At 43.2% G+C, this 231,585-nt stretch overlaps 9 protein-coding genes and 2 pseudogenes across 11 annotated transcripts; 2 read left to right on the forward strand and 9 right to left on the reverse strand.

Annotated features, from left to right (window-relative positions):
- Positions 1-42,902: 42,902 nt before the first annotated feature.
- On the reverse strand, positions 42,903-58,882 carry LOC106555912 (uncharacterized; annotated as a pseudogene). The gene is made up of 6 exons (XR_015695840.1): positions 57,883-58,882; positions 56,531-56,663; positions 56,326-56,402; positions 54,691-54,817; positions 43,673-45,241; positions 42,903-43,596 (listed from the first exon to the last, which is right to left on the reverse strand). The product of XR_015695840.1 is annotated as an uncharacterized LOC106555912 (transcript).
- A 2,578-nt stretch (positions 58,883-61,460) lies between these two features.
- Positions 61,461-87,738, reverse strand: LOC106555913 (uncharacterized). The gene is made up of 14 exons (XM_014074848.2): positions 87,010-87,738; positions 85,999-86,388; positions 84,478-84,598; positions 84,278-84,351; positions 81,558-81,684; positions 77,849-78,525; positions 75,684-77,624; positions 72,072-72,255; positions 68,220-69,499; positions 67,897-68,032; positions 67,701-67,777; positions 65,217-65,343; positions 62,830-64,503; positions 61,461-62,219 (listed from the first exon to the last, which is right to left on the reverse strand). The coding sequence occupies exons 1-14, from the start codon at positions 87,718-87,720 to the stop codon at positions 62,107-62,109; spliced, it is 7,632 nt and encodes a 2,543-aa protein (XP_013930323.2). The 5' UTR covers positions 87,721-87,738; the 3' UTR covers positions 61,461-62,106.
- Positions 87,739-91,974: 4,236 nt separating this feature from the next.
- On the reverse strand, positions 91,975-126,910 carry LOC106540230 (uncharacterized). Its single transcript, XM_087708339.1, is given in 9 exon segments — positions 91,975-93,117; positions 111,638-112,055; positions 112,058-112,285; positions 112,288-112,439; positions 121,268-122,542; positions 124,066-124,192; positions 124,861-124,940; positions 125,360-125,471; positions 126,405-126,910. Coding segments are annotated over 9 exon segments (3,267 nt in total). The 5' UTR covers positions 126,813-126,910; the 3' UTR covers positions 91,975-92,650.
- Positions 93,421-107,191, reverse strand: LOC148047108 (uncharacterized). The gene is made up of 5 exons (XM_087708319.1): positions 105,300-107,191; positions 101,856-101,973; positions 101,643-101,713; positions 95,795-95,997; positions 93,421-93,540 (listed from the first exon to the last, which is right to left on the reverse strand). The coding sequence occupies exons 1-4, from the start codon at positions 107,148-107,150 to the stop codon at positions 95,845-95,847; spliced, it is 2,193 nt and encodes a 730-aa protein (XP_087564445.1). The 5' UTR covers positions 107,151-107,191; the 3' UTR covers positions 93,421-93,540; positions 95,795-95,844.
- On the reverse strand, positions 115,583-120,825 carry LOC148047109 (zinc finger protein 202-like; annotated as a pseudogene).
- A 6,996-nt stretch (positions 126,911-133,906) lies between the features above and the next one.
- Positions 133,907-148,062, reverse strand: LOC148047110 (zinc finger protein with KRAB and SCAN domains 7-like). The gene is made up of 6 exons (XM_087708334.1): positions 147,457-148,062; positions 141,907-142,473; positions 140,197-140,305; positions 139,914-139,996; positions 138,323-138,434; positions 133,907-137,038 (listed from the first exon to the last, which is right to left on the reverse strand). The coding sequence occupies exons 2-6, from the start codon at positions 142,414-142,416 to the stop codon at positions 136,407-136,409; spliced, it is 1,446 nt and encodes a 481-aa protein (XP_087564460.1). The 5' UTR covers positions 142,417-142,473; positions 147,457-148,062; the 3' UTR covers positions 133,907-136,406.
- A 1,405-nt stretch (positions 148,063-149,467) lies between these two features.
- On the reverse strand, positions 149,468-154,958 carry LOC106545746 (uncharacterized). 2 transcript variants are annotated; one of them, XM_014062396.2, is made up of 3 exons: positions 154,806-154,958; positions 153,259-153,385; positions 149,468-151,445 (listed from the first exon to the last, which is right to left on the reverse strand). In XM_014062396.2, exons 1-3 carry the CDS (start codon positions 154,857-154,859, stop codon positions 150,214-150,216), a joined length of 1,413 nt encoding a protein of 470 aa, XP_013917871.2. In that variant the 5' UTR covers positions 154,860-154,958; the 3' UTR covers positions 149,468-150,213. The 2 variants fall into 2 exon arrangements, with proteins under 2 accessions (XP_013917871.2, XP_087564461.1); XM_087708335.1 differs by lacking the exon at positions 153,259-153,385 and having other exon boundaries at positions 154,806-154,903.
- Positions 154,959-160,685: 5,727 nt separating this feature from the next.
- LOC106545737 (vomeronasal type-2 receptor 26-like) lies at positions 160,686-172,497 on the forward strand. The gene is made up of 5 exons (XM_087708320.1): positions 160,686-160,847; positions 163,059-163,874; positions 164,941-165,165; positions 170,857-170,983; positions 171,572-172,497. Exons 1-5 carry the CDS (start codon positions 160,686-160,688, stop codon positions 172,495-172,497), a joined length of 2,256 nt encoding a protein of 751 aa, XP_087564446.1.
- Positions 172,498-181,915: 9,418 nt separating this feature from the next.
- On the reverse strand, positions 181,916-191,256 carry LOC148047111 (vomeronasal type-2 receptor 26-like). Its single transcript, XM_087708318.1, has 5 exons — positions 191,089-191,256; positions 189,599-190,408; positions 189,193-189,423; positions 183,427-183,553; positions 181,916-182,841 (listed from the first exon to the last, which is right to left on the reverse strand). Exons 1-5 carry the CDS (start codon positions 191,248-191,250, stop codon positions 181,916-181,918), a joined length of 2,256 nt encoding a protein of 751 aa, XP_087564444.1. The 5' UTR covers positions 191,251-191,256.
- Positions 191,257-195,826: 4,570 nt separating this feature from the next.
- Positions 195,827-205,663, reverse strand: LOC148047112 (vomeronasal type-2 receptor 26-like). Its single transcript, XM_087707946.1, has 6 exons — positions 205,551-205,663; positions 204,379-204,670; positions 202,901-203,707; positions 201,759-201,989; positions 200,165-200,291; positions 195,827-196,728 (listed from the first exon to the last, which is right to left on the reverse strand). Exons 1-6 carry the CDS (start codon positions 205,661-205,663, stop codon positions 195,827-195,829), a joined length of 2,472 nt encoding a protein of 823 aa, XP_087564072.1.
- A 10,394-nt stretch (positions 205,664-216,057) lies between these two features.
- On the forward strand, positions 216,058-228,509 carry LOC148047113 (vomeronasal type-2 receptor 26-like). The gene is made up of 5 exons (XM_087708329.1): positions 216,058-216,315; positions 217,003-217,809; positions 222,388-222,618; positions 223,841-223,967; positions 227,387-228,509. The coding sequence occupies exons 1-5, from the start codon at positions 216,154-216,156 to the stop codon at positions 228,310-228,312; spliced, it is 2,253 nt and encodes a 750-aa protein (XP_087564455.1). The 5' UTR covers positions 216,058-216,153; the 3' UTR covers positions 228,313-228,509.
- The last annotated feature ends 3,076 nt before the right edge of the window (positions 228,510-231,585 follow it).

Raw genomic sequence — 231,585 nt, forward strand, 5'->3', positions numbered from 1 at the left:
CTGTAGTCAATTAGATATAAGAACAGCATACAAATCCAGTAATAAACACAATACATAATTAAATATCATGCCTGTGAGAAAACAAAATTGTAGTCACTTTTCTATTTTACTTTTACAGTTAGATGTTCCTTTGTATTTAGATTTGGCCTCAGAATAATAATGTAGCACTTGGGGAGGAAGATGCAGCCCAGCAAACCAGCACTGGAGGCTAAAATGGCAAAAATTTGCACAGCCACCATATATTTCCCCTTGGTGCTCAAGTATGTGGGGACAAAAGACACCCAAACACTACAGAAGATTAGCATGCTGAAGGTAATCAGCTTAGCTTCATTGAAGGCCCCAGGTAGATTCCTGGCAAAGAAAGCCACCATGAAGCAGATGGCAGCCAAGAAGCCCATGTAGCCAAGGGCACAGTAAAACATGGTGATGGACCCTTGGTTGCATTGTAAGAGGATCTGTCCATACTGAGAATATGGGTCAGAATCTGGAAACGGGGCAGAAACTGCCAGCCACATTGCACAAATAACAATTTGGACCAAACAACAAATAAGAATAATGGAGTTGGTCAAACTCTTCCCCAACCAACTCCTTACCCTGTTTCCTGGCTTCGTGGCCAGGAAGGCCAGCACCACCGTAATCGTTTTAGCCAAAACGGAAGATATGGCAAGCGAGAAGATTATGCTGAACACTGTTTGTCGAAGAAGACACGTGGCTTTTGTTGGTTGGCCAATGAACAAGAAGGAGGACAAGAAGCAAAGCAGGAGGGAGATCAGGAGGATGAAGGAGAGGTCCCGATTGTTGGCTTTGACAATGGGAGTTTCTAGGTATTTAATGAATATGATTAAAATGAAGCTTGTGATTAAAGACAAAAGTAGTCCAATCGAGACCAGGACGATGCCCAGATGTTCGTCATAGGACAGGAAAGTTATGATTTTGGGAATACATTGGATTCGGTCCTTATTTGGATATTGATCATCAGTACACTTGGTACATTTTTCAGCATCTAAGAAAAGCAAGAGAGCAATTTTAAAAAATTATTCTTCTACAGTTCAAGAAATACCTTCTTTGTAGGAGGAGGAGCCAACATCGCTACAAGACGGACATGCAATCTCAATGCTCTGAGATCGCTGCCGAAACTTTTATCGCTGGATGGTCCAATCAGACCTAAACCGTCCTGCAGAGACGGCAAACGGGAAGAATACGTTCTGCTGATCTCAGGGACACTGCAAAGTCCCTGATCGACCCAGGAGAAGTTCTTCTAGCTGGCAATAAAAACACAGCCCCTAGGCTGATGAAGTTGGGATGGCTCCAAACAGAAGGAAACGGAAAGAGAAAGTGTTTAAAGCTGGTGAGGAATTTTTACCGTTTTAAAAGAGACTGCCTACAAAAAACTTAAAATTAATTTAAATCTGAGAACAGAAGAAATAAGCGGCAGAATTAAGCTTTGAATGGTTTTGCTCAGTGTGTTATCTTGCTCTTAAATGCTATTTTTAGGGATGGAATTTATGCAAGCCTTTTAAAACGAATGGATTAAGTTTTCTTCTTCTATCTTTTTTATTATTATTTTTGCAACCTATGGACTAAAATTATCCTTCCTCATTACTATGTGTGTTTTCCGCTTTTTCTCCTCTATTTTACTCAATAATTGGATTTTCATTTTTTTAACTTGGAATATAAAAAAAAAGAAAAGAAGGAAACAAAGAGAATTCTAACAACAGAGGGAAAGTTAGTGTTGCTGCTCGGAGGCTGGAGGCTTGTGTATTGGGAACAAAGCACTTTCACTTTCCTCACTGAACAGTCTGGCTTGGCAATTCAAAGTCTCACTGTTTGTTTATAGAGAGTGATAAGAACCAAAAGACGAATTGTTTACACAGGTATCCTTTTGAACTATATCTCTAACCTGAGAAAGTGCAAAGAAGATTTTACTGTGAATTTATGTTTAACCTTGTAAAAATCCTTCAAGCCAGAGCAACAGTATTTGTCAGCTGGAAATTATGGCACAACTTCAACAGCAGAAAGAAGTTTTAAGTGTGCAAAAGATAATGTTTGAAATTGTAAACAGTGATTTGGAAAGGAGGATTATAAATTTTTGTTACTAAATAATATTGATGGTTAGTCAGAATAGGCCATAAGGATATAGTGTTATTGGAGAATATTAGAAATAACAAATGAAATGCCAATATGTGGTCAGGTTTTAAATCTTGGTACATTTTATGATGAAAGATGTTTAAACAATTGCAGTCAAATGAAAATGGAGGTATGATGATGGTAATATGTATAAAAATATTTGATTTAAAATACTTGAGTCAATACGAATTTTGTGACGACAGTGGAAGAGACGCACGAAAGCTTTTTGTAACCAACTGATACACTTTCTACAGTATGTAAAGAAGGAGGATTCTTTGTGTTGTGTTTGTTTTGAAAATTTAAAATAAAAAAACTTTTAATAAAAAAGAAAGAAAGACCTTCTTTGAATGACAGTGGACACCAAGAGACATGAAACCCATAATAAGGTCTAGATGGTTTGTTATAGAGGTTGAAATGTACAGAATAAATGGGAAATGAAAATATTTTTAAATATGAGCAAGTTTTTATTTCAGAATGTCAGTTGAACTATTTAATATCTCCACAAAAAGAAGTAAGAGTACCAGAAGAGAGAATTAGAAAGTTATTGCCTCCCCAGTTTAAATAACAAAAACAATTTTATTTTTTATCTTGATTTCAGGTTAATTCTGATCAGTGTGTGTGTGTGTGTGTTTGTGTGAGTATGTGTGTGTGTGTCTGTCTGTGTGTTTATGTGTGGGAGGATGTTTAAATAAATAAATTGGAAGCATTTATAATTGAGCAGAAAATTTTTAAGATGGGGAAATATTGAACTAGAAGAGATTTCTCAAGAAGGTTATAAAAATTGGTAGAACTGCTGATGTGGGAAATATTTCAAGATATATAATTGGGAGAGCTTTTGACCTGAAGGATTTCCAGTAAAATTATATAGAATATTTATGGATGTGTTGGCACTACGATGTCTATATTATTGGAGGTCAATCTTTCTATATTGCCTCCAACATTTTTTACCATTTATTATTTACCTATCCCAATCTGCGTTAAATTAAAAAAATAAGCACAAGGCTCCCCCTTTATTTTCTGTCATTTACCTTCCTGAGTGGAGATAGTCCCCTTCGGACAAGGAAAACAGTCATAGCAGCAAACTGGTTCTTCTTCCCGAGCCCGCTTGACAAATCCAGGATGACATTTTTCCACACATCTGGACTGGGGCAGAGACTAAACAGAAAACAAGGAATGCCAAAGAAAATTTGTCAGATTTAACCATCTACGAACAATGGACATAGAGATAAGAGTTATCCAAGAACAATATGAAATTTCTAACCAATTCCAAATGTTTGTAAGTGATACAACCACTTGCAGATACTGCATTCAGTCCAATCGTTTTCTATCTGATATCTCACATTGCAATCAAGTACTTCTACTTAGAGAAAGTCTTATAGCATAAAATGGAGAAAATATTTAAGTACAGTGACAATCTTTGGACTTCTTTTCATAGCTGTGTTGTGATGAAAGCCTATTGCACTACTCAAGCTGGGGTGAAATGGATAGTTCTGGTTAGCTCTGGACTGCTTAGAAACATCACAGACCATGTACCTGCTCTTTCAGGAAACAGTTTCCCCAACCAGGACAAGCGAAATCCTAATTCCACAGCTTGATTTCCCATTAGGACCAATAATACTTCCATCATGTCTAGATACAATTTCATTTGATTTGGCCAATAGTGAACCTGGGCACCAGTCAATGGAATTATCTCCTCCGCTGGTATTTGAGGGCAAGGAATGAAAGAATGTGATGCTGTCAGCACCATACAGCTAGATGGATTAAAATTGTTTAAAAGAAATAGGCCTAATAAAGAAGGAGGTGGAGGTGCACTATATATATATTTTAAAAAATCACTACAGAAAAAAAGCTAAAGAATGCTGAAAACTGTATTGAATAAATTTGGGTCAATACAAAAGGAAAAAAGAATGGCATTGCCATAGATGTATACTACAGGCCACCCAACCAAACAGAGGAAATTGACTTTTTGCTAGTCAGATTACTAAAGTATCTAGGAAGCATACCATAATATTAATGAGGCACTTTAACTACACCAACATTAACTGGGAGACAAACTCTGCACCTTGTGGAAGATCTTGACAAATCAAGCAGACAACTTTGTCTCCCCAAAAGTAGAGGAGGGAACTAGAGGGTTAGCTATACTGGACTTCATTCTCAGTATTTGAGATGAAACCATAGAAGATGTTGAATGGGCAGGGAGGAGTGAATAATGGAATTCAACATTATGCAAGCACAAGCAAAAGAACGAAGTCAAACTAAAGTCTCAGAATTTAAGATAGCTGATTTCAATAAATTTAGAGCTTGGTAAGGATTCCATGGATGCGAATCCTCAAGGGGAAAACAACTTGAGATGCTTGGAAAACTTTGAAAAGTGGGATTATAAAAGCCCAGTCTAGTACAATTGCAATGAAGAGGAAAAATAAGAGATCTCAAAAGAAACCGTCATGGCTGCACAAAGAACTCTGATAAACTGAAAGACGAAAAGAATAAGCATAAAAAGTGGAAGGAAGGGCACATAAAGAAGGCAGAAAATCAGCAAATATCATGAACCTGCAAAGATGAAGTCAGGAAAGCTAAGGCTCAAAATGAACTAAGGCTTGAGACAAAAGTCAAAACCAACCCCCCCCCCCGAAAAAAGCTGCTTTCAACATGTAAAAAACTGAGAAAAATAGGGAAACAATTGGTCTATCAATGGGAGAAAATAGTAAGAAGATGATGAGCAGCAGGGAGAAAGTAGAACTGCTTATCTCAAAATTCATTTTTGCTGTCTGCCTTTATGCAAAAGGAAAAAACATCCCAACCTATCAAAAAATACTGTAAAATAAAGATTAGGAATACAACTCAATGTAAAGCAATGCTCCAATTATTGCACCTGCCAATCAATTCAGAAAAACAGTTTGATTGATAGTACGGAAAATTTCCTGTCTATGTACTAGCTATGAAAACTAGTAAGTCTCTACTTCCCATATTCAGTTCACACTATAGGTCATCTACCACGATGATCAAACCTAGTCCCCTCAAAATGGGTCCTATTTTAGGGCTTGGCACAGCACAAATAACAAAACACTATTTCACCCACCTTATTGAGCAACTTCAGCTGTGACAGAGCATCTTGGCTGATTGTAAGTCTCTGTCTTTCAATAATCCCCAGTTCCTTTCTGATGAGTTTCTTCTTGGGGAGAACTACCCAGCTTGTGATGTTCAGAACTGCTGCTACATTTCCCTTTTCATCCAAGTACAATTTCTCCTTGGAAAGATTGTAAAACTCATTCTTTGCTAGAAAGGGATGAAGCTAGAGTAGAAACATCCAGTAATTCAAAACAAGGAAACTTTGTGTCTCATCACACATGATATTATCCCATTTGAATCATCTACCAGTATCAGCAACAAGCCACTGAACCTGAAAAGTTCAGACTCCCCTTCACTATGGGTCTTAATCAGGGGTGGGTTCTGGCAGTCACTACTGCTGGGTGGGGGTTCATGTGCATTGCGTGTACATGCACAGTGCAAAAAATTGTTCTGCACATGCGCAGAAGCAAAAAACATGGTGCTGCCTATGGCACCACCTGGAGAACCGTTTTGGGGGTGAGGCAGGCCTGGGTCGCTGCTCGTTCCAGCGATCCAGACCACCAAACCACAAATCGGTTCAGCCAAACTGGTCCAAACCAGTAGGAACCCACCACTAGTCTTAATGCAAAGAGCTGGTAGCCATCAGCCATGATAGATTTAAGCTGGTTTCCAGCACGGGGGGGTGGGGGGGGGGGTTGGACTAGAGGGCCTCTGGTGTTGTTTCAACTTTATGAATGCAAAATGACTTTAAACATTTAGTATGCCAATCACATACATCCATAGTATGTAGGAAATAGGTTTTTTTTTTAAAAAATGCATATACTGTATCTTTTTTTTTAATTCACAGTATTAAGGATCATGATATATGCCTACCAGACACAAACAAGCAAAGCTACCTGCAGTTGCTGAAAACAGTGGCCCAACAGTAGAAGCTAAAAAGATTTTCAGTGCTCTGAAAATCCTCTCACTCCTAGAAGTCCCCCGTCTCAGAAAACAACCTTTCAGCAGAAAGATTTGGGCAAGACAGCAGGAGGTCAAAGGGGGAGAAGCAGTGGAAAACCACAAAGAGGTTGAGAAGGTTTCCCTCTTTTCCTTTGGATTCTTGCTCAAATGGATCTACACTTGATAGAATCTCATACCTGCCATGGCTGCAGCTTTGGAGCCATCAATTTCTGTTTGCCCTCCTTCCTTTTCCTGGATGTGGAGGAATAGGCAGCATTCAAGGCAATGGTGAGAGTCTTAATGACACTGGAAAGAGGGTGATAGTGACCAATGAAAAACAGAGTCCCCTCACTTTTTTCTATGGTCTCCAGTTGCTCTTTCTCAATGCATCTTCTCCGGCCTTTGACAGATAAGATGTGTTTTGAAAAGGAACAACTAAAAGCCTTTCTGAAGTCTCTCTTAATATAGTAAGCCTGTTTATGGTGTTCTTGTGCTTCTTTTTGCTGCATAACAAAGAACCAAATGCTATGGAAATATAATAAAATATTCTTATTATATATTGTATTCCAATCCCACAAGGCTGTGGTGAGCCAGACTTTCCCTTCGATCGGTTTTTGTAACTTTTCAAGGGCCAGATGTACAGTGACCATTCCTTGTATGAGGGTAGTCATTTCTATAAAATAAACAAAGACATTGACTTGTCTCCACTTAAATAAGTCATTGTTGATGTTAGACATGAACTGTCCAGCTGTAGAGAACCTATATGATATAACAACACAAATTCCATTCCTGACAAGTAGAGGAGTTAACATCTTGATGAAATTCTCTCCATTCTCTGTCTCTGAAGCAACCAGACCGATCAAGGTCCATCTGAAATGGAGGAGCAGCTTGACAATTCCTAGATACTGGATTCCTGCTTTAGGGGCCCAACGGTAAAAAAAGGGAAATTGAGTTTTATCATCAAGCACATGTGAAACAACTTCATAAGTGACCTGAAAAAGAAAAGAAGAATGTTGCATTTCATTTGGAGTCAGATCAAGGAAAAAATATTGGCTCTCTTCTTTGCTATACATTCTCTTTGTACAGAAGATCCATACAAAAGACACTTTCTTCTCATTTTCACCTTTTGAATCCCAAATGTACTTGGAAGTTATTTTAGGATATGATTGCTTTTGCTCCTTACCTTTCCCACTGTGGATCCAAATCCATAGCCATAACCATCTATAAGGGGAAAGGCAGCTTTGGAATTTCATGGAAAAGATAGACAGGAACTATCACTCACCTTACCAGATGTACAAATACGCACACACAAACCTGTGGAATTTTGTAGATGTTCACCATAGTGGATAGCTGTATGGAGATGTCATCTTCAGTTTTATCAATAAAAACCAACAGCTTGTCCTTCCTTCCACAGCTGTAGTTGGGAACATTGGCTTCTCCAGTAGAGAGCATATCCAGCAAGATATCTGAAGTGATAATTATGTTCATATGGTTGTCACGGATGTTGTAGCCAAGAGTGAGGTTGTGCAATAGCTGGGAGTTCTTATTGACCCCATGAATTGCCAAAATGAAAGGTGTGAATCTCCGATAGTTAGTAGATGTTCCACTGCAAACAAATGTGCATCACATTATCAGCAACAATTAAAAAATTATATATTCAATTTATTCTTTCACAAAAAGTCAATAGTAATCCAAACAAAGGCTAACGGTAATCACCGATCAGCATTTAATTTTATAAGTACTGAGAAAATGGGATGGAGATGCCCTTTCAAAGTGGTTTACAGGGTCAACATATTGCCCCGCAACAATCTGAGTCCTCATTTTATCAACCTTGGAAGGTGGAATGGTGAGTCAACCTCATCATGCCTTTCCCATTGGTCCACTTGAGGGCGAACATCATGGCTGGCTTTTCAGATAAATTAACAAAATTTTGAGTGATTAAAAAGATATAAGATAAAGAAGCCCACTATCTCCACTCTTGTTCGCTTTAGTTCTTGAGATGTTGAATAGAGATATAACCCAAGATAAGAGAATTATGGGAGTAACATCTTTAAAAGATACTTATAAGTTAAGGTCATATGCTTGTGATCTGTTGGTTCAATAAAAGGGAGTAGAAACATTAATGGGAAAATTGAAGGACTTTGGTATGCTTGCAGATTTTTAATTAATCTGAAGACCAATATCTTAGCACAACTATGAAAATGGAAGATCAAATAGGATAATTATTCAGTAGAATGGCTTGCCTTCAGAAGTTGTGGGCGCTCCATCACTGGTGGTTTTCAAGAAGAGATTGGACAACCATTTGTCAGAAATTGTATAGGATATCTTGCTTCAGCAGAGGGCTAGCCTAGAAGATCTCCCTTCCAACCCTATTATTCTATTCTCTTGCATTTTTACAATATATATATTTTCTTTGAATTTATTTCTTATTGTACATATAATTTTTTTTAAATAAAAACTATTTTTTTAAAAGAAGTTAATATGATCCAAGAAATGGACAGGTTCTGTGAGTTAGGAAGAAGTGGAATAAAAAGAAAGGAATAAGATCTTCAGAACTGGAAATGGAGGGAATGCATTTCTATCACACACTGAATTACTTACATTTTAGACTCAATAAAGGGTCTGTTATTGAAACAGAATGGGAAAAAGTGATCGTGTGTTGCAGTTAGGACCACGTTCATGACATGGTCTCCTGGTCTGTAATGGTTCCACGATCTTATTCCTTTCTGCTGCTCCAAATTCAGCGGGCATTTGGGTCTGAGCTTCCCATAATTTGTCTGTGGCAAAAGCATCAGCATTATCAAAAGCAAAAGCAGGAAGACCATTCCACAACACATAACCTTTTTAAATCAACAACTATCGGAAGAATCCCAAGTACTCTCACAACATGGAAATTGTCCCTTGCTATCCTGATTGAGAGTCCAGACAAGCATCACCTGTAAAGGGGAGAAAAGAACATTCAACAGCACAGCCCCTGCCTATCTTATGTCAAATGTTGAGCATGACCAGAGGCATTTATCTTTTGCTGATGCAACATCCCATGCCTCTTGCTCCAATCTAATGTTTAGATGAAAGGCAGTTGCAGAAGAAGTAGCAGAGTAGTGATAATTACAGTGGGAAGCAACATGTCCTTTGAGAAATCCTCAACCTGGTCTATGGCTCCATATACAGAAGTGCAATTGGAGAAAAAACTTGTTTGCGAAAATAGCTCTAGGGGCAGAGTTCTGCAAAAATTGTGGCTTTCCTATTGGGATTTGTCCAGAAAGTGATGATGGTGCTAGATGGTGTTTGTCCAACTCAGACAATTCACTGATGGTGTTATTTTTAACATATTGAGAGACTGCTAAGGGAGTTTGGTACATCTGTACTCTAAGGAGACCCAGTTCTACTGCTCCCTCCCTTCAAAGAAGCAATACCTTTGAATAGTGCTCAATGCTAAGACGGAGATCTGTTTTTTATTTTCTGTTCTACTAGATATGCATATATTAATTTTAAGATTTTAGAAGTACTTGTTGGAGAACAACAGAATAATAGAGTAGTAAGGGACCTTGGAGGTCCTCTAGTCCAACCCCCTGCTCAGTCAGGACAACTCATTAAGGCATTTGATAAAGTAGACCATAACCTACTACGTGATAAAATAGAAAAATGTGGGTTAGACTGCATCACCACCAGATAGATACGTAACTGGCTGACTAAAGGCACTCAATGTGTAGTCCTCAATGGAACTGCATCTACATCAGATCAGACTGATTTAAAATTACTTTCTGGAGAACAACAGAATAACAGAGTTGTAAGAGAAATTGGAGGTCCTCTAGTCCAACCCCCTGCTCTGTCAGAAAATGCTACATCATTTAAAACAAATGGCTGTCCAATCTCTTTTTTAAAACATCCAGTGATGGAACATCCACAATTTCAGAAGGCAAGCTGTTCCACTGATTAATTGTTCGATCAGGAAATTTCTCCTTATTTCTAGATTGGATCTCTCCTTGATTAGTTTTCATCCATTGCTTCTTGTCATGCCTTCAGGTGCTTTGGAGAATATGTTGACCCCCTCTTTTTTTTTTTTTTTTTTTTTCAGACACACATACAACACATATAATATAAAAGACTCTTCAATTACACACACCGTGTCGATTGGTTACAAAGTCTTTCTATGTCCTTTCGTGGTCCTCACTTGAATTTTATCAGCATTCACATATTGACAATCAAGATATCTTTGTATACATTATTATTATGCTTCCTATGATGCAGGAGGGGGTGCACAGGTAAACCCACCAATGGCTGGCCAGATTAGGTGGTCTTAATAGAATGGACCTTATAAATTCATATTAGCTTGGCTTTTCATTCTAGTGCCCTGGAGTTCCAAAGTTGACTTTTAGCTGGAGTGAACTTTCTCTCCAACTTCCTCATAAGTATTAAAAATAAGGCTGAACATTGTGGCAAGACCCTGTTAAGGAGGGGCACAGGAAGCCAGGCGTGGGTGAGAGATAGAACAGAGGTAAAAACTGCTGACAGCTTAAGACATTATAGGAACTTCTCTTTTTTGTATTTTTCCTATGTACTTCTCTGTAACATTCCAAAGTGAACTTCCCCTTTTTGAAATGTCATGTTTGTCTCGTGTATGGAAACGCCTTGAGAATGCACAGTGTGGAACACGGCATAAAAGTAGCATCCTTGGCAGAGCCCAGGCAGTTCAGATTTTGGTGTGTGAACACGCTGAACTCGATGCATCAAATAAACCTGTTTCTCTCACCTTCGTGGTCTCAAGTCCTGGTCTTTCGTAAGTAGATTACAAACCTCAATCTGCTGCAACATTTTTGGCGAGCCAGGCAGGAGTTGAGGGGTCTTTGGGACCCTCTGGAACGACCCACCCTGGTGTCGGAGCTCATCCTGTCAGGGGGAACCTCCCTGGCGCCAACGGACCCTTGATCCGAGGGACTTCCCAGCGACAGAGGGCTCCGGCAGCAGCGGTTGGCGATTCCAAGAACCACCAGAGAAGGACCAGAGACCAGGCACCTGAAGGCTGGCCAGCATCGCAGGAGGGAAGCCAAGTACATGAGGCAAGTACTGTGGGAACCCTATTTAGGCCCGGACGCCTTGTTGAGCCGGAGGTGAGGCCTGATCTCCCTCGCTAGATGGAAGGTTTTGGGGAGGATTGTTTAGTGTGTGTGTGTGTGTGTGATTGAAGGGGGGCTACTGCATTTCCCTACGGTGGCCGTGTTTACCCGGTACCCTGGGTCAGAGCCTGTGTGGGGTGATTGCTAAATCTTTGTTGTCTGGTACCCTGGGAGGACCATGGGTGAGGGCAGCAGTGTTCCCTTGACCCCCTTACAATGTATGTTAAATCATTTTAAAGAAGGGTATATGACTCAGGATTATGGCATTGAGTGGAGCAGGCATGAGCTTAAAAAGTTTTGTGAATCTGAATGGCCCACTTTTGGTTTTGGGTGGCCCAACAAAGGCACTTTTGATCCCAACATAGCTTTGAATGTCCATAAGTTAGTGTTTGATCCTGATGTAGGACATCCAGATCAGGCCTCGTATATTGATGTGTGGTACAATTTGTTGAGGAGACAGCTTGGCTAAAAAAACAAATGCAAAGACAACAGTGTATGCTTATGGCTGGTCGGGTTGCACACCCCAAATGTCCCAAGCAGAGACCACCAATCCTAGCTAGTGCCCCAGAAGAGTTGCCAGAAGAGGAAGAGGATCACCACGACCCTCACCCCGACCATGCCAAGGGGGGGCTACACCTAGTAGCTCAGGAGACTCGAGGGCATCAACAAGCCGTTCATCTGTGGAGTGGATAGAGCGAGGGCTGGACGTTGTGACCTCTATGATGTCAGAAGAAAGTCCTGTCAGAGGGACAGGGGATGGGGACCCTCTGAGCTCACCAGAATTTTGGGAGAAGAAGGAAGAGGGGATAGAGCAGTTGCTGGGGGCTGTGGGGGGAAAGCCAGAACCAAGTGAGGACCAGTTGGTGGCAGCTAGAACCAGAGCCAAAACTGCTCCTATTTTTTACTGAGCAACGCTTCCCTTCAAGGGACCCAAGATGGAGCCCCTATGACCCCCACCAGCTGACTCTGCTACGTAATCATCAACAGTTAATTGTAAGGGCTGTCTGGCTGGGAGGGAAACCAGCCACCAATATGTCTAAACCAAGCCTAATCACTCAAGGAGCTACCGAAAGCCCTGAGGCTTTTTATGCTCGCCTGGTAGAAGTCTATCAAATGTATACTCCAATCGACCCCACCCTTCCTGAGAATGCCCGAATGCTGGCTATGGCCTTTATTTTTCAGTCAGCCCCTGACATCCGACACAAGCTGCAGAAGCTGGAAGGGGCACTGGGGAAGCCCCTCAACGAGCTTATGGAAGTGGCTAGAAAAACTTTCGTCAATAGGGACTTGTTGGAGGAAAAGAAAAAAAAATCAAAAGATGCAGAAAAAAGCAGAACTGCTCGCGGCAGCAATTATGACCATGCCAGGAGGGAGAAGAGAAATTAGGGAGAGGGACAGGGCCCCACCCTTGGGACAGAACCGTTGGTGCCATCTGTTACGAACATGGCCACTGGAAAGGGGAGTGCCCCAACCGGGACTGGGCTCCACCCCCTGAGGAAAGGGAAGATGACCGCCCTAGGATGCCAAGGGATCCCCACCACCACCAAGCTGCCCCAGGAGACGTGAATCTCACAGGAGGCCCTTCAATGGCATGCAGAGGTGAAATGGTTTTCACTCATTGATTCAAAGGATGCTTTCTTTGCAATCCCCATCCATCAGAAAAGTCAGCATTTGTTTGCCTTCGAATACCCAGTCACAGGCAGAAAGCAGCAATATGCTTGGACACGCTTGCATCAAGGCTTTGAAAAAACTCCCCCACCTTATTTGGAACTGCATTAGCCATGGATTTGGAACTTTTAGACATTGCCCCACCTAATGTGGTTTTGCAAGATGTAGCTGACTTGTTGGTCACAGGCCAGACGGAGGAAGCCTGTCATGCCAATGCAGCAGCCCTACTGCTCCTCCTACAGGAGAAAGGCTACAAGGCCTCTCGGACCAAAGCCCAATTAGTCCAGTTGGAGGTTAGATATTTGGGTTACGACATCCAACAGGGACAAAGGACTCTGGGCCATGAAAGGAAGGAGGCCATTTGCCAATTGCCAGTCCCACAAAATAGGAAAGAATTAAGGGGCTTTTTGGGAGCAGATGGGTTTTGCCGCATTTGGATTCTCAATTTCGCATTGTTAGCAAAGCCACTCTATGAAGCTACCAAGGGGAATGGAAAAGGAACCCTTGAGGTGGGAGAAGGAGGAACAGAAGAGCTTTTTAAAATTGAAACATGGTTTGACTCAAGCCCCAAGTCTGGAACTCCTTAATCTTGATAAGCCTTTTCATTTGTTTGTGGACACTAAACAGAATATGGCTGTTGGGGTGCTGACCCAGAAGTTGGGAACCTGGTATTGCCCCTTTGCATATTTGTCCAAACAGTTGGATCAGGTGGTGAGAGGGTGCCCTCCTGTCTCAAGGCTGTGACAGGAACTGCCCAACTTACTCAGGAAGCCAATAAGCTCACCTTTGGACAACAATTAGACATCACCCCCATGTTCTCAGAGCTGTCCTCGACCAGAAAGGCCATTTGTGGCTTACCAATCCACAAATGCTGAAATACCAGGGGCTTATTACACATAACCCCCTCATCAAGCTTGTCCAGTCATATGCTTTGAATCCAGCAACCTTATTGCCTGAACCAGACTCTGAAATCACCCATGATTGCTTACAAACAATTGAAGAGAGCTATGCCAGCCACCCAGATTTGAAGGATGAACCCCTCTACAACCCAGATGCAACCCTTTTTACAGATGGAACCAGCTTTCTACATGAGGGTGTGCGAAAAGCAGCTTATGCTGTAGTCACCCTTGATGATGTGTGGGAAGCCATGCCCCTACCACCAGAAACCAGTGCCCACTTGGCAGAACTACATGCCCTCACAAGGCTTTGGAATTGGCACGAGATCTACGAGTCAACATTTACACAGACTCCAAATAGGCCTTCCTAACCATCCAAGTCCATGGAGCTTTATATAAGGAAAGAGGTCTCATCACAGCTGGAGGAAAGGACATCAAATATGGCCCAAATTATGCGCCTGCTGGACAGTGTATGGGCCCCCAAACAAGTTGCCATTATGCATGTACAAGGTCATCAAAAAGGGGTCTCAGCAGCTGAAAGAGGAAACAACAAAGCTGATCAAGTTGCCAGAGCAGCAGCTTTGGATCCCCCTTCTCTACAGGCCACCTGCCTCACTTTGTGGACCCCGGCCCAGGAAGAACAACCCCCATCATATAGTCACTCAGAAATCCAGCAAGCTGAAGCGATAGGGGTGGAATTACTAGATGGATGGTGGGTTCTGCCGGACAAGAGGGTGTTTGTTCCCCAGCAGTTGGCATGGGACGCTGTCTCCTCCCTGCATAAGCATTTGCACTTAGGAAAAATGGCTTTAAAAAAAAGAAACCTTGGCTCAGGGAGGTCTATATCAACAATTTGTCTAGCCTGGCAGCTGCTGTTTGCTCTCAATATCAGGTATGTGCTGCTAATAACCTATGTCAAGGCCCAGTTCAGGTGGAGGGTCAAGAGGGCAAATTGCACCATAAAGGATAAGTTGGCTAAAATTTGTCAGGAAACCCATCTCAAATGGCCGGATGCCCACAGCATGGCGTTGCTGGCAAAGAGGTGCGCTCCCACCAAGGAGTTGGGCGTCTCGCCGTTTGAATTGTTGTATGGGAGGGTTCCTAATTTGCTTGGCCCACAGGTGTTCCCCACCCCCATGTTGCAGACATGGTGAAGCTCAAACAGTTGCAAGCCCTGAATGCCATAGTCCACCAATTGCAAAAATATGTTCAGTCTTGTTGTTTTCATGTAATTGTAACTCCAGTCCACAACTTCCACCCAGGACAAGAAGTCTGAGTGAAGGACTGGTAGAAGGAACTATTGGGCCCCAAATGGTGTGGGCCATATACTGTTGTTGTTTTTTCTCCCCTTGTTGTTAAGGTAGCTGAAATTAGGCCTTGGATTCACTGGACCCGTTTTGAAATTGACGGAGCCTCTGTGCCTCACGTTCCAGAAGCACCAGGAGGAACGCCACCTCTTCTGCGGACACACGGAAAGCTGTCGCTTTATGAACAGGTGGTGAAGAACCAGCGCTCCCGTCCAACGCCCAGGCACAACCATGGAGACTGACTAACACCTACGCCAAGCTGCGTGCATTAGGAGAGGCCTGATGCCAGCAGTTCTGATCGTGGTTTTTCTCCTATTCATTTCTATTCTCATTGACTCTCTTTATCTCTATCAGGCAATCCTGGCCAGAGCAAAGGGTGAGGCCCCACTGGTGGTGGGGGAGGTTCCGAATGATTACGAGGACCCAACTCCCTCTCCATTGGAATGCACTCAATGCCTGCAGGGTCCACAGAAGGACAAAATGGGGAAAAAGCCACAGACCCCATCTGGCCCTTGGGAAGCCCCGGAGAACATGCATTGGATTCATGGCACATTGGCCTACGAAGTCCTCCCTGTGTTCTTGGATGGATAAAACCTTCGTTCTTTCTGTTGCCCATCCAATCACGACAGGTGCTAGGGGTCCCAGTGTATGACTCAGTGGGCCCCACCCGTCAGAGGAGGGAAGCTGACACAGCCTTCTCTAACTTTTCTTGTAAGGAACTGGCTGAATACGAGAAATCCGACATGTGGAACTCAGAGAGAATCGTATGCACCTATGGGAGGGCCACTTGGGCTGAGGATGGGTCTTGGGGTTACCGCACCCCCATTTACATGATCAACCAGATCATGTGCTTGCAGGCAATATTGGACTTGGCTGGGGAGAGGATTGACAAATCTTTGAATATCCTCTCCACTGCCACTGACAAACTCCGTACTGCAGTGTACCAAAATCGATTGGCTCTTGATTACCTCCACGCAAGGGAGGGAGGGTCTGTGGGAAGTTCAACTTGTTAAATTGCTGCCTTCAAATTGATGAGACTGGAAGTGTCATTAAGCAGCTCACCACAGAAATGAGGCAACTCACTCATTTCCCAGGGTAGGAATGGAAAGGATTTGATTTAACCTCCACTTTTTAACTCCTGGTTCCCAAAATTGCCAGGGTTGCAGGCCATCATTGCCTTGATTGGCCTGATCGCAGCAGGTTGTGTCATCATCCCCTGCATTATGCCAATCTTTGTCCGCACTATCGCAAACTCTTTGTCCCTCTTGGTGGAGAAATGGGCCACTACAAAGGTCCTGGCCTGGTGGGACGCTCAGAAGAAGGACGCTCGAGCAAATATGTTGGGCTCATGCTTAATGGAGAGGAACCTGCCATTTATGAAACTACACAGTAATCTTAGGATTGGGTGCAATTTCAAAAGGGGGGAATGATGCAGGAGGGGGTGCACAGGTAAACCCACCAGTGGCTGGCCAGGTTAGGTGGTCTTAATAGAATGGACCTTATAAATTCATATTAGCTTGGCTTTTCATTCTAGTGCCCTGGAGTTCCAAAGTTGACTTTTAGCTGGAGTGAACTTTCTCTCCAACTTCCTCATAAGTATTAAAAATAGGGCTGAACAGTGTGGCAAGACCCTGTCAAGGAGGGACATGGGAAGCCAGGCGTGGGTGAGAGATAGAAATGAGGTAAAAACTGCTGACAGCTTAAGACATTATAGGAACTTCTCTTTTTTGTATTTTTCCTATGTACTTCTCTGTAAAATTCCAAAGTGAACTTCCCCTTTTTGAAATGTCATGTTTGTCTCGTGTATGGAAACGCCTTGAGAATGCACAGTGTGGAACACGGCATAAAAGTAGGATCCTGGGCAGAGCCCAGGCAGTTCAGATTTTGGTCTGTGAACACGCTGAACTCAATGCATCAAATAGAGCCAAGGTGGCGCAGTGGTTAAATGCAGCACTGCAGGCTACTGCTAGATCAGCAGGTCAGCGGTTCAAATCCCACCGGCTCAGGGTTGACTCAGCCTTCCATCCTTCCGAGGTGGGTAAAATGAGGACCCAGATTGTTGGGGGCAATATGCTGACTCTCTGTAAACCGCTTAGAGAGGCCTGAAAGGCCTATGAAGCGGTATATAAGTCTACTGCTATTGCTATTGCTATAAATAAATGCATCAAATAAACCTGTTTCTCTCACCTTCGTAGTCTCAAGTCCTGGTCTTTCGTAAGTAGATTACAAACCTCAATCTGCTGCAGCACCTATTCTAAGTCATTCAATCATTTTAGCATTGATAACATTCTCTAATATTTTCCAATTTCATGTTTTTTCCCATTATTAGTATCATCAATCTAATATACATGTATACAAATTGTTATAATTATTAAACATCCATTAAGTCCAGCTATTATTACATCCTTTCAACATAAAGCATATTAAATTTGAAGTAAATTTATATTATAACATTTTATTACATTATCCTGAAATCATCCAATGATATTACATCTTTATATTCTATTCTATATAAAATTGTTTAACTTTTATAAAAAGGCTTTTCAACACCATCTCCATAATCCTCACTTACAGTTTGTATAAGATTTCATATTATCCATCTAGTATATATAAATGCTTTATCATTATTAATCATTTATTTGACTATAGCTGTTATTATGTTGTACATTGCACTCAAAATTTAACTATATTTAACTAAATTTATTGTGACATCATTCTATTATTTTAGTATTGATAACATTATCTAATAATTTTCAATTCCATGTTTTCCCCATTATTAGTATCATCAATCTAATATACGTATAATAATTGATATAATTAATAAACATCCATTAAGCCTAGCTATTATTACATCCTTTCAACTTAAAGCATATTAAAATTAAAGTAAATTTATATTGTGCTGACTCAACAGTATATAGCTAGTGTAAGAATTAAGAACTGTCTCCTTTAAGAAAGTACCTCATGGGAGATACAACTCCTTCATGGGAAATATAGGCAGGGATGCCTTGTGGGAAATGTAGTTCCATGACATGTGACCTCATCTGTGTTCCCTGATTGGATACCAGGCCTCCCCCCCCCCCCGAAAATTGACCGGACGCTCTGCTCCGTGGAGAGGTTTTGGTGTTAATTTAGAACAATGGAATAAACGCATGTTTCCTCACCACCACCCCTGCTTCATCAGAGGAATGGAAAAGCATAGTTTTTTCACATCGTGCAATGGACAGATCTAAGGTCAGATGTATCTTAATATTGAACAGTATGTTTGCTACTAAGAATTTCTGTAATAAATTGATCTGAGAGACGTCAATCCTAAAGCGTGAAGTTGAAAGCTGACTGGCCCCTGGCATGGTTACACACCGGGTCCAGAACATATATTATGACATTTTATTACATCACCCCTGAAATCATCCAATGATATTACATCTTTATATTCTATTCTATATAAAAAATGTAACTTTTATAAAAAGGCTTTTCAACATCATCTCCATATCCTCACTTACAGTATTGTATAAAATTTCATATTATCAATCCAGTTTATATAAATGCTTTGTTATCATTATTAATCATTTATTTGACTATAGCTATTATTACGTTGTATATAGCACTCAAAATTTAACTACATTTAACTAAAATTTATTGTGACATTTCATTTCATCATCCTGTATCCTTCCAGAGATAGTGTAGTCCAATATCTCTTGCCATTTGTAAAGTCTGTATTCTAAATGTTTTCTTGGTAAGTCTTATGTGAACTTCTCTTAAGAACATGTTGTTCATTATAAGAATTTGAAACACTTTATCTGCTCTGTTTATCAGCTTCACTTTTGTTATCATTAGTGCTTTTGCTGAGATTACTCTCATTATTTCTGCCAAATTTTCTCTCCTTTCTTCATCTATTTTCTGACATCTGAAATGAAGATCTGGTTCATCAATTTCTGCTTTCCGTATTTCACACCTGTCATTTCCCTTCACTCTCAGTTTGCTGTCAGTGTCAACAATTTTCTTATCACTTTCATATGTCTGTTATTTTTTCAGCTCTGTCCTCAAACTTAATCGCTGTCCCCATACTTTTTGTATTTTAATCTATAATTTCAAATCTCTTTTCAATTCTCTCTGTAATTATTAAAACATTTTGAATTTCTAAGAAAATTCTTTGCAAAGTTAGTGCCTTTTCTTCTTCACGTTGTTTCATTTTCCAGGTTATAAACACTGCCAAAACATCCTTTTTAGGTCAAACAAATTCAGTGGGGTTTTTCAAATCAAAGCTTTCGCTTTCCTTCAAAGGAACACCTGTATCAACAAAACGTTTTCCACTGTCCCTTTCAGTAAACAAAGCTTTATCAGATATTGCCAAGCCTCTAGCCACTAAATGGCAGTGTTACCTCTTTTCCATCTGTTTCTGCCTCTGTCCGAGAGGAAAAAAAACCTGTAAAAATTACGCTGCATCCCAGCCTGACGAGAGAAGAAGCTTTTAATCCACGAATACAAAAAATGGAGAAAGTATAGAGGAAGAAGGAAGAAAAAGAGACCAGTCCATTTTAAAAGTAAGAGGCATTTGTAAAGAGTCCATCCATAGAAAACAAACAAAGTTAAGGTAGAAAACTGTGTTTCCCCGAAAATACGACAGGGTCTTATTTTCTTTGTACCTACAAAATGTGGCTTGGGCTTTATTATGGGGGGAGGGTTTATTGTTTTGGGGTTGCCGGGCAGCTGCTCTCTTGTGAGTGGGCTCCCAAAGAGCCGGGCACAGCCTCATAGCAAATGGCTGTGTTGCGCTGTCACAGCAGCGCAACACAACAGCCCTGAAGCGACCACACTCACGAGCAGCCACCCGGCAAACCCCCTTTGCAGCCGGGCACAGCACCATTCACTGACCTAGGGGTATCGCCAAGCCTAGTGAGCACCTGTTTGCCATTGGCCAGCTCCCACAGGTTGGCGCCTTCCAAATGCCAGTGAATGGCGCTCTGCATGGCTGGAGAGGGGGGTTGCGCGAGCAGCTGTTCCGCTCTCGCTCACCCGTCTCCCAGCCTCAGGATGCATGGCCCAGCTCTCATTATGGAGACAGGGCACCTCCGCCGCCGCAATCCCAGCCTGGCTTTCTCGGCGGCTTCCAACCCGAGTCTTTTGGCAGTGACCGCTCTGGGTGCACACTCTATGGTTGTGGGCCAGCTGCCTGCAGAGCATACAACCATGCCTTGTGGGAAATGTAGTTCCATGACATGTGACATCTGTGTTCCCTGATTGGAGGGAACATGGTTGTGGGCCAGCTGCCTGCAGAGCATACCATAGAGCATGCGCCCAGAGCGGCCACTGCCAAAAGTCTCAGATTGGAAGCCGCGGGAAAAGCCAGGCTGGATTGGCAGCGGCAGCAGCGGAGGTGCCTTGGCTTGATAATGAGAGCTGGGCCATGCATCGTGAGGCTGGGAGGTGGATGAGCGAGAGCAGAACAGCCACTCGCGCAACCCCCCTCTCCGGCCGTGCAGAGCGCCATTCACTGGCATTTGGAAGGCACCAAGCCGCAGGAGCCGGGCAGCGGCGAACAGGCGCTCACGCAGCTTGGCGATATCCCTAGGTCAGTGAATAGCGCTGTGCCCGGCTGCAAAGGGGGTTTGCCAGATGGCTGCTCGTGAGCGTGGTTACTTCATGGCTGTTGTGTTGAGTTCAGCCTTTTTTAAAGCCATTTTTCACCCTCCCCAGACTCCAGGTGCTTTATAGGAGCCTGGGGAGGGTGAAAACAGTCTCCCCTGCCCCCCCCCCCGGAGGCCCTCCGGAGGCTTCAAGAACTTCCCTGAAGCCTCCGGAGCGCAAAAAAACCACCCTATGGGCAAACCGGAACTTTGGGAACTGACTTCTGGTTTGCTCATAGGGTCAGTTTATGCTCTTCAGGAGGCTTCTCTGAAGCCTCCGGAGGACTAAAAACGACCCTATGAGCAAACTGGAAGTGACGTAGGGTCATTTTTAGTCCTCCGGAGCCTTCAGGGAAGCCTCCTGAAGGTCCCTGAAGGTTCTGGAGGGCCTCTGGGGGGACGGGGAAGGCTTTTTTCGCCCTCCCCAGGCTCCTATAAAGCCTCTGGAGCCTGGGGAGAGCAAAAAAAGCATGCATAAAATGGGGGAGCACCTGTCATACGCACATGTGCACTGCAGCGGTCGCATATTGCATTATGGACAGGTTCCACTCAGGACAGGCCTCACCATGGTTGACCAAAGAAGTTGAGTGTCCGTGCTCAGCGTCCTATCCAGAAATTGGCTTTGGGAAATAGACATATGAGTGCTGCCAGCATTGCAAAGGTTGAAGGGGTGATGGATCATCCTGTCAGTGCTCAGACCATACGCTGCATGCTGCATCAAATTGGTTTATGGTTTATGGTTTATTAAACTTGTATGCCGCCCTATTCCCAGGAGGGACTCAGGGCGGCTAACAAACTCATAGGGAAGGGGGGTAATACAACGAAAGCAAACAAGACAAACAGATCAAAAGGCTGTCATCCCAGAAGGAAGCCTTTTCTAAAGATGATGCACAAGAAAGCCTGCAAAAGTTTGCTGCAGACAAGCAGACTAAGGGCATTGATTTCTGGAACCATGTCCTGTGGTCTGCTGGGACAAAGATAAACGTATTTGGTTCAGATGGTGTCAAGCTTGTGTGGTGGCAACCACGTGAGAAGTACAAAGACAAGTGTGTCTTGCCTACAGTCAAGAATGGTGGTGAGAATGTCATGGTCTGGGACTGCATGAGTGCTGCTGACACTGGGGAGGGAACCATGAATGCCAACATATACTGTGCTATACTGAAGCAGAGCATGATTCTCTCCGTTCGGAGACTGGGCCTCAGGGCAGTATTCCAACATGATAACGTCCCCAAACATACCTCTAAAATGACCACTGTTTTGCTAAAGAAACAGAGGGTAAAGGTGATAGACTAGTCAGATATGTCTCCAGACCTAAACCCTATTGAGCATCAGTGGGGCATCCTGAAATGGAAGATGGAGGTGTGCAAGGTCTCTGACATCCACCAGCTCTGTGATGTCATCATAGAGGAGTGGAAGAGGAGTTGCCACTCCAGTGGCAACCTGTGAAGCTCTGAACTCTATGCCCAAGAGGGTTAAGGCAGTGCTGGAAAATAATGGCAGCCACACAAAATATTGACACTTTGGCCCCATTTGGACATTATCACTTAGGGGTGTACTCACTTTTGTTGTCAATGGTTTAGACATTAATGGTTGTGTGTTGAGTTATTTTGAGGGGACAGCACATTTACACTGTTATACAAGCTGTATACTCACTACTTTACATTGTAGCCAAGTGCCATTTCTTCAATGTTGTCACATGAAAAGATATACATAAATAGCGCGCTCAGCAAACTGGTTGTTACACTAGTTGAATCCCACCACAGGCTAAAATGCAATCCCAGAACCAATAAACCAGATTAATGTCTTCCCAAAAATGAAAACAAGTTCTCCCAGATCCCTTCCTCCTTCCTGGCTATCCAGGGCTTTTTCTGGGAGCAACATGGCAGTCTGGACTTTGCTTACCAAGTGCTCTTTTCATGGAAGTGATTGACAAGGGAACATGGGACACAGTTCTCCCCCTTTCCAGGATGGAGCTGGACAACTCATTGCAGCCAACTTGCCACAGCCATCTCACCACAGGACAACTTGTCATGGAACAATTTCAAAAATTCAATTTGTTTAAAATAATTACAAAATTATTTTAATTGGCATTCACATTTCATTTTGTTCGTTCTTTTGCATCTTTCAGTAATTATTCTATTCCACCATTTTTTCAATATTACTGTAATTCTTGTCCCATGAGTTGGCCACAGTGATTTGGCCTTGGCATAGATCTTCCCAGAATTCCAAAGGAATGAAAACTTCGCATGTCTGCTTTCCTTCATTTCCCACAAGAAATTCTCCAAATTCATTGAAGAGAGTTACATCTGGATGTCCAGCCGTCACTCCAGTTCAGCTCTGCCACACATGCGCACATGCCTCCTGTCAGCCAGCTAGTCTTCAAGCTCTGCCGCACATGCGCAGGGAGAGGGGGGCAGGCAGGGGGGGTCACGTGCAGGTGTGCAGGGTGTCACACACACATGAATGGGGATGGGGCACGTCCCTGGGGGTGACATGCACATGTGGGGGGCACGGGGCGTATGCACAGGGGTGCATACATTGCATTTTGGGGGGTTGGACGCTCATGCGCTTTGGGCACTCGGACCGAAAAAGGTTAGCCATCACTGCCATATACAGTACCACATTCTGCCCCATAAATTATTTATGCACTTGCACTATTCCCTTCTGAAACTAAAAACCAGCTACTCCTTCCATATTTACTGAGGGCACTGTCCGGTGGATGATCTGGCAATGATCAGGAGGAAATTGTAGTTAGTCTTATAAAACGGCACTGAAAGTCCTGTAAAATCAGACAACTCGCCCAAGAATGTAAATCGAGGACTCTGAGCTATGTCTACTGCGTCGCGTGAAACTTTGCATCTAATGTAAACAAGATCATTACAGCAGTACAGGTAGTCCTCAACTTACGACCACAATTGTGCCCAAAATTTTCATTGTTAAGTGAAACATTTGATAAGTGAGTTTTGCCCCATTTTACAACTTTTCTTGCCACGATTGTTAAGTGAATCATTACAGTTGGTAACACATTTGTTAAATAAAACTGATCTCTCCATTGAATTTGCTTGTCAGGAGGTTGCAAAAAGTGATCACATGACCCCTGGACACTGCAATGGTCATCAATATGAATCAGTTGCCAAGCATCTGAATTTTGATCATGTGACCCTGGAAATGCTCACGATGGAAATAAGTGTGAAAAATGATCAGAAGTCATTTTTTTCAGTGATGTTGTAACTTTGAACGGTCACTAAATGAACTGTTGTAAATTCTACATGTAGAGAGAGAAATACATGTAATAAAGCCACTGCTAGGAAACCTAAAAGATGAAGTGAAGAATAAATCATCCTAGAGACCCCCACCTATTGGTCACTTCAAGAATCATGCCAATTTTCTGAGACATAGTAATCGCCTTATCTGGTGTGAGCAATCATAGCTTGTTTCAAAGAACCAGTGAGGGCAAACCTTGGATGTTACCCTTTGAAACAAGTTAATGGATCCCCCAATTGGCTAATATTTTTTAGTTTCCAAATTGGTAGGTCTGGAAATGAAAGAAAAGTTACTAACTAATCCATCCATGCATATCCCTAGATTTGTGACTATCCAGATTTTTACACCCAAATAGTCACATAATTAACTTTTTTTAAAGGTATGGGGAATAGCATTCTTGACAGAACAATTAATCAGTGGAACGACTTCTCTCCAGAAGTTGTGGGTGTTCCATCACTGGAAGTTTTCAAGAAGAACTTTGACAATCATCTATCTATTACAGTACAGGGTTTCCTGTTTGAGCAAGGGGTTGGACTAAAAGACCTCCAAGGTCCCTTCCAACTGTTATTCTGTTCTGTTACAGCAAGATAAGTATTGCAATTCCGCCACAGAAAAAGATCTTCAGGTTTCCTTAATTCCTAAAATTATTCATAGAAAATCTTGTCCAAAGGCCTTAAATTAAGATTTTCTTCAGAGACTACATTCTGCTTCTGGCCTCCTATAAAACTATATCCTTTCTTCCTTCCATGGGGTGAAATGCATCATTTCAGTGTTTTCACTTGGTTTTCTTTAAGTTGTCTGTATGTTTGTGTGTGAAGTTTTTACTACGCACAGGCCTGATGACCAGTTTTTGACAAAAGTTGATTTTATTCTTCAGGACTGTGCCATACTATTGCAGCAGCTGTTATGTGGCAATGCCCTTGAGCATTAACTTTCAAAATAAATGTTGACTCTAACTTAGCAAGAAGTTACTTCAGTTCTGTGACATGCTTGGGCATTAACAAAACCCCTGGAGTTTTCTCTTCAACTACCATGCCAACAAATGTCAGATTTGTTTTTTCCACAACCACAGGTGTGGTGTATTCCCTCCTCGGCCAATTTCAAGGACTGAGTTCCCATCTCTCTGAATTCTTGACAGCTGATTTAATTCTAGCTCTACCTTAACTGTACAGGGATTAATTACCCTTTGATTTATTTCCAGAGAAACGCCCAACAATCTTTGAGTCCAATAACTAATTGAATTAGTCAGGGATGTCCCCCGACAGGGCAAATTACCATAAAAGTTTCAGCTCTGCTCTTTGGCAGAATCCTCCAGGGGAGACTTTTGACAGACACAGGGAGTCAGGTGCAGTTCACTTCCTTACACCGACCCTGGAGGCCTGAAGTGTAATTATTTCCTGGCTGAGAACTTGGCTTTAGGGCAAAAAGTTTCAGTGGATAATTTCAGTCTTTGGACAGAAAGATCAGAGCTGTCTAGATTCCTTCACATCAAAATGTGCTACCCTGGGAAAAATAAGAGTTGAGTGCAAAGAGACTCGTTTCTGCCTGCCAGAGACATTTCCCCCAAAGAGTTTCCTTTTCCATCTTTTTTCCCAATATAAACTCAGCTTTCTGTGCTCGTGTTTCATCTGGTGCAAGGCTTATTTAATTCCTTATCCCTCTCATCAACACTCCCCCACCCTTTGTTGAAAAGAAGGGTTGGGGGTTTTCCAGAATGGTTGGGTAACAACTTTTACTCCCTTGCCACTAGGGGCACTGGCTGCAAGTAGAATATTGGGGCTCCTACAGATGTGGAGGAAAGATCACTAGGCATGTCAATGGGGAGTGGGGGTAATTATAATTCTACAACTGTCAAAGAGAGAGACTGGCAGAGCCAGGGGGAGGAGTCAAGTGGAGAATTAGTCTGGATCCTTAGGTCCTTACAAATGGGTGCAAGATGGCAAAGTCTGACCCCTCTCAATTGCTGTTGAACCTTATCTAGTCTGGTCCAGGTGCAAACCACCAATCTGGGGCGATGTCTGGGTAAAAGACAGCAGCAGTTAAACAACTAATTGAACTCTTCACGTGTGCATCTGGTTGTTGGTGCCTAGCAACTATACAATTGTAACATTGTGGAGTAAACCCAGGCCAACAAATATGCTGGATGACAACACCCAGAATTTCCTGTTAACGGCCAGGGCCCTCGCCTCTCCCACCTGGTGTAGTGGGCTGTGCCAGGCGTGAGAAAATCCACCGCTCTTTTCCCACGGGGAGGGGCACCCATTACACCAACTTCCGAAGTCTCTGCCTCTCTCCCTCCCCCGCCCGTCCTCCCCTCTGCCAAAGGGAGAAACCACGAAGGGCCTTTTTATCCCCTTCCAATCCCCCCCCGCAATGCAACCTCTAGGATCCCCCCGCCCTCGGCATGCAGCCTCTAGAAAGCCACCGGCAGTGCTCCATGGGTCCCCGATCGATGAGTTCGGTGCGGGGGAAAGAGGAGCTGAGTCCTCACCCCCGCCTCCCCTGCAGAGATGAATTGCCAGTCCGTTTTGCATCGCACGGCCTCCCCCTAGAATTTCCCCGGGAGAAGCCATCTCCGCAGCTTCAGAGCTCAAACGGAGCATGCGCGAGACAATGTTGCCCGCAGTAGCTCCTAAGGGCGGGGGGGGGGAAGCGTCCACATGAACGGATGTTTTCCAAGGAAGCCGCTTATCTCCTTTCCGCTCTAGGAGTTAACTGTCTTTAACCCTTCCATTGAGCCTTGCTCTTGCAGGCATAGATGTCATGGACTGTACAGCGGGAACGACACATGATAGTTAATTGGCGTTTCACGGGCAAAAAGGATTGGGTGGAAAGCGAGGAAGGAAGCCCTCCGCCGAGCTGAGACATTCCCTTTGTGTCCCATCACCCGCTCCCCTCCGATTTTTATTCCCCTTAGATTGTTACGCAAAGGAGGCAAACGCGTCTCTTTTATCAATTAATATCTGGCGCACAGGGTTGAAAATGGAGGGGTCCCTTTATCCGGTGGCTTGAAAGGTGAGGCTGTCATGATAGTCAGCCACCACTAGGAGGTTTCCTCCACAGGCAGCGCAGCACTGGCAGCCCGAGAGCGTCAGAAGGGTTACTGAGCATGCGCTATCTCTTGCCCTCTTTCCCTGAGCCTAATGAAAAGGCGCAAAGAGAGGTTGTGCATCCGACAAAGGCTTCCCTCCTCCTCCGCCTTTTGCACTGTGGACCCACCCCACCACCACCACCATTCTCCGGGGACAAGAGACTCAGGAAGTGCTGGCAGGAAAGGAGGGTTTACTGCTTGAGCAGGGTGGTGTTGGACTAGAAGACCTCTAAAGACCCTTTAAACTCTTGTTATTCTGTAGCTGTTTCCTAAAAATGCTGCAGGAGTCACTTTGCAGCATCTCTAGAAAAGATTTGCCAGTGTGCAGAGGATATGCAAATCTGGAAGGGAAAAAAATGAAATTTGAATATTATGGACATAAAATGAAATAAAATAAAAATCTTTCTAACACCCACATTTCTTTCTCGGCTCAACCCACCTCGCAGGGTTGTTGCTGGAGAGAAAATAGGAGCCGGAAGTCTTGGGTATATTCTCTGCCCTACATGTAGTCCTCAATTACAACAGTTCATTTAGTGACCAAACTTACAATGGCCCTGAAAAAAATGATTTAAGACCATTTTTCACACATTTGCCACCGTTGTAGCATCCCCATGGTCACATGATCAAAAAATCCAGGCGCTTGGCAACTGACTCATATTTGCGATGGTTGCAATGTTCAGGGATTATTTGATCCCCTTCTGTAACCTTCTGACAAGCAAATTCAATGGGGAAGCCAGATTCACTAAACAACTTGCTACTAACTTAACTACTACAGTGATTTAATAACTGGCGTGAAAGGTCATAAAAAGGGGCAAAATTCACGGCTGTCTCTCTTAGCAACAGAAATTTTGGCCTCAATTGTGGTTGTAAGTCAAGGATTACCTGTATTTATTTTAAAAGCAGAATTAAAGCAGAATTTAAAAACCATAATAAATGTTTAAAAAGTTATTATTTTCAAAAAATTCAGTACTTCTCTTCTGCATAAGGTATTGTTTTCTTCTGCATACATAAAAAAGGGGCAAATCGGGAAGATGTTCATTAAGATACAGAAAAAATATTTGTAACTTTGCTTTGCAAAACTGAAATTCAAGAGCAAAAGCAAGATAATTGTCTAAAGGACCGCTTTCTGAATTAAAGGGCTGTCCTTTATAATAAAGGACAAATCATGGGCTGGCTGCTAAAATAAAGCAAGGTCATGGCACACACTTGAAAGTAAATCAGGAAGACTGTAATGAGGGGGGGGGGTCTGTCTGCCAAGAACAAAGAATGCTTATCAACAGGAAATATGCATGTGTAAAGCTTGTAGCAATTATGGCTAACTAGAAAGCTGATAAAAGGTAACAAGAATTAGACAACTTGCAGACCTCAGCAAAATGTTAGGAATAGAGAAGCTCCGGAAGCCTCTGGAGGGCCTCCAGGGGGGCGGGGGAGGCTATTTTCGCCCTCCCCAGGCTTATATAAAGCCTCTGAAGCCTGGGGAGGGCGAAAAAAGCATGCAAAAATGGGGAGTCATGCCTCCTGCATGCGTGCTGATGGGGTCGCACATTGCATTATGGGTGCGGCACGCCCGCACACGACCCCCTTGCGCTCCCCCCGCTTATGGCACACAAGCCAAAAAAGGTTCGCACTTGCTAACCTATTCTATAGCTGTGTATGTGGGGGGGGTTCCTAGGTGTAAAACCTTTTGCCACCACTGAATTACATTTTGTTGGATAGGGCCCATTATTCAAGCTATTGACATCCTTTTGGAACTTGAATCTATCTTCTGGAACATTGGCTATTCCCCACCCCACCCCAGTTTGGAATTGTGGGAAGCCCCATCCCCCCACCAAGCATGAAATAATTTGGGGGACATTAAAAAAGGCAGAATATTATATTTCCCCAAAAGAGAAATGGAGAAACATGTTCTTAGAGGCAAAAAGCCAGGAATTCTTTCAGGGATAAAGAGGGAAATCAAGGTCCTTTAGTAGACCTGCAAGATGCGGTGGACATGTATACTTAGATGCCTTGGTAAGTCATTTGACAAAGTAGACCAGAGTCTACTTCTTGGCAAGATAGAAAATGTGGGCTAGACAGCGGTCATCACCACCAGATGGATTCTTAACTGGCTGACCAATTGTATAGTTCTCAATGGTTCAGTATGCTCATTTTCACTTTAAAGGTAGATGAGGCCAGGAAGATTAAAACACCCTCTATATAATTCTGCAGGCAATGCTTATACAAGCCGCATTTGGATTTGGGGGTGTCAAAATAATGGCCAGGCATTTGGAAATTGGAAAACCTTCCATGTGGGGTGGAAGAAAGCCTTTCTGCAACTCCTTTCCAGCTGATTGGAGGAAACACAGGAGTGAATGCTCCTGGTGTACTCCAGATCATATATATTCAAAAATACATTGAGCACTAGAGGGCAGCATTGAACTTCTTTTTGAGTACTACTGGAACTTCCAAATCTCTGAACAGAGAAAGGAGGACATGGACAATTGGAAAGAAGGGGAAATAGAGAGGAAAGAAGGATACACTGTTTAACATTAGCAGATGCCAAGATCAGCAACAAATGTTAATGAAAAATGGAAAAAAAGTGTACTTAAGCACACACATATATGAAATAACTTGATTAGTTTCCATCCATTGTTTCTTGTCAAAGCACCAGAAGGCAGGACAAGAAACAATGGATGGAAACTAACCAAGGTGAGAAGCAATCTGGAATTAAGAAAAAACTTCCTAACAGGAAGGACAATTAACCAGTGGAACTACTTGCCTCCAGAGGTTGTGTGGGTTTTATCACTGGAGTTTTTTAAGATATTGGACAGTCACTTGTCTGGAGTGGTATAGGATCTCCTGGTTGAGCAGGGGACTGGACTAGAAGACCTCCAATGTCCCTTCCAGCTCTATTCTGAATAGCTTTTCAACATCAAAAAGACTGCTTTTCCAATTAGGATATTTTTTCCAACAAATCTTTTATGTTCCAGAACATATGCTAGATAATTCGGATGTGTACCAAAGAAAGTCAGAAGTCATTCTTTTTGTGCTATTCTTATTTTTTCTTTTTGCATTTCTATCTTCTATCTTGGTTTTTTCTCTTTCTTATATAGTTTGCTGTTTACCTTTTTAATTTGGGTTTTTTTGAAAATCAATAAAGTTATTTTAAAAAAGCTATATACTGGCTATTATGTTAATAATATAGCATCAGTAATAATGCACTTGGAAATTTTCACCACAGAAATACATGGCAAGTTGTGTGATCTACAGATTCTAATGATCTAAAGTGAACTGAAGGGGCTGGATTGAAGCTCACTGTAGCAATCAAGAAATAAACTAAATAACATAAATCTAGGCTGTTCAATCAATTGATCGACAAGGGAAAGAAGCCAACATTGTACTAGGCCACAATACAAAATTCAGATCTGAGGTCTTCTAGTCCAACCTCCTGCTCAACAAGAGATCCTACACAATAATTTGAATGACTAGCGTGTGAAAACAATCCAATTTTTTAAAAAAGAGACAACAAAAGCCAGAAAATATTTAATTTTAAAATGGTGGCTGCTGAATGGACAACCAAAATGAACATTTGATATAATAGGACATTTAGTAACTGTATTGGTTCTGTGGGTTTAACCCTGGCACAATTTGATTGCCCATGGTTCAGGAGATCTTGTCCTCTCTAGCTTTGGATTGGGAAAAAAAACAGCAGCAAGTAAGACTAAAAAGAACTGGGTCCCCTGGAAGGTAAGGTGAAGATTGGAAATAACAAGCCTGGCTTTCTTGACATAAAGAAGGATAGTCCAGATTATTTCTCTCACCTCTGAACCCTTTTCTTTGCTCACTTTGTATTTATTCTCCTGTTGGCCTCCTGTTTTTCTGCTTGGGTGAGATGGCTTATAGGAGCTATAGGCGTCCCAGGGTCATGTGATCACCTTTTGTAACCTTCTGACGTTTTGTAACCTTCTGACAAGTAAAATCCATGGAGGAAGCCAGATTCACTTAACAACCATTTTACTCATTTAAGAACTGCAACATTCACTTTAATAATTGTGGCAAGAAAGATTGCAAAATGGGGCAGAGTTTATTTAATAACTGTCTCACTTAACAACAAATTCTGGACTCAATTGTGGTCTTAAGTCAAGGACTACCTATATAATAATGCTTAAATATTACCATTGTTATAAATATGTCACCAAGTTTACAATGCTGAGGAAGACCCACTCTTCTTTTAACCTTTTCCAATTTTACTTCAAGAATTACAGGTTACATCAACACATTTTAAAATATTGGCAGATATCATTTTCATTTTCTGATTGTCCACACTATACCAGATCATGGATACAGGTGAGTCTGTGTCAGGATCCAATTTGGGTCAGTCATTGGAACCAGAGATTTAGTCTTCTGAATTTTCAGATTTGTCCTGGAGTCCATCCTCAGGGAGGATGGAGTCCATCCTCAGGGAACTTCTCTCTCACCAGAATTTTCTCAAACTTCTCTCACCAGAGAAGTTTCATGAAGATAGGCTCCAGCACAACTCCAAAATCTCAGAAGACTACACCTCTGGTCCTGGTGACCAACCCAGATTGTATCCTGCAACATTATCCAGGGGCACATATATTTGCCTTCATTCATGAGTCTGTCAGTTCACCAGAATTTACCAGGAGGTACATCTGGAGCAGTGGTGGGTTGCTAACACATTTGCTACCGGTTCACTCGTGCACCAGCACTCGCTTACACACAAGGTTTAGGTTTAGGTTTTATTCAACTTGTAGGCCGCCCTATTCCCAAGGGACTCAGGGCGGCTAACAAAACCAAGGGAAGGGGGGGGGGAACAATACAAAAGGGAAGGCAACTGAAACAAACAACAATACAAAGCCAGTTTAAAAGGTCTCAACAAGAACACCAATTCAAGTGGGGATGGAACTCAACAGCCCCAGGCCTGCTGGAACAGCCAGGTCTTAACGGCTTTACGGAAAGCCTGAAGGGTGGTGAGGGTCCGAATCTCCACGGGGAGATCGTTCCAGAGAGCCGGAGCAGCCACAGAGAAGGCCCTCCTCCGAGTGGTTGACAGCCGGCATTGGCCGGCAGATGGAATTCGGAGGAGGCCTAATCTGTGGGATCTAATGGGTGTTTGGGAGGTAATCGGCAGGAGGCAGTCTCTCAAGGGAAGTGGGTGGAGCCTCCGGCCGCCACCACTAGCAGTTCGGCCAAACCGGGCCGAATCGGCAGCAACCCCCCTCTGATCTGGAGGGATCCAGAAGGGCCTTCTCTATGGTGGCTCCCTCCCTTTGGGACATCATCCTTGCAGAAATTAAACTGGTCCCCACTCTGACATTCTTTCCGAAGGCCATGAAGCAGAGGTGGGTTCCTACCAGTTCAGATCGGTTTTGCCAAGTAGATAATAATTCAGCCTGCCATTTATAGCAATTTATAGCAATTTGACTTAGATACCGCTTCATAGGGCTTTCAGCCCTCTCTAAGCGGTTTACAGAGTCAGCATATTGCCCCCAACAACAATCCGGGTCCTCATTTTACCCACCTCGGAAGGATGGAAGGCTGAGTCAACCCTGAGCCGGTGAGATTTGAACAGCCGAACTGCAGAACTGCAGTCAGCTGAAGTAGCCTGCAGTGCTGCATTTAACCACTGTGCCACCTCGGCTCTTCTATGCCCCTGAATTGGTTGTATCAGTGGCGCCGTAGGCGCCATTTTTTTTGCTTCAAAAATGCAAAAGCATTTTTTCTACTGTTCATGTGTGCATAGCGCGAATCAAGCACACATGCACCCTAAGCGCATCCCTGAGCAAACCGGCAGTAATAGAAGCCGGAATACATCCCTGCCCTGAAGATGTGTTTTTACCAGCAAGCCTGGGGAACCCAAAGTGTGATGGAGCCCATCAAATGGCTTATTTAATCATGTGCTGCCCCTTCCAGCTCTATTCTGCTTGAAGTTGGTGCTTCTCAGACTCCTAGTCAATTATGTGAACAAAGCCTTAGAACAAATTCCAGAGGGATGATAAATACTTCTCATATTTTTATCCCCATGGAAAGGTGTGTTTGTGAATGTGTGTTTGTGTGTCCATCCATGCACATGCACGTGTGTGATTTAAGATTCCAAAAATATTCATCATCTCATTATCATCTCTGGAAAATCCTCTTACCTGAAGTTCTGCCTCCTTCTGCTCCTCTTCCTAGCTCAATAGGAAACCTTCTGCCAGGGACGCTGCCTGAGATGTAGTCTCTGTACTCTGAAGTACCAGCTAGGATGACACAAGGACCTTCTCCTTCTCCTGCCAGGTCTTGTGAAACCATCTCTCCTTTGGGTTCCAAGGGACAGCTGCAAAGCATCTCCTAGCTTTGAAAGCAAGTTGCTTCCATGAGGCAATCTTCAGGATGGGTTCTTTTCCTTGTTACTCCAATGAGAGTTCAGCTGTCAAAGATGACACTTTCCACTCTCAAATAGAGAGAAGGTAAAAAATTCAGAAGTCCCGCAGAGAGTAATCCAACAGCCTCCTGGAGAATCCTTTATTTGGAGGAGTTCTTGGTGCTCTCTGAGCTTGCTTGTTTTCTTGCAGACATTTCATTACCCAAACTAGGTAACATCATCAGGGCTAGTAAGGAGTGGGGTTTGCGCTCAGTTTATATTCTATATTCTAAAAAATCTAAATAATCCTTTATTCCTTGGATCTTACATTTGAATAAGAACTGGGGACAGTTTGTGATCTGCAGCCCTTTCAGAAGGGGTGGCCTGGCAAAAGGGGATTTCACACATGCCCACTCCCACTTTGAAGCCCGATGCAGCCAGAATGGTGGAAGCATCTCTATACAATTTTGCAGACAATGCCTGTGCAACTTGCAATGGGATGGGGGGGGGGGATGACACCCAGGCATTTGAGGATTGGCTAATTCTCCTTCTGGGCTTGGAGAAAGCCTTTCTCGAATTTCTTCCCAGCTGATCTGAGGGACTGGAGTGCTGTTGGCATGCACCAGATCACACATATTCAAAAATGTAGACCACTAGAGGGTAGTATTGCGCTTCTTCTCTGACTTGTGGCTAGAGCTACCTGATTTCTGAACAGGGAAAGGAGAACATGGACAATTGAAAAGAAGAGCACTGTTTAAATATAGGAAAAGTCATGCGATCTATAGACTCGACTCCAGGGATCATGAATTTGAAGGGGGGTAGATTGAGGCCCTTTGCTAGAATCAAAATTAAATAATATAAATATGGGCTGTTCAATCTGTTGATTAATGAGGGTAAGAAAGAAGCCAAATAATATATGAGGTCATAATGCACAAATCTCACTGATGGTGTGACCAACCATAAGAATAATTCATTTGTATGCTGAGTCTCAGCACCTCTGGGTAGCTTACAACTATTAAAAACATTTAAGAACATAAATCAATACAAAAGATCCCACTATATAGGGTATCAGTCAGATCCCATTTGGAGTACTGTTTCCAGTTCTGGAGACCTTTTTAAAAAGAAAAGATATAAGATTGATCTAGTCCAGAGATGGGCAACAAAAATGATGAAAGGTCTGAGGGACAAATCGTATCAGGAGAGATTGGAAAACTAGATATGTGTACCCTGAAGGACAAACAGGAAAGTGGGAACATTATTGAAACCTCAAGATATATTAAGATTGTGAAGATTCTAGAAAGCTGTACTTAGAATGTTATGCAAAAATCAAGAACAGGGTGGGTACTCTCAAAATGATAGGGGGGACAAAAGTAATGTTAGAAAATATTATTTCACATAATGAAGAGTGGTGGAAGTTTGGAACCATCTTCCATAGGGGGTAGTGACTCAAACATCAGTAACAGTTTAAATATGTTTGGGATAAATGCATGTCCACCATCCATCTCTAAAATTAAAAGCTAATTTAAAATAATTAAATCATCATTTTAGTCATTTTCCATCCACTGCAGGATGAAGGCCTCTTCCACATGTTTCCAATTCCAACCAATACAATCCTGAGCTTTATTTGCCAATTGGGCCTGCCATACTTGCTGATGTTGTCAATCCATCTTGTTTTAGGTCTTTCATTGAACGCTTTTTAACAGGTGGGATACATTCTGACTGACTTGGCTCACCTGCCATCAGTTCTTCTTGTTATGTGACCAGTCCAATTCTTTTCCTCTCTTGATGACGTTGCAGTTTCATTTGTTGTCTAATTCATATGGTCTTTCTATCCTATTTTATAATTCCAAGAGTGTATCTTTCCATGGCTCTCTGCACCACCCAGTTTTTGTATTGATTGTGAGGTTAGTGTCCATGTTTCACCGGCGTACGTTAGAGCAGGTAGCACACACTGATTTAAAACTTTTCTCTTCAGGCATGGGGGGAGGCTGTTCTTGAAAATTATGCTTAACTTGCTAAATCCCTGCCAACTACAATTAACCCACCATTCAATTTCCTTTATTGTATAACCTTGCATTAAGATCCATTGGCCAAGGCATATGTAGTGGTCTGTTTAGTTCTGCTCCAGATATTTTAAAAATAATTTCTTTGGTGAATTTGTTAAACATAACCTTGCTCTTGTTCAGGTTTAAGCCAAATGGTTAATAATTTAATTAATTAATTAAGAAGAAAAAAAACCCTACTGAAGCTGAATAACTCTCTCATCTCAAACCATCTCACAGGGTTGTTGTGGGGAAAATAGGAGGGATTCTTGTGCGTGTTCACAGGCTTGAGTTAAATAGAATTTTTTTTTATTTTTCCTGAGCTGGGTCACGAATAAACAGAAATGGCAGCTGCTGGAAGTACAGTAGCTTCCTCATTCAACCACATACAGTGGTTATAGATAGCCTACATTATTAGAGGGTCTGCCAGTAGAAGTTTATATAATGACAAGCAGGTTTTGATCTTCAGATGTGCAGTCTGAGATGCTACTGCCCTGGGCTTTGATTACAAGGTGCATATTGGATATGTAAATTTAAATATTGTCCTAAGGATGTTTAAGCCCGGGAAGGAATATCGCCCTCAGATATGCAGATTCCTTCCTAATTGTGGATTTATTATGAGGTCAAATTGATATTTTTTAATTTAAATATCCCAACTTTATTTTTGATATTTGCTTAAATATCCCACCTTTATTATTTTTACAAATAACCCAAGACTGCAAACATATCCAACATATTCCTATATCCAACATATCCCCCACAACCACAACCCTGTGGGGTGGTTTGAGATGAAAGTGAGTCATTCAGCCTCTTATTCAGTACTCACTTACTCAGTTACTTAGTCCTCACTTACCAACAGTTCATTCACTGACAGATCCCACGATTCTTATGACTGGTCCTCAAAAGTTCTGGTCGTAGTCATGAACACAATTCAGGAACTTAGCAACCATAAGCATAGAGACATAGAAAACTGATGGCAGAAAAAGTCCTAATGGTCCATCGAGTCTGCCTGTTGAGGGGTTTTTTTTGTTTTTGTTTTTAATTAAATTATTAAGACCCGTTTGACTAAAAAAATAAATCTGAAAAAGAGTCAGGTTATTTTTAATAAATTCACCAAAGAAAACATTTTATATCTGGAGAACTAGCTGTAGAAGACCACTACATACACTTAAGGATTGAACTTCTCGTCCCAATTTTTCCTTGAGGAGATTCTTTTTCTTTAACAGAGCCTGTGAAGTATTCTTAAGTTTAGGCCAAGCATCAAATGAAGGGTTTCTTTGCCTGCTTATTCTGAGGTTTGCCTGCACGTCAAGGCCTTTTAATTTCTAACAGCATAAGGAAGGTGGGATCTAGTCGTTCTCAACACCTTAAACTGGAGCTGTCTCAACAGCAATTTGCAACATCTCCTCTCTCTTAGCGGCTGAGGCGAAATTGCTGGACTCATCCGAGGGACATCTTGATGAGGGCCCAGAGTGTTGAGGGCAATATGCTGATTTTGAAAACCGCTTAGACAGGGCTGTAAAGCGCTGTGACGCGGTATATAAAGCTAAATGGTATTGCTATCTGTCAGAGAAAGCTACTCCTAGCGCTGCCGCCTTAGCAGCAACTGCGGACCCGCTGAAACAAAAGTACAATTTCTCTCAGTTCGGAAGCATCCTTTGGCGCCGTTACTGCGCGCAGGCGCCGTTCTGCCGGGTGACGTCACAAGCAACGGTTGCCCGCGCGCCTCCCTGGCATTCTTTTAAATAAATAAAAAATACCAACCGCCTGGGAACTCCCAGCGGCAACGTTTTCTCGCGCATGCTCCGTTTGTTCACTGCTGCAGCAGTTATGCTTCTGCGCACGAATGCTCGGAGGCGGTTCCGCGCGACGTAGAACGCACTGTACGCTTCTCTAGGGAGGCAGCGCCAGAAGGGCTCGGCCCCGCCCCTTTCTACGGTATTGAGCGCTTGAACGCAGTCAGGATTTTGCATCCCCTATGGATTTCAGGCGATCCTAGAGGCTGCGGGAAGGAGGTGGGGAAGGCAGTGTGATAACGGCCTTTTCTTAGTCTCCCGTCCTGGCAGAGTGGAGTGGGGGAGAGTGCCTCTTTTGGCGCGCAAGTCCCGAAGATGTTGCGAAAAGTGCAAAAGGTACCCCTCCCCGTGGGAAAGGAGCGGTGGATTTTCCCACGCGTAGCAGGCGCACACCTGACTACTACAAATTGTACGGTAGAATTATAATTAGTAACCATTCTAGCCAGGGCCGCCAAGAGGATTGTTAAGTGCTGGAACAAGACTAATATAGGCCTTCTCACATACATGAACACACAAATCAATAATGTCATAACTGTACATTTACAATGTGCAGCACTTTGGAGCTCCAGATATTTGAGATGACATTTCATAACCATCCATAAACTGAAATGAAATATAAAATATATTCATAAACGAAATAAAACTAAACTTGCAAACTTAAATAAGTAATGAAATTAAAATTCAATAAGTTACCTAACTGTTCACTGAGTTTCAGATTAATAAAGGTTATGTCAAACAAGGTTGCAAGGTGGTTTTGCTATACACACAAAGTATAGGGTTTGAAGTATATCTCCAATACTGTTTTTCTTTTTAAAAATTTGGTTTTGAAAAAAAAAATCCCCTTCATGGGCCCCCTATGAGCTCTGCAAGGGCTTCAAGGGCTCTATTCCCAACCAGTACCCCTAAATGATAAGAGGGTGAAAGTTGTTACCCAACACATCTGGAAAGCTCTGGGACACCACCACCCCCCAACCTTTCCATAAAACAAAGAGAGAACTTGGCAGGATGGGAACAAGGAAATCAAGAGAGGCTTGCAGCACACAATGCACTACCCCCAAAAGAGAGCTCATATTTGGGGAAAGGGACTCTTTTGGGGTGCTTTTGGGCTCTTGGTGCTCTAATACTGGAGGTTTTTAAGAAGAGGTTGGACAACCATTTGTCTGAAATGGTATTGGGTTTCCTACCTCAGTCAGGGTTGGACTAGAACAAGGGTCCCCAACCTTTTGGACCTCAGGGACCACTAAATTCATAATTTTAAATCCCACAGACCACTAATATGATCTGCCTAATGACTGGCTGTGTGGGACGTGGTGGCTCAGTGGCTAAGATGCTGAGCTTGTCAATCAGAAAGATTGGCAGTTTGGCAGTTCGAATACCTAGTGCCACGTAACAGAGTGAGCTCCCTTTTCTTGTCCCACTTTCTGCCAACCTAGCAGTTCGAAAGCATGTAAAAATGCAAGTAGAAAAATAGGGACCACCTCTGGTGGGAAGGTAACAACATTCTGTGCACCTTTGGCATTTAATCATGCCAGCCACATGACTACGGAGACATCTTGGGACAGCGCTGGCTCTTCAGCTTTGAAATGGTGATGAGCACCGCCTATAGAGTTGGGAATGACCAGCACAGACACTATGTGTGAGGGGAACCTTTACCTTTATCTTTTTAATGACTGGGTGGGTGGGCGTGGCTGGATGGTCATGTGAATGGGTGGGCATGGCCAACTCAATGTCACTCACATCAAGGGCACCTCGCCAACTTCTACTCGCTCTTCTCCTCCCAGCCACTCCTCACCTTCCTGCCCGGGCTCCTTAGGGCCCCAACCAGAAGCAGTTGTTGGAGCTAAGGAGCCACCATGAGAAAGACTTGGCAAAACAGCTGGCTCAGTTCAAATTGGATCTGACTGAGAAGGAGGCTCAGCAGAAGCGCCTCACTGAGGACTACGAGTATAGGCTTTCCAAGCAGAGGGGAGACCTGTGGGAGTGCAAGGCCAGGTACTAGCACCTGGAGGCTCAGTGGGCTGAGATGGTCAGCCAGTTCCAGGACATGATGCAGTCCCACTCCCACTAGAACAAGGCCCTCTGGTTCTCCGCCACCAGCAGCACTTCCCTCTAGCCTTCGCCCAAAGCCCCGCACAGGAGGCTGAAACAGACCCCAAGTCAGAGTTTCTCCCTGCCTCCAACTCACACAAAAAGACCCCATAGGGGGAGACTCTCTAGAGCAACACAAATGTTCATTGCACATATCCAGCCCAGGGGCCATAGTTTGAGGACCCTTTGATTTAGTGAAATATTAAAAGTGCAAATAATTTTTTGTGGCCCACCAGTTGGTGACCATTGGACTAGAAGACCGCCAAGGTCCATTCCAATTCTGTTATTCTGGGGGTGACCCTTATAGGCAAAAACACTGGTCCCTCTGCACTCAACCCTTTATTCTCCCTAGCATAGCACATTTTGAAGTGATGGAACATGACTTGTTTTGCTCTATACGGGGAGGCGCATAGGAACCAGAAGTCCGGAGTCTGAAATTATCTAGTAATACTAATTTCCCCACCCCAAATGGGAAAATATTTACATTAGGGCTTTCAGAGTTTGTGTGGGAAGTTAACCTTGTTTTGATTTCAAATTAATTTAATCATAAGACTTAATGGAGACATTAAATGGCTGTAACTCATAAGGGAGTCATTTTAGGTTTGTCAAGTACTTGGTCATTAATTAGCCATTGTTGCAAGCTTCTTTCATCATCACATCTTGGAAAGTCACTATATTTGCTTCTCACTGAGAAACTTCAGAGGACTTTCAAATCATGTAACCAGGTTTTGTTTACAGGCTCAGCTTCAGCTCTGCCTCTGCAGAGGAGTTGTGACAGGCTTCGCTTTTCTCCCCTATAATTATGAAAACTGTAGGGATTTCTTTTCTCACTGCTCTCTCTCTGGAGAGATGATCATCTTTTGAAGCCAATAACAAACCAAATTAGCAAGAGGTGTCCCCAGGTACAGAGACTTAGAAAAAAAAGCTTTCAGTCATACTCTGCTCCAAAACTCTCTTGAGGTAGCCCTTTTGCCAAATAGCAGGGGTAATGTTAGGCTAATGTCCTGCATTGAACCTGAAGGCCATAAATGTAAATACCTCTTTCCTGCTTACAGTTTGATGGGGGCTTAGACTCGGATACATTCAGAAGCAGTGTTGGAAATGGCCATTTAGAACCTAGAGTGCAAAATCATGTCTAGGAAGCCCCCTGGGTTTAAGTTTAAAATGAAGAAAAGTTTTCTTTTTTAAACTTTCCTCTATGAAAATATAACGAGTTGAAGATTGGCTTAGCAATATTTGAAGGGAAAGAATAGCAGAGGCAATAGCACTTACACTTATACCGCATTTCTCTGAAAAAAAAAAGGGTCTTATTTTCTTTTGATAACACACACACCCCGTGAGTGGCCTTCTCTGTTGCGGCTCCGACACTATGGAACAATCTCCCCGTGGAGATTCGTACCCTCACCACCGTCCAGGCCTTCCGCACAGCCCTCAAGAACTGGCTAACCCGTCAGGCCTGGGGATAATCTTATTTCGCCCCTCCCGAATGCTGAGTGAATGTTGAGTTTTATTGTCTAATTTACTTTGTGCACATTTCTTTTTTCGTATTGTCCTACACTCCCCTTCCTTTTTTGATTGTAAGCCGCCCTGAGTCCCCTCAGGGAAAAGGGCGGCCTATAAATAAACAAATCTAAATCTAAATAAGCACTTGGCCTTATTTTCAGAGAGGTCTTATTATTTTTGAGGTGCAGGAGGCGGTAAGCGTGGTCACCTCATGGCTGCTGCTGTGTCGCAATATTGGGGGGGGCTTATTTTCAGGGGAGGGCTTATTTTAGTGTGCTCAAAAGGCCGATTGGGCTTATTATCTGGGGAGGGCTTATTTTGGGGAAAACAAGGCGTATCATAGTGCTTTACAGCCCTAAATGGTTACAGTGTCAGCATATTGACCCCTACAATCTGGATCCTCATTTTACCGATCTCAGAAAGATGGAAGACTGAGTCAACCTTGAGACGGTGGGGATCGGTGGGGAGACAGTGGGGATTAGCCTGCAATACTGTATTCTAACCACTGCACCACCATGCTTCTTAATGAATGTTAAGAGAATAAATGTTCCTATTTAAAGCTGAGAGTGGACAGAAAACCAAAATCAAACTGTATAATTTTCCAGTAGTGGCATGGTGCAGAATTGGAATTGAGCCATGGTGGTGCAGTGGTTAAAATCAGTACTGCAGGCTACTTCTGCTGGCTGCCTGCAATTTGGTAGTTCAAATCTCACCAGGCTCAAGGTTGACTCAGTCTTCCAAGGTCGGTAAAATGAGGACCCAGATTGTTGTGGGCAATATGCTGACTCTGTAAACCGCTTAGAGAGGGCTGCAATGCACTGTGAATTGGTATAGAAGTCTAAGTGCTATTTAAGCAGGCAGGAATTTGTTGCAATCAGAACTTTCATGCTCCGTGGAGGAAGATCACATGTAACCTAATGCACTTACACTTCAGGAGAAATTTATTTATTTTTATTCTTCTTAGCCTTTTTCCTGTAAGTCAAATGGTGTCTGTTTTGTTTTGTTTTGTTTTGTTTTGGGGGGGGGGGGGTTGGATTAACTGAACGTCTATCCATTGATTGTGACAGAAAATTGACCAACCTGGTGGTGTGGGCTGAGAGAGTGACTTTCATGCCTATGGTGGAATGATAACTCACAGTCTTCAAGTTTTTAGCCTGGGTTTTTAACCACTACAGAAAGACCTCAACTTACAACCATAATGGCACTTGTAATTTCAGTTGTAAGTCACTGCTGTCATAAATCAAGGCACCATTGATTTACAGGACTTGATTTTATGAGACGTTTTACGATGGCCTAAGGTGAGCCAACATAGTCATGAAGCAAACCACATGGTTGTAAATATGAATCCATTACCCTGAACGGATGTCTCTTGCTGAAAATGAGGCAATTCAAGGTGTGGGTGATCACCTTTAAATCTCTTCATGGCATGGATGCAGGTTACTTGAAGGAACCATCTCATCCCACCAGGATTGGCCTGTCCCACCTATTCCAACAGATGAAGTTGGCCTCAACCCTCCAATCCTTTCATAAGGGCCTAAAGACATGGCTCTACTAGTTAGCTTGGGGCCCCAGTGGAGGAACAGCACAAGGGAGGTAGTTGCTCTAGTAACAGATCTCACCTTCCCAAGTCCGCCCCCACTCTCCCCAAGTGTCCTTAAGTTTTAATGTTTGATTGTAATTATTTTTGTTTTCATTGTATACATACAGACTAGTGGTTCCCAACGTGGGGCCCGCACTCCAAAGTGGGGCAATTTGATTTTTAATGGGGGCAATTTGAACCTTATTTAAACCAAGTTAATGGCCTTTTAGGCTTCCTCTGCATTAGTAGAGTTAACTTTTTGAGTAAACTAAGAATTATATGTCACGGGGGGGCATCAGGATTTTAGAGATGCTTAGGAGGGGCATGGCCAAAAAAAGGTTGGGAACCACTGATAATAGACATATTTTTATCACTGTAAGCTGCCTAGAGTTACCTTATAGTAAGATGGGCGGCTAATAAATTTTATAAATAAATAAAGACTTTTAAGGCCTCCATTAGGAACATTGTTTTACCCTGGGGGACCCGGAGCATGCCCATCCTGCCAGATGGTGTAGGATAGGGAGAAAATATCAGGAATAGGCAGTCCTGCACATAAGGTGGCCCATCCTATCTATGTTGGGCTGTAAAGGTGACAAAAACTACCTTGAAGAGTGGCACAGTGGTAAGAGTGCAGTACTGCAGGCTATTTCTGCTGACTACCAGCTGCCTGCAATTTGGCAGATCAAATCTCACCAGGCTTAAGGTTAAGAGAGGAGAAATCTAGCTCTGGCCCTCTGCTGTCTCAAGTGTCCAAAAAGATAAGAACAGAGGGTAACAGTGGAAGAATTTCTCCAAATATATTCTCTGGAATTGCACTGGAACAATTTGTCCTAAAACGCTTATTATTGTTAACCCCAGCAATTTAGACTCTTCTTTATTATTTTTAATCTCATTTTGAGCTTGTAAGTGAGGCCTCTATGCATTTATACGGTTTCTCCCCTGTGTGGATCCTTTTATGGTATGTAAGTTGAAAGTTTTGGATAAAGCTCTTTCCACACTCATCACATTTGTGCAGTTTCTCCCCTGTGTGAATTATTCTATGGGAATTAAGATTACACTTCTGGATAAAGCTCTTTCCACAATCCGTGCATTTATATGGTTTCTCCCCCGTGTGGATTTTTTTTATGGGAATTAAGATAGCTGCACTGGGTAAAACTCTTTCCGCATTGAAATGGTCCTTCTCCTGCATGGATCCTTTTATGGTTTCCAAAGGAACCGCTCATGCTGAAGCTCTTTCCGCACTCCGTGCACTTATATTATTTTTTCCCCGTGTGGATCCTTTGATGGGATGTAAGCTGACCGCTTTTCCGTAAGCTTTTTCCACAGTCCGTACATGGATACGGCCTGTCCCCTGTGTGAATCATTTTGTGGGAATTCAGAGTTGCCTTCTGAGTAAAGCTCTTCCCACATTCCATGCATTTATATGGTTTCTCCTGCATATGGGTTTTTTTATGGGAATTAAGATTCCCACGCTGGCTGAAACACTTCCCACATAATGTGCATTTATGTGGTCTCTCCTTGGTGTGGGTCTTTTGATGGGAAGTCAGCTGAATGCTCCACCTGAAGTTCTTTCCACACGCCAAACATGAATATGGCTTCTCCCCTGTGTGGATCCGCTTATGATAGGTAAATTGAAAGTTCTGGATAAAGCCCTTTCCACACTCTTCGCATTTATATGGTTTTTCCCCTGTCTGAATCATTTTATGGTAATTAAGATTACATTTCTGACTAAAGCTTTTTCCACAATCTGTGCACTTATATGGTTTCTCCCCTGTGTGAATTTTTTTATGGATATTAAGATAGCTGCACTGGCTGAAACTCTTCCCACATTCCATGCATTCATACATTTCATTAGCTGCATGGATCCTTTTATGATACGTACAGGAACTGCTCAAGCTGAAGCCCTTTCCACAGTCTGTGCACTTATAAGGTTTTTCTCCTGTGTGGATTCTTTGATGAGAAATAAGCCGAGCGCTCTTCCGGAAGCTCTTTCCACACTCCATACACGTATATGGTTTCTCTCCGGTATGAATCATTTTATGGAAATTCAGAGTAACCTTTTGGGTAAAGCTCTTTCCGCACTTGGTGCACTTATATGGTTTTTCACCTCTGTGGATCTTTTGATGGGAAGTAAGCTGGGCAGCCTTCCTGAAGCTCTTACCACATTCCATACATTTATATGGTTTCTCTCCTGTGTGGATCATCTGATGGGAATGAAGAGTAACCTTCTGAGTAAAGCTCTTTCCACACTCCACGCACTTGTATGGTTTCTCTCCTGTGTGAATTTTCTTATGGGAAGCAAGATATCTGGGCTTGCTGAAACTCTTTTCACATTCCATGCATTTATATGGTTTGTCTCCTGAATGTATTCTTTCACTGGAAACAAAGGAATTGCTCTCACTTAAATGCTTTCCATTCTCTGCACATTGATATGGTTCATTTCCCATATTCATTTCACTACATAAGGGAAGATTGGAAGTCCATTTGTAGCTTTTCTCATCCTTTTGGTATGCATCCTCTTTTTTAGTGCTAACTGTGTGGTGTTTGTATAAATCTGAGCCTTCTTCAAATGTTTCCATGCTTTCCACATTTATTTTTTCGTTTTGATCTTTTCTGGGAAGAAAGTCCTGGATTTCAGTGGATGGGAAAGTTGAGCTACTGTTACTCTCATTTGTTGACAGATTTCTTTTGTGTTCGTTTGGTTCCATTGAATTTGCAAATCCTTCTCTTCTCTCTTTGTGCCTGAACATTTGGAAGACTTCCTTGTTCTCTTGAATGCAATTTCCTTAAGAGAAAAAGAATGAATGAAAAATTGAGGCAAGATAGAGGAAGCAAAATAAGAAATCATAGCACAGGAAGTTAGTATAAATTTCCTAGTGCAGGGGTGTTAAACTGGCAGCCCGCAGGCCGGATGCGTCATGTGCAGGCCATACCCATCCCAGCTCCGTGAATGGGGAAAACATTGCAAAACGTCATGTGATGGCAATGTGATGCAGCAAGTTTGACACCCATGACCTAGTGAAATTCTGCCATATATTCTCCACTATTTTGAAAGGAGTTTGTTCTGCTGACCAACATTAAATACTCTGATCTAAGTCTTACAAATTTGGTGTTTGAGTGACAAGTTGTTATAATGTCCATATGTATAACACTACATAGTATAGAAGTGGATCGCTTCTCTGTTATGAGTTTTTCAAACCATCAAAATTTGCACTTACACCATTTCACTGAATAAATTCTGCTTATGGATTGCTATCAATCAGAGTTCAGTTAAGGAAGCGAGAAATCAGGGGGAAATGGCTAATAATATATATTCCAGAAGTGAACAAGTGGAACCATGGGAGCAAGGATTTATAATTACCAGATCTAATTTCTTGTCTGTCTTGAAATACCTGCTATTAACAGTAACTGTGGTAAAAACAATAGTTAATAGAGAAACAGGGGGGATTCAGGGAACACAACAGCAGTCTATACAGTTAATTTCATTTACTAGTAATCTTCAACATACAACCACAATTATGTCCAGAATTTCCACATTAAATTATGGTCATAAATCCAATCATGTGACCAAATCTGTTTTTACAACCATCTTTACAGTAGTTGTTAAGTGAATCACAATTAGCACTTGCAGTTTTCCTTCAGTCATTTAAGGTTGTTAAATGAAACAATACATATTGTGCAGTACTGCTGGGGAAGGTGATAATGTTCCCCCCCCCAACAGTTTAAATTAATTCTGTACCTGAATAAAAATCAGATTTATGGACAGTAACAAAAGCTGTAGTTTTCTATATCGGGGGGGGGGGAGATGAATTGTTGTCAATGTTTAAAGTTACTATGGTACAAGTATTCTTCAACTTACGACCATCTGTTCAACAACCGTTTGAAATTATAATGATGCTGAACAGAATTACAACCATTGTCCAAGTTATAACTATTGCAGTGCCCCCATGGTCACATAACTAAAATGTGGGTGCTTTGCAGCATACCTATTCCTATTACCATAGGGGTGCTGCAACTTGCTCCCAGCCACCTGTCTAACTCTGTCTGGGCTGCCCTCACTAATAGCACTAGGCCGCCAAGTTGCACCAAACTTCAACTTGAACTAGAAGCCAGGGGCCTGAAGAAGTCTTAGCTACCTGCTACCATTCTGGTCTCAACTTCAGCCCTAGCCACTCAGAAATTGGCCTCATGCCAATTTCCAAGTAATGTGAGCCTTAGGAAATGGGATCAATGCCCCCATAGCAAAGGGCTGCATGCCACTTACCTTCAGGTGATTTTCTCCTTCTATTAAGAGGCCCCCACAATGTACCTGAGGCAGCTTTCCTAAAAACAGCTGTAGAGCATGTTCTCATATAGCCTCTGGAAGTCATGTAAGAACAGGCTATGTGTTGCATGGTCTCTGGAACTTCCAGAAAGTACAAGAGAACAAGGCGTGCTCTCACACAATTGGCAGAGCCTTTGCAGATGGATGATAGGATATGCTCTCGTGTGTCTTCTAGAGCCTCTAAAAATTATACAAGAACAGGATATGCTCACACCAGCCTCTTGTGAGTCTAGAATCCACGCAAGAATGGAAGGTGCTCTTCAATTCCCCACCATCCAATCAGAGCTGAAGAAAGTGTAACGTCTTCAAAGAAAAAACAGAAGGTTGTTGCATCTTGAAAAAACACATTTGGGACAGGGGACCATGAGTTTAAGTCCTGCCTTAGACATATACAGTAGCTATGTAGGTGATTTCAATTGGCTTGAGGAAAAAGGAACTGGCAGTGGTGGGTTTCAATTTTTTTTAGAACCTATTCTGTGGGTGTGGCCTATTTTGTGGGCGTGGTTTGGCAGTCATGGCCAACTTGACATCACTCATGCACACTCAGTCACTTGACCACCACCCCCAAGCCTTGTAGCAAAAAATTTTGGGACTCCTATGAAGGGGGGGGAAGAGAGGGGGAAAACTCCCAAAAATAGACAACTAGAGGATTAAGGGCTGAAATTAGGGAGAACAGAGGAGGCACGACAGAGGGGAATCCAGTAGAAAGCTATCACATGCTGGGGAAAGAATTTTGGGAGTACAGAGGAGGCACGGCAGATAGGAATCCAGTAGAAAGCTATCACATGCTGGGGAAAGAGCTTTGGGAGAATGGAGGAGCGACGACAGAGGGGAATCCAGTAGAAAGCTACCACACGCTGGAGAAAGAACTTTGGGAGATCAGAGGAGGCAAGACAGAGGGGAATCCAGGATAAAGCTATCACATGTTGGGGAAAGAACTTTGGGAGAACGGAGGATGCAAGATACAGAGGAATCCAGGAGAAAACTCCTGAGCTTGCTGCTGCTGTCTGGTGGATTGGGCCACTGGACCTCTCCATGCTTCTCCGTTCACCACCTCCACTCCCAGGTATGGGACTTGACACCGAATTGGGCTAGGATAGTGCAGACGGATGGTGGGGGAGTGAGCGATGGAGCGGCTTAAAGACTGGCGGGGGTGAGCGAGGAATGACAGGGCTGGGGCAGGTGTTCCAGAAGTTACTTCCGGATCCACCGGTCAAACATCTTCTCACCGGAGTGGTAAATTTCACCATCCGGTTCTCCCGATCTGGTGCGAACCAGCAGAAACCCACCACTGGGAACTGGCAAACCACTTCCCAAAAGTATCACCAAACTAATGAAATGAACTTGTCCAGGGAGCTGTAGTCACTAGGACTAAAGATTGACTTGGAGTTAATTTAGAAAGAAAAGCTTGCGTTACATCACTTTATTATCTGAAGCCACCCAAAAAAATAATCCTCTATAAAGTACTGCAAATAGCCACAGGTAGAGCTACGAAGACTGATAAATGATAGCCACCCCTAACATAAGAATGTCTTATACTGTACTATATACAGTGTGCGTGTGTGTGTGTGTATATATATATGTGTGTGTGTGTGTGTGTGTTTATTTGTGCTGATAAATAAATAAAGGGAGACTAGTATAGATCTATTTCAAGCTATTTAGCTCTCATCAGCTAGCTAAATAGCTTGAAATAGATCTATACTAGTCTCCCTTTATTTATTTATCAGCACAAATAAAAACACAAATATAACAAAGGCAACAGTAAAAATATTGGGTTTCTGTCGTGATGGACTCTTGTGATGAGCCGATTGACAGATGACGGAAGCAGTTAGCTTCCTCCCATAATTGGGGCTTACCAGGGGTTGTGACACAATATATATATATATATACATACACACACATACATACATACATACATACATATATATATACATGTAACAGATTTTTCTTTTCTCTTGGTGGCATAGAGGTGTCATTCTGCTTCACAATGAGATAAAGCAAAGTATATTTCATCAGCAAGATTGTCTTAAAATCTTTACAGTATTTAAAAATACATATACTACTACTGAACTGTATGTATGTGAGAATTTAAAATGGCAGTTGTAAGCCATCTTTAAATCAGAATTGCTACTGTCGGGATAGTTTGAGTAGGCCCATAATGGCAAGTGCTGGATGTGCGCAGGAGCATGCGCATATGTGTGGGGGCGGGGCACATACACAGGAGTAGGGCTTGTGGGGGCACACACACATGCATGGAGGCAGGGCATATATGCGGGGGCCACACGGGTATTGCATTTGGGGCGGTTTGGGCACACACCCATTCACACACACTTTGGACACTTGGTCCAGAAAAGGTTAGCCATCGCTGGAGTAGGCTATCACGCGGCATTGTATTTAGATCTCCCAAACTCAAGAATTGGCCCTAACAAGTTTCAGAACAGAGCAGTTCATAACATTTTCCCTCCCTTCAACCATCTTTAATTCAGTAATCAATTTCCATTATCTTTCAAAGAACTGAACATTTTTAATTTTACAGTAATAAACATTTTAATAACAACTTATAAGTAACAAAAAATACAAGTATTATAATTATAGACATATTGCATTTGTCAGCTCTGAGACCTGAAGCTGCCAAGACTCACCGTCCCACCTACGCAAACTGAAGAAATTCATGCTAACAATCCATGATTAATTGCCGGGTGGTTTCGCTCTGGGTCACAAGGTGATGAGTGTGCAAACGCGCGGGGTGCAGCTTATCAATTACCAATGTAGCTATAAAAGATGGTGGGAAGCACAGGGTGGCAGCTCTGACTATTCATTGCCTTAGTGCTTTGTTGGTCAGTTCGTGCTGAAGGAAGAATACAAACTGCATTTCAAACCGTTTCTGTGTTTGGCTGGTTTCATTATCCCTGACAGCATTACTGTGCAAAAATAAAGGGCAAAACCAGATTTTACAACTGCCTACTATATAAATGTACAGCAAAGTTAATCTTTTCCTGTGTCTTGAGTACTGGTGTCATTAGACAGGTTGGCATAGCTGATTGACAGCTGACAATCCAGTGTCTTCTGTTCCTGTACATGGGGAAGGTGGTACAGTTGAGAAAGGAGTAACTTTACTAAAGAATCCAGAATCCCCAATCTAAGAGCTTCGCAGGCAGTCGCTTTCATGACCAACTATTTTTTGTGCTGAATTAATATTTTACCGACAAAAAAATAAAGGGAGACTAGTATAGATCTATTTCAAGCTATTTATGGTTAGCTGATGAGAGCTAAATACCTTGAAATAGATATAGAATAGAATAGAATAGAAATAGGATCACAGTTGGACGGGACCCTGAAGTCCAACCCTCTGCTTAGGCAGGAAACCCTACACCACTTCAGACCAATGGCTATCCAACATCTTCTTAAAGACTTCCAGTGTTGGAGCATTCACAACTTCTGGAGGCAAGTTGAAGCACTGATTAATTGTTCTAACTGTCAGGAAATTTCTCCTCAGTTCTAAGTTGCTTCTCGCCTTGATTCGTTTCCATCCATTTCTTCTTGTCCTGCCCTATGGTGCTTTGGAGAATAGTTTGACTCCCTCCTCTTTGTAGCTGCCCCTTAGATATCGGACCACTGCTATACTGTCACCCCTAGTCCCTCTTTTCATTAAACTAGACATACTAGTCTCCCTTTATTTCTTTGTCAGTATAATATAAATGCAACATAAATATAAGTGCTATTGCTACAGTGCTATATAAGTCTAAGTGCTAATGCGAAGTGCTATTCTGTCACTGAACACTTTATATTCAGGTGTCGCTTTGGCCTCCCTCCTTTCTGTATATAGATCCACTCCGGCATTTTCTTCCGAAACACCTGTTTCGTCCATGTTGAATTTCTGTTCAGACAAAGAGTTGCCTTTTGCTATGATGTCATCAAGTTCATCTAGGCAGCTTCTTCGTTGGTGCTTGTGGCTTCACTTGTTACATGTACATTGTGATAATTGAATCTTCACTGAAACCACATAAATCATCTACCGCTGGCAGTGAATATCATGAAGTACCCCTCTCCAGTCTTTCCTTCAGCACTATGAAACTGCTGTGCGCCTTAGCCTGAATGAGAAGTCTAATCAGAATCCTCTTTTAGATTTGATCCTCAATCCAAAACAAAAACAGTTTTGGTTTCTTGCGATAATGGCATCCATTCTGGTGCTCCTTTAAACACCTCTCTGATCCTTTCTTTATCCTTCAGAATAGGGGAGATGAAAGCAGAGATGGTGAAATGGGCTAGCCCTTTTTCTTGCACTAGATGTTCACTTTCTATCCCTTGTCAAGTGCTTTGATGATCTTCCTCTTCAAATCCAGTTTGATGCTTTTCCTTTGCTTCTTGTCTACTTACTTGGCTGAAAAGGAACCCAGTTTCTTTTGATGTGACACTGTCAGCCAAACCAAGAGATAATTGGAAAGTATTATCCTGTGAAGTGAAAGAAAGAGAGGGGGAGAGACAGAGAGATTGGTTCAGAATAATTTATTTTCAGTGTTAGGGTGGGGGAAGGCGAACTGTAGTACAAGAATGTGTTTTTCTTATCTGGCAAAAATTTCTTTTCCTGGACAACAGGACATGAGCAACAATATATTTTAAATTCATTTATTCATTGCATAAAATATGTGCTTACACATTCCATCTTTTTTTCTTAACTTGTTCCCCATCCCGATCTTGATCATTTTTTTCCTTACAGTGTACAGCAGGGATGTCAAACTCAAGGCCTGGGGGCCACATCCGACCCACGAGATGCTTAGCTCTGGCCCATGAGAGCACCCTAGAAGCAGTGAAGGATTGACCCGCAGTGCTTCTGCCGGCAAAAACAGAGCTTGGGATGGCTGCATGCAGCCCTCCCGAGCTCCATTTCTGCTGGCAGAGGGTTGCAGGAGGCCGTCGCAGCAGAAAACAGAGCTTAGGAACCTGTTTTCTCTGGCAGAGTGCTCGGGCCACCACAGGCACCCCCAACACAAGTGACATCGAGCTGGCCATGCCCACCCTTGCCAAACCCACCCTGCCCCCCTAAAGTCAAACACAACCCTGGTGCAGCCCTCAGTGAAATCAAGTTTGACACTCCTGGTGTACAGCATGTGCAAGGCTGAATCTGATTTTTGACAATTGAAGGGAGTCATCTGTGAAGGCCACACTCTACATCAGTGGGCCCCCAACTTTTGGGGCACCAGTGACCAATTCCGGGGAGAGAGGTTTATCCGTGCTTCCTGTATCCCGTGGATGGAGCTTTGCTTGTTTGCGCAGTCCAGTTTCTGGCATGTCGTGGACCAGTCCTAGTCCACGGATTGGCGGTTGGGGACCCCTGCTCTACATACAGTCCATTTGTGAGGAAAATCCAGGGTTTATAGCAGGGGTAGTCAACCTTTTTATACCTACTGCCCACTTTTGTATCTCTGTTAGTAGTAAAAGTTTCTAACCGCCCACCGGTTCCACAGTAATGGTGATTTATAAAGTAGGGAAGTAACTTTACTTTATAAAATTTATAAAGCAAAGTTACAGCAAACTCCTACTGCCCACCATGAAAGCTGGAACGCCCACTAGTGGGCAGTAGGGACCAGGTTGACTACCACTGGTTTATAGGAAGGGATAAGAACCTCGTAAAAATAATTTGTAAAGTTGAAAATCAGGAGTTTAGAAACAACATAGACAATACATATGGTATTGTTTCACTAGTGTTTTGTTCTATGGTTGGGTCCCTGCCATCTGTAGGACTCTCTCACGGAAACCACTGACACATTTGTCCCAAGGGTGCTTTTTCAGGAGGCAACTGGACTTTCTTGTTTTTTTTTCTTTTGAAGACATTTCGCTTCTCATTCAAGAAGCTTCTTCAGCTCCGACAGGATCATAGTGAGGTATGGAAGGATTCATATTCCTTGCAGACAGCTGGTCATTTGCTTTCTTTTAGAGGGTCATTGAAGCAGATTTATCTGTGTCCTCAGGGTCACATGAGTAGTGCTCCAGGTTCCTATAGTCTGCAATTTTTCCTCTGGAAATTGACATGGATGAGTGAGAATCTCTACAGACATTTAGCTATACAATTTGGGGTGAACAACCTTTCAATGAAGTGGGAGTAGGAATGGATTTCCTCAGGAAAAAATGTCTTCAAAAAAACCCCAAGAAAGTCCACTTGCCTCCTGAAAAAGCACCTTTGGGACAACCATGACCTGGATGACTGAGAATCTCTATAGACATTGCCACATTTGCAATGTGTATACACTAATATATATTGTGCATTAAATACACATATTTTATTTTGTTTCCCAATACTTTGACCTCTCTCTAAAATATAAAGAAAATAAAATACTGTAAAAGAGGAAAAGTGATGAGGGTCTTCAACACATTCTCACCTGTTTTTTCTATGTTTCCAACAGCAGCAGAGGATTTAATGCAGGGCTACTGTATTTTGGGGAGAAAATTTGGTTCTCTATTGTTGTTAGAAAATCCAGAGAAAGCAAATGGAAAGTATTGAAAACTTTGAACATTATTTTTTTTCAAATATTTCCAAACTATTGGAAAAGAAAATTTAAAAATACTATAAAACAAATGCAGTGCAGTAAAAAAATAAATAAAAGAAACATCCTAGATCAGGGCTCACCAACCTGTGGGGCATAGGCCACTACTAGACCATGGGCTAATTGCCACTGGGCCGCATGAGTGGCCAGTCAGTGTATGCACCTCTGTAGGCGCCCACAGCCCTACTCATGCTCATGTTGTCACAGATGCTCGCAGCCCCACTCACGAATGTTGCCACAAATCTCACGAGCATGTGTGCACATACACTTGCCCCTTCCACAAAATCATTTCCTCTTCCTCTCCCTCCCGGGCAACCAATCCAGAAAGGTTGGGGAACTCTGCCCTACATCAACAACGGAGACTAACACACTATAGTAGATCAAAATGCTTACCATACACCAGTAATACAGTGATGATGATGATGATGATGATGATGATGATGATGATGATGATGATGATGATATAAACAGTCTGACTATTGGCAATTCTGTGGGTCAGGTCTCTCCACATCTTCCAATCTTCCAACCAGTTGCGTTTTTCTATTTTCTGGCTGGTGCCAGCTTTGACGATAAATGAAACAGATGTATATAGCTAACCTGGCTGCTTTCTGCTCCTAAAGGAAGGAAAATATTGGAATTTTAAAAAATTAAAAAGAATAAACTAGCATACAGTGTTATTAAATATAATTGAAAATTAGACAGGAAGAGGATGCGACATGCATGTACAAAATTCTACAAAAACTTGAGGGTGGTGGTAAATTAAAGCCAAGCATAAGTCAATGCGGAAAAAGTACTTACCTTTCTTGTAACGCTTCGCTCCGCTGGTGCTGCACACAACAGCAATGGAGGGGAAGGGAGTGCACCTGTCTTGGATATTGATCCCTCATATGACCTCGGTAAGCAAAGGCATGCCGGCTGCAAAGTCCTCATGTCAATGGGAGAAAAACCAAAAGACTTGCTGTTCAGTCCCTGATTGTTGTGCAATCAGCTGAGCCTCAAAATAGAAAATCATAAGCATGTGTGACTTCTGGGGTACCAAAGGGCAATCACATGACCCCAGGCCCCTTGGGAGGGCCCCAAATAGTCACTCCTTCCAAAGTGGCTGAATCTTAGTGATGCAATCATGAAGGTCTGCGGGGCTGATAATTTCAGGGCACGGTCATAGGTCTATTTATGGGACATTGTTGTTAATTCAAAAAGATATTAAGCCAGTGGTCATAGGTTGAGGACTACCTATAATGCCATTTAATCTAATCTCTCACCAATAAGATAATCAGATCCCCTCCTTTTCCTAGCCAGACAAAGTTGGATCTATCTGACCATAAAGTATTTCTTCTAGGCATCTAATGACAACGCAGGGGGCCTTACCCAAAAAGGCCACATTTCTGGCGTTTTCCAGCATAACCTCTCTATGTAGAGCTTTTTGATCAGGATTTAACCAAGACCATTCCTCCTTGGAAAAATGCACAGCCACCTCCTCAAACAACACAAGAACCTACAAAAAGAAGCAAAGAAGTTTTATTTAGAAATTCTTTCATTTTCTTTCAAGGACTCCCAAAGCAGAGATTTGCAGTGGGCTACAGGGGTATCTTATTCAGGGTTAATTGCTCCCACCGTGTTGGCATTCCAGAAAGCCTGTTTTTCCAAGTCTCCAATTAGGACAATCAGAGGCCCTGTCAGATTAGAGTTACTGTATATGAATATATCATTCATTGTGGTTATTCTTTATCTGATTCCATTTTAATTCCATTAGTTTCATTTTTAGTTGGTTGGAAATGGCCAATGTATCAACTATACCCATGATGGCGAACCTATGGCACACGTGCCACAGATGGCACACAGAGCCAAATCAGCAGGCACAGGAGCCACTGCCTTAGCTGGGCTCCACCGCTCATGCATGTGCTGGCTAGCTGATTTTCGGCTGGCCCGCCCACACTGCCCTTCCCTTCTCAGGAGTCTCCACACAGGGCTCACATGGAGGTTCTGGGAGGGCATTTTCAACCTACGGAGGGCTTCCAGGGGGGGGGGAGACCATTTCCACCCTCCTCACTCTCCAAGAAAGTTTCTGGAGCCTGGGGAGGGCAAAAAATGGGCCCACTGGAAGTAGGGAAATTGGCTGTTTCCAGCCTCCGGGGGGGGAGCTGTTTTCACCCTCCACAGGCCCCCCCCAAAAGCCATGCGGAAATGCACGTGGCAGCAGGGGGGGTCACACACGCATGCACAGAGGGGACAGCATGGGGGTCATTAAATTATGGGTGTGGGCACATGCGTGCAATAGCGCATGCTTGTGTGCATGTTTTTGCCACCTGAGGGAAAAAAGGTTTGCCATCACTGAACTATACTGAATGTCAGGCACTTTTGTGAATGTAAATTAAGATCTTTCTGTATCAATTCACAGAGAAGCCTATCGCTAGTTCTCATCCTACCTGTTGTAAGAGAACATCCTGGTGGGATCTTTTCTAACATTTTAGCTGATATATTTCAAGATCTCTTTAGAGATCAATCCTGCGCCCCACCCCCCAAACAATGTTACAAAAGTATGGAAAGAGCCATCAAAAAGATATGATTTGTGAGGTGCTACCAACATTCAGGCCAATTTTAGCTTCTTGTCAGATCCACAACAATGTTGGGAGGGGAGCTAGGGTAAGCATTAAAACGTTAAAGGTTTCCCTCACACATATGTGCTAGTCGTTCCCGACTCTAGGGATTTGAACCGCTGAACTGCCGACCTTTCTGATTGACAAGCTCAGCTACTGAGCCACCACATCAGGTAAGCATTACTGACCAGCAAGGTGGAGATCTTTTGTTATGGGTTCTACATGTGATGTTGCTGAATCTGAGCGACATGAAATTAGGATTCATCTTGCTGGTCAGGGTAAGTATTGCTGACCAATAAGATGAATGCTAATTTCATGTCGCTCAGAACCACCAGCATCACATGTAGAGCCCATAACAAGAGATCTCCACTCAATCTCTCTATCCTTCCCAACAATTCACTCCTACCTGAGTCGGAAGTTCAGCTGACCTTTCAACTCCACCAGAAAAAGGAGAACAACTTATGAATGGCAACTTTTCCTTCCCTGTAAGATAAAAGTAACAGAAGTGCAATGTTTAGAAACATAACTACTAAGATATGAATAAGAATCATGCAAAAGAGAGCCCTAAGAATGAGAAAGAAGTATTTTCTTTCCTAGGAAACTTCTCTTACCGGAGATGTTCTGCCTTTGATCTTCATGGAAGATCCCCCTAAAGAGCAGCTCCTGGAAAGGATCTGGCAGATCCTTCCTTTCCTTGGGCTTTTCAGAGACTGACTTCAAGTTGAGCCTCTGAATGTGGTGGACCTGGAGAAACAACAAATAGGAGAACTTTAAAAAAGAAGCAGATTCTCACTGTGTACTCAATGGAATAATTTGTCTTAAGCTTTAAATTGGTAAGAGGCTGTTAAGGGATGGATAGCAATGAGCTGAAACTGAACCTTGGCAAGCCTGAATGACTCTGGATTTGGGGTTATTTGGTCCACAGACAATTGCGATCTTTGGCTTGGTAGGATTGCTGTGCCCTAGGGGGACCTGGTACATAATCTGGAGGTTCTCCTGGACTTGCAATTGCTGCTCCAAGAGCAGGTGGAAGTCATGACTTGGAGAGCCTTTGTGAATAGCAATAGGAATAGCAGTTAGACTTATATACCGCTTTACAGTGATTTACAGCCTTCTTTAAGCGGTTTACAGAGTCAGCCTCTTGCCCCCACAATCTGGGTCCTCATTTTACCCACTTTGGAAGGATGGAAGACTGAGTCAACCTTGAGCCTGGTGAGAGTCGAAATCCCAAATTGTCGGCAGCCAGCAGTCACCAGAAGTAGCCTGCAGTACTGCATTCTAACCACTCCACCACTGTGGCTCATGCTATTTGTCAGTAATGCCCTTTCCTGCACCAACAAGCCCTGCTCACAGTCACCTGTTTTCTAGTGACCTCTTGACTACTGCAATTCATTCTACATGGGCTGACCTTGAAAAGTACTTTCTCTAGTAGCTCCAATTTGGTTCAAAAGGCAGCAGCCCGCATGGTTTTCTGCAAGTTTAGATTTTGCACACGTGTCATCTCTCTTAAAGGAAGGAGTTGTATTGGTTGCCAATAAGGTTCCAAGCCCAATTCAAGATGCTGGTTGTCATCTTTAAAGCCCTTCATGGGCTGGTGCCAGATTATTTGAAGGACTCTCTTTTACTAATTACATCTACTCAACCCATCAGAGTCAAAAAAACGGATATGTTATGGGTCTCATCTCTTAAGAAAGTCAGTAGGGCCTAAGGACTCAAGAATGACACAGAATGGTTAGTATGATAGTTGTTGCCAGGGGTATGTGGGAGTTTATTGGTTTTCATATTTACGGTTTTATTTCTGTGAGCTGCCCAGGGTCACTGAGGGAATGGGGTGTCCATATAAATTTTCTTAAGAAATAAAATAAAATAAACATCTACTTGTATATTTACAACATGTAAGTATCTCAACATCCCATCATTCTTTAAGTTTCCACCTTGATTTTGCCAAGTGAAGGTTTCTCACCTGCATCTCCCACTGCTTCTTCTGCTCCTCTACCTGGCTCAGGAGAAAACCTTCAGCCAGGGACACCGCCTGGGCGCTGGTCTCTGCTCCACATTCCCGGACCCAGCTCTCCATCTCGGGGGGCAGAAGAGCCACCAAGTCCTCCAGGATCAAGAAGTCCAGCATCTGCCCCTTTGTCTTCCTTTTGGGCTGAAGTCACTGGCAACAAAGTTGGTAGAGACGGCTACAAATCTTCCGGGGGTCCTGGTTCCACAAGGAGCAGGCCAGAGCACCCAACTTTCTTCCAGTGGCTTCCTGCAAGACATCCTGAAGGTCCTCTGTCATCCTCCATTGGGTCCCTTTCAAAGAGGGGGCATGAAGCTTTACCTGCAACCCATAGGCCCTCTTTGGCAGGTGAGACTTTAAATCAGCGGGCACAATCTTTCCTGGCACAAGATGATCCTGATGAGGGTCTTTTGGGCAGTTCTCTGAGGGGACTTCTTGGGGCCACCTGTGCCCCAGTCCTGACCCCTCCAAAGGGACTTCTGGCAAGGCCCCATTTGGAGCCTCCTCCTCCTCCAGCGGACCTGCCCAAACAGCCCTGTCCAGATCAGCAGCCGACCAGCTCCTCTCCTTGCGCACCAGGTGCAGCGTCTTCTCTAGCAACGGGCGCAGCTCGTCCCCTCGCTCGTCCCAGCCTTCCTCTTGCAGGGCCTTGGTCAAAGCTAGCAGTCTCTTCGGCTGGGCGCGCCCTTCCTCCCGAAGCAGCGCTTGGACAGCATCCCGCGGCCGCTTCTCGAGCAGCGCCTCTAGGGCGAGCTGCAGAGCGACCGCGGCATCCCCGGGCAGGCCGCTCTCTCCAGTTTTCTCCAGCTTCGCCGTCAGTCCTAGCAGCGCTGCCCGCAGCGCTGCCACGCCGGGCTTCCTCCCTCGCCTCGAAGCCGGGCCCGGGTCTTCGGCCAGCGCTTGGATGCCGCGCAAGAGCGCCATCTCCAGCCGCAGCAACCCCCGCAGCCGCTCCTGCTCGGCCAATGACACCACCGCGTCCCGGCCGAGCAGCACCTCTCGCTTGGGGTCCCCAGCGCCTGGTAGAAGCTAATGGCCACGCCCCTGCTGGACGCTCCTCCCCGGGAAGCCCGGCCCCGTGTGAAGAGACCGTTAGAAAGGACCGGACCGTTAAAAGGGCCCCGAAGGGACCAGCTATTTAAACTGAAGGGAGAGTTCTCTAGACTTAAGCGGAAGGGAACAAACGTGAGGCAGGTTTTCAGAAGTGCGACTTTAAAAGATGCTTTTCCTTTTGTAAAATAGCGCTTCTTCATGAACCTCCCACGCCTGACTGCTGGAAATTTCTCTCAGCGATTATTTTGAAGAATAAGAAGCCGTTTTATTCAAAAGGCACCACATTTGTGCTGCGGAGTGATGGTGGCCTTGAGTTTGAAGGTGAAGGAATGGGCTCAAGCTCAACGGGATTAAAACCCTGAAGAAAAATATTTCAAGAAGAGACCTAAAGAAGAGAATATACATACATACATACATACATACATACATACATACATACATACATACATACATACATATACACCATACATATACACCATACATATACATATGTGTTTGCATATAGATATATAAAAATTTTGAGATGGGTGTTTATATATGTATGTGTGTATGTGTACATATGTAAACAAACACACACACACACACACACACGCTCTAGAAAAAACACCCATCTCAAAATTTTACCTCAGAAATTGCACCAAATTAAACTTGGAAAGGCCCATGTTCACTGAGTGTAAAGGAAGAATTCTTTGAAAAGGAGAAAATCAGAAGAAAGATGGCAGCTTACATGAACTTAACATTTTGATCTAATATAGTGGGTCTCAACCTTCCTAATGCTGCGACCCTTTAATACAGTTCCTCATGTTGTGGTGACCCCCAGCCATACAATTATTTTAAGCTTTTTGTATTTTTTTGAAAATATGTGTTTTCCGATGGTCTTAGGCGACCCCTGTGAAAGAGTCATTCGACCCCCAAAGGGGTCGTGATCCACAGGTTGAGAACCATTGATCTAATACATCAAGGAGATGCATTCATCATATTTTTTGGAAAAGAAAGAACTGAAATGCTTCTAAAGAGAGATGCATCGCCTCAGAGGCCTAAGAACTGAGTATTTGAAACAGCCTAAATATTCAAAAAATCTCAAAGGAACAAAAGGACCTGAGGTAAAATAAATATAAAGATGGGGGAGGGGGAGAGTCAGCATTACTCAGGTACCTGCAAAGTCAAGATGGTGACCATGATCATGTGACGGAAACCACCTATTTTTAGTATGTTGTAAACTTACCTGGTCAGTTTTAGACATGGTATTGCAGATCTGCATTTGGTTACTTATACACTTCTAAGCAAATGAAAAACTCCTCTCAAATCTACTGAGGTACAAAAAGTTCTGTCTCTTGCACACAGGTGGCCTCAAACATTGTTATCTGATGCTGTTTTAGCATCTCTTTGATATTCTCTCTCCATCTTCTTTTGCGTCCACCTCGTGTTCTTTGGCCTTCTCTTTTTTTATATACCTTGTATGGTATAGAATCCCAAGACTTTCTCGCCAAGTGAACAAACCACTTAACTTGCTTTTTTATATATAGTTTGATTGGTTCTATTCCAATTCTCTCTCTTATAATCTCATTTTTTATTTTATCCCTTCTGGTCACTCTGGCAGCTTTCCTCAGACATCTTATTTCCATGATAACTAACTTTCACTGATGTTCTATTTCAAGTGTCCATGTTTGGCATTGGTAACATAAAGTGGGCATGAACATGCTTGGTATGAGATGCTTCTTTGAATGCTAATTTCTTTATCCATTTTTCCATCTTCAGCCAATATCATTCCTACATATTCTGATACTGTTTTATCCTTGTCCCCTCTATTACTAAGTTTAAGATGTGCTTTTTTTACATAGTAATCAATATAATGGTCATCTGAATTAAATTTTCTCATTCCCATCCACTTTAGTTTACTGATTCCCAAGATAATTAATGTTCGTCCAGCTTAACTTGATTCATAGATTTTACATTCTAGGTTCTTATGCAATATTGTTCTTTATAGCATTGGACTTTCCTTTCAACCACACTCCCCACCTGACACAAGCACAGCTGAATCATATAATGGGAATGAAGGGCTCCCCCATGTCCTGCTTCCTGGGGATTCTGGACATTTTCCTGGAGGCAGTGCTGGAGGTCTAGAGCTCTGCTTTCACTTTGCCTGAGCTGTGCATTCAAGGAACTAGGCAGCAGGGAACAACTGATCTGTTTTTTTCCACTTTCAGGATTCAAAGAACCTGAATGGAAAGCTTTGCGTTCCCATTTTTCTTCCTCAACACAAGCCCATATCTTCCTTCTCATGACTAGACAGTCATGTCAGAACCTCCATCCTGGCAAGATGTTCCCTGCAATCTCACTGCCTTCAGCAATGCTCAAAGGATTATCACAAGTGAGCACAGAGCCCTAGAAAGGTAAGACATTCAGTGAAATATGGTGTGATAAAAATGCTGATGATACTGAACAAACCAGTGACTTTTATTCAATTTGAGCAGCAACGTGGTTGAGCACTGTTTGAGAAAACACTTTCAAGCCAATGTCAACTCTGAAACCTTCAGGACTGGCTTCAATGGCTTTCCAAAAAATATTTATTTTATTTATTTACAGTATTTGTCACATCTCATTTTCCAATGTGGCTAAAATGAGAGATAATAATTAAGCCCTGATCAAAAATTAATCCCAACAAGTTTCTGTAACTATTTAAATGTTATTTTAAAATGTAGATTTTGTTCTGGCTCTGATCATAGTACAGAAAGGCAGAAATGGCCCTGCTGGCTGCTCAAAAAAAAAGGTATTTTGCACATGAATATAAGACATCGGAATTCTATAAATTCTTCCTGAAGCAAATTTCCACACTCCAAACATATATTTGGTTTCTCTCCAGATGGATTCTTGGGACAAAAAATAAAAAAGGAATTGTTGACTAAAATTGTTCCCTACTATCTGTTCATTGTAGTTACCTCAGTTCCACTCTCTGATTCTAATTTCTTTTTGATTTTTGTTCCACACAAAAATAACTACAAAAGGCAGTTCTCTTCTTGTTCTTCTGTGATTGTATCAGATCAGTAGCCACATCTGGGCCATATCTTCAGACATGAAGAACTTCTGCCAATGTTCTTTGAAAGGTATCCCTTATTTGCATTTTCTTTATTTTGATTCCCCATGATTTCCAAATCTCTCTTCTCTCATTTCATGTTTCATTATTCGTGATGTCAACATGCTTGACTTCCTTTTGTTCTCATTCTCCTGCATGTCTTTTACTTGGAACAAAAAGAAAAAAACTCATTAGAAGTGTAAGACATAAACTACAAAGATACAATATATGAGATTAATTGTATGATCACCCCATTTCAATGAATTGAAATAGCACACAATTTCAAATTTATCCAAAGATGAATAAGATGGTGGTTATACTGGTTTTTGGAGCAAAGCTGGACTTTCCAAGCATTTTCAATTCCAAATTTCTGAAAAAAAGGATTTTCTCTTATTGATGTGCCACATAGCTGGAACTGTAAAATGACAAAACTTTTAAAGACAGGGCACCCATAACTGTGTGACACAAGCTCTGCCTTTTTTATGTGCATTGCATGTGCAACTTACAAAAAAAAACCCAAGCAGTTTTTTGACCATACTTTTTGGACACCCACAGAATTTTCAATCAGGATTTCACAGTGAAAAAGGTACCTTTTCGGGAATATACATTATATACTCAGGAGCCAAATAAATATACATACACACATACACATACATACATACATACATACATACATACCGTACATACCATACATACATACATACATACATACATACATACATACATACATACATACATACATACATACATTCTTATCTAAAAATACACATTCATACCTAAATGGATCCTCATATGGGATGTAAGATTACTGCTCGTTGTGAAGCTCTTTCCACACTCCATGCATTTATATGGCCTCTCCCCTGTGTGGATTCTTTTATGAGAGGTAAATGAACCATTTTCACGGAACCTCTTTCCACATTCCAAGCATTTATACGGCTTCTCCCCAGTGTGGATTCTTTTATGAATAGTAAGAGAAGTGTTTTCACGGAAACTTTTTCCACACTCAAGGCATTTATGTGGCTTTTCTCCTGTGTGGATTGTTTTATGGGAAGCAAAATGACTGCCCCGGCTGAAGCTCTTTCCACATACTATGCATGTATATGGTTTCTCTCCAGTGTGGATCCTTTCATGAAGAGTAAGGGACCCATTATTACGGAAGCTCTTTCCACATCTCCTGCACTTATATGGTTTCTCTCCTGTGTGGATCCTTTTATGAGAGGTAAGCTGAATCTTTTGAGTAAAGCTCTTTCCACACTCTTTACATTCATATGGTTTTTCCCCTGTGTGAATCCTTACATGAGAAGTCAGTTGAATATTTTGAGTAAAACTCTTTCCACACTGTATACATTTGTATGGTTTCTCCCCAGTGTGGATTCTTTTGTGACAAGCAAGGTTGCTGGTTGTATTGAAGTTTTTGCCACACTCTGTGCATTTGTATGGCTTCTCCCCTGTATGGATCATTTTATGTGAAGTAAGTTGAATGTTCTGTGTAAAGCTTTTTCCACACTCCAAGCACTTATATGGTTTTTCCCCTGTGTGGATCCTTTTATGGTAGGTAAGTGAACTGCTCATGCTGAAGCTCTTTCCACATTCCATGCAGTTATATGGTTTCTCCCCTGTGTGGATCCTCTTATGGAAAGTAAGGGAACTGCTCTCACTGAAGGTCTTCCCACACTCCATACATTTATATGGTCTTTCTCCTGTGTGGATCCTTTGATGGGAAGTAAGTTGAGTGCTCCACCTGAAGGTTTTCCCACACTCCATGCATGTATATGGCTTTTCCCCTGTATGGATTCTCTGATGTGAAGTCAATTGAATATTTTGGGTAAAGCTCTTTCCACACTCTTCACACTTATATGGTTTCTCCCCTGTGTGAATCATTTTATGGGAATTAAGATTAACCTTCTGAGTAAAGCTCTTTCCACACTCGTCACATTTATAAGGTTTCTCCTCTGTGTGGATTTTTTTATGGGAATTGAGATTACCACGCTGGCTGAAACTCTTTCCACATTCCATGCATTTATATGGTTTTCCCCCCGAGTCAGTCCTTTCACTGGGAACAAGAGAACTGCTCCCACTTAAATGCTTTTCATTCTCTGTACTTTTATATCCTTTATTTCTCATTTTGGCTTCTCCACATAAAGAAATGTTAGAAGTCCAATTGTAGCTTTTTTCAACCTCTTGGCCTAGATCTTCTTCTTTAATGTGAATTGTGTAATGTTCATATAGATCTAAGTTTTCAAATGGTTCCACATTCTCCACTTTTAGATTTTCTTTCTGATCTCCTTTGAGAAGAAAGTCTTGAATTTCAATGGTTGGGCTCCTTTTACTCCCATTGTTTGACAGATTTCTTTCATTTTCTGTTGTTTTCATTGGGTATGAAAACGCCTTTCTTCTCTCTTCATCTCTGAACATTTGGACAGCTTCCTTGTTCTCTTGAAGATTATTTCCTTAAGAGAAAAAGAATGAACTACAATTGAGGTAAGGTAGAGGAAGCAAACTAATAATTCATAGCATAGGAGGCAAGTATAAATTTCCTAGTGAAAATCTGCCAAGGATTCTCTGCTGTTTTATAAGGTGTTCTGCTGACCAACATTAAATACTCTGATCAAAGCCGTAAAAAAGTTGGACTTTGAGTGACAGGTTATTATAACACTAATATGAAGAAAACTGCACAATATAATAATACAACAGTTCTATTTTATGAGTTTCTTAAACTGTCACAAAATCCACCTATTTAAATAAAGGAGCACTTTAATTAATTTCACTTATGGAATTCTACTCACAGCTAGAATTCAGTTTAAGAAAGTGAGGAATCAGGGACAAGAAGCTTGTAATATTTATTGCAGAAGTGGAGAATAGGAGCAAGGAGTTGTGCTAACTACATCTAATTTTTTTGCTTATCTTGAAATACTTGCTGTTAACTGGGGAAAGAACATGTATATAGTGAAAAGAGGGAAGAATTTGGGATACAGAAAGTCAACATAATAACATTTACATCTAGTGCCATTAAATGAAATTTTTAATGGTAAGATGACAGTACCCCTCCTTTTCCTAGCCAGGTGAGATCACTTTATGAACTTTTAAAAGAAAAAAAAACTGGCTCTAATTATTCATAAAGTATTTCTTCTAAGCATCTGGGAGGCAGGGCAGGGGGCCTTACCCAAAAAGGCCACATTTCTGGAGTTCTCCAGCATGACTTCTCTGTGCAGGTCTTTCTGAACAGGATCTAGCCGAGACCATTCCTCCTCAGAGAAACACACAGCCACTTCCTCTAAAGAGACAAGAATCTGCAAACAGGCATATCCCTATGAGCAACCAAATTTTATTTGCAAATTCACTCCATTTGATTTGAGAATCCCAAAGCAAAAAAGATTTAGAGTGGGTTAAATAGACACCTTCGGCAGGGGTAAAAATTTGATGTGAAAAAGCTGTCAAGAGTTCACTGCGTTTGACTGAAGTAACATTGGTGGATGAAGTAGATTATCTGAGGAGTATTTAGATCTGTTTCAGTCAAGCTTCAGTTTGTAATCATCCAGATCTGGAGATACTTACAGATAGGCCTTGACTTACAACCTAAGTTACAATCTACCTGAAAAAGGGGACGCACAATTAATGTTCCGATATGCCCCTCCCACCACATGGTCACATAACCATATTTCGGGCCCACAGCAACATGACTGCATTTATTGCCATTTGTAGCATCCAGCAGTCATATAACCATGGCTTATGATAGTTTTACCAAAAACCAGCACTTATTTCAGTTTTCGACAAAACCATTCCCATAACAAACAATGGGTTCACACTTATGACCATTGCAATTCACTTAAAAACCAGGCATCAGTTCTCATAGATGCAGTTATTAGCTTACCGTCTCCCCAAAGTGTCATAAATTCTCTTTTCAGTTTCTAGAATCCCCAAAGATTTACAATGAATTAAAAAGGCATACTCTGCAGGATGTCTATGGAGATTCTCAGTCATTCAGGTCATGGTTGTCCCAAAGGTGCTTTTTTCAAAAGGCAGCTGGACTCTCCCCACCCCTCCCCCCGGAAAATGTTTCGCTTCTCATCCAAGAAGTTGGGTGAAGAACTGAGCTGAAGAAGCTTCTTGGCTGAGAAGCAAAATGTCTTCAAGGGGGAAAAAAATCCAGTCGCCTTTTGAAAAACCATCATTGGGACATGCGCTGCAGGATTAAAAACCTGATGTAAAAAAATTCCAGGGTTGGCAGCATTTGACCGATGTGGTAACATTTGTGGACGAAGCATATTGTCTCAGGAAACAATGTCTAAATCTGTTTAGATCCGCAGCCACTCAGATCTGGAGATATTTCACCTCTGATCTTGGATAGGGTGGCACATCTTCTTTCAAGGTTGGGTACAACCTGAGTGACTTCTCAATGACCAGAAATGACTTTGTAGAAACTTCAACTCATGTGCCATTTGTATCCTTTCCTAGATTGGGAAGCCCTTCAGTCATTTGTGAACTTAGGGCTGCTCTTTAAAACCATTTTGAAGTTTTAACTGGTTTAAAATGCAGAACTGGATCCTGGTACTGCTTTATCTGATCTTGGGGGGGGGGGGTGTAATAAATTGAAGAATTATTGTGACCTATAAAGCACTATATAGCAAAGGTCCCAGATATTTAAAGGAACACCTATTCCCTTTTGTATCAGCCCAAGTGGTTCAATGTAACAAAAGGTTGCAAGCTATAGATAAATAGTATCATTTATTGGTCTCTCAGAAACATTGGTTGAAAATGACCACTGAATCAAATAAACCATGCTTGAATAACTTTTATGGCCCTTCTGTGAATTAATCAAAGTATCTTTCTAGATTAATTCACAGATAGGCTTATCACTAATTCGCGTCTTGCCTGCCAGTTGCAGAAGCATGCATAGCTGGGATCTTCTCTAATATGTTAGAGAATACACATGCAAATACAGTTTCCCAAGAGTGTGCAGAGACCTCATTAAAAGATAAGATTTATTAAGGCCATTCAGTATTTGGATGACACTCAATCCAATTTTGGCTTGTCAGATCCAAAACTGTTTTGAGAGGAGAGTTGAGCTAAGCATTACTGAAGCTGAACCCTCATTTTATATTGCTACAAACAATATACAGTAATATATATTGAGCCCATCAAAAGAGACTGTATATACAGATAGTCCTTCACTTACAACAGTTCATTAATGACTGGTCAAAGTTACAATGACACTGAAAAAACCTGATTTATGACCCTCTATTACACTTATGATTGCTGCAGAACTCCCGTAGTCACATGATCAAAATTCAGATGTTTGGCAATGGATTCAGATTTTTGACGATTGCAGCTTCCCAGGGTCATGTGATCAGTCATCAGTTTTTGCGACTTTCCGACAAACAAACTCAATGGGGAATGCAGGTTCATTTAACAACCATGTTACTAACTTAACAAATCTAACAATTCACTTAACAACTGTGGCAAAAATGTCATAAAATGGTGCCAACTCACTTAACAAATATTTTACTTAGCAACATAAATTTTGGGCTCAATTGTGGCCATAAGTTGAGGACTACCTGTAATCTATCTTCCCTGACATTTTTCCTCCTACTTCTAGATGAAATGGACAGCACACAAATCCAGTAAATAAAAATAAAATAAATAATACCTGAGTTGGAGGTTCAACTGTTTTTTCAACTCCATCAGAAAAAGGAGAAGAACCTATGAATGCGGACTTTCCATTCTCTGTGAGTAGAAGTGACACAAGCAGAATTTTAACAAACATCATTACTAACATAGGGATGCAAAGGATATCCAAAAATAATGAGACACAACAGCTTTCTCCCTAAGGAACCTTCTCTTACCACAGGAAGTGTCTTGACTTTGATCTTCATGGAAGATTGCACTGAAGACCAGCTCCTGGGAAAGATCTGGAATATCCCTCTTTCCCTCGGGGTTCACAGAGATGGACTTCAAGTCAGGCCTCAGGAAATGAAGGGCCTGGAGAAGCAAAGAAATGCAAGTAGGAGAATTTACAGGAAAAATATAAAAGCAGATTGTCAGTGTCTCCTCAATGGAACAATTTGCCTTATACATCTTTCCTTAGCATCTTCAAAACATTATTATGGAAAAATATAAGAATCCCAACATATGGTTATTTTTTCACGTCCCACTGAAGATTTCTCACCTGACCTTCTGCCTTTTCCTTCTTTTCCTCCATCTGGCTTAGGAGGAAAGCTTCAGCCAAGGCCACCGCCTGGGAACTGGTCTCTGCTTCACACTCGCGCACCCAGCTCTCCATCTCTGAAGGCAGGATAGCCAGGAATTGCTCCAGGATCACCAGGTCCAGCATCTGTCCCTTTGTGTTCTTTTCGGGTTGAAGCCACTGTCGGCAAAGCTGGTGGAGATGGCTGCACATCTCCCGGGGGCCCTGGTCCCACAAGCCGGATGGCAGCACACCCATCTTCCTGCTGGTCGTTTCCCGGAGAGCAGTCTGAAGGTCTTCCGCTTTCCTCCCTGGAGCATCCTTCAAAGAGGGTGCGCCCATCTCCACCTGCAGTTCATGGTGGTGAGACTTGAAGTCAGCAAGCATAATCTTTCCTGGTGCAAGATGACCCTGTTGGGGATCTTTTGGGGAGCTCTCTGCAGGGAACTCTTGGGAGAACCTGTGCCCCAGTCCTGACCCCTCTAAGGAGACTTCTGGCAAGGTTCCATTTGGAGCTTTCTCCTCCAGCGGACCTGCCCAAACAGCTCTCTCCAGATCAGCGTCCTGGCAACTCCTCTCCCTGCGCACTAGGTGCAGCGTTTTCTCCAGCAGCGGGCGCAGCTCCTGCAGGGGCAGCTCGGCCCCTCGCTCGGCCCAGCCTTCCTCCTGCAGGGCTTGGATCAGAGCCAGCAGCCGCTTCGGCCGGGCGCGCCCATCTTCCCGCAGTAGCGCTCGGACAGCCTCTCCCGGCCGCTTTTCCAGCAGCGCCTCCAGGGCAAGCTGCATAGCGAGCGCGGCGTTCCCGGACAGACCCGGTCCCTCCTTTGCCTCCAGCTCCGCCGCCAGTCCCAGCAGAGCCGCCCGCAGCGCCACCACGCCGGGCTTCCTCCCGCGCCTCCGTCCAGTGGTAGCAGGGGCCGGACCCGCGGCCTCGGCCATTGCTTGGATGCCGCGCAAGAGAGCCATCTCCAGCCGCAGCAGCCCCTGCAGCCGCTCTTGCTCAGCCTCCGACAACGCCGCGTTCCGGGCAAGAAGAGTCTCCCGGCCGCGCCGGGCTTGGCTCAGCTGCCCGCAGAAGCGCTCCAGGTCCGGCGGCTCATCCAGCTTCACCGCCCAGCGCCAGCGGGCCTGGACCGGCTCGGAGACGCGCGCCGCCAGGAGCTCCTCCGCTTCGGCCAGCCTGCTGGCCAGCTGCTCCGGGGAGATGCCCGGCGCCGCCATCGCCTGCCTAACCTCGACCCTGCGCTCCCTCTGGGTGGCACCTTCTCATATGGTCCGCCCGGAGCCCCCTTCCCAAATCTAGTGGATGGGATGTCCACAGCTTGATGGCAACTGCTGGCCCCCGCCCTTCCTTACAGGACTCTCCTCCCCAGAGGCGGGGCTTCGACGCCCGCGCCTTTTCCCTGACTGGGGAAGGGGGATTCACTTTTATACGCTCATCAACCGAGCGCCCCTGGGCGCCTCCTGCTGAACATGGTCAACGAATAGCACTTAAGTCACAGTTATACATCTAGTCCTCGCCTTAGGAGCACAATTGAGCCTGCAATTAATATTGCTAAGCAAGAGTGTTGTTAAATCAATTTTGCCCCATTTTACGACCTTTCCACAATTTTTAAATGAATCACTGCAGCAGTTATGTTAGTAACCCGGTGGGTAAGTAAATTTGGCTTCCCCATTGACTTTACTTCTCAGGTCACAAAAGGGGATCTTATCATGCCAGGACACTGCAACTGTCATAAATATGAGTCAGTTGCCAAGAATCCAGATTTTGATCATGTGATCATGTGGCTGCTGCAATGTTGTAAGTGTGAAACATGGTCATAAGTCACTTTTATCAGCAATGTTGTAATTTCGAACTATCACTAAATGAAGTGTTGTAAGTTGAGGATTACCTGTATACTACTTTACAGTGTCTTATAGACCTAAGCAGTTTTCAGCATATTACCCCAAACCATCTAGGTCAGTGACGGCTAACCTTTTTTGGCTCGAGTGCCAAAAGCAGAGGGAGCGCAGGGGGGCCATGCAGAGGTATGCCACACCCATAATGCTATGTTCGTAACCCCAGCATACATACATGCACAACACACACACCCCTCCTGAAAGCTCCAGATACCCTGGAGGAAAGAGGTGACACTCGGGCATCTCAGCGCTTCTCTTTTCAATAAAGTCACTCTGAACAGAAACTGGAAAGTAGGACATTTTAGGCAGAGCAAGACCCTCAACTTGGATTCAGTGACTATAGAGAAAATGGAGTCTCTGATAGGTGACCCTGTCAAGAACTAATTCAAAACTGAGCCTTGACTGGACATGAAGCCTTGGAAAAGAGACCCTCTCTCCAAAGGATCCTGAAGAAAAAAAAATCCACATATGAGGAACATGATAATATTGTGAAGCGGGTTTCAGAAGTGCAGCATAAAGTTGGTCTTCCTTCTGGTAAAATAAAAGCACATCTGAATGATTTTTGCCCTCATGACTTTTCACAGAAAGGTTTCCCTCAGCAATTATTTTGAAGAATAAGAACCCATTTTATTCAGAAGCTACCCCAAATCCAGGATGGGGGGAGAGAGTGGCCTGGAGGAGGTGAAAGGGTTAGCTGTAAAAAATTGAAGCCCTGAAGAAAATTATAAATACTTAAAGAAAACATGTATTTTTCTTTTTTATTGCTCAAGGAGAATATTACCTCAGAAATGCATCCAGGGTGGATAAATTATCTAATTTCAGGCAGTGTAAAAATAATTCTTTGAAAAATTGAATAATGAGGAGGGATTGCAGATTTGATATACCTATTTTGATATAATTTGTCATTATGTTTTGTTTGAAGTAAAAAGTATCAAAATGCTACTCAAGAGATGAAGAAGTGCCAAAAGTACTTGAAGCAGCCTATTTTTTTTTAATCTCAAATAAATAAAAGGGCCTGATGGGGGTGAGGGAAAAAATACAAATTCGTTCTAGGAAGAAATTGAGAGGAAAGGTTTTCGCATCAACTTGATTTGCCTGTGTTTGGAGAATCAACATCAAAAAAAATTGGGGGGAAACTCATTGTTTACCGGAATGCATACAAGTTGTTAAAATGTCAAGATGGCAGCCATGATGGTCAGTTTCAGACAAGGTAATGCAAATGGTGTAATTACCTCAGCTAATCCACATTTGGTCTTTACTCTTTCAAAAGCAAGGGGAAATTCCCCCTCAAATTTACCTTTACACATATGTATCATCTTAGTGACATTTTCTTGGCCACCTTCTACAAGGTTTGTCCCATCATCCAGAGCCTAATTCTGAGATGGCTGGAGAGAGGGAGAAATGCTTAGGAGGTTGGAGAACGATAAATCTGGAAAAGAAATTAAGAGGTCATTCCTTCTATGGAGAATTCTGGGTTATTATCCTAGATTCACGTTTCTAATAGTGGCTAGATCAGAAGATATATATTCGATATGTCTAAACTGGTAGTCTGGAATGGGATCTGTAGGCTAAGCAGATGACAAGGGAGTGTATGGTGGAGATTTGCCTGCTCATTAACCACATCAGGGACAGGAATGAAGGGCAACATTGAAAGAATTTCTCCAAATATATTTCCTGGAATAGTACTGAAATCTTCACACACCCTTTACATTCATATGGTTTCCACCATGTGGATTATTTTATGGCAAGTAAGGGTGCCGATTCTAATCAATTTCTTTTCACATTTAGTTCATTTACAGTATATGGTTTCTCTTCTGTGTGGATTCTTTTACGGTATTGAAAGGTACTGTTCATACTGAAGCTCTTTCACATTCCAGGCACTTACATGGTTTTTCCTGGGTGGATCCTTTTATGCAAGGCAAGGGAAATACTCACTTTTCATACATTTGTACATACTGATGTGGCTCTTTTGATGGGAATAAAACTCATGGATCAATTTAAATATCTTTCCATTCTCCCCTGTATGGATCATTTGATGGGAATTCAGTTGAAAGTTACAGGCAAAGCTCTTCCTGTGCACTTGACATTTATATGGTTTCGCCACTTTGTAGGTTCTTATCTGAGAAATGAGTTGAATATTTTGAGGAAAGCTGTTTCTATATTCTATACACTTATACGGTTTCATTCCTGTGTGGCTCTTTTGGTGGTGACTAATCTGAAGGTTTTCCATACTCTATGCATGCATGCATATGACTTCTCCCGTGTATGGATTCTCTGATGCGAAGCCAGTTGAATATTTCAGGAAAACCTCTTTCCACACTCTTCACGTTTATAAGATTTATAAAGTTTTCCTTCATGTGGTTTTTTTTAATGGGAATTAAAATTATCAAGCTGCCTGAAAGAGTTATTTATACGGTTGATCCCCTAAGTCGATTCCTTCACTGGGAGCAGAGGAACTGCTCTCACTGAAACATTTTCCATGTATTTTTGTATTTTTATATACTTTATTTCCAAGGTTGACTTTACCACATAAGGAAAGGTTAGAAGTCCAATTGCAGTATTTTTCATCCTTTTGGCATAAATCCTCTTTGTTAGTGTGAACTGTATAATGTTCATATGAAACTGAGTCCTCTCCAAACATTTCCACACTTTCCACATCTATTTTTTCGTTTTGATCTTTTCTGAGAAGAAACTCTTGAATTTCAGTGGATGGGAAAGTCAAGCTCCTCTTTTTTTGACAGATTTCTTTTGTGTTCTTTTGTTTCGATTGGTTGTGCAAACTCCTGTCTTCTCTCTTTATCCCTGAACCCTTCCTTGTTCTCCTGCATCTTATTTTCTTAAAAATAAAAAGAATGAATAAAAATTAAGGAGGTAGGGGAGGCAAAATAGTATAGGTAATGAGTGTAAATTTCCTAATGAAATTCTGCCAAGTTTTCGCCATTATTTTGAAAGGTGTTTTGATAAGCCTTATTAAATACCTTGGCCTAAGCCTTATAAAATTTCAAGTTTGTGACAGGTCATTATAATGGTCATATGAATACAGGTAGTTCTCAATTTATACACAATTGAGCCCAAAATTTATGTTGTTAAGCGGCAAATTTGTTAAGCGACTTTTCCCCCTTTTTACGACTTTTTTCACATTTGTTAAGTGAAATCATTGCAGTTCTTAAATTAGTAAACATAGTTAAGTGAATCCAGTTTCCCCATTAACTTTGCTTGCAAAAGGGGATCACATGACTCTGGGACACTGCAATCATCATGTGAGTCAGTTGGTGGCAGAGCTGATGGTGTGATGAAAACAGCACACTTTCACAGGGCTCCATGCTAAGCTGCCTGCCAGGGGGGTCATATTGGACGTAACTGGATCTAAGCCACCTTGGGTGGGGAGGTGGAAGGTGGCTATTAAACTGGCTAGACCAAGGCTGTGACAGCTCCAATGAAAGAGCAATAAAAGAGACAAAGGAATAACAGTGTGCTTGGATCTGGGTGAGACACTTTCAATTTTCCAACTTCTGTTGAGGAATTTGCCCCAGAATCAAACTTTTATTTTGAAATGAGACTCTAAAAGAGAGGAGGTGGTTTTTCACTCACTCTTCAAGAAACAGCAGCTAAACTCAGGAGTTGCTGACAGACCCGATTAAACAAGTAAACGTTTTTAAGAAATAGAGCTTTAAATGGTTGGAACTCTGGCTGGCTGTGGATTTTTAGAAATATATTTAAGATACTTTCCTGAGTACTGAAATTTTGAAAAAATTAACATTGGGTACATGGAAGTTTTTGAAGTGAACCTTGGATGATAGTGGAGAAATAAAGTAAGGACGCCATCTACTGGTGGAATCTGGGCAAAGACCTTGGATTTGTTTTGTGAAAAGCAAATTATTTGGGTTTGCTTAAAACTAAACTGAACTGATAAGCTCAATTGGTTGCCGACTTGTGAAATAACACCTGCATATTGCTTACATTGAACATTTGGAAACAGATAATGAAGACTCAGAAAACTATAGAAATCTGTGACTGAGACTTTCTGAATTATAAATATGCTAAGCAGTGTGAAACTTGGATTTATCTTGAAGCTAAGTGGATGGTTCTTAGATCTGCTAGACAGGTGACTTATATTTATTGAGAATTTTGTGGGCCTTGTGGAAATACTATTCACTACAAGAAAAATAACGGAATTAAAAAGAACACTGAAGAAATGGATTGGATAATTTAGACAGACTGTGTTTAATTCAAAACTAAAGTTAAAGAACAGTGAACTTGATTGATGACTTAAAGGGGTGGGGAAAAGTGGGAGAAGAGATCTACTGGTTAAAAAGGGTACCTTGAGGGGGTGGAATACACCGATATATCAATCTGATAGTAATAACATGAGGCAGGTGTGGCAAGGGATTCAACAAATTACCCACCACCAACTGACCAATGTCATCCCTGCTGAGGGGGACGCTTCGTTAGCAGAGGAGTTGAATTATTTCTTTGCTCACTTTGAAGTGGAGACATCAAACACAGCTAAAATACAGCCACCAGCCCATTGTAACCCCCACCTCATGGTGGAGGAACAGGAGGTGAGGAGCATTTTGAGAGCTGTGGACTCTAGAAAGGCTACTGGTCCTGATGGTATCTCTGGCCAAATGCTTAAAGACTGTGCTGATCAGTTGGCTGGAGTCTTTACTAGGATCTTCAATCAGTCTTTATCTCAGTCTACTAGTCCATTGTGTTTGAAGGCTTCCATCATTGTTCCGCTGCCAAAGAAGTTCCCTATCAATAACCTCAACAACTACAGACCAGCGGCACCCACTCCTATCATCCTGGAGTGCTTTGAGAAATTGGTCTGCTGGCACATTTCTGGTCTTCCACATACATTTGATAAACATCAGTTTGCATAAAGAACAAATAGATCTACAGAGGATGCCATAGCCACTACTCTTCACATTGCTATGACTCATTTGGACAAGAGGGATGGGGTATGTGAGGATGCTTTTTGTAGATTTTAACTCTGCGTTTAACACAATTCTATCACATAGACTAGTGCCGTGATGGTGAACCTATGGCGTGCCACAGGTGGCATGCAGAGCCCTCTCTGCAAGCACGAGACACACACATGTGCGGGGGATTCGTGTGAGCATGTGTGTAGGGCTTGGGGGCTTTTGCATGCATGCACAGGGGGGCAGGGCACACAGGGGGTTGTGCATGCATTGCATTATGGGTGTGTACATATGCTTTTGGCACACGACAACAAAAAGGTTAGCCATTACTGGTATAGAATAAGGGATGCAACACGCAACCCTGTGGTGTACCAGTGTTAAGAATAAGAATTGAAGAGATATGATTACCTAATCTGACAGGCAGATTGAATAAGGAAGCCCAACATCTGTAAGTTTAGACACTAGTCCAGTGATGGCAAATCTTTTAGAGACCGAGTGCCCAAACTGCAACTCAAACCCCACTTATTTTATTTATTTAAAAAAACCCACAATAACAGCTTTCAATGATACAAACAACTTTTTATCAAAAGGTAAAAGTTTGCATTTGTCATGCTTTTGATTAATGTGACTTTTGCTGTTGTATGCATGCTGATAATTTTTCTAACCTTGGCTCATACTTTGTAAGTTTGAGAGCCATACATGCAGCAGCCAGGTCATCTGTTAGTTTGTTTCTGGCGTCAGGTTTGATATAATTCAAAGCTGAAAACAGCTGCTCACAAGCATAAGATGACCCAAACAAGGTAAGGAAAGCAATCCCAAGTGTTTTCATTGAGTTAAAATTATTTGGCAGAGAATTCCACACTTTAAGAATTTCATTTTCAGAACTGACTGTGTCAGAAGTAACTATGCTGTCCTGTGTCATCCTTTCCATCTTCTCAAGTGTTTCACGCAGGTCACAGAATTTATTTTTCCACATAGAGCTTTCTTGAAATTCCAATAGCTCCATTTCCAGATTTTCTAAATCTAACCAGTGTAAGCAGGAAAGATCAAGTTCTTCAAATTTGGCTTTATCTGGAGAAGTAAGAAAACACAGGGTTGTCTCCATTTTACGGAACTCTAAAAACCTGTTAGTAAAACCCACCTTTGCAGCTGCTACAATGCTAGAAAATTCCTTGTAGATTTCCTGATGGCTTGTAGGATTGTCTGCAAATGTTGTAGAATTTTCTAAATATATTTTTAGATTTGGAAAATATTTCAGCTGCCCACTTTCAAGGTCTCTTTCAAAAACCTGCAGTTTTCTTTCAAATGTTTTGATATCACAAAACATCCTTTCTGCTGTTTTCCCTACACCTTGTAGTTGCTCATTCAGTACATGGAAGTGTACTGTAAAATCTGTAAAAAACATGAGGTTGGTAAGCCAGGCCATATCAGTGAGCTGTGGACATTCCCGCCCTTTTTCATTCATAAACAGCCTAATTCCATCCAAGCAGGCTACAAATCTCTCCAGGACTCGTCCTCTGCTCAGCCACCGGATATTGTTGTGCATAAACAAACCATTATATTGTGCCTGAACCTCCTCAAGAAGTACTTGAAACTGTGGAAAATTCAGACCATGAGACATGATATAATTCACCATTTTTGTGACATCTTTGAGGACATCGTCAATTCTTTTGCTGCTTTCCCTGTCGCAAAGAGCTTCCTGATGTATAATACAATGGAACTGAATGACTTTATGCTTCATTTCTTTAACAAACAACTGTATGAAACCAGATGTTGCCCCCACCATAGAAGGGGCCCCGTCACTAGTAATTGAAACCACTTTTTCTGGTCTTATGCCTTGTGACAGAAAAGCCTCCATCACAGCTTTGTAGATATCTATCCCTTGTGTTCTTTCAGGCAAAGACACCAGTTTCACCAGCTCTTCTCTCATGATGTCACCAACAGCATAACGCAAAATTATTATTAGCCTTGCATGATTATTTACATCTGTACTTTCATCCAAGCACATGGAGTAACAGGCTGCCTTTTGTAAGTCAGTGGTGAGCTGCTGATTAACATCACTTGCCATGCGCTGGACTCGATCTTTAACAGTATTCCTGCTAAGTGGCACCTCAGAGATGCGTTTAACAATTTTATCCCTGTTTGGGAAATCATGAAAAAGGGAATTACACTTAGACAACATGGCCGTCTTGATAATATCTCCATCAGAGAGGGTCTTACCATGTTTTGCTATGCACAGTGAAATTTGAAAACTGGCAGCTGTCAGATGATTTTTTTTAGAAAGAAAGTCGGAAAAACTAGGAGACTGCAAATGATAGTTCCTCAATTTCCCTTCAAGAAACTCTTTTCTTTCAGTTGCACCAAGTTCGGCAACACTTTTGTGGTTGGTGTTAAAGTGCCGCTTGACACTTGATGTACGACACACAACACTTTCTTTGCACAAAGTACATAATGCTTTCCCATTGTGTTCAATCATTCCAAATGACTCTGTCCAGGCCTCTCGGAATGATCTTCCACTACCTGCTTTTTTTGCTGCGCTCATTTCTGGGTATTCAAGACTTGGAGTCTACAAAAACACAAAATTTAAAAAAAAATGAAGCATCCAGGACAAATCTCCCCCATACTAAAAATAGCTAACACTATTAGTTAACACTAACAAAATTGATATTCCCTGAATCAACAATCTATGGCAATGATTCTCAGCTAGGGTTCCATTTGAATTTGCTGACCACCAGCCCAAGGGGGCAATGTTCCACTGACTAGCCACAGTCACACAGTCCCTGTACTTACCCTGTAAGCAATTTCAGTGATGGCAGGGAAGCGGGCAAGGTCCGGGAACAGCTGGGCCCGATCGGTGAAAGCAGGAGCAGCTGGGTGATGGAAGGGAAGCGGGTGAGGTCTGGGAGCAGTAGATGAGATCTGGGAGCAGCGGGCGAGGTCTGGGAACAGTGGACGAGGTCTGGGAATAGTGGGTGAGGTCTGGGAGCAGCAGGCGAGATCCAGGAGCAACTGGGCCTGGGCCACATTGTTCGGGACATTGGCGACAGCAAAGTGGGTGAGGTCTGGGAGCAGCTGAGCTCGATCAGTGACAGCAGGAGCAGCTGGGCCCAATCGGCGACAGCAGGAGCAGCTGGGCCCTATCAGCGATGGCAGGCAAGGGGGCGAGGCCCAGGAGCAGTAGCCATGGTCCAGGAGCAGTGGCCATAGTCCGGGAGCAGCTGGGCCTGGGCCATGTGGTCCAGGAGATCGGCAACGGCAAAGCGGGTGAAGTCCGGGAGCAGCTGGGCCTGGGCCACGTGGTCCGGGAGATCGGTGACGGCAGTCAAGTAGTCCATTTTTTCCCTCCCATTTTGTAAGTGGGAAGTCTGCTTTTGGCCAGAAAGCAACTTGGCGCGGCGATGCGTGCCCGCAGAGAGGGCTCTGTGTACCACCTCTGGCACGCATGCCATAGGTTCGCCGCCACTGCTCTATAGAATTAGATAAATGGCAAAAATTGTGGGATAGAAACTATAAATTAATAATGTCTACAAAATATAAGCAAAACATATATAAAATGTTTTATAGATGGCATTTCCCACTGGCTAGATTAGCCAAGATATTCAAATATATGTCCGTTAAATGTTGGAAGTGTAACCAGATTACAGGGTCATACTACCATATGTGGTGGATGTGCCCAAAGTCAAAAATGTATTGGACAAAAATACATACAGATAGAAAAAAATGATAAAGGAACATATAGATCTAAAACCAGAAATATTCTTGTTGAGTATCATACCAGAAAAATATGGTAAAGGGAATATGTATTTAATATTACATGTGTTAACAGCAGCCAGAATTGTATTTGCACAATATTGAAAGGGTGAGGAGATCCCTACAGAAGAGAAGATAATAAAAAAAGATATTAGAATGAGCAGAAATGAACAGATTAACTGTTAACACTTGAAATTAAGGAGAAGGAAGACACTGAATATTTTAAAATATGGGATTCGTTTTATCTATGGTTAAACAATAGAAACTTAAGTTAGAACCTTTAAAACCACAAGAGAAGGATTAGTTTTATTATGAGGGCTGATTACATTGTTATTAACTTTGATTAGTATTAATAATGAATATGTATTAATTTTATGACAAGAAAGCATTGTTATTACAGGACTATTACTGAAGAATATTATTACAAACAGGATGAAGATTTGCTGAAAGTAATTGTAATCAGACAACACACTGTCAATATGGATATTGAAAATGTAGCTACTTATAGTTAAAAAGAAAAAAACATATGTAAAAAAAATGTGAGTTGTCAATCACGGGACCATGAGGAAGCTAGGACAGTCATAAGTATGAAAAATGGTCATAAATCACATTTTTCAGTGCCACTGTAACTTCCACCGGTCACTAAATGAACTGTTGTAAGTCGAGGATTACCTGTAAAACTGCACAGTATGAAATGGACCACTTCTATTTTATGAGCTTCTTAAACTCACAAAATCTATTTTTTTAAGTAAAGGGCCACATCTGCTCTGTTGGTCTCAATAAATGTGCTTAATTTATTTATTACTTAAATGGAAGAGGGACTTCCATTTAAGGAAATAAGGAATTGGGAAAGAAGCTTGTAGTAGTTATAGTAGAGGTGAAAAAGGGGGAGAATGAGGGCAAGGAGATGTGCTAAATGGTCTAATTTGTTTGCGTAACTTGAAACGCCTATTAACCAGGAAAAAGGAATATATAGGCAGTCCTCAACTTACAACCATTTGTTTAGTGACCATTTGAAGTTACAACAGCACTAAAAAGTGATGAGTAGAGTAGGATAGGATAGGATAGGATAGGATAGGATAGGACAGGACAGAATAGAATAACTTTATAGTCACTTTGAATGTACACTAACTGGCATACATTAAAAATGAAATTTCATTGCATACAGCTCTTAAAGAGTCACCGCCTTCAATATTATGCTACATAAACATGATAAAATAAACAAATAAACAAATAAATAAATTCTAAATTATGTATATACCCACATATGTAATATTACACAGAGAAACAGCAGAGTCTAGTTCAGATGTATACCATATTTTTCAGACTATAAGATGCACCCCCCCCCAAAAAAATAAATGTGGGTGGAAATGTCTGTGCATCTTATAGAGTGAATATGGGCCTGTTTTTGGCCTCCACAGATCCTGTTTTTGGCCTGCAGAGTGCTTCTGGATGCCAGGGAGGACAAAAACAGGATCTGAAGAAGCCTCTAGAGGCCAAAGACAGGCCCAGTTGTGGCCTGCAGAGTGCTTCTGGGGACTAGGGAGGCTGAAAACAGGACACACGGAAGGTTTGGGAGGCCAAAATCAGGCCCGCATTTGGCCTGCAGTGCTTCTGGGGGCAAGGGAGGCCGAAAATGGAATGTGCAGAGAAAAAAAAATTGTCTTGTTTTCCTCCTCTAAACCTAGGTGCGTCTTAAGGCCCAATGCATCTTATAGTGCGAAAAATACGGTACATATTTATGGCAAGAAAAATGAATAATGTGAGTTTACCAGGCGGGATGGCAAAGGGAACAAAGCTGTTATAGAATGTGGTATTCCTGCTAAAAATACTTTGAACCCTCCTCCCAGAGAGGAGCAACAGAAACAGACCATAAAGTGAATGTGTGAGGTCTCTAACAATGCTATGAGCTCTAAGCACAAAGCGCTTATAAGCAGTATCCTGAGTAACGGGAAGCAAGCTTCCTATAATCTTCTCGACTGTCCTCACCATTCTCTGTATGGACTTTCCATCTGAGGCACTGCTGCAACGAAACCAAACAGTGATGCAGTGTACTAAAATGCTCTCAAACATGCCTCTGTAAAAAGTGGCCAGGACAGAAGGAGAAAGATGCACTCTCCTTATCTGACACAGGAAATGCAAATGCTGGTTTGCATGCTTCACTAATTTGGTCTGGAGAGACCAACTCAGATTGTTAGTTATTTGTCTCCCCGCCCAGATATTTAATACTGTCAACCACCTCTACAGGTGCATCCTCGATGCTGGCTTATTACTGTTTTTCACACAACTATTACGGCATCCCTGTGATCACATGATCATAATTCAGACGCTTGGCAACTAGCATGTATTTATGATGGTTGCAGTGTCTGGGGATCACAGATCACTTTTTGTGACCTTCTGACAAGAAAAGTCAATGGGGAAGCCAGATTCACTTAACAACCATGTTACTAACTTAAAAACTGCAATGATTCACAGTAACAGTGGCTAGAAAGGTCGTAAAATGAGGCAAAATTAATTGTCTTGCTTAGGAATGGAAGTTTTAGGCTCAGTTGTCATCAAAGTCTATCTGGAGTTTAAAGTCAAAACAGGGAGTGCCATTAAATCAACGTGTTACCCATAAATTGACTGATTCCTTCCTTTACCTAGACAGGTGAGGTTGTTTGTTAACTGAAAAAAGAAAAATGACTGGCTCTATCTATCAGTAAAATATTTCTTCTAAGCATCAAAAGACAGGGCAAGGGGGCCTTACCCAAAAAGGCCACATTTCTGGAGTTTTCCAACATGACGTCTCTGTACAGGGCTTTCTGAGCAGGATCTAACCGAGACCATTCCTCCTCAGAGAAACACACAGCCACCTCCTCTAGAGAGACAAGAACCTGGGGGAAAAAATCATACCCCTATGAGCAAACCAGTTGCATTTGCAAATTCTCTCCTTTTGGTTCAAGAATCTCAAAACAAAGATTTGTAGTGGGTTAAACAGGAATCTTCTGCAGGGTTAAAAATCTGATGTAAAAAAAACCTGTTGGAGCTCAGAGCATTTGACTGATGTAACATTGGTAGAAGAAACAAATTATCTGAGGAAGTGGATTCTTTAGATCTGTTTCAATTAGGGTTCAGTTCGCAATCATCCACATCTGGAGATGTTTACGGGTAGGCCTTGACTTAAAAGGGATGTTTTTGTTGGTTATCTACCAGAAAAATATGATAAAAAGGCTATATATCTATTTTTACATGTATTAACTGCAGCTAGAATTGTATTTGTGCAATAATGGAAAAATGATGAGATATTGTCAGATGAGAGTATAATTAAGAAAATATTAGAATGTGCAGAAATTGACACATTAACACTTATTATTAAGGATAAAGAAGAAACAGAATATTTTCTGATGTGGGATGTATTTTATCAATGATTAATAGAAACAGAAGTTAAATGGAGGAGATATAAAAAAGAGGAAATGTTAATGTGGAGAGAATTTGATGATGAAGATGTTGAAGGCAAATGAAATATCTTTCCTCAACGTCCCAAATGTATGTTTTCAAAAGGCAACCTGGACTTTCTAGTCACAGAATTTATAAAGAAGGCACAACTAACACAACACAATAAGAACAAAGAACGACAAAAAGGCATTTTTTCTACCCTACAGCTTAGACAGGGAAAAAGCACACAAAACAGAAAAACCAACCCAGATGGTCAGGGACATGTCTCAGAAAGCTGACAGATGGGTGAGATAATTAGAGTTGCAGAAAAAACAATTGTTACCAATCTGCTTTCCATTGAGGACCTGTATACTGCATGAGTCAAGAGGGCTGTGAAAATATAAGCAGACCTCTCTCATCCTGGACATAAATTGTTTCAACTTCTGCCCTCAAAATGATGCTATAGGGCACTGCACACCAGAACAAGTAGACACAAGAACAGTTTTTCCCCAAATGCCATCACTCTGCTTAACAACTAATTCCCACAACTCTGTCAATAATTTACTAAGAATGTATTACTATTATTCTTCTCTTCCTAGTATCTATATCTTCACACTTATGACTATATCCATAGTGCTTGTATCTTTCAATGTATATTGTTTTATTTGTTTACTAATATGATTTGATAACTTATTAGTAACCTTGACTATCACTAAGTGTTGTGTATGGAGAATGTATTTCATTCTCCTTATGTACACTGAGAGCATATGCACCAAAGACAAATTCCTTATGTGTCCAATCACACTTGGCCAATAAAGAATTCTATGCTATGCTATTCTACAACTGTCTGACAGACAGCTTACCCAAACAGAAAATAATGTTTTGGTGAAAGGACCAAATTTTTTAGTAACACCAGAACAGGTACCAATTGTACAGCTCCTCACAGCCACAAAGTCAGCCATCAGGAGCAATAAACTAGCAGAACCAGAAGCAGAATAATTAAGGAGGAAGGTAGATGCAGCCCTCACCAGGGTCAAAACACCGGCTTCCAATCTCACCATTCAAGAAAGGAGAGTAGTGACATCTCAAGGAAGAGACCCAAACATCACCCTCCTGCCATGCTGATAAAGGAAGATGCACAGTTATCCTGAACATAGATGGCTACAAGGCCTAGGACCTAGCTGAACAATCTTCTGAAGGACACGGCTACATATGAGATTCTGAAAAAAGACCCCACCAACGGTTTCAAGGAAAAGGCCATTGATTTATTGCAACAGAAAGTCCAGTTGCCTCTTGAAAAAGTATCTTTGGGACAACCATGACTCTTTGGGACAACCATTCTTTTGGATGAGAATCTCCATAGACATCTTTCCTCAACAAATCAGCTAGGACTATCAGAGCTTGTCAAGAAATTAAAAGATGCTTGCTCCTGGGGAGGAAAGCTATGGCAAATCTAGAGAGCATACTAAAAAACAGAGCCGGAGAAGACTCCTGCGAGTCCCTTGGTCTCCAAGGCAATCAAACCGGTGAGTCCTAGAGGAGATCAAACCTGACTGTTCTTTAGAAGGCCAGATGAAACTCAAATACTTTGGCCACCAAATGAGAAGGAAGGACTCACTAGAGAAGAGCCTAATGTTGGGAAAAATTGAGGACAAAAGAAGTAGGGGACGACAGAGAATGAGGTGGCTGGATGGAGTCACTGAAGCAGTCGGCGTGAGCTTAAATGAACTCTGGGGGACGGTAGAGGACAGGAAGGCCTGAAGGAACATTGTCCATGGGGTTGCAATGGGTCAGACACTAACTAACATCATCACAGCTTCTAATCTGGACATTTGCAGCAGAATGCACTGATGGGCCCTTCCATAACATTTTAGCCAATGGACTAGGGGTCCTAATGGATCAATTTTGCCCTTCAGAAGAGTGCAAGGACAGCTCTTAAATTTTTTTTGGATGCCACCAATATTTAGATGACACTGAGCCAATATCATATGTAGTCAATTGAACGAGACCTCCAACTGAAGCTTATATCTTAACTGACGTTTCCTCTCCTACCTGAGTTCGGTGTTCAAGTGGCTCTTCAACTGCACTAGAAACAGAAGAACCCATGAATGCAGATTTTCCATGCCCTGTGAGGAAAAAATGACATAAGCAGAATTTTTGGAAACATAGTTAATAAATTTTGGCGAGTATTATACAAAACAGGGCCCAGAGAATCAGGGAAAAAATCCCTTCTTTCCAACGAACCTTCTTACCTGATAAGGTGCTCTGACTTGGATCTTCATGGAAGATCCCACTGAAGAGCGGGTCCCCGGAATGATCGGGCCAATCCCTTCTTTCCTCTGGATTCTCAGACTTCAAGTTGAGTCTTTGCAACTGATAGACCAGGAAAAAAAATACAAGTAAGAGAATTTATGAACAAGGAGCATATTCTTACTGCCAGCTCAAAAATATGAGCCAGCAGTGTGTGGCAGCAGCCAAAACAACCTAATACAATCCTTGGTTGTATAAACAGAGGCATAGAATCAAAATCACGTGAAGTATTAGTGCCACTTTATAAAGTGGCTTTATATACGGTGGCTCAGTGGCTGAGTTTGTCGATCAGAAAAGTTGGCAGTTTGGTGGTTTGAATCCTTAGTGCCGTGTAACGGAGTGAGCTCCTGTTACTTGTCCCAGCTTCTGCCAACCTAGCAGTTTGAAAGCATGTAAAAATGGAAGTAGACAAACTGAAGCCACCTTTGGTGGGCAGGTAACAGTGTTCCATGCACCTTCAGTGTTTAATCACTCTGGCCACATTACCACGGAGATGACTTCAGACAGTTTTGGTCACATTACAAAAAAAAATGTTGAGATTTTGGAAAAAATGCAAAGGGCAAATAAAATGATTAAAGGCATGAAAGCTGCAGGATTTGGGTTTGGCTAGTCTAGAGACAAAAGGACAAAAGGGTGAACATGATAGCAGTATTTGAGAGGTTGCCACAACGAGGAGGGAGTCAACTGAAGGCAGGACAAGAAACAAGGATGGAAACTAATCAAGGAGAGAAACAACCTGTAATTACGGAGAAACTTCCTAACAGCAAGGACAATTAACCAGTGGGACAGCTGGCCATGAGAAGTTCTGTGACCCGTCAAAAGCGCGTTCCACAAAAGCGCGGTCGACGAAATCGCGTATGTGACGTCATCACAACGCGACGAAAAAGATCTAAAAATTGAAATAAAAATTAAATTACAGCAAGCCGATTCACATAAAGGTAAGGGTTAGGTTAAGGGTTAGGGTTAGGTTAAGGGTTAGGGTTAGAGCGTTAGCGTTACGTTTAGCGTTAGGTTAAGGGTTAACGTTAGGTTTTTTGTTACGTTAAGGGTTAGGTTTAGAGTTAGGTTAAGGGTTAGGTTTAGGGTTAGGTTTGGGGGGGGCTTAGGGGAAGGTTTTAGCTTTATTTTTACATTTTTCGATCTTTTTCGTCGCGCTGTGATGACGTCACATACGCGCTTTCGTCGACCGCGATTTTGTCGTCTACGGTTTTGTGGTAGAACCGAGAAGTTCTAGGTGCTTCATCACTGGAGGCTTTTAAGAAGAGACTGGACAGTTACTGGTCTGAAATGGGATGGGGTCTCCTGATTGGGCAGAGAGCTAGACTAGAAGGTCTCCAAGGTTCCTTCCAGCTCTATTCTGATTGACTCAGAGTTCAACATCTCCTAAGTATTTTCACAAACCTGTTAAGGAGCCTGTAAAAATTCCACTTCCATTTCTGACTTGCCAGGTGATGATTTCTCACCTGCATCTCCCCCTGCTTCTTCTGCTCTTCTGCCTGGCTCAGGAGAAATCCTTCAGCCAAGGCCACTGCCTGGGAGCTGGTCTCTGCTCCACATTCCCGCACCCAGCTCTCCATCTCTGGGGGCAGAAGAGCCAGGAACTGCTCCAGGATCACCAGGTCCAACATCTGTCCCTTTGTGTGTTTTTCCGGCTGCAACCACTGGCGGCAAAGTTGGTGGAGATGGCTGCACATCTTCCGGGGTCCCTGGTCCCACCAGCTGGATGATTGAACACCCATCTTCCTCCTGGTCGTTTCCCGCAGGGCATCCTGAAGATCCTTCACATTCCTCCATGGGGCATCATTCATAAAGGGGAGGTCCGTCTCTGCCGGCAGCCCATGCAGTTCCTTTGGCTGAAGGAAAAGCATTAGTCGGTGGATACAGGTAGTCCTTTCATTTAGTGAATTACGATGGCACTTTGCAGCATCCCCTCAATAATGTGATCACAATTCAGATGCTTGGCAACTGGTTCATATTTATGACCATTGCAGCATCCCTGGCTCATGAATTTCATTTAACAAGCATATTACCAACTTGTCAACTTGCAGTTGATTCACTTAACCACTGTGGCAAGCAATATCGTAACATGGAGCAACCCCCCCTTCAGGAATGACTCACTTAACAACAGAAATATTGGGCTCAATTGTGGTCATAAGTTGAGGACTAACTGCACAGTGATTCACTTCCCAAAGGTCATAAAATGGGATAAAACTCACTCAACAAACATCTTGTATAACCAAAACTCACTCAACAAACGTCTCACTTAACGATGGAAACCTTAGCCTCCATGGTGGTTGTAAGTTGAGGGTTACCTTTACAGTGATTTGCTTCCCAACTGCGGCAAGAAAGGTCGTAAAACGGGACCACTCACTCACTTTCAACAAATGTCTTGCTTAACCAAAACTCACTCAACAAACGTTTGGCTTAGCGACAAGAAACCTTGGCCTCCATGGTGATCCTAAGTCGAGAGCTACCTGCACTTTCTTTCCTGACTCAAGCGGCTCCTGATGACGCTCTGTCTCCTCCAGGGAGATATTTAGGAAGAGATTTTCCTCCAGATCCGCAGCAGGCCGGCCCCGCTCCTTGCGCGCCAGGCGCAGCGCCTTCTCCAGCAGCGGGCGCAGCTCCTGCAAAGGCAGCTCGTCCCCTCGCTCGGCCCAGCGTTCCTCCTTCAAGGCTTGGATCAGGTTTTGCACCCGCCGCCACGGCCGGGCTCGCCCTTCCTCCCGCAGCATCCACTCCAGCGCCCAGAGCGCTTCCCGCGGCCGCTTCTCCAGCAGTGCCTCCAGGGCAAGCTGCAAGACAACCGCGGCGTCCCCGGGCAAACGTGACCCCTTGGATCCCTCCAGCGGCCCCGCCGCCACCTTCAGCAGCGCCGCCCGCAGCGCTGCTGCCGGACCCAACGCTTGGATGGCGCGTAGGAGAGCCATCTCCAGCTGCAGGAACCCCTGCAGCCGCTCCTGCTCGTCCCTGGAGAGAGGCGCGTTCCCGGCTAGCAGAGCCGCCCTGCCTCGCCGGGCTTGGCTGAGCTCCGCGCAGAAGCGCTCCAGATCCGGCGGCTCGCCCAAGTTCACAGCCCAGCACCGGCCGGACCGGATCGGCTCCGGCACGTGCGCCGCCAGCAGCGCTTCCGCTTCGGCTAGACCGCGCGCCACCTGCTCCCGGGAGAAGCCCAGCGGCGCCATCGCGACCCTCGCTCCTGCTTCTTACTGCCAGCAGTTCAGTGGTAGCAGCAGGCGGGAACCCCGCCCCGCCTCCCCAAAGGCGGAGTTTCGTGAACCCCGCCTCTTTCCGCCTTTCTATGAGCCGGGATCCCCTGCTCCGCCCCTTCAACCGAGGCCCATGAGTGCCGCTTGATGAAATAGATATATAGAGATAGAGACAGAGACAGAGACAGAGAGGGGTGGGTGGGTTAGGGTACATAGATACAAGATAACAGAAATAAGAATAAACATGAATAAGAACACAGGAAATGGTTACAAATAAATGGGGACAGTAGGACAGGGATGTTAGGCACAATGGTGCACATGCACGCCCCTACTGATCTCTAAGGATTGGGGTGAGGTCAACAGTAGACGGTGTAAGGTTAAAGTTATGGGGGTTTGAAGGATGTAACAACAGAGTCAGGTAGTGCATTCCAGGCATTGGAAGGGACCTTGTAGACCATCTAGTCCAACCCCCCCAACCCTGCCCAAGCAGGAGGCCCTACACCATTCTGACAGATGGCAGTCCAGTCTCTTCTTGAAAACTTCCAGTGATGAAGCTCCCACAAGGTCCGAAGGCAACTTCTGTTCCATTGGTTGATTGTTCTCACTGTCAGAAAAGTTCTCATTTCCAGTTGGAATCTCTCCTTGATCATTTTCCGTTCATTATTCCTTGTCTGGCTTTCGGGTGCCTTGGAAAACAGCTTGACGCCTTCCTCTCTGAATACAGGTAGTCCTCGACTTACAACAGTTCACTCAGTGACTGTTCAAAGCTACAATGGTGCTGAAAAATGAGACTTAGGATGGTTTTACATGCTTAATGACCTTTGCAGCATTCCTACGGTCACATGATTAAAATTTATAACCTGAAAATTTATGTTGCTAAATTAAACATTTGTTAAACGAGTTGTGTCTCATTTTATGATCTTTCTTGCCACAGTTGTTAAACAAATCATTGCCGTTGTGAAGTTAGCAGCACAGTTGTTAAGTGAATCTGGCTTCCCCATTGACTTTGCCTGTCAGAAGGTCGCAAAAAGGGAATCACTTGACCCCGGGATGTTGGAACCGTCATAAATATGAGACAGTTTCAAGAGTTTGAATTTTGATCATGTGACCATGGGGATGCTGCAATGGTGATAAGTGTGAAAAACAGCCCTAAATCCTTTTTCTCTACCACACATCCAGATTAGGGAGAGCCAAAGGTGGATAATGGGTGAAAACCCGGAAGAAAATGATAAATATTTAAAGTTGAATAACAGAATAGAATAGCAGAGTTGGAAGGGACCTTAAATGTCATCTAGTCCAATCCCCTGCTTAGGCAGGAAACCCTACACCACTTAAGACAAATGGTTATCCAACGTTTTCTTTAAAACATCCAGTGTTGGGAGATTCACAACTTCTGGAGGCAAGTTGTTCCACTGATTCATTGTTCTAATTGTCAGGAAATTTCTCCTTAGTTCTAAGTTCCACCCATTGCTTCTTGTCCTGCCTTCAGGTGCTTTGGAGAATAGTTTCACTCCCTCTTCTTTGTGGCAGACCCTGAGATATTGGAACACTGCTATCACGTCTCCCCTAGTCCTTCTTTTTATTAAACTAGACATACCCAGTTCCTGCAACTGTTCTTCATGTTTTAGCCTCCAGTTCCCTAATCATCTTTGTTGTTCTTCTCTGCACTCTTTCTAGAGTGTCCACATCTTTCTCATATTGTGACAACCAAAACTGAGCCTAGTATTTCAAGTGTGGCCTTACCAAGGCATTATAAAGTGGTATTAACCCTTCACGTGATCTTGATTCTATTCCTGTTTATGCGGCCTAGAGCTGTGTAGGCTTATTTGGCAGCTGCAGCACATGGCTGGCTCCTATTTAAATGGTTGTCTACTAGGACTCCAAGATCACAATTACTATAATTGAGCAAGGTACCAAATATACTGTACCTGTGTGTTTGGTTTTTCTTGCCTAAATGAAGAACCTTACTTTTTTCACCATTGAATTTCATGTTGTTAGATAGCGCCCAATGTTCAATGCTGTCAAGATCCTTCTGTACCTTAAGCAGATCTCAAGGAGAGAAAATACATATTTAAAGAAGCACCCTTTTTCAAAAAAATTAGCTCAGGAATTATACAAATGTAGGGAAATTTAAGGGCTGTGTTGGAAGAAATCTGGGCTCATCTGAGTTCAGTTGCAAGTGGGGAGAAAAACACTGGCAACATGGAGGCTGATGGGAAGGATGGTTTAATGGTGAAGCAGAACCACCAAGCACCTGTGATTCAATGAGCACATGGATTTTTAATAGTTTATTCTGCAGCATTTGGTAATTTAGAGGCTTGTTTTGTGTGTTTTGTTATTTGATTTTAAGTAGTTTGTCTGAGGAAGGCAGGCAATGAGTTGGGGATTTTAAATCTTGTTTAACAAATTAAACCTAGGTGCTGACTTCCTTGGGGTTTCATCCTGTCTTGAATGGATGACCAAATCTGCATTTCTAAAAGTTGGCCCCTTAGTTCCTACTTGGAGCAGAGAGCTGAGTCTTGAATGGATGATGAAATCTGCATTTGTAAAAAGTGGGCCTCTTAGTTTATACCTGAGGGCAGAGATCTATGAATTTCTGTCTTTAGAAACATGTTTCTGCTTTAGGGAAAATATAATATTCTGCCTTTTAAATATTTCCTAAATATTTCATTCTTCTAAGCAGGGTGGGTGCTAACTTTCTTCAGCAGCAAGGGCCTAATTTTAGGGAGTTTAAACAGGGGAATAATTTGAAAAGGAGAAAAATCAGGAGAGATAACAGCTTTGATAAGCTTAATATTTTGAACACAAAGAGAACCATCCATCATATAGGAACTTTAGGGTAAGTTAAGAATATAACATAATGGGATTGTTCAAATAGAGCAAGTTCCCTTTAAATCTTAGGTGAATCTTTCCAGCAGTGGCTCAGTCAAGAGATGGAGGTTTTTAAGAAGATTGGACAATCATTTGTCTAAAATGGTATAGGGCCGTGATGGCGAACCTATGGCACACCTGCCTGAGGTAGCACGCAGAGCCCTGTCTGTTAACACACGTCTTTGCCCCAGGTGAGATCTCTGTGATGTTTCTTTCGTGAGCTTCCGTTTCCCTGCAAATGACAAAACAGCTCACGTAAAAAAAGTTCTTACCATTTGGGTCTCTGCTATGAATGCACCTTTCAGTTTGGGCATGCACGTACGCGCAGTTTCGGCATGTGATGAAAAAAGGTTAGCCATCACTGCCCTATACCAGTGATGGGGAACCTTTTAGACACTGAGTACCGAAAGTATCCCCACTTGTGCCTGCGTGACTCCCCCTTGCATGCACCCCATCCCTCTCACCAATTTGTGGCTTCCAGGTTGGTGCGGGCGGCTTTCCAGGCCCAAAATGGGACGTAGGGGTGTCACATGAGGCCCCAAAATGCAATGCAAGTGCCCCACACACATGCACTCTGTTCCCCATGCATGCATGTGCACATCCTCTGCACGCAACCTGCTCCGGCCCACAAACATGCGGGGCAGAGACCTGAAGACCAGCTGGCCAACGGGAGGCACATATGCATGTGCGGTAGAGCTGGGCTGAGGCAATGGCTGGTGTGCCCACAGAGAGGGCTCTGCATACCACCTCTGCCCACAGAGAGGGCTCTGCATGCCATAGGTTCGCCATCATGGGTGTAGGGTCTCCTGCTTGAGCAGGGGGTTAGACTAGAAGATCTCCAAGGTGCCTTCTAACTCTGTTATTTTGTTATGTTTGGGATATCTGATCTGGTAGTGTGGGTTGTGGCCTTGGGGTTGCGTCAGCTAGTCTACTGCTTACTGTCATAGAAAAGGAGGGAGGGATCAGTGGAGAATTTTTCACTGCAGCTTTGCAACTACAGCCTGGATTTCACTTATCTCTCCAAGGCCATTTCTGTTAGCTCTGATATGCAGTAGCCTCTAGTTGCCTAGCTACAAGGGGGTTGGGCTGTACAGTTTGTTTCAAGTTTCTGTTTTCGCCCACTTTGCCTCAGAGCTTGCCTGCAATTTCTTGCTTTCCTGTTCATTCCTAGTAAAAAGTACTTTTTCTCTAAATCTATGGAGCCAAGGATCTGTCTTTCCTAGGATACGGACAGAGGCAACCCTGACCCAGTGTCCAATGGGGAGCTGCCTAATCATTTATTGCAGCAGACAAGAATGGAAAGCGACAGCGGAAGAATTTCTCCAAATGTTGCCTGGGATGGAACTAAAACTGGAACAATTTGCCTTGAAACATTTGTTTATTAAATCCAACAACCTCAAGATAAGAAGCCCTTTAAGAATTCAAATGGTTCTTTATTATTTAATATCCCATTTAGAGTTTGCCAGGAGGGGTCTCCCACTTGCCATCTGTCCTGTCCACCATCTGGCTCAGGAGGAAGGCTTCGGCCAAGGCCAGGACCAGGACCTGAGAACTTTTCCAGGTGCAACAGATTCAGCATCAGTAAATGTGGTCGTCTCTGGATTCAGTCACCAATGGCTAAGGTGGTGTAGGCAGGTGGAAATCTCTTTGGGCCCTTTATTGTCCTGGAAGTGGATACTTTGAAAGCTCCAGCACTGGACCTCTGAACTGATGAGTTTTGTGGATTTTCTTCCCATATTCCAAGAATTTACACAGCTTCTCCCCAATATGGATCATTTTGGGGAGAGTGAAGGCAGGGGTCCCATCCCTGGACCGCAGCACACTACCAGGTTCTGGCCCGTTCAGAACTGGGTGGTGTGAGGGGTGGGCCGGCATATGTGCATACATAGCTCAACTTGTATGAGTGGTGAGCCAGCGCGCACATGCAGCTCAACTTGCACAAGATAGTGCAAGCCGGTTCCCCTCACATACACTTACCCCGGCTGGGTCATAAAACTGTAAATAATTGGGGACTGCTGAGTTAAGGGACCCATTTTTAATGGAATGCCTTTCCACACTTCTTGCATTTATGAGGTTTCTCCCCAACGTGGATCCTTTTATGGGATTTAAGGTTACCCTTCTGAGTAAATCCCTTTCCACACTCCGTGCACTTGTGTGGTTTTTCTTCTGTGTGAATTCTTTTATGAGAATTAAGGTTACTGCGTTGATTGAAACGCTTTCCGCACACCATGCATTTGTACGGTTTCTCCCCGGTGTGTATCCTCTTATGGGAGGTAAGTTGAAAGTTGTGGGTGAAATTCTTTCCACACTCGTTACATTTGTATGGTTTCTCTCCTGTGTGATTCATTCTATGGGAATTAAGGTTAGCCTTGTGGTTAAAGCTCTTCCCGCAATCTGGGCACTTAAATGGTTTCTGCCCCGTGTGGATTATTTTATGGGAAGTAAGATATCTGCGCTGGCTGAAACTCTTTCCACATTCCATGCATTTATATGGCTTTTCCCCTGAATTGATCCGTTCCCTGGGAGCAAGGGAACCTCTCTCATTGAAGGGTTTTCCATTCTGTTTATATAATTTATTTCTCACATCGGTTTTCCCACGTTCAGAAAGGATCGTAGTCCTATTGCTGTAATTTTCTTCATCCTCTTGGCCCAGAGTCTCTTCTTTCGAGTGAACTGTGTTTGCTTCATATAAATCTAAGCCTTCTTCAGAGGTTTCTACGCTTTCTACTTTTATTTTGTCTTTCGGATCTCCTTTGGGAAGAGAGTCTTGAATTTCAGGAGAGGGAGAATTTGAACTGTTCTTGCTGTCGTTTCCCGACAGATTTCTTTCGTGCTCTTTTGTATCCGTTGGATTTGCCAACTCTGCTCTCCTCTCTTCATCTCCGAATGTTTGGACGGCTTCCTTGTTCTCTTGAATGTGATTTCCTTCAGAGAAAATGAACGAATGAAAATTGAGGCAAGGTAGGGGATGCAAAATAAGAATTCACAGCACAGGAAATAATATGTCCTAGTGTAATTCTGTCAAGGGTTCTGCAATATTTGGAAAGTGTTTTGCCTTTCAGACTTGGCGGCCTGGTGCGGATGGTTCAGTGAGAATGGCAGGTACATGTGTGTGACCTTGCACACGCACATGCTTCTCATGAGGAGCTTCTAGGGCAATTGCCCACCCGTCACATAAGTGGAGTTGTGTGCGCATGCAGGGTCACCTGCCACTTGCTCAGCCCAGCTCCAAACGGGCCATGGCCCGGTAGTGGGCCGCAACTCGAGGATTTGGGACCCCTGATCTAAGCCTTACAAAATTTGGACTTTGAGGGACAGGTTATTGTAACGTTCATATCAGTGGAGGGATTCAAATGTTTTTTACTTCTGTGGGGTGGCTTGGTATGCGTGGCTTGGTGGGCATGGCAGGGGAAGGTTACTGCAAAATCCCCATTTCCTCCCAATCAGTTGGTACTCAGGAGGCAGAGAATAGATCGGGACGGGGCCAGCCAGAGGTGGTATTTACTGGTTCTCTGAACTACTCAAAATTTCCACTACCAGTTCTCCAGAACTGGTCAGAACCTGCTGAATACCACCTCTGGTTCATATGAAAAAAACCACGCAGGATAGAAGTGGGTTACTTCTATTTTATGAGTTCCCTAAACAATAAAAAAAAAAAAATCCATTTGCTTCAATAAAGGAGCACATGTATTTATTTATATGTCCCCCTCTCATTTTTGCAAATAACTAAAAGCGGCGAACATATCCAACAAAACCTTCTCCTCCTCCTTTTTTTCCCCACAACAACCCTGTGAGGTGAGTTGGGCGAAGAGGGTGTGACTGGCCCAAGGTCACTTGCACTGTTACACCATTTTGTTCAATAAATGATTTTTTTTATTTATTGAATTTATATTTATTTATTTAGGCAATTTATATTGCCGCCTATTCGCACAGGGAGACTCAAGGCGGCTTACAGAATATAAAACTTCATATAAAAACAATAAACTAATAAAAGAGTCTTATCATAAATTAATATAATAAAATCACCCCCTGCCCTGGCGACAGCCCCTCACATGAGCTTTTTAATGGTCTCCATCCCGCTCTGGGTTCCCCAGGCCCACAGGCAGAAATAGGTCTTCAGCGCCTTTTAGAAGAGTATTAGAGTACTTCATGGTATTGGACCTGGGTACTTGAGAGACCGCCTACTGCCAATTACCTCCACTAGACCAATTAGATCCCACAGACTAGGCCTCCTCCGAATCCCATCCGCCGGCCAGTGTCAACTGGCGACTACCCGGAGGAGAGCCTTCTCTGTGGCTGCTCCGACCCTCTGGAACGAACTCCCCATGGAGATTCGTACCCTCACCACCCTCCAGGCCTTCTGCATAGCCCTTAAAACCTGGCTGTTCCGACAGGCCTGGGGCTAAAGATTCGCTGCCCCTATCTCGAATGGTATGATTGTTGTGCTTTTAACTATGTATAGTTTTGTGTTCTTGTTAAACTGTTTGTATCCCTCCTTCCCTTTTTGAGTTGTGAGCCGCCCTGAGTCTCCTTAGGGAAAAGGGCGGCATACAAATGAAATAAAACTCTAAAACTCTAAACTCTAGAGTGGGGGCCATTCTAATCTCTGGGGAGGGAGATCCCCAAGGGGGACAACAGCAACAAGGAGCAATGCTAACTAGCTCCACAGGTAGTCCTCGACTTACGACCACAATTGAGCCCCAAATTCGTGTTGCTAAGTGAGAAATGCGGTGAGCTTTGCCCTGTTTTATTACTTTTCTTGCCGCAGTGGCTAAGCGAATCCTTACACTTGTGAAATTAGTAGCATGGTTGTCAAGTGAATCTGGCTTCCCCCCGTTGGCTTTGTTTGCCAGAAAGTCGCAAAAAGTAACCCAGCAACCGTCCTAAAGAGGAACCAGTTGTCAAGCATCAGAACGTAAATCGTGTGACCACCATGAGATGGTGCAACGTTCGTAAATGTAACTAATGGTCATAATTCCATTTTGTTCAGTCCCATTGTAACACTGAACGGTCACCAAATGAACTGACGTACATCGAGGACTTCCTGTAATTTTGCTGCTTGTCTTGAAATACCTGCCATTATCTGGAGAAAAATAATAGCTGAATGTGGAAACAGGGAGGGATTTTAGCAGTCAACATAATAACATTGATATCTGGTGCCATTGAATCAATCTCTCACCAAGGAGATGAAAAACAGTGTTGCATTTTCCCAATCATTTCTTCTAACCATCAGAACAAAGAGCGGAGATCCTTACTTAGAAAGGCTAAATTTCTGGCGTTCTCCAGCATGATTTCTCGGTACAGAGATTTTTGATCAGGATCTAGCCAAGACCACTCCTCCTTGGAAAAATGCACGGCCACCTCTTTAAAAAACACGAGAACCTGCATAAAAGAGAAGACTCAGTTTTATTTGCAAGTTCTCTCCTTTCGAATCAACAATACGTAAAACAGAGATTGCAAGGGGTCAAACGGGCCTTGTCTGTAGGATTAAGAACCGGATGCAAGGAAAACTGCCAGTTCACATATCTCGATTAATGTCAACATTTGTGCATAAAGCCCGTTACATGAGAAAGTGGATAAAAAGTGTGATAAAAAAATTGCAAAGACAAGGATTAAAGGCATGGAAATAAAAGCATATAAAGAATGGTTGCAGGAATTGGGTTTATTCTATAGCAAGGGCGTCACACTCAAGGCCTATGGGCCAGATCCAACCTGCAGGATATTTAGATCTGGCCAGCAGGGTTGCCCTAGAAACAGCAACGGATCAGCCCATGGTGCCTCTGCCAGCAAAAATGAAGCTCGGGAAGGCTACGTGCGACCTGCCTGGGCTTCGTTTTCAGCCACAATGGTCTTCAGCTCTGCCAGCGAAAATCAAGTGTAGACTCCCCGAGCTCCATTTTAGCTGGCAGAGGGCTGAAGAAGGCCGTTGCGGCCGAAAATGGAGCCTTGAGTGATGTCAAACTGGCTACGCTCACCACAGCTATGTCCCCTGGTACCCCAAGGTCAAACACAACCCTTATGTGGCCCTCAATGAAATCGGGTTTGACACCCCTGTTCTAGAGAAAAGAAGAACTAGGGGGGACATGATAGCAGTATTCCAATATCTGAAGGGTGTCACAAAGAAGAGGAGGTCAACTTATTTTCCAAAGCACCAGAAGGCAAAGCAAGACAAGAAAGTAATCAAAGAGAGATCCAACCTTGAATTAAGGAGAAATTTCCTGACAGTGAGAACAATTAATCAGTGGAATGACTTGCCACCAGAAGTTGTAGATGCTCCAACACTGGAGGTTTTTAAGAAGAGCCTGGAAATGGTATATGGTCTCCTACTTGAGCAGCAGGTTTGACTAGAACAGCAGCTCCCAAATGTTTGAACACCAAGGACCAGTTCCATGGAGATAGGGTTTTCCGCGGACGGGAGGGAACGTGGTTTTGTGTGCTGCCTGTATCCTGTGGATGGGGCTGTTCTGACCCAGCATTTGCAAGTAGTGATAAGATGTTTACTCACAAGTAAAACAGCCCCTTTTTATAAGAGGGCAGTAACAGTCTTTTATTCACAAACAAAAAAATCAAACATAATTAGTCCCAACAAACCTGGGTTTAGGCCAAGAAAACCAAATTGCTTGCTGTATACTAGAAACGAACGGTTGGCTATTCCTAAACCCCTCCTATTTATTTCCCAGCCAGGGTCATCTGCGTTTGCCTCCCCCCCACCCCGAAAGCCGCCTGTTTTCCTTTGCTCTCCTCTCTTTTCCTCTCAGCGCATCTGGGATATGCACCATCTGTTCCTCCCCCTCACTCAGCTCAAGCCCTGAAGGCAGCTGCTTCTCCATCTGGGCTCTCCCTGTCTCTGATGCTGTTTCCTTATCAGAGCCTTTTAATGGACAATGCCTATTTCTGTAACTTAAATTTATTTTGTAGGAATTATACGCCAAAATGAAAAGGTATGAATGAATGAATGAAATTAATCAGTGTATGCCTGATTTGGTGCGCATTTCTCCAAGCTGGTGGATCAGTGAGGTTTTTCCCATGAATAGAATAGAATAACAGAGTTGGAAGGGACCTTGGAGGTCTTCTAGTCCAACCCCCTGCCTAGGCAGGAAATCCTACACCACTTCAGACTAGTGGTTATCCAGCATCTTTTTAAAAATGTCCAGTGCTGGAGCAGTCACATTTCACAGTGCACCTCCTTGTCTGACTCTGCGGGTAGCTTTGCTGGCAGCCGACAGGCCACAACAGGGGCTTCGCTTGTATGCATGGCCTGGTTTCTGTCATGTCACGGACCACTGCTGGTCCACGGACCAGAGGTTGGGAACCGCTGGACTAGGAAGATCTCCAATGTCTCTTCCAGGTCTATTCTGACTGATTGATTTACATCCATTTCAGGCCACGATTTATCATGGGGACAACCACATTGATTCTCCTAAATGACTCATAGTGGAACTGGGATGGAGGAGGTACCCCTGTTCTTGCATCCTAAAATCCCTCAGCAGCTGTCCATACCATCAATTGGGCTATCCTTCTGGACTGGCCGGAGAGGTTGAAAATGGAATTATCTTTCTCTGGAGACAGTTTGAGTCTCTATTAGCTGAAGAGAATAGGTCATTCCCTAGGCCTCTCTTTTGTAAGGTGCAAATGGGCTCAAGGCTCTCTCTCCCTTTACTAAAGCCAGTGATGGTGAACCTTTTTTGCCTCGGGTGCCAAAACCACAGACACAATCGTTTAGTTTAATCCCCCCACACACACGCTGTTCCCTCTGTGCATGTGCGCATGACACCCCCACCCACTGCCCCGCGAATGTGTGTATGGCTTTCTTGGGAGCTTGGGGAGGGTGAAAATGGTCTCCCCCGCTCCCGGGAGGCCTTCCGGAGGCCGGAAATTGTCTATTTTCCAACATCCGGTGGGCCTGGTAGGTCTGTTTTTCGCCTTCCTCAGGCTCCAGAGGCTTTCTAGATGCCTGGGGGGCCGAAACATGTTTGAACACCAGGAACCAGTTCCGTGGAGATAGGGTTTTCTGCAGACGGGAGGGAACGTGGTTTTGTGTGCTGTCTGTATCCTGTGGATAGAGTTGTTCTGACCCAGCATTTGCAAGTAGTGATCCAACTTCTGGTTGGCACATTGGCCTGTTGGCACGCATGGAGCTAACAGGGCAACGCCTTGCGTGCCCTCAGAAATGGCTCCGTGTGCCATTCGTTCACCATCACGGTGCTAGACATCTAAAGGGAGCTCTCAACGTACAACCACAGTTGAGGCTAATTTTTATGTTGCTAAGTGGGAAATCTGGCAAGTCAATTTTGCCCCATTTTGCGACCTTTCTTGCCACAATGGTTAAGTGAATCGCTGCAGCTGTTAAGTTAGCGACATGGTTGTTAAGTGAATCTGACTTTGCTGGCCAGAAGTTCGCAAAAGGGAATCACATGATCCAAGAACATTGCAAACATCCTGAATACGAGTCAGGTGCCAAGTGTCCGAATGCTGATCACCTGACCACGAGGATGCTGCAATGGTCGTAACCGTGAAAAACAGTCTTAAATCACCTTTTTCAGTGTGGTCGTAATTCTAAATGGTGACTAAACAAACTGTTGTTAAATTGAGGGCTACCTGTATACAGAATTTTTAGGATTTATCTGTGAGTGTGCAGTTATCTTTCTGGATCAAATCAGAATAGAACTGGAAGGGACTTTGGAGGTCTTCTAGTTCAACCCCCTGCCCAAGAGGAGATTCTACACCATTTCAGACAAGTGACTGTTCAGTCTCTTCTTAAAAACCTCCAGAGATGAAGCTCCCACAACCTCTGAAGGCAAGCTGTTCCACTGGTTAATTGTCCTCACTGTCAGGACGTTCCTCCTCAATTCCAGGTTGCTTCTCTCCTTGATTAGTTTCCCTCCATTGTTTCTTGTCTTACTTTCTGGTGCTTTGGAAAATAAATTGTGGCAGCCTCTCAAATACTGGACTATTGCTATTTTGTCTGACCTAGTCCTTCTGTTCTCTAGACTAGCCAAACCCAAATCCTGCAACTGTTCTTCATGTGTTTTAGTTTCCAGGACTTTAATCCTCTTAGTTGCTCTTCTTTGCTCTTCCAAATTCTCAACATCATTTTTGTAATGTTTTGACCAAACTGGATGCAGTATTCCAGGTGTGACCTTACTAAAGCTTTATAAAGGGGTACCAATACTGCACATGATTTTGATTCTATGCTTTTGTTTATACAACCAAGGATTGTATTAGCTTTTTTGGCTGCTCCTGCATACTTCTGGTTCATATTTAAGTGATTGTCCACTAGGATATCAAGGTCTCTCTAGCAGTTACTGTTTTTAAGCCAGGCTTTGCCTCATTTGTACTTTATACCTTTGATTTTCACAAAAAAATCACAAATAGGCCCATCATTGGTTTTCAATCTACATGATAATTTGCAGGATAAAGTGCTGGTATGATCTTCTTTAACATTTTAGCTGATACACCGCAAAGCTCCTGGGGGGGTTGAGCCTGTCCACTCCCTCTTAACAACTTTACAGAAGCAGAGTGAGCCCATGAAAACGATTTAGAATAGAGTAGAATAGAACAGAATAGAATAACAGAGTTAGAAGGGACCCTTGAAGGTCCAACCCCCTGCTTAGGCAGGAAACCCTACACCACTTCAGACAAATGGTTATCCAATATCTTCTTTAAAACTTCCAGTGTTGAAGCATTCACAACTTCTGAAGTTGTTCCACTGATTAACTGTTCTAACTGTCAGGAAATTTATCCTTGGAGTTACTTCTCTCCTTGATTAGTTTCTATCCATTGCTTCTTGTTCTACACTCAGGTACTTTGGAGACTAGCTTGACTCCCTTGCCCCTGAGATATTGGAACACTGCTATCATGTCTTCCCTAGTCCTTCTTTCTCTTAAAATAGACATACCCAGTTCCTGCAACCGTTCTTCATATGTTTCAGCCTCCAGACCCCTAATCATCTTTGTTTCTCTTCTCTGCACTCTTTCTAGTTATCTCAACATCTTTTTTACATCATGGCGACCAGAACTGAATGCAGTATTCCAAGTATGGCCTTACCAGGGCATTATAAAGTGATACTAACACTTCACATAATCTTGATTCTATCCCTCTGTTTACACAGCCTAGAACTGTGTTGGCTTTTTTGGCAGCTGCTGCACACCGCTGGCTCATATTTAAATGGTTGTCCACTAGGATTCCAAGATCCCTCTCACAGTTACTACTATTGAGCAAGATATCACCTATACTGTACCTGTGCATTTCGTTTTTCTTGCCTAAATGTAGAACCTTACTTTTTTCACCATTGAATTTCATTTTGTTAGTGTCCAATGTTCAAGTCTAATTTGTTTAATTTGTGAAGTGCTATCAACATTTGGATGACAGATGGATTTCAGCTCCTTGTAGGACCAACAACAGTTTTGAGAGGGGACTTACATTAAACATGACTGATCGGCAATCTGAACCCCCTATTTCACATTGTTCAGAACCAACAATATCTATCATATGTAGAGATATCAAAAGTAGATTTTTATTTTTTTAAAAAACACAAGAAGATTGGTGTTTTTTTGAAGAAAACCAAGATGTTTCGCTTCCTATCCTGGCAGCTTCATCTGTTGTATTGGATGCTGTGAGAGATGGAAGGACAGTTACTGACAGTTGAGATCAGTTGGTGGGAGGGGATTTGGGGGGGGGGGGGAAGAATGGAAAGATTGTGTGTGTCAACTGATCTTAATGCTCTCTGACAGCCATTGTGTTTACTAATTCAACTGATGAAGCTTCTGGGATAAGAAGCAAAACATCTTGTTTTTCCACAAAAAATATCAGTCCAGTTGCCTTTTCAAAATAAAAACCACTTTTGATACAACTGTGACTTGGATAACTGAGAATCTTCATGGATTCTTTACCATATGTAGATTAATAGATTCTAGATCCAAAATTTCGTAGATTTTCTTCCAAATGTAGAATGATAGATTCAGTACCATACGTCAAGTATATGAAAATATCTCCAACTGATCTATCCATGACATTTCGGCTCCTACCTGAGACGGATGTTCAACTGCTTTTTCAACACCAGCAGAAAAAAGAGAAGAATCTAGGAATGCCAACTCTCCTGCGAGATAAAAGTGAGATAAAATTTTCAGAAACATAGTAATTACTTTATTTGTAAGTATTATGCAAAAGAGGGCCCAGAGAATGAGGGGGGAAAGTGTCCCTTTCTGAGGAAACTTTTCTTACTGGTGGAGGTGACCTACTTTGATCTTCATGGAAGATCTCCCTGAAGAGCAGATCCCAGGAAGGCTCTGGTGGATCCCTCCTTTCCTCCAGATTTTCATTGACGGACTTCAAGTCAGTCCTCGGGAATGGAAGTCCCTGAAGAAACAAAGAAGTACAAATAATGGAACGTACAAAAAGGAAGTAGATGCTTACTGGAACAATGGGCATTAAACATCTCCTTTCTTTAATATTTTCCTAATGCTACAGGTAGTCCTCGACTTACAACAGTCCATTTAGCCATCGTTCAAAGTTACAACAACACTGAATCAAAGTGACTCATGACCATTTTTCAGTTACAACCTTTGCAGTATCCCATCGTCACATGATCAAAATTTAGATGCTTGACAACTGGCTCATATTTATGACGGTTGCTGTGTCTTGGGTGTGTGTGTGTGTGTGTGTGTGTGTCATGTGATCACGCAATCTTCTGACAGGCAGTTAATGGTGAGATCCGCATTTAACAAAAAAGTTACTGACCTAAGTTAGTAAAAGTGACTTTTGACCATTTTTCACACTTATGACCGTTGCAGCATCCTCATAGTCACACGATTTACATTCGGATGCTTGAGAACTGACTCATATTTATGGCAGTTGCGGCGTTCCAGATTATGTGATCCCATTTTGAAACCTTCCAACAAGCAAAGTCAATAAGGAAGCCGGATTCACTTAACAACGGAGTAGCTAATTAAATCACTGTGGTGATTCACTTAACAAACATGGCAAGTAAATAGCAATAGCACTTAAGACGTATATACTGCTTCACAGTGCTATTATAGCCCTCTCTAAGTGGTTTACAGAGTCAGCCTATTGTCCCCAACAATTTGGGTCCTCATTTTACCCACTTCAGAAAGATGGAAGGCTGAGTCAACCTTGAGCTTGGTGAGATTTGAACAGCCAAATTGCAGGCAGCCGGCGGTCAGCAGAAGTAGTCTGCAGTCAGGGTGGATTTGATTTAAAGAGCAACTACCATCTCTGTCCCGCAGAGACTCCTCCTCTGACCCGCTGTTGACTCACTGACAGTCCCAATATTGCAGCATATACAGCCTCATGCTACATAACTAAGCTCCATTTCATGCGGAATAAGCTAAATTATTAATGTATTTTAAATAGAAAACAATTTCGATAGTTTTACTCCAAAAGCATTTTATTAAAATAAATTTGATTTTTAAAAAATCCGATTTAAAATTTAAAAAATCCAATTTAAATTTTAAAAAATCCAATTTAAATTTTAAAAAATCTGATTATTATTATTATTTTTAAAAAATCATCTATTTGTATCCACCCTGCTTTCCCCACCTCGAAGATGCATGCAAAAATACCAGGATGGGAACCCCAAGCATTGCTCCCCCAAAATGGGAGCTACCATCTTGAAAGTATGCCTTTCTCACATTTCTTCTAAAGATTTTACAGTTCCTGAGAAGAGGGGAGGCTCACAGCTTCTGCTGCTGGGTCCTGCAAGGACTTCCTGCACCCTCTTTGCTGGGGAGTTGGGAGGGGGGCTTCAGGGCCCAAGGTGGGGAGGGGTTTGAAGTCAGGGAAAGCCTTTGCTGGATGCTCTTCCTTCTCCCTCTATGCCTTTTCCTCGGGTTTGGAGAGCGAGAAGCAGAGCCTGGCAAAAGGCAAGTGGCGCATGCCCAGTTCACTTCTGACATTCTGCAGGCTGAAGGAGCCCCCTAGTGGCCTCTGCCTTCCATGGATGCCCATTTTGAAAGCCAGAGTATAGAGCTGTGGCCAAAATTGTGGAAACCTTTTGGGAAAAGTGTATTTTTGAGGTTTGATGGCTAATAACACTATGTTTGTTTGGAGTAGCAGCATAAATTATATACCAATGGAAAGATAATGTAATGCAACAAAGTTTGTTTAATTATCTGTATTCTATGAAAAGTTATAGCCAAATATAGCCAACAATAAAACCCAGTTAATAGAAGCAATCATTCAATCTTGGTTTCACATTATAACAGCTGTAGAACTAAAAGACTTGGTTCACTCCATGCGAAGATACTGTAATTCATGCTAAGGGTTACCCAATTAAGGATTAACCGGCATGGTGATAATTTCAGTATATCTCGTTTTTTCTCCGTGTTTCACTTTTCTTCTTTATAACTGCTATTCTAATAGCAAATCCTTCATAAAAGTTATTGCATTACATTCTTGATTAAATTATCTTTCCATTGATATATAATTTTATGGTACTACTCCCCCCAAAAAAGTGGTATTATTAGCCATCCAACCTCAAAAAAACTGTACTTTTCCCAAAAGGTTTCCATAATTTTGGCCACTACTGTAAAGTATTTTTCAGTGGGAGGGAAAAAATGCCAGGTGTGGCATTTCATAACAATTCAAGCAGAGTAAAATCTGAGGGTCGGGAGGAGTGGAAGATGGAAGACAAAGGGAGTGTCTCAGGTCGGTCCCCCGGGCCATGATGCTTCCCCGCACCCAAAAAAAGGCAACTGAATTTTTCTTGGTTTTTGCTTAAAAACCTTTTGTTTCTCATCCAGGAAGCTTCTTCAATTCTTCAGGAAAAGAAGAATGGAAGAAGCTTCTTGGATTACAAGCAAAACCTCTTCAAGCATAAAGTCTCAGTTGCCATTTGAAAAAAAAACCCTTTGGGACAAGGGAGCAAAAAAGACCCATTTCAGGCTCCTTGACACCCTTTAGATAGCACCCAATACTGCTTTACACTCATGAGAAAGGGCTCATGAGAAAGGGCCAACCAACACCGTTATAGTTCATGTCAGCTATGTCTCCAAAATCAAGATGCCATGTAAGGGTTAAAGACAGAGAGTGTTAAGTCCTAGAGGGGAAAGAAGGATGAGCATCCGGCCTTCCTTGAAATACATCCTCCAAGGAGGAAATTTTAAGAGATTTAACAGATTAACAGAGTTGGAAGGCACCTTGCACGTCATCTAGTCCAACCCCCTGCTCAAGCAGGAGACCCTACATCTGCCTCTACCGAGGATCGAACTCACAACCTCCGCCTCTACAACAGTTCATTTAGTGACCGTTTGAAGTTATAATGGCCCTGAACAAAGTGACTTAGGGCCGTTTTTCACATTTACAACCATTGCAGCATTCCCCACGGTCAGGCAATCAAAATCCAGACACTTGGCAACTGACTCTTAGTTATGACGGTTGCAATGTCCCATGGTCATGTGATTTTCCCTCTTTTGACAAAATCAATGGGGAATCCAGGTTCACTTAACAACCGTGCAACTAGCTTAACAACTGCAGCAATTCACTTAACAACTGTGGCAAGAAATGGTGGAAACTCACTTAATAAACATCTCATTTAACAGAAGTGTCAGGCTCAATTGTGGTCATAAGTCGAGGACTACCTGCATAAAGAAAGCCTGTCAGAATCCCAAACACATAAGTTATTATTTGACGTCCTATTTTGAGCTTGCCAAGGGAAGATCTCTCACCTGCATCTCTCTCTGCTCCCTCTGCTCTTCTGCTTGGCTCAGCAGGAAGCCTTCGGCCAGGGCCACCGCCTGGCAGCTGGTCTCTGCTCCACACTCCCGGATCCATCTCGCCATCTCTGGGGGCAAGAAGGACAGGAACTGGTCCAGGATCACCAAGTCCTGCATCCGAACCTTGGTGTTCATTTCCGGCTTTAACCACTGGCGGCAAAGCTGGTGGAGACGGCTGCACATCTTCCGAGGCCCTTGCCACCACAAGGAGCAGGACAGAGTCCTCATCTTCCTCCTGGTAATGACTCGCAGGACATCCTGAAGATCCTCTATTTTCTTCCACGGGGCACCCTTCTTAAAGCGGACAGCCGTCTCCGTCTGCTGTTGCGATGCTGTCTCCTTTGGATGGGGAGGCCAGAAGTCGGGGGAGACAGTCTTTCCTGATTCAAGAAGCATCTGGACAGGGCCTCTTACAATGTCCTTCCTCGTCCGTGGAACGTTCTTCAAACCGGGGGCGTTCATCTCTGCCTGCTGCCCATCTGTCTCCTTTGGAAAGGGAGACCTGAAGTCAGTGGCACCCTTCTTCAAGTGGACATCAGTCTCTGCCCGCTGTCCTAATGCCGCCTCCTTTGGACGGGGAGGCCACAAGTCGGGGGCGACCGTCTTTCCCGATTCAAGAAGCGCCTGGTCGGGGCCTCTCGCGACGTCCTTCCTTTTCTGTGGGATGTCCTTCAAACTGGAAACGTCCATCTCCGCCTGCCACCCACCTATCTCCTTTGCAAAGGAAGACCTGAAGTCAACGGGTGGCATCTTTCTTGGCATCAAATGCTGCTGGGAGGGGTCTTTGGGGAAACTCGCCTTTTGGGGGGACCTGTGTCTTAGTCCTTGGACTTTGAGGACAGTCCCATCCGGAGTCACTTCTTCTTCCTCCTCTTCCTCCTTCACCACCACCATCTCCTGCCACCCTGGGACTTTGGGGATGGTCCAATCCGGAGTCACTTTTTCTTCCTCCTCTTCCTCCTTCACCACCACCATCTCCAGGGATCCAGGGACTTTGGGCAGGATCCCACGCAGAGTCACTTCTTCTTCCTCCTCCTCCTCTTTCACCACCACCATCTCGGGCGACCCTGCCCACTCGGCGCCCTCCAGATCGGCCGCCCGCCAGCTCAGCAGCTCTTTGCGCACCAAGCGCAGCCCCTTCTCCAGCAGTGGGCGCAGGTGCCCCATGGGCAGCTCGGCCCCTCGCTCGGCCCAGCCTTCCTCCCGCAGGACCTGGATCAGAGCCAGCAGCCCTCTCGGCCCAGCGGTCCCTTCCTCCCGCGGCAGCGGCTCCAGTGCCCGGATCGCCTCCGCCGGCCGCTTCTCCGACAGCGCCTCCAAAGCCAGCTGCAGACCGAGCGCGGCGTCCCAGGAAAGGCTTTGTCTCCTGGCTACATCCAGCTCCGCCACCAGTCCCAGCAGAGCCGCCCTTAGCGCAGATACGTTGGGTTTCTTCCCGCGCCTCCCTCTCGATGTAGCCGTAGCGGTAACCGCAGGCGTAGCTGTAGCCGTCGCCCTAGCCGGGCCCGACCGCTCGACCAGCGCTTGGATGCCGCGCAAGAGAGCCATCTCCAGCCGCAGCAAGCCCTGCAGCCGCTCCTGCTCGGGCTCCGTCAGCGCGCCGTCCCGGTCTAGAAGAGCCTCCCGGCCCCGCCGGGCCTCCCGGAGCTGCGTGGAGAAGCGCTCCAGGTCGGGCGGCCCGTCCAGCTGCACCGCCCAGCGCCAACGGGCCCGGACCTGCGGGGACACATGCGCCACCAGTAGCGCCTCGGCTTTGGCCAACTTGCGCTCCAGCCGCTCCGGGGAGAAGCCCTGAGCCGCCATTGCTTCGCGCCGCAAGCCACTTCCCAGCCGCTCAGGGGCACGCAGGCGCCCACCCTCACCCCCGCCCTCTCCCGACGGACCCTCCTCCCCGGAAAGGCGGAGCTCTACGTGGGCCTTGCCCCTCCTGGTAGTGCTGGGAAATCTCCTCTGTAGGCCTTTCAACCCGAAGCCCGGGGACGCCGCCTGGCTAAGGAACAGAAGAGCAGAGAAGAGAGCACAGCAGAGCAAAGCAGAGCAGAATAGAATAGAGATAGAAATAAATAGAGCGGAACGGAGTAGAAATAAGACTAGACTTAGATCAGACTAGAAAATAAAAGAAAATGAATAGAATCGAGATCGAGATAGAAATAAATAGAGCAGAGCGGAGTAGAAATAATACTAGAATAGAATAGAATAATAGAATGAAGGGGAGAAAAGAGGGGAGGGAATAATGAAATAATAGAGTAGAGTTGAATAGAATAGAATGAAGGGGAGGCGAGAGGAGAGGAGAGAAGGAAGAATAAAACAGAATAGGAATAGGAATATAATGCCAGAAGGGTTCTTAGAGGTCTTCTAGTCCAGAAGGTGGCGCAGTGGTTAAATGCAGCACTGCAGGCTACTTCAGCTGACTGCAGTTCTGCAGTTTGGCTGTTCAAATCTCACCGGCTCAGGGTTGACTCAGCCTTCCATCCTTCCGAGGTGGGTAAAATGAGGACCCGGATTGTTGTTGGGGGCAATATGCTGACTCTGTAAACCACTTAGAGAGGGCTGAAAGCCCTATGAAGCGGTATATAAGTCTAACTGCTATTGCTAGCTCAAGCAGTAGACCCTATGCTACTTCAGACAAGTAGCTGTCCAGATTTTTCTTTAAAAACCCCAGTGATGAAGCACCCACAACTTCTGAAGGCAACCTGTTCCGCTGGTTAATTGTCCTCACTGTTAGGAAGTTTCTCCTTGATTCCAGGTTGCATCTCTCTTTGATTAGCTTCCATCCATTGTTTCTTATCTTGCCTTATGGTGCTTTGGTAAATAATTTGACACCCACACACACACACCCCGCAGCTCCTCAAATACTGGAACACTGGTATCAGGGCATTTTTCGGGCCTTTTTCAGGCTGTTTTCTGGTGCCCACGAAGACCAGCTGGTGATGGTGCATGAGCCCACAGAGAGGGTTCTGCATACCACCTCTTATACGCATGCCATAGGTTTATCATTACGGCTTTGTGCTATATAGGGCTTTATAGATAATAACCAACATCTTGAATTGGACCTGGTAGCAAACCAGCAAACCACTGCAGTTTGCGGAACAAGGATGTTATATATGTCCCTTTCTGAGCACCAAATATGGCTCATACGGTCACACTCTGCACCAGGTGAACACTTCTCAAGGATAGCCCCATGTAGGTGCATTACAGTAGTCCAATTGGAAGATGACTGTGGCATGAATGACTCTGATTATTTGCATTCTTGTTTCAGGAAATAGATATAAAAACTGTTAGGACTCATCTCTATTACTAGAGGGTATGAAATCTTCAAAGCCTAAATTTCTCTTTCCCTGCCTCTTACACAAAAAGTAGTAAAGGCAAGCCAATCTTGAGTTTCTTCCTCACCCCATCATCTTCATGGGCTAAGCTAATGTTTATGTAACAGCTGCTGCATAATTCCTTCAAAACCATCCCATGGGACCCTTCAATTCCACTTCCTAAGTGTAGTTTAATGGACCACTGGCCTAAGACCTCTGTTTTCAGGGCAGGGAGAGAGGCATGTCAGAATTTGCATAGTCCTTTCTCCTTTCAGCATCTTCACAGTGCATTTTTTTGGAACACAAAAAGTGTGTTTGGGGGGAGAGAGAATTGACTATTTCTGATCTAAATATCATAGGTATACCAGTTTTACTCACCAACTAGTATTAACATGTCTCTGGCTAGGCTGGGCTCAATGCTTTGTAAATTCACTGCTTTGTGAACATTATTACATTTGACCTCAGAAAGCAAGCTGTCACACAGAATTAATGACATGTGGGCAATAAACCAAAAGTGATGGACAATTCCTTGTAACAGTACTATCATAACTAAGCAGGGGTTCGTTTGGTTAGATACTTAAGACAGGAACAAACATTTGGGCCTCCAAGACAGCAAAAATGTTTTTAAAAATATTAATTTATTTTTTCCTTTTCTTTCGGAAGCTTAAGGCAATGTTTACTTCCACCTTTTTGCTCCCAACAACCACCTCAAAGCAACCCGATAATAGGATCCAACAGACTGAGATTTGAGGTTTAAGGCACAGTTAAACTGTCCTTGATTCAGTTTTAGAGGAAAGCTGCATACAATATTGCGTCTTCAACTTTCACAGTTGCTCAGGGGAACCTTTTCTTCAAGGACTGAGCCAAAATAAGAGCTATGTAGTTGTTTATTGATCACTTAGCATTCTATAACCAAGTTCATTCTAGATTTCTTGACACTTTTTCCACTGTTGTGTGTATTCTTCAAAGAGGAACTTTCCTTTGTTTTCAGATTATCATCAAAGTTCTTTGTATGCGCACATTGCTTTCTGCTGCTGCTTTCTTTCCTTTTCCTACTTCAAGTGCTTATGTTAGGATATTTAACTTAGTAGCTGGAACAGTAAAATGTACAATGGACCAGAACACACAGTTGTAATTGATTGGTTGGACTCCACAGTGAGGCAATCTATATTATGATTGGTTGCTGTGGATGTAAAGGGAGAAGTTTCCCTTCTTTCCTGCTTTTTTCTTCAAGGTGCTCTGTATGCTGTTTAGATTCACCTCATGATGTTACTGCATTCCCGACTATCTTGTCTGCTGTAAATATAAATGTTAAATATATTTATTTATATAAAACTACAAGTTTGTGTCTCTGACTTTATTTGGACACCTGCTGCGCAATTCCTAACAACTTGCACCTGTGCTTTCAGTAAATTATGCTTTGGAATCCTACTAGTTGCAGGAATTGGGTATGTCTAGTTTAATGAAAAAAAGGACTAAGGGAGACATGATAACAGTGTTCCGATATTTGAGGGGCTGCCACAAAGAAGAGGGAATCTAACTATTCTCTAAAGTACCTGAAGGTAGAACAAGAAGCAATGGGTGGAAACTAATCAATGAAAAAAACAACTTAAAACTAAGGAGAAATTTCCTAACAGAATAATTAAGCAGTGGAACGACCTACCTCCAGAAGTTATGGGTACTCCATCACTCGAGGTTTTTAAGAAGAGAGTGGACAAACATTCGTCTGAAATGGTATAAAATTTCCCACTTGAGCAGGGGGTTGGATTAGAGGACCTCCAAGGTCCCTTCCAACTCTTATTCTGGTTCCTTTTCCTCAAACTACAGCCCTTTTTATCTCTCAAACCAGCTTGCTGACACGTTCCCTGGATTTATTTTTGGAAAGCAACAAGTGATGTGATTGCATAATCATGATCATGTCTAACATCTTTGCAGGGATAATTTCTCTTCGCTGCCTCTCTTGCCACCCTCTTTAGCTTGGAGGTCAGGAAGGATAAGGCAATTCTCACCTGGTTAAACTGTTAAAAAGAAACACAGAGCCATGATATAGGTCAAATTCTGTTTCAAAAGTGATTAAGTAAAGACTTTTACTGAAAACAGTCATTTGTTCACATTAATGAACATATATCTAAGATATTTGTTCATTAATGTAAACAAATGACGTTTTTCAGTGAACGTCTTCCCAAATTCCATGCATTGGTATAGAGTCTCTCATATGGTTTTTTGTTTTTATTGAGGGTGGGGGACAGTGGGAGGTTCCTACCGATTTGGACCAGTTTTACCGAACCGGTAGTGGTATGGCTGCCTGGGTTGCTGAAACCGGCAGCAACCCAGGCCTGCCACACCCCTGAACCCATTCCCCAGTCTCTTCTGCCGTTGCTGGCATGTTTCTGCGCATGCACAGAAGTTTTCAGTCAACTGCGCATGTGCAGCAGTGCTCAGGTGCACAAAACACCCTCTCAGCAAACCAGTGGTAAACCAGTTAGGTGGGATTATAAGCATTGCTGATGCTCATTTTATGAGAAGCTGACTGCTACATTTGAAACTCCTTCCACACACCATAAACTTATATGCATTCTCAATCCGTGGATCCTTTTATGGAAAGTCAAGGAACTGCAAACACCAAAGTTAATTCCTTACTACATGCATTTATTTTTCTCCGCATCGTCCCTTCTTTTATGAAGAATAAAGGACATTTTCTGACTGAAGCTCTTCCAACATTCCTCTGCGTTGGCATGATTTCTTTTTCTGTTGTCTGTTTTTTGGGTTGAGTTGTTAACTTTTTTGCACAAACTCTTCGGGTAGAGTAAGATTTGCACTCTTGGAGAGTCTTATGAGAAGCCAAATCAAAACTCTGACCAAAGCCCTTTCCACACTCTGTGTATTTGTAAGCTTTCTCCCCCAGATGGATCTTTTTGTGGGAAGCCAGGAAACTCCTCAACCTGAAACTCTTCCCAAACATCAGACAGATACAGGGTTTCTCGCCCATGTGAAGTCTTTTATGAGAAGTCAGGTTACTACTCCGACTAAAGCTCTTCCCACACTCTGTGCATGAGTACGGATTCTCCCCTGTGTGGATCCTTTTATGAGATGTCAGCTGGCTGCCCAATCTGAAGGTCTTTCCGCACTCTGCACATTTGTATGGTTTCTCCCTGGTGTGGATCCTCTTATGAGATGAAAGTTTGCTGCTTTGTTTGAAGCTCTTTCCGCACTCCACACAAGAATATGGTTTCGCCCCTGTGTGGACCCTTTTATGTAAAGTAAGAGAACTGCTCTTGCTGAAGCTCTTTCCCCAGTCCATACAAGCATATGGTTTCTCTCCCTTGTGGAGCCTTTTGTGGGAAGTAAGGTGACAATTCTGGCTGAAGGTCTTTCCACACTCCATACATGTATACGATTTCCCCACCCCCCATGGATCCTTTTATGCAAAGTAAGTTCACTGCTCCACCTTAAGCTCTTTCCACAGTCCATACATTTATACGGTTTCTCCCCAGTGTGGCTCCTTTTATGTGAAGTAAGTTGGCTGCTCAACTTGAAGCTCTTTCTACACTCCAGGCATTTATAAGGTTTCTCCCCCATGTGCAGCCTTTTGTGGGAAATCAGGGAACTGCTGTCACTGAAGCTCTTGCCACAGAAGTCAAGTTACTGCTCCGATTAAAACTCTTTCCACATTTATAGGGCTTTTCCCCTGAATGAATCTTTTCATGGGATCTTTGGTTACTATGATTGCTGAAATACCCACACTGCATGCACTTGTAAGGTTTTTCCACTGTGTGGATTTGCTGGTGTAAAGGAAGAGAAAAAGTTTGCCATTTCATGCTTTCTCCATCTGTGCTGATCGTTTCCTGCATCGGGTCCATACTGTTTATCTGTCAGTGTTGTCACCTCTGGAAGGCAATTCCCTATTTTCTTTTCCAAGTGATCCTCTCGGGTGAGGAACTCATGGATTTCAGCACACCAAGAAGTGGACAATTTCTTCTCCAGATCTGCAGAGTGGTTTTCTTCCAATACTTCTGATTTGCTGTTTGATTTCTGATTTTCACTTGTCTCTTTTTCCACTTTGTGTTGGATTGTCTGAGATGATTCCAGGTTCCTGGTCATTCTCATTTTCCTGCTTAAATGCCTCTACAGAAAAAAAAAAGAAAAGAAAGTAGAAATCTTTTTTTAATTTAGAACCCGAGGAAAGCAACAAGGATCAATTCCTATCAATTGATTGTCAATTCTGTTCTGCTTTTTCTCTACACGCTTTGTCATACATAACAACATTACATTGGTTATGCTTAACCCATAACCACAGACCTGTGGTCATAGTAACTGCAAAATGTTTTCCGAACTGTTCGGAACACCCCTACTTTTAGAAATGGACCATTTCGGTTACTTTCCACCAGTAAGAGTGTATGTTATTGCGTCAGTTATTTGGTGTTATCTGTAGCAGTATTTGAATTTGAGTTTCGGGCATTTTGACCGCAGATCTTTGCTAACATATTTCTTTTTATAATGTCGGGGCCAGGTTTTCCACCAAAAAGCGTGCGATTTGGTGATCCAAACTTCGAATAAACTGTTCTAAAATAGTATGGAGAAGTAGAGAGTGATCTGAGTGAAGTGGAATCAGATTGTGATGAAAATTTTGTAATGGACAGTGAGGACCCCCCCCCCCCTCTTTCTTACATCAGCAATGGTGAAGCTCCCAATGAAATTGATGTCCAGGTACAACCTACGTTGTGCAATAATTTATACGGCAAGAACAAATTCAAATGGTCTTCTGCACCTTTTGGAAGCTATAGATCCAGAACCGCTGGTCACAATATTGTTGTGCAATTACCTGGACTATGGCCAGCAGCTAAAAATCTTAGTAATTCACCAACTCCCCTAGAAATTTGGAAATTATTATTTTCTAAAGAAATTATTAGTGTCATCATTCAGTGGACCAATGTAAAAATTAGAGAAGAAAGATTGAAGTTCAAGGATGAAGAAACAAAAAGTGACCTGCACGATGTGGATTTGATATTTTTTAGTTTACTGCTCTATACGGCAATGTTTACATCCAACCATGAAAACACTGAATGTCTTTTTTGCTACTGAGGTCATTATGACCTCAGGTCTGTAATAGTATAGCTGAAATAGTACGTCTGTGGTTAAGGGTTAAATCTCACAAGTGATTTCTTTGCTTGGTCATTTCATGCTGATTTCATGAAGCAGAGATTCACTGGGTTTTTTTCCCCCTTACGAAGGCAAAGGCAAAATAATGAACTGAGAAGAACAAGAAAACAATTCTAACAAAAGTCAGAGATAAATGTCAACTTTCAAAATGACTCTAGCTGAGGAATTTTTGTTTTGGTTTCTCAGTTGATGGGGGGAGGATAGAGGAATGCTATTCTACCAGATGCTAGACATAACACAGGCAGAGGCTGGGAGAGCCAAGGTCATCTCAGCAAGTGCTGAGTAAGAAAGGAGGGGAGTGCCTGAGCAGCTTGCCATTTATCCAGTTGGGCAAAGTGATCTGAGACACGTGGGGGGAGGGAATCGTTTCCTCTTTTAATTATATAGCCAACACTCCAGAAGATAGGCTTAAGATACAGAAGGATCTTGACAGACTTGAACGTTGGACACTATCTAACAAAATGAAATTCAATGGTGAAAAAAGTAAGGTTCTACATTTAGGCAAGAAAAACAAAATGCACAGGTACAGTATAGATGGTACCTTGCTCAACAGTAGTAACTGTGAAAGGGATCTTGGAGTCCTAGTGGACAACCATTTAAATATGAGTCAGCACGGCACTATGCAACAGCTGCCAAAAAAGCCAACACAGTTCTAGGCTGCATAAACAGAGGGATAGAATCAAGATCACATGAAGTGTTGATACCACTTTATAATGCTTTGGTAAGGCCATACTTGGAATACTGCATCTAGTTTTGGTTGCCACAATGTAAAAAAGATGTGGAGACTCTAGAAAGAGTGCAGAGAAGATAAACAAAGATGATTAAGGGACTGGGGGCTAAAAACATATAAACGGTTGCAGGAACTGAGTATGTCTAGTCTGATGAAAAAAAGGGATGACATGATAGCCGGTGTTCCAATATTTGAGGGTCTGCCACAAAGAAGAGGGAGTCAAGCTATTCTCCAAAGCACCCGAGGGCAGGAGAGGAAGCAATGGGTGGAAACTAACCAAGAAGAGAAACAACCCAGAATTAAGGAGAAATTTCCTGACAGTTAGAACAATCAATCAGTGGAACAGCTTGCCTCCAGAAGTTGAGAATGCTCCAACACTGGAAGTTTTTAAGAAGAGATTGGATAACCATTTGTCTGAAATAGTGTAGGGTTTCCTGCCTAAGCAGGGGATTGGATTAGAAGACCTCCAAGGTCCTTTCCAATGCTGTTGTTCTCTTCTAGGGTAGGTGTGGCCAGGGTGGGCATGGTCAGCTCAATGTCACTCAGGCACAGGCACCTGTGGTGGCCTGTGCTGGAGGGATCCATTTTCGGCTACCACAGCCTCCTCCAGTACTCTGCCAGCGAAAATGGGAGCTTAGGAGGTGTCCGTGTGGCCCTTCTGAGCTCTGTTCTTGGCTGCCATGGCCTCCTACAGCATGCCACTAGGTTGTAGATCAGTGCCCAGTCACCGTGGGCTGGGCCAAGGCACTGTGGGCCCATCCTTTGCTGTTTCCAGTGTGGCCCCATGGGCCAGATGTAAGCGGATGCGGCCCACAGGCCTTGAGTTTGACACCCCTAACCAGAAGGTCCCTTCCAACTCTGTTAATCTATTAAAACTTCTCTTTTAAAGTAGCACAGCCTGAAAAAATCATCAAGGAGACTCTCAAGGAATGATCCCACCTTAGATCTCAGTAGGGAATTAAGTGTTCTCTCATCTTTCCTGGATCTCCAGAAGGGCAGATCTCCACCTTGTTCCCACCAGGAGTCAGACTCTGCTTTGGCTAATTCTTGGAAGAAAGAAATAGGTTGATTACTTCACAGTACAAAAGGCCTTTGACAGAATTCAGAAGTGAAGACAAACTCTTACTGAGAGAAGCCACGTTCTTAGGATTCTCCAGCATGACTTCTCCATGAAGGTTTTTTTGCTTGGAATCCAACAGAGCCCATTCCTCCTCAGAAAAATACATGGCCACCTCCTTGAAGGACACCGGCATCTGAAAGACGGACAACATTGTTGATTAACTGGGAAACTTTAGAAAGTTTTGAAGGATCTTTTCCTTGAGTTACACAAGTAGTCCTCGGCTCACAACCATTCATTCAATGATTCTTTGAAGTTATGACGACAGTGAAAAAAAGGGACTTAGAACCGTTTTTCACACTTACCATTGCAGCATTCCCATGGTCAAAATTTCCTGACAGTTAGAACAATTAATCAGCAGAATGGTTTGCTTCCTGAAGTTGTGGTGCTCCACATGGGAGGCTTTTCTTAAAAGACTGGAGCTTGGACAACCACTTGTCTGAAATGGTATAGCATTTCCTGCTTGAGCAGGGGTTGAACTAGAAGACCTCCAAGGTCCCATCCAGTTTTGTTCTTCTGTTAATAGCAATAGCAAGAGTGCTTAGACTTATATATTGCTTTACAGGCCTCTCTAAGAGGTTTAGAGTCAGCATATTGTTCCCAACAATCTTGGTCCTCATTTTACCAACCAAGGAAGAATGGAAAACTGAGTCAACCTTGAGCCGTGAGAATCAAATTGTTGGCAGTTGGCAGAATTAATCTGCAGTGCTGCATTCTAACCATGGGCCTGTTTAAAGACTGTGATCTTTAAAATCTACCTTTCAGAGGTGGGTTGCTCTCGGTTCGGCCCAGAATGGGTGAACCAGCAGTGGTGGTGGTGGGAGGCTCCGCCCACCCACCCAGACACTTCTGCGCAAACACAGAAGCATTGTGCGTGCTTGTACGGGTGCTAGCACAAGCAAACCGGTAGTCCCGGGATTTGCAATCCACATCTGCTACCTTTGTAGCATTATGGATTCAGTTGGTTTTTAGGATGCCCAGCAAGCTAAATCACAGTTATCTCTGCTTCATTTATACTCATAATCCTCGTGCCCCTTAACTGGTAATAGCTCCAAATGCAATCACACCGGAGGTGGGTTCCTACCAGTTCGCAGCTATTCGGTAGAACCGGTTCGTCAAATCTACCGAACCGGTTAGAAGAGGTTCCACCAGTGGACCCAGAAAGCAGGCCACACCTAGAAGAAGAGGTTCAAAAGTTTTTTGAAACCCACCACTGAATCACACATCACATGTGTCCAGTGGTGGGATTCACATAATTTAACAACTGATTCGCCAAGGGTCAGGTTGGCCCATCCCTGTCCTCCAGATCTGCCGCACATGCGGGACGAGCCTCCCACAACAGCCAACCTGACCCTGAGCAAACCAGTTGTTAAATTCTCCCCCCACCCCCGCTATCAAAGTGGATCCTGAGCGCTGTGCTGCAATGGAGAAATGGGCAATGGAGCGACCAGCACGAGGGCAGGAGGAGAAGCAGGAAGAAGAAAAAGAGAAAGCAGCCTTCTCTTTCTCTTGAACCTTTCTCTTTCCCTTTCTCTTGCGCTGGCTGCTCCATTGCCTATTTCTCCATTGCAGTCCAGCGCCCAGAATCCACTTTGATAGCTGCTGCTGCTGGTGGTACCGTATTTTTCGGAGTATAAGATGCACCTTTTCCCCTCAAAAAAAGAGGCTGAAAATGTGGGTGTGTCTTATACACTGAATACAGCATTTTTTGTCTCCTGAAACCCAGCCACCTTCACCAAAATGGCCATGCATAGCTTGTAGGAAGCTTTCAGAGAGCTCCTGGGGGCTGGGGAGAGCGGAAATGAGCAAAAAACATGCCGTTTTTTTGTTCAATTTTGCCCCCCCCCCCCAGCCTCAAGGAGCACTCTATAAGCTTCCTAATGCCTTTTTTTTGACAAACAACGGGCCCGTTTTTGCAAAAGACAGGCTGGTTTTTTTAGGAGGTTTGCAGAGTGCAAAAACCTTTTTTTTTTTAATTTGCCTCTTCAAAACCTTGGTGCATCTTCTATTCTGAAAAATACGGTAATTTAACAACTGGTTTGCCCAAACTGGTGCAAACCAGCTGAATCCCACCACTGCTTCCTATTTCAGTTGCTTCAATGGGATTATTATTTCTTGCGTTCTTCACTGAGCTAGAGGTCCCCAAAGGTTGACGGCATGTATTATTTGCTAAGCCTTCTCCTACCTGAACTGCAAGCGGAGTTGCTGTTTCTTTTTCACCAGGAAAAGAAGAAATTTCAAGAAGTACCACCAACATCGTACTCTCCTCTGTGAGGAATATAAAGGGGGGTGGAAGCAGAGGGTTTTTTTAAATGTTGTTAATAATTTATCACATAGAACCCAACTAGATTGCAGCATGGCAGCTCGAGTGGCTTGAATCAAGATCACGTGAAGTGTTAATACCACTTGGTAAGGCCACACTTGGAATGCTGCATTCAGTTTTGGTCACCACGATGTAGAAAAGATGTGAAGACTCTAGTCTAGAAAGAGTGCAGAGAAGAGCAACAAAGATGGTTAGGGGACTGAAGACTAAAACATATGATGAACGGTTGCAGGAACTGGGTATGTCTAGTTTAAGAGAAAAAAGGACTAAGGGAGACATGATAGCAGTGTTCCAATATCTCAGGGGTTGCCACAAAGAAGAGGGAGTCAAGCTATCTTCCAAGGCCCCTGAGGCTAGAACAAGAAGCAATGGGTGGAAACTAATCAAGGAGAGAAGCAACTTAGAACTGAGAAGAAATTTCCTGACAGTTAGAACAAGTAATCAGTGGAACAGCTTGCCTCCAGAAGTTGTGAATGTCCCAACACTAGAAGTCTTTAAGAAGATGTTGGATAGCCATTTGTCTGAAAAGATATAGGCAGGGGGTTGGACTAGAAGACCTCCAAGGTCCCTTCCAACTCTGCTATTGTATTGTATTGTATTGTATTGTATTGTATTGTATTGTATTGTATTGTATTGTATTGTATTGTATTGTATTGTATTGTATTGTATTGTATTGTATTGTATTGTATTGTATTGTATTGTATTGTATTGTATTGAGTGGTTGGGAAGCTGAGCCAGAGGTTAGTAAGCCTGTGTTTGAGACCCGAGTTGTTGGAGCAGAGTTGAGTTCTTGACCTTCACTCTAGCTCTGCGATGTGAAAGGAGCCCCCAACTGGGCGTCCCTAGGGCAATGATGATGTTACTAGCTAATCCTTTCAATCAGTGGTGGGATTCAATTTTTTTTACTACCAGTTCTGTGGGCATGGCTTGGTGGGCATGGCAGGGAAAGGATACTGTAAAATCTCCATTCCCTCCCCACTCCAGGGGAAGGTTACTGCAAACAACCCATTCCCTCCCAATCACTGGGACTTGGGAGGCAGAGAATAGATGGGACAGAGCCAGTCAGAGGTGATTTTTACCGGTTCTCTGAACTACTCAAAATTTCTGCTACCAGTTCTCCAGAACTGATCAGAACCTGCTGAATACTACCTCTGTAGCTAATCCTTTCAACCAGGAAATGCCTTGTTGCTTCCCCCTGCAAACAGAGGGTGGTGGTGGTGGTGATCTAGATTCAAGCTAATATTGCAAAACCAGAAAATGAAGGGGAGAGAAAAAGCCAGAACTGGAATTCACTGGGACAGAAAAGAGAATGTCTCCTTATCTGGTGAGATGACAGGAGATGGATTCTCCTTAACAATCTCTCCAAAAAGTGTCAGCTGAGGAAAATCTGATGGATCTCTCTTTGGCTTGGGACCTGGAGGATCTTCTTTGATGGACCTTCCCTGCATGTGAACATTGTGGAAAAAGCAAAGAAGCATTAGTATGCTGAAACATAGAAATAGAGTCTCACAACCATCCAGGGATGGAGAAAATTTGGACTTTCGTATTGTCTTGGGAAAAATAAGGATGAGGTAATGAGTCCTCCCCAAATTAGGATTGTTGGAAGAAATGTCCATCTGGATTCAGTTCTAAGTGGAGAAAAAGACACTGGAAACATTATGGTTGTTTGGAAAGATGGTTTAATGCTGGACATTTCTTGGAGCTCCTGGGTGTAAAGGGGATCACATGCCTTGAAGATCTTGAAGAAAAAAGGGCAGAGATGCTGAAATCCCCTGGGTTTTATGCCCTCTCTGAGCTTCGAACTTCCTGGGGCACAGGAAGAGTATCCTGATTGGTTGCTGTCAGAGGTCATATCTAGCTTGATAGGTTGTCTATGTGCTAAGTTTGATTGAAACCTGGTGGGTGGTGCAATGAAATGGCTCTGCCTAAAGGGGGAAGATCTTCGTTATGTAGAATAGACTGGCTCAGGCCTTAATGGCCCATTGACAAAGGTGGAGGGGGGCTATTAAGAGTGAGTTTGTTTCCTGCCTAAAAACATGTTTCTCTATTTCTCATCCAGGGAAATATAATATTCTGCCTTTTTAATACTTTCCAGGATATTTTATTCTTCTAGGAGAGGGGTGGGTGCTAAGTTCCTACAGGATATTGAGCAAAACTGGTTAGGGAGGTAATAATGTTTTTCTCACCTGATGCATTTGGTCCACTGCCTAGCTCAGGAGGAAGCCTTCTGCCAAGGCCACAGCATGGGAACTGGTCTCCACTCCACATTCTCTCACCCAGTTCGCCATCTCCAGGGGAAGGACAGCCAGGAAATGCTCGAGGACCACCAAATCCAGCATCTGAGTCTTTGTGTTTCTTTCCAGTTGCAGCCACTCGAGGCAAAGGTGGTGGAGACAGCCGCAAAGTTCTCGGGGTCCTTGGATCTCCTGGTAGAAGAACCCCCTGAACTTCTGGTGCTGGATCTTCCAAGGGAGGGTTCCTTCTTCCAGGATCTTCTGGGTGAACTCCTCCTGGCTCTCAACTCCTTTCCCAGAAGCGTCCTTTGCTTCCCACTTCTCTCGGGGCTGCCCCGGAGATCCCAAGACTTTGAAGGAACATTGTGGATCTCCAGTGCTCTTTTCTCTGTGAAGTAGCCGGTGAGTCTGCATCATGGCTCTTTTCGGAGAGGAGGGAACTTTCCCTTTGCTGTCTCCTACAAGGAAAACCTCAAAGTTGGTCTGTTACTCCTCCTTCTGCTGCACTCTGTTGCAACTTGGCCAAAGGGGAGTCCCCCACTTGGGTCAGGATCTTTATCCCCAAAGAGGACAGTCAGAGCCCTTCCCAGTTCCTCAAGGGTTCCTTATCCCTTTGCAGATATTCCAAGATTGGTCTCTCCTGCAGACACCCCCTCCCTGACTCTCCCAAAACTGAGCAAACAAACTTGTCCCCCTCCCAAGTCAAATAAGCCTCGGTCCTTTTGTTCTGTAGGAAATGTAATAAAGAGAGCCCCAGAACAAATAACATTTTATAAATCATAAAACACCAATAGGATAAGATTACGAATTTGGAAGTGGTCCAATAGATCATAGTAGTATAATAGTATATACTATCCTATAAGACTCCAGAATAGATCACCGAAGAAATAATGATTGACTCACTTCAGGCAGTAATTATTTTTATTGATGATTACATTTATACCATGCCTTTCTATTTCTATAACCACTCAAGACAGCTTACAAAAAACATAAAGACAAGATGATGCAGAACACTGCTAATACTTTTATGGGTTTTCCTTGATACTTTTATGGGACAGAAGGTAACAGCTCTGAGTAAAGTTTTTCCCACATTCCACACATTTATGAGGTTTCCCCCCGTGCTGGATATTTCTATGGTAAGAAAGGTGACTGCTCCGGCTGAAGCTCTTTCCACACTCCAGACATTTGTAAGGTTTTTCCCCCGTGTGGATCCTTTTATGGTAGGTGAGGTAACAGCTTTGAGTAAAGCTCTTTCCGCACTCAAGACATTTAAACGGCTTCTCTCCTGGGTGGATGTTTTTATGGGAAGATAGGTGACTGCTTCTAATGAAACTCTTCCCGCACTCCAAGCATTTGTAGGGTTTCTCCCCCGTGTGGATCCTTTTGTGGATCGTGAGATCTGTGCTGCCCCTGAAAGTCTTCCCGCATTCTGTGCACTTTAAAGACTTCTCCCCCGTGTGGATCCTTCGATGGGCCTGAAAGGCACTGCGTTCTCTGAAGCACCTTCCACAGTCCGTGCAACTGTATGGTTTCTCCCCTGTGTGGATCCTCATGTGGTTAGGCAGGTGACTGCTCCACCTGAAAGTTTTTCCACACTCCACGCACATGTATGGCTTCTCCCCGGTGTGGATTCTCATGTGGCAAGTGAGGTGGCCCCTTTGAATGAAGCTCTTTCCACACTCCATGCATTTGAAGGGTTTCTCGCCCGTGTGGATCCTTTTATGCAGGTTCAGGTTGCTGCTCATTGTAAAACTCTTTCCGCACTCCGTACATTTGAAGGGTTTCTCACCCGTGTGGACCCTTTTGTGAGAGGTAAGGTCGGTATTGCGTCGAAAGCTTTTTCCACACTCAGTGCATTGGTACGGCTTTTCCCCCGTGTGGATCCTTTTATGGGAAGTGAGGGAACTGGAATGGCTAAAAGTTTTTCCACACTCCGTGCATTGATATGGTTTGTTTCCGGTGGAGATGCTCTGATATAACGTCAGAGGGGAGTTCTCGTAGTAATTCTTTACACGGTCTCTACGTTCACAAGCTTTTGCTTTTGGATGGATCCGGCAATCTTTGTTTCTATCAGGTTTATCTTTGAATTGTTCTCCATACCCTGAATTCTCTCCCTTTTTCTTTCCCTTCTGATTTTTTGGAATCTGGAAGTCCTGTATTTCCATATTTAAAGTACTTGAGAATGTCTCACCCTGATTGCTTGGCTGGTTGTCATCTTGTTCTGGTCTCCACATATTTTGAAACATCTCTTCTTGTCCTTCATTCTTAACTGTTTGCAATGGAAACATCCTTGCCTTCTCATTATTCTTATTCTCTTGCCCATCACCTGCATTGGGTAAAAAATAAAAGTACAGGTAGTTCTCAACTAATGACCACAAGTGAGCCCAACATTTCTGTTGCTAAGTGATACACTTGTTAAATGACTTTTGCCCCATTTTACGACCTTTCTTGACACCATCGTTAAGTGAATCACTGTAGTTGCTAAGTCAGTAACACGGTTGTTAAGTGAATCTGGCTTCCCCATTGACTTTGCTTGCTGGAAGGTCGCAAAAGGAGATCACATGTCCCGGGATACTGCAAGAGTCATAAATATGAACCAATTGCCAAGCATCTGAATTTTGATCACATGATCATGGGGAAAGCAATGGGCATAAGTGTGAAAAACTCACTTTTTTTAGTGCTCTTGTAACTTTGAACAGTCATTAAATGAATGATTGTAAATTGAGGACTGCCTGTACAGAGCAAAAAACAGCCATCCAAACAATCTACAGGTAGTCCTTGACTTACAACCGTTTGATTACTGAGCGTTTAAAGTTACAACCGCATGAAAAATGTGACTTATGACCATCTTTCACAGTTATGACCTTTGCAGCATCCCCATGGTCATGTGATCCTGGAATACTGCAACCATCATAAATATGAACCAATTGCCAATCATCTGAATTTTGATCCCATGGTCATGGGGATGCTGCAAAAGTCATGTTTAGAAACAGTCATAGGTCACGTTTTTCAGGGCCATTGTAACTTTGAATGGTCACTAAACCTGTAAGCTGGTTGTTAAGTGAATCTGGCTCCTCCATTGACTTTGTTTGTCAGAAGGTCGCAAAACCTGATCATCTGATCCCAGGACAATAGCAATAGCAATAGCAGTTAGACTTATATACTGCTTAATAGGGCTTTCAGCCCTCTCTAAGAGGTTTACAGAGTTAACATATTGCCCCCACAGTCTGGGTCCTCATTTTACCCACCTTGGAAGGATGGAAGGCTGAGTCAACCTTGAGCCAGTGAGATTTGAACTGCTGAACTACAGCTAACAGTCAACTGAAGTGGCTGCAGTACTGCACTCTAACCACTGCGCCACCTTCATAAATACGAACCAGTGGTGGGTTCCGGATCTGCCTTCAACCTGTCCGCAAGCCTCTGCGACGCTCCAGCTGCTCGGCGGAGCGTTGCGCAGGCGCTGTATGTGACATGCGCGTGCGCTGAAGTGCCAAAGGCTCAAAGGACAGGTAAGGAGCTCGGGCGGGTGCGCTCTCTGGAGCACCGTACTGGAACGGTACCCGGTGCTCCGGGCAGGCTCCGGTACACCCATACCGGGGCATACCGCCTGCAACCCACCACTGGTACAAACCAATTATGAAGCATTCACATTTTGATCATGTGACCATGGGGATGCCGCAACCATTGTAATGGTGAAAAATTGTCATCGGTCACTTTTTTCAATGCAGTTGTAACTATGACTGGTCAGTAAATGAACTGTTGTAAGTTGAGAACTGACTACCTATATCGAGAGAGAGAGAGAGAGAGAGATAGAAACATGTACAAATCAGAATAAATCAAGGCCCTTACCTAGAGAAGCCACATTTCTTGAATTCTCCTGCATGACCTCACCATGCAAAGCTTTTTGATGGGTGTCCAATAAAGCCCACTCTTCTTCGGTAAAAAGGACAGCTATGTCTTGGAAGGACACGCTACCCTGAAAGAAAGAGAATGTTCCCAGGATGTTATTGCAAGCTGTCTATCTTAAGTCTATCTATCTTAAGTATCTTAAAAAGAACAGGTGTTTTACTTGAAGATTCAAACAATGTGAAAGAAAATGGACAGATTTCAGACCGACCATACATTGTGGGCCAAAGTTTTATAATGTGAATGATTCAATGAGAGTATCTGTCATCCATTTCAGTTAAGTTAGATAGCAAAGAAAGACTCCTGGTTATGGTTACGGTCCCATCAGAGCCCTGTTTGGAAGAGGAGGAGGAAGAACTGGGACCGTCCGACAAAGATCGCACCTTTGGCATGTTTGGAGAGGCCAGGAGCTGAAGACAGTGCTGCCCCAGCCCCGTCAGGCATTGAGGGAGGTGGTTGTCCAGACAGAGAGCTGTCTGCCTTCACAGACTCAGGGGAGAATCAGCTTCTGACAGGCAGTGGTGCCCATAAGCAGCTGATCCCCCTATGATGAGGAACAGCTGCCTCCTTCACTGATCCAAGGACAGGGAGAGCAGAGGATAGTCAAGATCAGAGAAGGAAAAAATAGCAAACCCTAAAACATTGAAAAAAAATGGGGGAGCATGATGTGCGTACAGTCACAAAACAAAAGATCTACAAAGGTTTTTTTTCTGCATCTTTTCTAGGTTCTCCACTTACCAGAACTACAGGAATAGATGCTGGTTTTGCTTTATCAAAAGGATCTGATTCTGCAAACACGGGGGATGTTGTTTTTCTCCCTGTGAGAAAGGCAAAATTAGGGGAAGCAGGCTTTTTGAAAGGCCTGCTTCCTTAATGACATCCAGAAAGGGGGAGAAGGAGGAAGAGGAGGAGGAAGGAGGAGGAGGAGAAGGAGGAAGGGAAGGAAGGGGGGAGGAGAAAAGAAGCAGAAGCAGAAGAAGCAGAAGAAGAAAGAAGGAGAAGGAGGAGGAGAAGAGAAGGACAGGGAGGAGAAGGAGGGAAGGAGGAGAAAAGCAGCAGCAGAAGAAGAAAGGAGGAAGAGAAAAGCAGCAGCAGCAGAAGCAGCAGAAGGAGAAACAAGGAGGAGGGGGAAAAGAAATAGGAGGAGGAGGAGGGTGGGGAGGAGGAGGAGAGGAGGAAGATTATTACTGAAATCTCTCAAAGGAATTTACAGTTCTTGGACAGAATCTTATCATACCTGTTAAGAAATTCTGACTTGGATATTCTGAGGAAATTTTGTTGAAGATTAGCTCCTGAGATGGATGTTCTCTTGCCTTGAGGCTTTCAGAGGTCACTCTCACAAAGGTTCCCTGGGCAAGACATACCATACAAGAAGAGGAGTTAAGGATACTCATATTAGCGGATTCTTATCCTTTGCTTCCAACTTCACAGCCCCAAATTTCCATCAGTGGGTCCATAAAAACGTGATACCGCAAAGGTTCGCTTCAAATATGGCCTCTGAAAGTGACAATGGATTAACTTGCCTGCAGATGTTGCCATCATGTTTATAATTCCAGAAAGCTCCAGCAGCAAAACATCTAAATATTGAAGAATTGTCTTGAATTGAATTGAATTTGAATTTGAATGGATTTGTATGCCGCCCAATCCCGAAGGACTCCGGGCGGCTCACATAAAAACAGTTAAAAATACTAGAAAATTTAAAATACAAACAAAGAGGTTAAAAGAACACAACATATATTCAGTTCTTAGTGGGGCTGGAACTCAATCGAGGATCAACAGCCCCAGGCCTGCCGGAACAGCCAGGTCTTAGTAGACTTTCGGAAGACTGAGAGAGTGGGGAGGGTCCCGATCTCAGGGGGTAGATCGTTCCATAGGGCTGGGGCAGCTACAGAGAAGGCTCTCTCCCGAGGGGCCAGTTGACATTGTGTAGTCGACGGCACCCGGAGAAGGCCCACCCTGTGAGATCTTATCGGACGCTGGGAGGTATGTGGCAGGAGGCGGTCACGGAGATATCCAGGTTCTAAGCCATGTAGGGCTTTAAAGGTAATAACCAGCACCTTGAAGCGTGTTCGGAAACCAATAGGGAGCCAGTGCAGCTCGTGGAGGATAGGTGACACATGGGTGTACCTCGGTACACCCAGTATCGCTCACGCGGCTGCATTCTGAACCAACTGTAGTCTCTGAACACTTTTCAGGGGCAGCCCCATGTAGAGTGCGTTGCAGTAGTCGAGTCTTGAGGTGTTACTATCCATCTGGAACTATCAGGATAGAAAACTTCTCACCTGCAATTTCTCCTGCTTTGGTTCCTCTCGGTGGTTCAGGAGGAAGCCCTCTGCCAAGGCCACTGCCTGGGAACTGGTCTCTGGGTCACACTCCTGGACCCAGCTCTTCATTTCCAGGGGCAGGATGGCCAGGAACTGCTCCAGGATCACCAGGTCCAGCATCTCTGCTTTGGTGATCCTTTCTGGTTTCAGCCACCGAGCGCAAAGCAGGTGGAGCTGGCTGCAAAGCTCTCGGGGTCCCTTGGCCTCCTCATATCGGAAGGCTCTGAAACATTGGCACTGAGCGTGCAAATCGACCGCTTCTTCCTCTAGGTTCTTTGGTCCGATTTTTTCTCCAGTGGTCTCAGGGCGAGGAACTTGTCGATGTCCTTCCTCTGCTGGGTATTCTTCATGCATTTTTCTTTGCATTTTCTAACAAAAAACAAATGGGATTAGCTTTTTCCTGATCTCCAAAGTTATCTTCCTTGGTAGGATATCAACTGCATGAAGAGATTCTGGAAAAATCTCACCCCTCCTTACATATGATACTTTTGCAGGGTGGATAAAAATTGATGATTATTTATTTATTTTTTAAAAAAATGGATTTTTTAAATGAAATTTATTTTATTAATTTATTTTAATCAAATGCTTTTGGAGTAGAAATCTATTTAAAGATAGTGTTCTATTTAAGATACATTAATAATTTAGTTTATTCAGCATGAAATGGAGCTTAGTTATGTGGCATGAGGCTGTATATGCTGCAATATTGGGACTGTTGGTGAGTCAACAGCGGGTCAGAGGAGGAGCCGCTGCGGGACAAAGGATGACAGTTGCTGGTATAGGGCCTCCTACTTGAGGAGGGGGGTTGAACTAGAAGAGCTCCAAGGTGCCTTCCAGGTTCCACCACAAAACCGCGGTAGACTAAAGCGCGCTTGACGAAAGCGTGTACGTGACATCATCACAGTGCGACGAAAACAGCACGCTGTGAGCGGTAAACTTAAAATTAACGCGTAAATCTAAACCTAACCCCCCCAAACCTAACCCTAAACCTAACCCTAAGCCTAACCCTTAACCTAACCCTAAACCTAACCCTAACCCTAACCCTAACCCTTAACCTAACGCTAAACCTAATGCTAACCCTTAACCTAACCCTAAACCTAACCCTAACGCTTAACGTAACCCTAACCCTAACCCTTAACCTAACCCTAACCCTAACCCTAACCCTAACCCTTACCTTTATGTGAATCGGCTTGCTTTAAAAGCGCTTTTTAAAGCACCCTTTTTTCTCCGCGGTCGTATTTGTCGCACTGCTGATGACGTCAGGTACGCGCTTTAATCGGGCGCGCTTTAGTGGACCGCGGTTTTGATGGGTCACGGCCTTCCAACTCTGTTATTCTGTATTCTGTAGGGGTAGGGGTCCTTGGGGTTCTCTGAGTTTGCTTGTTTCCTTGAAAAGGTTTCATTATCCAAACTAGGTAACATCATCACCGGTACTGGTAGCACTGATGATGTTACCTAGTTTGGGTAATGAAACATCTGCAAGAAAACAAGCAAGATCAGAAAGCACCAAGGACCCCTCATGTCAACCCTGAACTACAAATATTCTCTGTTATTAGATAATAAACTGTTGAAATTGAAGAAACCTGAAAACCCAAACCTTGTTAAGAACTTCTCCCACCTTTTGATTCTTTGGGAAGAATCCGTGTAAGATGAGAGTTTGCGGGCATGATCCCACCCAAACTTGAAGCATCTCTTATTTCTCTGCTGGAAGAGGACTTCAATGAGAGGAGAAGGCCCTGGATTTAATCCAGCCATATCTTTTTCATCCTGGGACTGGTCACACCACCTCTAAGCAGCAAACGCTTGGATGGATTCCCAACCATGTCATAATCACCTCAGAAATGGAACATAAATGCAGAATTCTAGGTGTGGTCTTACTAAGGCTTTATAGAGTGGCATTAGTAACTCCCTTGATCTTGATTGTATCCCTCTGTTAATGCAATTTAGGATTGCATTGGCTTTTTTGGCTGCCGCCACACACTGCTGGCTGATATTTAACAGGTTGTCCACGAAGACTCCAAAATCCCTCTCACAGTCACTGCTATTAAGCTTGTTTCCACACAGACTATATGTGTACTTTGGGTTTTTCTTGATTAAGATTTTACTTTTCTTTACATTAAATTTCATTTTGTTAGACCCAGTGTTCAAGTCTTTCAAGATCCATCTATCATCCCAGGTGTTGGCTATTCCTGCCATCTTAGTATATCCACAAATTTGGTAAGTTCCTCTTCTATTCCCTCATCTAAGTAGTTTAGGTTCTATCATATCTCAACATCTCTTAAAATGGACACCTAACATCAAAAACGTCATCAAAAAAGCACAACAAAGAATGTTCTTACTGCGCCAACTGAGAAAGCTCAAACCGCCCAAGGAGCTGCTGATTCTGTTCTACAGAGGAATCATTGAGTCTGTCATCTGCACCTCTGTAACTGTCTGGTTTGGCTCTGCAACCCAACAAGACAGACTTCAGAGGGTAATTAGAACTGCAGAAAAAACAATTGCTACTAACCTGCCTTCCATTGAGGACCTGTACATTGTACAAGTCAAAAAGAGGGCTGTGAAAATATCTACAGCCCCTTCATATGCTAGACATAAATTGTTTCAACTTCTACCCTCAAAACGACACTATAGGGTATTGCACATCACAACAACTACACATAAGGACAGTTTTCCCCCAAATGCCATCACTGTGCTAAACAACTAATTCCCACAACACTGTCAAATTACCTACTAAGACTGTATTACTATTCTTCTTCTCCTCCTTCCTAGTACCTATCTCTTCCCACTTATGACTATAACCATGTTGCTTGTATCTTTACAATTTATATTGTTGTATTTGTTTCCTAGTATGATTAGTAACCTATGACTATCACTAAGTGTTGTATCGTATGATTCTTGATGAATGTATTCTATTTTATTTTCGTTATGTACACTGAGAGCATATACACCAAAGACAAATTCCTTGTGTGTCCAATTACACTTGACCAATAAAGAATTCTATTCTATTCTATTCTATTCTATTCTATTCTATTCTATTCTCTCTTCTCTTCTAATTCTAGTTTCTTTCAGCCAGGTATGAATCCATCTGATGGAGATGTTATCTATCCCACATTTCTTTTAGCTTACCAAGAAGATTACTGGTGGGGACATGCTGGAGTCTTTTTGTTCTTTTTTGGGCTGCTTAATTGTCTCTTTTGCATAGTCTGTAAACGTTGTTAATTTTTATGTATCTATTGATGGCTGATTTGTCAAAGGGCCAGGCTTCTAAAAATTCCCTGGCATTTTTGGATTTGGCCTGGTCTAGGATGGTCATATTTTTCTCATGGAAACTATGGTTAAATCTGTCTATCTATGGTGAAATTTAATTTCCCCCCCAGAAAGATAAGATTGCCATATCTTTCTGACAAGAAGCCGACCTGTCAAATGTCTGACCTCTTTAAGCTAGGCCCAGGGCCGGCAGTTGTCCAAACATCCCCTCTGCCTCTCTTCCCTGTTCTGGGCAGCTGTCCTACCTTGCATTTGCACATCTGAATCTCAACTCCGCTTGGTTTTATTTACAGATATTTGTCACTATTGCAAAGCTTGGGTTTTTTTGCTTTTTGCTAAGAGTCAAGTTTGGGGCTGCTTGCAAAGCGCGCCAAGTGACCATTCAGCCTCGCAATCGGGACTGTCATAGTTTGCTTTCTGACTTCCTCCTCCCGCTCCTTCCCCGCCATCTGATCTGGTCCCCCCTCTCTTTGCTTTATTTCCCTTTGCCTTTCTATGGACTCAATCCGTTTCACAAGGGGGCGGTCCCAGACCCAGAAATGACAGAAAGAGAATCCCAAGGTGGTGTGTGTGTGAGAGAGAGAGAGAGGGAGGGAGGGAGGGAGGGAGGGAGAGAGGGAGAGAGAGGGGGGGGTGTGATAGATAGATTTCCAATGTCCCAACACTGGAAGTCTTTAACAAGATGTTGGATAGCCATTTGTCTGAAACGGTATAGGATTTCCTGCCTAGGCAGGGGGTTGGACTAGAAGACCTCCAACGTCCCTTCCAACTCTGCTATTGTATTGTATTGTATTTTACCTCATTAGATAGAGATAGAGAGATAGAGAGAGAGATAGATAGATGATAGATAGATAGATAGATAGATAGATAGATAGATAGATAGATAGATGATAGGTAGGTAGGTAGGTAGATAGATAGATGATAGATGATGGGTAGGTAGGTAGATGACAGATAGATAGATAGATAGATAGATAGATAGATAGATAGATAGATAGATAGATAGATAGATAGATAGATAGATAGATAGATAGACAGACAGACAGACAGACAGACAGACAGATATGATAGGTAAGTAGGTAGATAGATCGATAGATTAATAGATAGATAGATGATAGGTAGGTAAGTAGGTAGGTAGGTAGATGATAGATAGATAGATAGATAGATAGATAGATAGATAGATAGATAGATAGATAGATAGATATGATAGGTAAGTAGGTAGATAGATAGATCGATAGATTAATAGATAGATAGATGATAGGTAGGTAGGTAGGTAGATAGATCCCGATCCTCTCTCCCTCCACCCACCGATCCTCCCTCCCTTCGCCAGACAGCTTTGCAATCTAGAGGAAATATCTTGCCTTTTTTCCCCTCCGCGGCTCCCACTTCTCTTCGCAGAGGAAAGGGGCACCACTCGGTGTCCCTCCGTTCCTGCAAGATCCTCCTGCAGCCCCCTTTGCCTTTGGGAAAGTTGAGGGTAAGAAGAAAGGGAGGACAATGAATGACGCCCAGGAGGAAGATTCCAGCTGATGCACTCCCTATAATTTCCTGTCTGTCTCTCCCCACCTCCCCAAATTAAAAAAACACCCTGCTTTCTGCAGATAGTATTGTCAGCCAAGCTATCAGGCGCATGCGCGGTTTCCTAGGTGTTTTGGAAGTTTACAGAGAGCGCTCCCTGCAAGGAGAAAGGAAGAATGGAGGAGTGCTCTTTTGCCCGGGGTTGATGATGCAAAGATGATGGGAGGAAGGGGGGGGGGAATACCCTCCTAAGAGAAGAAAAACTCGTCTTTAGATCTATCTAAGTCGGGTTTTTTTTAGAACTTGGCAGCTTTAAGATGGGTGGACTTCAACTCCCAGCATCCCTTAGCAAACTCGATAGTTGAGGGATGCTGGGAGTTGAAGTCCGCACCTCTTAAAAATTGCCAAATTTGAGCAATGCTGATCTATGCTACAAAATAGATATTGTGTTTTTTCACTGCTAAACAATAGCAGCTTCCCAAAGTATTTTGGAGAGCATCGAGACTGTTATTTCCTTGCAACCATGCAGGAGCTACTGTATTCTTCCCATCCAATCTCCCAAAACATCATGTGATCCTTTAGGGAGGTCCTCACACGCTAGAGAGGTCCAGACCCGCAAGTGGAGACTTCCGAGGAATTTATTTCATCTGAATGCAGCAAGCCCTGGCAAGGGCGTTTTGGACATGCTCAGTTCCATTCTGAAGCTCAGGAAGTGCCAGTACTGCAATGCTATGCTTCCCAAGCTGCCCCCGGTAGATCCTGCATGTGTTTCCTGGAGACCTGGCGAAGAATGAATGGATAGAAAAATTATGGGAGAGTGACAACGGTGTGTTAAAGGTATCAGAGTAGGTAATGGAGGAGGCCTTCGCAGATATTGTACTATAGCCGAGAAACCCAGTTTTTCATGCATATGTTTTATTAAGCTGGTTTAAGTTAGTTTGTCTTTGGTACTGTCCAAACCTAGACAGCATACTAAAAAGCAGAGACATCACCTTGCCAACAAAAGTGCCTATAGTCAAGGCTATGGTTTTCCCAGTTGCAATGTATGGCTGTGAAAGATGGACCATAAGAAAGGCTGAGCGCCAAACAATGGAGGCCTTTGAACTGTGGTGCTGGAGAAGATTCCTTTGATTCTTTTAGCTGCAAGGCGACGGTCAGTCCTAGAGATCAACCCTGACTGCTCTTTAGAAGGCCAGATCCTGAAGATGAAACTCAAATACTTTGGTCACCTAATGAGAAGGAATGACTCACTGGAGAAGAGCCTAATGCTGGGAAAGACTGAGGGCAAAAGAAAAGGGGACAGCAGAGAATGAGGTGGCTGGATGGAGTCACCAAAGCAGTCGGACAACTAACAACAAAGTTAGTTTGAAGAACAAATTGCAGTTGTATTGATGTAATCTGTCTTATCAATGTTTTCCAACTCAGCCAGGAGTTGTATCCTAAGTAAGACATATGTCCAGAAAACAACCTCAGTCTTCCTGCCATACGAAAACAGCTTCAAGCAGAAGGAACTGGTCTTTTGGAATGGAGATTTGGCATCCATTCAGAAAGACTGGGCCAATCTATTCATAAATAAAATGCCTTCAGCCACAAACTCTCACAGAAGGCTGGATCTAATGGGATTAAGAATTTATACACACACACACACACACACCCCAATGCTAAGGACAGGACATGTCCTTTAGGACATAATAGGGTTAACCTACCACCATTGAAATAGTAAAAAACAAGGCTCACTACATTGCACAACCCCCTGGAGCATCTCAATCACCAAACCCCAAAACCCTATAAAGATCCATCCACTCATTCGTTTTGTCAGCCATCCCAGAAAGACACTGCTGTCACTGAAGTTTCTGAAAAACAAATAAACAGAGATCTTTCCTTGTGGACAGCCTCCATTTTATTTCCAGCGTTTGTTTCTCTCGGCTTGGAACCAGTCTGCATTTTTCTTCCAACAGGCAGGGGAGAAATCAACTTACCTTTGCTACTGGTTCGCAAAGGTGTGAGTGCATGCGCAGAGCATTAAAAATGGAATGTGGTGACATCTGGGCGGGTGAGCGGAGCTTCATGCTTCCAGCACTATTAGTTGGCCCGAACCGGATAGAACCGGCTGAATTTCACCACTGCCAACAGGTATAAAAATCACTCTACTCCCCATGCTATGATTCCTAAATAAATGGAGAACCTCCTTTCCTGCAACTGGCCTCCAAATTCATTGGCTCCTGCGTCTTTCTCCTGGCTTGCAATTGGACCCACAGAGTGATCAGCATGATGGCTGAAATTTTATAGGCATTTTCATCCCAGTGATGTACAGGTAGTCCTCGATTTACAACAATTCATTTAGTAACCATTAAAAGTTACAACGGTACTGAAAAAAGTGAGGTCTGACCATTTTTCACACTTAGCAACTATTGCAGCATCCCCATGGCCCCATGATCAAAATTCAGATGTTTGGCAACTGACTCATGATTGACTGCAGTGATTCCTTAACAACAGTGGCAAGAATGGGGAAAAACTCACTTAACAAATATCTCACATAGCAACACAATTTTTGGCTCAATTGTGGTCGTTAGCTGAGGACTTCCTGTATAGTGTTTTCTGGAATTATCCAATCCTCATTTTGCCAAAATAACAAGAACAAGATAGCCAGTTTAGATTAGTGTTTTTTTTTAAAAAAATATATATTTATTTATCAACTTTTAATACGTCCCATTGTGTGACTCTGGGCGTTTTACAAATAAAGCTATACAATCATATGAAAAGGCATAGTTTTTTAAAACAGCCTTAAAACACAATTAGAAATTGAACAGTAGAGAAGTTAAAAAAGCAGAGGCCTTCAGACCACAGCTGGGAGGTGCTGAGAAGACACAAGATATCATAGTATGTATAAAGGTAAAAGTAAAGGTTCCCCTCACACATATGTGCTAGTGGTTCCCAACTCTAAGGGGCGGTGCTCATCTCCGTTTCAAAGCCGAAGAGCCAGTGCTGTCCGAAGACGTCTCCGTGGTCATGTGACTGGCATGACTCAACGCCGAAGGCACATGGAACGCTGTTACCTTCCCACCAAATGTTTCTATTTTTCTACTTGCATTTTTACATGCTTTTGAACTGCTAGGTTGGCAGAAGCTGGAACAAGTAACGGGAGCTCACTCGGTTACACAGCGCCACAGAACTGCTGAATTGCCGACCTTTCTGATCGACAAGCTTAGCGTCTTGGCCACTGAGCCACCACGTCCCATTAATAGTATGCATAAATAGATCTAAATAAAAGCCTGGTTTTTTATACACCAAAAGGGAAAATTTACACCTGATCATAAGGATCGAAAGAAAAAGTAGATAGCTGGAAATGTCAGTTCCTTCAGGCTGTGTTTCTAAGCAGGCTGTTAGTAATTAAGCACTGCTCTCAAGTAGTCCTACTTGTTTGTAGCGTATTATGGAGATGTTATTATCAACTGAAGACCTTTCTTTTCCTTCAAATAAATCTTGTGGCTGCTCCAAGCGCCTTCTGTCAAATTTGTTCAGAGCAGTTGTCAGCCCTTTAAAAAATTAATGAAGAAAAACCTGTATACCTTCTTGCTATCCTGGAGTTGTACTACTCCAGAATAGCAAACAAAGAAAGAAGGAGGGTGGAGGAGGGAGAGGGAGAAGAAGAGGGAGGAGGAGATATCTAGCAGCATATTAAAAAGCTGCAGCTCATTTCATCAGATACATGGAGTACCAGGACTATAGGATTTAAACTAGGGTGAGGCTGAAGAAAAAGAAGAGGTTGGTTGGGCAACCACATCTTCAGAGCTTTACGAAAGAGTATCAGAGTGGGAAGGGTGGCTAGTCTAATTTCTGGAGGGAATTAAGGTTGTATCCAGTGTACCATGTTACCTGACTGTGACTGTGATTTATGATACTTGTCAGAAACCAATGTTTACGCCAACAAACAAAAAATGGGTCTAATGGTCTTGTTAGTTAAATCACCGCAAAAAAAATGTTCGTTAAATCAGGCGCAGCTATGCAGTGACCCGTTTAACAACTGGCTCAATTGCGGTCCTCAATTGAGGATCCTAGAGAGGGCTGTAAAGCAGTGGCCTCCAACCACCAGGGACCAGTTCCATGGAGAGGTTTTTCCATGGAGTGGAGGGGGTGTGGTTTCATGTCCTGCATGCATCCCGTGGATGGGGCTTTGCTTGTTTGCATGGCCAGGTTTCTGGCATGCTCAGACCAGTGCCGGTCCATGAACTGGGGGCTGGTACCCCTGCTGTAAAGCACTGTGAAGCGGTATGAAAGTCTATAAGTCTATAAGTAATTGTATTTCATCAACTTTAGACTTTTGTCATGGTCTTCCCACATTTTGGAGCATGGCCATGATAGAGGTTAAAAACCAGCTGGGAGAAAATGATGCACTTGTGACTGGTGTATGTTTGCTTGAATGGATTGTCATGCCACCCGTCGGAGCCTAAAACGGAGGAGGAAGATGAGCTGGAACTGGAGTCAATAGAGATCAAGGTTGGCTTTGGAAGGAGGTGGGGAGGAGCAGGCCCAGTCAGGCCAGGACTTTTTAGGATTGGGACGGCTTGCAGGCAGGGCGGAACGGGGGCAGGATGAACAAGAGAGGCTAAGCAGTGAACATGAGAGACAGAGCTCAGGCGATAACCCACTCCTGATCCTCAAGCATGGAGAGAGGAGAGAAGGCGGGAACAGCACAGGCTGCCCCGATGACTCGGGGGGGAGAGCACTCTGTCCCTCTTCACAAGGCACACCTGGGGACTGAGCCTTAAGGAGACGCTGTGGGGAGGGACATTTGTCGGAAACAAACAGTGAATTCATTGAGTGGTGTGTGCTGTTGCCGAAGTTGGACGTTTCCGAGATTAATTGCTTTATTTGCTCCCTGGATCCTTGACTTACTCCTTTGCCCTGTTGGAGTTCTCGCTTTGCAGGTGTTGTGCTCCCAGTGTTGTACTATTTGCTGCCAGAGGCTGCTGGAGGTGTGTTCATGTGTGGGTGTTATCACTTTGCTCTGGGGCCTGCCAGAAACGTGAGAACGTTTGGGGGAAAGTTGGAGCTATAAAGGGGCGGTTTGAACTGTCAGTTGCCCGTGTTGCCTCTGTGCCATGCCCCCGGTCATCACATGGATCCTTTCCCAGGAAATAAGTCCAGTAGAACGATGAAGCTCTTTCCATGTTCCTTACATTAACATGGTTTCTCCTGTAGGTGGATTTTTTTATGGGAAATCAGGGAACTGTTCCTGCAGAAGCTCTTTCCACACTCTAAGCATTTAAAAGGTTTCTCTCCTGTGTGGATCCTTTTATGGGAAGTCAGGCCACCGCTGAGGGCGAATCCTTTCCCACATTCGCTGCATTTATAAGGTTTCTCCCCTGTGTGGGTTTGTTTGTGGTAACTGAGATGATAGTTCTGACGGAAGCTCCTTCCGCACTCCGTGCAGTGATATGATTTCTCTCCTATGTAGTAAGTGACAGTCAGGGGATTGGGGCAATTGTCATCTTTTCTGGATCCTGCGTCTCCATATTGTTCCTTTTTATTCTGGGTGCCACAATGTTTACACGAATCTGTTTTATCAATTATTCTTTCACCACAAAACTGACACTTTTCTGTTCTTTCTCCTTTTGAATCTGATTGGATTTGGAAGTTGTGGATTTCAGCGTGAGGAGAAGCAGCAGCTTTCTCTTCTCTGTATTTTAGATGGTTCCCGTCATCTCTTGTTGGTTTTGATGGACTGCAAAATGCCTCTTCAGCTATTTCATTTTTTCTGGTTGGCTCTGCCAGATGTGGCCCCTTATAGCTCTTTATCCCTCGTTCAGCTCCTGCATGAGAGAAAAAATGAAGAAAAAAAATTAGACTATTGTGATTAAGGAACCAACGTTGAATTCCACCATCTCTACAGTTTCCTTTCATCTCTGTATACCTGGATGAAACTAAGATTATTTTTTCATGTAGAAGTTGGGGTGGCTTTTTAGCAACTATTTTCTAAACACAAGAATTAACAAATAAACAAAAAAAGGGAAACCTTACTACTCAATTCTGAAATGAAAAAACGAATGCTAAAGGTTTGATTAAGGGATGAAAGAATAAATGAATGATAAAGTTAAGGTTAGATTAAGGGATGAAAGAATAAATGAATAGTAAAATTATGATTAGATTAATGGATGAAAGAATAAATGAATGATAAAGTTAAGATTAGATTAAGGGATGAAACAATAAACGAATGATAAAATAAAGAAGTAGATTAAATTATGTTGGAAACCATCACACAGAAATACATGAATCTTATTCCTGGAAGTCTGAGTGAAAACTACTCGGTAAAATTTTCTGGATTCTATCAGTATCATTTTGCTGAGAAGAAGGTGATATCAAAATATGAGTGATCAGCAAAATTATTTAAGGAAATGGTGACCAGAGAACTGTCCATCCTCCCAGAATATTACAGTATGTTCATAGACTGGAATAGACATGGGAACATGGCCAGACTGTTGCAATAGACATGGCAGTAGGTCAGCCAATGGGGACTATTTGGATAGCCATGGCAACAGGTCAGCCAATGGGGACTGTTGGAATACTGAAACATAGTATTTGGTTGCTATAAGAGACCATAAGAGACAGTTTGAAGTTTAGACTTGCTGAACTGTATGTAAAAGTTGGTTTGGCCTCAGTAACTCTCCTCAGCCTCTGTACAATGTAGGCCTCTATCTCTCTACCCTGTAATGACTTGCGTCTATGAATATTGCTTCTGTGTTCCTGATATTGTATGCCGAATTCTGCTGTTTGGTATTGTATATAAAGAAGTTTCTTATATATAATTGAATCCTGCTGAAGTTCATTTACTTGTGTGCTTGTTGGATGTGCTGCTGCAAACAAAAAACTCTGACACAGTATAATTTGGGGAAAGCCACACATTCTTCCCTGGAATTTCTGGAAGTTGATGTGGGTCAGTGCCAGGGGTGCCATCATGTTAAAGAGTCTTCTTCTTTTGTTTCTTCCAGTCAGAAGAATGGTTTAGGAATTTCTTGGAAAGAACTGACAGACTGATTGTTTCTAGCTATAGATTGAATGTTCTTCAATCTGGAACAAAAACGCAGAGAGCCTCTTACTAAGACAGGCCCAGATCCTTGATGTCTCCATCATGACCTCTCCATGCAGAGCTCTTTGGCTGGAATCCAGAAGGGCCCATTCCTCCTTCGTGAAATGGATCCCCACTTCTTCCTGAAGGAGAAAGGAACAGTTTCTTATTAACATACAGTCTGGTTCTCAACTTCTCTCCCCTCAAAACTCTCCCAAGCAGAGATGCCTAATGGATTGAACGCCTGCTTTCTGAGGAATTGTGTATGAAAACAGGAAGAGCTCCAGACCCCTGACTGAGAAGTTGTTGAGGAATGTCCCATCACATTTATTGATTCTGCAAAAAAAGAATGCCAACAGTGACATGATCACTCTGGATTGCTTGTCTGATCCAGCAAGCAACATCTGTCTGTGATTTCAATCTTTCTAGAACATGGGTGTCAAACTCAAGGCCTGCGGGCCGGATTTGCCCCATGTGGTGCTTAGATCTGGCCTGCAGAGCTGCCCTGGAAACAGCAGAGGACCGGCACGCGGTGCTTCTGCTAGCGAAAACTGGGCCCAAGGGTGCTGCACGCTTTCGCTGGCAGAGGGCTAGCAAAACAAACTAACAGCAAAGCAAAACAAAAGGAGAAATATTTCCCCTTTTGCATTTGAACATCCAAGAAGGGGCAGGAAAGGAGAAAGGGAAAGAAGAAGAAAAAAGAAAAAGAAGGAAAGATGGAAAGAGAGCAAGCAAGGAAAAACAAGGAAAGAGGGGAAGGTAGAAGAAAGGAGAATGAAGAGGGACGGGAAAAGAAGAAAAGGGAGAGAGGGAGAAGGAAGGAAGGAAGGAAGGAAGGAAGGAAGGAAGGGAAGGGAAGGGAAGGGAAGGGAAAGGAAGGAAGATTATAATGAGAGGGAGGTAGGGTCTGATGGAAGTCCTGCCTTAGCATTTGGCCACCACAGGTGACCCCAACACAGTGACATCAAATTGGCCATGTCCCCACAACCACTCCCCCCCCAACTCAAATACAACTCTGAGGCAGCCCTTAATGAAATCGAGTTTGACATCCCTGTTCTAGAAGAATCCCTACGTGAAGTTCTTGTGAGTGGCCCACCAGGAAGTAGCATAACATAGCATGGTAAGTGTGCTCCAAGGGAGTTCTAGAAGAAAAATACAATTTGAGGGGTCCTTGGCACTCTCTGAGCTTGCTTGTCTTTTTGCAGATGTTTCATTACTCAAATACATAAGATCAACACTACTAGCATTGATCATGTTACCTAGTTTGGATAATAAAACGTCCACAAGAAAACAATTATGTTGGAGAGCAGCAAGGACTCCTCATTTCAATCCTGAGCTAGAAATATTCTCCCAAAGGTGCTTTTTCAAGAGGCAACTGGACTTTCTGATTTTTTCTTTGATGACGTTTTGAGCTGAAAAAGCTTCTTGGATGAGAAACGAAACGTCGTCAAAGAAAAACCAGAAAGTCCTGTTGCCTCTTGAAAAAGCATCTTTGGAACAGCCACAACTTGGATGACTGAGAATCTCCACAGACATATAAATATTCTCCTTGATTGGAAATACAATTAACTTTTGACGGAATGCAAAACTCACATTTGTGCTATGGAGCGTTGTCCTCATACCTGAGCTGGAAGTACAATCGTGGTTTCTGCACCCCGAGAAAGAAGAGGTGTTTGCACAGGGACCATCGGCCTCATTCCATTCCCTGTGAGTAAGACAAAAAAAATGGAGAAAACACCCTTAAAATGCCTATGGCATTCTGGAAGAAACAAACACGTTTAGCAGCAGAGAACTCTTAAGAACTCTTCACTGCATTCAGAATTATTTTTTTTCACGAAACAATTGCAAATGAAAGTAGCTCAGACAGTGCAAACTCCTAAGGACCTCAGCAGACAACTTCCTTACCTAACTCTGTATCCTCCTGGGATACGCCTTGGAAGACCAGATCTTGAGAATGAAATGACGTATCTCCCTGTGTTTTAGAGGGTCCAGTAAACTTCTCCATGAAGGGTTCCTGAATGTGAAGCAACAACCAAGAGAAAAAGGCAAAATTGGTACTTGACCTCTGCCTTAAACTTTACAATAGAAGCTTCTTATATCCATGGAAATAGCTAGGAGGTAGCAACAGCAACAATGAGAAATGAAAAAAGTTTAACCTTAATCTTTACAACACATCCTGGAAAGAAGGCCTGAGCTTCTCACATCCTTGGAAATTACTAGTAAGTAGCAACAGCAACAGAGAAAAATGCAAAACTGGTAACTGACCTCTGTCTTAAACTTTATAATACACTCTGGGAAGAAGGCCTGAGCTTCTTAAAGGTAAAGATTCCCCTCGCACATATGTGCTAGTTGTTCCTGACTCTAGGAGCTGATGCTCATCTCTGTTTCAAAGCCGAAGAGCCAGTGCTGCCTGAAGACGTCTCCGTGGTCATGTGGCCGGCATGACTAAATGCCGAAGATGCACAGAGGGCTGTTACCTTCCCACCAGAGGCGGTTCCTATTTTTCTACTTGCATTTTTACCCGCTTTCGGACTGCTAGGTTGGCAAAAGCTAGGACAAGTAATGGGAGCTCACTCTGTTATGCAGTGCTAGGGCTTTGAACCGCCAAACTGACGACCTTTCTGATTGACGAGAGAGAGAGAGAGGGAGGGAGGGAGGGAGGGAGAGAGAGAGAGAGAGAGAGAGAGAGACAGAGACAGAGACAGAGAGAGACAGAGGGAGAGAGAGAGAGAGACGTCCATCATCCCTCAGATGGAGAGTCAACAGTCCCCAGGTCTGGATGATGAGGAAGAGGAGGAACAGCTGGGTCCAGTGCCTTATTGTACAGATGCGCAGAAAGCAGAAGAAAGCAGTGGGAATCTATAAGCCGGTCATTGGGATGGAAGAGCCACCTCTGCTAGCTAAGCCCCACCCTAGCTCTGGGGATAGAAAGGCAGGGAGCAGAGATGAATAGGTGTGACAGACAACTATTCATCTCCACTGACTTCTGAATCCTGTCTGGGACTTAGCAGAATCCTTTCTTTGAATCTGCAGTGCTGAGAGTCAAGCGTGTCCTCTGAGCATGTGGGGGTGTGGGTGTCTCTGCTGCTGGAAAAAAAGGAAGCACAGCTTCCAGGACTTCTTGTTTGAGTGTGGAGAGAGTCCTGGTGTGTGGGGCCATTTCAGGGGGAAAGGGAACGAGCTCCGCTTTCCAAGGCCACTGAAAGACTTGTTAGCCTTCTGGGTGTGTGTGTGAGAGAGAGACTTTGCCAGGGGTGCTGGTGCTTCTAATAAAGGGAACATTTGGTTAACTACAGAGGGTTTGTCATGTTTGGAAGCCAGGCCAGAAGAGACTTCTTGCAGACGTTTCATAACCCAACTAGGGAACATCATCAGTGCTAGGAGGGATTGCATACTGGAGGAGGAGGATTATGGGGTCCTTGGTGCTCTCTGAGCTTGGTTGTCTTCTTGCAGACATTTCATTACCCAACAAGGGAACATCATCAGTGCTAGTCCTGGCAGTGATTATGTTATCTAATTTCTCTTCCTTTTGTAACCTCTAAAAGGAGTCACTTAGTAACAAGAACATTGCACATTTTAACATCCCTGTGTTTGAACCAGCAAGAAATTTCCCACCTGCAGCTCTTCCAGCCTCTTCTGTTCGGCCTGGTTGAGGAGAAAGCCTTCTGCAAGGGCCACCGCCTGGGAACTGGTCTCCGCTCCACACTCCCGGACCCAGTTTTCCACTTCCGGAGGAAGGATGGTCAGGAACTGCTCCAGGATCACCAAGTCCAGCATCTGTGCTTTTGTGTGTATTTCTGGCTTGAGCCACTGATGGTAGAGATAGTAGAGACGGCTGCAAATGTCTCGGGGCCCTTCAGCTTCTTGGTAGCAGAACTGACGGATATGGTGATGTTGTGCAACCCAATTGGCTTCTTCTTCCAGAATGTTCTGCGTGGCCTGTTCCCAGACTTCTCCAGGAGCCCCAGGCTTGCCAGCGTAGGACCCTTTTCTTTCTGCTTCCCCTGCTGTGTCTCGTGGCCCCTTGTTCTCTAGATGATTCCACAGCACCAAAGGACCTCTTGGACCGGCAGAAGACTTTCCACTCATAGGACCAGCCTGGCTCATAGGGATTTTCTGAGCCATCTTTGGGAACAAGGGTTTTTCTTCCCAAGGAAATCCCAAAAGCACCTCCACAAGACTCTGGAAAGGGCACAGAGAAGAGCAATGAAGATGATTAGGGGGTTGGAGGCTAAAACATATAAAGAACAGTTGCTGGAATTGGGTATGTCTAGTTTAATGAAAAGAAGGAGTAGGGGAGACATGATAGCAGTCTTCCAATATCTCAGGGGCTGCCACAAAGAAGAGGGAGTCAAACTATCCTCCAAAGGACCTAAAGACAAGACAAGAAGCAATGGATGGAAACTCATCAAGGAGAGAAGCAACCTAGAACTAAGAGAAATTTCCTGATGTAACAATTAACCAGTGGAACAGCTCGCTTCCAGAAGTTATGGGTGCTCCATTACTGGAGATTTTTAAGAAGAGACTGGACAGTTACTGGTCTGAAATGGGATAGGGTCTCCTGCTTGAGTCGTGAGTGTCAGGGTTCCAAATAGCATCCAAAAGTAAATCAGAGTCCAAGGCAAAGTATTGCTCAAAGTTTCAATTTATTAAGAGAGCCATGTGCCAACATCTGGGGAAACCCGAATCTGAAAGCTTCCAGGTTTTCCCCACCTACTTGAAAGTTCAAAATCTTGTCCCCACAGCCACAAGTCCATCACATGGTCCAATCTCCCACTGCCATGCTGGCAGTTTCACCCATCCTGTTCCGGTCAGGTGTAGAGGTGCAAAGACACAGGATGACCTTGGCTTTCTAGAATTTTTTTTTTTGTTATGGCTACATCGCATCTGACTCCTACAATCCCCCCTCCCATTTTCCCACAATAGAAAATGCATAGCAGAATAATAGAAAGTGTGGCAGGCCAAAGATTCTAAAGAAAAGATGGCTGCAGGCCTCACAGGGAATTGGACTAGAAGATCTCCAAGGTGCCTTCCAGGTCAATTCTGATTGATTCATTGAATGTGTAAGGTTTGAGAATACGTTTACATTCATAGAAGTTTGAGAATACATCCAAGTCACAACGAGTCAAAAATGAGACTTAGACAGAGGCTTGAATAACAATCAGCGTTTAATCTTTGATCAAAGGTTAAAAGCATGATGGTCAGTTGTTCCAAACATACCCAAGGATATGCATGAAAGAACTACACCCAAGAGAAGGAATGCATTCTTTTTATACTGTTACAAATGTTATAAATGTCAGTAAAATCCCCCAATCCTATTCCTGCAAAAGGATAGAATACTTCTTCATTAGCGCTATCTTCTTCCTTTGTTCTCATGATTGACTACTTAGCTTCTCACGGGACATGAAAAATGTCAGTTTTACAGCTCTTTACAGCTCCATTCTGGGTAAAGTTCTATGCCCATAAGATTGCAGATTGAGAAGAGTTCAAATGGAAAGGATCACATGTTTTGACATTTGCCTATATATTTTTACAGACTTTAATAACAGCGTTACAGGAGAGAGAAGAGCCAACGTCGCGACGATACAGACGTGCAGTCTTGATGCTCCGCCGCTGATTCTTTTATTGCTACATGGTCCCAACGGACCTAAGCCATCCCATAGACATGGTGACAGGGAGACAAAACCTTGCTGGTCTCAGGGACATTGCAAAGTCCCTGATTGACCCAAGGGAAGCGCTCCAAGCTGGTGATAAACAGACAGCCCTGTGCTGACAAAGTCAGAGACGGCAGTGAAAGTGAGTCCATCTGGTGAGGCTTTTTTTTTTTTAAATGATTGCCCAAAGGATTTTTTTTAAAAAAAGATAAATTTGTCCTTTAAGCAAAGAATACAGCGGCGGAATTTATCTTTATTGGACTGTCTTGGAAAGTTTTTATTTCCCTTTCTTCCTGTTAATGATGTTTTGTGGATTGAAGTAACTGTAACGTTTTTTTGTTTCGCCTCGCAAGTGAATGAATTGGTTTTTTTTTCCCTCCTATTTTCTGCTGCCTCATTTGTTGGGTGGAACTAAGACCTATTTTATTTTAATAATTTTTCTTACTACTTCTCATTAACCTTCATTAAAGACTTTTAAAGATTATTGTTCTTCATAAGCTTGAGATAAATAGGAGAAGAATTGAATCTGCCATTCGGAAGTTAGAAGTTGGTTTTTCCCCCCCTCTTTGAAACAAAGTATCCTTTGTTCTCTCTGTTGATGATCCCACTGACGCTGTAATGAAGAGCTTTGCAGTCTTGCAGCTTTGGAGTTTTGCAGCTTATCTTGTGCAATTTGATAAGGAGCCAAGGATAGAGTTGTTTTTACAGCTGCCTTTTTAAAAACACTCTTGGCAAGGGAAAGATTTTTTTTCTCCTTGCTTCTTTTTCATTTGGAAAAATGCATCAATCTTTAGATGAGGGAACACTGAGTCTTCAAGATTTGTTGATTGAAATTCAAAAGTTATCGGAAAGCTCTGAGAAATTTGATAAGAAATTGGATAGACTGCTATCTCCTACAATAAAGGATGATGGAGTTGGAGTCCCCAAAAATAAAGCAATGAAGGAAGATGAAGAAGACAAGGATAAGATAACAGATGAATTTAATGATGGAGCAAACTTGGATAGAAATGGAAGAATATGGAAAAGTGAACTTGATATGCAGGAGTTCTATCCCTTTTTTCAAGAAACAGAGGGGGGGAAAAGTGATGATGATAGAACTAAGAAGAGAAACTGCTTCAGAAATATGTTTAATCAAAGACATGCTAATTTTAATACCAGTTCAAGGGCAATGAGGTTTTTTGAGAGATCTTTCAAGCGAAAAAGTGCTGAGAGAAGTTTATAAAAACTTTATAAAGGAAGTAGTAAAAAGATTGACACAACAACTGGCAAAAGAGACAAGATTCTTTTTTTACTGGAAAGATTCAGGTTGATAATGAACGTTGATGATAAAAAAATTAATTGATTTGTGGTGATTAATAGATAGTAACCTTAATACTTTATAGACATTTCTTAGATTGTTTTTAAATGTTTATTTGTTAAAATGTAATACATTATGACATTATGAAATAATAACTCTAATCAGTTAAAACAACTTGGATATAAATAGCAAATTGGGACCTGGAGGGAAAAAACTTTATGAATGTTATCAATAAATTTTTGTTTAGATTTTGTTATAAAGAAGTAAATTTTTCTTGGGTCTAACGAGAGGAGAGGTGATGTAAACAGTAAATAATCCTTAGTTGTTACTACTACTACTACTACTACTACTACTACTACTACTACTACTACTACTATAATGATTATGACTAGTAAAAGCCATTTGGATATAAATTGCAAATTGGGACCTGGGGGAAAAAACTTATAAAACTTATTAACAAATTCTTGTTTAGACTATGCATGTGTTTTCCTCCCAAAGATTTGGCTAATATTCCAACACTCAGGCTGGGGGGTCAAATTTTATACCCCTCAGAGAGGGTTCGCAACTTGGGAGTCCTCCTGGATCCACAGCTGTCATTCGACCACCACTTAACGGCTGTGACCAGGGGGGCATTCGCCCAGGTTCGCCTGGTGCGCCAGTTGCGACCCTACCTGAATCGGGAGGCTCTCACAACAGTCACTCGGGCCCTTGTGACCTCTAGGCTGGAATACTGCAATGTGCTCTACATGGGGCTGCCCTTGAGGAGCATCCGGTGACTTCAGCTAGTGCAGAACGCGGCCGCGCGAGTGATTGCGGGTGCACCTCGATTCACCCGCATAACACCTATCCTCCGCGAGCTGCGCTGGCTACCTGTCGATCTCCGGATGCGCTTCAAGGTGCTATTAATCACCCATAAAGCCCTACATGGCAGTGGATCTGGATACTTGAGAGACCGCCTTCTGCCAATTACTTCCCTGCGACCTATAAGATCCCATAGACTAGGCCTCCTCCGCATTCCATCGGCCAGCCAGTGTCGGCTGGCAACTACAAGGAGGAGGGCCTTCTCAGCAGTAGCCCCGACCCTTTGGAACGAGCTCCCCGTGGAGATTCGTACCCTCTCCACCGTCCAAGCCTTCCGCATAGCCTTGAAGAACTGGCTCGCCCGTCAGGCCTGGGGATAGGATAGTTACCCCGCCCGAATGATGAATGTATGTTGGTTATTATTTTACTATATGTTGTTATCTTATGTTTGTATTCCCCCCCTTCCCGGTTTTGTGTGAGCCGCCCTGAGTCCCCTCAGGGAAAAGGGCGGCCTACAAATGCTAATAAACCAAACCAAACCAAACCATAAAAATGCAAGTTTTTTTTCTTTTGGGTTGGATGAGAAAAGATGTGATATACATAATAAATAATTCTTAATTAGTTACAATAATAACCAAAGAAATGTTAACGGATAATGTTTAATGATATTTATATGTGTTGGCATTGGTAAAAGCAATAAAAGCTTTAAATGGTGAATTGGAGGGGGGAAAAAAAGGGGGGGGGAAATGCTTAGATATTTTATTAATTGGTTTTTTCTTTTAGAATATGTGATAAGATGTAATGCTACAGAAGATTTGTTGAGATTGTCAATGAATGCCAGTGGGTGGTTGTGTTTTTGAATGCAAATGATATCAGATAAAAGCACGTTTAAATAATTTCAGTTAAATGAGAACGGCGGTATATTGATAGTAAAATACATGAAGATTTTTGATGTAAAATGTACTATTCAGTGGGAAGGAAATATATGTAATAATTATGATAAAAACGCACGAAAACTGTTTGTAACCAATCGACACGCTTTTGACAGGATGTAATGGAGGATGATTCTTTTTTTGTGTTTTTGTTTATTTAAAATAAAAAAATAAAAAAAACAACAGCGTTACAGGAAATTAGTAAAAGGTATTTACAGCAGGTATATACACGTTACAGATACAAAAGCATAATGCTAGATACATACAGGAAGGCATAATATATGCTTTACAGGAAACACAAAGTTTCTACTAAAACTAACAAGTTTCTACTTATTCCAGTATATTATATTCTGGTATATACTATTCCCCTTCAAATGAATGAATGCAAGGCGTTCCCAGCTCCATTCTCCAAAATGGAGATGGGATCTGCTTGCAATCTCTAAGATCCCCCTTCTTCCCCAGGGACTCCCACCCTTCCTACCTTTCTCGATGGACTTCTGCACCTCTGCTTAGATCTCTCCAAGAAATAGAAGGGAAAGTGTCCTCCCAGACCACGCTCCCTACCTGCCTAGCATTAACCCTTAAGGGTCCGATCTGTTTCTTTTCGCCCGTAAGAGACGCTGTTCCTCTTGCAGCTGCATATGCAGACTTGAGAAGGGCTGCAGCAAAGGTTGCGGGAGGCAGGCTGGCAGCTGGTGGAGGAGGCAATGGCCAAGCTCTGCTCAGGAGGATGGGATTCTTCCCCAGTTCCCATGAACACAAAAAGTAACTTTCACTTTTTTCCCCAGGAGCCCACACACTTCCGCCCGCAAGTCAACACAACGCACTCACGTGCCAAAGCTGGAACCATCCCCTTTAGCACTGGGGATTGGAGTTGGAGGGTTAAAACGAGAGAGATGCTCTGGGGTGCTAGAGCAGCGCGACGCCGGCGGCGACTCTCACTTCCGACAGAGGAGCGCCCATGATATTCCGCGCTGAGATACCAACAGCTGACAGAAGTTCTCCGGCGCCTGCTCAGTTTTTCCTCTGACGCCAGGAAGGTTGCCAGGACTTTGGCTTTCCCTGAGGGAGCCGCCTAATGGATTCCACTTGTATAGCAGACGGGGAGGGGGGGGTTGTTCCCCAGTTTTAAAAAATAAAACAAATGAGGATTTTTTAAAAAAAAAAATGGCTTAATGATGGTATAAAATACATTGTTCATTTCATCAAAGTGCATGCCGCTTATATAGTAAGATTCAAAATCACAAATTAATAAATAAAAACAACAAACCCAGGAGTGGGTTCTTGCCAGTTCTAATCTCTTCTATAGAAGAGGTTCCACAAATCTACAATGCCATTTAGAGGGGGAATTCTGGGAGTTGAAGTCCACAAGTCTTAAAGCTGTCAAGTTTGAACACCATGGGCTTTTTTTCCCTAAAGGGTTAGGGGTGCAAGGATCTTGTAACTTGACAGCTTTAAGACTTGCGTGCTTCAAATGCCAGAGTTTCTGAGCCAACATTTTGGTTGCCAAGAACGTTAAGTGAGTTTCACCACGTTTTACAAGTTGTCCACACCCACCCAGTCACATGACTGCCAAGCCACTCCCACTCAGTCATATGGCCAGCAAGCCATTCCCACCCGGTCACATGGCCGAGAAGCCATTCCCACAAAGCAGGCCACACCTACAGAAGAGGTTCTAAAAATTTTTGAAACCCACCACTAAACAAACCAGAAATTGATAAGATGCACATCTCCCAATCATTGCCATGGGGTAACTGCACCTATTGCAGTGGTAGGTTCCTACTGGTCCGGACCAGTTTAGCTGAATATGTAGTAGTTTGGCGGCCTCAGTTGCTGGAACCAGCAGTGACCCAGGCCTGCCATGCCCCTGAACCGGTTCTCCTGGCGGTGCTGTAGGCACTGCCATCTTGGTTTTTACTTCTGCGCATGTGTAGAGCAATTTTTAATCACACTGTGCATGCGCACACCAAACCTGCACATGGAACAGCCGTAAGTGAACCGAAAAATACAGTAATTAGCTTTGGAGGGTGTGTGTGTCCTGTTGTAACTTCCCTCATTAAGGGACCAGTTGTAAAGACTACGTATCTTTCTCTCGCCTATCCATCCACCCATCAATCTATCATCTATCAATATCACCTACTATCTATCTCACCTATCATCTCCATCCTTTTATCTGCCACCCATCTTAACTAACTACTCTGGGCTGCTAATGAAACAAAGGGAGGGATCAATATTGATTCCAAACATGCTTTATTCATAAATGTCTTGAACAGAAAACTTCACTTCCGTTTCTCACTTCCTGTTTAGTGTTGAAACACTTCATTTATTCTCACACATGCTTTATGTCCATTATGTAGTTTCTATACTTCTTGTATTTGTTAAAGACTGTAAAGTCTGTATCACAATGTAAGCATCCTTCCCCCCTATTCATTAGGCACATGAGTTATTTTGTTAAGTTTATTCTTCCAACAGAAACTCTCCACACACTTGGGAACTCTAATATTATTTGCTTTATTCAGTTATTAATATCTGAATTATTGCAATGGTTCATACAGCTATCAGTGGAACAGTCTTGGATCGCTAAAAGGTGAATTTTAGAATTGCAGAGGGGTTTAAAAAACCAAGATGGCAGCTGTGCCTATCATAGAGTACAGAGGAGAGCAACCAAGATGATTAGGGGACTGAAGATAGTTGCAGGTATGGGGATTAGTCTAGTAAAAAGAAGGTCTAGGGCTGACAGTATAACACTGTTCAAATATTTGAGGGGCTGCCACAAAGAAGAGGGGGTCAACCTATTTTCCAAATCACCTGAAGGCAGAACAAGGAGCAATCGATGGAAACTCATCAAGGAAAGAAGCAACCTAGAACTAAGCAGTAATTTCCTGATGGAACAATTAATAAGTTGAATGGCTTGCCTCCAGAAGTTATTGGTATTGGAGGTTTTTAAGAAGAGATTGGACAACCATTTGTCCGAAATGGTATATGGTCCCCTGCTTGAGCAGGGGTTTGGACTAGAAGACCTCTAAGCTCCCTTCTAGTTCTGTTATTGTATTATAGGGCACATGCGATGCACAGGCCAAGTGGCAGGGCTTTAAACATGGGTCTGCAATCCCCATCATTATTTTTTTGACCCGCTCCCCAGATGTTCCATCTCATTTTCATTGCAGTTTCTGAACTCTTTCGGAGTTTGTAACATCTGAATCGTTTTACACCGATGGGATTCAAAAACTGCATTTCTTCAAAGGCTCTTTTGCGCTCCAAGGACTGAGAGGGTTTTTCTCTCTGTGTGGATTCTCTCATGATAAGTGAGGTTTTTCTTACATGAATAGCTCTTTCGGCACACAAAACACGCGTACGGTTTCACCCCTCGGTGAATCTTTTTATGGATGCTGAGGCTGGTGCTCTGACTGAAGCTCTTTCCGCAGTCCAGGCATTTGTAGGGTTTCTCTCCCGTGTGGGTCCTTTCATGGCAATTCAGGTAAGTTCTGCTGCTGAACGTCTTCTCGCACACAGAGCACTGGTACGGTTTCTCTCCCGTGTGAGTCCGTTGGTGCAAAGTGAGGTGCGAACTCTGACTGAAGCTCCTTCCACACTCAAAGCATTTGTACGGCTTCTCCCCAGTGTGGGTCCTCCGGTGGGTCGTAAGGTGTGTTCCCTGCCGAAACCACTTTCCACACTCAAGACACATGTACGGTTTTTCCCCCGTGTGAATTCTCTTGTGAGAAACCAGACCGACATTCGTGGTGAATGCCTTGGGACATTCCAAGCAGAGGTATGGCTTCTCTCCCGAGTGACTTTTTTTATGCCGACTTAGGAGCGCAGTGTGGCTAAAGCTCTTGCCGCACTCCGGGCATTTGTATCGTTTTTCCCCAGTGTGGATTCTCCCATGTGAAATAAGGGAAGTGTTCCTACCAAAACACTTTCCACACTCCAAGCATCGGTAGGGACTTTCTTCCGTGTGTAATCGCTGGTGTCGGGCTAGAGAGGGGCTCTGATTGAATTGCCTTCCGCACTCTGAGCATTTAAATAATTCCTCTTCTCCGTAAATTCTTTGATACGGCAAAAGATCACCCATCTGAAGAAAGTTCTTTCTGGGCGCCGAGCAATGATCTGATTTCTCACTGGGATGGATTTTTTGATGCGAAAGCAAGTTTGAGCTCTTTGTCCATCCTGAACGTTGATAGAGTTTCTCCCCTGTATAAATTCTCTGGTTCAATTCAAGTTTGAATTTGGAGATTAATGCCCTGCTACCTGAAAGACTTTTGTCCTTTTCTTCCTGTTTCTGGATTAAGTTTTGACAAGAGTCCTGTGGCCGGAAGGCAGGCAGATTCCTCCTAGTCTCTGCTTTTTGCCCTTCCTGTCCCCCTGATCCCTTGAGATCACCAGCAATCTCTTCCTGGTCTTCATCTTTGGCCATTCTGGAGGAGATACACCCCAGCTCCTGAGCAGGGGAATCTTCCAACACCGAACCTGCTTGGATAGAAAGACAGAGAAAAGACTAGATGACAAATGAAATGGAAAAGTGGAACAAATGTACACAATCAGTCATTCTTGTAAATTGTCAGGGGATTGCTAGTAGGGGTGATATGGTAACAGTATTCCAATATCTAAGGGCCTGCCCCAAAGAATAGGGGGTCAGCCCAGGGTCCGGCTTCAAAAATTTCAGCAATGGATTCTCTGCCCAGTTGCTGGGGTATGTGGCCATGGTGGGCATGGTCTAGTCGGCCTCCTGCACCATGGCGGGGGGCTGTTTTCACCTTCCCCAGGCTCCAGAGGCTTTCCTCAAGCCTCTGGGAAGGTAAAAACTGCCTCCCCGGGCTCTGGAGACTCTCCAGAGGCCAGTAACGGGCCCATTTCCAGCCTTCCAGAACTTCCGGGAGGCCCGTTTTCCCCCCTCCCGAGACTCCGTGCAGGCCCTGCACTTACCTTGCATCCAAAACGAGCCGTGTGGAGACTCCTGGGAGGGGAGGGGCAGGATGGGAGGGGTGGGGTAGGCGGGTCCAGTCAGGGGTGGGATTTGGAGGTGCTCCGAACCAGCCATAACTGGTTATAAGTAGATATTACCATCAGTTTCCCCCATGCTTTCTCTGTGCCAGATTGTCTCAAAGGACCTAGCAGAAGGTGGCAGAAGAAACATCTCCCACCTTGTCCTTATTAAAGACGGGTTCAGCGAAAGGAGGACCTGAAATGGTGGCAATGCTTCAGATCAACCTCCTTCCATGGGGTCCTTCATCTCCAAGAGGTCAAAACACCAAAAAGGAGGTATCTCCACACAAATACAATACAATAGCAGAGTTGGAAGGGACCTTGGAGGTCTTCTAGTCCAACCCCCTGCCTAGGCAGGAAACCCAATCACATTATGGGGGGGGGGGGAAATTACAGTCCTTGACCTGAGGCCACCCTCCTCCTGAAGCCCCCTCCCCCCCCCGGGGTGTCAGCTGCTCCCTTTGGACTTCTGCCTGCCTTCGCTGCCATCGCCACCAGCACTCCCCTCTACTGCCCCCATCCCTCCTTGGCTACGACCCCCTGCTGCCCCCCCAATTCAAGGGGCGGCTCCTCTCTTGTGGCTCCTCGGGGTCCTTGGGCATCCCGGGCGCTCCCTTGCTGCCCTCTGGCTGCTCACCAGGTCGCCCGCAAGAGGGCCTTGGTGGGCAGGAAGCCGAGGATCCTCTCCACCACCTCGACGAGGCTGCTCAGCATGTAGCTGCCCTTGGGCTCGGGCTCCATGACAATCGCAGACAGCGCGAGCCCTCCCCCCCCCCCGAAAAGTGCCAGCTGAAGGTTGGAAAGACATCCTGGAAAGATTTAACACTTTTCAAAATGCCTCCCTTGAGTCCACCAAGGCAATACAGATAGTCCTCAACTTACAACAGTTCGCTTAGTGACCATCCAAGGTTACAACGGCCCTGAAAAATGTGACAGGGCCGTTTTTCACAGTTATGACCTTTGCAGCCTCCCCACAATCATGTGATCAAAATCCAGGCGCTTGGCAACTCTCCATACTTATGACCATTGCTGTGTCCCAAGGTTATGTGATCCCCTCTGGCGATCTTCCCACCAGCAAAATCAATAGGGAAGCCAGGTTCACTTAACAGCCGGGTTACTAACTTATCAACTCCAGTGGTTCCCTTAACAACTTCGACAAGAGAGGTCGTAAAATGCGGGCAAAATGTACTTCACAAAGGTCACAAGAGAAATGTCGGGTTCGATTGTGGACGTAAATCGAGGACTACTTGGGCAAAGAAAAGACACAGGAATCGAGACCAGATTAAAGGAGACTCACTGAGCGAGGCCACGATCCTGTATGTCTCCAGCATGACTTCCCTGTACAAGGTCCTTTGGCCCCGATCCAGCAGAGCCCATTCCTCCTCTGAGAAATACACCACCAACTCTTTGAAGAATACAACAGCCTGAAAAAGAAAACCCAAGTCACAATCTGGAAGGAAGTGCAGGTGGAACACACGGCACCTTCTCCAGAAGAACTTCGGTAAGCTGCTGAAACAAAAACAAGAAGCCGGAAGTAAGCATCATGCTTAGCTTTGGGATTCAAATAATGTAACAACCGGTTCTCTGCTCTAATGACCAACTGGGTAGGCGTGGCTCGGTGGTCATGTGACCATGTGAGCAAGGCAAACTCAACGTCCCTCACGTCGATGGGTGCTTCGCCTTAACTGTTACAATGTAATAAGGGTTAACCAGAGAGGCAGTTTCTGTAAGCAGGGCAATAAAGATAAGGATAGAAACAAAACCAGAATGTTTCCTTCCTGCCTTCCCTACAGGATTAATCCTGTAAAGTAGGAATAAACAAAATGAGATTTCTTCCAACAACCAGTTCTCCAAACTGCTTAGAAAGTTAACAATCAGCTCTCCCGAATACGTGCAAACTGGCTGAATCCCACCACTGGTCATGCTGGAGGATTAAGACCAGGGAAACCAGTTCCCATCCATCACCAGCCAGAAAAGGTCCAGAGAGACTTTGGGCCTGATTCTCTTTCTCAGGCCCACCTCAAAGAGAGTTCCTAACAGTGAGAACAATTAGCCCGTGGAATGACTTGTTTCCAGAAGCAAACTCCTTGTCCCAACCAACCCCCCCACCCTTGATTAATTTCCTGTGAATTCTGCTCATTCACATCCAGCAAAGTTTTTCAAGGGAGGATTTACAGTCACAGACCTTATCTGGCTTGGAGAGCTGATATCTGCAAAACTTGCCAAGGAGTCTCGGAGAGTCACGAGCCAATTAAGCAAACTAATTGTCTCCTGCAAACTCCACTCCCCTTTTGCTCCTCTTTTATTTCCTCTGGGAGGGGCCATTCATCATCCACCTGTGATCTTACTCTCAAGTCGACCCCTGTTCTTTAGCTGTTCCCTTCTTCTGGCAACTCTGCACATGTTCACACTGGGAACAGGCTCCAGCTGTTCATCCGCCTCACTGATTTCTGATTCTGAAGGCAGCTGATAACTGGCATACGGTTCTGGCCCCCTCTCTGCCTCCGACACAGAGCCCTCATCAGAGCCTTCCCCAGACTCCAAGACTGGCCCATGTTCCTCCCCAACCTCCTCATTGTTCGAATCTGCTGCCAGCTCTGCTGGCGGGCCACAACACCTGCTTGAGGAATCTAAGATTGGAGTAGAAAACCTCCAAGGTCCCTTCCAACATTGTTATTCCAGGGTCACGTGATCCTCTTAACAACTGAGGCAAGAAAGGTCATAAAATGGGCCAAAATTCACTTAACTCATGTCTCACTTTGAAACAGAAATTGGGGCTCAATTATGGTCATGTCAAGGACTACTGTACTTAAATCTTCTTTTTTTTCCTGCCCCGTAACCTACCTTTGGCGGTGCGTCCCACAAAAATGACAATGCAGATTGTGACCCCAAAGCCATGGCTTCACCTGTAAAGGAGAGAAGAGATAGATAGATGATAGATAGTTATGGATGATAGATAGATAGATAGATAGATAGATAGATAGATAGATAGATAGATAGATAGATAGATAGATAGATAGGAGATAGATAGATAGACAGACAGACAGAAATAGAAGATAGATGGATAGATAGATATAGATGATAGATAGAAAATAGATATAGATGATAGATAGACGATAAATAGTAAATAGATATAGATGATAGATAGATATAGATAGATAGACAGACGGACTCTCTAGCTGGGGGTCTGGGGTCTAACCAGGCCAGTAGAGCTGCACTTGGATTAGAGCATGGGTGGTAGAATCACCTCTGCCCCCCCTTCTTTAACCCTGGAGGGGCTCAAAGCCCTGCACAGCCCAAAGGAATCCCAAGTCCAAGCAAGAGATCCTTGTTTAAGGGGGTTTAGAGGCGCTCGGCTTCTGAGAGAAGGACAAGGCACTCTGCACACGCCCCGGGCTGCTCAGCCTTTAGATGCTGTTTTGCAGGGAGGGTTCTGTCCCCCGAATTGCAGGTTGCATCTGGGCGGCTTTTCTCTCCTCTTCCTTCCTTCGCTCCTCCGCTTCCCCCATCTGCACAGTGGATGATGGGGATGATGGGGTTGCAGTCCATCCCCCCAGGACCTAAACGGACACCCCCCCCCCCGCGGTCGCCGCTCTCTTGCACCGAGCTTGTGGGAGGCAGAGCTAGGGGGCTGCCCATGCTCCCCTGCCTCCGCAGAGCCTTGCAAAATTGGGCTAAGGAATGGGACCGTCATCCTTTTGCACGGGGGGGGGCGGCGTCGAGACCCTCCCGCCGCTGCGCCCACCTTCTCCCCGCAATCCCAGCGCGAGCAGACAGAAGGCCGTGCAAACTCTGGTAGGAAGGTACTTCCGCTTCCCCTTCGACGCGGGCGGGGCGCCGTCGTCGATAGGGAACCCGAAGTGTTGCCTCAGCAATGATCGCGGGGCTGGCGGGAGGACTATAATTTCGAACCCACAGAATGATCGGCAAATCCAAGAGGGCAGGAAAAGAGGGGTTGGGGAGGAAAGGGATCTATCTATCTATCTATCTATCTATCTATCTATCTATCTATCTATCTATCTATCTATCTATCTATCTATCTATCATCTATCTATCTATCTATCTATCTATCTATCTATCTATCTATCTATCTATCTATCTATCTATCATATATGTCTGTCTGTCTGTCTCTCTCTCTCATCTATCATTTATCTGAAATGCAATCCCTGACTCTGTTACATCCTCAAACCCCCATAATGTTAACCTTAAACTGTCTACTGCTGAGCTCACCCCATTCCTAAGAGGTCAGTAGGGGCATGCATAAGTGCACCAGCATGCCTAACATCCCTGTCCTACTGTCCCCATTTATTTGTACCCATTTCCTGTGTTCTTATTCATGTTTATTCTTATTCCTGTTACCTTGTACATGAGTGACAAAATAAAGATATAAATAAAATTAAAATATCATCTATCTATCTATCATCTTTCTATCTATCTATCTATCCATCTACGTACGTACGTACGTACGTACGTACCTACCTACCTACCTACCTACCTACCTACCTACCTACCTACCTACCTACCTACCTATCATCTATCTATGTATTAATCCATCCATGAGCAGGAATGAAGTTGTGAGGTGATGAGATGGTGGATTCTTCCTTGATTTTGGGAACCCCTTTTGTTCCTTCTTTTGAAGAAGTCCATGGACATCTCCCAGAAGTTCTTCTTTGAGGCCACTAGTACCCTTCATTTACCTCCCTTTGGCCATCCCCTTGCAAGCCCTAAAAACCCCTTGGCCTTGCCTGTTTTCACAGCCAATCAGCTGCTCTTTCCCTTGTGACATCACAAACAGCCAACTGCCTCTACCTAAGTCACACTATCTCCACCTTAGTTTTCCTCCTGCAGTTATGGTCAGCCACCACATAGTTCATGCTGGGCAGAATTAGTGGGACTTGCAATCCATTGTTTGGCATTCATTTTCTCTCTGTGTTTTCCTCTAACGTGCTTGATTCTCCTGGATATTTGCCTAAATAGTATGTTTTCTGCTTACTCTTTCTTTTCCTGATGAAATCTTTTTATAGTTTTCTCTTACAAGGATGTGTCCGAATGTGCCAATTACCTCCTCTAGACCAATAAGATCGCATAGATTAGGCCTCCTCCGAATTCCATCAGCCAGCCAATGTCGACTGGCAAGTACCCGGAGGAGAGCCTTCTCGGTGGCTGCTCCGACCCTCTGGAACGAACTCCCCGTGGAGATTCGTACCCTCACCACCCTCCAGACCTTCCGCATAGCCCTTAAAAGCTGGCTGTTCCAACAGGCCTGGGGCTAAAGACTTGTAACCCCACTCGAATGGTGTGACTGTTGTGTTTTTAACGGTGTATGGCTCTATGTTTGTAACTTGTCTGTCTCCCCCCCCCTTCAATTGTGAGCCGCCCTGAGTCCCCCCAGGGAAAAGGGTGGCATACAAATAAAGTATAAATGAAATGAAAAAAAATGTAGTGATGTAGTATTCAGAGATCCAGGTTTGAGTTCTCATTTGATCCTGGAGATAGCCGAGTGATTTTTGTGTCAATCACACAACGTTTCTACCAGTGATGAAATTCAATTTTTTTTTACTACCAGTTCTGTGGGCTGGCTTTGTGGGCATGGCAGGGGAAGGATATTGCAAAATCTCCATTCCCACCCCACTCTGGGACAGCCAGAGGTGGTATTTGCCAGTTCTCCAAACGACTCAAAATTTCCGGTACTGGTTCTCCAGAACTTGCTGAATTTCACTCCTAGTTTCTACCCAACCTACCACAATGAAGTAGCAGTTTCCCAGAAAGGAAGGAGCACATTCTAAGGAGGAGGTGAAACAAGAGGCAGCACAGGCCAGAGCTGAAAATGAGACAGAGGAACTGAGTTAAGATAGCCACTCCATAGAAGCTCTCAGGGTATATTTATGAGGGTGAGAGTAATGTGAGTTTAATCTGGCAAGATTCTGTCCATTAAAGGTAAAGGTTCCCCTCGCATATATGTGCTAGTCGTTCCCAACTCTAGGGGGTGGTGCTCATCTCTGTTTCAAAGCCAAAGAGGCAGCAATGTCTGAAGACGTCTCTGTGATCATGTGGCCAGCATGACTAAATGCCAAAGGTGCACGGAACACTGTTACCTTCCCACCAAAGGTGCTCCCTATTTTTCTATTTGCATTTTTACATGCTTTCAAACTGCTAGGTTGGCAGAAGTTGGTACAATTAATGGAAGCTCACTCCATTACATGACACTAGGGATTCAAACTGCCAAACTGCCGGCCTTTTTGATTGACAAGCTCAGTGTCTTAGCCACTGAGCCACTGTGTCCCTCTCATTCTGTCTATTAGGTGTGAGCAAATAAAGAAGTGAACTTTGGCTGGATTGTTGTATATCAGGGGTGTCGAAAGGGTCAAAAAAGAAGGGAAGATGGGAAATGGGAAGAGAACAAGGAAAAAAAATAAAGAGGGGAAGGAAGAAGAAAGAATGAAGAGGGAAGGAAAAAGAAGGGAAGGAAGGAAGGAAGGAAGGAAGGAAGGAAGGAAGGAAGGAAGGAAGGAAAGAAAGTGTTAGATCGGGTAATGGAAAGGCACACACAGGCTAATGGTAACAACAGCTCTTTATTAAATGCAACAAGTGAGAACAATCCAGCAAAGGTTGAGTCTGACAGCAGCCCTTTTATAGGGAGCTGTCAGACCCTTTGACCAATGAGATTAAACCTCTGTTCCCGCCGGAACAGAGGACCTTGGTGGAAACCATTATAACTGTAGCAAGTATGTAACACTTTCTCTTTCCGTTTCCTTCCGTTCCGGAGCCGTCCCAACTTCATCAGCCTAGGCTACCTTTTGTCGCCAGTTTGAAAACCTTCTCTTAGATCAATCAGGGACTTTGCGAGGTCCCTGAGATCAGCAAGATGTAGTCTTCCTGTTCACCAACTCTTCGGGACGGTTTGGGTCTGATTGGACCACCCAGCGGCAAAAGTATTGGTGGCGGTCTCAGAGCATGTCCATACCATTGCGACATTGGCTTCTCTTTTAGAATATTCATTGTTTGTAGAACAGGTCTCCTAGCTATATCTGTATGGGGACTTCAGGTGTAGCCTTCATATCTCTTTTTATTATTTCTTTGAGAAAGCCCAGTCCTACATGAAAGTCTCTAAAACTACTATATTTTTTGGTATATAAGATGCACCTTCCTCCCCCACAAAAGAGTGTGGAAATGTTGGTGTGCCTTATACAATGAATACAGCTATTTTGGCTTCCCGAAGCCCCGCCCCGCATCCCATTTTTGTGAAAAATGGGTGAAAATGGGCCATTTTCCACCAAAATAAGGGTGTTTTTGCTTTTCCCCCCCCCAGAAGCACTCTGCAGATTTCAGAAAGGCTGGGGGAATGGAAAAATGTTTCAGTGAAAAACAGGGGTGTTTTTGCCTTACCCCAGCCCTGCTGAAGCCCGCAGAGTGCTCCTGGGGGCCTGGAGGACAAAAACTTTTTTTTCTTACTTACCTCTTTGAAATCTTGGTGCGTCTTATACACCGGTGCGTCTCATAGTCTGAAAAATACGGTACGTTGGACCAAAACTCCCTGAACCCTCTCATTGAACTTTCATCTTCCCCCATTCTGAGAGAGAGGGGGGGGGGGAGAGACAGGGAGACAGAGAGAGAGAGAGACAGCGAGACAGAGAGAGAGAGACAGAGACAGATCTGGATATCACAGGAAACATTCAGCTTCCCTGTTGCAATGATCAAAAATAATTGAATTGTGCTCCCCGCTGGAGCATGAGGGATTTTTTCTGAAGTTGATTCTCTCGGGATCCAAGAAGACAAACATCAGGAAGCAAAGTGAAATTGCTGCTTGAGGCTTCCACCCAAGAGGAGAGAAGCAGTTCTTAAATAGCCCTGTCTTTGAACAGGTGGTGCTTTGCTCATGCAAAGCTTCATTGCCTCCTACTTGATCTCCCTGCTGCTGGATTCATTCTGCCCTGCTGAGAAAACTGTGCTTTTTGAAATGCCATCAAGGGTTGCAATGAAGAAAGGGATTCTGGTGGACATAATCAAGTCCCAGAAATTTCTGCTGTTGTTGCTTCTGGTTCTGCTGTCCAGTGCAACCGGTGGCAGAAAATGTCTCCTTAATTTCGTCAAGGACAGCAATGCTGTCTACACTTACTATCAGTCAGGAGATCTCAACATCGGTGGGATTAGTTCTGCCACAACAGTTAAGTTCAAGCCAGCTGTCTTCTATAAGCCTCCCGTCACCAGTCTTGAGGGGTATGTCATAAATGTTCCTCTGTGGTTTCTTTTTTCACTCCAAACCACCCTGTCCATCAAGGATTATTTTCCCCGGCTTCTTCTGAGGGGATTCTTGAGGTTTTGGTTTTAAGATTCTATTTAACCACAAAGAACCAGCACTTGTGCTCCTAAAGTAACCCAAGACCACATGTGCTGTGTTGCTAAGAAAGGTCTGTCTTGGTGTCTTGTGGTGTTGGTGTTATCTCCCTCTTCTTGCATGTACAGTTGAGATTGTTCACTGTAGTTTGCAATGCAAATACACTGCAGTTGTGTATAGGATTGTGCATTAAAAAGAGATCCTGTCATAAGTTGTTCTGCAATGAAAATGATCAGGCAACCCCTGTGTTTTACTTTAGGGTGGGACCATTTATCTTCTGGAATCTCCTGTCCTTCTCCTTTGCCACCGAGGAGATCAACCAAAACGCCAAGCTCCTCTCCAATGTCACTCTGGGCTACAACTTCTATGACAATTATTACGAGGCTGGGATGACCTACGATGCCATGGCAGACCTTCTCTCAACCGGGGAAGCCAGCGTTCCCAACTACAGCTGTGGAAAAGCAAGAAATCTCTTGGCGATGATTGAAGGAGTGGAGTCGGAGGCTTCCAGTCAGATTTCAATCATGTCCAGCATCTACAAAATACCACAGGTAGGAATCAGCGTAGTCTGGAATTGGGTTCTCTGATTGGCCTCAAGAAGGGTGCATGGGGATGGTTGATCTCCCCTTCTGTCTAAAGAAGGAGAGTGCTGGGACCAGACAAGGACAGGAATGCTTGGGGATCTACCTATATATTCTACCCTTTTGACCTTTCAGCAGTCCAGTGTGTTCCTGCACTGAGTTTTATTTCTTCAAATTGTCCCAGTGAAGGGCCTTCTTGTGCTCCCTGCTTAAGTGCTCAAATGTAGAATAGAAGGATCGCCAAAGGAAGGGTGTCCTGCCTTCACTTGAACGTATCTCTTCATTTTTAAAAACATGGTCATTCTATAACTTCAGTTCTTTCATCTTCATGTGCATTCTGGAACGTCGTTCCATAGTCAATCTTCCGATCTATCCAAAGCTTCCATTCTTTTTTCTACAGGATATTTGTTCAATTGAGAAAGAAGAAATGACTAAGCTTCTTTTTTAAATAATATTTTTATTTATATATATAAATATTTTGAAAACAGTGTATTGTCCAGGCATTTCATTTTACCAAAAAAGCAACAGATGTAGTAGTAGTAGCAGCAGCAACAGCAGCAGCAGCAGCAACAACAACAACAACAACTTGACTTATAAATAAAATGACTTGAACATTCTGACTCTACAAAAAACCACCCTACTTGGAACAACTTATATTCTACGACATTACCTTAACAGTTCCTAGGTCCTTGGTTAGGACTCAAGCTGTTAGGCTACCAACCAGTCCCAAAGGCTGTGAATCTCACCAAAGATTAACCACATAATAATAATAATAATAATAATAATAATAATAATAATAATAATAATAATAATAATAATATACAAATCTGATTGATACCTAGGATGCTGGAAGCAACCTATATCAGTCAATGGTATTTGTGATGCATTTTTTGAATGTTCAGTTGCCTGAGTTTCATGTTTAATGAATAAAGTATAATAATATACATATTAATTATAATAATATTAATAGTTATATTAGCTTATTTATAATCATGTTCATTATACTAGCATATTTATATTATAGACAATGCTCAGCTTTTACATGCACATAACAATAATCTTTCTTCATCTAACCTCTATCCCTTATATCTAACGGTTGATAAAACCTATCCCATGTTGAGTAGAACTCTGTATCTCCTTTATCTTTTATTTTCAATGTCAGTCTATCCATCTTACAATCCAATATCTTCCAAATTATGCTTTCATCTGATGGGATGCTCTCATTTTTCCAATACTGTGCAAATACAATTCTCGCTGCTATCAATACACGTAGCATTAAGTATATAGTCCCTTTATCATAGCTTTCTGGTATTATACCTAACAGAAATATTTCTGGCTTTAAATCTATATGCTGCTTAATCATCTGTTCCAACATGTATGTATTTTTGTCCAGCATTTTCTTGACTTCATACATGTCCACCACATATGTACCTGGTATCGGGCTACATTTCCAACATTGGGCAAACATATTTTTTAAATTTGTTGCTAGTCTTCCCAGTGGCAGATGCCACCGATAGAATATTTTGTAAAGGTTTTCCTTATAAACAGTAGCCATTGTCTGTTTGTAGTTTTTATCTCAAAGTTTTTGCCATTTATCTAATTCTATAGCATAGCCAAAGTTTGGCTGTGCTAAGAAAGGACTAAGTTCTAAACTGTATAGTTGGGGTGTTCGGTTTGGTCCGGTTTGTGAACCAGTCTTTCTCTTATTTTCCCTCTTCTCTTTCTCTCTCTCTTTTGGAAACTACAACCTACCCCAGGGGTCAGCAACCCACAGCTCTGGAGCTGCATGTGGCTCTTTCATCCCTCTGCTGCAGCTCCCTGTCACCGGTTGGTATCACAATTGATAGGGCTTTTGGTTAAGACAGGTAGAGGAAAAAGGATCTGTGCTAGGAGAATATTATATGGTGGGGCAACTGGACTTCTGGTTGGCTCCAGAATTGAATGGGGGAGCTTCTGGTTAAGGCATTTATGGCTCTTTTGACTGTTTAAGGTTGCCAACCTCTGACCTATCCCTTCATTCCAGTTGCATCTCCTTCTACCTATCTCTAAAATGAGATGATTTTCTCTGTGGGGCTCCCAAGGTGCCAATATTTGAATTTCCCCAAGCTGGACCTTCCTGTCTCTTTGTTTTACCTGCATCCTCATTTCTTCAGGAAGTCCTTTTTTTCTGCTCCTTCTTAGGTCAGCTACGCTTTTGCTTCTGAAGCTCTGAGTGATAAAATCCAGTTCCCATTTGTCTATCGGATGGTCCCCAAAGAAGAACATCTGTACCACATGATTGCCAAGTTACTCCAGCACTTTGGGTGGAACTGGGTCAGCCTTGTTTCTCCAGACACGTATAATGGAGAAAGGTTCATGAGGACTTTGAGCCCAGTCTTAACCAGGAATGAGATTTGTGTTGCTTTCTCGTTGAAGATCCAAGGACACCAGGCATTCCCATTATTGCCCCTTGAAGCATTATTCATGTGGAATAATGTCACTGTCTTCATTTATTATGCGGAGGTGCGTTTCTTTTACGGCATCATAAGAACTTTACAGGTCATGGTGACTACGATATTTAAGATCCCCATTGTGGGGAAAATCTGGATCACAACAGCTTTGTGGGACCTGACGTTGAATTTCGCTTATGGTATTTTTGCCAACAAGGAAATCCACGGCCTTTTCTCTTTCATGTGTCATCAGGAGAAAAGGGTTACCAATGACAATTTTCAAACCTTTTTTGATACCATGAACAAGTTTGGATTGGCAGCCTTTGAATGTGTGCTTTCAAAGGCTCCATTGTCAGTCAAATGGAGGAGAAGATGCAAGAAGCAGGAGATTCTGGAGGTCCCAAGTGAAGAGTTTGTGGAGAGGATTTTTTCCATGGACAGCTACCGCATTTCCAGTCTTGTGCAGGTTGTGGCAAGGGCCATCGATAGGGCCCGGTCTTGGAGAACCCACAAGATAAGACCTGGAGGTGAAGACGGGCTGAGATCACATAGTATTCCATCATGGCAGGTAGAGGGTTTTTTTTTTGTCCTGAGAGGTCATTCTGCTTTCTTGAGCTGCCATCCAAGGTTGAGAACCACTGAGGTGTTGTGGTGAGATAATTTTAGGGGGTTTCAAAGAAATCCATTTTGTAATTTCTTGCAGAACCTTCTGTTTCTCATGTCTCTTAGGCTGGGTCTTCATGTCCCTGAGACAACACTTGGACCAATCTACCCTACTCATGTTCCTTCACCTCCAGAAATATTTTTCTCCTGCCTAATGTTTAGGTTATGGAAAGTTCTGTGATTAAACCATTGGGAGTTGCAAAGGTGCTTTTTCAGGAGGCAACTTGACTTCCTTGTTTTTTCTTTTCTTTTAAAGACGTTTCTCTTCTCATCCAAGAAATTTCTTCAGCTCTGACAGGTCAGCAGGGAATGGAAGGATTTATATTCCTTGCAGCCAGCTGGCCATTTGCATCCTTTTAGAGGGTCGTTGAACCACTTGGAGGGTTTTTCCTCTGGAAATCCATTCCTACTCCTACACTATTCAAATGGTGTTCATCCCAAATTGTACAGCTAAAAGTCCAGAGGAAAAAATTGCAGACTACAGGAACCAGGAGCACTCCTCAGGTGACCCTGAAGACGTAGATAAATCTCCAAGTGCTTCAATGACCCTCTAAAAGGATGCAAATGACCAGTTCTCTGCAAGGAACACAAATCTTTCCACTCCCCACTACACTATCAGAGCTGAAGAAGCTTCTTGGCTGAGAAGTGAAATGTCTTCAAAGAAAAACCAGAAAGTCCAGTTGCCACGGTCACCTATTTTTCTTAGATGCTGCTGCTGCTGCTGATTTTATTTATTGTATTTATTCAAATGACGTAAACACCCATCTCACACACCTGTCTCTGAATGGCTCACACAATTAAAGACATGAATAAGAAACTGTTGCAAATAAGCAACTAAAAGTTAAAAAAAACCATTAGAAAAATACATTCTAAGAGTATACCTTCTATTATACCTAAGATTTTACAGGAAAATGGAATTATTAGACTTGGTTTCCTGTTCTCTGAACATGGTTGGTTTCTCTTCTCTTTAGCTTCACCCTTTCCTGGGAAACACCCAGTTCTACAACTCCTCTCTAGAAGGAGTATATTTGGATGACAAAGGGGAGTTGAGTGCCAGTTTTGATATTGTGAAATGGGAGACCTTCTCGAACCACGCTACCCGTGCCACCAAATTTGGAGAAATACACAGACATTGGGGCTCCTCAGAGACCAATTTTATCCTTGATCAGGATAGGTGGTCCAGGCATTTTAGCCAGGTAGGTGCAATCCGTTCGTCTCATTTGGGTGAAATTCTAATAGCCTTTCTTTAATTCGTTGAAGTTCAAGAACACTAGCATGTCAATTTTTTAAAAAAGTATTTAGAGAGTATTATATTTAAACATTCTGAAATGAACAAGGACACACATTCGATTTTACAGCTACTAAGATTGTTGGACGAGCAGGCAGAAAAACAGCCAGGGAAGTGATTGAAGCCTGGGGAACAGGCTCTTCAGCAGTCAACAGGAGTGCGGATTTACCACCAGCCTATCAAATACTTAGAAGGCGAAAGCTGGGCAGCCTTCAACAGCCATCAACACACCCCAGTCAGCATCTAAAAGTCCACTTACAGCAGATGCTATAAATACCACACACAGAATGGCACACACTCTACTAAAGAGGAGTTCCCTGAGGATGGGCTCCAGCACAAGTCTGAAAGCTTGGAAGACAAAACCTCTGGTTCCAGTGACTGACCCAGATTGGATCCTGCAGTATTATAGCAATAACAGAAGCTCATGAAAGAAACATCACAGAGATCTGACTGGGCCGATAATATCAAAGGGATGGAAGAAAGAAACAAGGGTCAATGAAAGAAGCCAAGAAAGCCCAAAAATAGAAGTTAAGGTGGATTACCATGTATATATGCACTCAAGAGAGTTTAAACCTATTAGAGGTAATCACCTAATATATCAGATAGAGAAGTAAAAATAAGAGGGTTAAAAATGGTGAAACTCAAATGAAATATATTAGAAGGGAAATAACATAAGGAGAATTGTACCGATTTGAAACTGCTATAAGACGGAACATGAAGTTCCAATGTATTGTGTAAATGTAGTTTATGTCTAAGTTTTGTTTTGTGTATTTTGTATGTTTGCAAAAAAAAAAATCAAAGGGATCTTGTTGGACTATAGTGGTTCTCAATAAGAGATCTGTGGATCTCTGGGAGTCCATGATGTCATCACAGGGATCTATAACAATTCAGTGCAGCCAATTCGCCGTGGCCAACTCACCATAGGACAATTCAATGTGGGGCAAACGTTACACTACTATCAAAGAAATGGTGGAATAGAATAATTAAAGAAAGGATGCAAAAGGACGGACAGAATGAAATGTGAATGGCACAACTAAAAAATATATATCTTAAATAATTAAATATAATTGTTTAATTGTCCCACAATTAGTTGTTGCATGGCGAGTTGGCCATGGAAAGTTGTCCAGTGGTGAGTTGGCCATGGTGAATTGGCTGCTGCGAGTTGGTTGTAGCAAGTTGGCCATGACGATTTCGTTGCAGCGAGTTGGTTGTGGCAGGTTGGCCCATTCTACGTGATGGGATCCGTGAATGCTTGAAGAAATGTTATGATTTAAACCTTGAGATAAGTCTTCTGGGTTCATGGCCACATTCCGTGGCCCCAAAAGTTATTTTAAAGATGGTCTGTGGTGAAGAAAAGGTTGAGGACCAATGGACTACACTATTCAAGCTTATAAGATTGGGTGTTAAAATCAGAGCCACATCCCCAGCATAATCATAGATTGTGTAGATTGTTTTCACATTCTATCAGATTCCAATATTGTAGAGTTTAAGGACATTTGAGTGCAAGACCACTCTAAGCCATGAAAATGAATTGGGCCCTTCACTAAAACTCAACTTAGAACATAGAATATCATTCTAATATATATGGAAGGGACTTTGGATGTCTTCAAGTCCAACTGCCTTCTCAAGCAGGAGACCTATATAATATCAGACAAATGTCTATTCAGGCTCTTCTTGAAAGCTCCAGTGACGGAGCAGGCACAACATTTTTTTTAAAGTAATCTTTATTAGTTATACATTTTTTAAAGAGTAAAACATACAAATACAAATACAATTTTAAACATACAACCCCCCTCCCCTCCCCCCCCGCGGTGACAGTCATTCACAGCCCAACTTTTTTTTCCTTCCTCATTGTTAGGTCTCTAAGCCACATCTTCTCATTACAAAATTCAGGGATCTATTACAATACCCATGTTCACTTTTAACTTTCCCCGTTTTAAGTCCCTGCTGTTCTCCTTGTCGCCCACATATACCATAAGTTCCAGCTAAGGTAATGTTCCGTTTCTCCTTTGTCCCTCAGCCAACCCGTCATTCTGACCATTTCTACATATTCATAGATCTTTTTAATTATAGCATCTTCCGACGGTATGGTAGTGGATTTCCAAAATTGTGCATAAGTTATTCTTGCGGCCACAATTATATGTAGGCTCAAATGCCATATTGAATTGCTCATGTTTTCTGGTTTAATGCTTAGTAGAAGGTTCTCAGGTCTCCATTCCATGCTTGCCCCGGTAACCTCTTTTAGCCATTTTTTAATCCTTCTCCAGTATTTCGTGGCCTCAGTACAGGACCACCAAATATGGTAGAATGTGCCATCCTTTCTTCCACATTTCCAACACAATGGAGATAACCCAGGAAACATTTTGGCTAACCACGTTGGGGGAAAGTGCCACCTATAAACCATCTTGTATATGTTTTCTTTGAATGCTGTAGATATTGTAAGTTTAATGGTCTTACTCCATAGATCCCACCATTTGCCCATTTCAATCTCATAGCCAAAGTTTCTCTCCCATGCTATTAGAAGGCTTTTATCCATCTCTTCATTAGCATCTTGGCAGGTCAAAAATTGATAAATCTTTGATAACATTTTCTTGTCTCCGCCAAACAAAATCTTATCTAGCCCCTGAGGGTTTGGGTAGATCCCAAACCGTACCTTATCGCTTTTAAACCTGTTTCTAACCTGTAAATATTCCCACCATTCCAGATTCCTGCCCTGCTGCTCTAATTCCATCTTTGTTTTCATGTTGCCATCTTCTGCCATGATGTCTTTATATGTTATGTTTCTTGTCCAATTAAGTACACTGGGATGCGTTAAGGCCTCTAACGGTGCCAACCAGCACAGAACCCTACGATAGTATTTTTTCCTCATCTTTTCCCAGACCCCCATCAAAATCTTCCGAATATAATGTCCCATGAAGTACCTATGGGGGGTGTCTCTTTCTTGCCAGAGGGAGGCATGCCATCCCTGGGGGAGGTCATGTCCCTCTATAGCCAATAGGCGCCTTCTACTCAACATCACCCAATCCTTCACCCATGTCATAATTGCTGCATTATAATATGCTTCCTAGTTGGGTACTCCGAAGCCTCCCAGTTCTCTACGTTTTTGCAATATTTGGGCTTTGATTCGTGCTTTCTTGCCTTGCCATATAAATCGAGCCACTATTGTCTCCAAAGATTTAAAAAAATTTTTGTCCAATTTAGTTGGTGCTGTTTGAAATAGAAACAAAAATTTTGGTAATACATATGTCTTAACTGTCGCAATCCTGCCCATCAAAGACAGTTGTTTACCACTCCAATTAGTCATATCTTTAGATACCTGCTGTAGCAATTTCATATAGTTATCTATCTTGATAGAGGAACATCTCTCCGTGAGCCAAATTCCCAAGTATTGTATTTTATGGGCCATGTTAATCCCTAACAGGCTTTGTACTTCCCTTTTCTGGTTCAGAGTCATAGTCTTAATTAACAGTTTTGTCTTCTCTTTGTTTATACGTAGCCCTGCTATCCTACCGTACTCCTGTATTTTACGTAAAAGTTGTATTCCAGAAGCCATAGGATCCTCCAGGATAAAAACAAGGTCATCGGTGAAAGCCTGGACCTTAAATTCCTGAGCTTTAGCTCGTAACCCTTTAATTTGTGTATCCCTCCTCACTATTCTAAGAAGGGGTTCTAATGTGAGGATAAACAGTAGGGGGGATAACGGGCATCCTTGTCTTGTGCCTTTACCAATCTCAATATCACCCGCCTCTTCTCCATTTACCAATAATGTCGCAGTTTGTCGTACATAAATTGCCCGAATTGCATTTAAGAAGTTTTCTCCAAACTTCATATTTTCTAATTGTGACAACATAAACTTCCAATTTACCCAATCAAAAGCCTTTTGTGCGTCAAGAAACATAAAGGCCACTTGTTTATCCGGCCGAGCTTCATAATATTCTAAGGCATCCAAAATAATTCTAACATTATCTTTCAAATGCCTTGACGGCAGGAAGCCGTTCTGATCAGGGTGTATAAATTTATTAAGGAAGAATTTAAGTCTATCTGCCAGTATAGCTACAAAGATTTTATAATCCACATTCAAAAGTGAAATGGGCCTATAGTTTTTAATTTGGGTACGGTCAGCTCCAGCTTTAGGCAAAAGGGTTATATAGGCCTCAGCCCATGATTTCAGTGCGATAGAATCCGTCAAGACAGCATTAAATATTACTATCATCTCTTGTCCTAAGATTTCCCAAAAAGATTTATAGATTTCAACTGGCAAGTCATCCATGCCAGGAGTTTTGTTGTTTTCCATTTTTTTGACTGCCTTTTCTAATTCATCTATTGTTATCTTTTGGTTCAGTACCCCTTTTGCTTCATTTGAGATCTTGGGTAGATTTGCATTATCTAAAAATTCCTTAATTTGGTCCTCAGAAATGTCTTCCCTACTATATAGTTGCTGAAAAAAACCTTGGATAATTTCCTGTTTCTCCCCCTTGGTTTCTACTAATTCCCCTTTACTATTCTGCAGTTGAGCTATACGTCTGCTCTCTCTTTCTTTCCGAAGTCTATAAGAGAGCCAACGACCCGGTTTGTTAGCATGCTCAAATTTTTTTTGCTTAATCCCCCTAAGTTTCCGAGCAACATCCTCCTGGTCTAGAAGAGAGATCCCGTGCTTAATTCTAGCCATTTCTTCTTTTTTCCTATCATCTAGTGTGTCCTGTTGCAAGGCTTTTTCTACCACCTCCAATTTAGCTACCCATTTTGCCCTCTCTCCTAATTTTTTCCTCTGTGTGCCTGTTGTATATTTAATAGCTAGGCCTCTCATATAAGCCTTGGCCGTATCCCAAAGTATTTGTGGAGTTACTCCCTTCCTATTTTCTTCAAAAAAAAAAAAACCTCATTTCCCTTTTAAACATTTGCTGAAATTCTTGTTCTTTCACTATCTCTGTATTCATCATCCACCTTCTCTTCCTCCCCTGCCTTACTCCTTTCCACACCAATAAGAGTGGATTATGATCGGCCCAGGTATTAACCTCAATTGCTGCTTCCTTAATCAAATCCCCAGTTTCTGGTGTCAACCAGGCCATGTCGATCCGAGAACAGGATTGATGTCTATGTGAAAAGAAAGTAAATTGTTGTTTCTGTGGGTGGAGTTCACGCCATACATCCTTTAATTCATATTCCTCCCTCATGTCTTCAAAAGTTTTGAGGAGAACTCTCCTCCTTTCTCTTAATTTCCCCCCCTTTTGGATGTTTCCTGGGTTATAATCCATTGTCCTATCTGCCACCGCGTTATAATCACCCACCACAACGTTTGAAGGCAAGCTATACTGTTGCTGCAAGGAAAGATAGGGAGGAAAAGCTATGTTCACCATCCTGAGGTTCTGGAAGAAATGCAGATTACATATCAAATAGATAAGCAATAAAAAGTATTCTATATACAAAGATGATAGTTAACAATAGGTCGAATGTCCTTCTATCGAGATTACAAGAAGCATCCTACAAAAAATCCAGAAGAAAAATGGTTTGCAAACCTATTGAATCTTTCCCTTCTCCAGAGCTCATTTTCATGGTCAGCATCTCACATGTGGTGGTAATGCCTTTTTGTTGTTGTTAGACATTTCGTCATTCCAGGTGTACTAGAAGATGTCATCCCGGAGAAGCCAAAACGGTATTGGAGGGAAAATCGCTTTGCTGCTATGGCTGTTCCTTGTGTGCAAAAGGGACCATCTCGACTCAGGAAGGTAAGTGTCTGCTGAAGAAAAAGCTGGACTTTGTGAACTGAGCCAAGAATCACTAAGATGCATTCTGAAATAAAGAATTGCTGTCTTTAACTTCTGAAATATGTGCTCCAAGAGATTTACAATTAAGGAATTCTATCCCATTGTTCCATTGAAAAATGTGGTAAGAGGAAATGGATCTACAATGATCAGAATAAAAAGTGAGCTGGCTTTGTGCCTAAGGTTGGAGTAGAATTCATGGTCTCCCAGTTTCTAGCTTGATGCCTTAACCCATGGGTTGGCAACCTTAAACACTCAGAGCCACAAAGGTTGTAACCCCTGCACAACTCTGACTCTTATGTCAACTTCCTGGTAATTTTTTTTTATTTTGAGCTCTCTTCATCTACCATTGCATTGCTACTGAAAAAGTCTTTTTCTTATAATAATTCAAGCAAGCTTCCTTTTATTCCATATTTTCTCAGAAAAGGAGCATTTTTCCGTAAATGGCCTGTCTGGGTGTCAATCGTCAGAACTCACAGATGGAAAATAGCACAATACAATATTCATTCCAGAAGGAAGGTATTAATCCTGCTATATCTGTTTTTTTTTCAGATGCAGATTATTGCAGCAAGTGTCCTGCTGATCAGCATCCAGATGAGGCCCAAGTTCAATGTCTCCCCAAGATCCAGACCTTCCTGTCCTACAAAGACTATTTGGGAATCTTCCTGACTTCCTTTGCCCTCTTCTTCTGCTTAATCACAGCCTTTGTGTTAATCATCTTCATTAAGTACCTGGAAACTCCTTTGGTCAAAGCCAACAATCAAGACCTTTCCTTCGTTCTCCTCATCTCCCTCCTATTTTCTTTCTTGTCCTCCTTCTTATTTATTGGTCAGCCAAGGACTACCACTTGCCTTCTCCGACAAACCGTCTTTAGCATCATCTTTTCAGTTGCTGTCTCTTCTGTTTTGGCCAAAACAGTCACAGTGGTGCTGGCCTTCTTGGCAACAAAACCAGGAAGCAAGGCAAGGAAGTGGCTCGGGAAGAGCTTGGCCAACTCCATTATTATTTCTTGTTCTGGCATCCAAATGGTCATGTGTACATTCTGGCTGGGAATCTCTCCTCCATTTCCTGAGTCTGATATGCAGTCACAGTCTGGAGAGATCATCCTGCAATGCAATGAAGGCTCTGTCGCCATGTTTTATGGTGCCCTTAGCTACATGGGCTTCCAAGCTGCTGTCTGCTTTGTAGTGGCTTTCCTGGCCAGGAACCTCCCTGGGGCTTTCAATGAAGCCAAGCTGATCACCTTCAGCATGCTGGTCTTCTGCAGTGTCTGGGTGTCCTTTGTGCCCACCTACCTGAGCACCAAGGGGAAATTCATGGTGGCTGTGCAGGTCTTTTCCATCTTGGCCTCTAGTGCGGGCTTATTGGGTTGCATTTTTATTCCCAAATGCTACATTATTGTTTTAAGACCAGACCTGAATACAAAAGAGCATCTAACAGCAAGAACTGAAGTTGGCTTGAAAGCAAAGGCTAAATAAGTGCAGTGGGCTTACCACTTGATTTGTGTTAATTTAGCAATTTAATTTCTGCTAGATGTGCATTATTGTGAATGTGGAGATATAGATTGGATCTACAGAGTGCTAAAAGGAATCATTGTTTCACCCCCTGCAAGCCATTTATAGCTGCTGCTCCTCCCCTCCCCCCAATTGGGGCTTAAGGGAATCCATACCAAAGTTTCCATTCCAGCTTTGTGGACTGAATCACCCAGAGCTCTTCCTACACTCAGCAAAGTCTACCCCCATGGTGGCGAACCTATAGCAAGCATGCCATAGGTGGCATGCAGAGCCCTCTCCACAGGCACACAAGCCATCGCCCCAGCTCAGCCCACTGTGCATGCACATGCGCCTCCCGCCAGCCAGCTCGTTTTTGGGTCTCTGCTGCAAATGTGTGTGGCGCATGTGGGAGACACATGCACATGCTTGGGGATTCAGGTTCATGGGGGGTCACACACACATGCATGGGGGTGCACACATGGGTGCATGCATGCGCCAGGGCCATGGGGCGCAGGGGGGGTACACATTGCATTCGGCACTCGGCAACAAAAAGGTTAGCCATCACTGGTCTACCCCATTTGGAAAAAAAAATGGGCAGCAAAGACAAAGCAGATTTTGCAGGCTATTTCATGGGAGTTGAAACCAAAAGAACAGGAGAAATCACCAAGGTTGAAAAACAAAAGAGCTTGCTTAGAAATATCCCTCATGAAGAGCAGGTCAATATTTCACCCCAGACCTATTTGAGAAAAAGACCCTCCAGTAGTTTCCCCTATTTTGGAAAAGAGGTTGAAACAACTCATTTTTAATTCGCCATTGTGAATTTACTCGTGAAGGGCAGGAGTTTTGCTATATTCCATGATATATAAAAGCTGATTTCAGAGTTCCAAGTAACACCCCCAACCAAGTAAGACTCCAAGGCAGGCAATTTCTCAAAGTTCCATTTTATTGTAGATGTCATATTGGCACATCTGGGGAAACCCAAATCTGAACTCTCCCAGGTTTTCCACACCTAAAGGAAAATTTAAGGTCCAGGCTTTCGCCGATGACCTTGTTTTTATCCTGGAGGATCCTATGGCTTCTGGGATACAACTTTTACGTAAAATAGAGGAGTACGGTAGGATAGCGGGGCTACGTATAAACAAAGAGAAGACAAAACTGTTAATTAAGAATATGACTCTGAACCAGAAAAGGGAAGTACAAAGCCTGTTAGGGATCAACATGGCCCACAAAGTACAATATTTGGGAATTTGGCTCATGGAGAGATGTTCCTCTATCAAGGTAGATAACTATATGAAATTGCTACAACAGGTATCTAAAGATATGACTAATTGGAGTAGCAAACAACTGTCTCTGATGGGCAGGATTGCGACAGTCAAGACATATGTATTACCAAAATTTTTGTTTCTGTTTCAAACGGCACCAACTAAATTGGACAATTTTTTAAAAAAATCTTTGGAGACAATAGTGACACAGTTTATATGGCAAGGCAAGAAAGCACGAATCAAAGCCCAAACATTGCAAAAACGTAGAGAACTGGGAGGCTTCGGAGTACCCAACTGGGCAGCATACTATAACGCAGCAATCATGACATGGGTGAAAGATTGGGTGATGTTGAGTAGAAGGCGCCTATTGGCTATAGAGGGACATGACCTCCCCCAGGGATGGCATGCCTCCCTCTGGCAAGAAAGAGACACCCCCCATAGGTACTTCATGGGACATTATATTCGGAAGATTTTGATGGGGGTCTGGGAAAAGATGAGGAAAAAATACTATCTTAGGGTTCCGTGCTGGTTGGCACCATTAGAGGCCTTAACGCATCCGAGTGTATTTAATTGGACAAGAAACATAACATATAAAGACATCATGACAGAAGATGGCAACATGAAAACAAAGATGGAATTAGAGCAACAGGGCAGGAATTTGGAATGGTGGGAATATTTACAGGTTAGAAACAGGTTTAAAAGTGATAAGGCACGTTTTGGGATTTACCCAAACCCTCAGGGGCTAGATAAGATCCTGTTTGGTGGAGACAAGAAAATGTTATCGAAGATTTACCAATTTTTGACCTGCCAAGATGCTAATGAAGAGATGGACAAAAGCCTTCTAATAGCATGGGAGAGAAACCTAGGTTATGAAATTGAAATGGGCAAATGGTGGGATCTATGGAGTAAGACCATTAAACTTACAACATCTACAGCATTCAAAGAAAACATATACAAGATGGTTTATAGGTGGCACTTCCCCCCAACGAGGTTAGCCAAGATGTTCCCTGGGTTATCTCCATTGTGTTGGAAATGTGGAAGAAAGGATGGCACATTCTACCATATTTGGTGGTCCTGTACTGAGGCCACAAAATATTGGAAAAGGATTAAAAAATGGTTAAAAGAGGTTACCGGGGCAAACATGGAATGGAGACCTGAGAACCTTCTACTAAGCATTAAACCAGAAAACATATGGCATTTGAGCCTACATATAATTGTGGCCGCAAGAATAACTTATGCACAATTTTGGAAATCCACTACCATACCGTCGGAAGATGCTATAATTAAAAAGATCTATGAATGTGCAGAAATGGACAGAATGACGGGTTGGCTGAGGGACAAAGGAGAAACGGAACATTATCTTAGCTGGAACCTATGGTATATGTGGACAAGGAGAACAGCAGGGACTTAAAATGGGGAAAGTTAACATGGGTACTGTAATAGATCCCTGAACTTTGCAATGAGAAGATGTGGCTTAGAGACCTAACAATGAGGAAGGAAAGAAAAAGTTGGGCTGTGAATGACTGTCACCGCGGGGGGGGAGGGGAGGGGGGTTGTATGTTTAAAACGGTATTTGTATCTGTATGTTTTACGCTTAAAAAAAATGTATAACTAATGAATGCCGATACAAAAGGCTGTATATTTACTTTATATTGTTATGTATGATTTGTCTTTCTTATGTTGTTGTATTTTTCTTTCTGTTTTTTAAAGGTAATAATGTTTAATAAAAATTATATTAAAAAAAAAAGGAAAATCAAAGTTCCTTCCCCTGCACCCACATGTCCATCACAGGTCCAATTCAGAGGTGGGTTTCAAATTTGAATTTGAATTTAATAAAATTTCTATGCTGCACAATCCCGTAGGACTCTGGGCAGCTTACAAATACAAAAATGAAATCAAAAACTAAGATATAGGGAAAAGAAAAGATAGATTTTAAAAGAACGCACCATACAACCAGTTCTAGATGGGGCTGGACCTCATTTGGGGTCAACAGCCCCAGGCCTGCCGGAACAGCCAGGTTTTAGTGGCTTTTTGGAAGGCCGAGAGAGTGGGCAGATCGTTCCACAGGGCCGGAGCAGCTACAGAGAAAGCCCTCCCCCGAGTGGTCATCAGCTGGCATTGGCCGGTCGACAGCACCCGGAGGAGGCCCAGCCTGTGAAATCTTATAGGTCATTGGGAGGTATGTGGCAGGAGGCTGTCCCACAGATATCCAGGTCCCAAGCCATATAGGGCTTTAAAGGTAATAACCAGCACCTTGAAGTGCGTTTGGTGACCAATGGGAAGCCAGTGCAGCTTGTGGAGGATAGGTGTAACATGGGTGTATCTAGGTACACCCGATATCGCTCGCACGGCCGCATTCTTGGCCAACTGTAGTCTCCGAACACCCGTTGCTACTGGTTCACTTGTGCTGGCACATGTCATGTGTGCATGACATCCAGGTGGGTGGGCATAGCCTCCAGCCACTGCCATTACCAGTTTGGCTAATCCGGGATGAACCAAGAGCAACCCACCTCTGGTCCAATCAGGTCACTGTCCTAACTGGAGCAGTTTCCCAGTCACGGCTCTCTAGGTTTCAGACTGAACGTCCTTGACTCCCAGGGCAAAAATGTTGTTATTATTATGGCTATACATCTCAGCCCATTGCCATCCAACCCCCCTCCCAGTTCCCACAGCATGCCCATTCTCTAAGTGTGGCAGCCCTGAAGATCCAAAGAAAAATATGGCCTTGAGGGCTGACAGCTGATTAATGAAATTTGATTCATATTTTTCTTCTCAGATCATCTGCTGCTATTAGAGATTTGAGATATAAACCTAAAACACAACGCTGTTCATGTTTTTTTCTATTCATACACTGCTCTGAAGTATGTGCCAGATGGAGATGTCAATCCTGAAGCTGGCCTGACTGAGGCGACACACAGTGCTGACACACTGGAGCTGCGAGAGAGGGAGAGGGGAATAGAGCTTGTTGGGATATTATAGTCAAAGAAAATACTTTCTCTTGGGAACCAAGGACATTCCTGCAAGTGTTCGGAAGGAGGGGACTGATGTCACTTAGCAACTGGACTGTATCCTGATTAGGCCATGTGACTGGTTGTTTTGGGAAAGTGACAAACTTTTAATTAGGTGAAAACCGCGGGAATGTTCAGAGGCGGTTTTCACCAGTCTGTGCCAGTATGACATATCCAATAAACTTATTCTTTGAGGAATCTACCTGCCTCAGAGTTTTGTTTGCTATGGGTATGTGACTTGGAATGGTGACAGCATAAACTGGAAAGTTCTATTTATCCAGCCATTTATTTATACGTACATTGACATAAATTATTTATGGGTAGTCTTTGATTTACAACCAGAATTTTGTTGTAAGTCATTGTGCTTGTAGGTTGAGGTACCACGTGACCAGATTCAATTTTACAATAGGTTTTGTGACAGTCATAAAGCAACATGGTCATTAAATACCGTATTTTTCAGAGTATAAGATGCACCGGAGTATAAGACGCACCAAGATTTTGAAGAGGCAAATTAAAAAAAAAGTTTTTGGACTCTTCAGACTTCCCAAAAATGGCATGTTTTTTGCAAAAATGGGCCAGTTTTGTTTTTTAAGAAGGGCATGAATAGCCTTTAGGAGGCTTGTAGAGTACTCCCGGGGGGGGGGGCAAAATGAGCAAAAAATGGCCCGATTTTGCCAAAACGGGCCCATTTTTTTTTTGTCAAAAAAAGGGGCTGCATAGCCTTTAGGAGGCTTATAGAATGCTCCTATGGAAATTGAGCAAAAAACACTTTTCTGCCCTCCCCAGCCCCAAGGAGCACTCTGAAAGCCTCCTAAAGGCTATGCATGGCCATTTTGGTGAAGGGCCGAGGTTTCAGGAGGCAAAAAATGGTGTATTCAGTGTATAAGATGTACCCAGATTTTCAGCCTCTTTTTTGAGGGAAAAAGGTGCATCCAAAAAATACGATAAATCTATATCCAATGGGTGTTTTTTGCCATTTTCTATTAGAAAACGGCAAAAAATGTTGCAAATTATAAATCACTGCAGCTAGTCATAAATGGAAGCCAGTTGCCAACCACCCAAAATGCAATTATGTGGTTTGGGGAGGGAACAGCAGTTGTAAGTTCAAGGATAGTTTGTAATGTAGCTTTTTAAAGTCGGACATAACTTTGAAGAGTTGTTAAATGACTGGTTGTAAGTCAAGGACTGCCAGTATATCTGAATCCATAAGTTTGTGCTACATTGTTTATATAGTTATTTAAAATACTTATATGGCCACCCACCTTATATACAAGAATTCTTGGTGGTTCATAGCAATAGCAGTAGCACTTAGCACCTAGACCAGGGATGACAAACCTGTGATGACACGTCATCATGTGATGTATTACAACTTTCCCCTTCACTAAAATGGGAGAGGGTGTAGCCAGCGCATGATGCATCTGGCCCGCAGGCCACAAATTTGACACCCCTGACTTAGACTTATATATACAAGTGTTTTACAACCCTTTCTAAGCGGTATACAGAGTCAGTATATTGCCCCCAACAATCTGCACCCTCATTTTACTGATTTCGGAAGGAAGGAAGGCTGAGTCAACCTTGAGCCGGTGAGAATCAAACTACCAAACCACAAACCATGATGCTAACAAGACGAGCTACATCTCATGACTTCCGACAAACAGCACTACCCCATAGATCTTCCGGGCTCCTGACTTATCCTTTTGGGAAAAGCCTACTCTTCAAAAATTTATGGCACACAGAAGCAGTGTAATACAAGCAACACAGATGGCACCCAGAATTGTGTTCTGAAATAGTTATAATTTCCCAATGTTCTTCAAGGGCAGATAGTGTGGGTATGCTCCTGATTCCCTCTCTCCAGTATGGTCATCTAATGCAGGGGTGTCAAACACAATATCCACGGGCCCATGTGGTTGGATCCGGCCCGAGGGGCTATTCTGGAAAATGTAAGGCACCATCCTGCATTGCATTACCCCGGTCACCTGATTGGGCAAACCGGTAGTAATGGTGGTGGGAGGCTCCGTCCACCCACCCAGATGCTTCTGTACATGTGCAGAAGCTTCTGCGCATGCACAGAAGAGTCCGGGTGGGTAGGTGGATCACAGAAGCATCGTACACATGCATGAGCACACATATGCAGACGAGCAAACCAATAGTAAAAAAAATGGAAACCCACCACTGGGCCCAGTCAACCCAATGCAAAGAGGAAACATTGGGCCAATGTGGCTTTGGCCCAGTTTACCCAGTGGGAAGAGGAAATGCCAGCAGTTTGGGGAGTGGTGTCAAGCTGGCCACACCCATCCAGATGACCACTCCCACCCACTCAGCCACACCCACCAGCCCCCTGAGGTCAACCACAGTCCTGATGCAGCCCTCAATGAAATTGAGTTTGACACCCCTGATCTAGAAAGTGTCTTTTCTATGATAGCCACTTACCTATGGAATATCTTTCTCACTGAAGTTCAGCAGGCTTTCACTCTTTGAACCTTTCATAAAGCCTTACACACATGGCACTGGGAGATTAGACAATGATGTGATTGCATGGACAGGCACCAGATTTTTCTTTTCTTTGGTTGCAAAGTTTTAATTCAGTGTGTTTTACAGTTTTTAAAATGATGTTATTGGGAGTCACCCAAAGTTGTCTAAAAGATGGATGGCTATATAAATGTTTTAAATAAATAGATAAATTTCCTTAACCTTCCTGCCCAAATCTGAAATTTCCTGACATTAAACTACAGTATATATAGAGCCGTGACATTTTGTCTGATTTTAATTGAAAATAGTTTTATATTGCCCAAATTACATCACATTGGGTGAGGGACAACATCTCTGTACTGTAAACCAGGAGTCTCCAACCCAGAGGTGGTATTCATCAGGTTTTGACCAGTTCTCTAGAACCAGTAGCGGACATTTTGAGTAGTTCGGAGTACTGGTAAATACCACCCCTCCCTCATCTATTCTCTGCTTACCAAGTCCCAACTGATTGGGAGGGAATGGAGATTTTACAATATCCTTCCCTTGCCGTGCCCACCAAGCCATGCCCACAGAGCCGGTAGTAAAAAAAATGAATCCCACCACTGCTCCAACCACAAGCCCGCAACCCAATGCTGATCTGGAGCCCATTTAAAACCGGGCCATGGAAATGGTCTGCATGTACACAAAAGCATCTCACCTCCATCTCACCGCTTTTGCTGGTCCACCAAGCCCAAAGGTTTGGAGACCACTGCTGTAAACTATATTGTGCACAGGATAGTCCCATTCCTGTCTGTGGATTCTCAAGGAGATTAAGGCTAAAACAGGCTCAGAAGCTCTGTTTGGTAGCCAGTCAATGTAAAAACAGAGGGCTATAGAACAAGGCAGGAAGCATCTTAAATTAGAGGAGGACCCAAACTCCAGGGGATGGGAGGGAAAGGATCAGCCAAGCTCAGGGTATACAAAAGTGAGCTGAGAGACGCATATATAGAGAAGTAGAAGGAGATACAAGAAACAGATTGCTGCATGCGACAGAATAAGTAGAAAGTACAGGGATGAAATTCAGCAGGTTCTGATAGGTTCTGGAGAACCAGTAGTGGAAATTTTGAGTAGTTTGGAGAACTGGCAAATACTACCTCTGACTGGCCCCAGAATGAGAAAGGAATGGGGCAGGGGAGGATTCCTGCCAGCATTACTAGCGGTTTGGTGCCCAAAACATTTTGCTCTGTGTGCGTGTACATTTGAACTTAAATGAACTTTTCATGCACATACCATTAAAAGGGGGGGGGGGTTACATTTTTTCAATGAAGATTGTTCTGCGCATGTGCAGAACAGAAAATAAAGCTGGCAGCACCTAGGATAGAACTGGTATGGTCACGTGTGCACCCGAGCTACTACCTATTCAGCCGAACCAGTAGGAACCTGCCTCTGGAATGAGGATTTTGCAGTGTCCCTCTCCTGGAGTGGGGAGGGAATGGGGAATTTGAAGTATCCTTCCCCACAATCTGCTGGGACTCGGAAGACAGAGAACAGATGGGGTGGGGCCAGTCAGAGGTGATATTTACTGGTTCTCCGAACTACTCAAAACTTCCACTCCTGGTTCTCTTGAACTGGTCAGAACCTGCTGAATATCACCTGTAGTCCCAGATCCCTGGGCCACAGGCCAGTACTGGAGCCATGACCTATTAGGAACCAGACTGGGTAAGTGGCCAGTGGAGTGGCAACATGTGAAACTCCATTTGCACAAGCAGCAGGGCATGCACTCCCCTGCCATTTGCACAGAACTATAATCTCTCCCCTCCCCCACTGCCACTGCTGGTCTACAGAGCTGGAAGGGTTGGGGAACATTGATCTACCTCATGCACATCTCAGATTCACTGGTGGTGCTACCCATCTGCTCTTTCTCTTAGGAATTTCTATTGTCATATTCAACTGGAAGACATCTTCTTATGCTTGAATCCATCATTCTTGGACAAGAAGTCCAGAAATAGGCCTATCCAATCTGTCTCCTTCTAGAGCCGAGGTGGCGCAGTGGTTAGGGTGCAGTATTGCAGGCCACTTCAGCTGACTGTTATCTGCAGTTCAGCAGTTCAAATCTCACCGGCTCAAGGTTGACTCAGCCTTCCATCCTTCCGAGGTGGGTAAAATGAGGACCCGGATTGTTGTTGGGGGCAATATGCTGACTCTGTAAACCGTTTAGAGAGGGCTGAAAGCCCTATGAAGCGGTATATAAGTCTAACTGCTGCTATAACTGCTATGGGAAAAGCAGGATGCCAAATTCCACACTTAAGAAGGACCATTAAATATCACGTTCACATCTTTAACTACTAAACAAAAATCCCAAAACATAAATATATTAAGCATCTATTTTTTAAACATTATTTGAGAAATCCAACCAAGCAGAAGCACTTCCCAATCAAATAACTTTGCCAGAGGATTTTAATATTTCAACATTTCTGAGTTGTCTTCTAGGCTATTTTTTGATCAGACATTTGGAGGAGTCAGGAAATACTTTTCTCCCTAAAAGTCTAGGGATATTTCAGCATTTTCAACCTCTTCAGCCATAGTGCAGGGTATGGAAGTCTACAAATACAAACATTATGTTCCCCTGAATTTGAATCCAAGCTATGATGTAGCAGCTCTCTGAGAGGGTTATGACAACTAGGATTATTTTGCATTTGATCTCAAACCATCTGTACTTTTTGCTGTTAGCTGCTCCTTTGTATTCAGGTCAGGCCGTATCAAAATAATGTGGCATTTGGGAATGAAGATGCAACCCAACAGACCAGCACTAGAGGCCAGGATGGAGAAGACCTGCACGGCCACCATGTACTTCCCTTTGGTACTCAGGTAGGTTGGGACAAAGGACACCCAAACACTGCAGAAGACCAGCATGCTGAAAGTGATCAACTTGGCTTCATTGAAGGCTCCAGGCAGATTCCTGGCCAAGAAAGCTACTGTAAAACAGACGGCAGCCAAGAAGCCCATGTATGATAGAGCACCATAAAACATGGCAACAGAGCCTTCATTGCACTTCAGGACAATCTCCTCTGATTGGGAGTACATGTCAGACTCAGGGAATGGGGGAGAAACTCCCAGCCAGATGGTGCAGATGACAACTTGGAGACCAGAGCAATTAAGGACAATGGAGTTGGCCAGAGTCTTTCCCAGCCATCTCCTCACAGCATTCCCAGGTCTTGTGGCCAGGAAAGCCAGCACTACTGTGATTGTTTTGGCTAAGATGGAAGAGACGGCAATGGAGAAGATGATACTGAAGGAAGTTTGCCTGAGAAGGCAGGTGGCTGCCCTTGGACGACCAATGAAGAGGAGGGAAGTCAAGGAGGACAACAGGAGAGAGACCAGGAGGATGTAGGAGAGGTCCCGGTTATTGGCCTTGACTATGGGAGTTTCTAAGAATTTGATGAAGATTGCTAAGACAAAGGCTGTGACCAAAGACAAGATGAGGCTAAAGGAAGCCAGGATTATCCCCAAGTCTTCTTTGTAAGACAAGAAGGTTACTTTCTTGGGGATGCATTTGGTTTGGTCTTTATTTGGATGCTGATCTTCTGGACATCTTGTGCACTTCTCTGCATCTGGGGAGAAGACAGGCAAGACCTCAAATATTAATTTTACATGAAGATAATAAAACACTTCTTTTGAATAGGCAAATAATGTTATGGCTAAAATATTGTGCCTCAAAATCCTGGTCTGTTAAAGAGAATAGGAGAGAAGAGAAGATGAGAGGAGATGAGAAGGGAAGTGAACCTCCCCTGTTTAAGTCTCAGATTTGGGTGGGGGAATAGGGGAATACCAGGTGTGAGATATAGAAATCTAGATAACTACTTGATGGTAACAAAGTGATAGGGAAACTAACTTTTGGCTTCTATCCAGAGGTGGTATTCAGCAGGTTCTGAACCTTACTTTTTCACCGTTGAATTTCATTTCATAGTTCAGTGAATTAGGGAAATGTCTCTGAGTTGCTACCAATTGTAGACTGCATATTCTAAACAAATTCTTTAGTCCCTTTTCTCTTCCTGCCTATCTCCCTCAAGGTCATCTTTTGTTCTCTCTACAGACCTGTTGCCCAAAGTTGCTTCTAAACATTCCTGAGTGGAAATGCTTCAGCGTCTCTTCTGCCCATCCTTCAAGATCTCTCTCCCTTCCCCAATGTCTCCTACCTTCCTGAATGGAGATGGTGCCTTCTGCACACGAGGCACAACCATAGCAGCAAAGTGGTCTTCCTTCTAGGACCATCTTGGCTTGGCCAGGAAGACAGCTTTTGGTACACCTGGAGCGAGGCAGGGGCTGACCAAAAAAGAAAAGGAGCATCAACTGCAGATGTAAAACGTTCTCCCAGAAGATGTGCTGATTGCAATAGCAATAGCACCTAGACTTATATACCATTTTATAGTGCTTTATAGCCCCCTCTAAGTGGTTTACAGGTTCAGCATATTGCCTCCAACAATCTGGGTCCTCATTTTACCCACCTCAGAAGGATGGAAGTCTGAGTCAACCTTGAGCCTGGTAGATTCGAACTGCCAATTGCAGACAGCAGTCAGCAGAAGTATCCTGCAGTACTGCACTCTAACCACTCCGCCACCGCGGCTCATGGGCAACATTTTGGGTGGATTTGCAAAGGTTAGGTGGTTTTCAGAGGGAGAAGATATTAGTAACACAACTTTCAGTAGCTATGACTATGGTCGGATTCACTCATTACATGAAACCAAATATTCTTAATCATTTGATTGAATCAGCCACATTGCCCAGTTAATACACTTAGTAGATTTGGGGAAAGACAGGTTGAATTCTACTCCAACAAGAGGAACCTCTGGACTAAAAGCCAAATAACAAGTAACAAGTTGATAAATTACAATAACAAGTTTACCAATAAGCTAACAGAAAAGAAATAAACATTTTTATGGATTATAAATCAGAAGTGGCTTGCTCCCAGTTTGGCCAGGATCAGGCGAACTGATAGTGGCCGCGGCGGGAGGCTCCACCCACCAGCCTGGACACTTCTGCGCACAAGTGAACTGGTAGTAAAAAAATGGAAACCCAGCACTATTATAAATGTATATTTACTTTCTAGGATTCTCTTATCTATTTCCTGACCTTGGACTAACCTAACCTGGTTTTACTCTCTTTTTTTGCTGCAAGTCTACCATGAAGGGTAGGGCAGTTTCCAAATAAGCTAGCATTCGTACAACCACAGCAGTGGTGGGTTTCAAATTTTTTGGGAACCTACTCTGTGGGTGTGGCCTGCTTTGTGGGAGTGGCTTGATAGCCATGTGAGTGGAAGTGGCTTGCTGGCCATTTGACTGGGTGGGAGTGGCTTGCCAGCCATGTGACCAGGTAGGAGTAGCTTGCCGGCCATGTGACCAGGTGGAAGTGGCCAAGATGATGTCAGCATTCCCAGTCAACATAGAGGTATAAATGACACAGAAAAGAAAGGCATCCATACACCTGAATTTAACTTCAAAACCGTGGCAACAACTTAAATTCATTAAATAATAACGTTTGTTAGGGCTATGCACTATTTTTGAATACATAGGAATGTAAAGTCCACAGCATCTACTTGGTACTTTTTAAAGCAGCGGCACCTTTTTCCTGGATTCATGAAATATCTACTTAAGGAGTTGTGGGTGGGGTACTATATTTACAGTCTTATATTCCTTTCAGTACTTTGTTTGGAACAGAATCCAAAGTACCATGCAGTCCTAGCATTTGTACGAAAGCTAGGCAAGTTATTTTACAGGGCTCTGAGCACTCCTCCAGATCTGGTCAATGAAGCAGATGTTCCAAAGTACTCCCACAACTTTCCAATGCTTTGAAATCCCACCAAATGATTTATACAGGCCTATTTCATAATTTCTTCTATATGGCAATCAGGGTGGTTTTACATATGGTTCACAGGTGGTCTACTTTCCAAGTACTTAGGGGGCCAAGAACTGCCTTTCCCAGATTGCAGCTTTAGCTTCTTTGAATGTTAACACACCTTCAGGCCATTCAAATATAGACTAGCTCTGATCCTGGAACCATATCACATGCTTTATATATTAATATCATATTCAATATAATCATTATTGCTAAAAAATAGGCAGCAGTTATAGTTTGTAACAAAACATGGGCAAGAAACAAGAAGTTGATTCACCACCACCACCCCTATTTTAGCTTATTTCTGTCTTATCTAATATTTTCCTGCAATTCTTCCATAATCCAGACTACTAAAAAGAGTTCTACATATTGATACTTTTAAAATCTGGGGCTTGGAATTATGTGCACCAGAAACAATACCTATTTGTTTCAGAGTATTTTCAGATTGACAGGCTGTTGTGTGCTGAATTACCTGTTCTTTGTTTTGTGTACACAAATATAAAGTACAATCATTGCAACTGTTAGCTCTTTATACTGTATATAATCTCTGATAATGTAAAAGAGATAAAACATAGGACTCTCCAGTGTGTCCCAATCACATTTCAGCTTCTGCAACTTCCCTCCACCCTCAAAATCCAGGGCCAATAAGTTATATTCCAATCATACACAACAGAAACAACCCCCCAACACACACACACACACACACACACACACACACACACACACACACACACACACACACACACTGTTTCCATTTCTTTGAAGGATTTTTCAGCACCTGTCCCTGCATAAAGAAGCTCAAGGAAAGATAATAAATTTCTTATTGGATTTGAAAATACTTAGAAGTAGCAAAAGTCCCCACTGCTTTTCAGTGTCTCAAAAGCCTATCATAAAGGTGAGAGTCCATCCTTCTGCTTCTCAGTGCAGTTATCCCTAATATGTTCCAGTAGATTTCAAAAACATCACTTGGAAGCAGAAACAGCCAATGTAGCCCCTCAAGAGTAGTCACTGCTAGGTTTCTTTAGTGCTATGAGCTATACAATTTAAAGTTTCTGCACACAGCTATCAAGCAACTTAAGCAGGAATATACCTCTGAGTAAACAGGTATTTTGCTTATGGCATTTGTACTTTACTGCAACAAGCAAGCACTCGCCCTCTAAATATGTTAGACAGTCATAATATTAAAACTTGATAAGTGTTCTTAACAATAAATTCACAATGGTAGCATCACAGATACATTCCAAAAATACTTATGATATTTGCACACAACCACCTGCTTTGCAGTTCTTGTCTTCTTAACTGATGGGAGACTGAAACCCAATAAAAATATGCCCAATGAAAAAGAATAGTATGTTGGAGTACTGAAAAACTCAGCCAAATGGGAAAATCCAAAGAAAAAAATATTGGACTTCCTGCTAAGAAGTAACAATTTATATATAGTATGCACAATTCTTTTAGTTAAATTATTGCTGAACAATTTATAATAGTTGCATCAAAGTATTATTCTAAGATATTTGCCACTACTACCCTACTTCCTAGATGTTCACTATTCTCTCCCCCCCCCAGATTTAAGGGCATGTGAAACACTTTTGATAAAAGTTGCATATGAAACTTCTCTCCTTTGAAATAATGTTTGGTTTTAATTCTCCAATCAATCAAAAGGAATGTTTCACGCTTCCTTGTTACACAGCATTTGTTTTAGCTTTCCATAGCTCTCCCAAAACCAATCAAGGAAGATAAAACCACAAAAATCTAATACTGTTATGCACAGCTTTGCACTAAATTATCTGTATAGTAAGCCAAAAAATAGTTTTAAATTATAATTAGCCCATTAACATGCAGATACATTTTTCTTGTTCAGAGACTTCATGAGAGACTTCCCACTCCTTGCAAAATATCTCACTTCCACATAAAGGGAGCAGCAACTCCTCTGTGAAGGGGGGGGGGTTTGGCTTCTCTTTGCCATTTAAAGGCTGCAGCAGGGAGAATCCCAACTTTTTTCCTCTCCCTTCATTCACAGAGGAGCTGCAGCTCCCTTTATGCTCCCCTTGGCCCCCTCCCTCCCGGGGGTCGAAGCACCTGAAAGGAACAGGCAGGCTGCCACAGCTTTGCTGAGAAGACATTTCTGAGAAGAGAAACTTATCCGGTCCGGTTGCACCCGAGCTGGTGGAACGCCTGTGCGATCGGAGCAACCGCATGGCTCACCTGCACTGGCTGTCTCCCTGGTGATGGGTGTGCAGTTGCGGGCACTCCATCAGCTCGGGTGCAGCGGACCGGAGAAGTTTGCATGGCTCTGGCAGGCAGGTTGTATGACTGCTCTGGAGCCGGGGCATCCGGACCAAATTTGGAGCAGGAGCAGTGATCAGACAGAGTGTTGGGACCAGGAGAAAGGCTGGCCAACCCAAAAGTAAAGAAATTTTACATTTGGAGCTTTAAAAAATTGTCCAGAGATTAAAACAGCAGCTAATTGGCACACAAAATACAAAGGGGGGGGGGAGAAATGGTTACCGCCCAAGAGGATTGTGGCTAACATAACTAGAATCAGAGATATTTAAAATAACAAAAGGAAGAATACAGAGAAAAAAAGATAATTTTACTGAGTGGATTTGGAACTTTTGGTTTCTGAAAACTTTGATAAGTTATTGATTTGACTGCACTGTGTGATCATAAAAGCCATCTACTGGAGGAAAGAAACACAGCAACATCTTGAAACAAAGCACAATGGCAAAACCTGATCTTGAATAGAGACAGGGGAGATAAGTGGAAGAAATTTTAAGGTGTGTGCAGCCATTTCCTATTGTTGGACTTTGCTCTGCCAGGACTGAAAAAGAAAGTTAAAAACCTTTTCTTTTCACAATGACAGTGGTGAGGCTCTGCCTCCCCTGCCTCCCCTGACTGCACGTCCCTGGAGTGTGAGATGTTTGAAGAACTACTTGAAATGTTAAGAGACACACATACAAAATTAAAAGGTAGCAAAGAACTAGAAAATCTGTTGAAATACACAGAACAGGAAATAGGAGAGGGGCTGACAAAGAAGAACACAAATGAGATGCAAAAAGCTAACATTTGTAGAAAAAACTCTGAAAATAAAAATCTGTTACACAGCTTCAGTGAGATTTACAGAGACACAGAAAGAGCAGAGAGGGGGAAAGGGAAATGGTAATCCAAAAAGGAACAATTCAAAAAAAGGGGGGAGAAATTGTGGGAAGCAAAAAAGAAAAATCTTAGGGAGGGTTACTCAAATGATTTATAGAAGAATGACAGGGAAAATGCAGAAGAAAAGATATAATACATATAAAAGGGGGGAAAAGAAAAAATGGATCTAAGAGTAGGGGATAGAAAGTCAAGAAGAAAACTGATGGAAAATAGAACATCAAGAAAGTAAGGGATGAGTTAAGAGAAAATGGTTAGGAAAGAAGGAAGGGAAAGAAGAGATTTATCAGTAGAAAAATGAAATATGTTAATACTGCTAATAATATATTGTTAAAATAGTTAAATATGATAATTGTGGATAACCAATTAAGTAAATTGTTCCTTATATTAAAATTGAATTTGAGGATATATGCCACCTATAGAAATTAGAATAATAAATGGAAAATGAAATGATAAATTTGGTATATTTTCAAAGGGCGAAAAATGATACTCTTTATGTGTTAAGAGCAAATTAAGTTTAAGATGGAAATATGGGAAGAAAATATATGGGGCTGAAATTAGAAATGATAATGTGATGTAAAGCAAATTATGTACATGAGAGAATGTAAAATAGGGAAACCTGGACAACACTTTGTTTGTAAAAGGAATTTAAAATTTGTAACAAAAAACTAAAAAATTCTATTTGGAAAAAAAAGAAATATATAACAAGAACCAACTAGAATCTGGGTAATTCACAATAGATCTCTTGACCGTGGAACCCCATTCAGTGATCTAAAGAACCTAGCTATTTCATAGTGAACAAAAATGATTCCAAGCAATCTTTCATCCCAGATCCAACTACTTCCCATTCGTTTCCCAACTGGTTGGAAAGAATGAAAGAGAGGATGGAGAACATTAGATGAACAATCTCAGCTTACCTGGTTAAACCGTTGGGGCCAATTCATGGCCTCCTGGTCAAGGATAAATTCCAGATCTTTGGACCCCCAGGGTCTATCTATCCTCCCAAACTTCACGGCATTGAAGGACTCATTGGGAAAGGTCACCCAGTTCACGGTATCAAACTTGGCAGCGAGGTCCCCTTTCTCATCCAGAAAAACTCCCTCCATGCAAGTATTGTAGAAGTGGGAATCTCCCAGGAAAGGATGAAGCTACAATGACAAAGAAAGGAACAACTTGAGAAGGGAAGAAATCAAAGGTACAAAGAGAGTTAACATCATCCACCTAACTCCCATCCAGGACTCAAACCCTAAACTCACCATACCATCTAAAATGGAGTTGAATCCTGAAGGGTCACCTTCAGGCTTTCTAAGGGAAACCAAATACCTGCCATGTCTGAAGGACCAGCCTGTGATCTCTTTCCTTCATTGTTTTCCGCTTGGACCTGGATAGATAGGCAGCGTGTGATGCCCGAGCAACTGCCCAGGCGAGATTGTAAGTACCGTAACCATCCTGAGCTAGAGTTTTCTCTACCACTTCTTCGCGCGGGATCTCCAGGTCCTCATTCTCCCGGCACCTCATCCTTCCTTTCACAGAAAAGGGGTGTTTGGAATACGAACAACTGAATGCTATTCTGCCAAAATCTTGCATAGGGACAAAAAATGTTTCATAAGCATATTGTGGTCTTTTTTCAGTATGGATTAAAAAAGAGAAGAAACCCTGAAGATGCCGAGGAGACAGTATTTCAGGAGATAAATTCATGAAGAGGTCCCACATTGCTGTGGTGATCCAAACTTTTGCCAGGAGTGGCTTGACATGCTTTTCCATGTGTTCACGAAATGTGAGTATTAACCTGGAGAAATATTGAGAAGATTCACCATAGTATATTAAAACACTGACATTGTTCCACAAGTGAAATGGTGCATTCTCCAGCAAATGCCTATTCCAGGGCAAAGTTGGGATGCTCACCAAGAAGGCTGCACAAATTGTGTTTCTGGTTAATATGGGATTAAATGTCCATAGGAATCTTTGCCCGTTGTCAGTGTCCGGTGCAAGGAGACCGACCCAATTCCACCCAAAATGTTGGAGCAATTTGGCAATTCCCCAATACAAGTATTCTTCTTTGGGGACCATCCGGTAGATGAAGGGGAACTGGGTTTTATCATTCAGCTTTTCAGACACAAAACCGTGACTGACCTGTTAAGAATAAGAATGAAATTATTTTGAGGCCAAAGTTTGGTGAATTTGATCTGTTGATGAAAATCATTTAATGCACACATACCGACACATAACTACAGTCAAGAAAGAGATATAAATGCAATATAAAATGGTTTGAAAAGTTGTCACAGGAAGGGGAGAACATCAGTTCCAGTGCCCTCTCTGAGTAAGTGCTCTAATGTTTTGATGGTTATGAGACATTAAGCAGCAAGATAATTTCCTGGTGAGGATACCTGGATGGTTGTGACATTTATTCATTTATATGAGATAACAGGTATAATATAAACATGGACATGAACAGAGGAAATGGGTACGCATAAGTGGGGACAATAGGACAGGAATGGTAGGCACGCTGGTGCACTTATGCATCCCCCCTTACAGACCTCTTAGGAAAGGGGTGAGGTCCACACTAAATAGTTTAATGTTCAAATTATGGGGAATTGAGGATGGAACAATGGAGTCAGGTAAAGCATTCCAGGTGTTGATCACTCTGTGGCTGAAGTCACATTTTCTGCAATCGAGTTTGGAGTGGTTTACCTTGAGTTTCAATCTATTGTTTGCCCATGTATTATTGAAGCTGAAGTAGTCATGGACAGGTAGAACATTTTCCTGGGCAGGACAGATTCAGGTTTAGCTTTTCCTCTCATCCCCATTCATACCTGTGGCATTTTGTAGAGGCTCATCATGGTGGAAATCTGCTCAGAAATGTCAGATTCAACCCCTTCAATCACAGCCAGCAGCCTCTTCTCTCTTCCACAAATGTAGTTTGGAACATTTGCCTGTCCAGTGGAGAGCAAATCTGCCAGGGCTTCGGCGGTCATTCTTGGATGATAATAGTTCTCGTAAATGTCATAGCCCAGGGTGACATTGGGCCAAACCTGGGGATCCTGGTTAATCTCACGGATAGCAAAAAGAAAGGAGAGAAGGAACCAGTATGTAGTAAATCCTTTCCTGCATAAAGCAACAAAACAACGACACACTTTAATATTCATTCGGTGTTTGAGCACGGCAGTCCCCAACCTTTGGGGCACCAAGGACAAGTTTTGTTTTTGATGGAGTGGTAAAGGACTGTGGTTTCACGCTCTACCTAGATCCCACACATTTGCAGATGAAGCTTCGCTATGGAATAGAAACCTGGGTGGGCCAGGAGAGTCCACCTCGGAAGCAGAAGAGAAATTTCTTCTACAGGGAATCATTCTTGGTGGAGTGGAACATTGGATATTCTTGAAAGCCATTCCCAAGCAAAATGGTACAAAACCCACCAAATGGATCTACTTACAAAATAGGCTGGTTAAAGAGAAACTGATCAAATTTTTCTTGAACAATCATTCCTGGTCTTGGAGGCACAATCCCGCCAAGGAAAAAATCCCCGGGATGATAATAATTGTGCACTGTATCCTGATCGTTGGTGAAGTCAAGGGGACATTTTCTCCCATTGACTCTGCTGGGCAGAAGTAGCAGAAGCAACAACAGGAGGAGGACCTCTGTCCTTGTGGCAAAACCTCGGAGCATTTCAGGAAACAGAGTTCTCTCCAAAACAGATAGAATGCAACCACAGATTTACAGGCATGCCATGATCTCACATCTTGGCATCCTCTCCAAATCTCCATCCAAACACATTGACTCCAGAGAAAGCATTTGTTTGGACATCAGGCAAGAGTCAAGAAGATTTTGCATCAGGCTGCTCAGGGATTCAGGGACGACGGTTGGGCAAAATCCCTTGAAATCTGGAGGAGTGGCAGGACCATGATTTTCACAGCTATATAGCACCAGGGGCTCCAGGAGCAGGTGCAAGGGTGGAGACCTGGTCTAAAATCAACACAAGACAGACATGGGTTCCTGATGTTTCTGAATTTTCCATGAACTTTGACAACTTGAAGATCTGTTGTTTTAGGACCTTTTGGTACCATTACATGAGATGGATTTCCAATCATTGTTCAGAGAAAACCATATTTTGTGAACATCTCTGCATCCATGTAGGCCAGAGGTGTCAAACTCAAGGCTCAGGTGCCGAATCCACCCTGCGGGGTGCTTAGATCTGGCCCATGAGGCTACCGTGAAAACAGCAAAGGACTGGCCCATGGTGCTTCTGCCAGAGAAAACAGAGCTCAGGGAGGTCACACAAGCCCCCTCCTCAGACACCATTTTTGGCCATGACAATCTCCTGCAGCCCTCTGCCAGTGAAAATGGAGACCCGGGGAGGTCGTGTGCTCCATTTTCACTGGCAGAGAACTGCAGGAAGCCATTGCCATTAAAAATAGAGCCTCAGCAAGTGCCGTTGAACTGGCCAGCCCCCCCTTCTCCTGAGATCAAACAAAACCCTGATGCAGTCCTCAATGAAATTGAGTTTGACACTCCTGATATAGGCAAATCTGATCTTCTCTGAAGCAAAGTTAAGTTTTCCCAAAGCCAAGGGCACTTTTGGACACAAGTAAAAATCCAGGCGATCCCCCTCAAGTTTGTTTACCTTTGGAAGTCTCCTGCTCTAGGGAGAAACATCTCTGGTGACTTAATCTCAGCCTCACAATGAAGAATTTGTCCAGTTCTTCTCTGTGACCTTAAAGGTCATCCACATCCCATGTATTTATTTAGATAGCTGAATTTAGGTTTCATATAAAGGTAGCACATATATGCTAGATATTTCTAACTCTAGAGGACGTTGCTCATCTCCTTTTTAAAGCTAAAGAGCCAGCACTGTCTGAAGATGTCTCCATGGTCATGTGGCTGGCATTACTAAATGACAAAGGTGCACTACTACCTTTCCACCAAAGATGGTCTCTATTTTTCTAATTGCATTTTTACATGCTTTCAAACTGCTAGGTTGGCAGAAGCTGGGACAAGTAATGGGAGCTCACCCTGTTATGCAGCACTAGGGATTCGAACTGCTTAACTGCTGACCTTTCTGATCGGCAAGCTCAGTATCTTGGCCACTGAGCCACCACGTCTTTATACAACTATAAAAATACAACTTTATGTAGCCATAAAAATAGTTCCTGACCATCTTCTCCACACAATGATTTGATACCACGACAGGTGGATATTCAAAGGTGGGTGGAGATGGGATTTTCAAAGAATGTGTTTATGGTTATCTACTCAGGTCCCGTTGGCTCCAGAGGTGTGCTGTGAAGCTAAATTCTTTCTCTGAACATAATATCTGGCGATTATAGTAATTCTTTTGCAGTGCTTATATACCTGAGAGGATCATGTACAGCAAATTCCTTTCCTTCCATTTTTTGCGTTTGTATGAATTTGAGTGACCACCAGTTGGCAGCCAAGAGTGAGTAAATAGATGAACTGTGCTGCCATCTAGTGGTTGATAGTTGGTTAGGATGAAAAATGAGAAAGAAATTAGCAGCTTAAATAAATGATTGGATGGAATAGCTGGAGCATACAGGTGTCGTGCTTGGTGGCACTTCTCCCATGTTTGTGACATTTCACCAATGTGACAACAACGTGATGTGGCAGGTTTGGCACCCATAACTTCATGTTATGAGCCAGTTACACCACTATTGGAATCATGAGACCTGCAGACAATCATCTCTCAACTGGATTACTGCAATGTGCTCTACATGGGGCTACCCTTGATGATATTCAAAAGGTACAGCTCTCATAGAATGCATCGGTGGGCACAATTTGGGGCAGGGGGACTAGGATGGCCTGTGGTGCGAGCTGCATTGGTTATCAGTTTGCTTCCTTTAAACCCCTATATGGCATGGGTTTGGGTTATCTGAGAAGCCGTTTCCAGAGGTGGGCTGCTTGGGGGTTACAGAGGTTTGGGAGAATCTCTAGCTAAGAATCTGAGCAGTTAGGAGAACCCCCAAATCTCACTACTTGCTGGCCCCCACCTCCTTCCCAGGAGTCCCCATGCAACCCCTTTTGGATGCAGGTAAGTGCAAGGCATGTGCAGAGGCTTGGGGAGGGCAAAAAATGGGCCTACCAGAAGTTTGGGAAGGCTGGAAACAGGCCCATTTCTGGCCTCCAGAGGGCCAGGAGGAAAGCCTCTGAAGCCCAGGGAGGGCAAAGACACCCTACCCCCACCATGGGGCAGGAGGCTGACTAGGCTACGCCCACCATGGCCATGCTGACCCAGCAACCGGGCAGATAACCCCTTGCTAAAATGTTTGAAGCCCACCCTTGGTCATTTTATCCCAATGGGACCAGCTCACCTCATTTGTGTCAGAAGACACATGCTATGGGTCCTGTCTGCTAAGGCAGGGATCCACCACCTTTTTGATTCCATGGACCAGTGGTGCATCAGTGGTTTTGGCTGTGTGTGTGTGTGTGTGTGTGTGTGTGTGTGTGTGTGTGTGTAAATAGTTTCATGTGTATACCCTAAATATCACACACAAACAAATGAAGGTTTGCACACTTGCCTGCCGTTTCGGCAGCCCAGCTCCCAAGGGACCACAGCCTGGTAACAGTCCGCTGCCCAGGGGTTGGGACCTCTATGATCAGGCATTCTGGAAGATGGGGTCAAGGACCTTTTTGCTTTGGCCCGGACCTTGGAACTGCTCCCATCCTTGTGTCTTTTCGAAACAGTATTAAAAATTGGTTTTGCTACTTGACTTGGGACCATGAGGGGGGCACTCACCACTAGGAGTAGTGGTTGACTGGGTAAGAAGATATCGTTCTCATCTCATCTATCTCCTTGGCTCTGATTTTCTACATAGTTTAAAATATTAATGCACATAGTTTTAATTTTTAATTACTTTTTATTTATCTATTCATCCATCCATTTATTATCTATTTATCTGTATCCATCCATCTATCTAATCTATCTAATCTATCTATCCATCTACCTCTATCTATTCTGTCCTATCTATCTACCTATCTATCAATCAATCTGTCTGTCTGTCTGTCCATCCATACGTCAATTTATCCATCGATCCATTGATCCATCCATCCATCCATCCATATCTCTCTCTCTCCCTCTCTCTCTCTCTCTCTCTCTCAGCATTTTTAAGTCATCCAGAGTCACCCTATTGGAGAGATGGGAGGTATATAGATTTAATAAATAAACAAAGTATTAAGCAAACATTTCAATGCATAAAAATATTGAATATCTAAAATTTTGAACAACCTTTGAGGAATCCAGTGAATTAACTTTGCCAAAGAGTTTTAATGCTTGAAAAAGACTTTAACATTTCCATGATGTCTCCAGGTTATTACTAGATCAGTCTTCAAGAGGACAATCAAAAATATAGCTTTCACCATGCTGCTTTTCTCCTAAAAGTCCAGAAACATTTCAGAAGTTTCAGGAATTTCCACTGTGATGGAGGGCATGGAGCATTTCAAAGAGATTCACCAAATTCCCCTGAATATATCAAGCTATGTTATAGCAGCTCCTGGGAGGGTTATGACAATTAGGATTGTTCTATTTTCACTTTCGAGTCACATTTAGTTTTTGTTTGCTGTTAGTTGCTCCTTTGTATTCAACTCAGGTCGTATCAAAATAATGTAGCATTTGGGGATGAAGATGCAGCCCAGCAGGCCAGCATTGGAGGCCAAGATGGAGAAGACCTGCACAGCAACCATGTACTTCCCCTTAGTGCTGAGATAGGTGGGCACAAAAGACACCCAAACACTGCAAAAGACCAGCATGCTGAAGGTGATCAACTTGGCTTCATTGAAGGCCCCAGGCAGATTTCTGGTCAGGAAAGCCACCATGAAGCAGATGGCAGCCAAGAAGCCCATGTATGAGAGGGCACCATAAAACATGGCAACAGAGCCTTCATTGCACTTCAGAACAATCTCCTCTGACTGGGAATATATGTCAGACTCAGGGAATGGGGGAGAAATCCCCAGCCAGATGGTACAGATGACAGCTTGGAGACCAGAGCCAGAAAGGACAATGGAGTTGGCTAGAGTCTTTCCCAGCCATCTCCTCACAGCATTCCCAGGTCTTGTGGCCAGGAAAGCCAGCAATACTGTGATTGTTTTTGCTAAGATGGAAGAGACGGCAACAGAGAAGATGATGCTGAAGGAAGTTTGCCTGAGAAGGCAGGTGGCTGCCCTTGGACGACCAATGAAGAGGAAGGAAGTCAAGAAGGACAACAGAAGAGAGACCAGGAGGATGTAGGAGAGGTCCCGGTTATTGGCCTTGACTATGGGAGTTTCTAAGAATTTGATGAAGATTGCTAAGATGACGACAGTGACCAAAGACAAGCTGAGAGCAAAGGAAGCCAAGATTATCCCCAAGTCTTCTTTGTAAGACAAGAAGGTTACTTTCTTGGGGATGCATTTGGTTTGGTCTTTGTTTGAATACTGATCTTCTGGACATCTTGTGCACTTCTCTGCATCTGGAGAGAAGACAGGCAAGACCTCAAATATTAATTTTACATGAACTTAATACACACTCCTTTTGAATAGGTATATAATAAGTTATGGCTAAGATATTGTGCCTCAAAATCATGGTCTGTTAAAGAGAGGAAGAGGAGAAGAGAAGAGACCCTCCCTATTAAAGTCTCAGCTTCCAATTCTCACACCCATCATAGTCCATGACATTACATTGGAAGACAAAACATGGGTTGCATGCACTGCTTTGCAGCTTTAATGCAAACTCAATTAAAGCAACCTTGGAGGTCTCCTGCCTGAGCAGGGGTTTCCTGCTCAGGTAGGAGAATGTATAACCATGGGTCAGCAACCCCTGGCTTTGGAGCCGTATGTGGCTCTTTCATCTTTCTGCTGCTGCTCCCTGTCACTCAAAATATGCATCACAACCACCAATGTGCGACACTGTTGAGAAAGTGGTGGCCTCTCAGCTCCGTCAGTCCTTGGAGGAAACCGATTATCTAGACGCCTTCCAATCTGGTTTCAGGCCTGGCTACAGCACGGAAACTGCTTTGGTCGCACTGACTGATGATCTCTGGAGAGCCAGAGATGGGGGCCGTGCCTCCGTTCTGGTTCTCCTGGACCTCTCAGCGGCCTTCAATACCATCGGCCATGGTATCCTGCTGCGGAGGTTGCGAGAGGTGGGGGTGGGAGGCACCATTTTTCGGTGGTTCTCCTCCTACCTCTCGGGCAGGTCACAGTCGGTGTTGGTTGCAGGACAGAGGTCGACCCCTAGGCCTCTTAATTATGGGGTGCCGCAGGGGTCGGTCCTGTCCCCCCTCCTGTTCAACATTTACATGAAGCCGCTGGGAGAGATCATCCGACGGCACGGGATAGGATACCACCAATATACGGATGATACTCATTTGTATCTGTCCACCCCGTGCCAACTCAGTGAAGCAGTTGACGTGATGTGCCAGTGCCTGGAGGATGTGAGGGTCTGGATGGGGGTGAACAGACTGGCTTTCAATCCTGCCAAGACCGAGTGGCTTGTGTTTTTTCCTCCCACAAATTGGCTTAGTATTTCATCTCTCAGGCTGGGGGGTGAAATTATATGCTCCTCAGACAGGGTTCGCAATTTGAGAGTCCTCCTGGACCCACAGCTGACTTTAGATCACCATTTGTCGGCTGTGACCAGGGGGGCGTTTGCCTAGGTCCGCCTGGTGCACCAATTGCGTCCCTACCTGAACCGGGAGGATCTTACAACAGTCACTCATGCCCTCGTGACCTCAAGACTGGACTACTGCAATGCGCTCTACATGGGGCAGCCCTTGAAGAGTGTTCGGAGACTCCAGCTGGTCCAGAATGCAGCCGCGTGAGCGATTGTGGGTGCACCCCGGTACACCCACGTTACACCTATCCTCCGCGAGCTACACTGGCTACCTATTGGTCTCCGGATACGCTTCAGGGTGCTAGTTATTACTTATAAAGCCCTACATGGTATTGGACCTGGGTACTTGAGAGACCGCCTTCTGCCGATTACCTCCCACAGACCCATTCGATCCCACAGATTAGGCCTCCTCCGTATTCCATCTGCCAGCCAATGTTGACTGGTGACTACTCGGAGGGGGGCCTTCTCTGTGGCTGCCCCGGCCCTTTGGAACGAGCTCCCCATGGAGATTTGGACCCTCTTCACCCTTGAGGCCTTCCAGACGGCTGTGAAGACCTGGCTGTCCCAGCAAGCCTGGGGTTGAGTTCTCCCCACCACTCGAATTTGCTGTGTCTGTTGTGCTTTTAAATTGTTTGTATTGTCTGATTGTCTTTGTCTTACTTTTTGTAATTTCCCCTCCCTTGGCTTTGTTCAGCCGCCCTGAGTCCCTTCAGGGAATAGGGCGGCCTACAAATTGAACTCCAAACTCCAACTCCACCCACCGGCATGTTATTTATGGAGCTTTTCGATCAATTTTTTTTTTTAGTTCAGAATGTTTTTGTTGCATGCAGAAAAAAATGTTTTTCCCTGTAGCAGGTCATTGATTTCATAAATACAACACACTATAGTTTTTTTAATATATAGCATAAAGATAAAAATCAATATATGCTGTGTTATCTTTATTTTAGATGTCAAAATAATTTTTGTGGCTCCCGGTGTTTTTTTTTCTGTGGGAAACGGGTTCAAATGGCTCTGAGTGTTTAAGCTTGCCAATCCCGGCTCTATGCCATTTCAGAGAAATGGCTGTCCAATCTCTTCTTAAAATCCTCTAGTGATGGAATACCCACAACTTCTGTTTTCACTTGATTTTAATTTTAATTTTGTTCAACGCCAAAGTCCCTTATTGAATAAATAATTATTATTTATCCTACTCTGGAAACTACCAAACTAGTATGAACTAGTGTGATTAGAGACATAAGAAGACAAATTCCTTGTGTGTCTAATCACACTTGGCCAACTGAAGTATTCCATTCCTTTCCATTCTCATGGATGTGGGATGCAGAAATCTAGACACCTACTTAACAGCAGCAAAGAGATAAGAACTAATCATTGGCTTCCATCTTGCAACAATCCAATAGTTTGAAACTCAACAGTTGGTACGTTTCTTCTGTTGACCAATCCCATGTGGCTTTCTGGCCTTGCCCTTCCTCTTATCCCCACCTTGTAGATAAAACCTGGCAATCAACTCCACAGAAAGACTGAAAACACTTTTATTGAGACTGCCACTAATAACTGAATCTTAAAAATCTAATTGTTCTGACCTAGGCTTTCCCAAAAAGCACAAAACAAATTCCTGGTCACTGCAAAACCCCTTTTATTAAACAAATGTGAATTCCTCTCCTTCACTGGTAAACAGTCTTTCAAAGATGAATGTATGACCACAGACCTTATCTAGCTTGGAAAGTGCCATGGAAATATTTTCCAAACGCAGTGCTGTACAAGGAAAGACTGGGCACAGAGTCTCTGAGATTCACGGACAGATCTTCACACTCCTGGAATGAATGAATGAACCAATGAATTGTTTCCTGCAAAAGCCCACTCTCCTTTTGCTCCTCTTTCATTTCCTATGGGAGGGGGCTATCACTGCCCACCTGTGGCTTTACTCCCAAGTCGACACTGATTTCTGAGCTGTTCTTCTTTACAGAAGCTCTGTGAATGTGCACACTGGGAACAGTCTCCAGCTGTTCCTTTGCCTCACTGCGGGCCACAATACTAATTCCCTTGTGCTTCACCTACCTTCTTATAGTTCAGTTTATTGGGGAAATGTCTCTTGGAAGTTGCTTTCAAATGCTAAGTGTACATTCTTTTAAAAAAATGCTTAAGGTCCTTTTGTCTTCATTTATATCTCCATCATGGTCATCTTTGGCTCTCATGCACATGGTTGGCAAGTTCGCTTCCAAACATCTCCAAATGGAAACACTTGTAACTCTCCGCCCCATTCTTCATAGCTTGCCTTTTCCCTTAGCGTTCCTTACCTTCGTGAGTGGAGATGGTGTCTTTTGCACACATGACACATCTGTAGCAGCAAAGAGGCCTTCCTTCCAAGACCACCTTGGCTTGACCAGGACGACAGCTTTTGGTACACCTTGAGCGAGGCAGAGACTGACCCAAAGAGAAGGAACATCAACCATAGAACATTAAATAGTGCCATAATCATGAGACACAAATGTTTTCCTGTTCCTCCCTGGTTTATTTCTCCTTTTGAAAAATAACAATGTGTATTTCTTTTATTATTATTATTATTATTATTATTATTATTATTATTATTATTATTATTTAATTAGACTTATATACCGCTTCATAGAGCTTTCAGCCCTCTCTAAGCGGTTTACAATTTATTTATTTTTTTAGAAAATTGAGTCAGCAACTTGCCCCCACAGTCCAGGTCCTCATTTCACCCTCCTTGGAAGGATGGAAGGCTGAGTCGACCTTGAGCCGGTGAGATTTGAACCGTTGAGCTTCAGATCACAGTCAGCTAAAGTGGCCTGCAATACTGCACCCTAACCATGGCGCCACCTCGGCTCTTTGTCAGGGGTGGGCACTGGGAGCTATTTCCAGCTATTTGGAAAAGACAGGTTGTTTTCGAAATGGCAGTGCAGTGGTTAGAATGGAGTATTGCAGGCTGACTCTGCCCACTGCCAGCAGTTCAATCCTGACCGGATCAAAGTTGACTCAGCCTTCCATTCTTCCAAAATCAGTAAAATGAGGACCCAGATTGTTGGGGACGATATGCTGACTCTGTAAACCCCTTAGAGAGGACTATAAACAGTGGTGGGGTTCAGCCAGTTTGCACCTATTTGGGAGAACTGATTGTTAACTTTCTAAGCAGTTCAGAGAACCAGTTGTTGGAATAAATCTCATTTTGTTTTTTCCCACTTTACAGGGCTAATCCTGTAAGGAAGGCAGGAAGGAAACATTCTGTGTTGTTTCTAGCCTAATTTTTTATTGCCCTGCTTACAGAAACTGCCTGTTTGGTTAACCCTTATTACATTGTAACAGCCATCAACCTGAGTGATGTTGAGTTGGCAACGCCCACCCAGTCACATGACCACCGAGCCATGCCTATCCAGCTGGTCACTAGGGCAGAGAACCGGTTGTTAAATTATTTGAATCCCACCACTGGCTGTAAAGCACTATGAAGCAGTATTTAAGTCTAAATCAGTGGTGAGTTTCAAAAAAAAATACTACTGGTTCTGTGGGCGTAGCTTGGTGGGCATGGCATGGATTGGTGGGTGTGGCAGAGGATGGACACTGTAAAATCTACATTCCCACCTCACACCAGGGGAAGGATACTGTAAAATATCCATTCCCACCTCACTCCAGGGGAAGGATACTGTAAAATCCCCATTTCCTCCAGATGAGAAGAAGAACCAAGTAGCTGGCTAATCCTCAATAGATTTCTTGACCATGGATTCCAACTCAGTGATCCAAGGAGCCTAGCAATTTCATTGGAAACACTGATCCCAAGCAATCCTTCATTCCAGCTCCACTGACTTCCCAAACATTTCCCAAATGGTTGTAAAAATGAAAGAGAGATTGGAAAGCATTACATGAAGACTCTCAACTCGCCTGGTTAAACCTCTGGGACCAGTTTGTGGAATCCTGGTCAAGGGTGAATTCCAGATCCTTGGACCCCCATGGTCTATCTATCCTCCCAAACTTCACTGCCCCAAATGATTTATTAGGAAAGGGCCTCCAGTTCACACTCTCAAATTTGGCAGCAAGGTCACCTTTCTCATCCAGAAAAACTCCCTCCATGCAAGTATTGTAGAAATGGGAATTTCCCAGAAAAGGATGAAGCTGGAATGGGAAACAAAAGGAAAACATGAGAAAAGAAAAACTAAGTTCTCTGAGTAGAGTTGGCATCAACCCTATAACTCGAGTCCAGAAGTCACTACAAAGGAGGTGGAGTGGGAGCTTCCCTGCCTCAGAAACCTCACAAAATGGAAGATGATTGAAATCTTAAACTCACCACACCATCTGCAAGTATATTTGAAACCTGAAAGCTCACCTTCAGGATTTTTGAAGGAAACCAAATACTGTTCTGGCCTAAGTTTCCCCAAAAAGCACGAAGCAGATTCCTGGTCTTGACAAAGCCCCTTTTATTAAACGAATGTGAATTCCTCTCCTTCACATTCAGCAAAGGCCTGGTAAACAGTCTTTCAAAGGTGAATGTATGACCACAGACCTTATCTAACTTGGAAAGCTGCCATGTAAATATTTTCCAAACGCAGTGCTGTGCAAGGAAAGACTTGGCACAGACTCTTTGAGATTCACGGACAGATCTTCCCACTCCTGAAATGAATGAATGAATGAATGAATGAATGAATGAATGAATGAATGAATTGTTTCCTGCAAAAGCCCAACTCCCCCTTTGCTCCTCTTTTATTTCCTATGGGAGGGGCCATTCACCATCCACCTATGGATTTATTCCCAAGTTGACCTTGATTTCTGAGCTGTTCTTTTCTTCTGGCAGCTCTGCGCATGCGCACACTGGGAACTGGCTCCAGCTGTTCCTCTGCCTCACTGCTGTCTAGTTCCAAAGGCAGCTGAGAACTGCAAGGTTGCCTTGGCCCCATCTCTGCATCTGACACAGAGCTCTTGTCCGAGCCTTCCCCAGCTTCCAGGACTGGCCCATGTTCCTCCCCAACCACCTCACTATCCAACTCTGCTGCCAGCTCTAATGGCAGATGTCGGGCCACAACAGATACCTGCCATGTCTGGAGGATCAGTCTCTGATCTCTTTCCTTCATTACTTTTTGCTTGGACCTGGATAAGGAGGCTGCATGTGATGCCCGAGCAAATGCCCAGGCAAGGTTATAAATACCATAGCCATCCAGAGAGAGGGTTTTCTCTACCACCTCTTCCCGCAGGGTTTCCAGGTCCTCATTCTCCCGACATCTCACCCTTCCTTTCACAGAAAAGGGGTGTTTGGAATACGAACAACTAAATGCCTTTCTGCCAAATTTTTGCATAGGGACAAAAAATGTTTCATAAGCATGTTGCGGTCTTTTTCCAGCATGGATTAAGAAAGAGAAGAAACCTTGGAGATGTTGAGGAGACATAATTTCATAAGATAAATTCATGGAGAGGTCCCACATTGTTGTGGTGACCCAAACTTTTGCCAGGAGAGGCTTGATGTGCCTTTGAACATAGTCTTGAATGATGCCTATCAAGCTGTAGAAATAGCGAGCTTCTCCATAATATATTAAAATGCTGACGTGGTTCCACAACTTAAATGGTTTGTTGTGCAGAAGCCTCATTTTCCAGGGCAAGGTTGGGATGTTCACTGAGAAGGCTGCACAAATTGTGTTCCTGGATAATATGGGATTAAAAGTTTGTAGGAATCTTTGCCCGTTGTCAGTGTCTGGTGCAAGGAGACCAACCCAATTCCACCCAAAATGTTGGAGCAATTTGGCAATTCCCCAATACAAGTATTCTTCTTTGGGGACCATCCGGTAGATGAAGGGGAACTGGGTTTTGTCATTCAGCTTTTCAGACACAAAACCGTGACTGATCTGTTAAGAATAAGAATGAAAATATTTTGAGGCCAAAGTTTGGAGAATTTGATGTTTTGATAAAAGATGAGTAATATATAGATACCAACACATAGTACGCAGTGCCTCAGTGGCTAAGACACAGAGCTTGTCTATAAGAAAGGTTGGTGGTTCAAATCCCTAATGCTGTGTAATGGAGTGAGCTCCCGTTACTTGTCCCAACTTCTGCCAACCTAGCAGTTTGAAAGCACGTAAAAATGCAAGTAGAAAAATAGGAACCTCCTTTGGTGGGAAGGTAATAGCGTTCCGTGCGCCTTTGGCATTTAGTCATGCTGACCACATGACCACGGAGATATCTTCTGACAGCACTGGTTCTTCGGTTTTGTAATGGAGATGAGCACGCCCCCTAGAGTCGGGAACAACTAGCAGATATTTGCGAAGGGAACCTTTATGTTTACCTTTATCTTTACCAATGCATAGACACATACACAAACTGAGAAATATACATGAAGTTTAGGAATGTTTGAAGGGTAGCCAAAGGCAGAGGAAAAACATCAGTTCCAGTGCCCTAATATTTTGATGGCCAGGAGATCTTAAGTGCCAAGATAATTTCTTGCTGAGGACACCTGGATGACATTTTCCTGGGCAGGACATATCAAGATTTGGCTTTTCTTCCCAATCCCCATTTATACCTGTGGCATTTTGTAGAGGCTCGACATGGTGGAAATCTGCTCAGAAATGTCAGACTCAGCCCCTTCAATCACAGCCAGAAGCTTCTTCTCTCTTCCACATCTGTAGTTTGGAACATTTGCCTGTCCGGTGGAGAGCAAATCTGCCAAGGCTTCGGCAGTTATTCTTGCTTCATAATAGTTCTCGTAAATGTCATAGCCCAGGGTGATATTGGGCAAAACCTGTGGATCCTGGTTGATCTCACGGATGGCAAAAAGAAAGGAGAGAAGGTACCAGTATGAATGATAGCCTTTCCTGCATAAAGCCACAAAACAAAACACTTTTAATGCAAACCTAAATTGCATTAACAGAGGGATTCAGTCAAGATCCCATGAGGTACTAATATAACTCTCTAAAGCTTTAGTAAGACCACATCTAGAATCCTGCATCCAGTTTTGGTCACCACATCATAAAAAAAGATGTTGAGACTCTAGAAAGAGTGCAGAGAAGAGCAACCAGGATGATTAGGGCACTGGAGGCTAAAACATATGAAAAATGGTTACAGGAACTGGGCATAGCTAATCTAATAAAGAGGAGGACCAGGGGAGACATAAAAGCAGTCTTTCAATGTTTGAGGGGCTGCCATGGAGAAGAGGTGTATGTGTGAACCTATTCTCCAAAGCGCCCGAAGGCCAGGCAAGGAATAATGGATGGAAATTGATCAAGGAAAGATTCAACCTAGAAATAAGGACAATTTTCCTGATAATGAGAACAATCAACCAATGGAACAGAAGCTGCCTTCGGAAGTTGTGGGAGCTTCACTGGAAGCTTTGAATAAGAGACTGGACAGCCACTAGTCAAAAATGATATAGAGTCTCCTGCTTGAGCAGGACTAGATGACCTACAAGGTCCTTTCCAATTCTGTTATTCTATTCTATTCTAAATATTCATTCAGTGTTTTATCAGATCTGTTGAGCAGGATGTGAGATTAATAACTTTAGTGATCCATTCTAAGTCCAACCCTACTACTGCTACTACTATTACTAATAATTTGGTCTGAGATTCTTCTTTCCAGAAACAGAACAGGCAAAATAGAAAATATTTCCCTGAGGATTATTCCTGATGGACCAGAACATTAGACATTCGTGAAAACCTTCATGCAAAAAAGTAGAAATTCAGCTCTAAACCTACTTACAAATTTGGCTGGTTCAAGAGAGGCTTCCGAAATGTTGCTGGACGAAACTGACCTGCTCTTAGAGGCACAATCCCTCCAAGCAAGAGATCTCCCGGGTGATAATAATTGTACATGGTATCCCGATCCTCTGTGAAGTCGAGTGGGCATTTTCTCCCATTGGTTCCGGTGGGCAGCAGAAGCAACAGCAGGAGGAGCAGTTTTGTTCTCATGGCAAAACTTGGTAACTTTTCAGGAAACGGAGCTCTCTCCCAAAAGGTTAGGGTGCAACCACCGCTTTACAAGCAACCTATGTGCATCTCGGTGTCTTCTCCAAATCCCTGCCTAGCTACATTGGCTCACTGTGCATCAGCCAAGATTCAAGAAAATGTGGAAGTAGGCTGCTCTCAACATTTAGGCATCCAGGGATGATGTTTGGACAAAAATCCCCTAGGATTTGAAGGAAAGAAAGTACCATGATTTTCACAATTATATGGCACCTGGCCTCCAGGAGCAGGTGCAGGGGTGGAGGAAAGCTGATCTGAAACCAACAGAAGTCAGACATGGGCTTCTGGTGCTCTGTGAACTGTTGGAAGAAATGTCCATCTGTGTTCAGTTCCAAATGGGAAGAAAGACACTGGAAACATAGAGACTGCTTAGAAAGATGGTTTTAATGGTGGACAGGACCACATGGTTTGAGGTCCTAGGGGGAAAAACGGGGAGAGATGCTGAGAGTACCTCGGTTTTATGCCCTCTCTGGGCTTTTGAATTTGAGCTTGTATTCTGATTGGTTGTCAGACTCCCATGGGGCCATGCAGTGGCAACTCTATAGACTGTCCTGAGTCCAAAGCTTGGTTGAGCCTTGCATGGTGATGTAATCTTCCCAGGTGCCATGTGGTGAGATGGGTAGAACATAATCCTATCATGTTCCCAGGGCCCTGTCTTAATCCCATCGCCCTGGAACTGAAGGGGAGGCAGGGAGCTGCTTTGTCTTTAAAACATGTTTCTCCTTTTCTCATCCAGGGAAACATAATCTTCTGCCTTTTTAATGTTCCCTATAATATTTCATTCTTCTAAGAAAGGGGTGGGTGCTAGCTTCCTACAGAACTTTCCCTGAACAAATATCCACCAAAACAACAAGGATTAGATAGAGAAGCAACCTAGAACTAAGAAGAAATTTCTTGACAGTTAGAACAGTTAATCAGTGGAACAAGTTGCCTTTAGAAGTTGTGAAAGCCCCAACACTGGAAGTCTTTAAGAAGATGTTGGATAGCCATTTGTCTGAAACGGTATAGGGTTTCCTGCCTAGGCAAGGGGTTGGACTAGAAGACCTCCAAGGTCCCTTCCAACTCTGCTATTGTATTAAACAACTTGCATCCAGCACTGCAAATGCTTCAACACTGGAAGTTTTTAAGAAGAGATTGGACAACAATTTGTCTGAAATGGTCTAGGGCCGGGATGGCAAACCCAGAGGCTTTATAGGAGCCTGGGGAGCGCAAAAACAGCCTCCCCCACCCCACCCTGGAGGCTGTTGGGGAATGGGGAAAATAAAAGCTTTTCTTTCCTACATACCAAATAATATTCACCTAATGATAAAGCGAGGGACGCAATGGCTCAGTGGCTAAGATGCTGAGCTTCTTGATCAGAAAGGTTGGCAGTCCGACACTTCGAATCCCTAGGACCGCGTAACAGAGTGAGCTCCCATTACTTGTCCCAGCTTCCACCAACCTAGCAGTTCGAAAGCAAGTAGAAAAATAGGGACCACCTTTGGTGTGAAGGTAACAGTGTTCTGTGTGCCTTTGGCATTAAGTCATACTGGCCACATGACCACGGAGACATCTTCGAACAGCGCCGGTTCTTCAGGTTTGAAACAGAAATGAGCACTGCCCCCTAGAGTCAGGAACGACTAGCACATACGTTCGAGGGGAACTTTTACCTTTTTAATGATGAAGCAATGCTTGCATCCAGGTTTTAGATTGAAGGTAAGCCCCATAAGCCCTTAAGAATCCAATCCATAGCAGGGATTGTCAAACTTAGATGTGAGTCTGGACTATTGGTGATTGATCCAGTGTAAATTCTTCAGAGGTAGACGAGAAAGTATCTTGCGATGGAAGATGGCTGATTGCCTGGCCTTGCTGCCAATAGGTTCCAAGGCATATATCTCATTAAAAAGGACATCGGAACTCAAGATGGACAGCCTCTATTTTTCACACAACAACCACACTGTGAGATTGTTGCAGAAAATGACAGGCTTTAGACTTCTCAGGATACAGGAAAAGTTTATTTGGCAGCCAGGTTCAGAAAGCTAGCCCATGGCTAACATTGCAAGTTCTGAAGAACTTTCATTATCGAAGCACGCGTTCTTATACATTCTCAAAAGCATTGCAACACGGAAATACTTAACACATTTCTTAGTGGTTATTTGGGGGGGAAAGCCTTATAAGTAGAGGAGGGTCTTACTTTTCCTTTTGTTACAGGTATGGACTACGTGTCATTAGCGAACTTTATCTGAACCTTGTGGTTTGGACTTTTGACATCTTGTGGTTAGAGGCGGATGACATTTCCTTTAAGCAAGCTTCTAACTATCCTTTTTATGCCACGTCTTCATTCTTATATAGTTAATCCATATTTTATTCTACTTTAAGATGGGTTGGCTGAAAGAGGACTTAGTCTCCTAGCCAGCATCCATGCTTAAAAGAACAAATACAGAGATATTTGACTACCATATTTATTTGGCGCAGAGCCAAGGTGGCGCAGTGGTTAAATGCAGCACTGCAGGCTACTGCTAGATCAGCAGGTCAGCGGTTCAAATCTCACCGGCTCAGGGTTGACTCAGCCTTCCATCCTTCCGAGGTGGGTAAAATGAGGACCCAGATTGTTGGGGGCAATATGCTGACTCTCTGTAAACCGCTTAGAGAGGTCTGAAAGGCCTATGAAGCGGTATATAAGTCTACTGCTATTGCTATTATTGTTTATAGAAAAGTAGCAGGAGTGGTATTCACTTACCTTCCCTACCGGTTCACAAATGTGAGCGTGCAAGTGCAATCGCTTCGCTTGCACACACCATGTCCATGCATGCACTCAGGCTTCCGCACATGCCCTTTGGCTTTAAAAAGTGCCTAAATGGGATGCCATAGAGCCGGGGCGATTGGGTGGGGCCACCCGCTATTTCTGCTACCGGTTCGAGCAAACTGGTCCAAACCAGCCGAATACCACCTCTGAGAAGTACCCCAAGAACAGGGACCAGGATGTCTGGAATAACAAGGGAAAACTGGGGAGGGAAATTCAAGGACAGAGGAAGAAAAAAATCTGGAAGAAAGTTTGTCTCTTCCTGAAAAACAAGACTAATTTATAAGTAAAACAGGAGGAAAAGACAAAAGCCAAAAAAAACCAAATGACAGCCTTGGGCTGCATCAACAGAGAGATAGTATTATCCTGTTGGTCACTTAAAGTGTTAGTACCAGTGGTGGGATTCAATTTTTTTTACTACCGGTTCTGTGGGTGTGGCTTGGTGGGTGTAAAATCTCCATTCATTCCCCACACCAGGGGAAGGTTACTTCAAAATCCCTATTTGGGGACTCAGCTGGGACTCAGGAGGCAGAGAATAGATGAGGCAGTCAAGGTGGTATTTACCAGTTCTTTCAACTATCGTATTTTTCGGACTATAAGATGCACTGGAGTTTAAGACACACCATGATTTTGAAGAGGTAAAATTAAAAGAAAAGTTTTTGCACTCTGTAGGCCTCCAAAAACCCTCTGCAGGCCTGTTTTTTTGCAAAAAAGAGAGCGGGGCATGCAGAGCTTTGGGAGACTTGCAGTGTGCTTCTGGGGACTGGGGGGGGGGGCAAAAATGAGCAAAAAACCCAGCCCATTTTTCACAAAAACGGGCCAGTTCTTTGCAAGGAAAAGGACATGCAGAGCTTTGGAAAGCTTTTAAGAGTGCTCCTGGGAGCTGGGGTGCCAGAAAAGAGCAACAACAGCCCTCCCCAGACCTCAGGAGCAATTTGTAAGGCTCCCAAACCCTCTGCACATCCATTTTTTGCAAAGGGGGCAGGTTTCAGTAGACAAAAAATACTGTGTTTAGTGTATAAGATGCACCCAGATTTTTACCCACTTTTTTGAGGGAAAAATTACATTTATACTAAGGTGACCAGATTTTCAGATTGGAAAAGAGGGACACCCTTTACCGGGGGTGGGGGGGGCTTGATTAAAAAAAATTTTTTTGTCAAAAGGTCACCCCAGGACACTGAAACCAGCATAAATACGAATCTGTTGCCAAACAAAATTTTGATCACATGACCATGAGGATGCTGCAACGGTCGCTAAGTGTGAAAAATGGTCGCAATGGTCGCTAAGTGTGAAAAATGGTCGCAACGGTCGCTAAGTGTGAAAAATGGTCATCAGTCACTTTTTTCAATGCCATTGTAACTTTGGTCACTAAATGTTTTCCCCCTCCTCGAGACTCCTCACTTCTTCCTTCATTCCTCTTGCTGATCTACCTTCACCTTATCTGTCTTCTGCTCTTTCCCTCTCTTCCTTCCTTCCTCCCTCCTTCCATCCTCTTCTTTCCTCACTCACTCCCTTCCTCCTTTTTTCTCTTCCTTCCTCCTTCCATTCTTTATACGATATAAAATTCAATGAGGGTGAAACACACCAAATCTGGCAAAGCTGCCTTGCACCAACCTGGCCTGCCCATAGAATAGCAGCCACTTTGAGACACATAAACCTGGTCTGAACATATTGCATCACAAAGATTTGCAAAGATCACATTTGCAAAAAGGAACATTTCTTGTAGTAAATACATTTTATAAACAATTTAAAAGTAAAAATCCCCCCAAAATAATAAAAAAGGTATTCTATAAATAAAAGAAATCCTTAAAAACCATTGTTAAGTATTACACCAGCAATAATTTATACTGTCACCATTTCAAACTATCATCAGAAATACGAATCTGTTGCCAAACATCAACATTTTGATCGCGTAACCATGAGGATGCCACAACGGTCGCTAAGTGTGAAAATGGTCGCTAAGTGTGAAAAATGGTCATCAGTCACTTTTTTCAATGCCATTGTAACTTTGGTCACTAAATGTTTTCCCCCTCCTCGAGACTCCTCACTTCTTCCTTCATTCCTCTTGCTTATCTACCTTCACCTTATCTGTCTTCTGCTCTTTCCCTCTCTTCCTTCCTTTCTCCTTCCATCCTCTCTTCTTTCCTCACTCACTCCCTTCCTCTTTTTTTCTCTTCCTTCCTCCTTCCATTCTTTCAGCTTCATTTCTTTTGCCTATCTACCTTCTCTGTCTTTCTGCTCTTTCCATTTCTTCGCTTCTGTTCCTTCCTTCTTCCCTCCTTTCCTATTTCTTCCTTCTTCCTTCCTTCTGCCTATCTACCTTCACCTTCTCTGTCTTTCTACTCTTTCCCTGTCTTCCCCTTTCCTCCCTCCCTCCCTTCTTTGCTTTCTAGTTCCATCTTTTCTTCTTTCCTCTCTCCCTCTTTTTCTTTTTTCCTTCCTTCCTCCTTCCTCTTGCCTATCAACTTTTTTTATTTTTTTTTGTTACATAGAAGACACATACCCACAACAATAAAAATAAAACAAAAAGAAAAAAACCCATCATCACATATAGCATGTCATTTGGTTACAAGTGTTTTAACATTTATCATTCTTATACATTTATTATTTCATTTAATAGGTTATAATATACAGTTTGGGTTGCTTTGTTTACCATCCCTTCCTCCTGTTATAACACCACCTTATTTTCCCTTTCTTTTCTCCCTTCCTCCCTTCTCTACTTTCTTCCTTCCTGCTCTCCCTTCCCTTCCTTCTTCCCTTACCTTTCTCCTACTCCTGCTCTTCCTCTTCCCCTTTCTACCCTCTCTCCCCCTCTTTCTCTCCTTTCCATCCTCCTCTCCTTACCTCTTTCTTCTTTCCATCATCCTTTCATTCTCTCCTCCTTTCTCCCTTTCTCCCAACTCCCTTTCTGGGAGTTGAAGTCCACACACTTTCAAGTCTCCAAGGTGGAGAAAGACTGATCTATCTAATTAATATAATTATTTCTCCCTCTCTTTTTCACTCTCTTTCCAGCGCACACACGCAAATGCATAGGGCAGCCCACCTCACACACAGGTAACTCCGGGCGGCTTGCGGGAAGAGGACAGCCTACCACTCACCCACGCGGGGGGGGGGCAGGATTTCGCCAAGAAAAGTTAACTTTCCTGCGAAAGGGGCCGGCAGCCTCTCAGCTCTTCCCGGCTGGGAAGACCTCCCCCCACCTCCACTCCTGCGACCCTCCTCCCGCCTCCTCGGAGCTTCAAGCAAGCTAACTGGGAAGGCTGGGAAAGAAGAAGAAACGGAGGCGCGAGGTCAGCCCTGCAAAAGCGCTCCTTTCCTGGCTCTGCTGCCGTTGCTGCTGCTGCGGGCGGAAGGGGAGGAGGAGGAGGAAGAAGATAAAGCGGCGGGGCGGTCCCTGCAGCCACCGACACGGGAAAGGTGCGCTTTGACAGGGCTCCCACAGCCCTGCCAAAGCGCCCATTTCCCGGCTCGGCTGCCGTTGCTGCTGCTCATGGCAGAAGGGGAAGAGGAGGAGGAGGAAGAGAAAGTGGTGGGGCGGTCCCTGCAGCCGCCGACGCGGGAAAGGTGCGCTTTGACAGGGCTCCCACAGCCCTGCTAAAGCGCCCCTTTCCCAGCTCGGCTGCCATTGCTGCTGCTCATGGCAGAAGGGGAAGAGGAGGAGGAGGAAGAGAAAGCAGCGGGGCGGTCCCTGCAGCCGCCGACGCGGGAAAGGTGCGCTTTGACAGGGCTTCCACAGCCCTGCTAAAGCGCCCCTTTCCCAGCTCGGCTGCTGTTGCTGCTGCTCATGGCAGAAGGGGAAGAGGAGGAGGAGGAAGAGAAAGCAGCGGGGCGGTCCCTGCAGCCGCCGACGCGGGAAAGGTGCGCTTTGACAGGGCTTCCACAGCCCTGCTAAAGCGCCCCTTTCCCAGCTCGGCTGCCGTTGCTGCTGCTCATGGCAGAAGGGGAAGAGGAGGAGGAGGAAGAGAAAGCAGCGGGGCCGTCCCTGCAGCCGCTGACGCGGGAAAGGTGCGCTTTGACAGGGCTTCCACAGCCCTGCTAAAGCTCCCCTTTCCCAGCTCGGCTGCTGTTGCTGCTGCTCATGGCAGAAGGGGAAGACGAGGGAGACCTCCCCTCACTTCCACTCCTGCGACCCTCCTCCCGCCTCCTCGGAGCTTCAAGCAAGCTAACTGGGAAGGCCGGGGAAGAAGAAAAAGCGGCGGCGCGGGGGCGTGCCGGAAGCCCGGCTGCCATTTCTCTTGCTGAGGGCGGAAGGGGAGGAGGAGGAGGAGAAAGTTAAAGTGGCAGCCCGATCCCTTCAGCAGCCGAGGAGGGAAACGTGCGTTTTGACAGGGCTTGCACAGCGCTGTGCAAGCCCTGCCAAAGTGTCCGTTTCCCGGGCGGGCTGCCGTTTCTCTTGCTGAGGGCGGGAGGAGGAGGAGGAGAAAGTTAAAGTGGCGGCCCGATCCCTTCAGCAGCCGAGGCGGGAAACGTGCGTTTTGACAGGGCTTGCACAGCGCTGTGCAAGCCCTGCCAAAGTGTCCGTTTCCCGGGCGGGCTGCCGTTTCTCTTGCTGAGGGCAGGAGGAGGAGGAGGAGAAAGTTAAAGTGGCGGCCCGATCCCTTCAGCAGCCGAGGCTAATTCTCTGCACGAACGAGAGCGTGGGGGCAGCGGCAGCCGCCCGCACAGAACTTCCACGTGCTTCAGTGGCTTCTGCCGGGCGGCAGGAGCCCCGGAAGTGAGAGGAAGTTCTCTGCGGGCAGCTGCCGCTGCCCCCACCCTCTCCTCCTGCCGCGGCGAGCGGAAAATTCTCTGATTAGAATTAGATTAGATTACTCACCAACAAGCGCAGCTGCAACCCCAAAAGACGAAAGGAAAATGGAGACTCACGCAGGAGTCCTCAGGGTAAGGAGTCCAGCCAATCAGTGAGCTGGTTGGGATAGAAAATTTTCCATCCCAGCCAGCTCACTGATTGGCTGGAGTCCTGGCCAATTAAATCAGTGAGCGGCAGGCTGGGCTGGCTTAAATTTGTAGGTAGCAGATAGAACAGAACGATGAGCCAGCCCAGCAAGCTAGCAGCTGATGGGCGGGAGCTGCGAGCGCCAAAAAAGCGTGCTTTTTAAAAAAGCGTGCGGGACGCGGGAAAATGCATTAAAAAGCGGGGGTGTCCCGCCAAAAGCGGGACGTCTGGTCACCTTAATTTATACTCAGAAAAATATGGTACTCAAAATTTCTGCTACTGGTTCTCCAGAACTGGTCAGAACCTGCTGAATTAGCACTACTCAGGTGACACTGACAACACAGATAAAACTCCAGGAGGCTTCAACAATTCTCTAAAGAATACAAATGACCAGCAGTCTGCAAAGAGTATAAATCCTTCTATTCCCCACCATCCAGTCAGATGCTTCTTGGATGAGAAGTGAAATGTCTTCAAAGAAAAATTAGAAAGTCCAGTTGTCTCTTGAAAAAGAACCTTTGGGACAACCATGACCTGGATGACTGAGAATCTCCATAGACATTCTCTCTGGGGACTAGAGTAGATCAGGAGTGTCAAACTGGTGGCCCATGGACCAGATAGGTCACGCACAGGCCACACCCGCCCCAGTTAAGCAAAAAGGAAAAACATCATGTGATAGCAACATGACGTGGTGAGTTTGACCCCTGTGGAGTAGATGAATAAGAAGTGAGTTTCTTGGATCTAGAAGATGTCAAAGTTCAAAGAAAGTTCACAAAACACCAGTAACCCACATCAGACATTTAGATCAGCTGTCCTCCAATTCTACACCTGCTACGAGAAACCAGATAGCAATAGGACTTAGACTTAAATACCACAGCTCTCTCTAAGCGATTTTACAGAGTCAGCATATTGTCCCCAATGCTTTGGGTCCTCAGTTTACCCACTTCGGAAGGATGGAAGGCTGAGACAACTTTAAGCCTGGTGAGATTTGAACTGCCAAATTGCAGGCAGCCAGCAATCAGCAGAAGTAGCCTGCAGTACTGCACTCTAATGACTGCGCCACTGGGGCTCAGATGCCTAATAATTATGAAAATCATATTCTTTCTATCTTATAAATCTCACGGGGCTTTGTCCGACCATCATCACTGAATCTCTGAATGTGGGGAGCAGTCTGGTGCAACCTCATCTTGAATCTTGCCTGATGTTGAAATAAATGCTTCCTCTGGAGCCAATATATTCAGACAGAGATTTGGAGAGGATGCCAAGATGTGAGCTCATGCCTTGCCTGTAAAGGTGTGGTTGGACTCTATCTTTCTAGAGAGAGCTCTTTTCCTGAAATGCTACCAGATTTTGCCCTCAGATCAAAGCTGTTCTTCTTGCTATTGCTTCTGCTTCTGCTGCCCACCAAAGCCAATGGGAGAAAATGCCCCCTCGACTTCACCAAGGATCGGGATACAGTATACAATTATTATCACCCAGGAGATCTCTTACTTGGTGGGATTGTCCCTCTAAGATCAGGTATCGGTCTTCCATCAACGTTCATTATGCCTTTCCTTAGTCAACCAACTTTGTAAGTAGATCTGTGATATTGTTTTCATACTATTTTTTGCATGGAATCAGCTTTCATAAACACCCAATAATTCTCTCCACCATGAACAATCCTCAGGAATATTTTTTCATTTATCTTTCTGCCTCTTCTGCTTTTGGAAAGATAACTCTCTGGTTTGGCTCTGTAACCCAACAAGACAGACACAGACTTCAGAGGATAATTAGAACTGCAGAGAAAACAATTACTACCAATCTGCCTTCCATTGAGGACCTGTACACTGCACGAGTCAAAAAGAGGGCTGTGAAAATATTTACAGATCCCTCATATCCTGGACATGAACTGTTTCAACTCCTACCCTCAAAATGATGCTATAGAGCACTATACACCAAGAAAACTAGACACAAGGACTGAACGCCATCACTCTGCTAAACAAATTATTCCCTCAACACTCTCAAACCATTCACTAAGGCTGCATTACTATTACTATTACTATTAGTCTTCTCATTGTTCCTATCACCCATCTCCTCCCACTTATGACTGCAGGACTGTAACCTTACGAATGGTATTGATTGTTTCCTGATTGCTTATCTGTATCCTATGACTATCATTAAGTGTTGTAACTTATGATTCTTGACGAATGTATCTTGTCTTTTTATGTACACTGAAAGCATCTGCACCAAAGACAAATTCCTTGTGTGTCCAATCACACTTGGCCAATAAAGAATTCTCTTCTCTTCTCTTCTATTCTATTCTATGCTATGCTATGCTATTCTATGTTATTCTATTCACCTGAGACCATATAATTATTATTAGCAATAGTAGCCGCAGTAGTAAGGATATAGTTAGAATGGATCTCCAAAGTTATCTAGTTCAACATCCTGCTTATGTTCAAGATCTGTTGAAATGCTGAATTAATATTATGTCGTTGTTTTGTTGCTTTGGGCAGGAAAGGAATTCCTACATACTGGTTCCTTCTCTCCTTTCTTTTTGCCATCCGTGAGATCAACCAGGACCCCCAGGTTCTGCCCAATATCACCCTGGGCTATGACATTTACGAGAACTATTATCATCCAAGAATGACTGCCGAAGCCCTGGCAGACTTGCTCTCCACCGGACAGGCAAATGTTCCAAACTACATTTGTGGAAGAGAGAAGAGGCTGCTGGCTGTGATTGAAGGGGTTGAATCTGACATTTCTGAGCAGATTTCCACCATATCAAGCCTCTACAAAATGCCACAGGTATGAATTGCAATGGGGGGGAAAAACTAAGCCTGAATCTGTCCTGCCCAGGAAAATGTCCTACCTGTCCATGACTACTTCAGCTTCAACTGCAATAATACATGGGCAAACAATAGATTCAAACTCAAGGTAAACCACTCCAAACTCGATTGCAGAAAATATGACATCAGCAACTGAGTGGTCAATGCCCGGAATGCTTTACCCGACTCCATTGTTCCATCCTCAACCCCCCATAATTTGAACATTAAACTATCTAGTGTGGACCTCACCCCATTCCTAAGAGGTCTGTAAGGGGGCATGCATAAGTGCACCAGCGTGCCTACCGTTCCTGTCCTATTGTCCCCATTTATTCGTACCCATTTCCTCTGTTCATGTCCATGTTTATATTATACCTGTTATCTCGTACAAATGAATAAATGTCAGGACCGTCCAGGTATCCTCAGCAGAAAAGTATCTTGCTGCTTAACATCTCATAACCATCAAAACATTGGAACACTTACTCAGAGAGGGCACTAGAAATGATGTTCTCCCCTGCCTGTGACAACCTTTCAAACCATTTTATATTGCATTTATATCTCTTTCTTGACTGTAGTTATGTGTCGGTATGTGTGCATTAAACGATTTTCATCAACAGATCAAATTCTCCAAACTTTGGCCTCAAAATATTTTCATTCTTATTCTTAACAGGTCAGTCACGGTTTTGTGTCTGAAAAGCTGAATGACAAAACCCAGTTCCCCTTCATCTACCGGATGGTCCCCAAAGAAGAATACTTGTATTGGGGAATTGCCAAATTACTCCAACATTTTGGGTGGAATTGGGTCGGTCTCCTTGCACCGGACACTGACAACGGGCAAAGATTTCTACGGACTTTTAATCCCATACTGACCAGGAAAACAATTTGTGCAGCCTTCTCAGTGAGCATCCAAACAGCGTTCTGGAAGAGGCAGTTGCTGGACAATGCAACATTTCACCTATGGAACAATGTCAGTGTTTTAATATACTATGGTGAATCTCAATATTTCAACAGGTTAATACTCACATTTCGTGAATACATGGAAAAGCATGTCAAGCCTCTCCTGGCAAAAGTTTGGATCACCATAGCAATGTGGGACCTCTTCATGAATTTATCTCCTGAAATACTGTCTCCGTGGCATGTTCAGGGTTTCTTCTCTTTTTTAATCCATACTGAAAAAAGACCACAATATGCTTATGAAACATTTTTTGTCCCTATGCAAGATTTTGGCGGAATAGCATTCAGTTGTTCGTATTCCAAACACCCCTTTTCTGTGAAAGGAAGGATGAGATGCCAGGAGAATGAGGACCTGGAGATCCCGCAGGAAGAGGTGGTAGAGAAAACTCTCGCTCAGGACGGCTACGGTACTTACAATCTCGCCTGGGCAGTTGCTCGGGCATCACACGCTGCCTACCTATCCAGGTCCAAGTGGAAAACAATGAAGGAAAGAGATCACAGGCTGGTCCTTCAGACATGGCAGGTATTTGGTTTCCCTTAGAAAGCCTAAAGGTGACCCTTCAGGATTCAAATCCATTTTATTTTTTTTTATTTTTTTTATTTTTTTTTTATTTTATAATTTTATTTTTTATTACATAGACAACATAATCACATAACAATAGGAAAAAAAAACAAAGGAAAAAGGAAAAAAAAGGAACCCCACCCCCATCATCCCATACAATATGTCATTTGATCACAGGTACATCCCTACTACGTTTCCCCCCATACACACATCCTGTATCTCTCTGTTGTATATTTAATAGACACCACAATAACCTAGGGTTTTTTTTTAAAAAAAAGGGGGGGAAAAGAAAAAAAGAAAAAAACCCATTATCACATGCAGCATGTCGTTTGGTTACAAGTGTTTTAACATCTGCATCTTCAAATAATATTTACCGTCTCAAATATTTCATCTAACTAAAGGCCTCATTTTCATTCTACAATATATATTCAGTTAACATTAGCATTATTTTCCCCCATAAAGTATACTTATATTTATTGTTAACCTTGCATTTCATACCTTCAAACAGAGATATTATTCCTTCATTTTTCAACAAAGCATCGCTGCCTTATATATACCAGTTTTCATTTGTTCCCCTATTAGAATTGCTTATCAGCAGCAAAATATCATTATAATAAGTTCTTAACCTTATACATTATATCCCCAGACCTTATATTAATTCTTCATTGTGTCATTGTTAGATTATTTCACAGCATAATTATATCATCATTTATTTTCTTCAATTAAGGCATAAGTATATCATTTTTCATTTCCAAAGGTTTTTTTCCCCCTAGCCACCGATAAAACAAATCCCATATCTTATAAAATTGTTCATCCTCTTGCTCTCTAATTTCAAATGTCAATTTACTCATTTCAGCACAGTCCATTATTTTTCGGATAACTTCTTCCTGTTTTGGTATTGTTTCGTTTTTCCAGTTTTTTGCAAATACAATTCTGGCTGCTGTTAACACATTTACAATCAGATATTTTAAGTCTTTGTTGTAGGTTTTTGGTATGATCCCCAATAAAAAGACCTCTGGTTTAAAGTCTATTTGTTTGTGTGTCATTTTCTCCAACCACATGTGGATTTTAGTCCAGTATCTTTTAGCTTCAGTGCAAGTCCACCACATGTGGTAGTATAAGCCACATAGTATAAGAGATTCGTACCCTCTCCACCGTCCAAGCCTTCCGCATAGCCTTGAAGAGCTGGCTCGCCCGTCAGGCCTGGGGATAAGGACCGTTACCCCGCCCGAATATTGAATGTATGGTGTCGATTTTATTATATGTTGTCGTCTTAATGTTGTATTCCCCCTCCCTTGGTTTTCTGTGAGCCGCCCTGAGTCCCCTCAGGGAAAAGGGCGGCCTACAAATGTCAATAAAACCTATAAAAACCTATAAAAAACCTAAGCCAGGTATCTGGTGACATTTCCAACATTTTTCTGATTTATTCTTGAACATTCTTGTGATTCTGGTCGGGGGAGGTGCCACCTGTAAAACATCTTATACAAATTTTCTCTATATGCAGTAGACATTGTCATTTTGTAATTTTGAGACCACAATTTCTGCCAATTTTCTAAGTCAATCCCATACCTAAAGTTTTTTCCCCAAGCTATCATAGTTTCTTTAACTTGTTCTTCATGCAATTTAAACTCCAATAAATATCCATATAGTTTTTTAATTACTTTTTCATCAGTGCCTGTTAAAATTTTATCTAACTCAGTCATTTTATTATAAAGACCTTTAGTTTTTCTATCTTCATTATATCTAGATTGTATCTGTACATATGAATACCAGTTCATTTCCATCCCTTCTTGTTTCAACTCTTGAATAGATTTGAGCTCACCCTCTGTATTCAATAATTCTGTATATCTAACTGTTTGTTCCTTTTTATATATTATTGGATATGAAAATGCTTCAATTGTTGATATCCAGACTGGAATTTTTAAATAATGTAGTCTTTTAACCTTTTCCCAGTTTAACAACAACGCCTCCCTTATATAATGTCTTCTAAAGTAACCATGTGATTTAGTACCCTTATACCATAGGAAAGCATGCCATCCCAACAGTAAGTCGTGACCTTCTACATTCAATAATCTAGAGTTTTTTAATAATATCCATTCCTTAATCCACATCAAGTTTGTTGCCTGATAGTATAGCTCCCAATCAGGTAGCCCAAATCCTCCTCTAGATCTAGCATCTTGTAGTAATTTAAGTTTTATTCTAGCTTTTTTCCCTTGCCAAATTAATTTCAAAACTATTTTATTTAAATCTTGAAAAAAATCCTTATCCAATCTGATTGGGATTGTCTGAAACAGGTATAGAATTCTAGGTAGAATGTTCATTTTAATTGTAGAGATTCTTCCCATCATTGATAAGTGCAAATTTTCCCATTTCTCCAAGTCAATTGCAATTTGTCGTTTTAGCCTGGTATAGTTATCCTCTTTAAGAGTGCTACATCTAGGTGATAAATATATCCCCAAATATTTAACCTTACTTGTATTTTGAATCTGCAACGTTTCTGACAGCTCTTCCTTTTGTGTTGCTGGGATATTCTTCGTCATGATCTTTGTTTTATCTTTGTTTATTTTCAAGCCTGCTACTTCTCCATATTCCTCTATTCTTTCCAGCAATTTGGATGCTGTTTCTAATGGATCTTCAAGAATAAAAACTAAGTCGTCTGCAAACGCTTGTAATTTATACTCTTCTCTCTTAATTTTCATTCCTCTTATTTCTTCTTCTTCTCTGATCTTTCTGTTTAAGACCTCTAGTGTTAGGACAAAGAGTAGTGGTGATAGTGGGCAGCCTTGTCTCGTACCTCTCTTTATTTCAATCGGATCTGTTAGTTCTCCATTTACCATTATCCTTGCTGCTTGTTTCTGGTATATCATTCGTATAGTTTGAGTGAATTTCTTGCCAAAATTCATCTGCTCCAGTTGCAAAAACATAAATTGCCAATTCACATTGTCAAAGGCCTTCTGCGCATCGAGGAACATCAGTGCCATTTGTTTTTCAGGATGGGCCTCATAGTATTCCAAGGTATTCAAAATCATTCTCATATTGTCTTTAATTTGTCTTTTAGGTAAAAAGCCATTTTGATCTGAGTGGATGAAGCCATTTAAATATTTTTTAAGTATCTCAGCTAGTATAGATGCAAATAGCTTGTAGTCTGAATTTAATAAAGAGATTGGTCTATAATTCTTGATTTGTGTTAGATCAGTCTCTTCCTTGGGTAGTAGTGTGATATACGCTTCTGACCATGACTTCGGTATTTTGCTCTCAGACATCACTTCATTCATGACTTGTAGGAGTGGGAGGGTCAATGTTTCTTCAAATGTTCTGTAGAATTCCACAGGTAGTCCATCTGGTCCTGGAGCTTTCCCATTGTTTTGTTTTTAAGTGCCTCTGTTAGCTCCATCATTGTTATTTTACTTTCTAACATTGTTCTAGTTTCGTCTGGTACCTGGGGGAGATTGGCATCTTGTAAGTACTTTTCAACTCGTCCCTCCTCCACCTTCTCTTGTTCATAGAGTTTAGCATAATAGTCTTGTATAATATTTTTTTCTCAGTATTTCCATACTGAATTTCTCCTTGTTTATCTCTTAGTTGAAGTATTTTCTTTGTTTCTCTCTCTTTTTTCATCTTATATGCCAACCACCTGCCTGGCTTATTCGCATTTTCAAAATAATTCTGTTTGGCACCTCTAATTTTTTGTGCCAGTTCTTCCTTTTCTAATAGGTCCATTTTGTGTTTAATTATGTCCATTTTTATTTTGACATCTTTTTTTTGTGGGGCTCTCTGTAGTTCTCTTTCAAGTATTTTATAGTCGTTATCTAAAGCTTTATGCATTTGTCTTTTCTTTAAGTTTCTCTTCCTTGTGTAGTCTATTGTCAAACCTCTGATAACAGCCTTCATTGTATCCCAGAGATTCTGCAACGACGTATCTTCTTTCCTATTTTCTTTAAGGAAAAGGACTAGCTCTTTTTCCATTTTTTGTACAAACTCTTTTTCTTTCAATATAGTGTTATTTAGTGTCCATCTAGGTCTTGCCCTTTGGCCTTTCCATTTAATTAAAATTGGATTGTGGTCCGCCCAGGTACTTGCTCCAATCTCAATTTCTTTTATGTTGGAGCTCAACTCCGCTGAGACCCATATCATATCTATTCTAGAAAATGAAGAATGTCTGTTTGAGTAGAAAGTGTATTGTTCTTTTTTAGCATTTCTTTCTCTCCATATATCTTTTAGATTTACTTCATCTGTCATCCTAAAAAAAGATTTCGGCAGAGGCTTCCTATTTAATTTTTTTGTTTTATGTGTTTTATAGTCCATATTTTGATTCACAATGCCATTAAAGTCTCCCATCATACAAATATCAGCATAGTCTAGTTCCAAAACTTTTTTGTGTAGTTTTTTGTAAAATTCATCTTGTTTTTCAAATCCATTTTAGATGGTGTGATGAGTTTAGGGTTTGAGTCCTGGATGGGAGTTAGGTGGATGATGTTAACTCTCCTTGTACCTTTGATTTCTTCCCTTCTCATGTTGTTCTTCTGTTTGCCATTGTAGCTTCATCCTTTCCTGGGAGATTCCCACTTCTACAATAGTTGCATGGAGGGAGTTTTTCTGGATGAGAAAGGGGACCTCGCTGCCAAATTTGATACCGTGAACTGGGTGACCTTTCCCAATGAGTCCTTCAATGCCGTGAAGTTTGGGAGGATAGATAGACCATGGGGGTCCAAAGATCTGGAATTCACCCTTGACCAGGAGGCCATGAATTGGTCCCAACGGTTTAACCAGGTGAGCTGAGATTGTTCATTTAATGTTCTCCATCCTTTCTTTCATTATTTCCAACCAGTTGGGAAACATATGGGAAGTAGAAGGATCTGGGATGAAAGATTGCTTGGAATCATTCTTGTTCGCTATGAAATAGCTAGGTTATTTGGATCACTGAATGGGGATTCCATGGTCAAGAGATCTATTGTGAATTACCCAGATTCAAACGCTAGTTGGATCTTAGTCTATATTTCTGTTTTTAGGCTGTAGATGCTAGCTTATTTGGACATTTCCCTTCCCTTCATGGTATACTTGCAGCCAAAAAAGTAAAAGGTCCAAAGGTCAGTAAGTAGATAAGATAATCCTAGAAAGGAAATATATATTTATAACCCATAAAAAGGGTTTTTTGTTTTCCATTAGCTTATTGGTAAACTTGTTGTTGTAATTTATCAATTAGTTACTCGTTATTTGGGTTTAGTCCAGAGGGTCCTCTTGTTGGAGTAGATTTCAACCTCTCTTTCCGCAAATCTAGCAAGTGTATTAACCACATTAACAAATCTTAATAAATGTGGTTTATTCAATCAAATGATTAAGAATATTTAGTTTCATGTAATGAGTGAATCCAGCCATAGTTATAGCTACTGAAACATGTGTCACTAATATCTTGTTCCCTTGAAAACATCTTAACCTTTGCCCATTTACCCAAAATGTTGCCTATGAGCCACGGTGGCATAGTGGTTAGAATGATGTACTGCAGGATACTTCTGCTGACTGCCAACTGACTGCAATTTGCAGTTCGAATCTCAGCAGACTCAAGGTTAACTCAAGCAAAGATGATGTTCAGCAGGTTCAAAGATGATGTTCAGCAGTAGCTAAAATTCTGAGTATTTTGGAGAACTACTAAATGCCACCTCTGACTGGCCCCACCCCCATCTATTCTCTGCCTCCCAAGTCCCAGTTGATTGGGAGGGAATGGGGATTTTGCAGTAACCTTCCTCTGCAACAGCCACCAAGCCACGCCTACCAAGCTTTGCCCACAGAACCTGTAGTAAAAAACTTTGAATCCCACCACTGTAACTCAGCCTTCCATCCTTCCAAGGTGGGTAAACTGAGGACCCACTTAGAGGGGGCTGTAAAGCACTATAAAGTGGTATATAAGTCTAGGTGCTATTGCTATTACTATCAGCACAGCTTCTGGGAGCACGTTTTACATCTGCAGTTGATGCTCCTTTTCTTTTTTGGTCAGCCCCTGCCTCGCTCCAGGTGTACCAAAAGCTGTCTTCCTGGCCAAGCCAAGATGGTCCTAGAAGGAAGACCACTTTGCTGCTATGGTTGTGCCTCGTGTGCAGAAGGCACCATCTCCACTCAGGAAGGTAGGAGACATTGGGGAAGGGAGAGAGACCATGAACGGTGGGTAGAAGAGACAGTGAAGCATTTCCATTCAGGAATGTTAGTAGCAACTTTGGGCAACAGGTCCATAGAGATGACGAGGTTGGGCCCATCTGATCATCAGGGCAAACTGGTTCACTCCCAGCTGATCATCGGAGCTACCGGTTTGCCTGAACCGGTCCGAACCGGTAGGATCCCACCCCTGATGCCCACCTCAATCTCTTGGATTGCTGTAATACGTTCTACATGGGCTGCCTTTAAAAAAAATTTGTAAGCCTCAGTTGTTGTGAAATACAGTGGCATGCATGATTATGTGTGCTTCTAGAATATCAGTGGTCCTGCTTCATGAGCTGCACTGGCTGCCAGTCTGCTCCTAGGGGCAATTCATGGTGCTGGTTTTGTCCTTTACAGCCCTTCACCTCATGGGGCAATGTATATTTATATATGGGGCCTCTCTGTTATAGGCCCAAAGAGTTAGTCCTTCTCTGTCATGGCACCCACTTTATGGAATATAGTTCCGGCTGAACTGAGCTCATCTCCATCCTTCCTCATTTTCCAGAATCACTCAGGATCTGGTGATGTCCTCATGGCTGGGTGTCCTAGGGGTCCATTGAGATTTTGAGGTGGATCCCTTGCTAATCTAATTTCTATTCATCTTACACTTTTTAAACTTTTTAATTTGACTGCTTTTGACATGTTTGTTGTGTAATAATTTGCTCTAAGCCATCCAGAGTCACCTTGTGATTTGGGCATAATTATATGCCTATTATCATTTTGCTGCTGTTAAGTAGGCGTCTAGATTTCTGCATGCCACATCCATGAGAATGGAAAGGAATGGAATCCTTCATTTGGCCAAGTGTGATTAGACACACAAGGAATATGTCTCCCTATGTTTCTAATAACACTAGTCATATTAGTTTGATAGTTTCCAAAGTAAGACAAATAATAAATATTTATTCAGTAAGTAACTCTGTCAATGAACAAAATGAAAATGAAAATCAAGTGAAAACAGAAGTTGTGGGTGTTCCATCACTGGAGGATTTTAAGAAGTGATTGGACCGCAATTTCTCTGAAATGGTACAGAGTCTCCTGCCTGAGCAGGGGGTTGGACTAATACAATACAATAGCAGAGTTGGAAGGGACCTTGGAGGTCTTCTAGTCCAACCCCCTGCCTAGGCAGGAAACCCTACACCACTTCAGACAAATTGCTATCCAACATCTCCTTAAAGACTTCCAGTGTTGGGGCATTCACAACTTCTGGAGGCAAGCTGTTCCACTGATTAATTGTTCTAACTGTCAGGAAATTTCTCTGCAGTTCTAAGTTGCTTCTCTCCTTGATTAGTTTCCACCCATTGCTTCTTGTTCTGCCCTCAGGTGCTTTGGAGAATAGTTTGAGTCTCTCTTCTTTGTGGAACCCCTGAGATATTGAAACACTGCTATCATGTCTCCCCTAGTTCTTCTTTCTATTAAACTAGACATACCCAGTTCCTGCAACCATTCTTCATGTGTTTTAGCCTCCAGACCCCTAATCATCTTTGTTGCTCTTCTCTGCACCCTTTCTAGAGTCTCTACATCTTTTTTAACCAAAACTGAATGCAGTATTCCAAGGGTGGCCTTACCAAGGCATTATAAAGTGGTATTAACACTTCATGTGATCTTGATTCTATCCCTCTGTTTACACAGCCTAGAATTGTGTTGGCTTTTTTGGCAGGTGCTGCACACTGTTGGCTCACATTTAAATAGTTGTCCACTAGGACTCCAAGATCCCTCTCACAGTTACTACTATTGAGCAAAATACCACCTATACTGTACCTGTGCATTTCGGTTTTGTTGCCTAAATGTAGAATCTTATTTTTTTTCACCATTTAATTTCATTTTGTTAGATAGTGTCCAACGTTCAAGACTAGAAGACTTCCAAGGTTGCTTTAATTGAGTTTGTCTTGAAGCTGCAAAGCAGTGCATATGACACATATTTTGTCTTCCAATGTAATGTTTTTATATATATATATTTATTTTTAAACAGACAAAAACAAAGACATAAAACACATACAACCTTCTTCCATTTCACATAGCGTGTTGTTTGGTTACAAGACCTCCTTTCCATGGTCACCATTTACAATTATGTATCAAATCACAAATTATTCATTAGATAAACATAAGTACATTATTATCATTATATATCAATTATTCAACTGTAATTGTCATTCCCTAATTTTAAATGAGTTATTCTAAGTATTGAATTCATACATACATCATTTTGTATCAATAGTTCAACTCCAATTATTATTCCTACATTTTAAACAGAATATTCTATATATTGAGATCATACAACATCATTCCTTTATACCATTCTAGTCTGTTTAACAATGCTAACCCCTTAAAATATTGCATATAATATTCTATTATTCTTAAAATATAAAAAGTTCTCCAACATTTTCCATTATCATGATTTTTTATCTAACCATTGATAGAACAAGTCCCAAGCCTTGTAAAATTGTTCATCTTCTTGTTGTCTAATTTCAAATGTCAATTTACTCATTTCGGCACATTCCATTATTTTTTGGATAATTTCCTCCTGTGTTGGTATTTTCTCATTTTTCCAAATTTTTGGAAATACAATTCTAGCTGCTGTTAAAACATTTACAATCAAATATTTCAAATCTCTTATATATTTCTGGCACAATTCCCAATAAAAATAATCTCTAAATCTTTTTTATGATAAAATGACTCAGCTAGATAAAATTTTGATGGGTACTCATGAAAAAGTAATTTAAAAACTTTATGGACACTTATTACAGGTTAAGTTAGAAGAAGAAGTTAAAGGATCTATGATAGCCCGGGGGGGTGGGATTTTGGGCATGGGATTGAATTAGAGAAGTGATAGAAATTGTGGTCCCAAAATTATAAAATGACAATGTCAACAGCATATAAAGAAAATTTGTATAAGATGTTTTACAGGTGGCATCACCCCCGATGAGAATAGCAAGAATGTTCAAGAATAAATGAGAAAAGTGTTGGAAATGTCATCAGACACCGGGTTCATATTACCGTATGTGGTGGACTTTCACAGAAGCTAAAGGATATTGGACACAAAAACATATAGACTTAAAAGTCTTCCAATGTAATGCTGTAGACAAGGATGGGTGTGAGAATTGGAAGCTGAGACTTAAACAGGGGAGGTTCTCTACTCTACTCTACTCTACTCTACTCTACTCTACTCTACTCTACTCTACTCTACTCTACTCTACTCTACTCTACTCTACTAACAAAATGTCTTATTTAACAGACTAGGATATTGAGGAACAATATCTTAGCTATAACTAATTATATACCTATTCAAAAGGAGTGTTTTATTATGTTCATGCAAAAATAATATTTAAGGTCTTGCCTGTCTTGTCCCCAGATGCAGAGAAATGCACAAGATGTCCAGAAGATCAGTATCCAAACAAAGATCAAACCAAATGCATTCCCAAGAAAGTAACCTTCTTGTCTTACAAAGAAGATTTGGGGATAATCCTGGCTTCCTTTGCTCTCAGCTTGTCTTTGGTCACTGTCTTCATTTTAGCAATGTTCATCAAATTCTTAGAAACTCCCATAGTCAAGGCAAATAACCGGGACCTCTCCTACATCCTCCTGGTCTCTCTACTGTTGTCCTTCTTGACTTCCCTCCTCTTCATTGGGCGTCCAAGGGCGACCACCTGCCTTCTCAGGCAAACTTCCTTCAGCATCATCTTCTCTGTTGCCGTCTCTTCCATCTTAGCTAAAACAATTACAGTGGTGCTGGCTTTCCTGGCCACAAGACCTGGGAATGCTGTGAGGAGATGGCTGGGAAAGACTCTGGCCAATTCCATTGTTCTTTCCGGCTCTGGTCTCCAAGTTGTCCTCTGCACCATCTGGCTGGCCATTTCTCCCCCATTTCCTGAGTCTGACATGTACTCCCAGTCAGAGGAGATTGTTCTGAAGTGCAACGAAGGCTCTGTTGCCATGTTTTATGGTGCACTCTCATACATGGGCTTCTTGGCTGCCATCTGTTTTACAGTGGCTTTCCTGGCCAGGAATTTGCCTGGGGCCTTCAATGAAGCCAAGTTGATCACCTTCAGCATGCTGGTTTTCTGCAGTGTTTGGGTGTCCTTTGTCCCGACCTACCTGAGTACCAAAGGGAAGTACATGGTGGCCGTTCAGGTCTTCTCCATCCTGGCCTCTAGTGCTGGCCTGCTGGGCTGCATCTTCATCCCCAAATGCTACATTATTTTAATACGGCCTGACCTGAATACAAAGGAGCAGTTAACAGCAAAAAGTACAGATGGTTTGAGAGCCAATGCAAAATAATCCTAGTTGTCATAACCCTCTCAGAGAGCTGCTACATCATAGCTTGGATTCAAATTCAGGAGAACATAATGTATTTATTTGTAGACCTTCCATACCTTCCACTATGAAGAGGTTGAAAATGCTGAAATATGCCTAGACTTTTAGGGAGAAAAGTATTTCCTGACTGTCCTCCAAATGACGGATCCAAAAATAGCCTAGAAGACAACAGAGAAATGTTAAAGTCTTCTTGAAATATTAATATCCTCTGGCAGAGTTATTTGATTGGGAAATGCTTCTGGTTGATTGGATTTCTCAAATAATATTTAAAAAAATAGATGCTTAATATATTTATGTTTTGGGATTTTAGTTTAGTAGTTAAAGATGTGAATGTGATATTTAATGGTCCTTCTTAAGTGTGGACATTGGCATCCTTCTTTTCTCATAGAAGAAGACAGATTGGATAGGCCTATTACTGGACTTTTTGTTCAAGAATGATGCATTCAAGCATAAGAAGATGTCTTCCAGTTGAATATGACAATAGAAATTCCTAAGATAAAGAGCAGCTGGGTAGCACCCCCAATGAATCTGAGATGTGCATGAGGTACTGTAGATCAGTGGTCCCCAACCCTTCCAGTTCTGTAGACCAGCAGTGACAGTGGGGGGAGGCATGTTTATAATCATTTTCCATTTCCTGTCTAAGGGGAACCACTTTAAGTGTGGGGTGTCTGTCCCTTTCTCCTTCTGATGCTGTTTTGTAGGAGAGGGGAGAAAGATGGGCTCTCCTTGGTGTGGTAGAGCCCTTTCGAAAGCCCTGCCACTGTGTCCAGCTTGCCTCACCACCATAAACCTCACCGCATGTCACTGGCATTAAGTCATGCTGGCCACATGACCACAGTGACATCTTTGGACAGCGCCAGTTCTTCAGGTCTGAAACAGAAATGAGCACTGCCCCCTAGAGTCAGGAACAACTAGCACATATGTGCGAGGGGAACCTTTACCTTTTTAATGATGAAGCAATGCTTGCATCCAGGTTTTGGATTGAAGGTAAACCCCATAAGCCCTTAAGAATCCAATCCATATGAGGGATTGTCAGACTTAGATGTGAGTCTGAACTATTAGTGATTGATCCAGTGTAAATTTTTCAGAGGTAGACGAGAAAGTATCTTACAATGGAAGACAGCTGGTTGCCTGGCCTTGCTGCCAATAGGTTCCAAGGCACATTATCTCTTTAAAAAGGACATCAGAACTCAAGATGGACAGCCTCTATTTTTCACACAACAACCACACTATGAGATTGTTGCAGAAAATGACAGGCTTTAGACTTCTCAGGATACAGGAAAAGTTTATTTGGCAGCCAGGTTCAGAAAGTTAGCCCATGGCTAGCATTGCAAGTTCTGAACAACCTTCATTATCGAAGCATGCGTTCTTATACATTCTCAAAAGCATTGCAACATGGAAATACTTAACTCATTTCTTATTGGTTATTTTGGGGGAAAAGCCTTATAAGTAGATGAGGGTCTTACTTCTCCTTTTGTTACAGGTATGGACCACGTGTCATTAACGAACTTTATCTGAACCTTGTGGTTTGGACTTTTGACATAGGGACGTTGGCTAGAACATCTTGTGGTTAGAGGCTGATGACATTTCCTTTAAGCAGACTTCTAACTGTCCCTTTTATGACACGTCTTTATTCTTATAATTTTAATCCATATTTTATTCTACTTTAAGATGGGTTGGCTGAAAGAGGACTTAGTCTCCTGGCCAGCATCCATGATTAAAAGAAACAAATACAGAGATATTTGACTATCATATTTATTTGTTTATAGAGAAGTAGCAGGAGTGGTATTCACTTACCATCCCTACCGGTTCGCAAATGTGAGCGTGCAAGTGCAATCGCCACATCCGCGCATGCACTCAGCCTTCTGCACATGCTATTTGGCTTTAAAAAGTGCCTAAATGGGATGCCATAGAGCCGGGGCGGTTGGGTGCCCTCCCCCGCTATTTCTGCTACCGGTTCGAGCAAACTGGTCCAAACCAGCCGAATACCACCTCTGAGAAGTACCCCAAGAACAGGGACCAGGATGTCTGGAATAGCAAGGGAAAACTGGGGAGGGAAATTCAAGGACAGAGGAAGAAAAAAATCTGGAAGAAAGTTTGTCTCTTCCTGAAAAACAAGACTAATTTATAAGTAAAACAGGAGGAAAAGACAAAAGCCAAAAAAAACCAAATGACAGCCTTGGGCTGCATCAACAGAGAGATAGTATCACCCTGTTGGTCACTTAAAGTGTTAGTACCAGTGGTGGGATTCAATTTTTTTACTACCGGTTCTGTGGGTGTGGCTTGGTGGGTGTAAAATCTCCATTCATTCCCCACACCAGGGGAAGGTTACTTCAAAATCCCTATTTGGGGACTCAGCTGGGACTCAGGAGGCAGAGAATAGATGAGGCAGTCAAGGTGGTATTTACCAGTTCTTTCAACTATCGTATTTTTCGGACTATAAGATGCACTGGAGTTTAAGACACACCATGATTTTGAAGAGGTAAAATTAAAACAAAAGTTTTTGCACGCTGCAGGCTCCAAAAACCCTCTGCAGGCCTGTTTTTTTGCAAAAAAGAGAGGGGGGCATGCAGAGCTTTGGGAGACTTGCAGTGTGCTTCTGGGGACTGGGGACGGCAAAAATGAGCAAAAACCAGCCCATTTTTCACAAAAACAGGCTGGTTCTTTGCAAGGTAAAGGGCATGCAGAGCTTTGGAAAGCTTTTAAGAGTGCTCCTGGGGACTGGGGTGCCAGTAAAGAGCAACAACAGCCCTCCCCAGCCCCCATGAGCAATTTGCAAGTCTCCCAAACCCTCTGCACGTCCATTTTTTGCAAAGGGGGAGGGTTTCAGTAGGCAAAAAATACTGTGTTCAGTGTATAAGATGCACCCAGATTTTTACCCTCTTTTGGGGGGAAAAAGGTGCATCTTATACTCAGAAAAATATGGTACTCAAAATTTCCGCTACTGGTTCTCCAGAACTGGTCAGAACCTGCTGAATTAAGACTACTCAGGTGACACTGACAACACAGATAAAACTCCAGGAGGCTTCAACAATTCTCTAAAGAATACAAATGACCAGCAGTCTGCAAAGAGTATAAATCCTTCTATTCCCCACCATCCAGTCAGACGCTTCTTGGATGAGAAGTGAAACATCTTCAAAGAAAAATCAGAAAGTCCAGTTGCCTCTTGAAAAAGCACTTTTGGGACAACCATGACCTGGATGACTGAGAATCTCCATAGACATTCTCTCTGGGGAC

The sequence above is a fragment of the Thamnophis sirtalis genome, unplaced genomic scaffold (genome assembly GCF_051295495.1).
Source record: "Thamnophis sirtalis isolate CommonGarterSnake01/CBP01778 unplaced genomic scaffold, rThaSir2_p1.2 scaffold_3, whole genome shotgun sequence".
Taxonomy (NCBI): domain Eukaryota; kingdom Metazoa; phylum Chordata; class Lepidosauria; order Squamata; family Natricidae; genus Thamnophis; species Thamnophis sirtalis.

Coding starts and splice junctions, on each gene's coding strand:
- LOC106545737 (XM_087708320.1), top strand. CDS start 160,686: ATGACCTACGATGCCATGGCAGACCTTCTCTCAACCGGGGAAGCCAGC. Junction 160,848..163,058: donor GCATCTACAAAATACCACAG/GTAGGAATCAGC, acceptor GCTCCTTCTTAG/GTCAGCTACGCTTTTGCTTC. Junction 165,166..170,856: donor GGTCCAGGCATTTTAGCCAG/GTAGGTGCAATC, acceptor TGTTGTTGTTAG/ACATTTCGTCATTCCAGGTG.
- LOC148047110 (XM_087708334.1), bottom strand. CDS start 142,416: ATGGCTCAGAAAATCCCTATGAGCCAGGCTGGTCCTATGAGTGGAAAG. Junction 140,306..141,906: donor AGAGGCTGGAAGAGCTGCAG/GTGGGAAATTTC, acceptor CTTCACATTCAG/GAACCCTTCATGGAGAAGTT. Junction 138,435..139,913: donor CGATTGTACTTCCAGCTCAG/GTATGAGGACAA, acceptor TTTCTCCTTCAG/GAAGAAGTGGGGATCCATTT.
- LOC148047108 (XM_087708319.1), bottom strand. CDS start 107,150: ATGGCGGCTCAGGGCTTCTCCCCGGAGCGGCTGGAGCGCAAGTTGGCC. Junction 101,714..101,855: donor GATCTTCCATGAAGATCAAA/GTAGGTCACCTC, acceptor TTTATCTCGCAG/GAGAGTTGGCATTCCTAGAT. Junction 95,998..101,642: donor CAGTTGAACATCCGTCTCAG/GTAGGAGCCGAA, acceptor TCTTTTATGCAG/GTTCTCGTGTTTTTTAAAGA.
- LOC148047112 (XM_087707946.1), bottom strand. CDS start 205,663: ATGTACAATTATTATCACCCGGGAGATCTCTTGCTTGGAGGGATTGTG. Junction 203,708..204,378: donor GCCTCTACAAAATGCCACAG/GTATAAATGGGG, acceptor TATTCTTAACAG/ATCAGTCACGGTTTTGTGTC. Junction 196,729..200,164: donor CACCATCTCCACTCACGAAG/GTAAGGAACGCT, acceptor TCTTCTCTCCAG/ATGCAGAGAAGTGCACAAGA.
- LOC106555913 (XM_014074848.2), bottom strand. CDS start 87,720: ATGGCGCCGCTGGGCTTCTCCCGGGAGCAGGTGGCGCGCGGTCTAGCC. Junction 84,352..84,477: donor AAGTCAGAGCACCTTATCAG/GTAAGAAGGTTC, acceptor TTTTCCTCACAG/GGCATGGAAAATCTGCATTC. Junction 64,504..65,216: donor CAGAAATGTGGCCTTTTTGG/GTAAGGCCCCCT, acceptor TTTTCTCTTAAG/GAAATAATCTTCAAGAGAAC.
- LOC106545746 (XM_014062396.2), bottom strand. CDS start 154,859: ATGGCTTTGGGGTCACAATCTGCATTGTCATTTTTGTGGGACGCACCG. Junction 153,386..154,805: donor TGTGGGACGCACCGCCAAAG/GTAGGTTACGGG, acceptor TTTCTTTTTCAG/GCTGTTGTATTCTTCAAAGA. Junction 151,446..153,258: donor CAGGATCGTGGCCTCGCTCA/GTGAGTCTCCTT, acceptor CTATCCAAGCAG/GTTCGGTGTTGGAAGATTCC.
- LOC148047111 (XM_087708318.1), bottom strand. CDS start 191,250: ATGACCGCCGAAGCCCTGGCAGATTTGCTCTCCACTGGACAGGCAAAT. Junction 183,554..189,192: donor GGCCCCAACGGTTTAACCAG/GTAAGCTGAGAT, acceptor TTTTTTGGTCAG/CCCCTGCCTCGCTCCAGGTG. Junction 182,842..183,426: donor CACCATCTCCATTCAGGAAG/GTAGGAGACATT, acceptor TCTTCTCCCCAG/ATGCAGAGAAGTGCACAAGA.
- LOC148047113 (XM_087708329.1), top strand. CDS start 216,154: ATGACTGCCGAAGCCCTGGCAGACTTGCTCTCCACCGGACAGGCAAAT. Junction 222,619..223,840: donor GGTCCCAACGGTTTAACCAG/GTGAGCTGAGAT, acceptor TTTTTTGGTCAG/CCCCTGCCTCGCTCCAGGTG. Junction 223,968..227,386: donor CACCATCTCCACTCAGGAAG/GTAGGAGACATT, acceptor TCTTGTCCCCAG/ATGCAGAGAAATGCACAAGA.